Raw genomic sequence first — 288,358 nt, forward strand, 5'->3', positions numbered from 1 at the left:
TTATTCATATAGAATTCTAAAGTGAAATAGATTTATATGGGGCAGAACTCCATCTCAGTTTAATATTAGTGCAGGAAGAATCTTCATTCATATCTAATTGAGCTCTTCCATACAGTCACCATCACCTACATGATGAGATAAAAAAGGTGCTCTAGCTTTAAAAGAGAAAATACTTTATTCTGTAGTGCTTAATCCCTCATTCCTGCTTTGTTCTCACTCCTTTTCTACTCTTTATCAGGCAAGAATAACTTGAATTAACTCAATCAGTAAATCACAGTCTTAATGCTAAGCTTGTACTCTTAGACCAAAGATTTATTTTCTTAAATACTGAGCAAAATGTTTTCAACTGTTTGCTAGCATAAGTAGCCTTGATAATGTAACCACAGCCTTAACTTGGTTATTGTACTAGTAAAGAACTCATTATAAGTTATCTGGCCCTCATTTTTGAGCTGGAATTAGTGCATAAAGATTTCACTTGATTATTTTAACAGAGACTTTAAACTGAACGACACCAAGTCACATAAACAAAAGAGGAAAAGGCATTGTGTCACTCTTTAGAGTGCTGATTTAATGCTTTCCTACCAAAATCATTCTTCATATTTAAAGCTGAACAGGGACATTGAGGAGCCTTCCACTGAAAATGGTTATGCACTAGTGTGATTGGACATAGAGCAAATTGGAAGAGTCAAAAATGGTTTTTATTTTGATAAAGCTTTTAAAGAAATTGCCGAAGTCTACTACAGCAGCTTGAGAAAGCAAGTAAGAAAAGTCTGAAATACCAATGTACATACAAAGGGAAAAAAAATCTGGCTTTCAGCTGCCATAACACTGGTAACTTTGTGATTGATATTCAGTATGCATAGTCCTAAAAATAAATCAATGCACATTTTGAATGCTGTCTGTTTGGTTATACACTGCTGTACATTTTTGTGTTTTTAGGTCCTGATACAGTGTGTTTGTTCTGAGTTTACAATTGTAACATGATTCATACCTTTAAAATCATTTGGATTAATGTCAGTTAGGATCTCTAGTACTAAAAGGAAAAAAAAAAAAAAAAAAAAAAAAGTAAAATAAATGAGAGAAAGAGAAGAGAAAAAAAGAAAAAAAGATTGAAAAAATTGAAAAACCAAAACATTTGTCTGGAGGAGAGATTTGCCTTATGTATGAAATCATTTCTTTCCCTAATTTCCATCTAACTTACAGTCTATTCTTACATGTTGCTGGTGGCAACCTTAAAGCCAAAGAATGGCTTTGTATTTCACAATCCCTTTGGAAGTTAAGCTCCTCAGAAGGATGACTGGCTGTTACATAAATCAGCTTTTACATAAATCAGTCTTATTAAAAGAGCCATTATAGCTGTACTCTTTACTGGGTTATGTTATCCATTAGGCAACAACAGAGCTTTTCCCAGTCACACATAAGGAAGTGCCAGCCTGTCCCTAGTGCCTCTAGAAATGTTTCTATGGGATCACATAGTTATAATGCACAATGCTTGCCAAGTGCACCCAAGTATCCTGAAAAGTAGCTATAACAATGAAAAAATATGTTAGATAAGTCAAAGTCAGCTGTCATAGCAAACATCAGGAATGCCACACTGCATAATGGTCACAGCAGAGTCTTAGCTGAAATCCTATGTGGTAATTATGAAAAAAAAAAAACAAAAAAAAACAAACGAAAAACCATAAAACAGGAATAGACTTAAATACTGATTTGTATCTCATAGGCATCATCACAAAGACTTAACATTCTGGAAAATGCCAGAAGGCCTGAGATCAACATCTATTCATAAAGCTCTGCCACTAGCTTGGTAAGTATTGACATCTTAGAAGAGTGCAAACATATGCTATATCAGATTGTGTTACAGTTCTCTGATAAGAATTCATAAACTCCTTAAATACCATTAACTTATATAGAATGACCTGCATAATTCAGAATCTATACAATTCAGATGTAATTCAATATAAATATAGATTCCCTATATGGAATATAATAACTCCATTTAACTAAAGTTTAGCTTCTAGTTTTATTTTGAGGATTTGTATATGGGGAGTACAATGTATCCTCTTAATTTGTAACATAATTGTGGTGAGAATAAGGACCTTAGTGTGGCTGTCAAATCTGTTTTCATGGATTATCATTGTATTTTTGACAAGATTGAAATATTCTTGATATATTTGTTCTCATTATGCAAAAGCTTATTAATAACACTGGAATCCCTACTGAAAACAGTTTTATCTTATGCAAATTCATTGACTTGTTTTCACTCTTGCCTATGATGGTGTTACAGAAATACATGATCTTTACCAACATCCTAACTTTGGAAGTATCAGAGCAAATCTCTTAACATTAACAACAATTGATTCAATGTCTCCTGTACAAGCAAAAGAACTGAAGGAATCATGCAGCCAATGGCACTCTTTCAGGATCTGTTTTCAGGCATAAGATACCATTTCAAGCTCTATTTAGATTTTCTGAAAAATGATAATGCCTTTAATTAAACTGAATTTCACCTACGTCCTGAAATAGCCTACAGGAAATAAATTAGACTGCTTGTGAACTAAGGATCTAATTCATAGTAGCGTGAAGTAAGAGCTTGATACTTACTTTGCCAGTTTTAGCAGGAAGTCTAATTTTGGACTGTTTTCAGGCAAGTTTAAAAAGTTCTCTCTGTCACCTTCCAAAGACTGCACAGTATTTTTAAGACTGATCAACAGACATGAATTCTGCCTAGGAGTGTAAACTCATGGTCAAGTAAAATCACAATTACAATCCAAACAACTGCAAAGATCTTTCTTGTCAGCAATTAATTCAGTTTTCTCTGCAGTCTGAGATGTCTCTTTCTAGATCTTGGCATAATAAGGAGATTTTAGTGCATTTAAGCTATGAGACAATGCACTGTAAGGCAAAAATCTTTTTAGTCTTTTGGTTATAAGTAACATAGAAAGGACTATTACCTTCTGACTGATTTTCCCCATTAGTATATGTAGACAGTATATGTCTATATCTATATCTAGATAGATAGATAGGTAGATCTCAAGTATCTTTTTATTCTGACTAGTAATGCTCATCCAGTAAGAAGCCAAGAATTTGGTTCTTTGAAAAGTCACTCCATATTTCTCATTACTTTTCTTGTACCTTTTTTGGAAGTGCTGTGTTCTTCTAGATCTGGAAAGTGTGATTCACTGTAATAAACATTTTTTTTTTTAGGTACCCAGCCATAGTTTGAGGATATTTTATTTTATTAAAAATAACTTTAAAACTGAATATTTATTTTCTGAATATCTAACAAGTGTTAGAGTTTGGGTAAGGTACACAGGTCCTTACTTTCTACTTATATTCATTATAATGCTCCCTATGTTAACTCTACACAAAATCTCAGCTCTCTTTCTGAGCAATTTTTGATAATGTCTAGCTGCTAGACTTTAGCTACTAAATCAATAATTGCTTGTTTACTAAGATGGAGAGGAAGATTTTGGCAAATCAAAACTCTATTATTTCTAATTGCCCAGTAAGTACCAGCAGCAAACAGATATTCTTCTTTCTGCTTCACTCTCTTGCATATGTATCAGCTCTTCATAGTTTCTCTCAGGGGTGGTTGAGAATGCAAGGGTGTCTGTTTTTCAAATGAAACTTCACTCTCCATTGGCAAGTATTTCATGAAACAACTGTTCTTCTATGTTGTTGATTAAATTGCTACTACATGCTGATAGAGGCAACAGGGCATTGCTGTTAGTGATTTACATTGTATAGAAACTGAAACATTCCAAGTGATTAAATGATGCTGAAGAAGCAGAACTCAGAAACTGAAAATTTTATGTTGAATATGAGAACAGTGCCATGTATGTAAAAGTACAAGGGTCAAATATCGAACAGAGCCCACCCCCATTTTTTTTAATGTATTACAGTAGTCTAAAAAAAAAAAAGTGGACTTCAGTTTCACATAAATGCCAAGAGTTAGAGTACATAGACAAAAGTCTGAAGTCTATCGGAGCTACAATACTGAGATACACAAAACAAAGGATCTTGTTTTTAGAGGAACGGATGTAAATGCTGAATCTCAACTGGCTATGTGGAAATTCTTTTACCTGCTTAGAACTTGTATTTTCACCTTTCTAAGTATGAAAATGAACAGAACTAAAAGAAACATGTTTATTTGCTTACTGTAGTCAGTACTTGTCCATAATCAAGGAAAATCTATTTTTAAACTTGATTCATAGGGTTTTTGTTTGTTTGTTTGTATGTTTTTTGGACTTTGTCCTTCTTCGGTGTTTTCATGCTTTTTCTCTAGGTAGAATGATATCTACTTTTGCATAGTATAAGTAATGGTAAGTATCACATGTCAGGGTCTACAATACAGACAGCTTATGAAAAAATGACAGCAGTTTTGCCAAACAGCAATATTGCTAGTTGAAGCAGAAGACACTCTGATAACACTCTATAATCTCCCTCCATAGAAAAGAAACTCTCAAAAGCACTTTAAAATTATTCAGGCTCCCATAAGCCCTACCTAGCCAGCCACCAATTTTATCAGGATAAATAACTTCCATGAGAGAAGAGCCCAGTATAAGACAATTTAGATAAATTTGGCCCTACATAGTAAATTACTTAGTTTACAGCAAAGATTTTCTCCTCATGCTACAGTTTCCTGTAAAAGGAGTACTTAAGAATAATCAACATTTATATAACTTTGGAGAATTACAAATAAAATGTTATTTCAGATACATGTTTTAATGTGAATTTGATGTTTCATGTTATTTTAAATGCAACTAGAAAGAACAATGGTTTATCTATATAACCATGATAAGGAAAGTTTCATATCTGTGGAAAAACATAAATGGTGATGGTGAAAAGTGGTGTTTTTTGTTGTTGTTGCTGTTGTTTTTATTTTTTTTTTAGTTAGAAGTAAGGAATTTGAAACCCATGAAATTTTACCAACGTATACACAGAATTTGATGAGATTATTATATACTGAATCTTTATTCTGTCTCCACATTATTTGAGCGATTTCTAATTAATAGTAATGTATAACTTCAGTAAAGCAGTTGAGTAGATAATTTCTGAAATCAAAACCTTTAGAATAAAACAATTTCTTACACAGCAACTTTAATTTCAGTCTTCAACTTCGAACGCTGAAAATCAGCATTGAATTAAATGGATTTGTAGAAAAAAGAATATAAGTAGCAATAAAAGAGAATGATTAGGAAAAACTAAAACATATGCTGTTACACCTTATTCCTAGTATGAGTAACCCTCAGCTAAAAAGTGAAAGTTGACAATTTTGGAAAGTGAATTCTGTTACAAATCAATGAAAGTATCAGAAATAAAAAGCTGTATTAGTTTGATTAATACTGTAGTATTTAGCTGTTTTTGTTATTTCTCTTATTAAAATTATTTGTATTTCCACAGATATTAATAAACGAAAACTGCACTACTTCTGTGAAATTTAAAATTTGTTGTTATTTTAACTATTATTCTGTTTAATCTACAGTAATTCAAGCCTTGCAGCACCACTGTACTAAAGACCAAACACTGATAGAAAAATATATTTCAAGTCAAATTTATTACATAATGCATAAAAGACTGTAAGGGTAAAGGAAGAGAAGCTGGTCTCAGAAATGCACCTTCTTTGCTAAATAACAGATAGCTGTAGGAATAGGAGTAACATAATTTGATTTCAATGCATTGTATTCCTGTAGGCAACTCTGCATAAAAGAAAGAAAGAAAAAGCAGCTTCTATCAATTTATATTTCAGTGTTTGAGACGGGCCCCCAGGTGTGCCATGAAAAGTATTCTGTCAAAAAATTAAAAACTGAGAGAGAAGAGGAAGGAAAAATAAAACAAACAAACAAACAAAAAGACTTCAAAATTTGTAGATGAGGCCACTGAAACAGAACTATAGCTCACGGACTTTTTGGACTAGACCATAATCAATCACTCTCCAGTGGAAACTTCAGTGGTTTTGTACCACTGTAAAAGAAGACAGTGCAAAAGAGAAGACTTTCAGATCAACAAACAAATGAAGCTGTATAGAGATTTCTCCTGTAATATTTCCTTTCAGATAAAAATCCACATTCCTTCTTATCGAGTTTTATTACCTCTAACAAAACTAATACACTATGGTTTTATTGCTCACTTATAGTTCTACCATGATTTCTGCACTTTAGTGTACTGTGAGCATCATCTTTCATTTGATGATTAATAACATCTGCCTCCCTCACATGGCAAACAATGTTACTTAAACACAAGTTGTCCAGTTTGCAAATAACTCCCAGGGAAAATTTTAAACATTTCAGTTTTGTGTTGTTCAGTAGGAAATGAATTAATAGGAAGAATAAGACTTATGGTACAATCTGTAAAATATTTTGAAGTTAAACTTATCGATTATTTTAAGATGACTGTCTACTTAGGAGGTATTTATACTTCAGGCTTTATATTTGTAGACTCCATAAATATCATAGAATCATAGAATTACCCAGGTTGGAAAAGACCTTGAAGATCATCAAGTTCAACCGCAGCCTAACCAGTACCCTAACTCTAACAACACTGCTAAATCATATCCCTGAGCACCACATCCAAACGGCTCTTAAACACATCCAGGGATGGCGATTCAGCCACCTCCCTGGGGAGCCTATTCCAGTACTTGACTACCCTTTCTGTTAAGTAGTGTTTACTAATATCCAAACTAAACTTGCCCTGGTGCAACATAAGGCCATTTCCCCTCGTCCTGTCACCAGTGAGAAGAGCCTTGCCCCATTCTCACTGTAAGCACCTTTCAGGTACTGGAAGAGGGCGATAAGGTCTCCCCTTAGCCTCCTTTTCTCCAGACTAAACAGCCCCCGCTTCCTTATCCTCTCCTTGTAGGGTTGATTCTCCAAACCTTTCATGAGCCTCATTGCCCTTCTCTGGACCTGCTCCATTAGCTCCATGTCTTTCCTGTGCTGAGGTGCCCAAAACTGAACACAGTACTCGAGGTGAGGTCTCACCAATGCTGAGCCTCACCAACAGGGGCAGGATGACTTCCCTAGTCCTGCTCACCACACCATTCCTGATACAAGCCAGGATGCCATATTCAAAGAAATGTCTCTTCTGTGTACCTTTCATGTGACAAAACAATATCTTTGTTTATTTTTTCTTCCTGGGGAAACTGAGCCTCAGTCAAATGACGTGAAAATGAAGGCACCTGAACAAATTTGCAAAAACAAATAGTTGACTCTGGATCTACTGAGTGTTTTTTTTTTAAGTAATTTAATTGCTGAATTAGCCTTTTAGGAGAGAAATTATATGCACCATTGATTTGTCATCCCTGAACTTGTTCTTTTGTCTCTCAATAAAGCATTTGTGTGGTTTAGAAAGCAGCAAAAAGCTGTATATTCACCTTCATCAGTTGTGAAAACAAGCAAGTGAATAGTTTTTTTTAAGTAAATTACATCCTTTTGTACTTTGAAACTAACTTATATAGGCTGCTGATTAAATAAGAATAAAAAAAAAGAGTTAATCATGCTAACTGTTGGCTGCAAACTGGAAGAAATTGCATTAGGAAATACAATTTTTTGTAACAAATGCAATATATATTGTCAGTATTTTAGGAAGAGCAATTACATTCTCTGCAAACCAGAGTAACTTGGGTCTGTCTCACTTATGTTTATCACTTTAATTATGTATATACTTTTAAACTATACTGTAAAGCACAGATATTTAAACTTCCTCTTCCGTTAACAAAGAGATGTACCTTCAGTGTCTTCTGAGACAGGCTTTTGAGACTTTAAACTAGCAGATGACTAATATTAGGGTGAACAGAACCTAACCTGATTCACGGAAGGCCTGCTTAAAGGCTCATGACCAAGGCATCAGGCACGTTCCAAGAAACCCAGAGAGGAAAAAAAGCCACTAAGAAGAAATATCACTGAGTTGAGCAAAAAGGTGCAAAATGAAAAGAACAAACAAGTAGATTTGAGAGATATCTTCATTTTCATGCATTACATCAAAGAAGTTATTATTTTAAATAGAACTACATCTCCAGAGAAACTGAAGAGCAGCTATAGTTATGAAGTGTGTTATAGGGTTTATTGTTATAGGGTTTATATCAGCTCTTGTAAAATTTAAAATCAGCTCATGTTGCTGATGCTCATTTTGTGGCAAAATGAATCAGTGCACCAGTATCTTAGCTGAAGACTGGAAAAAAAAAAAAAAAAAAAAGGGGGGCGGGGGGGGAAACAAACAAACAAACAAACAAACAAACTTTAATAAATTAATAAATATCTATACAAATAAGTTCAGACAAAGGGAAGAAAAGAATATGAAAGAAAAGATCTAATGGATAATCACTTAATCCAAACAGTTACCTTAACTGTTTTTTTAATTTTAATTTTTAATCCAAAATATCCAGTTTTCACTATCTGGTGTTAATGACAATTTTATCTTCAGTAGAAAGAACTCAGACAAAAAATGTTAAATGTCACTTATAACGCGAAAAGATGTTAGGAATATCAGCCAGAAAAGTTGAATTTTGGGAGTATTTTGACCAATGTAGCTTTTGAAATGCTTCTATGAGCTTTTGCAGTAGACGAGGGATCAAGAAAATTAAATTATCCTTTTGCTACTGAGGGGTCAATTAAATGTGGATGTCTGTAGAAATTCCACAGGGATGAAGGGTAGACTGAGCTGCTGAGCTGACGGGATCCAAATTGAAAACAGCTCTCAAAACTGCTGCTTATCATTATTTTTTTATTCTTCAGAAATATTTTTTTTCCAAATGGCACAGAGAAAAACTATACATTTATGAAGAATATAGTTCCTGAATTAATATAGTTTACAGAATAAAAATTGGGATTCACATCCACAGATTTGCAGAATGTCTGCAGTTCAAAAAATTTTCCAGCCCAAATCCAGTCCAGAATATTAACAGCTCCAGAAGGCCAACTTAGAATTATATTGTCAGGTGGTCAGTGTAAAATATTTGGGCTGAGTCTTCTTTTCAGCTAGGTTTAACATTTACTTGTGATAAACTGTTGGCAGAATCAGCAGGAATAAAATTAAGTTGCTTCTTATGAACAAGACTGATAGTTCGTTTTTCCTCTCATTAATTCTGAGGTAAACTTGAGTACCAAAACACACAGGTACCTCTCAGTGTAATGGCACATGTAGAGCTAAATGAAGGTCCTTAGCCTCAACAAATGATGGACAGACAGCTTTATAAACTGATTATTTCTGCTTCAGATGTGACCATGGATGTAAAGTTGGAATTGTGTGTAAACATCAGCAAACATTTCTATAGGCATAACCATTGGCACCTTCCTATTACAATATAGCAGTTTCCATGTTCTTTCAGGCTACTTTGAAACCTCCTTCTATAGTTTTGCTTTCAATTTTCTCATATCCTATTCTAAAAACACAATAATCTCAAATTATATTACTCAATTTCACTATTCATTAGTATTCAGCACTTTGCATTTGTAACCCTTTGACATACAGGTTTTAGTGGCAAGGTTCCTCTGTTAAGAAAGAAAGAAAGAAAGAAAGAAAGAAAGAAAGAAAGAAAGAAAGAAAGAAAGAAAGAAAGAAAGAAAGAAAGAAAGAAAGAAAGAAAGAAAGAAAGAAAGAAAGAAAGAAAGAAAGAAAGAAAGAAAGAAAGAAAGAAAGAAAGAAAGAAAGAAAGAAAGAAAGAAAGAAAGAAAGAAAGAAAGAAAGAAAGAAAGAAAGAAAGAAAGAAAGAAAGAAAGAAAGAAAGAAAGAAAGAAAGAAAGAAAGAAAGAAAGAAAGAAAGAAAGAAAGAAAGAAAGAAAGAAAGAAAGAAAGGAAGGAAGGAAGGAAGGAAGGAAGAAAGGAAGAAAGGAAGAAAGGAAGAAAGGAAGAAAGGAAGAAAGGAAGAAAGGAAGAAAGGAAGAAAGAAAGGATTAATTTCTGGTATATTCTAATTGTATTTCTTATTTCTTTTACACAGGACAGAACTTTTCATAAATATTAATTTCTCACAGAAATGATTGAGAATGGTGATGTTGGTAAATAACTGCCCATTAAAAGTCTGAATTTACTGAATAATTTTTTATTTTTTTATTTTTTTATTTTTTTTAGGTTAAAGTTGTTGCTCATCTACAGAAATTATAAGAAAACAACTTTAGATCTCGAAAGCATTTTATGCAAAATATACAAAAAAAAGGTCGTTATTGAAAGGCAAATTCCTGAGAATATCTCTGGAAAGAAATAATGTAATGATGGAAGTTTTGAACTAAGACTTTCCAAAAGTTAAGGGTCAGTGAGAGATGTGTGAGTATATGATTTTATTTTTAGGAGGATCATTTAAAGATATTTTAAAAACAGGATATTAGCCATGGAAAATTACTGGCTCTTGAACTGAAATAAATACAAAATAACTCTCAGTACAAAATAATTCCTCCCATCTCGTAACTATTCAAACAGTGAAGTCAATTGGTCATGTGTTGTCTGTTCAGCCCACAAAGTAATAATCTCCCAGCTATGTCTGATCAAGATTTATGTATTTATAAATATATACTTTGAGTTGGCAGGCCTTCTTGATCAAACACATCCCTTTTATAGAAGAAATGGCAAATTTCCATAAAAATGACAAGTAATAGTAATCTTTCTCAGACAGGTTTCCATTCTGTTGGGTGTTTCAGTCTGATGAACCGAACATGGGAACTAAGTGCAAGATCTACTGAGGTCCTGTGAACAGCACTTTGTGAATAACTGTACTTCAGTACTTTAAAAGTTTCAGGCTGAATAAAATGCAAAAATATTTTTCTGCCAAAAAAATCTTTTTACTCTTTAACAGTTTTATGAGCCTAATCATTTCTTTTCTAATTCTATGAGGACATGGTGATGATTGGAGGACTGTAGCCCCTCTCCTTTGAAGTCAGGCTGACAGACTAGAGAAATTGAGTTGTTCAGCTTAAGAAAACAAAGGCTCTGTGAGATTACAGTAAAGTGGTCATATATCACCTAATAGGGGCCTATAAGAATGCTGGAGAGGGGTTCTTCAAAAGAGCATATAGTGACAAGAAGGGGATAAAGGTTTTAAACTGAAAGAAGGCAGGTTTAGATTGGATATTAAGGAGAATTTCTTCACTGTGAGGATGGTGATGCACTGAAACAGGTTGTAGAAAGAAGCTGTGGATATCCCATCACTGGAGGCATTCAATATCAAGTTGGATGGGGCTTTGGGCAACCTGATTTAGTAGGAAGTTTGGAACTAGATGATTCTTATCATTTTTTTTTTCCTTTTTTTTTTTTTTTTTTTTTCCCAATTTAAACCGTTCTGTGATTCTATGGTTCTATGGTTCTATGATTCTATGAACTTAAACTTCCAGGAGATCATTTAGTCATTTTCATCAGTTCACATACCATTAACAAGACTTGACATTTATGCTGTATGAATTCCAGGAGTTTTATTTTGGATTAGTTCTAGTCTGACTACTTGGGCAGGTGCCCAATAACAGTAGGAACATGTTGGGTCCAGTCCTGGAATGCATCTTCCAGTTTAGCTTCATTACAAAGGAATCCAGTTTGTATCCTCTCATTGCTCTGCAACACTAGCTGAAGTAAGGTGTGTGAGTCAGAATACCCACGTCAACATTATTCTGATCTAACAGAAGTGCTGGTGTAAACAGGTGTTACATTTGTCTATTATTCTGTTACTTCCCAGACAAAGTGTCAGCACAAATAAAACAGTGTAAATGTTTCAGGATGTACTGTTTGCTTCCTTTTCTTCTATAACAAGTCATTTATGACACTCTTTTCTTTGAATTTATAACAATTTATTTCTTGCAGGCTTCTTCTGCTTCTTAAATCTGAAAATCCTTTGACTTTGATAACAGAAATGACCTGCAGTGAATGCCAGTTATGGTGCTGAGTACAAAATAAGAAGTGGATCAACTAAGTCCCAACATTCAGAGAAGAAAGCAGTAATTTCAAGTAGAAAAAGGTGTTCTGCTTCCACAGCCACATTTGGAGAAAGAATGGAAAAGATGATTGAACAAGAAACATTCAGGAAACTTCAAAGAAGCTACACATTACATAGATTTGCTCAGAGACTAAAGAATATCCCAAACTGTGTAATGGAAGAAGTTACTATCCTAGCCACCTAAATAATTACAACAAAGAGAAACAACTGGTAGGCTATCTATCCATGCACATGCTGGAGGAGGCAGGAACACTTTTTACTCAGCATAGTTTTCTGGACTCTGCTGATCCTGACCTTAAAAGAGAAGGAAGCTGACCCGTCTTAGTTTCATTTAAAAGCAGCTCCATCTTCATGTCAGCTCAAGATGCAGAAAGATGTGTAGGAAACAGGTCAGTAGCAAGAACACAGGAAAGAGTGTTTGCTCTGCAGTGGAAGCACTGAGCTGTAGCCAGAGGCTATTGCATCAGGGAAGGCAGAGGTATCTGCAAATACGAGGAGGAAGAAATGGCTCTTATCCCACAGAGTAAAAGAAAAAACAAAGAGGAAGGTCCTTGCCTTCATTCCAGATGCTCTAAAATCTCTTGGAGTAAGCCTCAACATACTTTCTTTGAAATATTACGACTCATTAATATCTCATCTGCTCCCTAACTCATTTTAGTACTGTTCCAATCAGCATACTCCAGTCCAAAAGATAATCCAATCGAAGAAGTCCTCCTAAATAGTTCGACTCAACTAGCAATACTATCTCAGTAAGTTTTGCATCCTTAGAAAATCCCACAAGCCTCTTTCCAAAGATAGATCTCTATCCTGAATCTGTTCTGCACAAACATTTCTATGTTTTAAGAGACTTACTGAGAAGAGAAAACAAACCTAAAGCAAAGGAAAAATCCTTTTCTAACATTATTTCCAGGATTATTTTTTTGTTTGTTTGTTTTTAGCTCCTGGATTTCTCTTGCTGAAAAATCAGGATTTTGAAATCTGACCCAATAAATCATGTAACTGCATGCTTAGGAACATGAATACCTGTGTTGAAATCATTGTGTTTAGTCTGAAGGGTAAGTTGGAAGTACCACCTAGAATCACTTTTTATTTATTTGTTTATTTATTTATTATCATCAGTTCCTTCAAATAGTGATTCAACTAAATTGTTATAACCTTAAAAAAAAAAAAACTGTTTGGGGAATTTAACCCATAAAATAGATTTTATTGAATAAGTGTTTTTAGCATATCCACATTTCTCAACATTCTCAAATTTATAATTTCAGAATATTTGGTGCTGTCTTTATTAATAGAACTTGTATCAAATAGTTTTATACAACCAGTAAGTGAGGTCATCTATTTTCTGGCATTTTTAGTGATGCAAGGATTTGGCTCTGAAATCTTAGGAAAATTTAGCTGAAAAAGTACACAGACTGAAGAAGTTATACATGGGGACAAAAATGAGGGGGTTCTGTATTTTACACCCCACTTTGGATTCCAGATAACATAACAATTACATAAAATTTTAATAATTATTATTAAAGCTATATCATAGTGACTGCTAAAGCAATTACTCTGAGCATCAGATAGCACAGCACCACCACATTACTTGCCAAACTATAAATCAAGGCTTCCACAGTCAGTCATAATTTTTATGTCCTTTTGATTTTGCCTACTTTTCTATTTTTTGGAATAAACATGTGCTTGATATTTGCAAGGGAAGTTATAGAAGACTAAGCTACAGGCTACAGTGACATTTTCTTTTGGGTCATCTCTTCATTTATTGGTGGAGGAAGATAGTCACTTGTGTAAAAACAAATTATGACTCAGAGAATCCCTATAGAGGGATTAGCCAGAGAAGTGAGGTTTTCACTGTACCTTCATGAAGTCTCCGTATAAATAGTCTTTTACTGTTTGTTAAAGCAGCTTTCTAATCCTTGCCTTGACCATTACATACAAAGTGGTTTTGTTAATTCAAAATAGACATAGTTCTGAGCCACAACATTTATAAGATCATAACATCTAGGGGTGGAAAACAAGTAATACATCATTGAGTACACCTCCCCTGAAGGATAGGGTAGTCTAGTTAAAAATGACTCAAATAACATGGTTTTAACCACATCCTGAGACAGCTAGTTTGCTGTCCAGCTCATCCTACTGCCACAGTGGGTTTTTTTTTTTTTTTTTTTTTTTTTTTTAATTTTATTTATTTTTTCCCCATATTCTCCTTCATGGATCTCCAGCCTCTCACTTTCAATTCAGCTTAGCTATGATTGGGAGAGTGACCCTCCTTTGGGCAAAGGAGAACCTTCCAGATTCCTACAATCACCTCCTTCCTGTTAATGTTCCTATTTCTATGATTGCTTTAAAATTGTAGGTTACATTTCTGTATTATCTATCACTGCATTAATTTTTAATTGTTAATATTTTTCTCACATTTGGCAACACTACTGTACTTTTTTGCACAGCTGTAATATTGGATTTCTGACTAGTTATTCTAATAACTAACAAATTACAGACTCACAGAATCATAGGGGTTGGAAGGGACCTCCAGTGATCATCGAGTCCAACCCCGCTGCCAAAGCAGATTCCCTACACCAGATCACACACATAGGCATCCAGGCTGGTCTTGAATATCTCCAGAGAAGGAGACTCCACAACCCCCCTGGGCAGCCTTTTCCAGGGCTCTGTCACCCTCACCGTAAAGAAGTTCTTGTGAACATTCATGTGGAACTCTCTATGCTCCAGTTTCTGTCCATTTCCCCTTGTCCTGCCTCCACACACTGCTGAAAAGAGTCTGGCCTCGCCACTTTGCTCCCCACACCTTAAAAATTTATAGACTTGGATCAGGAAGAAATTCTTTATTGTCAGAATGACCAAGCACTGGAACAAGCTGCCCAGGGGGGTTGTGGAGTCACTTTCTATGGAGATCCATCTGGACCCTGCAGCTCTGTGACTCTGTGGTCTTAGTAGATGACAGTGAAACAATTTCATTCATGCTTTAAAATGATATAAACAATCTTAGCAAACAAACAAGAGATTTCCCTGAGATAAGGTGATCAGTATCTAATTGAAAAATAAACTGTTATTTCTCTTCCATTTTCTCAAGAAAACTTAAAGATTAATTCAGTGCTGTTTGATACCTTTTCCAGAGACTTCTTGAAAGCTGAAGTTGTTGGTGCTTCAACAAAGCAAATGTGTTAAAGCCTCTCGGTTTTTGTTGTTGTTGTTGTTGTTTTAGTTTCTTTTTTGTTTTGTTTCGTTTTTAAGTGAATGTTGGTGTTTCAATTACATGTCTGTCTAGACTGATCTCAGACATGAAATCCAATGATAATGACTTTTTCATAATAATGCAGGAAAAAAAAAAAGTAAATAAAATAAAAGTGATGGTGTAAGGCACACCCAAGTCACCACACGAAGACGGATGTCTTTGTTTCAACTAGTGCATGGAAAAGGACAGCAATTCAGTCAGTCAAGATGTTGTCTCACCTGGATTTATTCTTGGCTAAGAGAAAGCACGGATGTATGTGTGTGGAAAAGGAGTTAAAAAGGTAGTAATGGATTTTTTGTTTTGTTTTGTTTTTGTGAAAGTAATGACCTTATTAATGCTGTGATTTCAAAAGCCATTAGAGGATATACATTTTTCAATTCCTATACAGTCCAGAATTATAAAGGTTCAGCACCTCCCATATCTCCAAAGCTGCCTGTGGCTGCAGAGAGATCAGCCACTATGTACCAAGAGTTGACATAAAATACCAGAGTTCTGTGTGCTTCAGTACCCAGCATTTCAGTACCTTAATGTTAGTTGAGTGACACTTGTGAAGAGATTCAAAGAAATGTATATACCTCTGGATCTCTTTAAACCATGGAGGGACTTAATGCTTTAACCACTATGACACAGAAGCATCTCAACTAAGCTTATTTCTGCATTGCAGTTAAATATTGTCAGCATGTTCCCTATTAAATGTTTGAAGCTGATTCTTTAGATTTTCTTTGTCTTTCAAAGGAAAGGGTTTTGGACTATGATGATAAGAAATATAATTCATTCTAGAAAGCAGATTATAAACTGCTGAGGCAAATCAGAGCATATACCAAGTTTGGACTCCACTTTTGGGATCTGACATCATTTACGTCTTCCAGTAATAGGTGTAAGTTAAAATATGAACTAAATGTAGTTCAGGATACATGTCTATCCTATGAAGTCATCACCTTGCTCAAGCAGATGTGTAGAAAGTATTATCAGGCAACAAAACTGGAATTCATTTTCAAATATCTTGTATAAAAATACGTTTGCATCTCTAAAACCTGCAACCAATTTGTGGTCAAAATGCTTTACAATATACACTTTCCATTTCACATTTGAGAAATAATTGCATTAGAAGATGGTTGTAGGCTTCAAACAGAAAGTTTGTAGTTTATGTCTTTAACTGTCTGATTAAGAAAAGTAAACATTTTTAAAGCTGTCTCTGTCAATGGCCAAACGACTTCATTCATGTGTAGAAGACTAATGTCGATGAACTGAAGCAACTAAATGACACCTTTGAGGTGTAAAATAGTGCTTTTATATAACTAGGGTGCATTTTTCTTTTAACATAAAGAAGAATCAACAATCAATTGGAAGACCTTTTAAAGAGAGAATTACACAGTGTTCACATTGTTCATCTGGTACTACAAAGAACATAATTCACTTTAAAAAAATAGAATTCTTCATCATGAGTTAATAGAAAATGTCTGACACCCATAATTACTTAATACTAGACTTCTGAATACTACATTTTTATCTTCTCACTGATGAGTGGAAAATATGCATGCCATATTTAATCATCAACAAAAATCAAGCTCTTCCATTTCTACTTTTGTTTAGAAAGAGTTCTGCAATTATTTAGTAGGAAAAATATCATCAAAAATACTTTTCTCTAGAGAAATCAGTAATTTGATTTTCATCCATAACTAACCATACAGATTGCTGTGACCCATGTGCTAATCATAAGTCAAGCACATGGAGTTGATTTCAGAGGTAAAATACTGATACACTCAAGAAAACTGCAACTGAAGAAAGAAGCATTTACTCTACCTGTTTTATATAGGTTAACTGAAGTATGTGATCTATGGCCCAAGTCGTATTGACATTCACCTGTAATTAGTCATAGAAGTGACACTAGTGCAAACAACAATGTTCCAAGGACAGTAAGTTTCAATATTTACCTGACAAAACCCAGTCTCTCTGAAATCAGGAGGACAGTAATTTAGTTGAGAATTACTTTTTTCCTCCAGAGCACTAATTTACAGGATAATTTTGCGGCAAGTCTGAAGTGCAAGTTCATGTTCAGTCAAACTCTTTTGCTTAATGAATATTGTCTAAATTTGCTCTTGGATCAAAGAGAGAATTTACTGTGTATGAAACAAGAGAAATAACATTTCCCTGTCCTAAAGACACTGTATATAAACACATCAGCTTTCACACAGGGCTAGATTCCAACTCCAGCAGACAAAAGCAAATGTGAGAATCATTTATAGTGTGAAAATTCTATATGATGACTAAGTTTTGTTATAATTTCTTGTTACTACCTTGTATCAAACAGGATCTGAAAGCATTCTTTTGCTATCAGTTAACATATCCTCCCTAGGGTCAGCGGGGTCATTTTAATGGCTTTCTGCTTCTTTCTTGGAGAGATTTAAGAAGATACTACTGAGTGATTACTCACCTGTTGGATCTATTTTTCCATGTTCTTGTTTCGTCTTGTCAGAACTCTTGCTTAATGTGTCCACAAAATTTTTGTGGGTTGATTAGGAGTTAAGAGTGCATTGTTGCACCATTGCAATGACAAGCATTTTTTCTTTTTCTGCAGTGCTGAAGCAAGAGCCAGTTACCAGTTTCTAACAGAGTCTGGAACAGGCATGAATTCCCATCTCAAAGGCAGAGATAAGACAGAGATAATAATTACATGATATACAAGCCTTTCCTTTTTCTCACACATCTATTGTAAGTATTTATCTATAATAGTATTTGAAAACTGAAGTGTCAATACTAACTGCAATGCTCAGTGGATAAATAATGACATAAAAAAGGTTTGAAAGTCAAATACTGTAAGAGAAGGATTTAAGTATTGTTAAAGATTTGTCTGTTAAATAAATGAAGATCTGATTACTTTTACAATACGCTTATCACGAGTTACAGGAGTAAAGAAGATGCAGGCATCCTTAACTTTTACTGAAGGCCACACAGCTCTTCCTTGGACTGCACACCTTTTGATCTGCAAACAGTCCAAAAAGAAAGCCATGGCTCAGTGTAGTGTCTTTAGAAGGAGGCAGTCTTGTAACTTTCAAACCTAGGTTTGAGTTATGGTTATAGCGATCTTTGGACCACCCTAGCTTTAACATTTCTAAACACTTCATTTTGCTTTATAGTTATAATGTTTAGAATTTGTTGCTGGTGCTAGTAGCTAATAGCAGATCTACTTATTTATATCATGCTCCTGCATATACATTTCACTTTCTCAGTTAAACGAGTTCACACAGTATGTCAGAAGCATTTTATGTTAGAGTGTTTAGATTTACAAGCTCACTGGTTTCATTAGAACTGCTCTGCATCCACAGTGGTTACAGCAAATCAAACCGTGACTCACAGACTTTGCAAAGCAATTCACAGTTGATTTGGAGTTCTTTTACTAGATTTTTTTAACTGAGAATACAGAATGAAAGTGTACACACCATGTTTATTTTTTCCTTTTCTATTAAGAAACCCTCTAGCACTTTTTAGCTGAGAGCAATTATATAAACTTTATCCCAGCAATCAAGCACCAGGTTTGCATCTCAATTTTCAAATTCCTGAAGACTTTTAGGCATGAATTTCTATTTACCTGTCAGCATTCCCTTAAACAGAGGTTTTGCCACTGAAACACACTCAGGTTCAACAGAGATCTGTTCTATTTGCCTTGCTAACAGAAAATATACAGTAAACCCACCATGTTTACTCTTCAGAGACCCAGCAAGGTATTACATGTGGGCTTTGCAGCCCTTGGCATCTGTGTTTATAATCATCTAAGACAGAATCCTAATATTTGAACATCTTAGTTGCCATCCTTGTACCTACTGTTTAAAATCCTTCAGGAACAAGTCTCTCAAAACAACCCTTGAGGCAAGACCACATGTCTGTTTAATTGAAAAGTCGCTGAGGCAAAGAACTTGTCTGCCTTGCCTGAGGCCACACATTTCTGCCTTGAAATTGTGTGTACCTTTCCTCTACTCACTTTTCATCTTTTTTTTTTTATTATTATTTTCCATTTTTAAAATTTTTATTTATTTATTTATTTATTGCGTAAGGTGGTGTGAGGTTTATAAATCTTATACAGCAACTTGAGAAAAAATGAAGCAAGGATATATCTGGTAAGAACATTCTTTTTTTTTCCTTTCCTTTTTTTTTTTTTTTTTCTCTTCTTCAAGGAAAAAAGTGATTCTCTACTGATTACACCAGCACTTGGATTTTCCCTCCCTTCCATCTTGTTGGGCCTCTTTGCAGTGCAGTAATCTTTCTTCATATTCAGAAGTCATTCCCTGCATGTGCATGCCAGCACTTCTTGCTGCCAGCTGAAGCCTCCCCATCCAACAACAGCTTCAGCTTCTGCAGCCCTGCTCCACAGCCTTCCCTCAGCAAGCACAGGAAGTAGCCTGAGGCATCCACGCGGCCCACCCAGCTCAAGAATCAGATTTCAGACAGAAATGCTTTGTCCTTGAGCACAAATATGAAAATCAGCTTGCCTGGGTATTTCTGACACTACTGATCACGTTGTGTTTGTAGGGAGCCAAGAGTTACGTAATGGCTGAGGATGCATGGGTTTTTGAAGTGGGACTGAGTGCTCTCATCAGAAGGGAATTGCCTTCATTTTTACACAGGGCTTGTCTGAGTAGACATCCTGCACCTTTTCTCTTACCTAAGAACAAAATAAGGCCCATGGTTTCCAGCAGCTCCCTTCTCTCACCCTCCAGGAAAATGAAACTAGAATGTAAGGAATTTAAAGCTGGGAAAATCGTCTTGAGCTTGCTGCACTATTGTTCTAGTACCACCTCAGGATACCTGAAGTCTTAACTAATTAGGTTCAGCATCTATAGCACTAGCTGCATCCTGAGAATATCAACAACTAACCTCCTACTGTGGTTTGGGTAGCAGCTCTAGAGAAGGGCAGAATTTGAGGGTTCAGTTTACTCACTAATTATGGTTTCAGCATTCATACTTGAGCTTGCATTTTCATTTTTGTAGCCTTTTTGAAAATGTATAGATTAAATTAGAAAAAATATTGAGTTTTCTATGTCAAGATTCTTAAAAGCAAAAAAGGACATTTGGGTTACTTCAGAAACTGAAGTGTTTAAATTTTTAAGATTTACATTTAAGAAAGAATGAGTCTTTTAATATTCTATTAATTCTATCTTTATTTGTGAATAAGATGTGAATATTTCAATAAGAGCTCACAGAATCACATCCAAAGACAAATGTAAATTTTCAGGGAGGCCTCAACAGGGACTAGATCATGCTCTTTACAACAGCTTTGAGCGATCAAATGCAGCACATTGGTATGCCTTCACACAACAGAAAGGTGCCAATAAAAAAATCCCCACCAGGTGGATGATAAACTCATCTGTGCTGAGATCAGTCCTTGGAGGCAGAGCCAGTACTGTGTTCACAGACAATGTCTCTAGCACACATGCTGAGTGACTGCCAGACAACTGGCCCCACAGCCCTACATCAGTATACAATTCAGTGCAACTTCTAACATGTGTGCACGAAATGGAGCAAAGAGCTGTGTGATTTCTTCCTCAGCTCTTGCTCCCGTGGTTTGACTGCTGATGGAACAGTTTCCAACTGATTTAAGGCTAGCCCAGGTATGTGTAGGTGACCTGTTGTTGGAGAACTAACAGGAAGGCATAACCTCCCCTCTTCTGATTATACAGCCTCCAGGAGGTCCTTAGGCACCCTCACTGATTTACTTTTGTCTTTTCCTCCAAAGTTGTTAAGTTGCTTCCTTTAGTTTCATTCTTTTCTAGTTTTCATGTTTTATTATTGCAAAGACCTGAGATGATATCAATGCCTTCATTAAAAACAAACAAAACAAAACAAAACAAACAAAAAAACCCCACACAAAAACAAACAGAAACAAAAACCCCTACAACTGTTAATAATTAAATGCACTTCACAAAATGCTAAAAGAATCTATGCGTGAGATCTGAGCTAGAGAGCCTATTAATTCTACATTTATGTATATTGGACATGGACCTATAAACTTTTTAAATAAAAACTTACTTTTTTCCCACATGTATAATTTTAATGATGTGAATATTAATGATGTGAATTTTAATGATGTTTAATTAGAAATTATTAAAATAAAAAAGAGATGGAGTTATCTGGTATTTGTTAGTTGCAATGTAAGAAGTAGCTGCTTGATGCTTGTAAATCTGATGCTGTTTATCATGCTCTCATTAAGGTATGTGTAGAACCACATATGGAAAAAAACAAAACAAAAACAAAAACAAAACAAAAAACAAAACTAAACAACAACAACAACAAAAAAACAACACAAAAACAGAACAACAACCAAAAACAACTACACAAAAATAAACCCTTCTTAAAGTAAGAAAGGACGGCTGATCCACTTAGTAGCATGCTGTTTAATGACTCTAAGTGATAACGCACTTAAACTGTTAATTCAAGGGTTAATCCTCCTCTAACACTGAGCTGGGAAAAAAAAAAGCCTGAAATGACTTTTCAGAAGGGAGGGGCGGGAAGAATTCTGACCCTTCTCCTGAAGCTTTACAACGTGAAACCACGAAGCAATTGAGGAATGAGAGCACAGCACGTGGATTAAATCGCTTCCTAGAAGCAGCTCTTACTGTACATCGCCTCAACCCTCGCTGAACTTTCTCAGTAAATACGGCAGCCTGACAGCCTGGCTTCCCCGCTGGGTGGATCCTGCAACTCCAGGAGGGAATGGCACTTCTTGTTTTTAATTAGCAAAGGTGAAAGGTGAATTAAAACTGGCTGTTTGGCAAGTCAGAGCGAGGAGCTGAGTTCTGAAGAGCACCAAGGAGGAGGGTGATTTTTTTTTCTTTTCTTTTTTTTTCTTCCCTTCCCTCCTTTTCTTAATGAACTGCCTTGCAGGAGGGACTGAAAATACAGCTTCTTCCTGAATCCACGGACAGAGTTACTAGAGAGCTCAAGACACAACACTGCAGAGTAACGCCTTGGAATGTCCTCGCACTTTATAAACAATTGTACTGGGGAGGGAATATTTTTACATGACATTTGCGCAGCTTGACAAATGGCATGCTGAGTCTGTGTGCTCCTGTGACGAACACTGATTTTTCACATAGAGATACCACACAAACTGACCAAAGAGAGATATCTGACTGCACTGGGAAAGTAGAAGTGGAACTTGGAGCCTTAAAATAATAACAAACAAAGAGCAGCAGTTAAGTGAAGAGAGCAAGATTTCGATGTTGGGCAGGATGGCATCTGCCCAGGACCTTTTAATGCTGGCACTATGTGGCTTGTTACTAGAGTTACCGGCTGGATGTCATGCAACAGATACGAGACAGCCAAGGTTACGTCTGTCATATAAAGGTAGGTCAGTGTGTCAGGTTTTTAAAGCCTTTATGCTAATACAAGTTCATTGACTTCACTGAGAGTATTGCAGTGGGTTTAAAATGTGGTCCTCTGACAGAGTGAAATATTCCTTTCCAGAAATGCTGTAAATTATGTTCTTGTATTAAATTGTATCTGTAATTGACTTTATTGAAATTAGAATTAGAATTGATTTTAGGCTTTTTCAATATTCTTATACCTGAAAATGCATTAGGTTTTCTTGTCATTCTGTGTTGTCCTCTGTGCTGTAAGAAGGATATCTGGTCTTCAATAATAAGGAAACTCATGAGAAGATACCCTGAAATTACTACTGAATAAATATACTCATGCATAAAGTAACCCTTAAGCAATTAAATGTCTGTTTCACTTTTAGAATTCTATTTATCTACAAATATAGCTAAGGCAAAAAGACTGAATTCCTGTGCAACCATATGATTCATTTTCTAAACTAGCAAGTGTCATCACACTGTAATTAAAATGACTAACTGCCAATGTAAGACTGCTTCCAGTTTAGCTGCTACTCAGAGAAAAATGTTACTTTCTCTCATATTTGTGTACATTACTTACAACTTCTTTCTTCAGTGTTAGTCTCCCTGAAACCTAACCTCTTCTCCCTTAGCTCCTTCAAAGTGCCCCCTTGTTCTAGATTGCCTGTGATTTATACTCTTCCTTATGATTTGGTACTCATCCTATGTATATCTATGGGTACCTGTCCACAGTCTGCAGCCATGACATTTCAGTTCTCTGCAGCAGTATATACATCTGTAGATGTCATACATACATGGCAGGCAGTTATTAGCAGTGGAGGTGAAAAAAATATGTAAGCATGCAAGGTAAATTGATGTTAAGCCAATCAACTATGTTTAAGTATTACCTTCTGTGCAAAGATGAAAAGAAAATACCTTTTTGCTGACACAGTTGGGAGTGAGAAAATGCTAATTTACTGAAGTACATTTCTGTGGCTACGGAAGTGATAACTATGCAGATTCAGTGTGAAGGATATTAAAATATGTATTTTAAGTATGGCAAGGATTTAAAATCTAGCATAAACTACAACTCCACATGTAGATTGTTTTAGTCTAAACCAGGTTTAATTGTGTTTTATGTAGCAAGCTAAATTGACAATTATAAAAAAGAATCTGAATGGCATAATTGGACTGAATGCCTTGCTAGGAAGCTCCATGAAATGAATTTTGCTTTCATTAGGGCAATGAAACATGTTTTAAAAAAGATAGACTTGTCATGAAAAGTTCTCTTGTAAGTAAATGATTGCTGTCAATGCAATAAATCCCTTTCATTATATAAATAAATAGAAATGAGTGATAAATGCTGATTATATTAATTCCCTCATATCTCCTTTGTTGAAAATGTATTTTACTGTTGATTTATGTCTAGGTGTAATCACTAGGGCTACTGTTATTATTGATCTTTACTTACTTGCAGTGGGGTTAGGAAGATGAGAAAAGCAGAATAAATGAGACAAATAGACCTACTGTTATGTTGGTTCAGGGTTTAGCTGCCAGTTTTGGCAAGCTCCCCACTATGGTTCTGCAACTATTAACTGCTTCTGTGCTAGCATGTAGGAGTAATTGTTTTTCGGCTGGTTGGAATCATTGTACATTTCACTGCATACTACTTCCACTTTCAGCAGGGAGGCAGTAATTTGGGCATGACACATCATAATTTCAAGGATATTTTCAAGGAGATTTTAAAACATCAATTTCTTACTGAGTGCCAAACCTCCCCTGCCTGATGTCAGTTTTCCTAGATCCAATGACAAAGAAAGATCCTTTCCAAGCAAATTCTCTACCATGAGCACACATATCACCATCTTATATTTCACGTCATAGAGTAACCTGCCACATTTTTCACACTTATGAAATGTGACTGATTTTACAGGCTGTGTTGCAATGAATGCCTAACTACTTATCCAAAGTCAAAGGTTATACTTGGCATCCCTGCTTGCAACCTGGGAATAGCACTTGCAGTTCTCCCATCCAAACGAATGTAGCATCCTAGTATGAAGACCATGAGTAAATGTTGCTGCATTCACTAATCAAACAGAAACAGCAGGAAGGTCCCCTCATTTTAATTGCACTTACTCCAGAGGGATGCTGCTCTGCGTACCAGCTGGGCATGGCCAGTTACAAAGTGGTGGTTGCACCATTTTGATACAGGCAATGAAATCTATATACATATATTTTCAGCGTGGAATAGCTGTAAATTCAGCAATAAATTTAATCACAAAGATCTTGAAACATGAATGCAGACATACCTGCTCAGTGCCTCCCTTTGCAGTTGGGAACGTTGGAAGTTAATTAGCATTCAGGCCACTGCAGGCAAGGCTAGTACTGACAGATAAGTAAAAGCTTCTATGATGGGTATGATGAACTTCAAGGATATAAATACTCCTCCCACTGAAAAATAAAAAAAAAAAAAAAAAATAAAAAAAAATCTCATAAATAATATACATTAAAAACTTATTACCTTATAGAACTAGGAGAAAGCATCCACAAATTAGACACAATGGTTTTTACAAATTTTCCTTTCCTCTTACTGCTTCAAAAGTGATGTTCAGTGAAAGTAAAGTGAACTGACAATGAATGAGGGCTTTTTGCCTTCAGCAAACCAGGCATCACCTGCAGCGCACACATGCTTCCCAACTCACTGCAACAAGCTCAGGTCCTAACCCTTGCTCAGAGGGGTCACCTGATGGATAGGATACCACAATCCCCTTGCCAATTAAAGGATATACTGTGAAACCTCTGTTTGATGCTATGGCCTTTTACTCAGTGTGAGTGGGAGTTATTGAAATCCTGCATTCCTGAACTACTGTTAAACCTGTCAGTTTAATGTAAATTATAATGGTGTTTTTTGAAAACACAGAGGATTATCTTCACTCACATTAAACTCAAACATGAGAATTCTGCCATTCGTTTATTTGGGGTTGAATTAATTTTATGGTTTTAACTTAGTTCTTTAGTAACTTGACCTGTATACAAACCAAAGAATTGAAGGTGTTTTGCTCAGTCCATCAGCTTTCATTCATAAGTAAATTTATATTGCAATTAAAACCATTTGTGGTATTAGTAGTATGGTCATCTTGAAGGTTGCATTTGATGATGACCAGCAGAGATCTTGATTGGGGTAATAACATACTCCTAATGTTTCATGTTGATTTCTAGAGATAAAAATGTATTGTTGCTCACTCAGTATTACAGAGAAATAAAGTTTCTACATTATTATGTTGTAGGTTGACAAATACATTTAAAAATCATTAGTTCATTTTAAGTACCGTCCAGGCAGTGCTTAATGAGGTGTTAATGGAGGCCAAGCTTCAGCCCCCATGCTTTATAGGCTGTGGACTACATTCTTTCCCAGTATCCCACAGTCTAAGTTCTCGCAATGGGAAATATATAATTAAGGTGAAATCAACACACACTGTATGTTAAAAAGAAACTATTTACATTACAGGTTGAAATGGATTTGGTTTCCAGAGAGCAGGAGGGATATATTTATACAAGCCTAGTAGAACTACATTAAAAGCATGTAGGCTTGAAGAGCCCATGAAGGATGTAATTGTATAATTCAAGCCCTATACATGGCATGCAGTGTGTTCCTAAGTGTTCTTTTCTGGTTAGTGGATAGGTTAAAGAGCAAAGGCAAGAGTATGAAACTGAGTTGTTGAGCCGCTGTGGTGTCTTCCACAGTTTTGTACCAGGAATGGGTTCTGGTCAGTGGGCTCTATGCAGACATCTGCAGATCTTGAGATATCTGTTTATTTTACCTGTTTATATTGCTCTTGAGTGACTTGATGCATTTTGGCATTGCCCAATTTCAGGTTGTGTAGCTATGTGCTGGACTGTTCTTTCCTGGGAAGGGTGTGATTAAGTAGCATTTCCAATCCAAACATTACCACCTTGAGCAGTGCTTGCTACTTGAGGTAATGAAGTTGCAACAAGCAGAAGGATCAGACTGAATTAATAAAGGGTTTAGAAATTTTATTCATATTCATTTCAAAAAAAAAAAAAAAAAAAAAAAAAGTAGAAGAGACTGAAGGGACAGATGAAATGTTGCAGAGGAAAAGTGACATATCTGTATATGTGTTCATATACAGATTTTAATATATTGGATGTGTTACATGAAACCATCTATAAGAATTGTGGTTTGTTAGGCCTGGCTAATAGTCTTTGAGGACTGTTGAGAAGGAAAGTATTTCTGCTGCAGAAGGAAAGCATTTCTTTGCCATTTGCAGGAGCTGGACTTCCAACATGCCTACTTTAATTTTAATGATATTAGTCATTTTTACTTCATTTCACTTTAAGTTGATTAAGTCATTTCTGCAAATTGTATTGATTGTAATTTATCTAGTCAGAGATTTACTTGCAAAAAGAAATTTGATTTCAGAGACTGGTTTGGAAATTATTATAGCAATGTCTTGCTATTTATTACTTTGGTCTTATAACCATATATCTTCAGGATTTTTTACTGTGTCAGTTCTTTAGCTAGGTGGCAGCAAAATTTATCCAGGGACTAATGAAAAATGTGAATAATAAAAATGTAGAAGAATTTTAGACAAGCATTTGTGTATTCTGAAGTAGGTAAATACATTTAGGAAACACTTCTTTACAGAAAGAATGGTCAAGCACTGGAATAGGCTCCCCAGGGAGGTGGTTGAATCACCATCCCTGGATGTGTTTAAGAGCCGTTTGGATGCGGTGCTCAGGGATATGATTTAGCAGAGGGTTGTTAGAGATAGGGTACTATGGTTAGGCTGCGGTTGGACTTGATGATCTTCAAGGTCTTTTCCAACCTGGGTAATTCTATGATTCTATGATTAAATGCACATATAACATTTTCAGTTAGTAATCACCTGTTGACAGAAAACATGGCTAGTTAGTAACAAGCCACATAACTCATAAATGAATCATGACTGATTCAGTTTCTTTTTTTTTTTTTTTTTTTTTTCTATTTTAATGATCTTCATGGTAGTAAAATTTTGGCTTAAAATGATTATGAAATGTAAGATATTAATTCATACTATATAAAAATCAATTTGAATCTATCAAAATAAAGACCTGTCTTGTCTGTGTTTACCTGTAGTCCAGAGAAGTCTGTATTTAAAAAAAAAAAAAAGGTTATGTGTATGTATATATTTAAGAATATGTATATCAATGTATAAATACCTATACGTATAAACATATGTTTATATGAGTGAATACATATACATAAACATGTGTATCTATAAAATATGTGTATGTAAATAACAGATAGATGTTTGGATTTTCCTTATGTTGAAATAAGGAATTGTATAAATCTGAGGGCTTAGGAACTAAAGACGTGCATTATATCTGAAGGTATATAAATCTCTGAGTGTGAGGGCTGATATTACAAGTGTTTGGAAACAACACATAACAGTCTCTTTTTAACTGAATTCTTGAGGTTACACAGAACTCAGTGTCAGTACAGAAATGTTTTAAAGGATATACAGATATCTCAGACCAGCTGGTGGGGAAGAGAGGAGGGCTTTTATTCCCATTCTCCCATTGGTCAAACAACAAAGCTTGTTTCAGATTTATTATTTATCCATATCCCAAGAGGTGACTGGCAGCAAGTTCAGGAGTGTTTCTAAGTAATCCTAGATGGACTTGTTCACAAAGACTGGATTTTTTTTTTTTTTGGCAGAGAAATCATGACAGTTCCTTTCATAACTGCAGTTTGTTGACAAAGGCTTCTGTAAGTTTTACTGTAGCAGAACTCCAAAGTGATAAGCACTACCACTGGGGATGTAAGAAGCAGACTGTTTGCTGTGTAACATCAATCACTTTCCTGCATTTGCTTTAAAGAACTAAGTGCCATCTGAAGGTACATGACCAGAATATTCTGCATGCAACTGCTTCCACATAGCTACCTCCTTGCTTTCAAAATGATATAACCATCTGCTATTTTAAGTTTGTACTTATTATTTCTCTACAAGTGTTTTATTTTACTTGCATGAACACAAGATTGATGTTTGTGTGATTTACAGTACGATTTGCAAGGGCATCTGTTTCAGACCTTTTGAGAAATTTTGGGTCAAAGAATATTTCAAAACTCTGCAATAGGTATACTAAATATTATTAAAACTGCTGTCCTGCTCTTCTTCATGCAATTAGGCAAATATAATGAAGTCAACATGTAGTGAGCATTACTTAGATGTAGTCAGCAGTAATTAGAAATAAACTTGATTTCTTAAAGAAATTCAAACCCTGTGGGGATAAAGATAGTAATCTTTGTTTTGCAAATAAAACTCTCTTAGTGCAAGTATACTGTTTTAAATATTTTGTGTTGGTTAGTTAATGTTTGGCACTTATATGATCATTTAAGGATTCATGACTATACATGAAAGAAATGTTAAAAAAAAATAAAGAATGAAAGTGTTGTTTTATAAAAAATCTGTAAGGTAGCTTAGCATTAATTCCTAGCTTTTGTGAAGAAAAAATGTTAAATAGCTTTGAAGAAGCAGTATTTGAGAAGTTTTTAAATAAGTTCCATCCTTAAGTTAGTGAAAATTATAAACCGTCAACATCAAAATTCAGTTTGAGATACTGACTGAACTTATTACATACATAAAAGGAAATAAAAACATTGATTCTCTCAGGGAATGGTTTCAGAAATGAATGTTACCAGCCTATTCCTTTTTGTCATCTCACACTGACTTACTCCTTTTTTTTCCATCATCTTTCCATCATTTTCCATTTCTTCTGGTCTTCCTCACGTCTACAACTTGGATTTTTGAAGAGATACTTCACCTTCTTAACTGATTCAATTGAAGACTCTTATAACTGTGATTCTCCTCTAAGCATGTTCTTTTAGTTCTGTTGTTTCTATTAATAGATACGCTTTTGTCCATGGCACATCCCTTGGTCAGGTGGTTTTATAGCACTCTAAAGTCTTATTTTTCATTTCAAAATAGTTTAAAGCAGACTGCAACATTTTTGTTCAACTTTTTTTCATACCTCATGATGATTTCCATGCTTACAAAAATCATCCAGGCAAGAAACAACATTGCAGACACACGGAAAAAAGGAGTTTTCAGGTTTTGTTTTGTTTTGTTTTTCAGGTTTGTCCTGATGTTTCTTGATGCTAGACTTTGCATTAGTAAACTTCAGCACATTACAATCGGGCATCTGAATGCACAGTGTTCTTGATGAGTATGCCATCTTAGCAATGTGTCTTTGTTTCTAAGTAAGTCTGCTCTCATTCTTACATTACCTGTAATTTGCCGGAGCTCTGGACTATAACGGCATGTGAAAGGTTCAGTTTACAGTTTCTGTGCAAGTATGAGCAGGAGGTCTGTAACCACAAAGATGTCAGGAAAGAGACGCCAAACATCCTGGTCCTGGCATGGCTGACTATGTGTAGCCAATAGCTGCAAAACTTGGATCAGTCATGTAGCTTAAAAAAAAAATATATATATATATATATATATTTATGGAATAAAAGTTGAACCTTATCTTCAATGTACTTGTTATTAGTTTCAGAAAAAAGCAGGTAGTTGGTAGTTGCTTTTGTCACATCATCCCGCACTGTCTCAATATTGTACTTGCCATGCTTTATTACCTATTCTATTAGAGTGCTCAATTCTTAGTAGAGTCAAAAAGAGTCTTCCAGTTACATCAAATGACATAAGATTTATCCTTGAGAGCAATGCAGTGTTTCAGACTGAAATTTCATTTGCTTGGTGGAAGTGTCACTAATTTATCTTTTGAACTTCGCAGATTAGTAAAAAAATAATTAATTATACCAGGTTACTCTCTGTTCTGTTGCATTCCTTGGAAAAACAGTGCAGTAGCACATTCAGTAACTCATGTGGCTGCCACTGGCTGGTTTCTAATAGTCATGTCTTCAGTAGCAAGGAAATGAATGAAAATTGGATCTTACAATGTTTCTGCAAATTAAAAAGTTCACACAAAGGAAATGATGGAATAGTCTAATGGCAAAGATTAATTTGTCATAGACATGCAGCATTTAGTTTCTAAAACCACATTATCGTTCTTAATCAAATTTGCCTGAAATGAGCTTTCATTTCAGAAATGAAAGTACAAAGGATATCTTTCCAGTCAGTCAGAGAATTTTGTAATGACAGAAATTAGATTTTTGTGCTTTCAGTGGTCTATTACAATACAGTTCGGAGTATCACTATGAACATTAAATATCCAAGTAAAGACGAAATAAAAGGTAAAAAAAAACCAAAAAGAATGGGGGGAGAAAAAAGGAAAAAAATAAAAAAAAAAAAGAAAAAAAAGAAAAAACGAAAAAGAAAAAAGAAATCCAGTCAAATAAAGCCTGTTGGGCAAACAGGAGGGAAAAAAAAAAAAAAAAAAACTATTTTTTTTTTCACATATCCCCTTAGCCTAGGCAGAAGACATTCATTATTAATAAAACTTTGATGACAGGCCACCATCTTTAGACTGTTATTTGGCAGCAGCAACTAAGAAAAAATTGTTTATGATCCCTGTGAAATCATATTGCTAAAATTTCTACTTCGTCAGTACTGAAGAATTACAGGTTTTAGGAAGCCCATTCTTTCAGTGAAACATGTGAATTATACCTTTTTTCTGTTTCTATTATTTTAAATCACCCCAAATATATTTATTTAAAATTTTTAAAGATTCCTGACTGGATCCTCTATCATAATGATGGATTTTTTGGCAAAGTATTTGCAAAATAATTCTTTAAACCAAGAAACCTGTGGTTGGAAGACAGGCCTTTCAGTGAAAGAAGATGTCAGTCCTTTTAATGTATCTATTCTCTACTTCTTCTGTGTTTATTTTTATCTACGGGATTCCTGACTTCATACTGTGAATCAATTGATGCTTCAGTAGGGAGTCAAACAATGGGTCTTTTACTGTTGCTAAGTTTGTTTCATAGGCTTCTTCTTACAACACATTTGTTTAATAGACCTAGTAAAATGGTGAATGCAGCCGTAAATATATCTTTTATTTGTTGATGAGTAATAAACATCACAGGGATGTTGGCCTTTTCTTATTCTGATCTTCTTGACACTGGTGAAAGGAAATTGTATAAAATGAATGAAAAACGTGCCTTGAACTGATTGCAGAAAACAACAGTCCCCAAATATCTAAGGGTCAGTACCTTGTTTCTTTTTTTAACAGATGGTTTCTCCCAGCAGTGTTACCAAACTTAATAATAGTAAAATAATAGGTTGTTTGATGCAAGGGAGTTATTCCGAATAGCACTATTCACTTGGGTCATCACAAAGGTCATTTATCAGAAACCTAAAGGTTAGCAAGTGTTACTTAATTCCTTGAGCTCCTGCAGCCCTTTATTTATGATAAAGCGAAGTGCTTTCCTGCGGGTATGTGGTAAAAGCTAAGAGTAAAGGAAAACAAGCCCATTTCTTTATGCATTAAATATTTCATCTCAGTTGATTGAGAGTGGTATGATACAAAGCTTGAAAATATGTATTGTCTTGGAGCCCAGAAGCACTCAAGATGACTTTGAGATCTTCTTACAATTATTGCTGGTGAAAAATAAAATAAAATGAAATAAATCCTTGTCTTTATGTTCCTGTGTTTACATGCAGTAAGTCATTATTTTCTCTTCTCTGCTTATCTTTGGCTTGGCCACATCCTTCTGCATATTTTCAGGTTGCACAAGCACCTGGGATAGCTGTTTGTAAACATGCTATTGAGGAGGTATTAAAGCATTAAGCAGGTTGAGCATTACTTGTAGCTCTGGAACAGGCTGTAAATACTCCCATATTCTACAATGATTGCATAGAATTCCTTATTGGGATTCCTTATTTCTTCTGTGGGGGTGGCAGTCAAACAATACATTGTATTATCTTATTTCTGAAATACTTGATTTTTTTTTTCTGATAAAATCCTTCACATTCAGAAAATGTTTTATTAACTAATAATTTTCATTATAGATAATTTTTATTATCTAATTTATTATTAAATGGTTACAGTAAAGAGTAGTTCTCCAAAAACTGCTTTGAGTGCAGCATCCTTTCCTTTAAATCTACCACTAACTACACAAAACCTCTGATACGAAAACAAACAGACCTTGTTTAATTGTTACTAATGACACTGATAATCATCCTGCAAATTTCTATGACTAAAGCGTTGACAGCATCTTTTCCTTGTTCCTGACCTTATTTTCTGAAAGAGGTGATTCATTTGATTGTTGCGATTACCCTGCTCATGTACTTCTGTCTGTCCTGAGCACAGAAGGATAAAATAGTTAGCTTAAACCAGAAGCCTGACATAATGCTCAGACAAAAGTAGGTGAGATAGATTTGGGATGAATGTTTGATGAGAGGTCTAGGATGTTACACATTTGAGAATAAAACCCTTCTGAGAGTGACTTACTGCAGAGTTAACTCTCTGCAGCAAAATTATCTTGACACAGTGTAAGTAAAGATATTATTACTAAGGAGTGTGTCTTTGATCTAATAATGGCCTGGAAGATGAGGAGAGAAGTATAGTCACTCAAGCAGTGATTTGAGCAACTTAAGCAGCAATGGTATCTGTTGGACACAGCTCTCTGAACCCCTGGCTCAAATGTGTTCTCTGTCTGCTTTGAGACTGAGTTAAGTTAAACAGGTTTCAGAGCACCCTGAATTAAGCTTGTGCACTTCACACTAAAATAGGTAGAGATCTCATAGCTGCTTGCCAGAGCACAGCTACTTTCTTGAAAGGACCAACAGCATTTATTTCTGCTGCAAACGAGGTGGCATTAGAGACCATACTCCAAAACACCATACTCCAAATAAATACTTAACCATCTGTGTACCTTTAGACATACAGATGCTTCCAGCTCCACTTGAGCTAGTGTTTGCTTGCAAGATTAAAGTCTAAGGCACAGATTCTTTGTGTCCATACCTGTAGTGTAACTGATTAAAATCAATAATGACAAAAGTTGTTCTATTTTCCTGTACCCCAGGCATCACAAAGCAACATTATACTGACCATTTTGATTTATGTGTATGATTTAGGTTTCTGTTTTGTTGTTCAGTTAAAAGACTTTTGAAAAGGCGTGGAACTTAAAATTTTCCATGTTCTTTTGTTATACGAAAAGTGGCATTTTTGTAAAATGCATCTTTGTGGATTTTATACAGCACTGTTACAAGTGCATGTATTTGTCATTTAGAACTATGAACTAGATATTTTATTCAAGTTCCATATTGTCTCACTTTTTTTTAATGCAACCACCCTTTTGTTAGAAAATGAAACACATTACTTCATAAAATCAAATTAATGGATTAGATTTTTTTTAAAAATTTGTTTTACTTAATTGCATAAATGTGTAATACCGTTGAAATCCTTGAGCTGTAACATTCCGGGTTTTTGAAAACCTCTTATACTTTAAAAGTAAAATAAAACAAAAAACTCATAGCATGGAGATTTGAAAATAACTGCAGTGTTTATAACTTCTTTTGAAATAGCTCCTAGAATGTGCTGTGAGAACAGCATAGACATTCTCTAACTCCAGAAGCAGGTTGAAAGGTAACAGAGGTATTGATCTGTACTTCTACATGATACTATTGCCTGGGATCCAGAGGGAATAGCTGAGAGTTAGAGTTATCACATCCCAGCATGCTTTGTAATATAAATGGTGAAAATCACAAGCTAACACACACACACAAGTAGATTTATTTTAAACTGTGGTGAAAATGTACCTCATATTTTTCTTGAATTATTCACATGTAATATGAATAGTACATATATACATTATGTGACTATTACACCCGGACTGAAAGTCCTGCTACAGCTGTTTGCTGTGGTGTGACTTCCATGTTTAACTGCCCACAATTTGATGGCATGTTTCTACAGATTTCTGTGAATTTCTATGCAAACCCTGTTTCAGTGGTTTTACTTTTTGGTTCTTCAGTCTGTAAGGTTTGCTCTTCCAGAAACTATAATTCTGAAAGCAGAGCTTAGCTACTACTGTATTCACCTGAGTCCTGATCTCCTGATTGTTCCTGCATTAAAGTAGTACAGTATGATAACGCATTTCTGTAAGTATTTTGGAGCTTTGCAGTTGCTTTCACAGGGATTACAATAATGCTGCGATAGTGCAGCCACTTCTGGATTGCTTACAGAATTTTAGTGCATTTCAGAATACTAAGGGTAGAGATAGATCCTGAGAACTCAGCTTGCATTAAAACGTCTGTGTCTGGGAAGACCATGGAGCAGATCCTCCGTGGAGAGATGCTAAGGCACATGCAAGATGAGGAGGTGATCCAAGACAGCCAGCACAGCTTCATCAAGGGCAGATTGTGCCTCATCAATCTGGTGGCCTTATATGGTGGAATGACAGCATTGGTAGACCAAGAAAGGGCAACTGTGTTGTCTGCCTGGATTTGTGCAAGGCCTTTCATATGGTCCAGCACCATATCCTTATCTCCAGATTGTCAGTTATGTGCTGACTCTGAGACAAACTCTGTACAAACACCAACTGAATAATTTGTTAAAATTAATAAACTGGTGATTTATAACAAATATAATCTCTCAGTGTGCAGTAAATTCCTAGGTAAAATTTATATGGCTTTATAAATGGACTGTAATTCTGATGTATTGTTCAGGTTATCCTGAGTTTTTCAGCAAATGCAAACTTTTTTATGTCCGTGGAAGATCTAGAAGGGGAGTGACCTAGTCAAACAAAACAACAGATCATGACTACTGAATAAGGGGCATGTTTTTCTTTTTTTCCAAGGCATGCATTTCTTAATTGAATATCCTTTGTATCTGTCTCTGTGTTAAAAGCTTACATTCCTTTGGATAAGGATTTTAAAGTGATGACTGATGGTATAAGAATATTTGTTCTGAGTTGTAAGAAACTGAATACATAACAAATTCAATAAATATCTGAAGAATAATGCATTGCATTCTATGTCATTTCAAGATTAACTTGTTTTTCCTCTCATCGGTATGACCAAATAGTTCAGGATATTTATGCTGTAGGGAAATGAGAAGAGAAAGAACAAGACCTCCTTGCTTACACATACTTTATAATATATTTATATTTTTTTGTATGCATTAAGAAGAGTTGAACATGATTTGAGCTATATGTTGCATACTGAAGCACAAGTTCCGTGCAACCTCTGAACTTTTGTGAACACATCCTCTGACTTCAGTGCTTCATTTGACTGTGTCTCTTCTGATCATTTCCAGATTTTGATGGCACTTGTTCTTTGGAAAGCTCAAGTAGGCTTTTTTTTTCCCACTATATCCTCACTGAAAAATTTGGACACAACTAGCTCACATATCACAGGCCAGGCCAGAATTTTCACTTCGAAGTTCTAAACTTAGCCTAAAGTTTCATCTATGAATGAGAACTGAGTAAAAGCCCAAATTAACAGTTCAGGGGAGACGTGATCCTTTCAAATGCTACTTCTCTCTTTTTGTTTATAGCTGAATAAATGTCCCTGAGGTTTTAGAAGCATGCTGATGAATTTGTACTGCTTGGGAAGTACAGCTAAGTTTAGAATCTTGTGGTTACTGACCATATTCATGGAGAGTATTCCCTACTGATTCATAACATAGTATGACTAAGTAATTTTTCAGTGGTTTTGTGAATCCACACCCTATTTCTAACTCTGTATGATTCTTCAGGCTTCTACATATGGTCTTTACCAACAGTTATGCGCACTTAGGACTATGGTTGCTTTTATACTAGAAAATGAATAGTTTCTGAACATCCTCTTGAGAAACTTCAGGGGGCAGAATAAAGGCAAAAATCCCTCTTCCCTCCACAAAATTCCACTAGATTTGGATTCAAGATGGTACAAATCAAGATGTGTGAGGATGAAGTGAAGATATGTCTCTGTCACATTTCTTCCTGTTTTAGAATCATTAACCATCCTCATGGTACAGCTCAAATCATTATATTATTCATATCTTGCTATGAAAATCCTCAGTCTTCTCATTTGTTGTTGGGTCCAGTTCATTGTGACAGAAAGGCAGAGAACAGTGATTGAACAGTGCTATCCAAATGGATCAGTAGCAATCATGTAGATAATTTCAACCTATACTGAGTGTATTTTTAAATTATCTGCAATCATGAAGAAATTCACGTCTTTGGAAACAGGAGGGTCATCCTCCTCAGCGTAGTTTTAACTCAATTATAATGCTAATTGTTGTTTTGTGGGATCACATTTCTCTATTTGAGGTGGAAATGTAACATTTGAGAGGTGTGTGGAAAAAAAACAAAACAAATAAACAAACAAAGCCATCCACAACCTTATCTGAAAGCTTGTTGCTTCTTCCATCTGTTTCAACTGTTAGAAAATGAGACCTTTCAATTTTCCTTAATATCTGCAATCTATAAAACAACAACTCTAAAATGAAATGGATTGGCTTATTTCAAAACTAGTCATTAGGTCAAATTGTCTATTTGGAGCTGCTGGAATGGAAACCAAGATCATCCTTCCACTTCTGCCTTTGGTCATCTCAATAACCACAGTGAAAATGGATCTGAACTGAAGAACTGCATTTCATTTTTCCTTAAGAGGTCGTGATACAACTTTAAAAGCCAAATATGCACGTGTTATGAGTATAGTTTTTCAAGAAAGAGTTTCTTTCTATGTTTGAAAAGAATCTTTACTCTTTACTTGAAAAAAAAAAAAAAGATTTCATTTATGAACTGTTGTTACTATTTCAAATAACAGTAATAGCTGTAGATAAAAAAATAAAAAACAAACAAACAAACAAAAACAAACAAACAAATCATTGCCCCAGACAGATGCAGTGTAGGTAACACAGATTTTTTGTATGAGTATGGATCTGTATATTTTTCTTCTTATCTGCACACATTTCAGGAATATGTATAGAAAATCACAGAATCATAGAATGCCTTGGGATGGAAGGGATCTAAAGGATCTTCAAGGCCCAACCTCCCTGCCACATGCAAAGCCACTATATGACTGTAAATGATTGTTAGAGACACCTAAAGTCTATCTACTGCAGGGGTATCTTGAATATTTTACATTTTGTATGCAGGTCTTGTAGCATTTTTTAATTTTTGAATGGATTAAGAAATTGCCTTTACTTTAATATTGCAAACTTTTTTTTTTTCTTTCTTTTTTATTTTTTTTCCTCGGTGTCTTTATAAGCTATTTATTGATTTTATGACTATATTATGAGATGTGAGATTCAACTTTGTAGTCCTTGCATACCTTAATACCATTGTTCAGTAGCAGATCTTGGAGTTTAATGAAGACTTAGTTGCCATTGCAATATCTCTTGAAGTCCTAAAGACAACTTATTGGACAGTCTGGAAAATAGATGGACTGTTATAATATGAAGGTTAGATATCATAGCTGAGCAACTTGTGTAGCTCACCCTGACAGGAGGAGTTATTAACTACATTGTCATTCTTCCATCAGTAGATTCAGACTTCCATCAAGGATGCTTCAGGCTACTCTGTCATTTAAGCTACAAATCTCATATATTCAATTTTCTCTTCAAAACTTCAGTACTGAGTAGCCTGTGGGACACTGAAGTCGTGCAGAGAGTGTAACAATTGCTTCTCACTATATGTAATTGAGAAGCAGAGAATCCTGGTGTTTCAGCTTACCAGGGAATAGATCCATGGAGTATAGCCAGTTTCCTGGACTATTATTTTAGTCAAGGATGGAGTTTTCTCCTTCATTATGGATCACTTAAACGGTTTATCTTTCTTACAGATCCAAAAAACACATCTGTCCACATCTCAAGGAGCAATATTTTTTTCACCCTGTATATTGAAATAACATATGTCTTTCATCAGCAGGAAGTACTGCTGTTTGCCTGTGGTGATAAGTAGCTGTGCTTACTCAGAGAGAATGTGATGTTCACAGTTAAAAAAGGCTGTCCACTTATCCTTTTTCTTAGTGACTGTATTCCATGAAGTAGATCAACTCTGTTTTACCAGGAGGATTTGTAATGCCTGCATTCTCCAGCAAGGTCATACAAAATTGCAGCCTCCAAAGCAGAAAGTCAGTATTAACACTGGGAGGATTTGCTTAGAACATAGTGCAATCTTGTTTCCAGCAGCAATTTTTTTCCACTAAGAATGTGTCTTGTCTCAACCTGCGCATCACAAAATGATTGATTATAAAAAGTTGTTTGGGCAAAAGTGCAACAATAAGCCTTGAGCAAATGTTGTCCACACCTGGCTGTTTTTATAACATTTCTACTTAAGAGAAACCTGAGGTGTCTGAGAGAAATTCTGTGATCTGGTTTACATATTTGTTATAAATAAATATTGATATAATCATAGTTTCACAACTTCTTTGTGATAATTCAGTGTAAAGCTTGAAGCAGTACAGTAAGAATCAGGACTGGTGATGAAAATGATGATCCTTCTATTCTTTAATAAATGCTCTAATGTAAAATGATCCAAACATACACCTGGCATCTCAATCATCATATTTCAAACACCTTGTTTCTAGAAGTGACTGCATATCTATTCATGAAGCAACTATTTCAATTTAATTTACTTAACCTTTTTCAAATTTGAGATGACAAGTTGTCCAGGAGATTGATTTTTTTCCTTTTATGCTAAATGGACATAATTTTCTACTGCCACTTTGTCTGCTTATCACGTCTACTCATGTCCCCCAGAACTTGATGTAAGTATATTCAAACTATCTTTCATTTCCTCAACATATTTTAAATTGCACTCAAACTGTATTTCTGTTGCAATTTGTGTTACCTTTCCACGTCAACTGACAACATTCCCGACTTTAGTGAATCTGTTGACTTCACTGTTTCTGTACCAGTGCAGATTTCGCATACTTATTATTTCCTTAGATTTACAGATATACTGAGTCACCCCAGTTGTATAGTGATTGATGATACATAAGTGGAAGGTCATTTCCCAGATTTAAACAAATCATAGAGGTTTGTTTTTGAAGGGATTTATTGAAATCATTACCAACTGAAACTGAATGTAACATATATTTTCATCTACCAAAGTGACCATAATCCTTAAAAAAAAAAAGAAAAAAAGAAAAAAAAAAAAAAAAAGGCCATTATCCTAGAAAAGATAAAACTTTTAGAAGATCTGCCAGGAGAAGAACCCACCAGGTGTGTTTCCAGGCGCATTAATTCAATTCAGATTCAATTCCTAGTTAAAGTTCTAATCACTAACTTCAGAACACAAATGAACAGGAAGGTCGTCTGTAAAGCAAGTTAGCCTACATGAGCCAATAAGGAATAATACCATTATTTCTCATGTCCGGCTAAGTGTTTTATTACAGTCAGATGGCTGAAAGCTAGAAGGCTAGTGGGTATACAGTACTGCCTGTAAAACTAAAAACCTGTTTCACTATATTTTCAGACAGTTTTGCACTGAGGCAGTCATCAAACCTGACCACCACCAAGTGCAGTGCTACGACTATTATCTCCATGCAATCTTTGGCCACGGTCATGCATCCAGGAGGGTGTGATTTATTCATTCATTATATTTAGTAATAAGATGAGCACGTAAAGTGCATACAAACTTTTTATTATGCTGAGTATTGCACAAACAAGTATTAAAATAATAACAAACAAGTAGTAAAATAATAACAATAAATAAATAAATGAGAAAAGGGAATTTGTAAAATCATCTGTCTCTCAGTTTAGACTGAAGTGTCAGTTTGGAAATCATGAGCTTATACCTCCTACCTGGAAATTTTTTTCAAATATTCTGAAGCTATGTTAAAAATGTCATAATCTAGATTTTTAAGTGGGGAATGGGGATTGATGTCTAATTTTACATGCCTGTCAATAGATAGATGTTGAAAACCAGTCTCACTAATTGGTACATGTGGAAAGAAACATCTATTTAGCTGTAAACTGTCAGTCTTAGCTAGTATGACGACATAATTCTTTGTTCAGGTTCTCATTATTATTGCTCAGTGTATATCAGTTAAATAATGTTAAAGAATTCTCAATAAACTTCTATATCTAAACACAAATATTTATCTAGGACTATCACTAGTATGAATTTCCAGTGAGAATACCTCTAGTACAAGACAGTCTTTTTCTGTCTCTGTTGATACAGTATAGCCTATACTGTGCATACAGTCAAATAGATTATTATAATGATCTCTTACATCCTTCAGATTTCTGGGGCATTTCTTATTTGGCATAATTGGGTCCAGCTCTGTTGAATGCACAGGCATACATGGGCTTAGTACAATTTCACTGTCAGTATACTTCTAGTTTATAATGGCAGTTCTGATACTCTCTCATCATTAGTGTTTAGTTTTCATCTCATGCACACATTCTTTGCATTGGACTTTGAGCAAACATATGAAATATATCACCTTAGATGCCTCTGCATGCCTTAATTTAAAAAGAGAAATTGTAGGAAGTTTTATCCTGTTTAACCACAGCATATTTTTTTTCCATCCTCGGGGGAAAAAATAATTCTGGTTGAAAAGGATACCCTGTTGTATATAGCATAATGTCTTCTCTGACTTTAATGGATTTCACTGTTTTAAAAATCATTGGAAATGGAAAACTCTAGACTCTAACAACTAAAATCATGTCACATTGCTTTTATTAAAAATAATAAACTGTCTGAAAAAAGACCAAATTGTTTCTGCAGTGTTCCTTTCTTTGAGAAGAGACTACAAGAATATATTCTCTTCAGAAGCATGTGTAAGTGTGCTTAATTAACATACTCAGAAATATTTAATAATAAGTAATATTTTGTATGCTTAATTAACATACTCAGAAATATTTAATAATAATTAAATTTAGATTAGCAGCTATTACTTTAATAGTTTGATACATCTAGGGACTCTGCATGTATTCAATTTGTGAAAGTATTAATGTGACTCGATATTTAGGTAATAACTGAAGAACTTTCTGGAATCCATCCATCTATGCTGAAACATTCTTAGCACCATTTCCAATTTCCTTCTGAACTGAAGTCTTAGTTTACTGCAAGATACAGACTAAGGCTATCATGTCATATCTAGAATAAATGCAATTTTAACAGGAGACTCCACTCCATCTGTTTGCATTCATTGTTAGCAGTTACCCCTACTGATTTTGTGCATCATAAAAAGTAAATCTAGTGTCAACTGATTTTGCAATTGTTTGTGGAAAGGATTTGTTGATAGCAGTAACCAGGAATTTTTCGTAGCATTTTTTACTTCATAAAAAATCTTGGATGCATTTTCCACAGAGAAACTGATGTTTCTTTTCAGTCAAATCCAATCTGGCTATATAATTTAATTTTTCTTTAACTTACCATTGCATTTGTAGTTAAGGTCTAAACCACATCTCCTATTGGTGACTTGGATTTTTATAGAAGTTTCTGTTCAGATGCTCAAATTCTTATCTTTCTGGAGTATTTTAAATCAAATTAGAACAACTTAGTGACAGTGTATGTGTGACTTTTTTACTGAAATGTTTATGTTTTCTGACATTTTCAGTGAGGGCTGTGGGGTTACAGTATCGAAGTTTTTATCTAATCCACTTAAATCTCTTTGAAATCCTATAATTAACCATTGAATTCTCTTAATGAATAATTTCTGAAAATACTCATGTACTTCTCAGATGATATATCATGTATTCTTTTGAAGTATACTTGTCTTTGAGAAGGAGAACAACTTCTGGTTTTCAAAACCTCGAAAGTTTTGTAAGAGAAGTATGAAATATTAAAAGACGGCTATAAAAGTGACTGTGCTAATATAATTCTCCATAAAATGCTTTATATTTTAAATTATATATCATTTTGGTATCAAATGTTCCTATATCAGTTAAAAGCAAATGCTTTTCTAAGATGAGTTGAACAGTACTCTAGCACATCTATATGTCTTCAGTTATTAACTTTTTATTTTCAACTACTGTGGATGTAAATGAGATTAGGGTAAGTTTTGTATAAATTTGTAGCAACATCTGTTCCCTGGGAAAACATTTTGTCTTTTGTCTGAAAATATCTGGAGTATCAAACAGGTTTGGATTCCCCAGCAGAGGAGGACAAAAAAAGGGTTGGTGGCTGGTGACAATGATGTCTAGGGAGAGACAAAGAGATCTGAATTTAGTTTATTGCTGGCTTCAGATACATCCTGAATGGATTCTAAGAGAATAGAACAAGATTCTTCTTAGGCTTTTAAAGTATAACGAGTTCAAGAGACAAGGGTCAAAAACTGCAATAAAAGAATTAGCTAATGCCCTTTCCTGGCAGATCTGCTACCAGTAGTTAGTTATTTATATTTATTCAAATATCAAAACTGTTTTTATTTCTTGAATCCTCAAAACTCCTGTGTTGCTTAGAGTTTCTTTTTCTTTCTTCCTTCATTAGCTTCCTATGGGCAGCATGGAGACCTAGGCTGGCTCTGTTGCCTGCCCAACTTAGGTAACAATGCATAGACAGGGAATCAGCATTGCCCAAATCTTCCACTTGCTGGCTAAAGTAGCTGAGCTGGCATGGATCTGGTATAACCATTTATTTTTGGAAAAGTCTGTAAGGAAATGGAAACCTAGTGAGAACAAGGAGGAAGCAAGGGATGATTTATGACTCAAAGTGATTTCTGTGAGTCATTGTTTCCCTGACCTACCCAAGCATACTATGCAGCTTCTTACTTTCTGTGAATGCAGAGTATAGTCTAACAGCAAAGCTGAACTTCGAATTTATTTCATATTGAATTGTGGATATCTGAAGTAATTCTAATAAAATCATCAGTTAATCTGAGTTCAGGGCAGAGTTCTAAGTTCAACTCTGGGGCTGCCAACAAAAGAAGAACATGGACCTTTTAGAACACGTCCAGAGGAAGTCCATGAATGTGGTCAGAGTGCTGGAGAACCTCTCCCGTGACAACAAGCTGAGAAAACTGGGTTTGTTCAGGCTGGAGAAGAGAAGGCTCCAAGATGACCTCACTGTATCCTTTTATCACCTAAGACAGAGATTAGGTTAGCGAGTATACTGAGATGAGATATAAAGAAGAAATTCTTCCCTATGAGGCCAGTGAGGCATAGGAATAGATCACCCAGAGAAGTTGTGAATACCTGCATCACTGAAAGTGTTCAAGGCTGGGTTGGATGGGACTCAGTCTGGGCAACTTGATCTACTAATGGAAGGTAATGCTGCCCGTAGCAGGAGGCTGGAAGTAGATGATCTTTATGATTACTTTTGTCACAAACCATTCTTTGATTTTGTGATTTGGCTTATCCCTCCCATCGTGTTCATTACGAATCTCACTGTGAGAAAGATAACTCTACCCTAAAACATTTTCTGGTGGGCATCTGAAAATTTTAACTCAGTTTTAAACATTAATTTAGTGAACATGCCTCTTGGTCTTTCCTAGGAACAGGAATGCTGGAATACTTTTTTTTTATGGTTTCAATCTACTTTAGAGGAGACTTTCGAATGACCACATATTTCAAGATATTCTGAAATGCATTCATATTTAGGTGATCTATCAGAGCTAAAATGTTAAGTTTTATGCCACAGCTGCTTCTGATAAACTTCTTCAGTTTAATGTGAATCCTCTTTAGGATGGCAATTACACTTAGCTGGTGTCCTTAATAAGGATAGTCACATAAATCAGATTATATACATACAGATAACAAGTAACAACCCTTCTGTGTATTTTGCTTTTCTGGATAGCTGCCTTGGTAAAAGAAGAAAATCATTCTACCACTTTTGCATCCTGGTTCCACTTCCTTATTCTCATAATCTAAAAAACAGCTGATACTTTTTTGTGCAACTGATTTGCTGCTTTTACATTCAGGTAGTGGAAAGCAAGTTTAACAAATTTTCCTCTGTGTTGCTATAATCAGCTTGAAGAGTGCAACTAAGGTCTAGGAATGGCAGATTTTCAAGCATTAAAACTTCAGTGATTATCCAGAAAAGTGTCTATAAAAGCCCCCAGAGCTTTAGTTGAAAGATTTCTAGTAGAATACAAAGAAAGAGTGTCCTTGAAGTGTAAGGTAATAATCTAGGGCTCTTTAAGTTAAGTAAGAATTTTTTCATCACCAAGTAAAAAAACGGTCTCCAGGTGTACAATAAGAAAAAAAACACCTCAACACCTACACAACACAATAAAACAACAAAACACACAGAACTTGGCATTAAGTAAGCAAAACAGCTGGCAGCTTAGTTTTTGTATGATCATGTATCCTTATTATATTTTACCATGAAGACAGCAGTGTTTGTATTTATGAACATAAATGTGCTGTATGTACATTGAATGCATATATACACTTTTATGTATGTCTTTATTTGTACATAGACACGTACACCCAAGTACACATTTCACCATGCATTTTGTTTATAAAATTTCATTCCTGTTTAAATATAAGTTGTTCATGAAAAGCTCTTGCAGTAATTGCTCCTGTGCTGTGATATTGCAGTGTACTGTTTGCTCAGGGTTATAGCTCTATACATTTCTTACAGAATTTTTAATTCACTAATTACTTGCACAGTAGGAGTTCAGCGTTTTGTTACCTTTTCTATCAAATTATTCATGTATGTGTGTGGTTTTTTTAAACATTCACATAGAAAAAAAAGAAAATCAATTAATGTGGCAAATTTCTACTTACAAATGGGACATAAATCCAAGATTGATTATGTTCATAATTTACTGTGTATGTTTTTCTCCTATCTCTAAACATTATAACTTCAGTCACCGACCCTGGAGGTGTTCAAGGAGCGACTGGATGTTGTTCTGAGGAACATGGTTTTGTGGGAGCTATTGGTAATAGGTGAACAGTTGGATTGGATGATCTTTTCAGTCTTTTCCAACCTTCGTGATTCTATGATTCAGAGTAATAAATTTATGTGAGGAAATTTTCTATTAAAATTTAAATTTCAGCCAGCTTTTCTTCTTGAGTAGTCATACTCCTTTAAAGGTCAAAATTATTCTATCAGGAAAACAGGAAAGATAATCCATGCTTTCAAGTTCTGGGAGTTTAAATAAGTATTCTCAAGAAAATGGAAATGCATTTCTATTTGTGGTATAAATACACATTAAAATTTTCCCAAGTAAGAATAATTTCTACCCTGTCTGAAACTTGAAGAGTTGTAATCAGATGTATTTGGGGCCAGTTCTTAAAATTGTGTTGAACTAATGCAAAATAGTACAGTTTATATTTTTCATTTACATTTCTGCAAAATTAATTTACATCAACCTCCAAGGGAAGCAAATTTTATTTGCATGTATTTTTCTTTTGCTGTAAGAAAGAAGTTGGCCCACAGTGGCACTAGTGGATGAAAAGGCATCAGGAGTTTTTCCCTAGCAAATCTTGACATAATCTTTTCATCTCATCTCCTCGTTTCCATGCAGCCAAATATCAGCTCTAGTCAGTTCGCATGAATTGGAGTGTCTCAGTAGCATGAACTACACATGCCAGTACTGCAAACTATTAAATCTTTTGAAAACCTTTCTTTCAAGGAATTTTAATTATGGCACCCAAGGTCATTCATGTTGAGACTTTATATTATGGGCCAAACTTTAGATAGTAGTGAATGAGGCAAGGGGTTAGTATGTGTAACTTTATCCTCATTGCAGAGTTCATATGCTGCTGATTATAAACTTGCAAACAAATCCTTTGTATCTCTCCTCTCTGAAATAGTTTTACAAGAAATTCATATTTTTGAAAATAAGAGCAGGTGGCAAGGACAAATTGTCTGAAGTACGTTCTTTTTTTGCTTGAAAATCCATGGGTTTTTCTTCTTTCTTTTTTTTCTTTAACCAAATCATCCTGATTCATCTGCCCCTCTCACTTTATTTGATATACACTACTTATCTTACACCTTAAGAATTAATTTGGCAAACTTGTGTAATTTGCTTTTATAGTCCACTTTTATCACATTTACTTCAGAGAGCTTTTATGTCTTCAACTGAGACTAAATTGTGTTAATTAGGAAAGTATCTAATGGCATCTTGCCCATCACCTTGCCTGAATGGACATGTGCTGTTTAAAACAAAATGAAAAAAGAGGCATTTCTTTTGAGTTCATACAAAGTACTTCCAAAAAATATAAGCATTCAGTAATTTACCTCTTCTAGATGTTAATAATAATGTGGAAAGTTATAGTAAGAGAAATTTGGATGGGAAATAATGAAGACTCTTTTTTGTTGTTTATAATAATGAGAATAATTAATTACAGGGAAAAGTTTCTAGCCAAAGTGACGGAGTCATTCTAGCTGAAAGGCTTTCTAAATCAACTACTTGACCTCATCAAGAAGCTATTAGGATTGATTCAGAAATTACTTAATTAAATTGTATGCCCTGTGTAATGAAAAAGGTCAGATAAATAGTCATAATAATCCTTTCTGGCTTTTACTTGCAAATAAAATTCTGTCCAACTCAATCCAAGGTCTAATTCCTATTGACTTCAATAAGAAAATTATTTTACCCTGTACATTTATGAACTTTTACTTAGATGACAGCAGATGCAAAATGTACTTTAGTTCACTTATTGTTAATCTATTGTAAGTGCTAAACTAAGTAAAAGTGTTATGGATATAACATTTTATCTTAACTCTACTTTGACCCAGTGCTTACAAATTGTCTTGCAAACTGAGAAACCAAGTTCATAAATTCATTCAGTCAGTAATGCAACAAAAGTGTCCCTTTGGTAAAGCTATTTTGTTTGGCTATTTTTGACTTTTCTGGCTTTCTGCATTGCTGTTTTTTATTGTAGAGATAGTGTAGAGATAAGGACATGGCATGGTAACAATTTTAAAGTGGAACAACAACAACAACAAAGAAACAGAAAATTTTTCTTTAGACATTGGTTTTCATTCTCAGTGACTGCACAACAAAATGCCTTCAGCTATAATGTTAAACTGTGTGCTGAATGAACAAACAATTGTACTCTGAGGAGACAGAGTTGATGATGTAAACATTTTTATTATAATCTTTTTGTGCCTCTATTAAATGCCAAAAATATAAAAAGAACTTCCTTTATCACAAGCAAAAAACAGATGAATGTCCCTTTGGAAATTTGGCATCTGTATATTTTCTTGTATTTTTTATAATAAACGCAAGTTGCAATGAGTCTGCAAGTATTTGTTTTTAATTTAATGGGACTGTAATATTTACTTTATCAAACATTATGATAGTTTTTATATTTATATGCATCATATGTATTATGTGCCAAGGAGCAGATCACAAAACTCTTCCAGTCAATTACGGAACTTCTTGACTTTCCATAGACACAGGGAAGGTCCCTGCTGCTTTTTCTCTTTTGCAAGTTAAAGCTTGTATTTTTAGCTCCATCACATAATGCAACACAGAGTCCAAGGCAATTTAGAACTTAACAGGGGTCAGTCTGCTGTTTTGACCCCTAATTGCTTCTGTCTTAAACATTTCAGTATTTCTAAGATGTGCAATTCTTTTTCTTTTCACTGCACATGAAAAGGGATAATGTTAGCATTTTGCAGTTAATTCAATTACTTTCCACTTGTGAAAATGCTGACAGGATTTCCTACCACTGGAAGAAGTGCCCTGACTGTTAGATGTGATTGGCAGCCCAGACATAACTTATAAACTGCAGCTGAAATTAAAGCATTTTATCTTCACTCATATATATTCTTTGTGACAAATCATTCAGCAATACTTTTAAGCCGCTATTACAGTAAATTGATTTTCTACAGTAATTAACGACCAATTTGTTCTATAATGTTCTCAGTCAAATCACAGACAAGTCAAGATCTGCTTCTGTAATGGACAGCATGTCTTTGAAGCACTTGTGGTAAAAATTAATGGCTCTTTTTTTTGTTATAAATAGTTAAGGTAATGTTTTTGTTTGTTTATTTGTTTTTTCTTTCAAATGTATGCCATCTGATGCATTACTGCTGAAAGAATTTGAACTGTGCATTTCTTATTATTTAAAAGTATAGGAGAAAAAAAAGAAATATTAAAAAACAAATGTATCACTCTGCATACTAGAGAATATAATATTTTATTTAAAAATATTTAAAGATAATGGTGAGAATGTGCAAATTATATAGCAGGAAAATAGTTTGGAAAGTATACTATGTCAAAATTATGAAACGCTGAAGAGAAAAACTTACTGTAAGGTACAGTTAACTGAAACTTGTAGTCAACACGCGTAACTTTAATTACTTAAAGAATCTAGACAGCGTGAGCTTAATTCTAGTATGGATTTAGCGGAGATGTGCCCAGAAAATTAGTAACAGCCACGCACTGGAGATACATCTAAAAATCTTTAAAAGTAGGAAAATACAGGCTTGAAGAACCAGATGCAACAAAAGGAGCAGGTAAAAATTTGAAAAGTATGAAGATGAGTGATGGCCTAAAGATATACTTCTAGAATTAATGGCAATTTATTTATTTATTTTTAATTTGGCTTACCTATCCTGAGGAACAAGAATAACAATGTTTAGTCTTCTGTATATCAACACTTAATGAAGGCTTTCTCAATTAAAGATGTGTCTGGGCCTGTTTGTGCATCCAGATGCAAGATCTTACCCGGGCCTTCCAGAATTCTCTCGAGCAATTACAGTTCTTGGTTTGTAGAAGCAGATATATCTGTTTATTCTACAACTATCTCCAGGAGATAAAGAAATATTTTCTTCTTCAAGGAAACTCTGGTTTCCTTGATTATTTCCCTCAAAGAATAACGGGGAGACTGATGCGACTTCCAAAATTTCAAAGCAGAGATGAGGTTAGGAGTTGCCATACCTCTTGACTTGATGTAGTGTGGAATACTGTTTGAAATACTTAAACTTCATGAGGAGGGGCTTATTTTTTCAGCAGTGAATCTCAAAACATCATTACAGCTGATTTTGAACTGTGGCATAAGGAAATGAAATATTTAATCACATTAAATATAAATGAAGTTAAACATACTCAATACACATACAGTTCAGATTGTATTTTTATTATTATTACTATTGGAACAAAATTATCTTCAAATAGAAGATAATAAGAGACATGAAAATGACATATATATGATTATATATATATAATTCACTATTTTATTCCTTTTTTTTTTTTTTTTTGTTACTTGGCTTATGCAATGATAATTCAGCATATAGAAATAAGTAAAAATGTTCCATTACATTTGGAAAAATCTCAGTTATTAAAGATAGATCAGTAATCTGATAGATAGTTTATACATAAGATATGGAGTCTAGCCTTTGCTATATATCTTACAGATTTTTCTCATAATGTATATTCTTAAGTAGAAAACAGTTGCAAACTTATAGTGTAATAATCGCTTTCATCATTTGTGTGCATGAAAAAAAAAAAAAAGTATATGGAATAAAATTTTTCATGTCACATCTGTATTTAATTACATTTAAGGGTATAACTTTCCTCAATTATCACGTGCTTTTGATTACAATGATACTTTCATTAGTCTGTATTTTGGAGGATTTAATTGTTAATTATTCACCACCTGTCAATAAGAAAAAAGATGTCTCAATACATTTTGGAACAGGTATAGGTTAATTAGAATACACATATATATTTTCATATATATAATAACTCTTCAACTTAGGAGTTACATAGTCAGAAATATATCTTTTGGCTAAGTGGTCTTTTATTGGATCATTACTTAATCCATCAAAGATTGATTATATCTTTTAATAGCGGGAATAGTCGAGACAAAAAAGGACAGATCAATTTAATGATACGGTAATTTTAGCACAAAGCAGGCATTTTAAGTCTAAGATCCTGTCTGAAAGGGGAGAAATTGCCTGAAGGCTATGGAGAAAGCATTATGGCATATCGGTGGTGTATTTCCTTATTGATACTTCAGCACAGTTCACAGCTGGTTGCTTTTGTTCATGCTTGTAGTCTTCTAAGGATTATGATATTATTCATGTTCAGTGCAGTAAAATCAAATGAAACTTATAATCTGCTCAGGTTTAAACCAGCATAAAGTTCAGCACCACATGGTCATTTGCTCACTCCCCCTTGAGTGGGATGAGAGAGAGAACTGGAAGCAAAATAGAACTCATGGGTTGAGATAAAAGCCATTTACTAAGGCAGAAAAGGAAAATGGAAACAGAAATTCAATAACTGCATATATATATTTCTTCAATGCAATTACTCACCACCTGTTGCCCATGAATACAGCTGCCTGTTGACCAATGTCCCACTATCAGTACATCTCATAACCTGCCAACAGATGCCCAGCCAATTCCCAAGCAGTAGCCAACCCACAGTTAACTTCTCATACCTCTAAAGCCCTCTGCATGATGTCACAAAGTATGAAATAACACCTGTGTGTGGACCTCAAAATACTGTGCTATTTCAACAAGTGACTATCAGATACATTTTGCTATTTAGCATGACAGCCTTATATTTGGACTCAGTGATGTCTTTTTCCACTATTAACTGTTGAATCAAGAGAATGCTTTTTTTAATTTCTTCTGATGAGGCCAGAGATGCTGAAAGTGATTTGAAGACCCACTGAAATTAGACTTTTAGGATTGCAAAATGAAGTCATGGCAAAGCATTAAAGACTTTTTCTACACCTGATTGATGTGCTTACATGAGAAGAAAAGTACCTAACTTTCTGTCAGTACTTTGACCAGTGTTAAAGATAGCTTTCCAAATTACCTTCTAGATAACAAAAGTCCCATCTGAAAATTCGTTGTTTGCTGTTGAAATGGTGGCGACATTTACTGGATATGTTGGTAAAGTTCACTATTGTATTCTTAATCTGGAGTATCACAGGAATCTTGAAACATCTTTTGTACAATGTATTCTGTAGTGGTCATTCAAACACTTCATAGGGAAGACTCCTAAAATCAGAGTAAGAGCTAAAAAATACTAAGCACAGAGGTGTTCAGCCTAGCTTTTACCAGGAGGCTGTCCTTCTTCATATAATTTTCTTAGATAAAAATCTTCTAACAAAGCTCAAGACCAAAAAAAGCATGAATGTTACATTTTGCCTCCTAAAGCTTTGGTTCTAGTTCCAGATCGTTTATATTTATTATTTTATTTAGATCTCAGTGCTTTCAGATCTTTTGACCCACTGATAACCTGTTAAAACTAAGTTCACTTTTAGGAAAACATGAAAGAAAAACATTATTTTTAGACACAGATTGTGCCAAATACTTTAACAGAGGAACAGAAAGGGATCTGGAATCTTGGCTTTAAATAGTACACTGGAAAGAGTAATATAGTTCAACTGTGCATAGGTGATAATGGAACTCAGGTGAAATGTGATTCTTAATCTATTGCAATACAGCAAAGTTCTGTTTTTTGTTTGTTTGTTTGTTTGATTGATTGATTTTTTATTTTTATTTTTATTTTTTTTACTTGTTGTGGGCCATAGAATCATACTCAATAGCTTTTTTATATGTTGGTGTACAACCAGAGAGAACTACAGGGAAAAGCAAAACAAAGCAAAAGAAAATAAAACAAAAAAACATATTTTGAATACCAAGACAACAATGATTCTACAGCTGCATTTTGAGCAGATTCTGAAATGCAAAGTTATTAAAGACACTGTTAGGAAAAGTCTTCAGAAGTCCGTTTTTAAATTTGGAAATGCAAAACAATAGGATAATGTAATCTAACAGTAATATGCTTGTAAATAGGACTACCAACTTCTTGCTTCAATAGTTACACTTGAGTTTGTCATATGGGAATCCTTTATAACCCATGTAAATAAACTAGGACTTCTTGAGTGAAATTCATGTCAGCAATGTTGGGCAAATGTATAAGAAGGAGGTGAACATCTATTATTATTCCTATAACTAGTCAATTCCTTGTAGAGAGATTAGATAACTTCATCATATGTAGACATATCAGACTTAAATTGTAAAAATTTAAATTGTAAAATTGTAGCTCTCCTTTAATGATTTTGCAAGGTATTAGGCATATATCTTAATCTTTAAGGATAAAAAAGAAAATTTTAATTTTAATTTATTTTCCAGGCCGTGATGAAAGGATGATTTAATTAATCTGTTCTATAAATATGGTCCATAGGTTTCATTTGAGATGTGCTATGAATGAAAGCATTTTGTAATTGCAAAAGCGAAAGCGAAGCCCAGTCTCCTGACTTTGGCCCTGCAGATGTTGACAAATATCTGCTGCTCAGGAAGTTATAACAAAAACCCTAGCAGATTTAATCATACTTGACTGAAAACAATAGAAATTGCAAGTGAATTGCAATTGCACCAAAAACTTGAGTTACAGCAGCAATTTTTGATGGCCATTTCCTCAGCATGTGGAAAAGTTTTGAAAAGTACTTAAGTTGCAATTAATAGAAATAATGGAGTATTTGTAATTTCCTTTGGCCTAAAACCAAAACAGTTTTGACTCCAGTAGTCATATTTTCTAATATCATTCTTATAAATGGTAAGTACTAGATTTTTATATTGCTTCTGTGCTTTTGTGTGATATTTTTTATTTTTTTTATTTTTTTTCTTTTAATGAAATAAATAAGGCTGAGTGGCTTTATTAGTACAAGCCATGAAGCTTGCAATTATTTGGCTAGGAAATGAGTAGTAACTGACAAACTGTGTAGACAATCTGTAGCTCAGATATTTGGACTTTTCTGGTGGTCCCAGAGTCTGCAGTGAAGACTGAATGGCATAGGGACTGAACTATTCTTGCAGCAGAGTGGGTGGTTCTTTGCACATCAGAGCTAAGACAAATAACTAGCAAAGGCACAAAAATATTTACTGCCACTACCCACTACAAGTACTGCTATCATACAGAGTGTACTGACATGACTGAAAATAATTTTTCTGGTTTGAAGTCTATCAAAGTAGCATACTCTCCACCAATACAAGTTGTTTGTAAGTCAAACAATGTGGAAAAGCATTTTGTATAACACATAATCACATTTATTTGACATGTTGATGTTACATGAATTCAGCACTTACAGTACTCAATATTATGGTGTTACTATGGTTGCTCATGCAGTCAGTGGACTAGGGCGGATCATTACAGAGGCTAATGCTTAATGGTTGAATAATCATTTGGAGGGACATACTTCTCTCGTTACCTACTTATGGAACCTATTTACAGAGTATTTAGCTCAGCAGCTTGAATGGTTCTGATAGTTTCCCATTAAGGTTGAAATGAATCTAAGTCTGCATGATCTTGAAAATCATATTGAAAAGTGCAATACCACACAGGATCTGGAAGCCTGTACTGGTTTCTTGAATTCAGGCTTCTGAAGAGGAGAGAAAAAAGGACCTTTTTTTTTTTTTTTTTTTTTTTTAATATATATATATATATATATATATATTTGTATTGAGTGTAGTCTTCAGCCACTTAAACATGCCATGTTTAACATAAAGTCCTTGATACATTCTAATAACTGAGCTGTTGAGTTTTATTGTGAAACAAGTCTTCTGTTTTAGGCCATGTGTTAAATAATGCATAGTATCTAATCTGTAGAAACAACCTAATTCAGATGAATATTCAACCTGTCTCTAGTGCATTTTCTTCTGATGAAAAAGAAATCACAGCTGACATAGCAAATCAGACAGTATTGTTTAGTTATTCTGGTTCTGGTTGTTTCTTCCCACTCTTTACAATGAGGTTGGATATATTTAAATCATACCTATATTTTGGTTGTAATTCATCTGAATTCCTAACAGCAAAACAGTGATTTGTGTACTAAATTCATTCAGAAATATCTCTGCAACTTAGAACTTTTACTTTGAAGGGTATGTGCAGTCTTTGGATTTAAAAAGCAAAACATGTTTCTGGAAGCAGGAGAAAGAACATTAGAGACATCCTTTTGAAACAGTGAACTACCTCTTAGGATCTAAACTACCTGATAGCATCTCATCTCATTTGCCCTTTCCATTTTCACTAATGTACCTTTCTAAGCCATTTTATTTGCATCTTGACTAATTAAAAAAACTTCAGTATGATTCTACAAAAGTCTCCTAACCAAAGCTTAATATCTTAATTAAAATAAGGGACATTGGGAGCTGAATTCTACATATGCATGCTCATTTTTTAGACAGACATATACAATTTTTAAATTACTGAACAATTTTGCTGAAAAACTGAAGCTTTCAAATCTGACAAGCTGGAGAATCCAGCTCATTACTGCTATTGATACCTAGGAACTTTGTGGTTTTCATTTTAAAGTATCAGAATATATTTATTTATATACAGCCTGGAGCTATGCCATAAAAGATGTCTTTGTAAGCCATAATTTTTAGTAAAAATAAATTAAAATTGCTCTGAATGCTTCTAAAATAACAAACTGGGGCAATCCATCTGGAATTCATTTTTCTTCATATTATGGGGTTGTTGCCACTGCTGTCCAATTTGACATCGAAAAGCACAAAAATAACATTGACATAAGGATATAGTTATGTTTATAGTTACAGAAGTGGATTTTTTTTTTCTGTCATTTCCAAACTATCCTTAGAATTGGCACCTTCGACCAGCTTTCAGGGGAAAAAAAAAAAAAAAAAAGTCTTTAACAGGCATGCTAAAATGCAGTAGCAAAAGCCTATGAAATGAACATGCTGTCAGTTCATCTACTGTTCCTAGTCAAATGCTTCCATTGTACACAATAAGAGACTGGGAGAGTGGGACCTGGAGATTGTTTGCCCAGATTGTTTGCCCAGACATGCTTTGAGGAAAAAGGCAGAATACTTGTCTGCTGGCTGCATCAATATTTTTTTTCTCTTAGGGTCCAAATAAGTTTTTTTTCATTAAATCAGTAGGACTTTATTGTTTTGGTTGTTTTACTTTATTTTTTTCCTTGTTCGTGCTCAGTTTTTTCTTATTTCTATTTTTTTAATATATCTCCCTCAAAGCAAAATAAAAGCTGTTTTTTTCCTTGTTTGTTTGTTTGTTTGTTTTAATTATTTCCTGAAGTCACATTTGAAATACTTGTATAATGTAATACAAGTGGGGTTTTTCCACATCTCAAAGCTTACCCTCCATAATGACTGCAGCATTTTTAGGTGTTTGAATGAAATTATAGAAAGAAGAAAATAGATAATTATTCAGTGAGGACTGAGAAGAATTTTGTGACTGAAAAGAACTTTGTGATGATCTAAGTTCAACTCAAATCTAAATGAAAATTTGCTTTCAGTAAGGGTAAGCATACAAAATACAGGAAGAAAAAGTGATTAATAATGATTGAAATAATGATTGAAACGTACAAGAGAAAATTATTCAAGTTGGACAAACAAATATGAGAATTTTAACATCCTCAGGTCAGAATCACATGTCTTTCATCAATCTAAATGCTGAGATAATTGGAATCTTAATTTTTAAGTTCATTGGCAAGAATTTTTTAATGAATAGTCAAATGTGAGACAAAAATGTGTGAATGGAACTTAGTAAGTCAAATATGAATATCTTATAAAATTTTTATCTTCTCAGAAATTTAGAATATTTTCACTTAAATCTAGGCTTATCCATCTATAGGAACTTTTATATGTCATTTAATTTTAAATAACCCTGTGTATTTGTACACACGTGTGTCCATATGTACATAGTGCTTTCCTCTACACCTATGCTTATCTCTTCCCACTGATTACGGGGCACCTAAAACACTATCTTGTACTAAAAGATTCTGTTTTGCTAAATTTTGGTGGATTTATTAATTTATGTATTTATTTATTTTTAATTTCCAACTTAAAGGAAAAAAACAAAAACAAAAGTCCTTAAAATGTGGAACTAAACTGACTGTGAGATGACATCTTCATCAAAGATAAATACTCTTACTTGTACTAACTTATTGTTACTTGATAGATGAAGCATTTATCCAGAAAGATGAAATGTAGTAGAGCAAATGTGTCTAGACTTCAGTAAAATATTTAATATAATGCTATGAGATGCTATTAGTCAGCTAAGGGTTAGGGTTAGACAGGTATTAGCACACACCTTATAAAGTAAATAAAAAGAGTTACTGGGTTTAAAGAAGGGTTGGGTTTTGCTTGGAGTTCCAGAAGGGTTATTCATGGAATGCAATTTATTTTATAGGCTTATTTATGAGCTTGGCATAAAATACAAGCAGCATGCTAATGGAATTTATAGATAATGCACAAAATAGTGTTTCGTGACTTTGGGGACCCACAGGGAAGAAGAAAACAAAAGTCTAAGGGGATGGGATGTTTCTAGAATTGTTATTAAGTAGGTAATGGAATTGTCCATTAAAAATAAAAAAGGGACTCCTAAAATCCATAAAGAATAGCATTTTCAGTCAAATTAGAAAAGACTATTATATAAGGCATAGATAAGATTGCTGATATATGTTATTCCAGTGTGATGGAGGGGCCTGATGACTACCTCTCATGACAAACTGAAGGCAGACTTCTTTATTACTTACTTGAGATGTGCCCATGACCTAAGACTTCAACTGAGATGGCATAAATTTTGTTCAGCTTACTACTTCTACTGCCAGAACCCACAGAAAAGCTCACAGTGTCCCTATTGCAGCTACTGAATTTGACCAGGAAAAAAGCTAACAGCATGATCTGAAGGAAGGCTTAGGGTGGCAAACCCTAAGTGGCAAAACCACTAGCACACTAGTGGTCTTCCACCCATCACATCTCAAGACAGAAAAATTCCATAGAACAATTCCACAATCTCTTGCAAAATGTTAAAATTTAAAAATATTACATCATTTAAAATCACAAGCAGAAAAATGAACTTCAGAGAACCAAGGAAATACCTTTGTAGAACTGTACTCAGAAATAAGGCAAGAAGAAACATGGAACACCAAATGAATTCTATTACAGTGTTTTCCCAAAGCTTTTTCACTAAGTAAATTTCTGTATGACATCAGCAGGTTTTTTGTTTTTTACTTTAATGAAATAGAAAGAATACACCACAAAAATATGACTAAAATAAGACTAAAATAGAACATGGCAAACATGCTGATATAACATTTCCACGAAGACAATTGTTAGGTATAAACATCAGGGAGTCCACTTATGTCCTTTTCAAGGCTGTGAGTTTCTGCACACTAATGAGCAGATAATGAGATAAAGTCTTGATATTTTGTTTTGCTGTTGTTCGTTCTCTTTGGCTTTGTATTAAGCATCTTAGTCCTCTAGAGAAACTTCCCTTGTATACTTCATCTGAATCTAAGTAAATAAATGTCATATTCCCTGAATATCTACAATTTTATCTTCTCTTTTATAGAATTACACGAATGAGTTCTCAAGGGGAAATGTTAGTTTAAATGTAAAGGAATATATACAGAAACTTTAAATCAGTACTTCTTTTGTTGTCTCATTTCCATTCTGAGGAAGGTTGCAAAAATACCATGAAAGGTAGATGAAGATGATGATAAATAAAGAGTAGACTTATAGATAACTATATTATTTAAATTTTTAATATTTTATTGTTGTAATTATTTCCGTTGTGCTTTTTTCCTGGAAGAAAGGCCTGTCCTAAAACATATTAAAATAAGTGACATAAATTCAAATATAAGGATTCAGAGTTCAGTAGTTTTTTACTCCTCAGAAACCCACTTCAGTTATGTGGAAACATGACTTTTGTAATACATGCAGACATTTTTATTTTTCAGATCATATTTAATTTGCATGAGAAGTTAAGTGACAGAAAATTGATCAGTGATTCTCCAACAGGACCTAGCCAGGCTGGGAGAGATAGTACTTCCCTCATTGTCTAATGTTTGTTTAAAATACTAGTAGGCTTTCAATTTCTAAATGATTTTGAAAAGTTGTAACCTGCACTGCATTTTCTAATCAAAACTATGTTACTTAATATGGAATATATATATTAGAAAACAATATCTTATTAATTTAACAGACTTAATAAGCTATTTCTTAAGACTTTATATTGTTAGTGTTTGAAGACTTTGTATTGTTAGTGTTTGAAACATTAAGTTTTATGCTTTTACACTGCTTATGTTACAGTGGCACAATTTTCATCACACTAGTGAACTGAGAGAAAAGCAAATTATTCATGAAGAGATGCAGCCAAACTGCAACTGCTGCAAGTGTGCAGTGGGAATATGTGCGTGTTGGTGAAGACAATAATATCTTGGTACTGATTCATAGCCTAAATTAATAATGTCATCTTTTTCATACTTGTGCTTAATTACTGTTGATTCTTATTTGTCCTAATATTATCTGAACATATTTAAATGTGATTTAATTATTGAGAATCTATGAAATGTAACACTTAAAAAGAGTTGTGAAAGATTTAATATTCTCAGTTGCTATTGTTAAATGAATAAGATTTAAATACAATATTCTTTAAAATTATATGTGCAGTGTAAAGTGGAAATGTATTCAAAGGGTAAGGTGTTCTCTGTAACCTGTAGGACTGAATATTTTACTTCTGATCAATGTACTGATAGGACTAGCTGTAAGTTAATAATATTATTGACATTACTGAATTCTTCTGCTTTTGGATTTGCATCATATACAGGAAGACTGGTGCAACACATATACCATGTCACCCAATTTGTATAAAAATTATTTGCAGTTCCTGGAGCATCAGATTTTTAGCCATCTTCAGAAGAAAAACACATCAAGATAAGCAAATGACTTAATTTAAAATTAATCTTGCATTATTTTTTAGTATGAGCAGATTATTTCAGAATTATCTCAGAACAATTAGTTAAATGGACTTGCGGTACTGGAAAATATACTTGCAGTCCTCTTGTGGAGCCAATTAACTCCTTTGTGTTACTTTGATGTGGTTTTATAGTATAGATAGATAGTTTAATTTTGGTTTATGCAATTCAGCATGCCTAAATTACAGATCGGAAAATGTTACACTGGGTCTACAGCAAAAAGTGAGTGAGAATATATTGGAATGCTAAGGCTGATTCTATAGCAAATTCAAACTTCTTATTATTCATTTCTTAAAGTAAGAAAGTTGGCTTTTTCAAACAAGTTGATGATTTATCATGTAGCTAAAGTGAGAAGGCAAAGGTTACAAATGGCATGTGAAAACAAACCTTTTCTTGCTGTAGTTGAGTAAGAGGTTGGCAGAGTTATGGTTCATAATTCAGACTATTTTAATATATACAAAAAAAATGGAAAAACTTGAAATTGTAAATGTATTCATAATCATAGTAATCAAAGTAGATTATTCCTTAAACAGACATAGTGTGTTTCTCCCTAAAAGGAGTCCCACATCTTTCCAGTGTGCTAAGTGGCATGGCTGAAGTTCTGCTATAAAGCAGAGTTCCCCACATTCAGGGAAGTAACCCTAGAATGCAGAGGATAAATGGTAAAAGAGGAAAAACGTAACTTGAAATTCTGTTCTTAGCTCCAGCATAAGGCACAATTATTCATAAATAGAAGTTACTAAAAGATTTAATATATTTTTCATGCAACCCCACTATTTTCTCTAAGGATAATAACTTGAGCGTATGTGCAACATCATATTCTTCAGGAATATACACTCACTGCAGAACATATGTTTTTACAGATTCCATATTTTAACTTAATATTTCTCATCTTCATTGTGAACTAAGATATTTCATTAAATGTTAGAAAATTTTTATGGAAAAAAAGTAAATCTGTGATACAGATTTATTGGGGGCTGAATATGCTGTTTGAGTGAAATTTGGATTATTTCATATAGTGTGAATTTCTTAATTTTGCATTATATACTCTAGTGCTTCCTTATTTAAATGGGATTATAATTGAATTATATGTTCAGTTCATCAAAGTAGATTCTAACTAGATGTTAATTAATGGATTGCAGATATTTGTTTTTTTAAAATTGTTTGAGATGACAACAAGTTACCATTGAAAGTTAAGACTATTGTAGTAAAATCATCTGAGCTAATTATTGTCCCTTGGCTGTGATTCAGGAAGTGAACGTAATTCTACTGTTCCTTCAATTTCATTGGCGAAGAACCAGGTCTTTCAGAACCAGACTTGTTATAGTACATGTAAGAGATGCTTGGGAGAAAACTGGTTCTTTTTACTTATCTCAGTGGTGCTGAAAGATGTCAGTTAAAAATAATTATGCTTTTCAGGATTAGAGTAGACTTAAATAAATGATTTAATTTAAAAGAAACCTATCAAGTAAGGAAAAATTATATTTAATTTTTAAGAAGTTGTTTGAGAGTACAAATAACACTGAAAGATTGACCTGTGATTATCCCTAGCATTTACATTTCTTATGTTCTTCTTGGCAACTATGAAAACTATCTCTCCAAATAACATCTGGGTATGGTTCAAGAAAATGTATGACAAAGCCTATTCTGAGCAGGGGGCTGGATGATGTTACATTGTTTGGAGATTAAGATAATGGAACAGTTTAGCTTTAGGGATATATGCCACATGCTCTTTGAGCCATAAAATGGTTTTATTTAGTAATACTTATGTAGCCAAGGAAACCACAGTCTTTCATAGTAGCAGGGCCTATTGAACTACTAACACTTCTCAAACAGAAGAGGCATCAATTGTTCAATGTTGTCTATATCATCAGCAATGGTTCTTTGTTATCGATGAATGATCTTATCTGAAAATAACAATGTCTAAACACAATTGAGGTAATTTTTTCAAGAACCAAATATAATTGATTATTTTTCTTCTATTAAAAGGCCATTAATGCAAAGATGCTTAGTCTGTTCACTTTGTTGCACAAAATTCTTTTAATTAGTTCATGGAAAACTTCTCTAGGTTTCTTCCTTTACATTTCATTATTGAATAGAATGAAGAATAGGAAAAAAAAAGAAAAGAAAAAAAAAAGAAAAAAAAAAGAAAAAAACATGATTCAGAGTGACTTCAGTAAATTTTTGTTTGATATAATAAAATTTTTGCCAAGAGTATGAAAATCATATTTGTTTCCACCCACTGCAATTTATTACAGTTTCCTGCATTTATCAGAATGTGACAGAAATAACACAATTTTAAGCCATTTTGATCATGTGAAAACATTTGTCAAGTTGACATTTTGGCTGCTTTACAAATATGTATGGAGTCCATCAGTATTGCATTAGAAAAAAACAGAAAGTAAAAATTCTTTTTATGCCATTTTGAGATACATGATTAATAGGATATAGCCTGGTATGATTAATCTGTGAATTCTTAGTATCTCATACTTGACAATTGTAGCTAGTTGCTTCTTAATTCTTATTTCACAGGTTTTCATTTATATACAAAAAGGATTTAATCATTTTCTTTGTTAATCATCGTTTCTTCTCAGCCACCAAAAAGCCTTGGCTTTTCAAGCAGTGTTTCCATTAAACACTCCTGCTGCTATATTTGGTTATTCTACCACATGCTCTCTCAGTTTTCCTCTCTTTCCGAAGTTAGCTTTTATTCTACAATTTCCATTGTGTGTAATGTTAAGAAAGTATCTGAACATAAAAAGCCATTGGTAGTCATTTAGTCTTTTCTTTCTTTCTTTCTTTCTTTCTTTCTTTCTTTCTTTCTTTCTTTCTTTCTTTCTTTCTTTCTTTCTTTCTTTCTTTCTTTCTTTCTTTCTTTCTTTCTTTCTTTCTTTCTTTCTTTCTTTCTCTCTTTCTCTCTTTCTTTCTTTCTTTCTTTCTTTCTTTCTTTCTTTCTTTCTTTCTTTCTTTCTTTCTTTCTTTCTTTCTTTCTTTCTTTCTTTCTTTCTGAAATTGCCATGTGGTGTGCAAGGATCCACATCTGTATAATAAATTATGCAAAACAGCCAAGTTTTAGTGTTTTTTTTGTTTGTTTGTTTTTGTTGTTGTTGTTTTTTTTCCCCTTGAAATCTCTTATAAAACTGACCAGAGAAAATTAATACATAACTCAGTAACTAGTTCAGGAGGGAAAAAGAAATCTTTATAAAAATCATAAGCAAATTGTTTAAGTTTCAGGAGGGAAGATATTGAACACTTATTTATCTTTGAGAAACAACAGAGTATTTGTAACTCTTAAATGAGTGTTTTAAAAAAATTGTCACTGGATCTGTCTCTTAAAGTTGTGCCATTGTGTTATGGGAGAGGATACTTGTTAGAGTAGTAGTTATTGCTTGCATCATTAATAATCAATGCTTTTATAGCAGTCTGTGGTTTCTTTTAGTACATGGAGAGTTTCAGTCTAGGTTATCTTCTTTTGCCTCATTTCTGTTGTAGCTAACTAATTAACAGTATAGAATTCAGTGCCAAAATGTGAATACCAGTTTAAAGGATTGATATTTTTCTCATTCACTGAAATGCACCTCAGTTACCGCTCTCCATACCACTGTCAACTATGTCATTCCCTGTGTGCAAATAGTTCAGCAAACTCTAATAAGCTCTTATTGAAAATAAGAGACCTTACTGAGAGTAAGGTCTCCCCTTAACATTCCACATTTAACCTCTCAGTAAAATACTCCATGCAAGAGTTTTGAGACAGTCACGTATTAAAGGTGTATAGTTAGGCACAAAGCCAAATCTAAGAGCTCCTAGCTCCTGTAGAGAAAAATATCCTCTAAGGAATGCAAATATTTATATTCAGAAGGTATCCTTAAAAGCAAGTGATTCAGCATTCAACAATCTCCAATTCTTCCAAAGAAGGAAGTTAATTATTTTTCACTATTAATCATAGAATCACAGAATCATAGTGTGCTTCAACCTTCTGATGATCTTAGTGGTCTCCTCTGACCCATTCCAAGAGCTCTGTATCTTTCTTGTACTGGGGGCTCCAGGCCTGGATGCAGTATTCCAGAAGGGGTCTCACAAGAGCCAAGTAGAGGGGGAAATGGTTGATTAATGACTGATTAGCATTCTGTTTCTATTGATTTGTGTGCATGAGTAAATAAGTACTTATGCAGTCTAGTAGCACCATATTTTCTTGCTTTAAAGCTTATTTTCCTTATAAGATAGCAAAGGGCATTACATTGATATCTACAGTATTTGAATTTGACATTGTATTCCTACCAGATTATGCTGAAATATGTAGTGCATACAGGTATGTTACAACTCTCCACCATTTTAAGAAATGATAGATAAAAAATCAAATCCCTATTCTGTTATCAGTGGTGGAAAGAACAAGCAAACAGGCAAAACAACTTTGTTTTGATAACTGAAATATTTTGTTAGATTATTATTAGATAAACTTCAGTACAACTCTAGCCTCTTATATGTGAATTTCACAAACTTTACATATAACTAATCGAAATGTTATGAAGTCAGCTGCTTAAATCAATTAATTTTGACATGTGAGAGGAACAACAGTTAATAAGTTTAATAAGAACTGCCCAAGCTAAATAGTCATTTGTCTGTGTCAAATCATTGAGTTTAAAAATCAGTCAAAAGTATTCTGAAAATATGAAATGGAATACAATGTAATGAAATAATGAAACAAAATTGTTTACTTTTCAATTTTTTTCTGACTTCAAGATCTTCATGGCTTTGGCACATGTTCAGCATCTTTTCTACAGTCTCAAGGGAAACTTGCAGTGTAAAACTGTCTCATGCAAACTCACTGCTCTAGCTCTTGTAGTCAGATCTGTAACAGACACTGTACAAGCTGACAGTGTTGTAGAACAGGTTACAAATAGAGTATAAATGATATATTATACCTGTGCTGGCAATTTTAGTCTGTATGAATAAAAAACTTATAAAACCCTCTTACATGTGATTAATAGAATTAGGAAGGTTGAGATTGATTGAAGAAATAAGGCAGCCTTCAGGTCATTCAATACATTGTTAACTGTTTCTGGTCAGAGAGAGATGAAGGGCATGACTAGACTTTTGTTGTTGTTGCTGTTGTTTTTTAAATTATTATTATTTTTTAATTAAGAATTTTTTGAAATCTAAATTTACCACTACACCTTTCAAAAATTAAAATACTTATAGTCTGTATCAAGTCACTTAACAGAATAGCTGCAAAAGGATAGAAACACTCTGATTTGAAAAGAAATGTACTTACTTTAAATTATATTATTTTTCAAATCTAAACACATATTGAAAAAAACATGGAGTAAACCATGAAAATTCTATCACACTTTAAAGGACAATTTAGTGCTATGTATAAATTTAAATTTTTAAATTAATTATCTGACTGGAAATATATTAAAGTGAAAAGTATCTTTTTAATATTGCTACACTCTTTTGCATCTTTCTTCTGGTACTTAGTTATTTGAGGAATTTGAACTATTTAATGGGAGTGAGGAAAAGGTAATGTGAAAAAAACACACTTATACCACTGGAGAAAGAGAATTACTCTGTACATGGTGCTGTTCAAGTAATGCTACTATTCAACCTTTTTTCTAATTTGCAAGATGTCATTCAGAATTAAAAACACAGTGAAAATTCTCAAATGTGGAAAACAGAAAAGCTTTCCAATTAATATGAATCTAGGTAAAGCCAGCACTGGTTTTACTTTAGGTCTGTCATTTCTAGTTATGATTGAATAACAGAAAGTCATTCTAAAGCTAACCTTTTCTTTACAATAAGAAAACTCTTTAATGCAGGTTTACTATTTCATAGTCAAAAAGCATAGTCAAACACTGAATATTATTGCAAGATTTCAAGCATTAAATTACAGACAATATAAACAAGTACAGTTTACAACTTTGGGAGATTAAAATCTGAGCCACATTAGGCCATGTATTTATTCCCATCAGAGATATTCCTGCTGAAATATTAGTCTAATAATAGTCTTAAAACATTAGCTCCAACCATACATTGATATTTCCAAAGCACTCCTAATTCAGTGTGCATATCTGTTTTTCAAACATGACTTGCTGAAATCAGTTTTTCTTTTCTTGGATGACTTGCCTTTCTTGTGCTATGGATTAGGTAACTGTATCACTCATTTTCAGGCTCTTCTACTGGATCTATACATGTATGGTGCATTAGAAATTGAATCCATACATATCCATTTGTGGATTTATTATTCTACATTCTAATCACAAATATAGTGTCCATTTATTCTTATTTATTTTTTTTAAGGAGTTATTAGACATCAAGGAAAGAATGTCATTGCCCATATAAAGTTTGTAGGTTGAGGTGAAATTCAGTGTTCATGTGTTAAGGTCTGTAACATAAGCCCAAGTGGTATGATATTGGAAGCCAGATGAAGGTGATTAAGCATAAATGAATCCAAATTTCATGGACATTTTGTGCAATTAAACATTATATTTAAAACTCTCTGACATATGAATGTAAAAAGGAGATAAATATTTAACATGAAAGGATTCCTTAGATGTCTGTAGTACTAGTTAGCTGAATCAGAGATGCCTAATTTGCATTAGGGAGCTGATGCTTATATTTGTGACATAAATGCACGAAAAAAAAATAAAAATTCAGGATTACCTGGATTAGTGGAAGAGACTGCTACCTTGACAGTATCAAGGCAGCTACACAAACACCATGGCTTCTAGAGTTCTAATTTCTGTGCCAAGGTCTTTCACAATGCATCATGTGTAAACGCTTGACATGATAAAAGGCAAGCAGGGACAGAGAGAAAATAATTCCTTATAAGGGACTTCCTTTGTGTTCATTACAATCATCACAACATTTCAAAATAAAAAAATAAATAAATAAATAAAAAAAAAAAAATACAGGTTCGAAAATGATTATTTTAAGCTATTCAGATAATTATGATGGCTGTGATCAAAAGAAGTGATAAACAGAAAAAAAACCAATATCAACTGGCTATAATACTAGCATCAGACAAGACGTCCGTAGAGAATGTGTAATTGTACATAAACACTGTGACAGTTTTTATTGATAAACTATATTTTCTGTAGTGGTATCACCACGTCTAGTTTAAAAGGTTAAAAAAACAAACAACAAACAACAAAAATTGAAGAAAGAAAAATGAAAAAAAACAAACCACCTACTATGGGGGAAAAAATCAACAGGTTGTTATTGCTTTTATTAAATTTAGTGTTCTCAAATAATCTTTTGAAAATACAGATTATCATAGCTGTTATGCTTGTATTTCTTCTGTTAATCTGGTGAGACTACTTTCATTAATGTAGTTTGAAATGGCAAGCAGTATCATTCATACAAGACCTTCCAGTGAAATAACATGCATACATATATATACATGTATATGTATTCTCTCTACATATGTGTACAGACACACATGCACACATTCTGAGGATCACAGAGTATTTCCCTCAGAAGCCCATACATATAGATGATTGAATAATCTTTTTTATCTTACTCTTATGCATAAATATTTTACCTGGAAAACTGACATTTATAACTAATGACTTTGTATCACTATTCTGTGCATATAGAAAATTCTGTTCTCTAGTGCAAATTGTACTATGAACCATAAAGATGGAAAACAACCTGGGAAATATCTAATTATTTTCCAGTTAGTGCATGACTATTAACTGGAGTAGACGGTCAAGCATTTCCTTCCATCCTTTCATAATTGGCTCATCTAATAACAGTGCCACTACTTGTCTTTGCAGATTATTCTGAAGCTAATAGACCTGACTATCACATTATTTCTAAACTTATTGTTAAATTGCCAAATATAATTCCTTGGTTTGTCATTTTTTAATTTTTTTTTCCCTATTTTTCCTCTTTTCTGGTAATTTTTTTTTTCAAAAGCATGTATTTATAATTTTGTTATGTTTTAATAGCTTTATTTTCTATTGCTCCTGAAAGAGAAAAATGGAGTGAGAATATTTGACAGTTATCATACACTCAAGTGTATGTGATTATGAAATTTGGAGGGAAGAACATTTTCATCTGGTTTTCTTGTAATACAAAAATAATACATAGTGTTGCCTATATGGCCTCTTAGTGCCACCCGTGCACTGGTATCCAAAAGTTGTTTATTCAGCTCTTAGATAGAAACATCTATCCCTCCAGAAAAGATCCTATTGAAATCAGGAACTTCTTATAAGTTCTTCCAAAAGTAATGCCTCCTGTTTATATTCATGGAAACTACAGCAGGTACAAATAGCACAATAACACAATTTGATAGAGCAAATTCTCAGCTGCAAAATGTTCTTTTTCAACTTACGCATCACCGTTAGTTATACATTTCTGCCAGAAATGAACAAGAGCCTGCATGCTGCACTCTTGAAAATCTGCACCTGCAGAGGTGACCCACTGTTGTCTCCACTGCTGAAATATGCCACACACCACTTTGTAGTGGTCGCATCCACTGTTAGGTCTCTATAAGCATTCAGCAAACACTGATGAACGTCAGTGGGTACAATTTTTTCCACATGGAGGAATTCAGTCACACACCTTTGCTTTATACTCACTTCCAAGTCAGACACCATTTTGTCAGACTGCCCCTCTGGCACCATATATCACACAACAACAAAACATAGTGGAATATTGGTGAGATGGTTCAGCATTTACTGCTATACTACAACTCCTTTTAATTACTCGTTTTTATCTTTCCCTATAAAGAAAGACTTCTTCAAAGAGGATAGTATTTTATAAAATCCTAGGAGGGTCAGAATAAAATAAAATGCTTCCAGATCTTTAATTCTTAAAGAGAGAATATTCCCTAGAACTTCAAGTAAGTTAATACAATAAGTGGCAGAACTACTTAAGTGTAACATTCTCCTCTAAAGTATTAATGAAATATAATATAAACAATTAAACAGCTTTCAGTTAAATAATGCATATTTAGGACTTACTCATTCCTAAGTGTACTTACTTATGACAGTTTGATAAATATATTATTCTATGACAAGCTATTTCATACAGTTTTGATGCTCATTTTACATATTTTCAATAGTATCAAGTAAGGAGATTTGTATCCTGGAGTGTAAATGCTGAAGTAGCACAGAGCATGTCCTCAAATAGTCTCATGCTCATGAATAACGCACAGAATATAAGTTTCTGTTTATATTGCAACACATTTAAATACATTTCTGTTTATACTGCAACATAAATTTCAGTTTATACTTGAAGCAAAAACAGTGCTGTCAGATTCATCTATGGTATGGTACTTGGGATATGTACTTCAATACAGTATCTCCAAAGCTTTCACATTTATATTAAATCTAATTTTGAAAGAAACCTTCATGCCTCAAAAATAATAATAATAAAAAAATAATAAAAAATAAAAATTAAAAAACAAATTGTCTTGAAAAGTTAACTTGTAATCCTGCATAGGGTCTCTGAACATTGCCTGCTATATCTTTTCTTTCCTTATAACTTTTCATTTCATTATTCCACAATGAAAACTCCCCAGTAATTAAACTAATGAAATGTTCTCTTTTCAAAAGCACTGATTATTTTTGGAGGCAGACTTTTTTTTATTTTTTATTTTTAAAGAGTCAAACTTTGTAAAATGTATTACAGTGTGTGCCATCAGGTATTCTCATAAGTGTTCTGGCTATGCATCTCAGGGATTTTCAGTTGATTAATTGACTTTTTTGTTTATTTTTCTGTGTTTTTTTTTTTTTTTTCTTTTCTCTGTGAAATAGTATCATAAAATTGTGGAAATCAAAGCAAGGGCTACTTTCATTAGCTAATATTTTGGCAGACAAAAACATGATATTTACTCATTTTAAATGAAAAGCTCTATATTGTTCAAAGAATATCTAATTTTGAAATGTTAGTTGGCTAAGAGGAGACAGCTTTAATCAAAATACAACATGCAATATTTTCAAATAAGTTCCATTAGGTCAATACGAAAATAGTTCCATATTTGAAGTTTGTATCCCATTTTGGCATTTTTCAAAGTCAATAAAAATTCTTTCAGTGCCAGAAAGGAATTTCCTCCTATTTCTAATATCTCATGTGCATTCTCCCTTTCTTCTGAAAGCAAATTCTCATCGTAGGATCGCAGAAGCCCTGTTAGCCATCCATTGAGCATGCATTCAAAATGTGAAGCTCCCAGTTGTTCTACAGTCTACCTGAATGATATTGTAGATCACAGATGGATATAAACCAAGCCCTGGAGAATTTGGTGAAATAAAAAAAATGCTGTTTCCTCATTTTCCCATTTTTCAAAATTTAACCTTTTCCTTCTTCATTGTGTCAGGGGTTTAAATGAAAACTCTTAGAGAAAAGGCTTGTTTTTGAAGTGCTGGGTAGAACAATCTATAGGTCACTATGGACTCTGCACAAAGCCAGTAAGACTTGTTCCAATGCCAGTATACAAAAAATGAATACGCATGTGTCAGCCTCTCAGTTATTTTGTATCTTTGTACTGTAAAAACCAAGAGTTCTTGTGAGAAAAAACAAAGAAAGAAACAAACAAACAAAAAAACTAGTAATGAAAATAGTTCATTACTTCCTTTTTGTAAAGTCAGCTAAAACATGAAAAGACAGTTTGACCCTAAAATCTCCAAAGTTAAACGCCAACACCTAAACAAGCACAAAGATAAAGGTGAATTTCTAAAGGTACAGTGTAGAAGAAAATAATGGAGAAATTTGTTGTTCTTCTACATGATATGCAACCTAAATCAGGACATGGTAATAGTAAGGTTGTATTCTATTTTGCAGGATGAATGGCTTGTGATTTTTTTAAGGTTACAGTGAGGTTGAATGAGAATATAGAGATGTTACTTGTAATTTGGTCAGATTGTTTCTCCACTTTACATGAAATCTACATTTTTTGTAGGACTTTTATTGCCAGTGGGTATTTTTCTGAAGTATGAATATGAAGGGCTTAGTACATATGAAATTCCCTAGGAAAAAATTTCTGACTCTGTTAGATGCTGTATCAAAATCATACCAAAATTTACTGTAAAAATTTTCTGATGATCAATGAGAAATGATATTATTTACATCAAATGTACAATTAACTTCTAAATAAGTACTGGACTTATCCCTCTGACTTGCAAAATCTGCCAAAGAATAATGTGGGAAAATTGTTGGCGAATGATTGCACAAATCTGTGAAAGTTTAAGGATAATATGCAGTGGTTTGCACTATAATTGGTAATAGTTTTGAGGTCACTAATAGCTACCCAATTTTGACTTTTATTCTCCTGTTACAGTGTTTAAGATCAATTCTGATGAGTTCTAGTGGCTTAAAATCAAATGCAAAAATGTTACAAGTTTGACTGCTAATGGTTGCAAAGTGTTATTCATTCTGATGTATTTTCATGTACATTTTCACGTATTTCATTTTTCTCTCTCTCCTTCATCCAGGGCATTTAACATACTAATTAATTTACAATCAATTAGTCATTCTAGGTCAGAAAAAGTAGAGACAAAGATTTTTAAGTTTTTTTCATGTCAGGGTTTATGGTTACAAATGCTGACAAAATACAGCATTTGTTCTTGCATAGAATGTATTGTTCTGATAAAAAAATGCAGTGGGATAACATCATAAGCAAGCCATCAAATGAAACAAAACTTGAATAAGACATTTTCCCCCTACAATTTAAGAAATTAAATTCTTTCATAATAATCCATCCCAGAATAAAAGAAGATAACAGCTAAGTTGAAGAAACAAGCAGACCTTTGATATATTCAGTATTCATTCATATTCAAAAGTATTTGGGATTCAAAGAAAAATAAAATGAAGACATGGTTAGGTTAGTGTCAGATATCTCAAAAAAAGGTTGGGTTTCTGAAGAAACTATGTACAGTAGCTGCATACTTGTCTCCTTTCTGTTAATTTAATCTACTTTGGAGAAGCTGTTCTGGTCAATTAAAAAGAACAGACTTTGTGGTAACAATATATTAATTTGCACAAAACTCCATTCACTGGTGCTCAGAGATGCTGTGCTCAGTAAAACGTGGGTTTATTTCAGTGTTTATTGAAAATCTTTTTGAATTCACCTATAGAATATTATTTTAAAAGCTGCATCTGCTGGGAGTAATTGATGTGTCAGGTTAAAAAAATAACTAAATAACTTGAAATTTCCCTTTCATCGTTTTTGTTCTTTCCATGTCAATTTTCCCTCTTCTTTTTCTTGCATTTCTTACAATGCCTTCTTTTGCCTTCATTCCTTTTTTTTTTTTTTTTTTTTTTTAACACACTGATGATTCCAGATAGTCTTACTGTCAATCACTTACCATCATGCCCAAGAACATATGCCCCTGAAAATCACATGGGATAGATCATTTTCATCCATATATTCAAAGGAAATTCAATTTAACACTCATTTTGAATGGTATAAAATACTGACTTCTGGCTTTAAACGAAAGCACCAGATTCTCTTTCTGTCAAAACAATGGATTCCACCATAGGAAGAATTTTACTCTTCCCAGATTGGTGTGGCAATAAGCATGTAGTAAGTTGTACACCTTAATAATTCAAGCCCTGAAGAGACTGAACTGCCTGTATTTCATCAGAAGAAGGCTGTGATTATTTGAACTATAAGTTTCTGCTAAATCTCAAGAGTTTTATAAACCAATTATTTCACTTGTTAACACTATTAAGATATTAAATATAATGCAAAACATTTTATCTGAGCATAATGTAAAAAGGTTATATGTCTGTGTGCTTTCTTTCTTAGAAATACCTTAGGTGAAGTGGATAACATGCCCAAGAACTGGATGTCTGTGTTAACCTTAGACTGGAATAATTTCATATTAAAAAATTCTGATTTATATTTTTAATGAATTGTTTTTGTAGAAAAATGTTTTTATCAAATATTCTATCAAAAATTATGCATTTTTAAAAAATTCCCTGCTGTTAGAAGTAGAGGCTGAATCATGTGAGAGTAGTTATGGACTTATGGCTTTCTGCTTGTCATTACTAGACTTTACTTTCGGTCTCCTGCCCTGCCAAGTTTCTGAGGCATCTTCCTGGCAGCCACAAGATAAAACCTCAAGCAGTGAAAGTTCATACTTCAGACTCACTAACAGACTTTTAAATTTACCTCCAATTAATTCACATTCCTTAAATGAGGCCCTGAAGACCCATGTATTAAAAGGATGGTAGCAACTTTCATCATTACTTTCAGTGTTCAAGGTTTTTCAAGTAGTTTGCTAGTTGCAATTAATCCTGCCTTTACTAATCTCAGCTCAGAGTTTTGCTAGCAAACTTCACTGAATTCAGCTGCCTCTAGCCAATTTATACTGTTCCTTTTCTAATGTTCACTGGTTCACCTGAGTTAGTGTCTCTCCCTGCTACATGGCAACCATTGTCCTGACAGATGACTTATTACTCTGAGCACAGGAAAGTAAAAATTGCTAATGCATTAGCTCATCTTCAGTAGAATAGTTTTGAGATGCGTTTCCATCTCTATTTTTTTTCCCCAGGGAAGAACATTTCTGCCTCCTGCTAACAATTCTACATGGAATATTGCCATTTACAGGTTTTAACCTTATCAGAATGATCCAACCCCTTGTAAGATTACATTTTTGTACTTGTGATGAATGGCTCTTCAGAGTACTCTTGAATAGTAACCAGCCTTAAAGTACTTGTGATTTAAAATGTAGGATACTTGCACAGCGTGATCTTATTATTAATCTGTGTTTCATAAGATGTTACAGATATTTCAGGCTGTCTCTGTATGTCTCCTATTTGTTTTTCCTCCCTTTTGTTTATATTCCTTTCTTGTTATGTATAAGCAGATTTTGGTTGCTATTAGCTAGTTAATAAAAAGATGAATTAACTATAATTCAGTAAAGCTCACTAAATTCTTAAAAAACCTGTTCCACTATAACATTTACACTCTAGGACTATGCTGCTTATTGGAAACATGAAATGTTATTCATGTATTCATATTACCTTGACTTTATATTTCTGGCCTTTTATAATATTGACAGGGACAATTGCTACTTCTTCCTTTAAAGCTGCACTGAGATGTCCATTTTACATACTCAACAAGTTAAAAGTGCCAGACTCATTTGTCAATGCCCTGCATCTGGATAACATCTTCACCGGAAGAATGTTGTGCAGAATTAAGTAGTGTGGGAGGTGAGACAATATCTCTGTAGAATTTGAAAGGGGAACCAAAGATTTTTATGAGGGCAAAAAAGGGCAAGAGCAATATTGCAATTGTGTAATGTAATGCTACAGAAAACAGAGCAGAACAACAGCAACTTTTTCACACCCCGAAAAAGAAACATATACCTGAAATGGTATTTATCAGTTTTTAATTTCTGATAAAATGTTATCTGCTATAATAATAATTCACAATACTCTGGCTACATTGAAGCAGTAGCAACTGTTTTTGAATGTAATGTTCTAATTATATTTTGCTTATCTATCATTTATATTCAAAAAACCTCTTGACAGAATAAAAATTGATACAATTGTTATTATTATTATTATTTTTAAATAGGAATGACTGTTCTTTCAAAATTTTAGAAGGAATTATACACTAAAGATTAAAATTAATTAAAAAAATATTACAAATATGACTAACACTGCATAACAAATGACTAGAGTCCTTCTTGTCAAAGGGATATAATGTGAAGATGTTCACTGAATTAGATTTAAGGAAGAGTATAGTAAAGAAGATCAGTCTGAATATTTGCCAGCAAGTTCTGGCAGACAGACAAGAAATCTGCAGGTTTATTCTCGTCATTTAAAGCAGGAAATAACAAGATTTGTTCTTCACAGATATTGTAGTTCGTTTGTGAAACATAATCTAGCAGCCCAGACTTGCTTTAAGGCTTTCACTGTAAGTGCACTGATTTACATGAATATGTACATTCTGAATCTGTTAGTTCTTTGTAAAGTAAAATACTACTTACATTTTAGTGGTGCATTTTTACTTCTAGTATAGAACTTTTAAATTAAAATGGAAAAGCACTATAGTGCTTTTATATTTATAGCTAAATAACATTTTCTTAAAAATGAGGATGATTACACTAAGGCATCATGAAGGTCCACTTTCACCAATTGATAGGAGTAGGAGTAGTCTTTTCTCCTTTGTATCTTGAGCACTAACGTTATGTTCTCTCTCAAATATATATATATATATATATATATATATATTTCTCTTGCTCTTGATTTCATCACGTAAGATCTTTACAGGGGAAGAGCTTTTGGTCACAGAAGTCTATAGAATTTCAGTAAATAGTAGCTTTTTTCTCAGCTGAAATGTGTAGCCATTCCCATGAGGGGACCTCACCACTTGCTAGATCAGTTTGTATGTTTTATTCATTAGGTGTTTAATACAAAATGCATGGACCATTTCAAGCACTTGGGCCAGAACATCTTTCCTGGAAAAGCAATCTAACTGCTACTTTATCACTCTCCTTCTGCTTACTCTTTCTGAGCCTGAAGATTTTGTTGTACAGCTTCATTCAATAGGAAATGGAGAAAGCATCCATTCTTCCCTATCAGTCTAGTAGCTCGTAGCTTGTGATTTGTCCTCTTTAGGGAAAGAGGGATATCTGGGTTTCAATGCATCTAGAAAAAGAATTTCTATGGTAACAGATTTAGTCACTAGAGCATTTTTCACGTATTAGGCAGCATTATATTTCCCTAGCCAGATTCTCAAAGAAAATAGCAGAAATATCTGATCTTGTGAATGCTCACCATAACTGCAGCTATTAAATCCTAGGATTAGTTAGAAAAATATCATCTTTTTGTTCATGTTCAAATTTAGGTCTGATCAAGGAAATGAATTTTTCAATTGAATGATGTGGGCATGACCAGAAGCCCATCTCTTGTGAGCATGAGCTTCTTGAAGATAACTGAGAATAGATTTTTGGGAAAGTTACTTTAAGTAAGTTTTTTATTCCCAATTGTGTTTTCATTTCAATGGCTCCAAGTATCTCAACACTGCACAGTGCAAAGATGCACAAGCTACTCTCCTGATACTAAGAATGTTCTGTAACCTAGGATCTCAGATATCCTACAAAGTCCGCAAATCTCAGTACCCTTCAAAGGAGCTACATAATACTAACATGTTGTTGTTTCAGTAACCAAATTGCTCTTGAGGTCTCTCTGCTTGGTTGGTTTTTTTTTTTGTTTGTTTGTTTTTGTTTTTTTTTTTCCCCGCCAACCCTTCCATGTGTAAGATTCACTTCTTTGCTGGCCTCAACACACATAGTATAGCTTTGGTGGAGGCTTTGCTAGTAATATCTCTTTTTACAAGTTTGATCTTGAAAAGTTTAATATTCTCAGTGTTCACTGAAGACAGTTAAAATTGCAGGTGTGGTTGGCAGGACTGTCTCTTATACAAGTAGTTACCAGTTTACATAATCAGCTAGTGGAATTCATAGTGCTTTGTATTCTTGAATACACGAGTGATCTCTCTGATCTATGTCAAGAAATTTTGCCTCAGTTACAAAAAAATTGCCTTCAAAATAGAATGAAAGTAAGCAGATGATGCTACTACAATGTACATTTGTGGCTGGATATAACTAGAATTTTGAAATTTTATTTTATTTTATTTTATTTTATTTTATTTTATTTTATTTTATTTTATTTTATTTTATTTTATTTTATTATTTTCCTGGACACAGTTGAAAATAAAATATATTGAATATTTTACAAATTTAAAAAAAAAAAAAAGGCTTTATCTGGGACCAAAAGACTATTTCCGGTTCTGATTTTAGTCCACTCTAGTTTGATATCAAGCAAGCAATGCTCTGGAACTACAGCCTGTTGAATTTACTTGGTGAGAGAAGCACTGTCTGCACTGCTTTGCAGTCTTGCACTAGGTGTATCACTGCCAAGAATGGTCAGTATTAAGTTTAGACATATAAAACTTTTTTTTTTTTCTGTTTATTAAATCAGTACAGACACACTCACGTGTAAGGTGTTTTGATCTCTCCAGCTTAAAAATATTGCAGAAGGCTTAGACATTAAAACTATTGTCCTCAAATTTTTAATTATTTTTGTACATAGCTTAGGAAATCAGTTGTGAGGATGAATGACTCCTTTAATAAAAATTTCATCATCTAGGGAAACCACTTGAAGAAACTGGTTCCTTTTGACCTCTCCTGAACTGAACTTGGTTAACTACAACAAAACATACTTACCTAATTACTAAACTGCTTCATCACCGCATATATAATAATTTGAGATGAAAATGAGTTGTGGAATTATGTCTGTTGGATTTAATTCATCAACTTAATGAATGCTAAATTTCTTATTAAAATGATAAAATTTATACTAATATACAGATTGAATGATAAATTTCTTTCAAGAAAGGATAGCTGTGAGGATAAACTAAAAGGAATTTGGTGACTTATCAAGAGTGACCTTTGATTTTTTCAAAATAAAACAATTCATCACAATATAGACAAAGGAACCTAGTTCCTTTTCTTCATTCCCAGCTCTGCTGTTTCTGAGGCAGTCCTAGGACACTATCTATGAATGACTTCTCAAGAGGTTTCCCAAAGCAAAATGATTGTCAGCTTCTCTGAATTGCTGCAAACCAGAGTGTGCACTGCACCATCTGCTCAAGAGTACAGAAGGACCCAGTGCTTGCCCCTTTCTTTCTTCCCGGGGCCTGATTCCAAATTCCTGCAACATTACACAGGATGAATTTCACTTTCTCTATGAAAGTGACTTTAGCCTGGATTATGCACAGCTAAACCCCAGCTTGCTTTAACACTTCAACATATTTCCTGACAAAATAATAATCACTTGGAAAATTATGAATACACATTTTACAGACTTTGTATTCTTCTCACTGAATTAAGTGGCAATATTTTCCATGAACTAAGTAGAGATGGTGCCAGGGTTTAAACAATCAATGGAATCCCCACCCCCATAAAACAAAAGCAGAACAATGTTGTGCATACAATATGCCTATAGTTCGACATGTCTGAGTGAAAGACAATTATATAATTTCCAGTATTTTTTTAATTTGCATCCTTTCATTCCTTTCTTCACATTTACAGTTAATGTCCTAAGCAGTGTTTTCTCTTTTTCATAAAATGTTTTGCAGAACGCTTATTTGCTCCCATCCTCAGCTCTTGATATATTGAGCACAAAGATCACGATGTAAAGATTCGCATGCAAGTCTCCTAGAGCTGGCTCATATTGAAAATTGTTCCCAGGTGTTTTGTGTCTCTTTCTTACTCAAACATTATATGATTAGCATTTTAATGTCTCACAAATTCTTGTCTAGTTCCCCAGGAGGATATGAAAATGAAGCCGTGATGCTAAGCTCTTTGGTATTAATCACGCACACTCTGATTGCATTTCAGAGCTCTGGGACTTAAACAGGACGTCAGTCTTTCATAGCCCATTTGGATATCTCGGTCTTCATATAATGCTCCTGGATGAGTATCAAGAGCGGCTGTTCGTGGGAGGAAGAGACCTCTTGTACTCCCTCAGTTTGGATCGAATCAGCAACAACTATCGAGAGGTGGAGTAAAAAATGTATATGTTTGTCATTTGTCTTACAATGCATAGCACAGAATATCAATGTTTGCATGACTGGAAGTGAGATAATGCTGTTCTTGTAGACACTGACATTTTATGCATGAGCTTTAATGTCATGTTTATATGTAATAAAAACACATGAATTATAATTTCATTTTAAGGAATCTCTCATAAGGGTCACTCTGGGTGAATAGAGCTGGGGGACACTGAAAGTTATTTCTCAATATTTTTCAGCATGTTTACTAAAATTTAGAACATCACATGGCACTTCATATACATCTGATGTCTACATCTCTAATATGTAACTAAGAAATGATCTTTCCCTTTTATTAGTGTAGTTCTTCTACATCAACAAAGAAAAAGAAAACAAAAAAACAAACACATACATCCTCCCTCTCCTTTCCCCATCCCCCAGAAAAGTACGTAAACTATAACAAAAATCTTTTGATTTTCTAACTCTCTTTAGAAAAGGGATCACTGGCAAAAATCCAGTGCTGGTAAGTACTGACTGAAAATTTCATTTGAAGTCTACTCATAGGTCTGTGGAAGAAGGGTGGTTCATGTCATAATCATACATTGAGCCTGGTACTTTATAGATACCACAGCTGATTGAGCAAACTGGCAACTGAAGTCAAAACACTTCAGTATTTGTTGACGTGGGCCCTGGCTTTCTCCTGCTCTTGGTAGCTAGGACTGGAGGAATGTGGTGGTGAAGTGAGGCTATGGGATCACCACTCCTGCTACAGTCATCCTGACTAAGAATAAAAGATGTTTTGAAATACTTCAGTTTTCCTGGTTTTTAAAATTTCTTCCATGTGTTTTGATGTATTTTCATTCATTCTCAAATGATTAAATGAATGAAATGCAAGTAAATACTCTAGAGAAAAATGACTTTTGTTGATCTTAATACTCCAATGATTACTAGGCTTATGTATCAAATTCTTATATTTTTTCCTCTACTTGTAAGTGAATAACATATCATGCCAACACCCTGGTCAGCTTTGCCCTAAGGGGCCTTTCTTCTCTCCATATGCTCCACAACTGTGAAAGGACATGTTTTATCCCTTTTATAAACAGTTTCAGCAAGGTAAACTTGCAAGGTAAGATAGAGAAATTGGAACACTCAGAGACCATTTGAGAATTTATCTACATAAGACATATTAAAACAACACTTATACTCCTCAGAGAGCACTACTACATACTGGGCTGTGTTCCTGCACAGTCAGGTATAAGTAAATTCCTTTTCCATTTGATAAAAATTATTAACAACCTGTGATGTGATTTTAGATGTCAAGGATATGACGACATTGAAGAAAGCAGTTGTTTTTACAAAATGAGCTTTTTTTTCCCTTCTTTTCCATTTGGCAGTAAATCTGTACGAAGAAAAATGATAAGATACAACATTTTACACTTCTGTCCAACCACCATTGTCTCATCTGGATACACTCTTGAAATTCATTGCACTCTTTCTTGTTGTTTTTAGATAGAAGATCAGCTCTTTACTCTGAAACTATATTCTCTGTCTTGAGACCTGTGTGCAGGATATGACAAATTAATGTAAGCTCTGCATGCCTGCTTTTATGATGTGCAAAAGATGAGACACTGGAATAAATGGAGATTGACCTTACACATTTGGAAACATGACCTCACCGGGTCTCAGCTCCCATGTCATATTCCTTCTTCTTTTTCCCAACGTTTACTCAGCACAGATCTCACTGAGTGATAGCTAAGGAAAATTTAAGTGTCCCACTGTGCTATCAGGAAAAGTCTAGAATGAAATATTTATGTTATATTAGAGCTTAATTAATGAGATATGCTAGAGAAAGTTCTTGGGAAAAAAAAAAAATAAAAAAAAAATCAGTTGATTCATTATTATCAAAGTTTTATATTAAGCTTTCCTTAACTATGTGTTGGTTAGCCTTTGACTTTTTTTTTTTTTTTTTTCCAACTGAAGATTTTAGTTTACTTAATCTAAGACAATATTTATAACCTAGCAAAAATATAACAAGGAGGCAAGTTTCTGGGTTTCATTCTCTTTCTGGGATGTAAGACGTATCTGTTTCAGATATTTGGCATCTTTGGGTAGAACTCATTGATCATTTTTTTTTCCTGCATTCTAGAAATTAGTTGATCTCTTTTAATCTATTGGCATCATATTTTCTTCAATTTGTAATATGAACAAGCTCTCTAAAAAACAAACTAAACACCATCATAGTCAGAAACGTATCGCTTCTGCCACAGAATTACCCTGTAGTTCCTCAGATAGTTCTAGCAAGATTATTAGGAGTTCTCCAGAAGAAAACAACAAAATGCTGGGTGGACATAAAATGCCTTTTCTTTGAGAATTGTTGTCTGCCAAAATAATCCAGCCTTTCCAACAAACTCATACTGCAATGCATATGAGATATGTATCCTATAAATCTGCATTTAATAAACAAATTTAAGTTTCTTAAGGTTCAGCACAGTTCATTGGTCAAACATGAAGCAGCACTCTGAAAGATAGATCAGAGGTTTCTTTTGGTATACTATTGTGTTTATACCTACCAAAATTATATTAGGTACATATTGTTTGGAGCAGCATTAATACCCATAAAAGAAAATATGAGTGCAAATGGAAAACATTTCTCAGAGAAGAAAACTATTCCTGTTGCACTGTCTGGGAAATTTGGAGTTTTGAGTAGAGATTTCAACCATGGCATAGTCCTCCTACGTATCTCAGTTCTCCACCTGTTGTATTTCTTTTGCCTACTTTGTATTTGTTTTTATTTGTATTTGCTTTTATTCATTGTTTCTGTCTTTGCTTATGGTACACAGAAATTATCTTGCTTATGGTGTTTAGTGTATCTTGCTGTTTGCTTTTGAAACAAAGCTACTGTCTTTGGCTTCTAACACTAACACCCTAAGAAAATCAGTTGCAAGACTGGTTAAGACTATGTACTGTGGATATTAATATTTACAGAGAATTAAAGCCAGACAAGTACTTGAAATAATGTGTAAAGGCAAATCTTCACATTTTCCCCCATGTGACCTGTACTTTCTGTCCATATATATATATATTTATATTTCACACCACTTTTAGAATAAGACTTTATACATATTTGGGATTTGATCCAAAGTAGTTAAGTCTTATAATGATGTAATAAGCTGATAGAGAACTTATTTGATATCTGGTGCCAATTTTAAAAAGTTAATTTTATTGATGACCAGAGCAGATCTTTTTTGACAGCAAATGAATCGATGCTGGTAGCTCACTACCAGTGATCTAACAGCACACAGAGAAGGTTAACTGTTGATTCTACTTTTTCTCTTGTAGAGGAGAAATTAAACTGTATTCCCCATTTGTCCAAAAACTCTTTACAGACTCTTCTTCAAATTGCTCACAAAGAGTTTGCTATTAGAAGAAGCCTTCCTGCATAAGCTTGTGCAGACAGCTTTCACTGTGCAGTTCAGTATGAGATGACTTCGGGTTAGGATTTATATAGACATTGAAAAATGCAATAAAATCTCGACAATATATAATGCCTTTCTTACCTCTGGTAGAGCTAACTGTATTTCCACTTCAGAGCTGGCTAAACACAAGGCTGCAAGAGTAGGCCTTGCTTGCATCTCCTTTGAATATCACATAGGAAAATACACAAATGGAAATAAAAAGTAGGTGATTTAGCAATGAGCTTGATTATTCCCTGGAATTAATTCCCAAGAGTTAAGATGGTATGTGTGTTGATACAAATAACATCTACCACACAGAACCAGTTATTTTTTTCAGAGTTTGTGTCTCAGGCAAAAACAATCTATTAAGCTCAGTTTACTAACTCAAGACAATGACTAGGTTGAATTGCTTGATTGCTCTGCAGTATTCTAGAGTTCAGACTAACTCATACAGTAGCTCATTTTGGCTAACAGAGCTATAAGGTTCATATAATTTCCTGAAATTGGGTCTCATTAGGCATGCTATCTGTTTTTTTGGGGGCTGGTGACTGAAGAGGAAAGCTGTTTGGAGATACTAATTAAGATTTCAAATCCAATTAAATTTTGGTTCCTCTCTGAATTTACTCAGTAGCTATCATTTGTGCTGCCCAATAATTTCTTTTCTTTTCTTTTCTTTTCTTTTCTTTTCTTTTCTTTTCTTTTCTTTTCTTTTCTTTTCTTTTCTTTTCTTTTCTTTTCTTTTCTTTTCTTCCCTTCCCTTCCCTTCCCTTCCCTTCCCTTCCCTTCCCTTCCCTTCCCTTCCCTTCCCTTCCCTTCCCTTCCCTTCCCTTCCCTTCCCTTCCCTTCCCTTCCCTTCCCTTCCCTTCCCTTCCCTTCCCTTCCCTTCCCTTCCCTTCCCTTCCCTTCCCTTCCCTTCCCTTCCCTTCCCTTCCCTTCCCTTCCCTTCCCTTCCCTTCCCTTCCCTTCCCTTCCCTTCCCTTCTCTTCTTCTTTCTCTTCTCTTCTCTTCTCTTCTCTTCTCTTCTCTTCTCTTCTCTTCTCTTCTCTTCTCTTCTCTTCTCTTCTCTTCTCTTCTCTTCTCTTCTCTTCTCTTCTCTTCTCTTCTCTTCTCTTCTCTTCTCTTCTCTTCTCTTCTCTTCTCTTCTCTTCTCTTCTCTTCTCTTCTCTTCTCTTCTCTTCTCTTCTCTTCTCTTCTCTTCTCTTCTTCTTCTTCTCTTCTCTTCTCTTCTCTTCTCTTCTCTTCTCTTCTCTTCTCTTCTTTTTTTTTTTTGTCTGTAAAGATTATATTTAAAAATAGCTTTTTTTTTTTTTTTTTCTTTTTCCCCTGACTCTTCAATAAAGTGCTAGAACTATACCATCCAGTTCTCAAGGATAACAGTTTTGTAGTACAAGATGAAAAACTGTCATTAAACATGCAGTTTAACTTCACAGTAGTCAGCAGTGGTGACAAGTTTTGAATAGTTATGTCCAAACAAAAGATGAAGTTTGCAGCCCTGTGAAATCTATGTTAGTAAGATGTTATTCCAGTCTAAATGCACATGAAAACTTCACAACACTTGTTACCACCAGTTTGCCAAAAGATTTTAACCCTGGCAAAGGACCAATTCAAAGTTAAGGTTGGTAGTTTTCATAACACTAAAGCATAAGCATCAGGAAAACTTACGTGTGGCAAGTTAAAGGCCACCATTACAGCTGGTTAATATCTAGTTATCCATGCAGCACAAACATATCTTATTTATCCCAGTATCACAGTCAAGGAAAAATAAAATAATTACACAAATATAATTTAATATAATTTTACTATTGAGCAAATTACTGTCAGTTTATTTTCAAATGATCATAGCAGACAGACCAAAGTGTTTTTTTGTTTTCAGGATTAAAGGAAATAAAATAGCTTTTATTTTATTTTATTTTATTTTATTTTATTTTATTTTATTTTATTTTATTTTATTTTATTTTATTTTATTTTATTTTATTTTATTTTATCTTATTTTATTTTATTTTATTTTATTTTATTTTATTTTATTATTTTTGTTTGTTTGTTTAATTTGCTATGACAGAAAAGTCAGTTTCTTTTATCCTTTAGTCTATAAGAATTTTGAAGAGATCAAAATCTTAATACCAGTTTGTATTGAGAGTCATAAGCGTTGTAAAGAGCTATTTTGTGCTGTAAACAGTGGTGTGGTTTAGATGTAGATAAATGGTTTTAGGCATCCAAGATAGATTTCTACACCTTTGCTCAGATCTTGGAAAAGGTACAGAGATGATCCCTTATGTTTATCCTTTTATTAGGCACCTTTAGCTACAACAAGCTAACACAGTGTCTGAACCAACAACAGAAATAGGATTTCACATGCAGAAGATATGCAGATCCACAGTAGAAGGGGTAGATACAGGGATACAGGATATCTCCTGATGCACATGAGCCTTTTGATGAGACCAGTTCATTCAGGAGGCAAAGGCCTTCACCTCTGCAAGCGGCAGGCATCCCCCACTTCTCTTCGTAGTATGCTATGTAACAGAGCCTTGTTACTTACTCTGCAGCTGCTTGTCAATCTTTCAGACAATGGGTGAAAACTGAGTTATATCCTAGAGTTTTGTCTCTCCCTTAATTGTATTTTTGCATCGAATTCAGCATCCATTAAGTGAAGAATGTACATATAAAGTATTTTGAATACCATTGGGACTATGTATCCAAATACAAATATAATCACCTACAAACAATACATTTGGTATTAGGTTACAAAGTCAAGAGTTTCATTCATGATGTGATTTCTCAGTTTCTTCATTCCTAACATTCTCTTGCATGACTGATGGGAAAACAAACAAAAAACAAACAAACAAAATCAAACCCCATCAACATAAAAGCAGTGGATGCCCTATTCTTGAGAGGAATCAAGGGCATACTGGATAGGGATTTGGGCAATCTGATTAATGGAAGGTGCTCCTGTCCGTGGCAGGAGGATTGAAACTTGATACTCTTTAAGGTCCTTATCATGCCAAAACATTCTATGATACTGTCATTTTAAGCACTTTCTAGTAGATCTCCACAGTCTATAATTTATCTCAAATACTTAGATTTTTGGGTATTAGAATTACTTGAAGAAAGCTCAATTAATACAACTGCACAAAAATTTTAAGAGAAAGATTTAATTTAGAGCATCAATAATTACACTGCTGACAAAAAATTGATTGATGAGACAGTTTTCCACTCTTACTTGATTTCAGCCAAGTCAGATATCGGTGAAGTGAAAATGTTTTTGTTTTCACTTTTAAACATCCTAAGAAATGAAGTAATCATTCCAGTCTGCTCTGTCATTGTTTATCACTGTTTTGGCCCAAACAATTAATGCGCTTGTAATGAAAAATAAATTTTATACAATAGGTATCTGAAAAAAAATTCTACTTGCATAATTTGGCTTCACATTCAGCAACAGACTGCGAAGAGCTGCTCTTACTCCCACAAGGCTAATCAAAGACCTTCCATAATCCAGTCTCTTTCCTAATTGCTACTTAAAGCAGGAAATCAGTAGTTCAAAATAAATGCTTTATGGGAAATTGTTGGAAGTCACTGAAAGTTTATCAACAATATTTCTACTGAACTTATATAAATTGTCTAATATATTTCATTTTATTCTGTTTACTAGTATTAGTTTATCTGAGTTAACCCAAGCAAAACTTCCATGATCCAAAATATCTATTACATTATTGTACATGTATATAGGTATTTAGAGGGTAATTATTTGGCTTGAAATCTGTTCAAAATGTAACAAACTTGATTAAATGCCGTATCATACAATAAAATGAAAAAACTAGCAAACAAGCATGAAAAACAGTAGAAAAAAATTAACATGAGACTACAAATTGGATTTTTTGTTTGTCTTATTTTTTTTAGATCCATTGGCCTAGTACACCACTTCAAGCAGAAGAATGCGTAATTAAAGGAAGAGACGCTGTAAGTATTATCTATTACAAGTCACATATACTTTAATTATAGCTTTTCCTGATCGAAAACAAGGATTCAGAAATGTCTAACCTTTAAACAGATCAAAGCAGAGACATAATTCTGTGTTGATGTGTAAAATTGTGTAACCACCATGAGTATACGAAATTATTAGTTTAATTGCTTCTCAAAGCAGCTCATAAACAGGCAATGAAAATTGTGATCATTTGAACTTTCTCCTGAAGTTGTTTTGTTTGTGTGTTTGTTTGGTTTTGTTTTTACCAAAGATGGAATCTTAATAATTCCCTTCTCCCAATTATTTCTTTTCACACGCAAGATTACCTTCTGTGTTTAAACTTTTTCACATTCCAAATCATTTTTAAAATTCAGAATCTCTAGAATGCATTTAAAAATAGAAAAAAAAAAAACCCAAAACCATCTTATCAGTAATTACAAAGTATACCTTTGCCCCACAGGTTTTCTGGCATACCAATATAAATACAGCATTTTAATGAACCCAGAAGCAATTCTGTTCTTGTGATCCAATGCTTAAACTCTAATCATTTCCTAGAAAAAGACATGAAAGCTCACCAACACACAGAGTCTGGTATCATTTACACCACAGGATGAAAGTTCTTCTGGATGAAAGCTCTCTATAATTTTGCAGTGCACCAAGCTCATTATCTGCAACTCATAAAAACAGAGCACATAAGACACCTAATAAATCTCACAGCTGTAAGAGCTCACACTGATTTGATAATGATGATAGTTTTACAGCAACAGTGATAGGAACATAGAAGGACACAATGTTTTCCACAAAAGCACAGCAAACAAGCTGCCTTTCTGATAACCACCACATATTCAGAGTGAAGTCTAGGAAGCAATAAATTTTTTTTCTCAAAATGTCCACATCAAGAGAATGGGTGAATCACATGGAACACCGAGTAATAATAGTAAAAACAACAGCACAGTACATTACTCCTCACACTAACCTGGCTTAGAACTGATCATTTTCTACTTACATTAGTAGTTCATTGCATTTCTCTGGATGTTTTTGGAGCCATGAGATTTTCATGTGCCCTTGATTAAATACAGTGTTTTTCTATATTATCTGAACTTCATGGTCACATTAAATGTATGCAAAACATAAAGTGTTTCAGTTTTATTTAATATGACTCCTAGCCATAGGTTGTTATTACTGTTAAAGTCCTGCCACCTTTCCTTCAGCACTACATATTAGATGCATTTTCTGATATTTTGAAAATATTATTTGGGTTAAATAAATACATAAATGGTTATCAGTGTCCTGATGTTATGTAAAGTTTTCCCCCTCAGACTCATGAGATTTGCTAAAATTTGAAATCTTCTAAAATCCTGTCTGCTAGTGTGCCTTCAAATGTGCACTGGAATGAATGTGATCCTTTTAAAAAATTAATGTATTTCCCATATTCTCCCTCTAATATGAAATTCAGGTGCTCCAATTTTTGAAAAGAAAAGCATACAATAATAATAAAAAACAAACAAACAAGCAAAAAAAAAAAACACAGCAAAACACAACAATCCAGAACTGGAATCTCTGAGAAATAGACATTAAAATTGTGAAAGCTGTAAATATTTTAATACCAAACAATACAAATTAGCATTCTGATCCGGATGTGACTTCTAATTATGTGAGGGACAACGTGAATGGGTATGGCTAATTAATTCCACAGAATCCTTAGTAATTTTCATTAGCATGCTCAGTACTCAGTGTACTGCAGTTGCTCAACCTGAAAAGCTGAATTGCAAACAAAACCTTTTCTATTTTTTCTATTTTCTGCCTTTTCATCTCTCTCTCTCTCTTTTTTTTTTTTTTTTTTAAATAATAATCATAAATGAATATTGGCTTAACGGTGTTATAGCTTAAAATCAACAGTTTGACATTTGTAAGTTTAGAACTATTTCTCACAATATAAAATCTCTGAAAAAAAAATAATTATCAATTATCTTTCAAAGACTTCTTTTTTATTTCCATGCTATTTTCTTCATTATTTTCTGTTGCAAAAGGTCTGGTGCTAACTGTGCAAATAATATTATGCAAGACTGATATGTAATAAGCATTTCAATGTTGAGGAACTTTACATATCTGCTAGCCATACTGATAAACAACAGGACACTATGATAAGCTTTTACAATCTCTATAAGGTTATCAGTACAGATTGTAGCAGTAAGTATTGTAGTCATATATACAGTTTCAGAAAAATTTTATTCAATGTGCCAGGAAACACACCTGTTGGCCTGTAGTGTGAGAGCTTCAGATCCTTTCAATTAGTTTATCAGCACTGGAAATCATTCAGAAATAGAAATCAAATTATGTTGTTATGAATAACTTTCACACCAAGAAGCTTCAAATTAATAAAATTCCACAGATCTAATAATGCAACTGTGAAGTCTCCTGAAGATAACTACGATATTTGTTTAAATAAGTAGGAAGATTACTTATTTTAATGTTCTCCTGTGTGATGCATCTCTTCCTCCTTACACGTATCGGATATTATTAGAGGGGCCAGCAGCAGTGACTACTTGCCTGATGGTACCCAGAATAGCACCTATTCCAATTTGTATATAATTTTGATAAAGCCTAGCCTTTTGGAATTACTTTTTACTGTATTTGGTGTCTTTCTTATCCTGTTTTTTTTATCTGCAGAAAATGTCAGGCATTTCTATGAGGACGCATATGAAAAAAAAAAAAAAAAAAAAAAAAAAGTCTATAACCCACGCAGAGAGAAAAATAATCTTAAGATCTCTCTTCTTCTAAAGCTCTTTTGAGACAAAGATCAAGAGCTGCAGAGATATGTGGATAACAAAAGGAAACCATGGATAAAATAGCACAGCACAGAGGCAGAACAGAGGGCTATAAGTCAGGAAGGTCATACTTGGGTAGGGAGGGAAAATGAGGAAGAGCATCAGTGCCAAGTGAAGCATCTGTTTAAAAATTACAAAGCATCCTTTGTGTTGCCATTCCACTGCTGCTGGGTAGAAAACATATTTTTGAAGCACAAGTAAAATTGGTATTTCTGTCTTTCAGTATTAACTGATGTATAGATGATATCATCTCACTAGTATGAACTCATTTATTCTCTGTCAACTGACATTCAGGTTGTTGGTTTTTTTTTAAGCGGGTCTAAAAAATCCTGAGGTGGGAGATCGCAAAGAAGACAACATTTTATTTTATTTTATTCTTTTAATTTTCCAGAAACTTATGAAATTAAACAAGTTTTATTTGTCCTTTGCAAATACATGTTTAATTATACAACAGGTTACATGCCTGTGTAGGTTATCTGCTTCCTTCGAAGATTCAGTGAATGACAGGTTGGAAGGGAACTCTGGAGGGCGTCTGATCCACCCCACCCTGGTCAAGCTGGCACACCTAAAGGAGTAGCCAGTACACCAATGCCCAGTCTCCTATGAGAATCAGATCCTATGAATGTGAGACTCTTAGCTATCTGTAGCTATCTGCAGAAGGCTTCATCTATTCATTCTGCTTTTTCAGGTGTCCCAGAGCGTGAATCAATGATAATGTCACATATTCCTGTCTTCTCTTTATTCTTAACCCATAAACTCTCAGTTCATCTCCAGGCAGAACTCAGTGCACTCTAACTGCTCTCTCACATAATGGCCAACACCCCTTTATCTCACTTCCTGCCACAGATCCCTTTCCTATCCTCCTCCAAAAGCCTGCATCCTCCCATTGCAGTGCTCCCTCATGGCAGCCATCCAACAAAATCTCCATGATCACATCAACATCATAGTCTTGCAACTGCGTACACATCCATAACTTGACATTTGTATTGTTCATCCTGCATACATTAGCATACAGGAACTTCTGAGAGGCACTCCAGTATGCTGGGTTTCCAGAAAGTTGTTGGGGAATCTCACTGTAATGGTTCCTGTTAGGTACTTCCTTGCTTACATTCTAGTGCTGAATGTGACGCTTTTTTGTTGTTTTTGTGTTCCAGTTCCTGTCACATCACTTTATGCCCATGTTCACTGACCTTATCCGTAACTCCTGTGCTGGGCTGCTGATTACTCTCCCCCATTATTTTGTTTTAAGCCCTTATATTCAAGTCAACCATCCTATTCGCAAAAATAACTCTCAATTACCATGATATATCCTCTCATTTGAAGGCTAAGGAGAAGCATATTGCAAATGATAGCTTTTCCATATGAACAACAATATAAAAGATATTGATTAGCATTGCATTATACGCACACAAACACACACAAACAAATAAATAAATAAATGCAGTAGCCTTACAGAAAAAGAAAAAAATAAAATTTAAAAAAAAAAAAGTTTTACTTTCTTGAGATAAAGTTCATTTAACTTAGTAAATAATTCGGAGAAGTAAAATTTTATAAATAACAGAAAATAAATTCTCAGTATGAAGAGTATCATCTGACACCTAATATATATATATATTATCATTTTTAACAGAAATGCTAAGATTTTCCTATGTTTGTATTTTATGTGAACTAGGATGAATGTACTAATTACATCCGTGTCCTTCATCGATACAATAGAACACATCTTCTGGCTTGTGGAACAGGAGCGTTTGATCCAGTTTGTACCTTTATAAGAGTTGGACACCCATCAGAGGTAAGAAATTGGTTTTATTCTTGAACTATAATGTGTGTGGTAATAATAAAGATGTAGGCATTAAAAACTTGACAGAATAGTTGGACTAGATATTTTACAACCTCCACCCTTGCAATTTACCATAGAATCCAACAGAACAAAATATCCAGTTGAGGCTCTTGTTCTTCAGGCTTGGTAGTCTTCACATTGCAGAAAAATATATCATGCTGCTGGTTAATAATGAATGTTTACATTAAGTCATCCATTTCTTAATAGATATTTATTAAGCAAATGAAACATTGCAGTTCTTCCTTTGAACTGTGATAATATCCCAAAGCCATGTTTATGACTGTATTCATACTGTATGGCAATCTGTCCCAATCCAATATTTAGCATGTTTTTGTGGGCACATGCCAGCTCATTAAAAGGAGTATTCTGCCTCTTCTGTAAGTCTTACATTCTTATTCAACTACAAATCTATACTTCCTCATCAAAAACAGACTTGAGCTGTGTCTTGCTATAAGCTGGGCTTCCATCAACAAGCATTTCAAAACAAATGGAGACTTTTGTCCCTAAACATGGCAGAATTTGATTGTCTGATTCGTGGATCATTACTCCTTGGGAATTACTGGACATCAGAATCCTTAAACTTCTCAGAAATGCACTAGGATGTCCTTTCCCATAAGCAGTTTTTCTAGAAAATATTAAATATGCAGGAATTGAAATCTTTCACAATGAAGTTTTACTAAGATACATTGAAAGACATTTAAACTCCTCTTACATGATTTCTATGGCTCTTAGAAATATCACAATAGTAATTAATTTAATAGTGTTTAAATAGTTCTAGTAATTTTTAATTATTTCAATTAAATATTTAAAATAAACACACTTCAGTAAGTTGTTCAAATACAGCAAACAATGTTTGTTGAATTCAACTTCAAACTTGTGTTCTGTCATCAGAGCATAAACAAATATATTTCTCCAAATCAAATTAAATATAACTTTTATGATACACTACATACCCATTTGAAAGATTAAATATATAACAAATTTATGCAGTTATATTACTGGGAGATTGGTTGAAATCATACTGCTTTGGATTTCCAGGCTGTTCACTTTAGTAAAGCTGCTGCCAGATATTATCTTTCTAAAAATACGCAATTACAGTCATTGACAGAAACATGCAGCTTTTTTTTTTTTTTGTCTCTCTAAATGCTTTGACCCTGATGAGCATTGCCTTCAAAATTCTAAACATCATCAAATTAACAAACATTCTTCTGTCATTTAGAATAAATTACAAATAGGTGAAAATATAAGTGCTAGCTTTGCAGAAAGAACAGCTAAGCTGCTGTTGCTGTAACCAAGGGCACACCAGATATTTTTACCTACAAAACACAAGGCAATTGCCAACCAATACGGGAGCTCATTATCTTCATTAAATACATGAATTTCATGAAAAGATACAATCAGTCTATACAATTACATATTCTGTGAGAACAAATATGAGATAATTCTTCAAATCAGAGATAGAAGATGAAGGAAAGTAAAAAAGAAATAAATTACTGTTTTCATTCTCCACCATTGTCATGCTTGCGGCATTTGATGCCACTAGGAAAATGAAAAAGTGTAAAATGAAATATTAAAAATATATACATATAAAACATACAACAAACAAACAAATATACAAAAATACAACAAAAAACAAACAAACAAACAAAAAACATCTACCATCCAGTTTATTATTTTTCTATTTGTATTCACTTCTCCATTTTTTTTTATTAAAAATAAAGAGTACTGGAAGAAATCCTGTACCACTGTGTACAGCTCAAGATTCTGTAGGTGAATTATTAGGAACCTTAGACTAAGATGCAGACTTGATGAATCTTCAGAAGTCCTTTAGAGGTCCAGACTGACCAATTAATGAATAAATAAAACATCTTGAACAGATCAAGATCAGAGTTACATAAATACAAGTAAAGATACTAAACAGCCTCCATAGGACCTGAAAAGTGGGTGGAGATTCCAAAAGAAAACTGTATGCAGTGCTTTTCAAGTAACATCCTCAGTTTTTACAAATTATAAAGAGATAAGACAGATAAGAGAAGAAGAGATAAAGCACAGCTGATGTCTAAAGAAGGCGCCTCTGCATGAAAAAAACCTATTGAGGGAATATAAGTTGTGGCATAAAACAATATGTTAGAAATATGAGGAGTAGCTGAAGGATCTGGGGTTGCTTAGGCTGTAGGAGAGGAAGCTGAAGGGAGAACTCAGCTACCAGAAAGGAGGCTACAGAGAGAAGGACGCTGATCTTTTTTCTCAGATGATGTGATAGGACACAATAAACACTCTCAAGTTGTGGCAGGGGATCACAGAATCACAGAATTACAGAATCACAGAATTACCCGGGTTGGAAGGGACCTCAAGGATCATGTAGTTCCAACCCCCCTGCCTAGCAGGGCCACCAAACATACACATTTACTAGATCAGGTTGCCCAGGGCCCCGTCCAACCTGGTCTTGAACACCTCCAAGGACGGGGCATCCACAACCTCACTGGGCAGCCTGTTCCAGGACCTAACCACCCTTCTAGTAAAGAACTTTCCCCTAACATCCAACCTAAATCTTCCCTCCTTCAACTTAAAACCATTTTCCCTAGTCCTGCTATTATCAGCCCTTTCGAAGAGTTTACTCCCCTCCTGGGAGTAAGTTCCCTTCAGGTACTGAAAGGCTGCAATGAGGTCACCCCGCAACCTTCTCTTCTCCAGGCTGAACAAACCCAACTCCCTCAGCCTGTCCTCATAGGGGAGGTGCTCCAGCCCCCTGATCATCTTTGTGGCCCTCCTCTGGACCCTTTCCAAAATCTCCATATCTTTTTTGTACTGAGGGCTCCACACCTGGACACAGTACTCCAGATGGGGCCTCACAAGAGCAGAGTAGAGAGGGACGATCACCTCCCTATCCCTGCTGACCACCCCTCTCCTGATGGAGCCCAGGATCCCATTTGCTTTCCGGGCTGCCAGAGCGCACTGCTGGCTCATGTTAAGTTTCTCATCTATCAGGACCCCTAGGTCTTTTTCAGCCGAGCTGCTCTCAAGAACAACTCCTCCCAGCCTGTACAGGTGCCTGGGGTTCTCCCGGCCCGATGTACAGATTTGAATGTCAAGAACAATTTCTTCACAGAACGGGTGGCCAAGCATTGGAACAGGTTGCCCTGGGAGGTGGTGCACTTACTATCCTTGGAAGTATTTAAGAGATATGTGGAAGTGGCACTGTTGGATACAGTTTAGCAGTGGACTTGTAGCGCTAGGCAGATGGTTGAACTTCACAATCCTAATGATCTTTTCCAACTGAAACAATGATTAAGAATTTTTCTTCCAGAACAACTGTACATTGTGTTTACATTTCTACCATTTTCAATACCTCATCTAACTCATTAAACTGCCTATAGTTGTGTTTCTCCATTTCAGAAGGCTAATAACAAAGTCATCTTTTCCACAAAGTGCACTCGTGGCTTCAGAGAGCCTACCCTAAGTATACCTAACATACTCCTTACTAACCTTCTTCTTTTACTACTAGCATCTTGGAATTTTGTTCATCAGGGAACAACAATTATAAGTTCATACCTTCTCTCCAACCTGTGTTTCCTGTAATAATTCACTGGATTTTGGGAAGGATACTTCTTTTTCTAATTCAGAACAAAATAAGGTCCAACAGTGCAGTAAACTTTCCCCCAGACAAACAGAGGCAAAATAAGCCCCTCAGTTCTTGCTTTAACAAATTGAAGTAAATTGACATAGAAGTTAGAAGAATTCTTAGGAAAGAATGTTCAAATCATATCTTAGTTTTTACATGACATAACATTGTGAATGTTGTAATTCTTTCACCTTTCTTTGTAAGGAACAAAATTATATATATATTTACATATACTATTTTAGTATATTGTTTCTGATGTATCTTTTTATAACCAAAACAAAACTATCCGCCCTGTTATTTCCTCTCCATGTTTTTTCCTATTACTCATCTCAGCTCTCAGTTTGCAGAGGATTAAGGAGTAGGAACACCAAACAGAAGTGGGTGTTGGTCAGTGCCTTATTAAACAGAATTTGTGACAAATTCTTACCCTGAAAATATTTGCTCAGAGCCCAAGTGTAGTGTTCCTCTTTGGAAGGATGAAAAGCCATCAGTTATACATGTATCTACTATATCTTAACATATTTATCAGTACAGTCTCTTTATGGAATTAAATCTGCAGTGATAAATGCAGTGATAAGTGCAACTTATTTATTACAGATGCTATCTATAGATTGTTTGAAACAATTTAGATTATCTTTTAACTGTTGCCAAGAGTCCATGTATGTAAAATGATATCAAGTAATTGAACTACTCTCATAGAATTATTTTTTTTTTCTAACCGGAAATGATTATAACATATAATCTGAATGTTCACCTTGCAGGCTGTGAAACTGCACCAAAACATGTAGAAGCCCTACATTTTATTTCAATTAGAACACTTCAGGTACTGGAAGTTAAATACATGTATTTCTTAAGAAATTAAAATGCCTCCTAAAATCACAAAAGGCGGGAAATTTATTAGTTGTCATTACCCCTATGCTCATAGCAAACAAGAAAGTACTTTGGTGTAACAGGAAAAAACTACAAAACAAAGATCTACATCAACCTTAACTTGAAGAACTATAGAAGTATTTTGTACTGAACTCACAACTTACCTATGTATTCCTGAGAAAATGAGTAAGAACCAGACAAAAATAATTTTCTGCCCCAGTTTAAAAAACAGCTCCATCTTCAAATCTAGCCAGTCTCGGATCCTTCTCTGAAAAGATAAACATTGTCTTGTAAAACAAACAAAAAATGTCCTTCGCAATCAATGCGAATGTCTATGTGAAAAATTCAAGTTCATGAGGTATGCTTGTAATAATTACCTTAATGAATGGTTGGTTGAATATGTGAATCTCTGGTAAGTGTAACAATGAAAGGGAAAATCTCTTCCCCTGAGTTCTTCACAAGGATAAGGGGATAATGGGTCAGAATGAGAACATTTTGTGTGGTCAGTCACATACTGCATGGATTATTTCTTCCAAATATTGAATTAAGACATTCAGGAAATTATGCATTATCATTTAAAATAATCCAAATAATGACAACTCTACTCTTTCACTTAGAAAACTTCCACTTACTCAAGGCTAAATTTATCTAACATCAGCTTCCTGCCATTTAACCTTGATATGCCTGTGATAGCAAAGTTGAAAGATCTCTCATTATCTTATCCAAATCTTTTCCATGTATAAGTACCTATACACAAAGATCAAGCTACCTCTTCACTTTTTTGATAAGCTGAATAAATATAGCTCCTTAATCCTCCTACCACAAGGATTCCTCAATTATATGTGTGTCCTTCCTCTGAACTCTGCAATATTTTTAAGTGTTCTGGAAGGGCATGCATTATAACCAGACAAACTATTTGATGAGGCAAAGTTGCTTCCCTACTTCTGTTTGAGATTCCTCTTTCCATAGACTCAAGTGCTGAGTCTTGGCACAGCATCACACTGAGAAATCTCATTTTTATATTTTGGCACTTGATTCAAAGCTACTCTCTGGAGCTCAATTTTTTCCCAGTTAACTTTATACTTTGTTACAATAATTAATTAGGCAGTAGTCACATATAAGAAGATGAACAAAGATTTCTAGAGATTCTTGTCATTGACAGCTGTAACAAGGCTTCTAGGATATTCAAGATACTAAATGAGATACTTCAGTCTAATGCTGGAAGGTAGCCTGACTGAACAAGGATCACCATTTATAGCATTCTTATGATAACGGCCGTGTTCCTTTTTCCAATGAATAGCACTTTGGATACAACTGTTTTTAAATTTACTTCTAAATTCTAAATCGTCTTCTAAACTTTAACTCAAAGTTTAGATCACTCCATAACACACTAAGAGTACCCATTATTCTTCATTGTTTGCACCTCATCAGTCTTTTTCTGTCATTTTTAAATTTTACCATAAAAACTCCGTGTTCTTGTTTAAATCATTCTTCAGTCAGAGAATCATCAAGGTTGGAAAAAACCTCCAAGATCATCTAGTCCAACCATTCACCCACCACCAATATTTCCCCATGAAACTATATCCCTTGGCACCACATTTAAACATTTCTTGAACACTTCCAGGGACAGGGACTTAATCACCTCCATGGGCAACTCGCTCCAGAGCCTGGCCCCTCTTTTGGAGAAGAATTTTTTTCCTAGTATTCAACCTGAACCTCTCCTGATGCTACTTGATGCCATTCCCTCTCGTCCTGTTGCTAGTTACCTGGGAGAAAAGGCTAACTTCCATCTCTCTCCAACCTTCTTTCAAACAGTTGTAGAGAGTTATAAGGTCACCTCTAAGCCTCCTTTCTCTAGAAAAAACAAGCCCAGTTCCCTCAGCTGTTCCTCATAAGAGTTGTGCTCCAGACCCCTCATCAAATAAATAAACAAATAAATTAACTTTTAATCAAAAAGAAATCTTCAGGAAAAGAGGATTAATTGTTATGTACCTAATAACAGCTACACTTTCATATATGTCAGCAGTTCATGTTCCTTAAGAATTTCACAATGCACATTCTTTCATCTCAGCCAAATGTATTCAAATGCCTTAGAGAAATCCAAGTATTCTGAATCAGTACCATTGTTCTTATCAGACAACATGTTTGTTTGATAGTGCTCTCCATCTGTTAAATGGAGTGGCATTCATTATTTTTAGATTCTATCTAAATATAACTACTCATAGAATTTAAGTTGAATTTGGCAGAATTTATTAATTGATAAGTCACATGAAATGAATTTCCCACTATATTAAAGCTGTACTTTGGAGGATTAAAGAGAGGTTGCCAGGAAAAAAATGAATCAGTACAGGGGAATAACTAGACCAAAAACAAAGTAATATTCCACTAGTGTAGTAACAATGGGAATAGGTAGATCATTCCAGTCTGCCATCTCTTCCTATACATACTGGTTTCAGACAAACAGGTGTTAACAGCAACATCAGGTTCAAGACCTGGACAGTTGAAAAAGAGCCATTGCCCTTATAGCACAGCAGGAGGGGTAGAAGGGAGTCAGGACAGGTGGCCAGAATAAGGCCATAGGTTATTCCATACCATGTGGCACTGTGCAGAATGCTGTAAAACTGGGAGGAGTTGGCTGGGGGTGGCAAATGTTAGCTGCTTGGGAGGTTGTTTATTTTTCCCCACAAGTTTTTTCCCTAATTGTTAGTAATCATCAGATGAGAGGGTCTTTATCTTGTATTTGTTCTGATGTGACCCTTGCAGTCCCCAGGTAAGATAAGACTGTCAAAACTAAGGAATATGGAAGGTCTTGGCTAGTTACGTAAAGACAAGAGAAGTTCCCCACAGAACTTCCTTTTGCTTCTGTGCAGAGCATTTGTACTTACAGTAGCCCCTAGTTATAAGTCTACATCTCCATGTAAACCTTTTAATTATAGAGATCCCTTATGAGGTATCTGGAACTTTCATACCTGCTGACCACCAATATAATTTTTAAATTGTGTTGTTAATGATCTTATCCTATGCCACAAGGCCTTAATGAATTTGTCTTTACAGCTAAAGTTATACAAAACTGTGTCTCCTAAAATTCTGACAAATTCAACCACTTGTTCATAATAACATCTGACTGCTAAGGATAGATGCCTGTGATTTCTTTACGCAGGTTTTTTTCCGTTGCCAGGGTATTTAACATGAATTAGATCAGTGAAATGTATTATTTCTGTCACTTTAGGGTAGACATTTTGACATAAATCACAAATTGCTAATCCTTTAGCAAACCCAAGCAGCAGTTTGACATAGCTCAAGATTTTAATTTTTTATTTTTTTTATTTTTTTTTTCCATTGGTGCCCAATGTGTCTTACTCATTTAAATGTAGAATAAAAGGCATAGATCTAAAAAATGTGGGTTTTTTTAGTGAGGATTTAATGTCTGTAATACTTTATGCACTTTCGTCCCATCGGACATTTGATCTTTTCAATATGTCACTGCATAGTAAAGAGGATTGAAAACAGTTACTACCCCCAAAAAAACTTTATTATGTCAAATAGAGGAGAACTATTTCAGTTTGAGGAATCTGTCCTTAATAGTGCATCCCCATTGGGCTCACAGAATAAAAAATACTGTTGAATGAACATGGAAGGAGTAATTTTTAAATGTATAATCCTCTGAAAGCAGGAAGAAGAACTTAACCAGTATATTTAATTTTTTGCGAATTAGCATTTGGAATTTTTTTAGAAGATCTTACATTATGGAGAGTTGTTTCATTACTGGAGAATCCCAGTATGTATTCTGCAGAACATATAAGCTGTATGACATAAGAAGTCTATTCAGACCTGACAAGGTGTGTTATATTCTGTTGTTATACAAAGAAAATATATTTTAGTGTTTATCTCTTCCACCAAGAGCCTTCTTGATGAGAAAAATGTGCAGATTAAAGTAGGATGATAAAGTGATAAAGTGGAGAGCTCATTTTGGAGACATATTTGAATTATTTTCTGCTGATTGACAGAAATGTTCTGTGATGTTTCATAGCATCTTTTTTAAATTGGGATACCAAGGTTTCTCCTTCTGAAAAGAAGTGTCTGCAGAAGGTATATAGCATGTCTGTCTGTGTAAAAATAAAAATGTATGGATAAGCAAGAATACAAAGAAAAAAGACTGAAAAAAATATTTTGATAATACACAGGGCAAAAGAGTATTTGCAAGATGCCATCTACATTAATTTCTTACATGAGGAAAAAAAAATCCAGTGGTACAAGTGAAATTCTCTACAAACCTTTTATTGAAAATAAAATATTTGAAAGTCTGGTATTAACTTTAACATAACTTAACCTAAAGAGCCAAATAATTTATGTTACTATTCATAATTGTTGAACAAAGTGCCAGACTTTAAAGGTGTAGCAGTAAGTTTAAAACAGCCTTAAAAAATCTAAGAATAAATACTGTGGGCAACAAGTGCATTCCTTGTTTATAAATAACACATTTGCTCTACTGAATTCCTTGAGGGAGAAAGTTTGTTATTGTCTTGGAAATTTCATAAATTACACTAATTCCACAGAACCTACAACTCTCAGTAGAGCTGTAATGGAGTCTCATTGGGTACATAACTTAGTGAAATTTTTAAATCACAGTTTTTCCTATGTGTTACTGTTCAGCTAGAGATAGTAATAGTAAATAAATAAATAAATAAATAAATAAATGGAGTGCTTGGAATCTGTGAATTCAATTATATCCCTTGTTTTGTATCTCAGTGTAATTGTCATAAAGGACACAGGAAAAACTGCTATAGAATTCAATGGAATTTCTTTGTGAGAGGATGTCGTGCAAGCAAGAGATAACCTCACAGCTCTTGTTCACCACTGTACACAAGGGCAAGGAATACTTCATATTCGCTCTTCAGAGTAGGAATGTTAAGATCCCCATTGGGGTCTATCTCCCTCACATGCCACTTGCAGTTCTGGGCTTCAGACTCCACTTCTGATAAACTTTGTTGAAAGCCCACTTTACCAGCTCACTTATTCAGCCAGGCAGTCCGTAAGGTTTTCCTTCTCTTGTGAAATCAGTGTGTCTCATCCATTTCCAATAGTCTTCTTCCTGTTGCAGGGCCCCATAATTAAATAAAGTGAATCCTTGGTGTTCATACTCCCTACGCTTTTGATATCTAAAAGAAATAAATAATAAATAAATAAATAAACCAAACAAACAAAAAAACTTTTTCATTATTTTTCACCAGCAATGCACCCTTCTTTTACATTTTTACCATTTGACACAATTTGCAGGTGAACTTCCATAGTTTTTAATAGCATTCTTTTAAAACAACTCCAAATATATGAAACATAAGAAATAGCTTTGCATGTAATGTCATTCTTACTCTAAAATCATACAATCATGGGATCATTAATACTAATAACGAATTTGTCCAGTGACTTACAATAATAGAAAGTAGTATATACAGTGTTAAGAACTACTTTCACAATAAATAAATAAATAAATAAATAAATAAAAATAAAAATCTACCCTGTCAAAATACTCTAAATATGATTTACCATTCTACAGTATAAACATCATGAACTTCTTTAATAATAAATAAAATAAACCAGAAGACATAGGTCTCCTAGAAAATATACAGCTAAGAAATGTACTGAACAATTGTGGAACAATTTAAATTTCCTTGTAAAATGTCACTATGATATGTTTTACTTTCTTTGTTACCTGGAAAACACTATCAGTTAAGAGTGGAAAAAAAAATATATATCCACTTACAGAAAATCAAATTATTTTCTCTCGTAAAAATAATATCATAGGAAATCCCAACAAAATCTCCTACATTTTTAAGCCCCTGATTTAGTTAAAAGATACAGATTTTGCATTAAAGCAGAGAATAGGCTTAGGTACCTTGTTGAATAGGAATGGAAGTAAGCATATGTTTTGAATTAATCACATTCATAAATGCTTTCTTGAACCAGAGCAAAGCAGTACTTGGCATGAGAGAAACCAATTTTCTGCAACAAAAGTTAAATGCAGTATTTAAATTTTAATGGCTCTGATTGACCTTTCCTTTCTTTATTATTTATAACCTCCATTCTTCTTCATAGTCTAAAATTATCAATTCATGTCAAATTAATGGTGAAATGCATGATGCCCTTGGAAATATCTTCTATTTCTTTTTAAATGACATGATTATTTTAATGGTACTTGAAAGTGTATAATGTTTTCTGGGTCAAAGTTATCATAAATCAAACCCAGAGCACCACTATTTCCAAACTCTATGTAGAAATCTGTAATTTCGCATATAGTCCTACATAGGTTTTTGTTGTTGTTTTTTGTTTTGTTTGTTTTGTTTTGTTTTGTTTTCATTAATTTTATCCTAACCATTGATAACTACCCATAAAATAAATTCCAAACGTGAATTGCTGTGTTGGATAACCTTTGATAAAACTGTCAGTTTTCTTTTGACATTTCTAAAAGGACGGCAATGTCACATACAGCAAGGAGGTTTAGAATTGTGGTATTAGCCTTCAAAGATGATTATTAATGTGTAACACTTATTTCACTTAAACTGGAATTCTGTGGAAGCTGGCACATTTAACACCTGATCTTCAGTTACTTGTTCCAGTGATGGGAATAATTTACTGCAACCATGGAATATTTGGTATGCTGTCCTAAATGATGAAGATGGAAAATCTCTCTTGGAGAAGTCACTGATTACATCTAGCAGTGACTTTTCAAACAGTTTCATGCATCTGCTAGCTTTTATGAGATGTGTGTCCTGTTCTAAGACAGATCCACTTAGAAACTTCTTCAAGTTGATTTGAAACCCAGATTTTTATCTACTTTCACTGTTAGCAATGTATTTAAGCTACAATCCTCATTCAGAAATTCCAGATGTTAAAATATAGATAGTAAAAGGACACCATGCATACTGTCTAATGTTTTCATTCCATGGTTGTAAAGTTAACTGCCTTAAATGCATATATGTTATAAATGTTAAAAGAAACAGTTTTGTCTTCACCACTGATTTTGTTCTGATTCTCAGGGGAATAATTAGCTACTTAGCAGGTTTTTCATTGTCATACAGTATTTTGGTGTACAGCTACTAAAAATTCCACATCTTCTGGAAGACTCCAATACTTGGCCAAGACTCCCTGGTCTGAGAATCACTGCAGTTTTAACATAGGAAGATCTGAATAGGAAGTGTAATTTAAGAGAACCAGGTGTGATCACCTATTGCCCTTCAACAGGGAATTTCACTTATTTTTCTCTGTATAGGAAGAAATATAAACCTTAAAGAATAAATTTGGATAACACAACTTATGCCAGTATTTTTGTTTCCATATTTGAACACTAGATAATATTGATCTTTGATACTTCAGCATGTTTTGCTTTAATCAGCTACAATATTATTCCATTTTCCTTTGATTGGTAGTTCCATTTTCTTTCTTTCTTTTTCTTTTTCTTTTTTTTTCTTTTTCTTTTTCTTTTTCTTTTTCTTTTTCTTTTTCTTTTTCTTTTTCTTTTTCTTTTTCTTTTTCTTTTTCTTTTTCTTTTTCTTTTTCTTTTTCTTTTTCTTTTTCTTTTTTTTTTCTTTTTCTTTTTCTTTTTCTTTTTTTTTCTTTTTCTTTTTCTTTTTCTTTTTCTTTTTCTTTTTTTTCTTTTTCTTTTTCTTTTTCTTTTTCTTTTTCTTTTTCTTTTTCTTTTTCTTTTTCTTTTTCTTTTTCTTTTTTTTTCTCTTTTTCTTTTTCTTTTTCTTCTTTGTCATTTTGTTTTTTTTTTCTTCTTTTTTTTTGGGGGGGTGGGAGGGGATGATGGAAAGTATTAAGACTACAACATTTTTTAATTTGAAACTCTCTGTTTATCTCCCCCCTTACTTCTACATCTTCCAATCTAGAAATATTTTTTTTTACTTTTTTTGTTTATTGACCTAATCCATTGCCAATTACTTTAGTAAGATCCCAGAAGGTAAGTTTTTTCATGACCGTTTAAATATCTGATTGGAGATTAAATAGCATCACACATTCAAAGTTTCTTAGAACATTTACTTTATTTTACATTATTTTATTACAATTTTGACTCCCTATTCCATTTGTGTACTCTCAGAAGGATTTTTTCCATTCCTACTCTCTCCTTGCTATTCTTTTTCTACTGTTAATCCAAAATATTACAGTATTTAGTTTTAAAGAAATAACTGGTACGTGATGTTTGAAAAGTATGAAATGAGGTTGAGATTTCCTCAACCACATAAATATTTCTTCATTGTTTGACACTTACCCAAAAGCAGAATGGGAATGGTCACTACTGATGTGCATTTGTAGCTGATAGAGAAAAAAAAATAATATTCTCGCAAGACCAGTATCTACAATTATTGTAGATAATTTGTAGATAAAAATAAAAACTATTTTTTGCTGCATCAGCTATAATGTCAGGCCCTACTGTAGATTTTCTGCCAGAGTATGGTTAGCACAGGAGCTTCTTAGGAGGTGAGATTGAGTGCCTTGTTAATTCATAGGCTTTAGGACTCATTACTTTGAGGAGGGTTGCTTGTTGTTTTTTAATGTGTGTGTGTGTGTGTAAGGGGGGGGGGGCTTTAAAACTTCAATTAGATATGAAACAGATGTTTTACTTTCCAGAATTGTATTCTGAGTTGCAGCACATTTCTACGGAAACTAATTTTCTGGGAAGAGAAAAAAAAAAAAAAAAAAAGGATTTATTGTTTAGACATATAGGAGATAGGAGTGGATAGGAATGGAAGTGGAAGGTGGAAGATATGTACAACAGCTTGACTCATTTGTGATCTAAGAAGTCAACAGTGCTTTAAAGGGGAGGGGCTTGTGAAAAGTCAAGAATATATTCCTTTAGATGAAATTCACACAGATATTCCACTAATCATTGATATGTGGATGCTAAATTCTCTACAACTTGCTCTGCATTTATTTATTTATTTATTTATTTATTTATTTATTTATTTATTTATTTATTTATTAGCTCTTGCCATCATAGCAACTTTCTGCCCTATGGAATGGTCACTCTTTCTGCATCTTTTGTATGTTTCTTTCAGGAGAGCTTCAGGAGTGCATAGCTGACACAAGCCTCTGCATTTTGTTATATGGGTTGTTTTCTGTTTTATTGTTGCTCTGTTATGTTTTTTTTCTGGGCAGTTTATTATATAAATATTTTTAAAAGTTCTCTCACTTGATAATTTATTCAGACAATATTTGTTGGGTACTTTTGAAAAAGATGAGAGAAAAGCAGTAATCTAAATAAAAATCTGAATTGCAAAATATTTATCTGCCTTCAAAGACTTATAAACTTAATTTAACAAAGTTGCCAATGTTTTTTCATGCCTATATTCTGCAGAAATCACATCTGCTATGAAAAATATAACTGGGGATTCATTTCTAAGCACGCTTTTAGGAAGAAATTAGATAGACATGTAAAAGCTACCAACAGAAGATAACACAGCATGATATATTTAACAACTATTGGAAAAAATGTTTAAAGAGGAAAAATATATTCCACGGCTAGACTTCTATCTAAAGTTTAGGTAATTTGGAGGAAAGACAGAGAAATATTCACTCCCTACTCCCATAGATATGGAAGAAGTACAATTTTACTGCATATTTAAACAATTCTTTTGGGATAGTGTACACACAGCAGTGATTTGTAGAAATCGGGATAATTTTTATGAGTATATCAGTGAACAACAGTAATTGCGTTTTCTCCCTAATGAATTCAATTCAGAACAAAGGTATAACAATGTTAAAGCTGGTCTCTGAGGACTTTTTTATTTGCCTGCATGGCTTACACAAGGCTTACATTGTTTTCTGCTTTTTTTAAAATTAATTAATTAATTTGTTTTTTAAGGATCATCTGTTTCAACTGGAATCACACAAATTCGAGAGAGGACGAGGCAGGTGCCCTTTTGACCCTACTTCTTCCTTCACTTCCATCTTAATTGGTAATGATCTTTATGTCACAAGCTTCATGGTCATGTCAGTCTGTCATTTTGAGCATCTTTCATCAGCATGCCAAGGTGTTGTCAGTCTTACACTGTTTTCCACGTGTCACACTTAATCCTCACAGTGCTGCTTTCATTAATGTTGCATCTCAGGCAGCATTCATTCCAGCAAGAGTGTTTCAGTGGAGTTAGTTGATGTTAAATGGCACGTGTGATCCGGAAGAAGTAATTGCATAATTTTGGAAATAATTTCCTGCATTATTTCAAAGCAAAGAGATATGCCTAGCGTAGCCTTTTACAGAACTAAGATAAACATGCAAAGCTTACTGATTTTCATCTTTGGGGATGTAACCCGAATAACAGAAATCTTGTAAAAATATGATTTTTGCTGGTTTTTTTATTTTTTATTTTTAATATTTAAGACATTTACTGTTTATATAATGTATAGTGGTTTTGAGTTTAAACTTTTTTTTTTTTCTATATTGTCTTCTAAGAAAATGAGTGACTTTCTATTGATCGTACAATCAACAATTATAACAATAGAATTCAGTGTATTTCCTGCAGTGCCAAATAGCTGTGCTAAGCTAGTGTTCCTCATTGTTCCTGGTAAGTCTATCACTGTAGGGCTGTGAACTTTGAAGCTGTAGTACAGTAAACTATGTGGGTTTTTTTCCTCAGTAATCTGTTCCTGAGAACATTTTGTGAGATGAAATAAACTGGCAATATTATAGTACATTGGCTAGAAATACATGGAAGCAGCAGGTAAAGGGTGGAATTTAGATTCACTTAGGGAGTAACACAGTCATTTTATATTTTTAGGAAATACAAATAAAATGAAAACTAAGCATTCTAAAAGAATGTTAACTGAAAGAAAGAGCTAGAAAAGAGAGGCTAGGTATCAAATTTTAAGTTTTTCAAGGTCACAAAAGGGAGAGACTGATTTTTACATTTTTATTTAAAATATAAGAGTTGGAACTTTAATCTAGACAGCTAACATTTTTAATTATTAACTGAATTGATACAAATCATACATGGTATTGAGGAGGTATTGGCCATGAGTGACAAATATATATTCTTTATAAGCTAGGTTTAATTTTTCATTTACAACAACAAATTACAAGAAGAATATTTGCCAGTGATGCCAAGTCTCTCAAATTGCTGCAGTTCATAAGAAATATTGATTGTTTCCATTATCAAACATTACAGCTCAAATTCTTGAGTTGTTGGTTTAAGTCATGAAAGAATCAGGGAAAAATTAGACTGTATTTTGTCTGACCTTCCAAAATCCATTACGTACAGATTGTTACACCCTTCTACCACTCTTATTTCCAGATTGTTTCCACAGTTTTTAACTGATTCCAGTCTTAACTCGGCCTGAGTACAAGGACTTATCCCATGGAATTTGCTGTAGGCCTGAAACCTTGTGGTCTTGGAAGTCCTTCTTAACCTGAACTCAGATATAACTAAGTAAATAAATTAACCTGATCATGTTCCTACTGTGAGATCAATGTGAATTTTATTTGCTCGGATGGAAGCCAGATTGTCCCACTGAGCATTTCAAGACTAGTGATTAGTCATCGTGATTCTGGCCTAGTCATTACCATGCCTGGATTATGGGAGGTTCCTGCAGATCCTCACAGTTTTATCTACAAGAGTAATTAAATAAAAAAACCTTTCTTTTGTAAACAGTGATGTGTTTTGAATGTCAAATCAAAGACTTATAAGATCAATCTTAGAAAGCTACATGTTCTGTAATATGTAAGTTTAACATTGGAAAAGAATGTATTTTTATCATATCACTGATACAGTATCCAAAAAACAGACAAACTTGCACCTCTTCACAAGGACAAGTGTGACCTGAGAAAGAAATTTGGAGGCTTCCTTGATTCAATGAAAATTATTCCATTTCAAATAATTATGGAGTATTTTAAAAACAAAGCAACGTTCTTTGACATGTTTATTACCTTTATAATTTGATTGGAATTAAACATTCCCAGTAGTTAAGAAAAACATCCTAAAGAAGTTATTTCCATGTATTCTACTTTGTTATAATAACCAGAAACATGCAGCTTACAGAATAGAATTAATGCTGCTCCTTAAACTACAGACTGTATATCATTTGCCTCTGTAAGTATCCATTTGAAAATGGTGGAAGATAGAGATGTAAACATGTTTAATATTAAAGAATCTTTTAAATGATTTTTGAAAATTTATACTGAGGTATCTAATGCCAAATGCAGTCTAAAGAAAGGGGTGATCCTTCCTTCATATCAATCCTGGTTCCAGCTGCTTGTGTCTGTGACCCCATTGCAGCACATGTCAACTGCACCATGAACTCCTCTTCCAGTCCTCCATCCTACACTCAGATTCCTTTCTTCACATCCTCAAGTTTTCTTGGACATGGAGAATTCATTTGGTTGGTATGAAGTCATTTGCCTTTGGACGTTGCATTCAGTGATGCCTTCACTCTTCCATTCAGGCTTAGTTGATGTGCGTGTCCTTGAAAAAAACTTTAAGCAAAACTTTTACCAAAGTCTTTCACATCCCAGTTTCTCATCCCTTTTCTTCATAACAAAACAATCCAAAATCTACTTCCACCTCTGTAAGAAACAGCTCTAACTTTTATTGACACAGCAATTTATACCAGTGTAGATGTTGATTAATGGTGAGGATTAGGCTAACAGAGAAACTTTATCTACTTCTGATAAAAGTTTAAAAGCTTTTCAGCTTCATTTGCACCATCCCTAATTAGAACAAGATTTAGCTAGACTAATATAGTAGGAAAGAGACTTGCTTGTGCAGTGTCTCTTCATCTATCTCAACACTTCAGTTAAAGTCCTTCAAGGAAACAATAGTTCATGACTATATCCATTTTCTTTTAAATTTTATTACCGGTCATCTGACCCAACAGTAATGTAGCTTGTAATGAATCTCCCAATTTATGAAGAATTAACTATTTATTGTCAACATCAGGAAACAAAAGCAATGTTTTGTTGGTTGCAATGAGTGCACATTTAGACAAAATACATATATAAAAAAAAAAAAAAATTATTTGTAGTGAACTCTACCATCTGTTTTTGATAGCCATAATCTGTTTGATATCTGATCACACAAACTGATTAACTTAGATCATACTGGCTCTTGAAAGCTGAGAAATTAGATTATGCCTATATTTTGTTACCTGAAATTTTTCACAAGTAATTGACGATAAACCTTCCATCCATTGAATCTATTTTGGTAGTTTCTGTTGTTTGCAGTCCTAGAGCAGCTTCAAGTTTGTGTGTAATTTTCATTTTCTTTAGACAATGAACTAAAAATATTGCAGTTTCTCTCATAATAGAAGACAAAAGTTGAGTGACAGACAGAAAAAGTATATTAGTCAGAGAGTTTATTGGATAAGTAATTGTTATTTTGTTTTGATTTTGTGGTTTTCTGTGGTGAAAAATATAATTTTCTAAAAATCTGACTAATGTAAAACTAATGGTAATAGATCGAGCACATAAAACGTCAAAATTACATTACTTCTGAGAACTTCTGTTAAACAGAAACTCTAGCAGTGACCTAAGTTAATAGGCTGTAGAGCCATCAAATTAAAACAGTAAATAAAAGTTGTTAGTAATAGGAACCCAATGTAAGATGGATGTATTATGGATATAGCCCTATGCAGATATCTAAGTGAGAATAAAATAAAAAAGTACTTAATCCGTCATATTTTCTTATCAAAGTACCTTTATTTCTTATATAGTTAGCTTGAGTGTATTTAGCAGGCACAAGAACAAAATGAGACTCTTGGCTTTGTACATTCTTTAACTTTGCATGTTATGAAAGGCATTTTATGTGGATTAGAAACAGGTAAGTATGACCTAAATCTGGTGAAAAGAGATATAACTCTTAATGCTTTATGTGTATATGTATGTTTAGACATATATATCCTGTGTATTAATTTGATGCATCTTTAAATATTTATATTTTTTATGATTATATATATACACCTAAAATTCACTGCCATAGACAGACTTGAGCAGTGGGCATGAGGTTCAAGAAATGCAAATACAAGATCTTGCACTTGGGTCAAGACAACCTCCATTAGCAATATGAGCTGGGAGATGAAAGGGTTAAAAGTGCAGTCCTGCTAAAAAATGTCCTGGGGGTACTGGAGGATAGGAAGCTGTAAATGAGCCAGCACTATGCCCTGGCAGCTCAGAAGGCTAACCATGCTTGGGCTGCATCAAAAGAAACATGGCCAGCAGGTGAGGAAGGGAATCCTGCCCCTCTGCTCTGTAATGGTGAGGGCTCACCTGGTGTACCACATCCAGGTGGGGAGTTCTCACTACAGGAGAGTCATGGACCTGTTGGAGCGCATCCAGAGAAGGGCCACAAAAATGATCCATGGAATGGAACACCTGTTCTACAAGTAAAGGCTGAGAGAGCTGGGGCTGTTCAGCCTGAAGAAGAGAAGGCTGTGAGGTGACCTGAGAGAGGCCATTCAGCCTCTGAAAGGGAGCTAAAAAAAGAAAAAAAGGGGACAGACTCTTTATCAGGGTCTATGATGACAGAACAAGGGGAAATGTCTTCAAGTTCAAAGAGAGTAAATTTAGGTTGGATATAAAAAAAAAATCTTTTACGGAGAGGATGGTGAGCCCCTGAAACAGGTTGCCCAGAGGTATGGTTGGTGCTCCATCCCTGGAGACTTTCAAGGTGTGGCTGGAGCAGGCCCTGGGCAACTTGATATATGTGCATGACCCTATTCATTGCAGGGGAGCTGGACTAGATGAGCTTTGAGAGTTCCTTCCAACTCTAAGGATTCTATGATTCTGTAACAAGTGGCTATGGTGTATAACTGCAACATTCAGATAATTAATTAAACAGCAAAAATAGGGAGAAAAAAGAAATAAATTAACTGAAGTGTAGCTCAAAGACTATTATAAGAACACTGATATTTTATCTACATTTTCTCTAGTTTCTGATATCTTAGGCATCAGTCTGTTCAAAGGTTGTTATCTAGGAATTCTAGGCTTCAGATAAAAATTGGGTTTGATTGAATGAAAATGGGCTTTATATTAAAGAATGTGGAAAAATACAAGTACCTTGAGGGCAGCCCCTGCAGAATTTTCTTGCTTGAAACAAACAGTAGATAACAGTGTGTATATATCCTAGAATCACAGAATCCTTACAGTTTGAAGGGGCCTTTAAAGATTATCTAATCCCATCTAATCCCTAGCTCTCTCATCCTGTCCTTGTAGGAGAGGTGTTCCATCCCTTGTATCATTTATGTAGCCTTCCTATGGGCATGATCCAGCTGGTCCTTTTCTCTCCTGTACTGATGACTCTACATCTGCATGCAGTACTCCTACTATTCACTTGAGCTAAAACTGTTATGTGCCTGTGTGTGATTTTCTGTTTACTTGTTTTTGAGAGCTGTGAGATTTCTGATTGTTTAAAAAGAAAATTTTCATTCTTGTTTTATCAGGTGTAATCAGGCTGTGTTAAACAGTAGCCATTAATTTGTTAAGTATGTGTATATGTAATTCCTCACTGATGCTATAATTTGAATGGAAAAGAGGAAGAATGGTGGTGGTCTGTGAAATCATTCAATTCGCAGTTGATTTTCACTGGAAGACACTGGTTTATCAGTGATCTGCAGCACTACAGAACATTGCAACTAAGATAGCTGTGAACTGATATGTAGTACAGAGGAGAAAAAAATAGAAATAGTGCTAAGATTTTTCAAAACACAACCTCAAGTTGTCTCTAAAACAAGAATTAGTCAGCACTTTTAAAAACCTAATGGCGTTCAAGAGTCACAACATTCATTTAAAGGTCATGGGCAAAGGGCTACTGAGCAGGAAAAAAAAAAGATCCACTTAATGTCAGAAGTATGGGAAATCTCAGAATTATGCATAATATACTTGTGTCACATTGCTCAGTAGTACCTCATCTCTCTCTCTATAGGCCTTCTGTTCACTCTTATTACTTGTCTTATGTTTAACTTCGTAATACTTCATTATAAAAATCAGATTTAATGTCTGTGTATGTAAGTTATCTTCTGTGGAACAAAATCCATCCAAGAATTTGGCTTATTTCTCCTGAAATCTCAGAGGTGAAATCAGTGATAAGTTGCCCATTGCATGGCGGGGAGACATACCAGCAGATAATTATGTATACAGATACTTTATACCAATGTCAAATAGAATGAATAGCCTCCCCATCTGATCTTTCAAATGTTTGTATGTATAATTGCTATTCTTGATCACTAGCAAAATGTGAAGAATTGTCTACTTTGCATGAATGCATCTTCCATATTATACCACTGTGACAAAAGACAACAGAGGCGTTTTTATTATACATCACCATAATTTACAAAAATAATTTTTAAAAAAAAACAAAAACAAAAAAAACCCAAAACAAACAAATAAACAAACAAAAAAAAAACCAAAAAAAAAAAAATCCAGTGAAATTCTCAGAGAGGAGTTTATGACAAATGTAATTCATTAATTAGGACTGTAACACTTGCTTGGAACATTACTCAGTGATGAGTCCCTCTGTTTGAGCACCTCTGTGTGTTTTTGTTGTTGTCATTTTTTGTTTTGTTTTGTTTTTAAGTAAAGTTTTCTATTACTTCTACTGGTCCTATAATTTATACTTACTTTTAATTTCACGTGCCAATATTTTACACTGAATTACTACCATGTATTTTATAAGGTAATATCCATTCTTCATAAGATGAAGCCTAGGGGAAAACTATGCTCAGCAGAGGTCTCTGAACCAGACCCAGCTGCCAAACTACTCTAAACTGTTCAGAATCATTATTTAGAGTTATTGTACCATTAAATTCATATATATCTCTTAAAATAAACAGATTTCACACACTGAGGGAGACCAACAAGCAACATTCTTGCTTTTGCTGTAATCGTTTACAAATGCCAGCAAATGTTATTTGAAATGACGAGTCGTTTGTTTTGATTAGGGAGTAGGAAACCGTGCCACTGAAATCTCCACTCAGATTAGCCAAGAACTGGAAATAACTAATTTTCTTCTTCTTGTGCAGAGTAATTCCTGCCGTGTTATTTTCTGACACGACGTTGCCACCTAGTGACCAACATTTTCAGCTTTTAAATGACCAACATTTTCTGCTTTTAAATTTAGGCCTAAGAAATTTACATTCCAAATGGATATGAAAAAAAAAAGAAAAGAGGAAAAGGAAAAAGGAATTATTTCTGGTTATATCTGACCCAGATAGAGACAGTCCAGATTTCTGAGCCTACATATTCAGTGGTTATATCCAATGATACATAAATTATCAAAAGTTATTAGTAATCAATATATCTTAGAGTATTTCACTACACTTGTTTAATTCATAAATGCCCTTTTGAATATCAGTCCCTGTTCTGCTCTGATAATTTTGCCAGCAAATTTTTGCCACCATATGCACCATATGTACAGATCTCAAGTCCTGCTCTACTCTGGTGAATAGCTTATAGATATCAAAACAAGCTATATAGAATCACAGAATCCATAGAGATGGAAAGAACCTTTGAGAACCATCCATTTTCTTGCCTTCTGAACATCTAAGTCCTTCATCAAGATACAGCCAAATGTGGCTATCCCAGGTAAAGTAGAATAGATCTAGCAGGCTGAAGGGAAAACATCTCAACCTAATAAAACTTGTGCTTCTTTATAGAAATGAACTCTAAACTGACAGGTGCAGACAAGGGCACATCTATAAATGCTTAGAAGCAAAATATGGATCAGGGTCATCACACTAGTGAAATCTTAGGTTCTGATAAAGAGTAGGTATCTCCAGAGCCAGGCACTAACTGAATTGAGAGTGAAATAATTGTGTTTAGGCACTTGATGTTACAGATGTTATTGTGCTAGATGTGATTGTTACTTTAATGCCTTCAGATTTTTTTTTTTTTTTTTTTTTTTTTTGTGATTGAGAATCTATTCCAAAGACATTGCCTTTTGAACCAAATTTTAAATTTAAAATTGTTGACTTCATAGTATTTCAATGGTAAGCACTACGGAGCTCTTAAGAAGAATGACTATAAACTCTTTAAACTGTATATAACTTACTGACACTTTCTCACCCCTTTTTGAGCAAAAAATAGCGAGCCATGTTTATAATGTTGTGCACACAATATTGAAGGAAATTAAATTGTTATAAAGTAGAGCATTATCAAATTTGTTTCTTCGGGTTTTTTGTTTTGTTTTGTTTGTTTTTTAAATTTGTTTTATATATGTTCTACAGGTGGTGAACTTTTTACTGGTCTCTACAGTGACTACTGGGGAAGAGATGCTGCTCTCTTTCGCACCATGAATCGTATGGCACATCTCCGAACTGAACCCGATAGTGAGCGCCTGCTGAAAGGTACAGAAAATAGGAGAGGACAGAACATGGGACCAGTAGTACTTCAGATGACTAGAGAAGTCCTATTTAACCAGAAATTTAAATTATTTTGTCCTTGCATGTTTATGTCTCATTGGAGATAAATATGTTTAGCGTATTTTTTCCCAATGAAATTTTTCATTAATCTTCTGCTACTATTAACAAATTGAAATCTTTTTTTTCAGATTACATGTTAACTTACGTTAAGAAGTGAAACTTGGAAATCCTCTGTTTTCCACTTTTATAAGTGTGCTCAGGATAATCCCTATTATTTCATGACTTCAGATATGATTAAAATATTATTTTAAACATTTCTAACTGATCAAAACTTCTAACTAGAACATAGTGCTCTTTTTTCTATATGAAGTCATTTCCTCTTTATCAATCAAACAACTGAATCTTCGCCACCTTCTGTGCTAAAGTGGTTTTGTGCAATAACATAAAATAATAAGAATGCAATGATCATACAGCTAAATGAAATAAAAATTAAAGTGAATTATTTAGAAGAAAAATGTAAAATTATTGCACAAGAAAAACATTGAGAAAATTCTTATGCTGGAGAACTTAGAAAATATTTCATGCTCTTCAACATGGCCTGTAAATGAATTTGAAAGAGTTTATATTTCTTTGCAATTAAGAGCCAGACTCTGATTTTTTCTCACTCCAAAAGTTTTGCAATAATTTTTCCTAACATTTGAGATTCAGTGTCCTTTTATGGTGGTTCATCTGGTATGCATTGTCTTTTCAATGAATATAGCTAGAAAAGACATATTTTTCTCGCAGATGTTAGGACAGTATTCTCTGGAATCAGAAGAGAGAAGAAAGTTCATGCTTTTTTCCTGCATGAATTTGAAATCATACCTGAATTCACCACATAAAAGCATGCTTGGAATGTTATTATATCTATTTAAGCTCAATACTTAGATCCTTACTGAACCAAGTGTTTAGGCCAGCTATACATGTTCAGAAACAGCTACATAAATGTTTGAACATGGAAGTAAATTTACTGTTCTCTCTGGAAGGTGCCATTCCCTTAAATACATAATTCTCTGTATTGTAGCCTGCATCTTTGTTTTTAATTCACACAATATTTGAAATTTAAATCTGCAATATATTTAAATGTATATTGAAAAAAACTTTGGAAAATTAGCAAGCAAAATCTCTCTAGCCATATCTTAAAATAGTGACTATTTTTCATAAAGAATAAGAATTTGGAAAATATTTACATTACCAACCGCTTCTTAAGTAACTGTACTAGTTACAAGAACTAATTATGTTCTCAATTAAGGAGTCTGTAAAAAATTTGCAATGATTCTGTGAGATTAAATTATTCATAGCTTGCCATAGTGTGGGGTTAAAAGTTATGGAACACATACCAAAGTTAGTACTTAGGCTTCAACTCTGCACCAAAATGTCAAAGCAGAAAAATCTCTGAATATTTTTTATTTTATTTCATGACAAAAATGCACAATTTGTCTTTTATCTAGGAAGACATGAATTCATATAACAATTATTAGCTGAACTTTAACTGAGAGGCTGTTTTTCCAAAGTTAGCATTCCTATGCCAGATTTGTATGGAACCAGAGATTGTTACGCGAATATTATTGCCAGGTTTTAGCCTAACCCAAATATAAAAACCCCAGAGAACAGAAATGAAAAGGGATCTTTTTCTTGCACACATACATAGGAGTACTGACTTGTGAATCAGAGTGATAAAAATAATTTGATACTAATATATTCCATATGTTCTATAGATATCCACGTATTATTATTATTATTATTATTATTATTATTATTATTATTATTATTATTATTATTATTATTATTATTTTGCTATTTAGATCAACCTGTTCTTCTCAGGTAACTCTTTGACTGACATAACCCTGACTATTATGTTGTTTTGTTATTGTTGTTGTTTGTTTGTTTGTTTGTTTTGTTTTTTCTTTTTACCAGATTTTTTTTTAAGGGCTGAAAAAAATAAAAAATGTTTTAATGAACTTCATCTGAATTCATTTTTGTTTTCTTTTGAAGAACCAAAGTTTGTTGGCTCATACATGATTCCTGACAATGAAGACCACGACGATAACAAAGTGTATTTCTTCTTTACTGAAAAAGCATTAGAGGCTGAGACAAGCACTCATGCCATTTATACCAGAGTGGGACGTGTGTGTGTGGTGAGAACCTTTTTCTGATACTCCAGCTGAGTGGGGAGATAAAATAAATAAAATGAGAAGCATTCTCCTTTCTTTTTTCCTTCTCTCCCAGGCAAATACAGAATCACATAATATACAGGAGATTATAGATCTGACTGAAAACTCTGCTTCTCAATGTCCTCAAATATTAGAAAACTCAAAAATAACCCAAATTTTGGTCTTGAGACAAATTCTCCTTGAGAGATGAAAATAAAGTTCCTACACCCTACTATTCAGTTCCATCTCTCTTTGAGCTGATATGTGGTACCAATAGGAATAGTTCCCCACAGGACTCATTTACCATCACAGATTCTCAGTTCAAATCAAGGCTCCACTGTCCATAACGTTGTCTGAAGGCCCTTCTACATATCACAACAGACATTAACTGATCTCCCTCATACTTCTGTTGACAGGACCAGCCCAGCCACAAGTTCTCTCTGATGCTTCCACTCACTTTCCTACTCTGTCAGCATGAAGCAGACTTGACTCAATTGCATTTATGCAGGGTTGACAGCTATCCAACCAGATATCCTTTTGTAGCCAGTACAACAGGACAAGAGGCAATGGGCAATGACTGAAACATCCGTATTTTATCTATCTGACCATAAGAAATCACTTTTTTCTTGTGTTAGAGTGGTTGCACAGAGAGGCTGTAGAGTATCTGTCCTTGGAGATATTCAAAACCCAAGTGAGTATGGCCCTGAGTAACTTTCTGTAGATGACCCAATTTAGCAGGCCAGTTGGACTAAAAATTATCCAAAAGCCCCTGCCAAATTCATGCTTCTGTCATTTTGTGATTCTGTAAATTTCAAATATATTTCTGATGCATCTGTAGAGTGATTTCTAAACAACAGCTAATTGCTTTTATTTAATATATCACTCCTGTTCTTCTCAATGTCCTGAAAGGAAGAATGTACAGAAAAAGAAAACTGGAACAAAGGACTGAATTGCCTAGAAACGAGTGAGAAGTTTATTTCTTAGACCAATTTCATCTCTGAAATAAACTGTGTTCCTTCCTAGCTATGGAAGATAATTTCCTAGAACTGATGAGTAAAGAAAATATGAGATAAAAAATGTGCTTTCAACAAAGTGTATACATATGCCCACCAACATACTACTTGTTAAAATGTCTTTAAATGTGTCCATATATAACTTAAAACACAGTATACAGAGTACCAAAAAGGGCCTAAGACATTATCATTCTCATAGGCAGTTTGCTTTCTGAATTCAACAATGCATCAAGGCCTGAAGCCAAATTCTTTGCCCTGTGTTCTGGTATATGTCAGAATAGATTATTTTGATAACTCCCTCTAGTCTGAAATATATTGACCTGAATGTCTTATCTCTAGCCAAGGGTTAGAACAAAATCCCACAGATCTTTCTCCTCCACATGTCCAAAACTCTGAATGATTTATCATCCAGACATTACATTAACAGCCTTCATTCTGTGTGCTGTAGTTCAAATTTGATTTCATGAATATAAAAAATAAATAAATCAAGAGCTAGCTAGTGATTTGAGAACTGGCCTTTTTATCAACTTTTACATTTTCATTTGAATTGTAACAGATTTTACAACTCAGAGGCATCTACCCTGTATATATCTTCTTTTCTAAGGAAAATGGACATTTTTAAAGATGCAATGTGAAGATGAGGAAATCCATTAATTTCATTAGGATAAAGCTGTGAGAGGAATTTAGCAAGCCTCTTACAGAACCTTCAGTATGTACTGAATATCAGGCCATGGCTACTGAGAATACTGTTCAAAGTTACAAAGTCTGATTGCCGAGTTAAGTACACCATTTTCTTAACAATCCCAAGAGAAAAAGGAAAAAAAGAAAGAAAAAAAAAATCACAAAACAAAACAAAACAAAAACATTCAGCCATAATGAAGTGGGATTTAAAGCTGCTGAAAAAATTGATAAATTGTTAGAACATCTTACAGACACTTGCCTCAGACTTGTCCAGCTGTACCAGCTGTATAGATTCAGGGCTTCCATTTCCAAAACTGTTTTCATTAAACCCTGCAGTGACTGCTTGAAGCAGAGCTAAGTTTTGTTAATGTACTCATTGCATCCAGTTAAACAAAAAGAGAAGGTTTACAACAGCTGCATATTTAACCTATGCATGGATACAATACAGAATTTAAAAATTCTCACAAACCCACAAGTCATATAAGGCCTGGACTTGATCAATGCAATCTTACTTGCATCTTACCATTTCCAAAGCAGTTATGCTAGTAATATACATGTGGTCTGAAAATGCATACGTTTGACATTAAGAAATACAACAACAGACTAATTCAGTGGAGATGTTTGTGCTTCTAGAGTTATTTAAATTACCAAAAGTGTTTGTTTCTTTTTATACAGAATGATATGGGAGGACAGCGAATGCTTGTGAATAAATGGAGCACTTTCCTCAAAACCAGACTAGTTTGTTCTGTGCCTGGGAGAAATGGAATTGATACGCATTTTGATGAATTAGGTAAATACTCTAAACTTCAACAAACTTAAAATAATCATAGAAAATTATGTACTTTTATGATAATACATCTAACTTTATACCGTGCACATTTTCATTAGTTGAAAACATGCATGTGGAGTTTGTTGTCATCAATTATAGCTTTACTCATTGTATTGATTTTAAAGTATGCTTCTAAAATCTGCATTAAAAAAAAAATAGCATATATGAGTTAAATAAGATTACCCCCACAATCAAAAATGAAGTGTCTCTTTTGGGACTAAAAAAAATTAGTTTGCTATCAATAACTCTTCATTTATATTTTACAGAGGATGTGTTTTTGCTGCAAACTCGTGATAACAAAAATCCAGTGATATTTGGCCTCTTCAGCACTACGAGGTAAACAACTAGGAGAAATAATAGCAGCAGTAGAGGAATGTAGAGGCTACTGAAGACACAGAAGCTCCATGATGAATATCACAGAGATAATACGTAGTAAACAGTTCAATCCATGCTCTATTCACAGTGGTCTTTCTTGTTAATGTAAAAACTGCTTTGTGATGGTGGCTTGAAGTCTCACATCATGATACAGTTTATCTGTTTCCCAGAAAACATGAATTAACTAAGTATTTATCTAACTGATAATCTTCTAGTGTCAACACTGACATACTCCTGCATGGTTATAATAGCAGTCTATGAAAAATACTTGTCTTCCTTGAAGAGCTCCACTGTAATTCAATGTTAATTTGATAGTAAATTAAATTCCTATTAACTTCTTATCAAAGCCTAAATCATTAGCTGCGGTGCTGCTGGTGGCCTTTTTTTCCACATCAGCATAATCCAAGTGCAAACTCATTTCATGGAGATCTAACTTTAGGATGTCACTGGTAGAGAGGAGAAGCTATGCTGTGGCCAGTATTTTGCTCTGTTGCTTCATTGTTTTTGAAGAAATATAGACAAATCTAGCCCTCTAAGGAAATATCCATGTAATACTGTTAGGTTTACTGTTAGGTTCTTGCTGGCTCTCTATGCCAGCAGGAAGAGGTGAACACCTGACTAAAATTATCTAGATCACCTTCTGGAGACTTCAGATAGAGCTGTTTTGCAAGGAGCACTGATGCTTCTTTAAAAAATAATAAATTACTTATTCAGAACTAAGAGTGTAAAATGTATAAAATTTTAAAGGGAAAATATATTATATGTGTATTGATCTACACAGATTAGTCTTTATGACCTTATAACTCTGAACAATGTTTCCATACACTGACACCAAGACATATGAGACCTGAGTTGAGTTCCCTGCTATTCCTCTCCCTCATTTATAGCCTGCGATCATCAGATTGAAATTTGGAGATAAAAGCACTGAACTTTATCAGAGAAGTACTATAAACACACACACACACACACACACACACACACACACACACACACACACACACATATATATAATAAAGATAATTGCAATAATAGTTACAAGAAAAGCATACAGGAAAGATAACGTATTTTTACTCCCTGAATACTGTTCAAGTGTGACTTCTTTTTAATTACATAATAATGCCAGTATAACATGTAGCAAAAACAGCATTCTGTTTTAACAGTGTCTTTGAATTTTACTTTATAGCAATATATTTAGAGGATATGCTATCTGTGTTTACCATATGGCAAGCATCCGTGCAGCTTTCAATGGACCATATGCTCATAAAGAAGGACCAGAGTACCACTGGGCTCTATACGAAGGGAAAGTACCTTATCCTAGACCTGGTTCAGTAAGTACAATGTATTTTCCACGCTTATCATAGTATCATAGTATCATAGTGCGGGTTGGAAGGGACCTTAGAGATCATCGAGTCCAACCCCTGGGATTTGAGCCTTTGTGTAGCAGAGTGGCACTTCTACCACTTGTGCCGCAGGGAGATTCAAACCCGGGCCCCAGTGTTGCAAAGCGACATTCCTACCACTGTGCCACCGGGGCACATATATTATGTTAATATAAATGAACTCAGGAAGAAAAAGCAGACTGCTGCAACTGCAGAATCTTACTGACTTGACAGACCAGGATGTATTTATTCAAACATATATATTGAATCATTAATGAGAAAAAAAAAAAAAAAAAGTGGAATGACTTAGCAATAAGCTTTATCAAGCAGTAGAAATAATAGATCCCAAAGGAAAGCATGGATTTAAATCTACAGGATTTTTAAAAATCTTACTGGGACCTAAATTCAGCAACTTTGTGTTAAGGGACCAACATCCTAAAGATAAAAGAAAAGGGATGGGAAGGAAAAATGAAAATGAATGGGGAAATGGGAAATGAAAGGGAAAAGAAAGGGAGGAAAAAGAAAAGGAAAAAAAATTCTGTTGGAACGAAACTACTAAGATCTTCAAGTTCAACTTCCTGGCCTTTCAGGGCTCACCAAAAGTTAAAGTACATTAATGAGAGCATCGTCCAAATGACTCTGTTCACTAACAGGCACAGGGCAAAGGCATCAGCCACCTCACCAGAAGACTTTTTCCAGTGATTGACTACTGTTGCAATAAATATTTCCTAATATACAGCCTGACCCTCCCTCTGGTGCTGCTTTCCTTTCATTATATCATCAGTTATGAGAGAGCAGAGGCCACCATCTCCCTCTCCATATCCCCTCTTCACAAAATTGCTGACACCAGTGAGGTCACCTCTCAGCTTTCTCTACTTTGGACTAGACAATCCAAGTGTTCTCAGTTTATCTTTAAACACTGTTATAAGATTTATTCCTCTCATTCAAGGATCATGACATTCTTATATTATGGAGCTCAAAACTGCACTCAGTATTGAAAGTAAGATCACACCAACACTAAATATAGCAGGAGAATCACTTCCTTTGACTGGTTGGCTGTTTTGCTTAATGCACCCTAAAATGTAGTTTAATATGCAAAAGACCCTGGGCAACTGCCTTTGAGAGTTGAGTTTGAGTAAAGGTTTGTACAAGATGGCCTCCCAGTATCAGCCATTCTGTGATTCTGTGATTGTACAAACATTATCTTGATCTCAAACTATTTTGTAGTTTCAGTCTACTTATAAGTGTTTCTAAAATTTCTATTTTTGTCATAGAATCACAGAATCACAAGGTTGGAAAGGACCTACAAGATCATCTAGACCAATTGTCTTCCCATTACCACTGCTACCACAAGTCACTAAACCATATTTCATAGCTCCTCATCCAAATGCCTCTTGAACACTGCCAGGAATGGCGACTCCACTGCCTCCCTGGGCAGCCATTCCAGTGTCTGACCTCTCTCTGAGAGAAAAAGGTTTTCCTTATGTTTAATCTAAACCTCTTCTGATACAACTTGCAGCCATTTCCTTGGTTCCTGTTTGTTGCATGGAAGAAGAGGCCAAGCCGCTCATCACAACCTCCCTTCAGGAAGTTGTAGAGTGCAATGAGGTCTCCCCTGAGCCTCCTCTTCTCCAGACTAAACAATCCCAGCTCCCCCAGCTGCCCCTCAAAAGACTTATGCTTCAGACCCCTCACCAGTTTCATTGCCCTTCTCTGGACACATTCCAGGGCCTCAATGTCTTTCTTGTAGTGAGGAGCCCAAAACTGAACACAGTACTTGAGATGCAGGCTCACCGGAGCTGAGTACAGGGGGATGATTACCTCCCTGCTCCTGCTGGCCACACTATTTCTAATGTAGGCCACGATGATGTTGGCCATTTTGGCCACCTGGGCACACCGTTGGCTCATGTTCAGCTGATCATCAATCAACACCCCGTCATATTCTTAGCCCAGGAATTTCATGTCCTACCTCATGGGTGAGGTGATCAGTAGTGCATGAGGGTGCCCTATGCTTTGCTGGGATCCATCATCATTTCACAGATTGTGCACATTCAGGTCCTCCTCCACCTTCCCCTTCCTCCTGTAAGCCCTACAACAGGCAATGCCAGAATAACCCAGAAATGTCGCAGTTTCTTCTTGTCCAATGTCTTTTGGCAATACAGCTACTTACGCACCCATGGCTATAGTTATCTGTTACAAAGGAGCTTTTCTTTACAGTCACTGAAGTTCTACCCTTTTACATGTCCATATTGTGCAGATTTTTTACTCTGTGGGATTCAAAGTCATTTCTAATAGCTGTTTGGCTAAAACCCACAGACAGCTTTCACACTTCACCTCTTTTATTTTCTCATAGGCTAAGGACTCACTCTGTTGAGCTTAATGTTGGAATAAATGGTTGCTGGAGCGTTACTTTCAGTGTTGTTTTTCCTTCTATAACTGAATCAATATTCTTTTTTGTACTAAAAGCAATCATTTGCAGAAGTAAACATTTATCCCCAATGACAGGAAAAAGAGGCTGAAAGGCTTATTAGCTTATCTAGACCATGCCAGTACAGATTTTCTCTCTGTAGTACAATTTTAAATGCATGTCCTCTCTCATTTTAAATTACTGTTATGTCTTCTCCTGGAGTTGGAGAAATAAGTCAAAATACAGAACTGGATGCTAAAAAGAGATTATCTGGGATTCAAGTGCTGTCATTTGACTATGTTGGCCACTGTAATTGTGCTGATATCGATAACAAATGTTGGGTGTTTTTCGGGGGATTTTTTTTTTTTTTTTAAATTACTTAATGTTGAAAGTAAATCATCAGTACCTAGTTGGAATGGATAGATAAATGTTTATCAAATGTTTATCAATGTTTTGTGCAAAACAGTATAAATCAAAGCAATAATTGTTTTCTTTCTTGACATATTTAATAGCAAATTACAGGTTTTACAGTTTTAACAAGTAATGAGATGGGTAGTATCATGCATGGACAGTAAAATGTATGTATATTTTACAAAGATAACATGATACAAGTTCACTAAGTGGCATTAATTTTATCTGCAGGCAGTAGACCTCCCACACGTTGTTTTAACTGGAGCTGGAATAGGCAGAATTTCAGTGCTAATGACCACAGTAGTATATAGATAGCATTACATTTACTGAAGATTGAAAACCATTTTTGGGTAAGAAGGACAGAGCACTGAGCCAGCAACTGAGCAAAGTTGACAATGATTTACAGAAAGGCTGTATTAAGATCCACTCAGAATCAATTCTTCCTCAGCTCTGAATACCCATATTTTTTTTCATAGTAGATTGAAGACTCGCTGACAGGCAAGGCAATGGAGCTGAAGCAAATATTTAAAAAAAAAAAAAAAAAAAAAAAAGAGAGAGAGAGAGAAGGGGCTAGTAATTTTCCCAGGAGAAATATTTCTCGAGTGTTAATCAGTTAATCATGTCTGTCTATAAGTTGCAGAGCAAATTAGGGACCGGAGTAGCTGACTATATCGGCTAACAGAAAATTAATTCATTTTTGACTGCTCATGAACTGTACAGCTCAGAAGTCTTTTTAACACTACCTGTAGCAAGAAGTGAAAACTGTAGTTCATAGTCTTAGGATTCCAAAGAACAGGTCAGAGGAAGAAGAAGAAGAGGTCATTTAGCCCAACTTCTAACTACCAATTACCTTTTCCATTACAAAGGTGACAGTGACAAGAGGCCAAAAATACCTATTATTAGGCATCCCTGTGACTCAGCACACTTTCATCTCAGCTGCTGACTGGGAAAAAATGGAGTCTATATAGAATGAGAAACAGTTAAGAGCTAAATAAATAGAAAATCACAGCTAGAATTGCTGTGTCTGACAGATTTGACAGTTTGCTACTCTGAATTCTCCTTAAAGCACAGCGTTTTTGCAATATTCTAGGTTGCTACTCAAACGATTCACTTAGTGTATTAAGGCTGTGATGCTTCTGAAAATGACATCAGTTACCTCAAAAACAGTGTTCATAGACTTCAGAGTTGGCTGCATTTACTGTTTCAATTCTAGACTAATAGATTTTATTTAATTAAAAACAAGAAGCCTGCAAAGGATTATTTTTTATTAAATCTCTGTGAAACTGGAACTTTACAAAGGGTAGTTGATAATGCCTATTCACTTGATATGCTGTCTAGTGCATGGAAAGCAGAGGCTTAGCCTATCTTCAGGCTCCTGCTCTGTCTCTTCAAGGTAAATTGGCAGTAAAACTCCATCACTAGGTTGATTATGCAATTACTTTAAAGTCAACACCGAACAAATACTTTACTGAAGCTAAGCCCAAAAATTGGAAAAAAACATTGCCCCATTTGAGAAGAGCGGGAGTTTGTCAGTTGCAGCTGGCTGCAAGTTTAAAATTACCATTTCTGGTAAACAACAAGTATTTTATTTCATTTTATTGATTGAAAAAGACCAATTTATGCAGGGAGATGCTGCTACCGTGGCTTTGCTTGGAATGCTTCTTAAAACCACACTGCCTTATGAATATTTTGAGAAAGTAAATGGTTACTGAGATATTTCCAGCTTAATCATAAATGGTTCCAATTAGACATCATGAAGCAAACTCGAAATGCAGAATTTATGTGCAGTTAAGGAACACCATATCCTTTGCAAAGCATCCTAACTTCTCTGTTTAACACATTAAATTATCCCTAATTGCACATTTGACCAAAGGAATAAGCCTCTTTTAATCAGTCATTCACATGAGTGTATTTGCTTTATAAAATGGTAGATTGATCAATGCTAACACTGGCATTTCATACTAACCTATGATATATAATACTTTCATCATGAGTCAGAAATTAGAATAAAATTTAATACTCTTAAAATACTGGAGATCAAGAATTACTGCTCCCACTGGCATCATTTTTAATTGTGCTTAGTTTGTTATGATAAAGTATTTTGCAATCACAAAAAAGAAATTTGACTATAGATTTCAAGAATTACTGCCCTGATGACTTTACATGACTGTCTCTGGAACTGGGAAACCCCTTTCTCCTACCTCTGTCGATGGCCATTTTGATTACAACTTCAATATGAATCTGGGGATGAAACAAATGTTATTTTATTATTATTATTATTATTTTGCCAAAATCTGAATGCTTCAATATTTAGTCTGCTCTTACTATGCCAGACAGGAAGGAGTTTCTAAATGTGGGAGTGCCAAGGTTCTTCTCAGCAGATTAATAGACCTTGATTGTTTGACTTCTCATGATAAATAATCCATACATGCATAAAGCATGGACTTCACAATCACAGGCCCTATTGTATATTTCTGTGCTTATTTTAATGTCAGGTTTTGTGTAGACTTGTCATCATCCCTATGAACAATACTAGTCTCAGACAATTTACTTGGCAATCCTTCAGGGTAATCCATGTTTTCTGTTTTTGCAGTGTGCCAGCAAAGTGAATGGTGGTCTGTACACTACCACCAAAGACTACCCTGATGAAGCTGTCCATTTCGCCAGGAGCCATCCATTAATGTATCAGCCTATCAAGCCTGTTCATAAAAGACCAATTCTTGTAAAAACAGATGGGAAGTACAATCTTAAGCAAATAGCTGTGGACAGAGTGGAAGCTGAAGATGGGCAATATGATGTGTTGTTCATTGGCACAGGTAAAATAAAAAAAACTAGGAATACAAATGTTTTAACAGGTTTTTGACTCCAGGTTGAGGAAATTTTCTAGTCAAAAAATAAAATAATAAAGCATTACAACAGCCCTCTCTAGCAATAGCTCTGTGCATGACTGAGCCAATCTGCACTCATAACATTACAGAAGAGAGTGGTCATTCTAAACTGTGCTGATATGAACAGAAAAATAATGGTAGGAAAAACTTCTAAAGAATAAGAACAGAGACTAAAGTATAGAATTCACAGCCAACACTATTCCTAAAAAGCAATCTTTATACAATTTCTGACATTTTTAAAACCTTACAACACAGTCATGTATCTGAACATCATTCTCAACTGGGATTTAGACTCCAGGAGAAACAAAGATGATATGATTTTCAAAAACATCAGTTCAAGTTTACTCCAATTTTTATCCTCTCCATTTCTGGAGTCCACAAGTCTATCCGATACTGTTAAAAAGAAACTGACAGCTTGACAGTTTTGACACAGCTGAAGGAAGTAAGGCAGATACACTCAAGTTTATATTTGAAAAATAAAATACTAGAAATTTTCTGCCCAGTTTAAAACTTTTATCAAAAGTTACATAGACTTCATTTAACTGCATTTTTAAACACCTACCAAAAATAAGTATGAATATGGTAAATTACATTACAGAGGCACTGTACAGAGTTACTGTAGCCCTAAATAGCTAGAGAATAAAACAAAACAAAATAAAATAAACAAACAAACAAACAAAACCCACATCCTAAAGGTATCTGAAAAATAAGAAACCTTCAGAAAATAAGAGGGAAACTTAGAACTAGAAATGACTGGTCATGTCTAATCTGCTTGGAAAAAAATCCAAGGATTAATATATTCACATTTTATCTAGTTGACAACAGGAGTGGTGACACAAATAATATTGACTATTTTGACTAGGCAAGCATATTCAGTGAATTATTTTTTACTTAATGAAATTCCTCTGATAAGCACTTTTCAGTGTTGAAAACAGTCAGAAGTATACTCATAGAACAGTAAAAGCTAATTTATACTTGTTTTGTATTTCAAGCTTTTAAATTGCCTCAGTACAGTCTCAGCATTGGACTTTGTGTGGTCTGTAAAACATTGTGTCATATACCACTTCTGTCTCTAATGCAGACTTTATAATGGTGACAAGGTTTTTCATATTTACTACTCCCGAATTTATGATTGAGATGTCAGATTTTTGTATACAAGTCCTATATTCAGCAAAGCTGAAACTAATGAAGCTTAGGTACATGTTTCAGGTTGTGCTGAACTGGCACCCAACAAATGCTTAGTTTTGAGATGTCCAATTTCAGATGACAAGAAATTCCATCATAGGAATTTGGCATTCAGAAACTGCAAGTTGATTTCTTCATTCTGTGTTCTGGCAAAGTTCCCATCAGAAAGCTCCCTGCTTCTCTTGTCAATATAATATTAGAAAGAGTTAATCCTTTTTTATCTGAGTCCAGCACCTTCTGTGTAACATTTGTAAGCAGCCTTAAAGTTCAGCAGGTTTCCTTGAGGTTAGAAAGGTTTTTCAAAGCAGAAATGTGAACACTCGGACTAACTTTCCACATATCTGTCAGAAATATTTGAAGAATCATAAAATCATTATGCCTGGAAAAGGCCTGTAAGATCATCTGTTCAACCATCCACTCATCACCAATAATGCCCACTAAATTAAGTCCCTGAGCACCGCAACAGTAAACAAGAATTACTTATGAAAATCTGAACTCAAACTGTATTTTTTTTACTGACTCATTACAAAATTTTGGTCCTCACATATTCTCTTTGAGAAGTAGTTCCCCTTTATGTTTGCCTCTTTGATCTTTTGCTGAATATTTTTTTCCCATTGTTTGCTTAATATTTCACCTGCAAACCAAAGGTGGCAGAAAGTAACATAAGGAGTTGATAGCTGCCATTGTTGATGACAGATTTTCAGATTAAGGAAAGTAAGATGCTTCAATAATAGTCAACAAGACAAAACTGAAGTGGTGGAATACCAGATGCTATTCTTGTGTTTTAATTTCCTGAAGTAGCTGTACTGACAAATATACTGATGGACCTAAATTCCAAAGTGCCTTAAACTTTTTGAAAGTACAGCTTTTCTTTGCTTATCTTTCTTTTATTAACACCTTCAGCTCAACAGCAGCTCAGTGAGAAAAAGAGGACTGCATATAATAAAGCCCTGAATTTGTTGGTGTTTTTGCCTGGAAGAATAGAACTTCTGTGAGAAATTAGGGATAGTTACTAGATTCCTAACTAGTGTCAACACTCAGATCTTATAATTAAAACCACTTAACACTCCCATGACTTGATGGACTCCCGTTCCTACTGTCATTTCTTTTTTTCAGATATGACCACTCTGTTATTTTGCAGAAAACCAAGGTGTTATGACCTAGACTTTGAAAAATGCTAACTAATTAATCGTGTTTCTCAGGGGTGTCTCAGATGGCTCTTAGGTGCCAGATAGGCCAGAGCATGTCACAATATCTTTGGAACATGTTAGTATGTGTGATTGTTTTCTAAGATTAGTATGTGTGTTCTGTAGCCATTATTTAATGTCTTTGAAGGCCAAATAAAAGTTTCCATAAATTTTATTACAGTATTTTTATGTTTGTTTTTCTTCACAGATAATGGAATTGTGCTGAAAGTCATTACAATTTACAATCAAGAGACAGAATCAATGGAAGAAGTAATTCTTGAAGAGCTGCAAGTATTCAAGGTGAACCGTGCTGTATATGAAGCATATATAAAACTGTCTTGAAAATTTTTCAGTTAAATTTTAAAAATGTGACATACGTTACATAATAGTTGTCTGCAACAATTTTTCTAATTATCTATTATAAGACATAAATTCTTCATTTTCTACTGTTTTTTTTTTTTCAGTAGACTTATTAGGAGCTACATTTTGCCATTGCTCCAGGAAATCTGAACAGAAAACAGAGGAGAGTATTGAGAAGGAATTCCTGTTATTTTCAATTTTATCTTCAATTAATGTTTTGTTACAAAGAACATTACACTTTCATTTAGGACAAAAGTAGTTCAGTGGTGGCATGAGATAATGCTCTGTTTAGCAGGGAAACTGTAGTGTTCCTGTGGCTCTGATAATCCAGAAGTGCTGGTTTGTCGTTTTTAAATAAACTCTTTTAAAGCAGTACTTTCCCAAACCACAATTTCCCCACATCTTTTTGGAGGATCAGAACTTAGAATAAAAAATCAAAGTATCTAGCAGTGTTGAATACAAGTAAATATTAACACTATTTTGCCTAATTTATTCTCATAGTAAAGCCACATGATTTTTTCTAAGCAAGGATGTTTCCTATTTTCTAGGTGCCAATTCCTATTATTTCAATGGAAATCTCCTCAAAAAGGGTAAGTGATGAGTTTCACATGCAAAAATTGTGACTCAAATGTAATAAAGCTGTAAACATTAGATAGATGGATGATAGGTAGGTAAATAGTTAGACAGACAGATAGATAGATAGATAGATAGATAGATAGATAGATAGATAGATAGATAGATATAGATAGCTGTACATAACCTCTAACAAGATCTTGTCTGCTAACAGCAAATCCATTTGTAATACAAATTCTGGTTCTGTTCCTTTATGAAGAATTTATGTTTTCTAATTCCAAGATTCAATCTGTTAAACCACTCTCTGTTTTTTACATGTATTGTTCACACAAAAACAAGTGAAAAAGCAATTTGATCAATGAGATACTGGCAGAGTAATCATGATAGGGATTAGCTTGGTGGATGTGACAACTCAAGGAAAAGCTCCTTGCTGATAAATGCATATGGACTTCAGTCCCACAGCAATTTAAGTTCTAAATAAGCCTTACTGGGTGTCCCATAAATTCAGTTAACAATGAAGGCAGAGCTGTTTAGGCCTGACTCCCTTCAGAGTTTCTGTTAGCCTCTCCTAATACAAATACTTATTATTCTTGTAAATAGATACTCATCTGTTCCCTATTGTAGATATGGACCCATCTCAGGATGGAGCCATTATAAACATCCCAGGATGCTAATTTCTTAACGTAGACAACTATTGAAATATAGGTGCATAGAAATACGGCAAAACAAAAATAACAAAGAAGGAGGATTGCATTGATAGGAGGTGTGATTGTGACTCAAAGATCATTTTCATTTTGGTGGCTAGTAAACTTGCATTCTTCTGTAGACAGTGTAGAAATAAAAACTCCTCTGATAATGATTTGGGTGAGGATCCTAACTTGATTTTTATTTCTGAATTATTTCCTGGATCTATTTATTTATTTATTTACTTTTACATAGACTTCTAAAGGAGCTCTGAAGACTAGGTTGCCTAACATTACAACTAAGTGAACATTTTGTAGAATCACAAAATAATTTGAGCTGAAAGGGAGTCTGGAAAAAAAAAAAAAAAAGAGTATCATTTCAGATGTCTGCTTATTGGCTCTTGGTGAAATGTCACAGTAAATGGATTATGCTGGAAGAGTGAGAAGGATACACTATATTAAAAGGGAAGTAGTCTGCCACCATTATACCCAAGACATCTGCTAACTCCACAGTTTCAAGAAGCACCTGGAAATTATGGAGAGAATAGTAGGAAAGTTGCCAAAACTATTCAGTGGTTGAAGATTAAATGTTCCTGCGGGCAGTAGAAGCTGCTCTACTTTTTCAACATATCAAAGAGAAAAGGGAGAGACAATTGGGCATCCAGGCATTGAATTTCACCCAACTTAGTGACTTATTGTAGAAGCAAAGGAGGGGGAAGGCTTTGAACATTGATTTCAAAGCAATAAAAGTCAATTCAGATTTCTGAGTATAGACAAATTCAATCTAGAAATAGCATGAAGTTTCATGGTACTAAAGAAAATTAAATGCTGGAATGTGTGTACATAGCTGGCACAAAATCATTTTGCATTTAACATTAGACTTGTGCACAGAAGTATAATGTAGTTAGGATTATGTGAAGAAAAAAAAAAAAAAAAAAAGTTATGCAATTTCTCTGCCTAAACATTTTTTTCTAGTCTTCCTTAACTGTAGAGTTTGTGAACCTATAGAGATTTCTTTGTTAGCTTTGTTTCAGTGGCATTATAACATTCACCAGTCTTCACTATGTCAGTGATATAATAAAATATCTTGTTTCAGGCTTGAGCTGTTTATCTTTGTGGCTAAAAGATAATGCTCTTCTTTGATGTTCTGTTTGCTAGATATTGGATGCTTTTTGCTCTCCTCTGATGAACCAAACTGTACAGTAGAGCTTACTCTTTTTAACAGATGAAAGAGAAAATTCCTTTTTTTACATGTCACTTAATGTGCTATTCACATCTTCTGGGACAGTCATGTTGCAGCCTTGGCAGACAAGAAAGAATTACCCTCTAACAAGGATCTTAGGTTTAGTTATCTGATTCAGTTCCTGTTTATCTGTATTATCTCAGCTGAAGAAGTCCTCAAATATTGCTGTTACCAGCCTCTCCTGGTCTCTTCCACTGGTATTTCTGAGAGTTAAAATTAGTAACCTAAAAAGATAGTGGGTATGTAATCAGGTTCATGAATGAACTATTTGGATTAAATTTCATGGTTTGTGATAGGCAAGCCAGGTTAAGTGAGCTAACTGCATTTTCCAGCTTTAAACAACTTTAATATAGCGTTCTTAAAGCTTGTGCTTTCTTTGGCCATTTGGATAAACCCAGTTCAGAAGGAATCCTTTTTCTATCTGGAAAAACATTGGAATTGAGCCATGCAAAAGCATTTCCTATTGCAGTGCATATTTCTGTGTTCAGTCCATTTTCATTCACCAGCAACAAGATTTTTCTCAAATCCCTGTAAACTCAAGATGTTCTTTTCTGAATTTATTATCCCATCCACTTCTGACTCACATTGATCATATTTCATTTATTTTGTAAAGGAAAACTTAGATGACTCAAACACCCTTAGTGTTAATGTTGAGGAAAAAAATAATAATAATAATAGTAAAGAAGATATAGTGTGACCAATTAATTCATAAGAAAAGACTGTACGGTAGCAGAAAAGGAATATCTAAGTCCTTTGTACTGAAGGATTATGTAAAACATAGTGCTACTGTGCTTTTGTATGTGTGAACATACTGTACGTATGTAGCAACATCAAATGCTAAACATACCTGATAAGTCCAGTTTTAAGGCTGAGGTTGCTTTCAACTTTTTCAAAGATGATCTTTGATTAGTACTTTATGTCAAGCTTTCTTATGCAGATTGGTTAGGTGATAGAAGTGTAAGGAGGAAACTACCTCAAGGAAGTCTCTGTTTAAACACAAAGCTTAGAGTTGAAACTTCAAAAGCGAGGAAATTCCAAACCATATTTGTTTATTCTAATTTCCTTCTGTTCCACCATCCTCATGCATGAGAGTTTAGACTGTTGTCAGTTTTCCTACAGAGTAACTCTGCCTCCCTCAGGGCATAGGCTGGATGCACAACAAAGCTGAAACTAATATTTCTTTAAAACTCCACTTGTTACAGAAGTCATCTTGGAAGTTCTAGCAACTGAATTGTATGTGTTATGCTTTTCCAGCAACAGCTCTACATTGGAACTGAGTCAGTCATAGCACAAGTGAAGTTTCACCAGTGTGACATGTATGGCACAGCCTGTGCTGACTGCTGCCTGGCTCGAGATCCCTACTGTGCTTGGGATGGCATCTCCTGCTCCCGGTACTACCCCACAGGAATGCAGGCAAAGAGGTGAGAACTACTTCTTTCTGTGCAATCTGTCTTGTGAAATAGCTTTAGAAATGTTCCTAATACACTGAAGGATTTTTACAAAAGATGAATCCCAAAGTTTTGAACGAAATGAATACCATGGACAAATTAAATGGATAAATCATAGACTATGGGAATAATATATGAGTGTATGTATAAGGAAAAACAAGATAGGATGTGGTAATTAGCTAGGATGTGTAGAAATTGTGGAACCTGAGCATGATATAAATAGTATGGAATAAGGGGTGGATATTGTCTTAATTTCAGCTAGGACAGAATTATTTTCTTCCAAGTGTCAGTTATCACAGAATCACAGAATTATCAAGGTTGGAAAAGACCTAGAAGATCATCCAGTCCAACCATCATCAATACTTCCCAGTTAAATCATATCCCCCAACACAACATCCAAACTTTTCTTGAACACCTCCATGATCGGTGACTCCACCACCTCCCTGGGCAGTGCATTCCAGTGCCTGACTACCCTTGATGCAGCGTTTTGGTTCTGGGAGGAAAACAATGTTGATAACATGTTTACATTTATATTTGCTGCTAAGCATTGTTGTACAGAGCCTAGATCATTCTCAGTGAAGGCCCAAGGAACTGAGAGGCACAGAATTACAGGCACAGCTGACTTAAGCTGGACAAAGGAATATTTCATACCATATGACTTCATGCGGGAGTTTTGAGGGGGGTGGAAATTCACATAGCTCTCTTCCACTTCTCAGAGGGCTGCCTGGGCATCAGTTGGGGTGTGGTGAGCAATTGCTTGTGCATTAGTTTTTATATACATTTATCATAACTAATGTCCATTTCCTTTTCTCTATCTCAGTAAGTAGTTGTATCTCAATTCACAAGTTCTACTTCATATTTTTTATTCTCTCCCCCATCCCACTGGGAAGTGGGGCAGTAAGCAAACAACTGAGTGGTGCTCAGCTATCTGTTGGGTTAAACCACAACAGACATAAACTGGATTACAAGGAATAATTCATGAATTAAACGCAGTTATTATGACAACTACTTAGTTATTATTTGAAGAAAGTTTTAAGCAAACCTCAATTTCCTTTCATTTCTTTTGGTCAGCAAGGGAAAGATGGACTCTTCATTCTTTATAAAATCAGGGATTCATTTTGGCAGTATTTATTCAGAAAGCATATCATAAAGCAATAACATATCTAACAGAATTTTTTGGGGGGAAGGAGGAAAAAAAAACAACAAGAATCTGATAGCCACCCATTTCCAGCAGTGAAAGCTGAACTTAGATGAATTTATACATTCAGATTGTTCTGGAGGTCCATTCAAATCATGAACCTAACTTGGGCACTTTAAAATCCCCTGGGCAGACTTCTCACCATTACTAATCACTCATTCATGGCTTCTGGCCCTCATTCTTTGTGCAGTGATTTGCCATATAGCTATCATCTTACCCTCCCTCTCAAACCCAGGTTCTCTAATTCAGTGACAAAGATACCTGATCAAACATATAAAACGTGTATAATATAATCCAGACATTTTTACAGCACTTCTAAAAGATATCAAATACAGAAATTGTTGGATAATGTGTTTTTTTCGGGGGGTAGTGAGCATTAAAAAGTCAAAATGAGAAATACAGCCAATGATAGCATGCTAAAAATCTCTTGGAGTTATTGCACTGAGCAGCAGGTTAAACCAAGTAGGAAAGGTATCCCACTTTATAGGATTATATAGTCTTCTCATGTCTCTTGCAAGCAGCCCTATGGGAGGAACATAGGCTCTGGCTTCCTGCTCCATGTGAGACCTTGGAATCAGATTAAGGAAGATGAACAGATGGGCCAAGCAGATTTATATCCTATAATGTATATATAAATTGGGTTATTGTAATAATGCTTGTGGGTCAGTTATCTGAGATGTAAAAACCATCTGGGAAAGAGGGTAAGGGGTAAAAGCTTTCCTACCAGCCTGCTTAGGCTGCACCCACATTTATGTTGTTGTGCAAGCTGTTTATCATCCATGAAAAGATAAGAGAAACTTGCTCACTCCTTAACTCAGTTGCACATTTTTAGCATACTTCTCACCTAAGACAACTTCCAGAGTAGCAGTCTCTAAGTTCCCTGACAGATGCATTTATCCAGTGATATGGGAAGCACCCCAGGCACCTTCCTGTGCCTTACCTCCTTAGCATTCATCAGGCCAGTCTCTAAAAGAAGAAAATACTTCTCTTATCACCCTCCTGCTCTCAAGATAAGAGCTGCAGCAGTGAAGAAGGGATTTACACTCTATTGAATGTTCTCAAGGTCTGTAAAACTTGTTTTACATTTAAGAGTTTGGTGGACAGCCAGCAGGAACACCTAATATTGAAAGAAATTAATAGTATTTTCTTTGTTCACTTTAACTAGTGTCAAAAGCTCAGAACTTCTTAACAGCTATGAGCTTGTATTAACTGTGCAGTAGATGGCAAGGCAAAGAGTGCTCAGGGCACACATACAGAAGTCGTTTAACTGCTGGGATTCAGGTGGAACCATTGCTAGGAAGAGCAGGCCTCATGAGATAACATGGAGTTTTCTCCTTCTCAGTTACAAGAGTTATCACCTTCTCAGGCAATAACCCTGCCATTGCTCTAGACACATCTGATGCCACATACCAGAGCAGACACCTCTTAATTTGGCTTGGCTTTCTCTCAGAGTTTGATGTAGACTTTTGCACAATTGGTTTAGGGTGAGCTTCTGAACTGTAAGAGCAGCCCTTGTGAGAGAAGTTAAGAGTACTAAGAAATCTCTTTAAATTCCTGTCCAACTAGTGCTGAACTGAAGCAGAGATACACAGTACATCCTGCTCCCATTGGTTCATGTGCTGTCTGCTTTAGACCTTAATGCCTTCAGGGTATGACAAGTATTTAGAGAAGCATGAAACAAAAAAACCCTGTAAATTAAGGCACATGCAGGATATAGAGAACTGCAGCAGAAATTAAACAAACAAAAAAACAGAACAAAACAAAAACAACCACAGAAGACATAACCAACCCCCTGCTTGGAAACCAGTACTAACTTATTTAATTCTGAAAGCCTATATTTTAATTCCTTGCAAATTCTTAGTCTTTATAATTAATTAAATGTGGGATTTAATTAGGGAGACTTAAAAACTGAGCCAAAAGTCCCACATCCCAGTGCTGGCAGTACAGAATACCACATTGTCACAGTAGTTACAGGTGAGCAGCTCTGGTATACTGCAGATACTTGAGATGCCAGAAAGAAATTATTTTGCAGTCAACTTCACTGAAATATTCACTGAAAGCAAAGAGTTCCAGTATTTAAATAGCTGTTTTAGTTCACTGTTACCTCAGTAATGTGATTTAGGCAGGTTCAGTGCTTTTTCACAAGCACTAAATTCCACTGATGAGATTCTTCCAATATCTATGCCAACAAAATGTCCGGGCTGAAAAAGGGTTGTATCTTAAAATAAATTCCATCCACCTTTTGCAGGTCTGCTAACCCGAACTCATGAACACACGGCTCCTTGCACTACCTGCAATCGGCCACCAGAGGGCGCGGTAGTGCGGGGCTGCGGCCAGGCCCGGATGGTTGCGCTCGTTTTATAACCGTGTTGGCAGCCTGGGTGCCCCCGTACTGGCCCGCAATGTACCGACCCTTGTGGGAAGAGAATGAAAACCTATGTATTTTTCCTAAGTCTCTGTATTGCTGCTGAATATCCTTTCACAGCACTAATCAAGCTGATAGGCAAAAGAATATTTCAAGCATTCAGTTGTTTTTTTTTTAAAGTTTCTACTTACATTGCCTTTAAAAATATCTTAAATTGCCTTGCCTTAAATTATATGCTGTCATTTGAGTAAAATGCTTTTCACAGAAAGGATATGGGTGCTAACTTAAATGTCACTCTGTTGTAACATTTTGTTCTGCACATGAAAACTCAGTCTGCTGCTTCATGTTTTCAAACTGTAATGAAACCTTTTCTCTCTGGATCTTTTTGACTCTGCCTCATCTATCCCTGGGAAAATGGTAAAGAAACATGTACAGGTGATGGTGATGGTGGCCGTATTCTTTTCCTGCAGATAATTTTTTATTAAAAGTTACAGATTATACATCCACGTACTCTACCTGTGCTAGTCACTGAATATTGTCCTTGTAATATTTTATCTCAGTATTTTGTGATAGTTTATTGTTCATGGAATTCTGAATTAAGTGAGTACCAAGAAAAAAATAAGAAGTGCAAGGCTTATGTCAGTGTTTGTGAAATACATTTATCTCCCAGCACCTTTCTGTGTTTCAGCACTGCTCCCCATTCCATCCTACTCTTGAAAGAGCACTGAAGTGAAGGTACAGGTAAATGTATCTTCCCTCATTGCCACCAAACAAATATTTATTTCTCCGGAATGGCTCCAACAACTGGAGAAATATTGTTGTTTTACAAGACTAGGATGTTTTTAGTTCATCAGGAAGTGCTTAGTACTTAGTACGTACTGACTAAGTGCTTACTTACTTACTACATATCTACTAACAGTCCATTTCTTACTAAAGAGTGCTGCCTCACAGCAGTGAAGTTTTCTTCTTCATTTGTTTTTTAAGGCTAATGTCAATTTTATTTTTACATATTTTTGCAAGAGAATGTGTCTTATGAATAATCTATATACACTGATATGCAAAGCTGGTAGCACTACCACTAGCACTTAAAAGTAATCAGTAAGGACAGCTACCACATCTTTACATTAAAATGAAAATTCCCAGGATTAATTAAAGCCCTTTTGCTATCACTGAATATCAGCTTCTGTTTAGAAATATGTATTTTTAGCACCTAGTCTGCCTAGAGGTCCCCATGTTGTCCATGCTGAATTTGGAGATTCCACTGTAAAAGTGATGGCAAAACATTAGCTCTGATATTATGAATATCATTAAAGACTAAAGCTGTTCTGTTGGTCCTCCGGTACCCCTAGATCAAAAGTCAATTTGAGTGATAGAATTCAGCAAATAGTTACAATCTAATTGCACTTTTGAGATATGGTGAGTGACAGCCATGAGTAAAATCTAACGTAGAACAACATAGGTCACCCCAAATAGTGCTTCCACAGAAAATACCACAAGGAGCACAATAAAACTATTTGATAGAGCAAATTCTCAGTTACAAAACAGACTTTTTCAAGTCATCACCATTAGCTATGGATTTTTGCCATCAGTGAACAGGAGCCTACGTGCCACACTTGTAAAAAATCTGCACTAGCAGAGGTCACCCACTGTTTCACGACTGCTTTCACAGTGTTGTTGTTGTGAAAATGTTGTCCATACAAACCATCTTTCTTCATCTTGAACAAATGGAAGTCAGAAGGCACCAAATCTGGATTATACAGTTGGTGGAGTATGGCAGTCCAGCCAAGATAGGCAATGTGGTCCACAGCCTTCAAACTTAGGCTTGGCATTATCATGCTGTAGGAGAAAGGTTGTCTTCTTCTCTGGCCTGACTCTGGAAGTTTGAGCATTGTGATGTAGTGGTCAGAGTTGATTGTTTGTCCAGGCTACAGGAAATCCAGAAGGATAAGCCCTTTCCTGTCCCAAAAGACAGTGAAAATTCACAGGACCCATCTGGTGCAAAATGTGGTATTTTAACATTGTCACCATTTCCAAGACACTGAAGTTGATATTCAGCTCTATACACAGCTCTTTGGTCATAATCCGCTGATTTGCTATAGATATTATTGCACAGCTGACTGAGAATCTTCATGTTGTGATGTGACAGCTGTGCATGGGCATTTGGAACATGCCCATGTTCCTCACTGCCTTACTTTGCTCACATCCACTGTTTGGTCTCCATAAACGTTCAGTAATCATTGATGGGTGCAGTATTTTCTACATGGAGGAATAAAGTGACACACTTTTGCTTCATATGCACTTCCACGTCAGGTACCATTCTGTCAGACTGCCCCTCTGCTGCCATCTGTCTCACAGCAACAAAATGTAATGGAATATTAGCAGGAAGGCTGACCCTCTACTTCCATACCACCTGTATCCGCCTCTGACATTGTGGGCCAACATCATAAAATAGGAGGCATTATGAGAAGGTCCTAATAATTTCAGTGAAGTCTACTTGTACCAATTAGTAAATCTGCCTTGTATGAATTCATATAGACTTGTTTAGAAGCAAAGAATCATAGAATCTTTGGAAGGCCCAGGTTGGAACTGGCCTCAGAGATCATCTGGCCTTTCATGGTAAGAGCAGGAACTGGGCAAGATTGTCAAACACCTTGTCTAGCTGAACTTTAAAAGCCTCAGCTGTTGCTTTTTTTAACAAATGCAATCATATGTTGGTTAAGATGAGATAAAATAGCAACGTGTAAGTATCTTTCTCAATAGTGCTACATTTTTAGGAGCCAAGATTTAGCTCTTTGTGTTTTTAATGAATACCTCCTCATTGTACACCAATAATCTGCACACTAAACACATTTTCTAAATAAAGAATTATTTTTCCTCTCTAGACGCTTCCGCAGACAAGATGTACGACATGGAAATGCAGCTCAGCAGTGCTTTGGCCAGCAGTTCATTGGTAATCTACTCATGCCTTTACAAACTGTCAACAAATGCCTGGCACAGAAAGTACAGATTTTGCCAAAAGGCAAAAGGCTATATGTTGTCATTTTTAACCAGATAAAAGATATTTAATTTGTGGTTATGCTGGAGCATATATGGTATCCTCCTGTTTAACTGACTTAAAATCAAATCACTGAACAACTGACAAGAAACAGCCACAAGCAAATGGCAATATGAAGGGCTGAGATCTGCTTCTTTGTGTATAATCTTAGCAGAATCATGGTCCAATTTGCATTGCTTGTTTTATAGCCATGTTCTATGAGAGGTTGAGATGATGGGAAAATTCACTTAACAAGTCAGACCTTCACCAGGTACTACTTAGCAATAACTATGTGGTTAGATGTAGATTAAATTTCATTCTTAAAAGTAAGTCTAGACTGAAGTCAGGAGGTGGCAAGGACTGTCGGAAACAAACGGACACATAAATGACATATATTTTAAAACTTTTCCTTCCAGGAGAAGCCCTGGAGAAGACTGAGGAGCGATTGGTTTACGGAATAGAGTACAACAGCACCCTTCTGGAGTGCACCCCTCGGACCTTACAGGCAAAAGTAATCTGGTTTGTCCAGAGAGCCCATGAAACTAAGAAGGAAGAGGTAACTATTGTTAAAATCTAATCTTTTAATTAGTTAAGCCCATGGTTAGGAATACTGCATCTTCACTGAAAGGCCAGTCATCAGTTACTGAAATGTACATAAGGGAAGACTGTGATGTTCATCTAAGTCATTATGCTCCACTGAGTTAATAGGCTGTAAGAGGCCATAGGCCTGGTAATTTCATTTGGTGTATGAGTTCAGAATCTTGAAATTGAATAAGTGAATAAATATTTGAATTGTAGCTAAACTAGTTAAGGTCTCAAAACAAAAAGGAATCTACCACTTCTCTTGATATGTTATTGTGGAGGTGAAAAGTGTAAATGTTACTCCTAATGTTAGTCTTGCTTAGCATTTCTTAGTTCGTGCTGCCCCACCCATTATATCACAAAGCCTTCTGAAAATGGATTTTGGTGACTCTCTGTTTCTTTTATATATATTTCCCAATTGAAAAGGTACTTGATAGAGCTGTAGAAGTTCCCAATTATTCATTTATTCAAGGACAGTTATTCATAAAATAAAATACCTGGTATTTCAGTCTTTAGTGAAACCTGAGGACTTTTACTGAGGAGGTAGGAGAAGGATATGTTGTCGTATTTCCTTTTAGACCTACCACCTCAGATACTAAGGAACAAAAGTGTAAATTCAGACTCTAACCTTTCAGTACATTTTTATACTATTAGGGTGAATTGATTCTAATGCTTTCCTCTGATATTTATTCCATTTTACACAAATAATTCTATCATCATTAGAAAAAGATAATCCCAAGCAGAGAGAAGCACATGTACCTAACACCCAGCATCTTACTGCTAAATAGAAAGATGAGAATTCCATTCTGCTGGGCATTTCTGCTGTTCAGGCAGCTCTGTGCTCCCTGCATGCCAGCATTTCTGAATGCACTGTATTTAATAACTTAGTTCTCAGAAGCTCCAGTGGAATTCCAACATAACACAGAGAACTGAGGCTTCAAGATCACAATGGTCCTATTGTCAGATCAGAGGTCAGACATTAGAAAAAATTCTCTGAAAGAGTGGTCGGGTGCTGGAATGGGCTGCCCAGGGAGGTGGTGGAGTCACTGACCCTGGAAGTGTTCAAGAAATGTTTAGATGTTGTGCTGAGGGATATGATTTAGTGAGAATTATTGGTGATATGTGAACGATTGGAATGGATTATCCTAGAGATCTTTTCCAACCTTGGTGATTCTGTGATTCTATGATCTGAAAATGTCTGTGAGTGCTGCTTCAAAAACATTTGCCAATGTAAAAGAGCATTCACAGAGATAGTTATGGCAGGTCAGCTGGCAAATGCCCACGTGTTTTCCATCCAGAAGTTTATTTGCCTGTTGCAACCTAACTTCTCTCTGTCATTTAGACACGAATGACTAACCCATGCTGGGAAAGCAGAAAACTGTCTGTTCCACTGTCTGTTCTGCCATGCTTGCCAGATTTTGTTGACTGCTTTACTTTCACAGCTCAACTTCTTCTTTTTTTACTTGCTTACAAACTCTGAAATAAAGGGTCTTGGATCTTTAATCTGCCTCTCAACATTTAATATTATATTCTTTGAAGTACTTTTGTGTTAAAAAAAAATAAAAAAAAATAAATACCCTGCCCCAGTGTAATGCGATAATGCACTCTCCTCTATGCAACTATCTCTTTTTTTCAGGTGAAGACAGATGATAGAATAATCAAAATGGACCTTGGCCTCTTATTTCTGAAGCTGCATCGGCTGGATTCAGGGACTTATTTTTGTCAGACAGTGGAGCACAGCATAGTTCACACTGTTAGAAAAATCACCCTGGAAATAGTTGAGGAAGAACGTGTAGATGAAATGTTCAGTAAAGACTATGAGGAGGAGATATCTCACAAAATGCCATGCCCAATGCAGAGCAACATACCTCAGGTATCAAAACCATGGTACAAAGAATTTCTTCAACTGATAGGTTACAGCAACTTCCAGAGAGTGGAGGAATACTGTGAAAAAGTCTGGTGTACAGATAAGAAGAGAAAAAAGCTGAAAATGTCTCCATCCAAGTGGAAATATGCCAGTCCTCAGGAGAAGAAGGCAAGGATCAGGCCAGAGCACTACCGGTTGCCCAGGAACATAGCTGACTCTTGATGGACAAAATCCATTTGCTGTTTCTGGGCAAAATTTTATTTGGACTTCAGTAAGAGGGAAAAATCAGTTTGGTTTTGGTAAATGAAACAGGTTTATATGTATAAAATATCAGGACTGAAAACAAATACACTATGGTAAGTTGTACAGTACACTCATGACTGTTTAGGAGCAGTTTACACAAAATCTTATCTAAGTAGGTCGATACAATCAGAGTTTTGCTTTAGGGAGGGCGTGACAATCTTCAGACTTTGAGTGCTTGAATCAGTTTCATGTGTGGACCATGCTTGTGCTGTATATTGTTGCATATGATGGAATATTTAAGTAAATTCAAATAAGCATTCACAAGTGGGTGAAACATAGAATGTGTCTTTCCTTGTTTTCACAAGTTTCTCATGGTTCTGAAAGCAGCATGTCCTAAGATCTTTCATTTTGATTGTGACCAGTTCAAATTCATCACTGAGAGCATATGTTAATATCGTGTCCTGCTATTTCTAAAGATTATGAAGAGAAACCCTGTTTACTTCCCACTGTTTTTTTGTCTTATCAGTTATTTATGAAGCACGGTGTACCATCACAGCTAAATAATATTAACTTAATGTAATTCAAATGCATGCTGGGATCACAAACAGAATGAAATTCTTCAACGCATCTATATGAATTGTTGGAATAATGGTTTAAATAGAAAACAAGTCTATCTTGTGTCTAGTAATGGACATTGCCTTAATAACGACACGCATTAAGGGAGTGCCCTCTTGTGGCTAAACAGAGCAAATCTGATGGTATCAAATATTTTTTCAAGTAAGGTGTAGCTAAGAAGTATTCCTAGATCCACAGCTGGCTTGTTTTCAGCATACACTTCTCATCTCCATGTGCCAAATCCACAGATTGAGAAGGTAGTGTTGGAAGTCATTCATCCTGAAAATAGAACATTTCAGGTAATACTTTATGTCATCAATATACTTGTGGGATAAAATGGAGTGATACAAATTAAGAAAGTAGACTGAAGCAAGAACAGCACTATACACCTGTTTTTCTATAATATCCCAGTCTGATCCAGGCAGACTTTGCTGGTACACGATCTCTGATTGAAAGAGCTGCTTTTCTGCTCTTGTGCTTGATACTAGGAGAGGAGGTCAAAGAAGTCAGTCATTTACAATCTAGGACTCTCAAGACTTTTTTCTAAAAATGAAAATAATAATAATAAGAAGAATAATGAAAAAAAAAGAGAAAAAAGAAAGAAAAAAAAAAAGAAAAAAAAAATGCTTTTATTTGAGTCCAAAAGCATCTGCATAAAATACAGAAAATCTCTCAGTTCACTACTTGGAAAATCTGGTATTATGAAATGGGATGCATATATAAAAATAAATAAATAAATAAATAAATAAATAAGTGAAAAAATAGGGAAGTTATAAACACAAATGTGTTAAAAAGTAATTAACTCCTCAAATAAATAGAAACATGATGCCAGTAGAGTAAATAGCCAGGCTGTTCCAGATTTTGATTCTGCCAAGAAAACATACAAAGGATTCAGAGGCTGTAAAGAGGTTCACATACAGCTTCAACTTCTAATCAGAAAGCAGAATTTTGAATTAAAGAGCATTAACATTCAGAACAGAGATCTGCTGGCTTTGCTATACTGACAAACATTGCCATGGATGCTGATCTAGTGCCCTCCAAGCACTGTGTGAGTGGGACTTGGAGCAGGAGTAGGGAGCATTGCTGTGTCCCTCTGGTAACTGACTGTCCCAGGGTTTGGAAAGAGCACACTGCCAGCAGATGCTCATAAACCAGTAGATAAGCCTTTCCATCAGCCAGTTATCTTAAAGAAAACAATTTATTGGGAAGTTTGCACTTTGTTTAGCTAAATTGCCTGTCTGAGAGATGGGAATGGATGCTGTGCATGAATGTGCAAGGTTGCTAACTTTGACCTGATAAAATAGACTGGTTAAATTCACTTTTCAGTGGCAGCTTAGTGGAACTTAGCAGCAGTTATGATCTTTGTTTATTTACAACTACATGGAAAACACTACCACTAAAGACTGTGACAGAAAGAACACAGAATAAGCATACGTACATTATATTTAATCCACTGTAAAATTTACTCTGGCATCCCTGACTGGAAAACTACTTAAATATTACTGATATCTTCTGATGAATTATAGAGCCCACTTGTTTTCGTTAGGAATGGGAGCTATATTTTACCTTTTTTTAATTATTATTATTTTATTTTATTTATTTATTTTTCTGATTAATTTGTTAGTGTCTGGTGCCAAATGTACCTTTAATGGACTGTAAGAAAAAAGTAACAGCATCTCATCCTGATGGAACAAATATGACTTTATGTCCATTCTGAGATTTCAGGTGGAAGTCATGTTATACACAAATCAGATTTAATATGAGAGTGTGTTTTAGCTCCCCATCCCCTTAGTGGCTATATATGGAGAATTCCATTATTTTTTTTAGTAAAAGTTTAAATTTCTAGCTCATACTTTGCAACTTTCCTGGTTGATTATTCACAACTAAAAGATCTTGTTCAGATTGTTACAACATCTATGGAAGAAGATAAAGACTGACAGTAATGTAACTAGAAAGGATATGCACAAAGGTGCTCATACACAATGTTATTTAAAATGCTTCTTTGTATATGTGGGGGCATTGTCTGCTTCTTTTCATTATGAGTTTGATGTATTTCATATGTGCATGAAGTGGTCAAATTACAAATATAATTAAGAATCATATTTGGCTGACATCATTTGTATTATTTCTGTTTTACCAGACAGTATGTTCCCGTGCAGATCACGTGGGTGATCATGAATAGATTTAGTCTTCCAGAGTCAGGTGGATTTGGGCTAGTCATGAATAGAGCATCATATGTTGCATGGATATATTTTTGAGAACAGAACATGACTAAAATCAGAAGATTCTAATTTATAGACATTTGTTGAGAAACAGCAAGTTGGAAAACCTTTGAGTTCTGCACTGCTGTCTGATGAAGAACAAACCACGTGGATCACTTGTAGTAAATACTTAATTTCCTTTCACTTTTCTGTTCTCAACCTGATACAAACTACTGTGGTCTCAGACTCTGCTGGGACATCTAGTTGGGAGTGCTAGCCTATAAAAATAGCCCTTTAGGGTCTACACAAATTTTCTGCAGAATTAAACACATTTCTTTATGTAGAACAGATTTATAAAATAGATAAAAATAATTGAATAATTGCCTACATCCAGATGTCCAAAAAGCAGTCATATTGCAGGAAGTGCTTGAGTTAACTTATATAGTTAAAGTGCTTTTCTTTTTTTTTTTTTTTTTCTTTTTTCTTTTTTCTTTCTTTTTTTTTTTTTCATTTTTTTTTTTTTTTTTAAATTTTGGAGAAGAAAATATAGGGTTTTTTTTTTTTTTTTTTTTTTTTTTTTAAATGCAGCCAGCCAGTTACTCTTTTAAGAAGTCCATTAATCCCCTAAGTCTGCCTTGGAGCAGTAAAGCTGGAGCTATTAACGCAATTTTATATCTCTGGGTCCAGAAGGTAGAAATGCCTTTGAAAGCTGCACTGTCCAGATAAGACATACTGAAAGTGAGCTTTTTACATTTGTAACCTAGCGGGATGCCTGCAATGCCTCTCAGTCCTGGAATCCTGTTCAGTTCTCCAAATTACTGTTTTAAAAGGAGAATTCATGTCCAGTTTGCATGAGTATTTATCACAAGTGAAGCCACAATTGACAAGTCTTATCTTTGGGTGATACTTTCTATGCTAATAATGAATTACTATCATTTTCTTCTTCTTCTTTTTTTTTTTTTTTTTTTTTTTTTTTTTTAATGAAATAATTAAACTGACTAACACTGTAAACAGGAAGATGGCAGAGCTAGCAATGTCAGGTAAAGTTACTAGCCATAAGTTAATCAACGTTTTACAGTTTCTGAACATATTTGCCAAGCATCAACCTAATACATCACCATAATCCCATTTGTCAAACAGCTTTGCCCATTTCAGATGATGCACCTTATCAGCACTGGAATGAGATATGACTGTCAGGTAATGTTGTACCAGGAAATACATTGTTAAGCTTTTGTGAACATGTGTTCATAATTCGCTGAAGTGAGAGCTGCTATTCAGAGGCGCAGGATTTGACAGAGTTAAATGCAATTGGAGCATGGAAGCCTTGGATGTCCAATTCCTAGATTTCCTGAGATCCTTACCCAGAAAGAGCAGATTAAACTGGAGGAAGGGAAGGGTCTGTGGAGATTTCAGAAAGTAAGAACTGATGTTTCAGTACATCTGCTGGCTAAAGTGCCACAGGGCACAACCTGTTTCAGCAGACCTGCCCAATTGCAACACACAACAAATTCCAGTGAAATAAAACTGTATTACTTGCAGTGCTGGTTAGTTCAAGTGCAGAATTTATGGCTTCAGGAATGTTTTTGCACATACTTGAAAAACAGTATTTGAAGAACAGTCTAGGATTTCATTTAATGTGGGTGCATTTGTGTACATTATGAACCCTCAGAAAATCTCTAGTCAGTTTTGAGAGCTGTTTCAAATTCAGCAAATCCAGCAAAATTGCTCACATTGTTCATGCTGACTTTTTTTTTCTCATTAACTCTGAAAAATCACACTCAGCCAATGCCATGAATTTCCAGCATGCCTGTAAACACATAATAATGTTGAATTAATAATAGTAATAGTAATATTGACAGTAATAAACAGCTGCAACAACTGTCTTCTCTCCGCAGTAGTAAGATGAGATTTGAAGACCAATGGACATGGTAAATGGACTATGATAATTTTCTGCATTTTAATTTGCTAGCTGTATTAAAAACTGTTATTAATCAGAATTTGAAGAATGCACTGCAGACTTTGTCAAAATCAAGTAATGGAAATATTCCACCTTATTGCAGACATACAGATCATCAGGATTTAATTTACTGGATTATCATCTGCTTAAATGTGTTACTTACCACATTAATTTGCAATCACAAAAAATAATGAACATTTTTTAGTGCTTTTAATGTTCAAAGTATTGTTTAGGCACTGGCTGATCTTGTTTCAGAACAGCCAGCAGAGGGATGAAGTACATTTTATCATCCCTTACTGTAGTTCACAGGAGCAGAAAAGGCCACACCAAGCTCCTCTATGGCACGATTCTGTGTTGTCCTGCAGCAGCATGTGGGGTAGTGCTGGGTGAGCAGCAATTTCAAATTTCATGATGCAACATGGAAAGTCCAGCTTGTGTTCCAAATGTGGTGTGTGCCCCAGCAGTGTAAGGGCTGTGTCCGTGGTAACCACGATCTTTTCCAAGCAGGCTTATGGTAGCCTGTGGGAATAGAGATTTTTAGATTGCAACCTATCATCTGCTCACTTTTAGATGTATTCTTTAGGATGATATGATTTGTCAGATTAACTCCACCATGAGGCTTTTAAGTAATCAGAAAGCTCATTTCAAAACAATTTTTGTCTCAAAGGAAATACTCCAAAACATCAGTATAGCTGAAAATAAGACTACTGCTTCTGAGCAATTTTGCTTTAGAGAGCTAGCAAATAAAGCCAGTGGGGTGGATGAAGTTGACAGCACTCTACAAGAAATCAGTATATCTTGGGGAATGTTTCTGGAGGAAGATTTGAAGAAAAAACAACAACCAAACACAACAGCTGAAATCACTTACCAATGTTCTCTTGCTCTTTCTAAAGACATGTTTCCTTACAGTCTGCTTTTAATAAGAAAACATACAGGTTTGCTCAGAAAGTAGGGGAAATAGCTATTTTTCTGGATACTGTAGTTATTTGAATACAGATATTCATAAAACTGAGGTGTAACTTCCAGTGTCTGCTTTCCTTTGTGTCCTTCTGCCTTTTTATTGTTTTGAAAATGAATAGGGATTTTTCTTTAAACACAACTAAAAAATATAGAAATGTAGCTTCCTTTTTTTTTTTTTTTTTTTTTTTTTCTTCTTTTTTTTCTTTTCCATGTGCGCTGACCTTTTAACAGTGTGCTCATGGTAAAAATTCATTCAGTCTCCAGAATATGAAATAACCCTTTGGAATGATGAATGTTCCAGCCTAGAACATATCCATTTCTGTTCTGCACTGATGCTTTTTGATCGTTTTTGTCTTTGTAGCACCGTTTCATCTGTTTCATGAATTTCGTTAAATATTGCACCAGGCAGCTGAATATTTGGCTGTGTTATTTATGCAGGTGTGGAATTAGGGTCTGTAGTGATCTGAGAACAGCTTACCCAAGAAAAGACCTTGAATTGTGATTTGTTATCAAATTTCTTGTGCCTGAGTGAAATATAAACTGTGGGGAAATTTTTCGTTGCATGGATAATATGTTCCAGAAAGGCAGAAACAATTTTTTTTTTTGCCTTAAAAAAACAAACAAAAAACAACAACAAAAAGCTAAACCTCACTAAAAAACAAACAAGCAAAAAAAACTCACAACAGAGCACAAAACATTTTCTATCCCATCTAGAAAGCACTTAAAATGAATAGATTAGGGAGCAGAAGAGAACAGAAGAGGATAAGAATATGCTGTGAGGGGGTCTTCCCTGGGGCTTCCTTGGTGCTTCCTGGCTGATTATCGCAGTCACTTGCTGTATCTTTGGTAGTGAACCAAAAAGAGCTGAAACTATCTCTGTCCTCTTCTGTAGCTGCCAGTAAGGCTCAAGCTACTGAGACGTTTGCCACTTCTGCAGCCTGTGTAAGTGTATGTACCACAGTAATGATGATATGTTCAAAAGCTATCCTGTTCTGATCCAGGGTATTAGCTAACACATAAGTTGTGAAGCTTTGTAAGAACACTGCAGATAATCAGAGGGCTGGAGCACCTCACCTATGAAGAAATGTTGAGGGAACTGTGCATGTTTAGCTTGAAGAAAGCTCCAGGGGAGACTCATTGTGGCCTTCCAATGCATGAAACATATAAATAGGAGGGGGAATGGCTGTTTACAAGTCTGGATAGTGACAGGACAAGGGGGAGTTATTTTAAACTAAGACAGGGGATATTCAGGTTAGATATTAGTAAGAAATTTTTCACACAGCATATGGTGAGACAGTGGACTAGGTTGCCCAAGGAGGTTGTGGATGCCCCATCCCTGGAGGCATTCAAGGCCAGGCTGGATGCGGCTCTGGGAAGCCTGATCTGGTGGTTGGTGACCCTGAACATAGCAGGGTGGTTGAAACTAGATGATCATTTTGGCCTTTTCAACCCAGGCCATTCTATGATTCTTTGATTCTATGATATATGGCAAAGGGCAAAGAGTGCTGAGTAGCAGAAGCAGCAGTAGGAGAGGATTGGATATTGGATGACTGGTAGGGAAGTGGATGGAAAATGGGTAAATGCATTTCTCATATACAATGACTATTTACTATTCACTGCATTTAATAAAATACAATAAAATAAGATACAGGAAAGAAAAAGGAAAATTTACTAGTAATTTCTGTGATTGCACAAAGTCTCAAAAATATTAGCCTGGGAGAAGCTGACTATGCATGCAAGCTACACTTTTGAAGGCTGTGGAGGAATTGTGTCTAGCCGTTAATCTATTCAGGTTGTAGGGGAAGCAAATTTTCTACTTGCTCAGTGGATATTAGGCTATAAAAGACTTTCAAAGGTGAGAGAAAGACAGACTGTGATCCTTTTCAGTCCTCTTTATTTTAAATCAATCTACTGTTCACTGAACACAAAATAGAGCTACTTAAGACTCTGTCTGTCTTCATATTTGTGTACGAGATCTTTCTATTGCTCAGTCCTCATATGTACCATGTATCCATAGGGACACTTATGTTTAAGAAAAAGTATAAGATGAAAAGTACAGGTTCCTTGCTACCATTTAACATCGAAATTAAAACCTGAAGGAAGCTTTTCTGCTTTATGTTTTATTACCTGTTTAATAATTTGTTTCTCTAGATTCTTACCTCACTACAGAAGTGGACAGTGGGAAAAGAAAAGAGCATGAAGTTTTATCTGATGGTTGAACTAAGTTCCAACCCTAAGAAAAAAAAAGTGTGGAATTAAAAGAATATATTTCACATGGGTTAGCAACAGCAAAGACAGCTGCTGAGAGATCCAGCATGCATTGAAGAGATGTTCCTGACTGTTATCTCCACTGTTAATTCTTTTGAGTTCAGAAGATATCCAGATTAGAAAATACTTACCTCCTGGTAGGCCTGAATCATAGAGTCATACAGATGAAAAGCTAGTACTGTCAGTACCCTGAAATACATAAAAAGTACATGACTTGAAAGCAAGTCCTGTAGCCACTCCATTTATCAGAGCTTCCTAGGCTCTGATAATCAAACAATTGGTATCTTGGCCCAAGAGTAACATGAACGAGGTGGAATGGGAACTACTACTCTAGGCTGGAAATGCTTGCTATTTAACATGTCAAGCAATTAGGTGAATTGGTCTAAACTGGTAAACTGCAAAGGTGATAATCAGTTTAGCCGAAGTGTATGCTATATGCTGAAGGTTCACTAGTTTCCATGAGAGGGCACAGGAATATCCCATGAAACTATTATCCTGACTTATCCCTGTATTTTCTTCATCTGAATCATGGAATCATAGAAACAGTAAGGTTGGAAAAGTTGTCAAGTCCAACTGTCAATCCATCACCACCATGCCCACCAAGCTATGTTGCTAAGAGCCAAGTCTACCCTTTTCTTGAACATGTTTTGTTACCCCAAGCCCACTCCAAATAGGATTATTGCTGATTTCCATCATTTTAAAATCTGAAATGAAAATTAAAAGCTTTATGGTCTTCATTATACAACTGTATGTGTAAGTCATGTATACGGGCTGTATTTGCAGCACAGGTAATATGAATCAGATAGTATGAGGTAAAGCTTTTAGAATTAGAGATTACTTGTCCAGCTCTGTAAAACTTACAGTTGAAATTTCTAATTATGAAGGCTTCTCTGAAGGAAATGCTTCCTGTTTCATGATATTGGAACACCATGCTAGAGACAGCTGTTGGTGGTGTAGAAGTAGAGGGTGAACCTTATCGCCAGTATTCTGTTACACTTTGTTGCTGTGTGACAGATGGCAGCAGAGGGACAGTCTGACGTAACTGCACCTGACATAGAAGTGTGAATGAATTTAATTTATTTTAGTGGATTCCTTCATGTGAAAAAAATTTGTACTCATTGATATTCATTGATGCTTGCTGAATGTTTATGGAGACCATACACTGGATGTGAGCATAATGAGGAAGTGGGTGGTACATTTCAGCAGAGACAGTGATATGAAAGACAAGCCATGTTTTGTACAGCTGTGCACAGCTGTTACACCACAAAATAAAGAGTATCTCAATCAGCTTATCTGCATGAATTGGCAGATTATGATGAAAGAACTATGTACAGAGATGACTATTGCCTTCAGTGTGTTGGAAATGATGTCGGCAGCAGTCTTGGGATCTAGTTCATGCTAAGTGGGTCCCATACATGCTCAACGGGAACAGACAGAACATCATATGCAAATTTCTCAGGACTTGTTGACCCAATACATGCCTGAAGGTGAAAGTTTTCTAGTTTGCATTATTACTGGTGATGAGACATGGCACCACCACTATGAATGAGAGTCAAAACAACAGTCCATTGAGTGGCGACATTTCAATTATTCACTGAAGAAAAAATTCAAGATGCAGTAAAGTGATGTGCACTGTCTTTTGGGACAGGAAAAGGTTCATCCTCCTGAATTTCCATCAGCCTGGACAAACTATCAACTCTGACCACTACATCATAACGCTCAAACTTCCAGAGTCAGGCCAGAGAAGAAGACAGCCTTTCTCCTATAGCATGATATGAGGTCTGGTATGAATTTGAAGACTGTAGAACACATCGTCAGTCTTGGCTGGACTGTCCTACCTTTCTGTATAGTCCAGATTTGATGCCTTTTGACTTCCATCTGTAGTGGGCAACTGCTGAGACACAGCTACTTGCTATTGTTACTAATGAATGGAAGTAGTGAGGTCTGAATGCAATGATGTGATGTGAAAACTGCAGTTTCTCTAAATGAATTAAAAGCTCTCCCACTCCACGTGAAAGTCCCTATCCTTTCAGTGCAGATACTTGAGTAAGAAGACAAAAGATAAGCCCTTTCATTTCAGAGAGAGGAAAAAAGTGTTAACAGAATATATAGCCTGCCTGAGGCATGGAAGTACACCTTTTTGGTGTGTAATTCTTTGTTCAGTGCTCATTCCTAGCTAATCTTTGGGTCAAAGAATGAACATCAACTCCATTTGAAATCCACTAGTCATGCTGCAACACAGAACAAATATTCATTGCCACCTCTCCCAGCAAATAGAAAGGAATCTGTCTCAGCCTGAATTTCTAAAAATGCTGAACCATTTGTCAGGTAGATGGACTCTGGTTTCCCTGTATGAAATGCAGGAAGGCGTACTTAATTCTTGTATTGAAAATCACTGCACCACTGGTCATAGCAATAAAGTTATTTCTCAGACCATTTCCTCTGTGCCTGGCTGAGCTTAACTGGGTTGGAGGATTTTTGCCAAAGGTTTGAAGTTTCTCCATAAAGGTTGAGGTGAAAACAAATGAACGGCTGACAAACAAATAAATAAAAAACATTAAGAAGCTGTGGGGTTGAATCAAAAGAAGAGTGTCCAGCAGGGTGAGGGAGGTGGTCCTGCCCCTCTGCTGTGTGCTTGTGAAGCCTCACCTGGAGTACTGTGTCCACATGGGGAGTTCTTAGTACAGAAGAGGCGTGGACCTGTTGGAGTGTCCATAGAAGGGCCACAAAAATGATCCAAGGGATGGAACATCTCTCCTACAAGGACAGGCTGAGAGAGCTGGGGCTGTTCAGACTGGAGAAGGAAGGCTGTGAGGTGACCTGAGAGTGGCCTTTCAGTATCTAAAGGGGAGCTACCAGAAAGAAGGGGACAGACTTCAGCAGGGTCTGTGGTGACAGAACAAGGGGAAATGGCTTCAAGCTCAAAGAGGGGAGATTTAGGTTGGATATAAAGAAAAAGTCTTTTACAGTGAGGGTGGTGAGCCTCTGGAACAGGTTGCCCATATATGTGGTTGATGCCCCATCCCTGGAAACTTTCAAGGTGCAGCTGGACCATGCCCTGGGCAACCTGATCTAGCTGTGCATGACCCTGCTCACTGCAGTAGAGTTTCATGAGGTGACATTTGAGGATTTTATGATTTTATGATACTATGATTCATTATTATACTGTGATCAGTTTGTTCTCTCTCACTATCCATTAGTCTCTCTTCAGGTGAGTGTTGGCAAATAAGAGCAACCTGCCATCCCAGGCAGACACTGAAAAAGAGTTTTATACTTTATAGATGTCTTTTTTGACCCTTGAACAAGACCATTTACTGACTCATCATCTTTCCAGCGTTGAAAGCATTTCCTTATAATCTTGGAATAATAATAGATGGTGGCTTCTTGCCTAGTGTATCAGTGCATCTAAACTATGGAGGTTACAGATTTTAGGAAGTTTCTCTCCTCTCTTTTTTTACTTGCTACTGAAGTTGAGTCCTGTTTGCCTTTGCTCAGGTACCCAGTTTTCTGCATGTGTTAACTACTAAGCTTGGGCACCTCTCTGACAAATGTGGCAGAGAGCCTTTTTATGGTTTAGGTCTCTATAGAAAGACTAGTGTGGCTTGCGACCAGCTTTTCTGATACAATAGTCACTCATAGTTCCCAACTAGGAGCTACACCCAACTTTATTTGGAAGGCACTGTAGCACACATACAGTCCTATAAATTAAAACGTGTCCTGAAGCTTCTTGATCCAGGCATAGTCTGTTCCTCAAATGCCAATATACAAACTAACTGCAACAACAACAGATAAGGAATGTTGCACTTATTTTGGTTATTTAGTGCCGTCAGTTATAAGGTGAAATTTTTCTGTCAGAGATTTGTTTAAGGCACTGGGCATAACTGGTACAAGTATTAAGGAAAACACTGAAGAACTTCTTACTTTTTATTTGATGTCTCAAATAAAACATAAATCCCACTGGAAGAGCTATGATTTTCTTTTGATACTAAGGACAAGAATGTATAAATATTTAAAAAACAGACAAACAAACAAACAAACAAACAACAACAACAACAACAAAACAAACAAACAAAAAAAAAACAACCCAGAGCTACAAAGGTAATTAATTGTGATGGTTTTTAACATTTGAATAATTAGTCAGAATCCACTAACATTTTTATATTTTTATTTCCTTATTTACAATATGTAATCTAGTGCAATTTTCTATCTCTGATAGAGGTATCTTTCAAATTAGATTTGAAACTGTTGATTTTTCAGATTGATGTCACTGAAGTTATTTTCTCTGAGAGCTGTATAAAAAATGATGCTTATAATGATAATAACTATAACAAAATATGAACATTAAAGCAGAAATTGTGAGAATAATTTGAAGTACACGTGGAGAACCTAGACAAAGGTAAAACTATATGTAACCATCTTACCATCAGGGATTTAATATTCTTCTGTAGCCAGCAAAGTGAGAGAAGTCCTTTCTTCAAATTTTGTAAAAAGATTCACATCAACAAGTCAAGTTATATTGAAATTAATTATATGGGTGCAAACTTTTGCCTTTTAAACATTTTAAATTGGTTCAATCTTCCAGTCTACTTTGTTCCTACATACATATGGAAACATAAACATATAGTTGTGAGGTTGTGTTCTTCCAGCATGAAGAAAACATCAAGATGACGAGGTATTCTTGGGGTCTGCTGATGGTTGCACAGTCTCTGATTCGAGGGCAGGAGTAAGACAAAAGGGAGAGACTTGTACATCTGGATTATTTTTGCTTCTGGTTTCTTGAATTGCACCTTGTGTGGTCAAACATAACTTGAATATTTGCTGAAGAGTTTGGGTGTATTTTAGGAGCTGGTCTCATCTGAGGGCATACTGGACAGAAACTGACATTTGTATTAAGAGGTTAGAGGAATTGCTTGGTTTTCAGCTAACTAATCACTGCTAGATATCTGTTTCAGACTAGCTCCATAAATGCTATCTTTTATAGAAGCAACATGCCCTTTTCAAGAGGCAACATTAGAGAATTGAATTATGCATATAGGAGAAAAGGGGGTGAGAGCTGATAAGCTATTCTGTACTTTGCTATTATACTGAATTCATCATTGTGTCATCCAAGTTTTTTGTTTATTTTCCTTTGAATGTTTGTAAGCCTCTCAGTTTGTTTTACTCCTTTTCTGATTTAATATTGATTTTCTCCCTTCTGTTTTCTCCAGTAGCTAGTTAATCATTAACTGTGAAGACAGGAATTAACATTTATAAATACAACAAAAATAATGAGAAGTCAAACACATGATTACTCTGAAAAATAGACAGAATATAATTTGTCTACCTTCAGAAAACAAGTCATCAGGAAGTATTGACCAAAGAAGTAGTAACTGTAGAAAACGGAGAGTCCTTCCAGAAAATATATAAAAAATAGAGTAACACCAGAAGTACATTTTCCTGCATCAAAAACAACAACAACAAAAATCAAAATTAAATAACGAGTCAGTATATATAGTGTTACAGTATATTTTATTTAGTTATACAGACTACAAATCTATTAAGGTACAAGAATTTCATTGTTCTGTATTAAGATCGGGTTAGTGGGGTACAAACTATAATCCTCTGGTTTGAAAAAACCCTCAGATGTGCCAGGTAACTTCTTCAACCATACCTTTCCACACTTGCCCTCATAGCTGGAAAACCTGTCCTGGAATTACAGACTGCAGATTACTACTACAAAAAACAAATCATTATGATGATCTAGATTTACCCACTGGATAACTAAAATAGCAGATCCTATGTAGAAATAACCGTGTAACTGATTCAGTGCTGGTAAATACAGTTTCAGATAGTGTTAGCAATGATTTTACTGGTAGTCATATAAAGAAAATCTTAATAGAGTTGTTGCTCTATATCATGCCACAACTGACTATACAACTATATGACTATATGACTTATATAACCCTAACCCAAGAGTGATGGTTGGTATGTCACCTCTTCATAACACTGCTCCTTTTGACCTTCAAGAGCAGTATGATAAGTATAAGGCATGATTTCTTGTTGGTCATTATGCTCATCAGATTGTCATGAGACATTTCAGGCTATTTCTGGCCTCCTTCTACCCATCACATTGTCAAGGCAATAGGAAGACCACATGCTCTTCTGTTCTCCTTCCCATTGTTACAATGCAAATGAATTAATATTGTGCTATTCTCTCTTCTTGTTATGACCTTTCTTAGAGACACAGTATAATAATAAAATATACCTTTTTAAAGGAAAATATACCATCTTTAAAACCCTCAGTTACAACTATTGTGATAAAATGTGCTGCAGTAAAATAATTAACATGTATGTTCATCATAGGGAACTAGAGGTTGGATAGAATAAGACAAAGAACAAAGTGAAGTAACTCTTTCTGGTAAGAGAAGTTCATAAACATCTGGAAGTTTCTCTGCTTCTTAGTCATAAGAAAATGTGCCTGTACAGGGTGGAATCTGCATTGATCCCCAGGGGATATTTTTCCCCTTTGTAGCAAAACAAGCCATTAAGTAAACAGAGCTTTGTTGCCCATAGCAACACAAAATTGCTTTCTAGCAGGATAGAAATGTATTTTAGTTCCCTTATTTTTTCTAACTCTCTCTCTCTCTATATATATAAAGAAGATCCTCAGAAATACAGGATTACAATTATGCCTCACTTAATACAGACTGGATGAAAACAAGGACAAAGAACAAGTTCATTAACAAAATCATGTAAATTATTCTATAATTTGTAGTATTTACTTACATCTTACTTTTTGTACAGCAGTGATAGCCTGACATCCAGTTATTTCACCTGGCAGACACCTTTGTATTATGTTTTCATGTTCACATTACTTGACTCAATGTAAGTGAAAGTATATTCTAAAATGTATTTCACAGACTTTTGCACTCTGTAGCATACAATGTGTGTTTTCGTGTCATTACTGTCCAAAGAAAATAAAATTACAAATTAAACTAATGAAAAGAAAGTCCATGAGACTGTTGGTAGAAGCATACGGAGTCATCTACAGGAACTAAGAAGCACTAAACAAGACATCTGAATCAGACCTTGTTGCTCTAGACTATGAAATATAGTTGTAGTGTTTTAAAAATAATGTGATTTGTATTCAACTGAAAACTAAACAAATGAGTCAGTGCTGAGTTTTCCAGGTGGAATGAACTTGCCAGCACAGTTCCTCAGTGGTCTCTGCTATGTAAAAAAGAAAAAAATATTAAAAAAAAAATAAAAAATAAAAAAAGAAAAAAAAAAGAATATTTTTATCAAATATCCATTACCAAATGTCTCTGGAAATTTTGCTGCTATATGAATACCTGACTTATCCACACCTTAAACATTCTTTCAGCTTTCTTCAAATAGAATAAGTTTGGCTTTTTTTTGTGTGTGTTTTTTTTTTTTTTTTTTCTTCTGAAGTATAGTTCAGATATGTGTAAGCTCAAAGAGAAGAAAGAAAGGCATGGAATGGCTTCTGTGGTAGGAACCAGTAAAAATAAAACTCTTTCAGACAGAAAAGGAGAAAATGAGAGTTGTAGAATGAAGAGCTGCAGAATCCTGAATGGTGTAGAGGTGAGTAGAGAATTATAGTTACTGCCTCTACGAACAAAAAAATGAGGAGCGAGTCAAATTGTAAAAGCTTGCTTCAAAATGCACCAAGAGAGTTGATGCTTGAGGCATCAGCTGAATATCCCTGAATTCAGCACAGGCTGAACTGCAGACTGGAGAATTAGAGAGAAGATAGATTTACTGTGCTCTGAGAAATGCACATCTAGCTCTGGAGGTTAGAAACAGAAGAAGTTGTATGATAGGTGAAATATCTCTATTCCAAACTAATTTGTTATGGGAACAGAGCCTGAAAGCCATATCACCTAAAGATTTGTATCTGAAACCAATTTCCAACTTAGAAGGAAGCACAGGTTTTGCATTTAAGGAGGTGTGGATATAGGATTAATGCAATTGGAAGATTTAGTGAGAATTAGATTTAATGATGTAAAGAGACGCTGGGATCTAAATTTTCTGTCTCCACTTTTACATCATTTGGGAAGGCTTTGGAAAATTTTGTCCCTACATTTTAGCTGCTCATTTTGTTTCTTACTCTTTACTCCTTGGCTGTCATATACTTTTTTACTTTCTTTTTTTCAAGGAATGATATGGATAGCAATGGTTGAAACGTGACTACAAAGAAAATACTGAACTGAAAGAGAAATAATGTAAGAATTTATCTGAAAGACTGAACTGGGGATACTTTGTAATTGTCTGAGTTTTTTCATTTTTTTATTTTGGCTGAGTTATGAGTGTTTAATTTACAGTGGGGAATAAGCCTTGTATTTAAAAAAAAAACAGCTAGAAATACAGTTACATGGATGGTAGGTAGTGACACAAATTGAGATGTATTAGTGCTGCTATGGGAAGAAATGCTCCAATAATTCATAAGGCATGAGGGAATTAGAACAAATTTCTCATACTCTGTATAGCAATAAGAACAGGCCCGAGAATCTTTTTGAATGTTTATACAAATATATACGAATAAATGATGGTAAATTGGTTATAGAATAATTCTTGGTTTACTTAGTTTCTGAAAAGTTCGGAGACGCTTTAAAGCTATGCACAGAGACCTGATCATTCTTGCAGGGGGCACCATTTGCCATTTTGAAAGCAAAAACTGATGAAATTGAGCTCCTATTTTAGACTTCTGTATTCTTATATATATATATTTAAATGTGTATTCGTAGTCCATATGACCTTGAAACAGTATAAGAACATAAGACTTGAACACTTCTTATAGAAAGTGAGAGGAAGATTTCTAAAAAACAGTATCTGTAGATCTCAAACAATTATTTTAAAGATAGATTCCTGAATTTGAAGTATTTGAGATTACTTGGGTGCCTGGTTTCATTTCCTTGATTGCATGCTATAATACTAGTTCTAGAATCACATTTCTAAAATAAATGCTAGTGCTTATTAACTCAGAATGTGCCTTCTGTGTGTATTCTGCATTAAAAGCTTAAAAAATGATAGTTCATTGAAGTCTTTGCCAACCAGAAACCATGTAGATATGAATGGTGCAGGGAAATGGAGGGTGAAATTAACTGGAAACCGATGAAACTGTTCTTGGATAAGAAAAGCAAAAATCACACTTAGTGAAAAAAGTATGACCTCTGTACCTGCAACTGCTTCAAAAATGACTTCAGGCTGACTTCTGTACACACAAATCCATATGCACTTACCAGAATTTTTTTGAATAGGTATTATATTGTTAATGTATAAAAAAACCAAACCAAACCAAACCAAACCAAACCTAACCAAACCAAACCTAACCAAACCAAACCAACCAAACAAAACTCTTGCTGAAATTAAAAAACAAAAAAAAAAAAAAACAAAAAAACCCACTCTAATTTTATAATCTCTCCCATCATTTCCTATTTATAATGGCTTCTATTTAATGCAGTGTATTTCACAAATATTATTTTATATCCTAACTTTCCCTGGATGGACTGTACATCCAATTTCTTATCTCAGTACTTCATCTGTAGATCCAGCAGCTGCCAAAATACAAAAATACTTCTTCCATATTTTCAGTTTTATACTTCTTAGACATCAAATGTTTGGTTACATATCAAGGCTGATTTATTCAAATCTACACACATTTCCTCTCATATTAAACAATCTCACATTTCCAGAATATTTTTGTAGTCTTCCCATAAAATACATATTAATCACTTTTCCCAAATCATAACTGATTCACCCCAGGGAATGACTAAACAGCTCCTTTGAATTAGTAGCCATTTACTCCATCACATGCAGTTTAACTGCCAGTTAGAATCAGGGCTGGCACATAGTAAATTGTGGTTGCTGACCTGCGCACAGACTGGGAGATCATAATTGTCTCTACTGCTGATTGAAAAACTGGGAGTGCTTATGCTAAACTAAGTAGGACTAAATGAAAAACATTAGGATTATTTTCTCCTAGACTTCTCCAGGTCCTCAAATATGCCATATGTTCATTAGTGAGTTAGGCAGTGCCTTGTAGCTATGGTCTTTCCCGATTTCTTAAATAGAGTATTTCATAACACTCTAGTTCATCTTTCAATGAAAGGCTTAATTTAAATAAGACTACAACTCTGAAAACATCCTTAGTGGCCTAGAATCTTTTCTCCAAATAAAACGTGAATTTGTGTGGAACGTGTCCCTTTCATGTTTGTTTTCTATATACTACTGTTCTCAGGCAATTATTTCAGATGAATACTTGTATTTTCTCTTAAAACTGAATATGCATTAACTATTTTGGTTTGGAGCCACTGTGGACAAATGATAGAAGAGGACTTAATGAAGGTGGAGGAAGTAGCTGCCGTGATTACAATAGGATCCTCTGAAAACATCAATCCTTGCACTCCATTAAGTGCAACTAGCATGAGCTGTAAAACAAACAAGAAAATAAACTACATAATAAAGAAATTATAGTTTTACCTCCCAGAAAGGTAAGAAAAACATAAAGGTTGAAGTGTGTGCATAGCCAGAAGACACTAGGCAAAAGAATAAGGATCAGCCCCCAAACAATCAAACAGTGACTACTAATTGAAAGTATTGCTAATGGTTGACTTCAGCTTGCATTCTCTCTGAGATGAGCTTTTCTCTCCTGGGTCTCTGTAATTACCACAATTCTTCATCATATTTATCAATGTGATTTTGACCAAACAATTTGATAGCTGGTATGATTAATAATAAGCCAGGAATGACCAGACTTGCAAAACAGAGGCCAGATGCATAGCTGGAAGTGATTGATAGCGGTGCCTGGAAACTGCAAAGGACTGATCATTTAGCATGTAGTGGCAGGCACGTAGCAATCTAGTGAGGCGTGAGTGTACACATTAACCTTGGCGATGGGCTGGAATGATGGATTTCAAGCAGGATATTCTGTCACTCAGATGTCTGAGAGCAAATGCAGTCATTGGCTATTTTACTCAAACACATTTTTACACAACTTTGACTTTTCATATTTTAAAGCAACGCAATACACTCAGGTAATTGGATTTTATTGGTGTAAGTAAAGATGCTCTTGAATTTTCAAGTGAAAAGTGTCACAGGATCAATGAGTGCAGATGAGGCTTGATCACTGAAGTATACATTTTATAATGATATCACTGATGATCAAAAAATCCTATAATGAAAGTATCATATTGTGGTAATTTATAATTTAAGCTATTCAGTCTAATCTGTTGTTTGAACCTCATTACTTGAAATCAAATCTCATGAAGGTGATGCAGTTCTTTTCACTAATTCTAGCAAGCACAGCAGCAGCCCTAAGGGTATTCATGCATGAGATGTGCTTGAGCCTAATCAACGTGGGTAAGATATTAAGATCCAGTATGGGTTGTTTAATATAAATCTGTGTGCTTAGAATTATGGTAGACATTCCTTCATTCATCTGTATAAGCAATTAGCAGCATGCTCAGATAAACTCACTGCAGGCACATACTGTGTAACTTTGTAGAATATCTAACTTTCATCTGACAGTAGGAGATCAATTCCAGGTTTCAAACTGTTCTATAATTTATATTGATTTTACCGTCTGCTTATCTAGAAGCAGAGTGCCCTGTTTAGTCCTATAGGTGCTGTGACCTCTATGAAACTATTCACTTGATGGAGTAAAATGTAAAACAAGTAATTCCATGTACACAGGGGTCACAAAATACATTACGGACAAAATATTATCTGCTATTGTCCACTTAAAATAACTGTGCTTCCAGGTTCTGATATGTTTTTTTTGTTTTGTTTTGTTTTTTTTTGAATAAAAGGAAATGAATTGTTCTTATATAGCTTAACCTCTAAAAGCAGGTCTGAGTCTATAAAATGAAATGACTTTTTTTTTTTTTTTTTTTTTTTTTTTTCCCTTTCCTTTTTCTTTTTTTTTTTTTTTTTGGTCAATTAAATAGAAGTACAATTTGTATTCACTATATTTCACCTTTCCCTATTCTGCCAACAATTTTTCTTCATCACTGCAAAGGCCAAGCCTGGGGCAGCAGATGCCAAACTAGGGTGGAAGTGTTGGGTTTTGAATCTACACCGACTGCCTTTGACTGTCCTAACTTTTAAAGCAAATGTTAAATTTGTAATGTGTAAAGGTAGACTTAGAACACTTATACATGTCACCTCTGGTAAGAATTGCCTTTAATGCTGTTTTATCAAGCTATTTGGTGCATTTATTATGGATCATTTTGTTATCAGACCCTGACTAGATATATCAACAACCTTCTGGTAGCCTAAGTTTGGCAACATCTGTCATTTCAAAAAGAATGAACCAAGACCTCCTGAGCAGTGAATAACTGAAGCATTGTTGTACTTAGGGCTGTGTACAGACTGTACTTCTGCAAGATTTTTGCTATTTTATAAATCTTATGAATTTGAGAGTGGTAGTGGGAAATATTTATTTTAAAGTGTCAGGCTTCTAAATTGATCTGTGAATGTGGTATCTGCACTATGTAACCAGAGGACAATGCAGTAACACGAATCAATTGTATGTAAAATATATAAATACAGGTTAACTCTCTTAACAGGTTAAGGGTCCTTTATGTTCCAACTGGTTTCTCATTCTTGCCTATCTAGTGTACACTCTGATTGGTGAAGTATCTGGGTTATAGTCATGTTTGATGTTTTATTTTGTTAAAAAAGCTCTACTGCAAACAACAAAACTCATAAAGTTTACATTCAGCAGTAATAGCATCCTTGTGAATGTGATTCTACCAATACCAATGCTTTTAAGCATTCTCAGTCTATATACCTATACTAATAAATAGTTGCAGAGTGGCCCAGAGGCCTCTTGTCGTATCCAGATATCTGAAAACAATGAAATTAGGAAATTTTAAGAATTAATATACTTTTCATTTTGAAGTTTTCATTTTCAATTACTATCCAAGTTTTCTTTTGAGAAGCTTGTTTTTAAATGACAGTCTACTTTTTCACTGACTCTAGATGTTTCAAATTTAAAAACAGAAAAGGTATTTTTCTTGTGAATATTGGTGGGGGATTTTTAAAATACAGGTATTCTCAGTGACATTAGCAGAAGATTATACAGATTCTCTTTCCATTAATAACCTCTTCAGTATTTTCTTCTTCAGAGCAATAATGCAGCTCGCAAGTTAAAGAGAAAACAGTCCCTCTTTGAAGGATAAGACAAGAGTCACAATGCATGATGGGGACAGACCCTCCTTACCTGAGAAGTTATCTGACATAAATGAGCCTGATGCCAACTTGCAGAAACAACTTCACTGTGATATCCATAGCATATTTTGAATGGCACGTCAGCCACCCCAGCATATTTGTCCTCTTTTCCCTCACAGAAGTCCATGTAAGGTATTTTTAGCAAAACAACAAGTTCTTGGGTCACTTGGCCAGCCCCATAAATGCAGCACCCTCTCCTGAGATGTGTTCTCCAGCAGTACTGAACTCAACAGAATGTCTTCTGTGTGCAGCTTCATTTTTCCTCTCTCTGCTTCATTTTGCCATGTTCAAAGGGCTGATGCATTCTGCGGTTTGGATCCAGACGTGTTCAGCCATAATGTGCTTGTCCATAACTGTATCTAGATGAATTTAAACATGAGTTTGGGAGAAATCTTCACTTCAGGAATATATCCAGAGGCTTTATTTATGCATATGCACCCATAATAATCCCCAGTGTGCCCTTTTCTCTGGCTAGCACTTATTTCATGCTATGTGTCTGTGACTTATTAAAAACATAGGAGATGTTACCCTGAGAGTACCAAAGTGTTTCTTTGGTACACATTTGCATCTATATTTTCATGTGACAAATGGAGGTGCTCTGCCCAGACAGTAAATTTGGTGTGCACAGAAATGGACAGTGCCAAAAGTACAACCACAAGATGACATTTATGGCCACAAAATGCTTCTGTCCATGAGAAAAACTGACAAGGACAACAAGAAAAATGGGCTTCTGATCTGTTAGTCTACTACCAATTTTCCATGTGGCTCTGGGCATCTTCTGCAATCTTCTTTAGTGAGCTGCTTTATTAGCTCTTCATGGAAGCACTTTCCCTTTGTACATGTTTCTGCAGTGGGTAGTCTAAGTGAGGCCCTGACCTCAGCTTCAGCCCTTAAGCTCTGTCATGGAACAAATGCCTGTAATAAACATACTTACTTGTTTCTCCATTAAGATACCTTTTGTGAAATCCATTTCACAATTGCTCCACAAAAAAATCCCAGGGCTTTTAGAGGAAAAAAAAAAAAAGCAAAAAAAAAAAAAAAGCTGAAATACAAATATGTTCATCTACATTTTTAACCTTTTTTTTTTTTTTTTTTTTTAAAATAAAGGCAATTTGACTACCTTTAAACATCTTCCTACCCTATTGTCACTAATTTATAGAACAGATACTGGCTACAATTTAATATTGTTTTCATATCTAAAATCAAAACACCAATCAAGGATTGAAATGATAATCCCTAAAGGAAACATGAAAAAAAAAAAAAAAAAAAAAAAGTAAACTCAGATGTAAAATCATCTGCAATTTTTTTTATTTTATTTTATTATTTTAGGGAGAGTAAAATAGGGATTTTGTTTAATTTCTGATGCAACAAAATATATATACACATACAAAACTATATTAAGAATCAGACTCTAATGCTAGCTGCAGTGAAGGATCAGGTACATAATTCATTGCTCCACTAATGCATTCTGGCAGATGATTATTTCACAAGTACGGCAGGATGTGTCAGACACTTTGATTTAGAGTCTGCTATAACAGACTGTTTTCAAAGCAGTGTATTAGGACTTTCCTCCCTCCTCCATAACCACAAGCTTTGCTAATCAGACTTGAAGTTCCTAATACATGGAAGAAACCTGATTCAGAAAAAGCATGCAAGCTTATGCTCATATCCCACCTGAGGAGAGTGGGATGACAAAGGTTCACGCTCTGTGCAATGGTTTCAGAGTACCTTTGCAGGGGACTGGATTGGGACAGATGAAAAGTTGCCTAAGAAACTACCCACGTGAAATGGTAAAAATATTTTGAATGCTTGCAAAAGCAACAAGATATTAAAGCCAATTAGCCTCCATATTCTCACAGATGTACACACAATAAAACATTTCTGTAAATGCACAATGTCAGCTTGCCTTTGTGACCACTTACCTGAGGTGAACATCTATATTGGTATGTTGAATATTCTGAGGTTTCTGATGGTGCAGACTTCTGAAATTTAATTAGTCATGTAATAATAGTAAACATGGAAATTATATAAGAGAAAGATGAGATACGTCACCAAGGAAACCTATTATAGCATCTATTTTTCATAATTTGGGTTGTTAGAGAATCTGCTTAGCAGTGACAGAAGTTGGATCATGCCAGGTTTCTAGCCATGTTCTGAATTATTTTCTCCCCCAAAGAAAATCAGTAAGGTGCGGGTTAAGCAAATCCTACACACCACGTATAAATTAACTCAGTTCTTTGAACCAAAAAAGACAAACTCAAGAAAATATGGCAAACATGCTCCTTTTTATTCTCACAGAGGAATTGTGCTGTGGATCTATATTGCAGTCTGCCACTTTCCATTCTTGTATTGGAAGTTCAATTAAGTAACAGTATTTGTTAAAAGGAATAAAATTCCCTGTAAGTCTATCTAACTGAGAAAGCATTTGAAATAGTCAGTAAATGTGATTTACATTCACTCTGCCCTATGAATTGCGGTGTTAAATCTAAGTCTGAAGGATTTTCATTGCTTTATCAACATTTATGGCTTGAGCTGAGTATGCAATTCTTCTGCTCCCTGCAGATCTATCACTTTTCTAAGAAACAAACTCCAGGAGCAAGAGTATAAATAAACAAATAAACAGTCATTCTGTATTTTCCTTTATTTCCATTTGCACAGCTAATCCACATTAGGAAAATTGAAAAAGATAGAATAGTCTTTGCAAAGTATACCCACTGGCAATTTATATAATTGCTATTAAATTGGGTTAGTTACAAAAAATCTGGGGAATGGGAAGGCCTTCCTTCACCCTTGACTGGCAACTAAATTAGACAGCTAATTTCCCTGAGCCCCAGCACAATAAATGGTGAAGACTTTTCTCTTCATATGTTACACATAGGATGTAAGATGACAAGACTTCCATTTTAAACCTCAAAGTTACTTCTTAAATAAAAGGATGAAAACAGCTTTTTCTCTCTCCTGTGATGCTGAGAATATTCATAAATCTTATGTGTTTGCATCAAGGGCAAAATACTTTAAGTCTGTTTTTAAAGCATACTGGTTTAAAGCCCGGGGTTTATAACTTCATAGATGATGGGCTTAAAGCAGCATGAGTTAATTCTCTCTGGGCTTGAAATGTGTGTGAGTAGAAGGCATCTCAAGGGAAGGGAAGCTATTCCTTGGCATCTTGACTGGAGTTCCAGATCTGGGTACAAATTGCTTTGCCTGAAGCTTCTGAGAACATTCTGACTATTATTTAAAGGACATATATTTTCTCATACTCTGCTTAAGAACTTTGGAGGAGCTGGCCATATTTTCAGAATTATTTGGTTTTGGTCCTTCCAGTATCAATTGCATTGTCTTGCATCTGTCTTTAAGATCTGGAAGATTTTCTGCTTCCTGTTTTCGGTTTTCTTTGACAAGCATCTGGAGGCTTTTGTAAGCCAAGTGCTCATTCTGCATCCTATAATATTAGAAGCTGAGTTTCCCCATCTTGTTCTACTTTCTAATTCCCAGTCCTGCTTTCCTCTTCACATTTTGTAACCAATTACAATAATCATAATTACCATAATCTATTTTGCATAACATCCATTTACATTTTGTGTAAGAACGACCATACAAAAGATGTAAATGTCCTGCAAGCAGATTAGAGCTCATTCTTCCATTTCAAAATGTTTAAAATTAATCAGGAAAAATGACTTACAAATTGTGCTGTGAAGGCTGAATAAAACTCAGAAGAGACAGAAATTTTGGACTGAGGCTGACCATCTGTTCTTAAATCACTGAAAAGTAAAACTACAACAGGTGACTGAAATGCAGAATTTTCAGCCTGAATTAACTTCAGTGGGTAATTGTAGATTTAAGACTGTAAGCTCAGGTGTCCAGTCTTACTGTGTATCTCTTCTAGTACTTCTCTCTAATGTCTATTTCATGGTACTCATTAGTTAAACTTGAATATTAGCTGCCAGAGATCTTCAGTCTGAAAGTCAGATTGACAACCAGACATAGAGGTGATTTCATTTCGTTCCACATTATGAACTATTTTGGTTTTCCTTTGTGTTTTTTTTAAGAAATATTTTTATTATTATTAAGATATGGCCACAAATAGAGAACAGAGTGAGGCAATGATTTTCATCAATTGGCTCAAAGTTGTTTCAGTATTTGTCTGTTTGTTTTTTCTGTTTATTTTCTTTGCTTGTGTTCAGTATCTAAGGAATTGTTTCTTGTCCTAAGTCACATATATAAGAAACCTTTGGTCAGGTGCACTTAGCTAATTCATGAATATTCATGTCCACAGTGGACCTGAGTGCATATACAACTGAATTTTGTCACACAGTCTGGAGTATACAAAAATGTGTTCTCTTGTATTTAGATCGTTATTTACAATAGCTGAATGTAAGGCTAGTGACATTTTATAGGATTTTTTTATATATATTTTAAAAGTTTCCATAACAATGGCTATTCTAGTACCCTGCTTTCTCTGGTAGTTCCAAGTAGATGACAGGGAAGAGTGCAAGAATATAGGAACCACATAGGTTTCCCTCCCCTCAGCATTTGCTGAGGCTCTATCCATTTTCTGCTGATATATTGCCTATGACATATGTGGCTTGTAATCCTTCATGAATTTCTCTTTAATCAGTGTGTCCAGTCTCAACCTGAATCCATGTAAAATTTTAATATTAACAAAAATCCCTCCACAGTTAGTTCATTTCACAAGTGCACTGCCCAATGGATATCATAGTGTTTGCATCAGAACTGTAGAACTGACTGCCCGTATAATGGAGGACATTCAAAATTCAAAATGTACTGTGCATTAAAGTTTTTTCTTAGCTTTTGAATATCTTAATCAGACTTTTTCAGAATAATTACTACTTTTCCAAAGCCTTTCACTCACCCAACTACAATCTCAATTTTTGCTTGTTATCTTCTAAATGTGCTCATAGAAAATTAGATCACTTCACACTGTTACACATTTTGCAGTTTGCTTTGAAAAAAGTGTCTTTCAAGTTCTCTCTGAATTATGAGAAAACATTTAGAAATAACTAATTCTACTCTTCACTCTATTTATCTTATGATGTTGATAAGTTTGTAAAATTACTTTACTTCTATTGTTTTTAGTGAATTTGTGAGAAGTGTACTCTGTATCTGTAAAATGCCATGCTTCATTTGGTTGCTAAATGGGGAAAAGGAAGATGTGCTTTGTGGTCTGTGTCCAACTGACACAACTTGAAAACTGAAACTTACTAGATGAGAATTATTAGTGTGCTCTAGCCAGTGTTCTGCAAATGCTAATTCAGATGCATACAGGCATAGTAGTTGTTTTGAGCTCATTTCAGCAGTTTCCTGATGTAAGCAATGAAAGCTGTTCCAAGCTCTGAAGCCTTAGAGTACATTTGGAGTACATTTACATGAGCTGAAAACATCCGTGACAAACACTGTTTCTTTAAAACTCCGCTAAGGGTATTCACTGTTGATGTGAAGCACTGCCAAGAAGACGCTAGAAGATCTTTCAGAAAAATGAGAGTTGTACTATCTCTTCTGTTGCTATCCTATGATCTGTGAGAAAAAACTACCACAGTCTGGCGATTATCAGGGATTACTAGTGGCAGAGAGGGTGTCAGGGCCTTCACACCCCTTCTGGAAGCTGGGCTGGTTGGAAAAGACCTCTCCTTCAAAGAGCAACCTGTTCCCTGATCCCAAGGAGTCTTGCTTTTGCAGCATTAAATTCAGTCATGATCTTAATAGTAAAATGAGAAATAAAATCTCACATTTTTTTTCATTCAGAGAGGTAAGAGACCTCACTAAAATGTTCAAATGTTTGCTTCTAAATAAATTCCTCATTATGGATACAACAGAAGTAGAAATTTGTAGAAATAACATACAGCTCATATGTATCCAGTTCTGGTATGTTTTGCATTATTCAGTATGAGTATACTGATTGGAAGATCAACACATATGAATATAGCCTACTTGCTGTCCAAAGGATAAGATCTAAAGCAATAGGCAAAATTTTAGATTACACATTGCCTTACCCATGCCAGTTTATTATCACAGTTGAGTCAGCACAGAATGACTGGAGTTATTCTTAGGATCACATATATCATAGAATTTGGATTTGTCCTATAGTGAAGGAGGATATTTGTATTCTTATTCTCTTATGAGTAAGTACATCTGATTCCATTAACCTTGGTTGGTAGTATGGTTCTGCCAACTATGGGTATGTCTACTGAGCAGGAGGGATTACTTTATCAACTAGAAGCACATGAAATGACCCATCAGATATTTTATCTTTATGAGTAAATAAATTGCTGTCCATAAAAAGTGTTAGTTTATGCATACAGACCAGTAATAAAGGTTCTGTAACTTGGGAAAAAAATATATTTTTGTCATAACTGGTAAGAGGCAGTAGGATTTGGACTGATGTGACATTGCAGGGTGTTTGTCTGGGTTTGTCTTGGAATGCTTCTACTTGTTTTAACAATTGTCTGAGCTTAAGCTTTGTGGCCACTGTAAAGGTCTGGCAAACCTGGGAAGTTCCAGCTTTGCATGCAACAGACTGTGATGTCAGTTGAGGCTGAGGAAGGCAATATTCAGACTTTAGCAGCTTTGAACCATAGGACAAGAGGAACATCAACAGCATGAGCATAATGCCAGAGAAATGGAGGTATTCTAGGAAGAGGAGTTCTGTCTGAACAGTTTTGATTGTATAATTATTATGACTCTGCTCTTTCAATTACATAACTTGAACTGTTGGACTGTTAAAACATTAACTCGGTTCAAATTCTTTAGTTTTATAAATGCACTTGTCCATAATGGTATGTATATGTATATGTATATGTATATGTATATGTATATGTATATGTATATGTATATGTATATGTATATGTATATGTATATGTATATGTATATGTGTATGTGTATGTGTATGTGTATGTGTATGTGTATGTGTATGTGTGTGTGTGTGTGTGTGTGTGTGGGTATCTCACAAAAAACAACTTGAAATTCAGCCTCAGAACCAAGCTGAGATATGGCTGTGGAACATAGTTGTATTTGTTTATACGATGTTGAATTCCAGCTCTCATAAATATATTTCTAAATGGCGATGTTCATAACTAAAATGTTTCTGTTAGGCTGGCCTATTACTCAGTCAGTTTTCTTGTTCCTAACATACGTAGAGAACACCCACATCTACATTTAAAATACACTCAATAAATACAATATCATGAGGAGCAAGGAAGTGATTCGGTAGCACTTGGCCTTTTACTCATGCTCAGAATGAGAAATAGGGTGGGATGACTGAGTGGGTTAGATTTCTTATGTTATAACATAGCAATTTTATTTCTCTGCCTTATTTACTTTGTCTAGATGTTACCTGTCTTTGTGTAAATCTGGTACTAGACATTCATTTCACCCTTCATGATCAAGATCTGTTTTTAGAATTCATCATAGTCATGATGATAATCATACACTTGTTAAAATGGTATGACTGAGACCAAGGAAAGTTAACATCTTGTACGACCAAACAGTCAGACATCATGCAAGATATAATCATGAACCTTCTTAAGGACCCTTAGCACACCTAAACTCTCCAGGCATACAAGGAAGAAATTTTCAATATTTATAGGCTAAACACATATGTTTAACATACATTCCTCTAGTAATTTTATGAAGATACCTAAAGTTTTTTTTCGGAGAATGTTTAAGTGTTGTGTCTTCTTGACAGGCATGAGCCTCTTAACATTTTTATAGTAATATAGAATGTATTGATTTGGAAGGGACCTCTAATGATCATCTAGTTCTGTACCTTTAAACTAAATGTTTATCTATCTTTTGAAGGGAAAACATATAATGTGTCCACAAAGTTCACTTAGCATATGCTGATGCTGATTGTATTCATTTCACACTCAAGCCATTTCTATTTGAATGATGATCACACAGAAAATATTTGCTATCCTTACCTTAATTCAAAAGTTCATACTTACATGGGTAGAAATTGTTTCCCTATCCTCTCCACTCTTCCAGCTCTCAGGAGAGTATCTTGTTGTGAAGATGAACTTTAAGCCTGTGGTTTTGTGGTCTGAAAATTGAATAACTTCAGGGAAAGAAGACATCTGCTTCTTTATTCAACCTCTTCAGGTCATGAGCAGAGAACTGAGAAAACTTTGGTCTCTACGTATTTATTGAATGACAGTGTTCAGCTTGTGAGTGCTTAAAATCCTGATTTAGTGGATTAATTATGCCAACCTGTACGTTTTACATTTTAAACACCTTAAACTCAAAAAAAAAAAAAAAAAAAAAAAAAAAAAGTGGCTGTCTCAACCTGATGTAACACAGGAATTCCAATGTAGCTGTCAATTAGCTTCTACAGCACCACAGAGGGACTCAGTGTTCATTTCAATCTTCCCAGACTTTTCTATTAGCTATTTTAGGCTGCAAGTTACTTACCAAGGAAATTATAGTGGATTCCAAATTCCAGTTTCTGGTACTTATTTCCCTCCAGGTACTGATTAAAGAATATCAGGTATTTAACTCAGTTATAAATCAATGCTAACTTGAAAGCTTACTTGTAGTTTTTATTCAGTGCCACTTGAAATTAGCTATCTTGTTGAATGCTAGTGAAGAGTGAAGATTCATGGAAGTCGTGAGTTCTCAGCAGCTCTGCTCTTGTGAAGAGATGCTGGAAACTGGAAACAGAGGGCATGCATAGAGAAATGTAGGATGCAGTATTTCTTCAAATTCCACTAGGAGGAGAAAAAAATGTAGTATTTTTGAATTGAAAGTATTTTTATAAGGAAGAAAAAAAAACAAAGAAAAGCCATTCAGCAGATGGAAACTTTGCTTCTTAGCTCGTCCTACAGATTTACCTCAAGACTGGTTGCCTAAACTCTTGTTTTCGGCAACTTTTTTTTTTTTTTGGCTTTTAATTCTTTGACTTAAATTTGCTCAACGTAGGATCTGTTACCTCAGTTAAAAACAAACAAACAAAAAAACCAACAACAACAAAACAACAAACAACTTCTTCAGTTCACAGAAGGAAGAAAATAAATAATCACTGGTACAAAACTTGCAAGTTATTATACAGAACCAAAATCTATTACAATTCAAAATAGCCTCAAGGGTCTCAGCACATAATTGGCTCTTAACTTGAAGAAAATTTCCCACTAGGCAGAGTCGTATTATATTAACACCGAATTTACTCCACCTACATTGTTGTTGGTGGTGTGTGTGTGTGTGTGCATTTGTGTCACATGAAAACAGTAAGAGATCTGTATCAAGGCATTAACATTTTCCTCGAGTCCATTGCATACTTTTTTTTTTTAATAGTTATTTTTATAAAATTAAAACATAAATAATTTTCCTTCACTTAACTTATCAGTCTATGTCAAGCAGTTCATGAGTAGGACATGCACAAATTAAAGAGATTTAATTATTTTCTTGATTTTTTTTTTTCTTAGCAAATAGGAGAAACTTCCTGAATCTCACACCTCTGAGATTTAGCTACTGACAAGTTATCAGTTTTGCTTACATGTCATTATTGATCTCTTTGTACTGAATATTACTTTGAACATTTGTGAACCTCAGTTTTCTACCTGGGTGTTTTCCTGTTACATCATTTTTTTCCTGAAAATAAGAACTCATATGAATAAAGGCAGATTGGTCAGTTGTGGCTCACACTTACCTAAATTCATAAAGTGCTGTAGATTTAAGTGTATTTTATTTTGTCCAAGCCTTGGGTCCCTAGTACAGGAAGAATGCAGAGCTGTTGGAGTGGGTCCAGAGGAGGGCTACGAAGATGGTCAGAAGTCTGGAGCACCTCCCCTACAAAGAAAGGCTGTGAGGGAGTTGGGCTTGTTCAGCCTGGAGAAGAGAAGGCTCTGGGGCGGGGAGATCCCAATGCACCAGCCTTCCAGTACTTGAAGGATGCTTATAATCAGGAGCGGGAACAAGTTTTTACATGGCCTTATAGTGATAGGACAAGAGGCAGGATTTTAAACTAAAGGTGGGGAGATTTAAGTTAGATGTTTGGAAGATTTTTTTTTTATTTTTTTTTAACTGAGAGGGCAGTGAGGTACTGGAACAAGCTGCCCAAAAAGATTGTGGAAAGCCCATCTCTGGAAGCATTCAAGGGCAGGATGGATGCGGCCCTGGGCAGCCTGATCTGGTGGGTGGAAACCCTGTCCATGGCAAGGGGGTCAGAACTAGATGACCTTTAAGGTCTCTTCCAACCTAAGTGATTCGATGATTCTGTGACTGTAATTGTACTGACAATTACTGCAATATTGAAAATACATTATTTTCTGACTGCTTTTTGCAATAACAGCCAAAAGAATTCATGTTTCCCTGAGAAAGGCTCATTAGCTTAAGTATCTTACAAACTATCTTTCATCTCTATTGGTGAGCATATAGATTATTTTCTAAAAATGTAATAATAATAATAGACTAAATATTTTTAGTCTGATTGATCATCGGCCCAGATAATTTTATTATTAATAATAATAATTAAAACAAACAAACAAACAAACAAAAAACACAAAAAACCATTCTATCTAGATCATGCAGGATTAAGATATAATTTCTAGTTACATCCGGTAACATCCTGACTCTATCTCCCCTTTTCTTATCCTGGGTGAACGACGGGAGTCCATTCCGCTAGATGGCGCTGGGCGCAGGCGGCTGCCGTCTGCCGGCGGGAGGGATCGAGTACTGCGCAGGGCCGCTCTTCCCCTTCAGCAGCTCCGAAGCTGGTATTAAGGTGGTTGGCAAAAGAAACGCCGGACCTTTGAACACCCGTCTGTTCAAAGGTACGGTCTGTTGTAGCTGCGTCTCCTACCGACACGGATGTTGCCCTTCTGTCAGTACCACTGTGCCCGTTAGCTTTTGCTTGGTATGCCTCCCACTTCCACCCTACAAATGCATGTAGCTGATATATCTGCAACAGGATTTGTCAGAGCTGCAGACTACACTCTGCAGTGGGAAAGGTGAAAAGTTTCACATCAGTGTCTCAGGCTGAAGTATTTGGGATTTTTCCCTTTTGTCTACTGTTGTCACTCAGTGGAGTTAGAGAGATCTCTTAGTTTCTTAGAGTATCAGAATAATTCTACTTTATTGTGTTCGACATACATCTTTATATACCATTCACTTCAAACAAGAAAACCCTGTTCTTCTAACAGCTCCTCTAATCCATTAATTGGTCCTAGCTTCTCCCAGACAACAGTGATAAGGGTTGAAAGGTTTCTTAAGAGTAACAGGATTAACAATGCATATAAAAAGAACCTCCTGTCTACCTTTAGACAGAAACAGACACCGCTTGCTCTTAGTCTCACACTCTGGTCTCCCAAGGTTTCACAGTGACAGGGTTTATCAAAGAGTATGATAAGCTCTTTAGTGACTTGCACACAGTTACATCTTCCAACACACTCTACTACCAAGCAGCACAAACTTCTGATCCACAGAACCACAGAGTTGTAGGAATTGGAAAGGATCTCTGGAGAACAAGACCAGTATCCTGCTATAGCAGGTTCCCTACATCAGGTCACACAGGTAGGCATCCAGACAGGTCTTGAATATCTCCAAAGAAGGACACTCCACGACCTCTTTGGGCATCCTGTTCCAGTGATGAGTCACTCACAGAAAATGTTCTTTGTATTTGTTCAACCCTGATTGTTCATTTGGGTATTGAAAGGAATGAAAAAAGAAAACATGAAAATTTAGTTGACACATTCCTGTGAGGAGGAGACCAGAACTACAGGAGGCTGGAGCTTTACCTGCCATGGTTTCTTTCTGATGCTCTTCTAATTGATTTGGAGGTTGCCCAGTTCCTTATTACCCCTGCCCTGACCCAGCATGTCTCTCATAGGACTCAGTCCCTCAAGACCTGCCTGTGTCCTGGTCCATGTCCATGTCTGTGTCCCTGGCCCTGGCCTGGCTGCTTCCTTCCTTTTCCCTCAGCAGGGGCTTTGCTTCCCCTGTCCACCAACATTTACAGCCCGCAGAATTCACAGTGCTTTCAGAGCCAGATGGAATGATTTGTGACCAGCCCTGGATACCTGATGGCCTCCACTGTTACATGGACACTACAGCTCTGCCAGTCCTACCTAGCAACTTCTCCCCAGGGTATCTGGGAGCTATGGTTTCTTGACCTTACTTCTGTTCCAATGTCTCATTCGTCTCCGAGCTCCTTGAATGTGTTTGTTGGCCATTCTGTCATTGGACTGGACACCTGTATCAGATTTCAGACTACTTGGTTTCCTCCAGTGTTTATCTAGAAAGGGAAGAACCTTATTTGCACATGTTCAAAAAGTTTTTGAAGAGTATGGATGTAAGTAACACCTTAAAGAGATGCCATACTGTCAGTCAGCCCCAGTACCTCCTATTAAACCTAAAAAGCATAAAGCATAGTGCAAATGCAGTGGTTTACTTTCTCAGTCATACAACACGAGATGTGTTTATAAACAGATGTGTAGTTCTGTCTCTTAACAGCCTAAGAAGTCACATAGCTACTGAAAAGTTCATGCTTTGTGGTTAATGCTTGGTCCTTAACTCTCTTTCTTCATAAATAGCTGGCTATTTAGTGGAAGCTGCTCCACACAAACACATTATTTAGGAAAAGCACGTGTGGTGACTGGCAGAATGTGCTGAGCTTGAGCTTCAGAAGAGGGAATGAGTTATGTAGTTTGATGTTCTGTGATTGTTTCTGGGTGTGACTGGTATTGCACAGTCTCTGTAACTATAAGACTTCAGGTTTGCATTCCTTCACAGATCCATTTTGATAGTTCCATTCTTAAAGTGCACAAACTTCCATTTGAATAATTTACACAGTAGCTGAGCCTGCAGATTTGTGTCTGCATCTCCCTAGGGTTTCTAAACCACCGTGCTGCAGTGATATTTTTCCTTTCCTAAATGATTACCGAGCTTGTCACAATTACTTCTTTACTCCCTACTATTGATGTGTCTGTGATAAGGCAATAAAGGCTTGTGAATATAGGAATATCTCTTCAAATATGAACAGATACTATTTCTATAGTTCTGTCTTTCATCCAAGCACAAATAAACTGATGAAACTAAAGCGCAGAGGTGTAAAGACTGTCCTGGCTGGTAGAAATCAGTATAATTCCCCCAGTGATTATGATGCTGTACTCATTTCTAGCAGTAGAGGATTTTAACCTTTACTTTTATAATCATTTAATATACTGCTGTACTCTGTGAAGATTTTGTTCTTCCATATGAAGAATAAATTCATATTTCAAACTGAAATTAAAAGATTAAAAACCAAACACACACACACACAAACAAACAAACCAAAACCATAAAACTCAGGAAAATACCTGTAGAAAATGATGTTACTTCTTCTAGGATACAGGATTGCAAAAGATGTACTAAATAAGGTTGGTTTATATATGCTCAGTAAGACAGAAGATCCCTATTGGAAACACAGAAAATGTATTGCAAAAAATGGTATTTTATTGTGCATGACTTCCTTTACCTGATGATAAAATAATGCCGCTCATTATTTGGAATCAATCCCAAGATCAGAGTATGTGATAACAAACAAAACAACAGCAACAATGAAAAAAGTCACCATACTGCTAGGGATTTTTAATTAATTAATTTATTTTTTAGATTTTCTATCCAAATCTTGCTTCTGACTTGCTTATTTATTCCTCAACAATACTAGTGGTGTAATGTTTGAGTCTGTCAGCAGACAATAAGCAGTATTTCACACCAAACTGACTCGGGCGTTACTAAATGTGTGTTCTCATAATTTCACAGTTTCCCCTGCTTAATGGAAATATTCCATGAAAAAGAGATACTGAACTAATATTCTTCATCCATTAGAAACAGAAAATACATTCAAGAAGATAGATATAATATGTGCAATACATAGTAAAATGCAGCAGAAGAATAATCTCATTTGCACTTAACTTTCTGAAAGATTTTAGTAAAAAAGAAAAAAAATCCTAGTGCAGAAGAAAGGGAAAAAAAAAAAAAGAACAAAGAAATACCTGATTTTTAGGAATGCCTTTAGGCATCTAAGTGAATGTAACTGCTATGGAAGATCCTTAGGTCGAGAAGAGTGTCTGTGCCATTCAGTATTAAAAAAAAATTGCCTTTGTGTAAAATTTCTTTGGGAAAAAATGGATATAGAAATGGTACTGACTTTATCCTAGAAATTTTCTACCATCAAAGGGAGAACTGGATGGTAATATGGTTTCTCTAATGGCAATAAAGAAACAAATCATATCTGAAATTCTATCATAAAGACATTTTAAAATCGGAGATACAGAAAGGCTGGTAATGCTGTAAGGAACCAATATTACTGAATGTAGTTGCTATCATTTCTTTATAAGCAGTCATTAACCAACTTGCAGTCATATTGATTTAGTTTTGGTTCTGATGGATTATGAAGATAGCTTGTAAGATCTACTTGGCAGAAATGAACAGAAATAGCCTTTTCTCATATTTTTCATTTGATTGAATGGATATCAGGGGAAAGTTCTTTACTATGGGCATGTTGAGGTGATGGATCAGGCTGCCCAGAGAGGCTGTGGCTGCCCCATCCTGGAGGTGTTCAAGGCCAGGTTGGATGGGGCCCTGGGCAGAGTGATCTTGTGTTAGATATGGAGGTTGGTTTCCCTGCCTGCAGCAGGAGAATTGGAGTTTGATGATTCTTGAGCTTCCTTCCAATCCAAGCTATTCTATGATTTAATTTGAGTTTAAACCAATAAATATATAACTGGTACTTAGGTACAAACAGATTCAGAATAAATATTAATTTAAATATTATTAAATATACTTTAATATTACTAAATATTATTTGAATATGAACGCTGATATTTATTAATTTAAATGGAGTTAGATAGATTTAAATATATGCTTTACTTTTTTAGGCACATTTTTAGTGGTTTTTTATTGTTTTTTTGTGGGGTTTTTTTTGTTTGTTTTTTTTTGTTTGTTTTTTTAAGTTAACTGTAATGTGCGGTGAATAATGTGACCATATTATTTATTATCTTGATATTTTAGATTATGCATTTGAGTTGTGTATCAGTATCTTTTCTTGGTTAGTGGTGATGCTATAACAACTGACTGTATGTTGGCAGTTTAGGGACTGTGATTTTAATCCAGATTTCCTATGAGGTTTTGTCTCTTTATTATCAACACTTTTTTGCTCTCTAGGAAAGGGAGAACACAGTATGTGAAGAATTAAAAATCTCTGGGAGTCTTTGAAGGGCTGTTTCTTTTGCAGATCTAGTAGTGTTCCATGTGTTTCAGGCTTTCTCTTGAGTTGTTTTCCTTTTGTCTGTTGTACTGCCAGAACTAATGGCTCAACTTATGTTATTTCAAGTTTTAATAATGATAATGAATGCAGTATTTGGTGATGTGGTGTTGTTTATCAGGCTTTTTATTTTTCTTATTATTATCTTCCCTTGCTTGCATATAAAGCTGGAACCTTCTTATATTTTTTATACATGGCTGTCTTGATTTGATAGTCATTTCCACAGGGTCAGGAATAAATTTAGACAAGCAGACTTTTTACCCATTGCTATCTTATTTGTTTACATTTTCTTACCACTGCAAACAGTTTAGCTCTGATAAATCATCAACAGTATATTTGATTGGATGTTTTTATGTGTCTTAATATGATTTTACAACAAACTACTTCTACTATTTACTGATATGTAATCAGATAATCTGATTCTAAGATTTTAATCAAGTAATATTTCAGCTATTTCCATGCCAAGTTTCAGAGTGCTGATCTGTAATATAGTAATGCCAAGAAGCAATCTGATTCTTCAGCATTTTCAAAATGTCCTTTAAATGCTTTTAACAGCATTTCACACAAAACCATCAGGGAATGAATGCCAGAAACCAAATGCAATGGTCTTACAATCATACTTCTTTCAAAAGAAGTTGAGCTGTAGATTGTTACATCTCAGAACTTCAGATGCATATTTGGGTTACACATTTAGTAATCGTATTCTTTAATTATGTTACTTTTTTTATAACTTTATGTTGGAATTAAAAAAATAAATTTATATTACTCTGCCTATTATTATTTTTTTTTTTTTTTTCATATGGAAGCCATGAGGACAGTGATGAGTTACTGGAAGTTCATGTTAATTCAGAAGTATCAATCCAATAATATAGTAATGAATTTACTATTAGAAAAATGAAAATATAGTAATGAATTTACTACTAGAAAACCCAGCATGAGGTATCATTCTAAGATTAATTTGTTATATCTTCAAATGTCACGTTGTCTTGTTCAAGAAATCATCTTCTGCTTTCTGATAATGTCCCAGTTTCTCAATTCAGTTAGCTCTAAATATTGCAGTTCAAAAATTATAGTTTCTGATGATGCAGTGTTGCTCCCAATAAACAAATTATATTTGTGTAATTTCTTCACTATGCATATACTTTTCTGTTCAAGAAAGGTTTTCTGTTTGAGAAAGGTTCTGCTTTCTGCAGACTGCAGTTCCATCATGAGACCTTCACCTTTGTTCTACATGTTGACTCCTTTTGGCTGCATCTTTCATACTTACCATTGTTTGCATTTTGTATATTCTTCTTTGGTTTTAAACTGTGTTGTTTCCATTTTCCTAAAAGTACTGAGAATTTAGAGTTTGTTATTTCCTTGAAAAAAACTACAGCAGTGTGGTTATGTTTTTTTTTTTCCATATAGCAAAATCAAACGTGTAATTGTAATCTAAGGTCACACAATCTTCTCATACCCTTTGTAGATATATTTATCTATGTCTGTTTTGTTGTTGTTTTGTTCTTGTTTGTTTGTTTTTAAAGTGATTTTAACATAGAATTTAGAGTTGATTCATCTGTGGAGAATTTTCAGTTTAACTTTTATGCCAAATGTGTAGTTTTTCCTACAACAGTTGCACTTTTCCTTCTCTCAGTTGTATATATTTGAAGGAATGTATGGACAAGATCAATAGTATGGGATTTTTTGATGCTAATTCATAACTTCTGCCTTTAACGTAGCACTATTTTCTCTCTTGGAAATCACTCTTTTATAGGAATGAATGAATTCTCACAAGAACATTTTTGACCCTGATGATGAGTCTGAGGTATTTTTACATCAGTGTAAAATCTTCCAGAAACAATTCAAAACCTTTAGCCTAGGAAAGACAGTTAAAACTAATGCATTTTCTGAGTTTTCTCTCTGATTTTATTTAAAATCTTGTCTTACCATTTAAAAGAAGCATTAGAAAAATAAAGACGTTTATTTAATTCATTTCAAAACACAGCTGTGTGGAGAGAACAAATATTGCCTGGTGATGATAGTATAACACTCTGTGCATTGCTGGCAGCTAAGCGTTGTTTTGAATTGTGAGAAACAGTCTGGAACTATAGGAGTTTGCTCTCCAAGACTATCTTGCTGAGTCATCTTTTCCTTCTGCTTGATTTACAAAAAAATCCAGAAAAAAAACCAAACCAAACCAAACCAAACCAAACCAAAAAAACAAAAACAAACAAACAGAATAAAAAACACCACCAACATCACCAACAAAAAACGCTTTCTATGAAGAGAAAGGTAAAAGTGTCTATTAATTACTCAGAAACATTCATTCAGCCACCAGAGTGTAAAGTGAGGCATTCGAAATTCAGCACAGGTTGACAGTGATTTGAACTGGCAGCCTAACAGAAAGGTCAAATCTAATTCCTATGCCATCTGAAAATTTCAGTCTTTAAATATCATTTGAACATACCTTTTAAATATCAGAACAATTACATGATCAGAGAAGATCAGTATCAGAGATTATCACTATCTTTAAATAAAAAATGTTTTTCTCCTGAAGCATCTGTCATACATTCAGTAGATGCTGCTAAATCCAGTTTTGAAATCAAGAAGACATGTTGGTTTGAGCAACACAAGAGTACAAAATAGATGGCCCTGCTAGGCAGGGGGGTTGGAACTACATGATCCTTGAGGTCCCTTCCAACCCGGGTCATTCTGTGATTCTGTGTGTGACTATGTTGGTCCTTCTCATTACTGAAAGATATGCATCTTCTTACTGAGTAGAGCAGCATACCAATAGTATGACAGAATAAGATTGCATGTAACATCACTAATAGCGTTTAAATAATATATTTAAAATTTTAATTTAAAATAAAAATAAACTTTTCTAAGGCACATACTTTTTTTTTAAGGAAGAACTTTACTTTGAGAGTGATGGAGAAGAGAAACAGGCTGTGCAAAGAGGTTGTGGAGTCTCCTCTAGAGATATTTGAGACCTTTCTGGATGCCTGCCTGTGTGACCTGCTGTAGGGAACCTGCTTTAGCAGTTGGACTCAATAATTTCTTGAAGTCCTTTCTAACCCCTCTAATTCTGTGATTCTGTGATTATCTAGAAGTTATTTATTGACATAGGACTTAAGGACAGAAATTGTTAGCACTAAGAAGGAACTGGATGATGGTAAAATTTTACATGTGAAAAATCTGAAATTTCTCTCTGCATGAGAGCTATACCAATTTATTAGCTCCTTCTTCTTAACCGTAGCAAACAGAAATAAGAACTTTAAACCTGTATAAAATAGGCTATATGTTTACCATATCAGGAAGATCTGTCATATCAGAAAAATCAGTTAGGATCTGCAAATCTATGGAGTAATCTATGCTGAAAGCTTATCTTAAAGCTTCCGCCTTTCAAGGAGCCAGAGAGAAAACTGACATTTTGTCATTATTAAGCTTCTGACTTCTGATCAACTTTACAGATAACCCTGTCCAAATTATAGATAAACTCAGTGTTTACTTCTGTTTTCTTCAACCTTCCAAAGGTATTATTGTTAATCTTATCAGAGCAGAAAACACTTTTTCACTGTTTATGATAGGTTCAGTATGATGGGAACCTACATTAGAGATTATGCTTCCAGTGTTGATAGGGAATTACAAATGTGGATGCCGTATACAAACAAACAAAAGTTCAGACTTGGGTTCTGAAGTAGTTAGGCCCCTCTGGAAAGATCCAGTAAGTGTCTTTGGGCCACTAATGCTCTTACAATAGAAATATGAAAGAAAACAGTAGAAGTTCACCTAGCATAATTCTTAACTATAAGGTTATATATATATTTATCTATCTTTTATATCCATTTGTCCATTTGTTTATACTTGTAAGCATTAATGGCATTATTACTTGAACTTTGGATGTCTCAGATTTACCTGTGAGCATATAAAAAATATAACAGATTAAATTATTTTATTTTTGAGGCTGAATGTTTTTCAACCTTTTTTAATAAAGGAAAATTACCTGGCAAACATTTCAGCAAAAATGGGCATATATAATCTGCAATGGAACATGCAGGATAACCTAAATCCCTGTAAAATGCAGTATCTCTTAAACCTACCTGCTTATGTTAAGGTAATTCTATAATTTTGTGCTTATTGCTCCAGTGAACTATGTGACCTCATCCTCAAAGGAATGGAATGGAAAGCCTAAAGTTTTGTGGAGGCCAGAGCTACAACAACTGTCGTCAGTGCATTACAGTTATGTATAATGGATTAAGTATCTGCAGGTACAGGAGAAAGTAGTGAAGAGTCTTTCATGTTGCTTTTTGTCTTGGTTTACATTCTTCAAGAAATCAATAATTGTGATGAAAAGGATGAATTGCATAAAAACTTGAAGTTGAGAGAAAAAATATTTTCTCATTTGCTGTTTTCATTATAACACAGACAAGGTTTTTTGTTTTTTTGTGTTCATTGGGAATAATACTGTTTTCATGCTTAGGGACTGTTTTCCATTGCACTACAACAAGCATAAGCATTTCGGCTGCAGGTTATTTTTTGTCACAAAACTTCAGTGTTATGAGAGAACCTGGCAGTAAATAAAAGCAGTGCAAATTAATCTGAGATGTATTCTGTACTTCTTTTCATCCAGCAATCTGAACCCTAGGCAAACAGATGGCCAAGGATTTCTCTGAAAGATTAAGCGCTTCAGTATGAACATTTCTGAGGGTGTAATTTAACATGCTACTTAAAGCCTATTTTTTTTTTTCTAGTTCTGCTTCTTCTTTTTTCTTTCTTTTCTCTTCTTTTCTTTTCTTTTCTTTTCTTTTCTTTTCTTTTCTTTTCTTTTCTTTTCTTTTCTTTTCTTTTCTTTTCTTTTCTTTTCTTTTCTTTTCTTTTCTTTTCTTTTCTTTTCTTTTCTTTTCTTTTCTTTTCTTTTCTTTTCTTTTCTTTTCTTTTTTTTTTTTGTGTGTGTGTTAATACCAAAGCATAAAGGAACAAAAACGAAGATGCACTGTTCTATTAAGGCATGACATTAATTTGCAAGCTTTTAATTGTAAAATGGCATTAAGTTTACTTAGATATAGTGAATGGCACTCATTATAGTTCCTCTTAGTATACTTTTTCTCCATTTGTAAAAAGAAAGAAGGGAATATTATAATCCCTTAATTTTTAATATAACCAAATGTATTTATATGGGATATAAAAGTCTCAGTGGTATGATTTTGATAGATTGTGCTCTCCATGGCTTCTTGCCAGCTGATCAAAGTTGGTGATTCAAGCAATAATGTAAGCTCTTGAGTACAGTGATCTTGTACTTTTTCCAATAAGATTACAGGTACAGATGTGCTAGGACTTGCATACCCTCATCTATCACATAAACAGTGTAATGCTCCCATCTAAAACACAGACAGAAGAAGAAGAGTCTGTAGGCTGTTTCTGTGAAGAAGTGTAAGGATTTGCATATAGCCATCTCTTGGATAGGAAATAGATTTGACTAACGATTGCTATTTTGCTTTGAAACTGTAAAAGGCTCTCCTATGATTGACTTACTCTTAATTTACCTGAGTCTGCTTACACTAAAAATTATTTTACTTGAACTGTTGATTTTGTTAGCAAAATTATGTGGTTAAGTATCTAAATGGGTACAATTTAACACCTTTGGAGCTGTTCCTGAGGTGAGACATTCAATCACAAAATCATAAAAGGGTTTGGATTGGAAGGAACCCTTTAATATTATCTAGTCCCAATGCCTTTGCAATGGGCAAAGGCATTTTTCACTTGATCAGGTTGCTGAAAGTCCAACCTGACTTCTAGGGATGGGAACTCCAAAATTTCTCTAGGGAACCTCTTCACATTCCTCTTTTTCTTCTTAGAAACATAGAATCACCAAGGTTGGAAAAGACCCACAGGATTACCCGATTTAACCATCCACTCATCACCAATAGTTCTCACTAAACCATGTCCCTCCACACAATATCCAAGTGTTCCTTGAACACCTCCAGGGTTGGTGACTCCACCACCTCCTCAGTATTTCCTAACATCCAGCCTGAATCTCCCCTGGCGCAGCTTGAAGCCATTCACTCTAGTTCTAAATATAGTCTTCTCATAGTAAACAGCTTATCCTTTATATCCAACCAATATCTACCTTCTTTCTTTTTAAAACCATTACTGCATACTCTGGTAAAAAGTCTCAGTCATTCTTATGATTTTTATACTGGGAGACCACAAGAAGGCCTTCTCAAGACCTTCTCTAGCTCATTCTAACGAACAGTCCCCTCCTTCAACCTTTCTTTGTACAAGAAGTACTCCAGTTCTCTGATTAGAATCAGTTTTTTGTTCAGTGGATTCATATTCTGAGAAGTTCTGATTCCATAGGAGAAAGAGACAAAAATAATCTGTAGAAAACAGACCCAGAATCACTGTTACCTCAAGTTTGTGGGGTTTTTTTCTTCTAGATGTGAGCTGTGCTGACAAAGAGAATATAAAATAATGGAAATGTAGCCCTTTGAATTTTAGAGTCTGTTTGATTCAGTTTTCAGTGGTGAAATCTTTTTTCCCTAATACTTTCTTTTAACAGAATAATGTACGTTCCAAGTAATTGGCAGTATTTTTGTTGGGTCAATTGGGTTTCTGATATTTTCAACAATTTCTTCAAATTAGTGAAGAACTTTTTGAAATGTTCATATTTCAACACTGCTTTGAATATTTTTGTGTTTTCTTTATATAGTATGTTCAAGGGGATAGCTTTAATCGAATGTATGTAATTTGATAACTAAGACCCAGCCACAGCAGATGGAAAGTGTATTGTTCATTTCTTTTTTCTCACTGTTTTATATAACAGAAAATTGTTCTGTACCTCTGTACCTCTCCAGTCTCTTCTTTTTTTACCTTTTTTTTTTTCTTTTTTTTCCTCCGAAATTTTATTTCTACCTGATCTATTTGCTGTATTTCTGAAGTTCTTTTGCTTTTTGAATTCTGTTGAACAGTAGGTAGTGTCCTGGAAGGTGTCCCACTCAAGGATAAGTAGTTAAATTAGAAATTGGAAGGAATACTTTATGGTCTGTTCTCCTGTTTTATGTAGTATTTAACATAAATGTTTGACGTAACATTTGACAGCAGTGTTGATGTGTGCAACCTGCAATATGTTATAGTCTCAAATCTTGTTGCACTGCCTGCATGGCTAATTTTCACTGTGTGTTTAACAACATTCCTGCTCAAATAAAAACAGAGTTATTTAATGTTCCGAATTACATGGATACCAAACCATTTCCCTAAACTTTCAGTGTACTCAAGTTAGACTTTAGTACTGTCCTTCATTATATTTATAGCCTCTTCTAGCTTCTTGCTATTGAAATTGTAATAAGAATTAACAAGGTTTGTCCATTATCCCATGACAGATCACTGTGCAACATAACTTGACATGTTTTTCATTACTTGTCAGTAAATTACAGATAACTGTTTTGTAGGCTTGGCTGTCTATTTCATGTTGCATTCACCCTGTAGCATTTTTTTTTCATGTTGTTTTTCTCCTTAGTTTATGAACTTCAGAGAAGTCAGGCTAGAACACCTACTACTCTCCAATAACAAGGCCTACTACTTCTCTAGAAGGCAATTACACCAGTCTGACACTCTATTTTTGTTTTTGCCAGGTTAATCTTGCCTGCTATTCCTCTTTAATTATTGCCCACACGATTGGAAATACATTGATTATCACTCTAGTGTTTTTCTAGTTAGTAAAAAAAAGATTCAATACTGAAAGTCACAAGTATAGCAGGTAATAAATGGTCTGAACTGCAGAAAAATTACAGAATGAATTTGACTATAGACATATTCAGAGTTGCTCAAGAGCTCTGACTGCTCAGCGAGCTTAATTTTTCTAAGTTGACAGGTTAAACATGAAGCATTTGAATGTGAAAAAGACTTTCCTCAGAGAGTCATTAGTGCCAAAGCCAAATAACGGATTTGAATTTGGATTTATCTATATCAGTACTTTAGCAGAACCTTTACTGAGTGAATGGAGTTAAGCATACAAAAATGGGGTCTAGATTGTCATTATTAGACATCACAAAACTCCCTTTAAACAGGGACAACTGCAGGATGATCCTAGTGCAAATAACTGAATAAATCTCTCAACTTTTTAAAATAATTTATTCATGGTTTTTCTGTATTTATTTATTAATGAACTTTTTCACTGTTTTCTTTTTACTAAGTACATATTCTCCATCACATTTACAGGCGATATTTTTCTTGTTTTGGAGGTGTGGAAGAAGCTGTAGACAAATTTTGCTTTGACCTGATAAGCATGTCTTCCTGAATGCTCACATTACTTGTAGCTGTGAGAATTCAACCGGAAACTTAACTTCCTTTTTAAATTGTGGTAGTTCTTTATAATGTGATTGGCCTCCTTCCCCCTCCCTCTCCCTCCCCATGCTCTAGAGATGTTAAGTATACACAATGCATTCAGCTTTGCCTTGTATTGTTAGTTTCCATACTTAGTGAAAATATCTTACTAAGATAACTCTTCAGGCATCTCTTATCTGCCTTAACTTTCATCCTTTTGGAAAAATGAAGTTATCATCAGCTTGGCAAAATGATTAGATGCTCTTTTCCCAAAAATGAATGGGGTATCTGCATTAATGTGCTTTTTAACTTTTTTTTTACTTTTGATAAATCCATTCCTTCTTCCTTATCACAGTCCATAATGAATGTATTCACAGCTTCTTTTCCATAAACAAAGATGTATATCAGTATGACTGGTGCATAAACGGCATGAAGATCCTTAAATTCATGCCAGATGCTTCAGTGACTCACTACCAAATGGTGAAATGTATGAGAGCTTAACAGATACGCATTCTTCCTGCTGAAAACGTCTTTTCTCAAAGGCCTTTTTTTTTTTTTTTTTTTTGAGGGCCATCCTACTTTTTAATACATCAGCATGCAAAATCAACAATAGCTTAGTAGGCAGCTTACAAAACAGCAATTTGTTTCTACAAGCTTCATCAATATAGTGATTTTATAGCAGCAAATTATGTAGGGAAATTTAAGTAAAATGTTTCTAAGAAAATCTTGGGTAGTAAACTGATCTTAATATGCTTCTTTATGGTTATTTTTTGCTGTTTTTTTCTTTAATTCTAAAGGTAAAGTGGGAAGAGAAAGATCTTCAACTTCTGTATTTTTACTACTTGATCAAGAACAACATTAGTTATCATTTGTAAAATGGAATGAATATAAAAGGAGTAAAATAACTAACGAACCTGAAGGTGTTTATGTGCAATTCAGTCTTTTCTTGCTTTGGTTTTGCAGTGTGGTCAGTGCCTCAGCCCCATATCTGTTGTCTCTTCTTATTCACTTAGGCTTTCTTAGTCCTTTTTCATAGGAGTGTTACTGATTTCATGCAAATTAATTCATTACGTAGAATACGCATTTTAAAGCTAATGACTTGTGTTGTCTTGTGTTTGAACTCAGATGCTGAGTTGCAAACTAATTTTATTTCTATAGAGTTTCCGTTCTAGTACTTGACTATATTTGCAAATGACCTCTGGAACAAAAAATTCTAGCTAGTTGAGAGCATAAAGATTTTCTTTATGATAGGTAACAAATTTTAAAGATGTAATTTGCTCCTTATGTAGAAATTTACTTATGTTACTATGTCTTTTACATTAAGGAAAAGTAATTTTAAAAGAAAGTGGAATGGGTGGACTCCTGTTTCTAAATAGTATCACTTTCTATCTGTCACTTACTACCACAATGCTGTGCTGTTTAGAACAAAAATATTATAATGAATATTACACAAAACAGAAGTTCTCCTTTCATCATTTTTTGTTTGTTTGCTTGTTTGTTTCTCTTTTATTTTTAAAATTTAATTGTAATCTTCGGAACTAAAAGCATGATCATTAAAGTCATTAAAATAGTTGGAAACATATACATTCATTTAACAAGTCTTTAGAATAGGCATTTAAGTAGCTTTTAATGATTATCTCTCTAGCTTGATGAGTACTATCATTGTTATACAGATGATTCTGTCAAGTCATAAAAAGGTTAAACGTTGTTTCCAAAATCTTGAAATAAGGCAACTGCAAAAACAGAAATACTGCTTGTAAGTTGACGAACACAAGAGAGATTCATTCTTAAGTGCAGAGAACTCAAAAACTACAGCTGTATAGCTGTACAGTACATATTTTCTGAGTGCCGTCTTCAGGAAGTTGCGGGGAAAATCCAGATTCTTTGTAAAAAATATGGATTTTAAGAGACCAAAACATAGTCTCTTCAATTTTGCCACCCACTTAGTTGCCCAGGCAAATACATTTGATTTCTCTTTGGCAACAAATGAATTCTGTACAGATAAACTTTCAAAAGCAGTTTGAGAAGGTTCCAAGGATTTCAGACCAAAGCATAAATCAATATGCTTAGTGTATTTTAACTAAAATAGTGACACCAGTTTACATTCAGAGTCCCTTTGTCAGAGCCTTGACAAGAAACAGTAAAGCAAATTTATTGCCAAAGTTGCCAAAGAATTGTCTGGACCAGAATGAGATGGTAGAAATTCTCCAATCAGTTTTCACATGTCCTACTCCATCCCCATTCAGTACAGTGTATTCAGGTTAGAATAATGCATTTTAAAAAGATATATTCTTGGATTAAATGATATTAAAACAAAGTTCATACTGTTGTTTTATGTTATACTTTAAATATTAGTTCAGGTTTTCAAAACAAGCAAGAAGAGTTCGTATAACAGCAGCCCAGTGTTTAAAAATCTGAAATCTGAACAGAATTTCTAAAATGTACCTAAGATCAAATGCTGTGTTCCTTTCACCTCCAATAAGCGTTTGCCCTTTTTCTTCAGTTTATACCACAAAACACAGAGATTCAGAGAGAATAACAGGAGTTGAGTTTTTTTTTGTTTTTTTGTTTTTTCGTTTGGCATTGAGGTAAAGGATTTGGTAATTGTGGTTGCTGTGTTTTATTTGTTTAACTCATCATAAGTTAGCATTAGCATGAATGTACTGAATGTACCTGTGTTATCACATTATTAGTAGATGTAGAGTATTATGCATTTTTCTTGTGATCACTCCAAAAGCTTCAATAAATACTTTGTTTTCACTGAATAGGTCAACAAACCCAGCTTTACCCACAGATTCAAAGTGGATCAAAGTGAATGCTGTAGGAGCCTTACATTTAGTTTAATTCAGAACAGGAATTCTTGCAATATCAGAGAGATCAGCGTAAGAGGATATTCTGTCTTTTCAGAAAATTATTCTTAGTATTGTTTTTGTAGTTTTGTTTTTTTTTTTTCTAATCTAATTATCACATTGGTATTCCTGATTATCCTGGAGCATCCAGTTGTGAATTCTATTTTTTAACAATTATTGTACTCTATTTGTTCCCCTCTTGGGATTTCTTCTATTTCTATCCTTATTTGCTATCTTTTTTGTTTTGTTTTGTTTTTAACTCTTCAATCACTATCATTACGCACTGCCACAGTCAACCCCAGGGTAGCTTACAGTTTCACATAAGGACTTACTACCAGAAGTACAGCTAACACTCCTTGAAAATGGATGGGATGTATCTGCAGATTAAGCAGCCTTTTGTTTTGTTTTGTTTTTATCTAAATTCTGAAAGCAGTTGTTTTGTTACCCTGAGGTACATGCATAGTTATTTTCTGACTACTGTCATGTATTTTGACCATGCAAAATCTGCTTTTTTTTATGGGATGTGTCTCTGCAGATTAAGCAGCCTTTTGTTTTGTTTTGTCTTTATCTAAATTTCGAAAGCAGTTGTTTTGTTACCCTGAGGTACATACATAGTTATTTTCTGACTACTGTCATGTATTTTGACCATGCAAAATCTGCTTTTACTTATAAATAAATAAATAAATAAATAAATAAAAATAAAAAATAAATTAAAAAAAAAAGATTTAGTCTGTCAGAATCTTTTAAATGTTGATCAATAAAGTACTGTACATATAAATACCCAGAACAGGTCTTTTTAAAACATACCCAGTGGTTCTGGAGCTCACCTTGTTATAAACCTCTACTTAATAGTTCGCAAGACTTGCTTTGTAGGGCTAAGAAACAGGTTGCATTAAAAAGACTGGCCCATGGTGCTGCTTCTTCAGCTACATTGCTGTATAAATGGCAATATAAATGTTTTGGAGGATGGAAAGACAAATAAGAAATATTAACTTGCAACTCAAAAGCATTTCATTGTATCTCTGTTCCACAAGTCACTCATATACTTCAGCGTAGTATGTAGCCAACTTTTTAAATTTTAATTTTTAGCAATATATAATATTTTTAGTGGAAACTCATTAACTTGATTGTCTGCATTTTCTCCTTATTTTTATTTAAACAGCTGTTCCAGAAGACTGGCTGTCACTGAAAATTAGAATTTGATTTTCCGCTGAAGAGAGTGCAAGTCGCTCATTCTTTGATAAGTACTCAGATAATGAATAAAATACAAAGTTTTCATATTGACTTTGCAGGGCTGACCCCAGGCATCTAAAGATCTTCATCATTTTTTACATACTGTGTTTGTCTGTTAGCTCTATTCTACCTTCTCATGCCTTGCATAGTTCTTCTATGTGTCTAATAACTGAACCATTATATTTTCCAGAGATACAGGAATTCTGCGTTGAATGTTATACTGATCTTGGAACTGCAATGAAAATGTTCTCAGTTGTCATCATTATAATCCTTTCACACTGTAATTTTCCATGGTGGCTGCAATCAGCAAATCATATATAGTATTTACACCACAGAAAACTCATGTGAGTTGTACTGCTTCATATCTGACAGATGATTTTGATTTGCTCTACTGTCAGTCATGATTGTTCTTTCATCTGCTATAACAATCCCATTCGTTTTGATCTATTGTTGTTCTTCTTGACATCATCTTGTGCTTTGCAAATCCTGATAGCTTGAAATGTGCAGTAAACCTAGGTTCCTGAAGTAATGCATTTTGATCATGTTGGAATACCACTCTGGATTGTCATTTATTGAAAAGTCCATAGTGGCAACTCTGTGACTTCTGTTTTAGCCTTTCAAGTTCCTATCATGTTGTAGCCTACATTCAAAATTAGATTTCCAGTGGTTATAATGCTATACTGATACTTCATTTTCAGATATTAGAAATGCCTTGTCTTCCCCATTATTCACAAATGCCTTATGGTCTCTCTGAATTTCCCTCATCTCATCATCTTTTCTTAGCAATAATTAATACAATGTTTTGAAGGACAATAGTTGATGTACTTCAGTTATTCTGAGTATGTCAGAATTAGTTAAAAACATTTCAATTATTTAAGTAATAAATAAATTCAAAGACACTGTTTTCATTTAAGTTACCTATGTAATGTGATTCTTTAAAAAGAATAAAAATCCCACTGCTGTATTTGACTTTCCATTATCAGGAAACTAGAATAGATAATTCTGGAATGTACAAATCAGTGTTTAATTTGATGTGCTTGAAACAGTATTTTCATTAAGGGAGAAACATGCCTGCTCCACACATCTCTTAGGACAGCTTATAAAAGACAGTCTTAACAGGGTGCCTATGACCATGACCAGGTGGCTTTTGGAGGAGGCTCCATAGCTTCTGGGCAACCTATGCCCACAGAATAAGCTTAATTAATAAGAGCATTTAAAATACTCATTTAAAAATACTTCTTACTAACATTAGATCAAATTAGATGAAGTGAAATCTGTGTAGAGGTGTCAAAGTCCAACTTGAGGATCTCTATGCTCCTTCTTCTACTATTTGTGTGTCTCAGAATAGCCCCAGTTTTTACAGACCTAACATTTTGTACTTTATATGGAGCCTGCATTTCTTTCTCTAAATATATCTTGTTCGTCAGTCTTGACAGTGTTGATCAGCACTGTGCACAGCTCATGTCTCAGTCTGATCAGGATCCAGATCTAGACATCTGTTTCTCAAGCAGCTAGATCTGAAAGCACTTCTCAGGGTACATCTGAATCAGTTTTTGACAGATTAGAACCCACAGGAACTGAAAACTTTGAGAAACTCCTTTGAGGAAAAGAGGATGATGCACAGTATTTTTTTGAGAGCAGGAAGCTTGTTCAGGAAGTAGAAGAGAGGATACAATTCAGAAGAATCCATATCTGCATTTCTTATCTTTTCAGAGATTCCCTTAAAGACAGGTAATAATCCACACTAAGGTAGTTTCAGTCTACTCTCCTACACTATGTTCTAGTAAAATCTTGATATTTATGGTGTTAGAATTTTACAAAGGGACCCAATTTTTAGCTTAGAATTTAGGGATCTGGCTGGGAGGAAGGATGACTTCTTCCATTTTGATGTGGAAAGTACCAAAACAGTATCAGGTACAGGGATCAGACTCAAAGTGCCCCCTCCCAGGTCCAGCTGAGTGTTTTATGGGAGGCCTGCAGGTGGTCTACAGCATAAAAATGATGGAGAGAGAGGAGGAGAATACAAGCAGCACTAATTCCTGGGCTTTACATCTTTACACTGTGTATTCACACACCATGGTGGCATTTGTGAATAAAATAAAAAGTTTTTTTATTTTTTTTAATTATGCCTTGTAGTAAAGAAACTCCTAACAGGTGCATTGTGATGGTCAGTGCATCCTTCCCTGAAACCAGTCTAAATAGTCTGGCAAGAGTAAGAGGCCCTGGGAAGCAGAATATCATGCATGACAGGTCCAGCAGCTGGTCATGGTACGGCTCTCTGCCTGTGCTGGCTGAGGTCAGCACTGCTCAGGGAGAGCTGTCGAATGCCATCAGTTTTAACACAGAAAAACATGTGCCTCAGGTAAGAAAAGTTTAGGAAACTTTGTCTATACTAGCCCAATTAATTATTTAGCTGTCCTAACATAAAGTAGTTAACTGTGATTCTCTTCTTGCTGTCAAGGACTGGTTCTCCTTTAAAAGCGATATCAATTTATTTTAAGCTCTTGTGTGCATGTCTGGGCATGTAAATCTTTCAGTTCCAATAAAGAAAACTCAGCCTAAAAGAACTTGTCATAACTTATATAAAATTTAGTTGTTTTGTTTTGGGTTTTTTTTGGCATTCAGTCTTGTTCTTTTTTCTCTGTCTTGATTCCTGAATCAATTGTCAAATAATCCATAATTTAATGTAGTACCAAAACAAGCAGGTGCAGCTATCAGACTTCAAGGGATCCTTCAGCTCAATGGTTTTAAAGTTGAGCAAATCTTTAAGAACATGGTTTTGCACATAAAACCATTAGCTAAAGCATTAAATATAATGTCATAATATAACATCAGACATTGTCATTCACTATAATTACAGCTATTTTTAATGAGAACAGCTCTGGCAATTGCCCACAGCTGTGGCAACTGGTGAGGTTAAGATCAGTAGCAATAGCTGCATTCTTTATGCTCCAATGCATCTAATGTCTGTTTTGTCACATAGATTAAAATTACTGAAAACAAAGTCTGGAAAGAAGACAGAGCTATGTTTATGTATGGGAGAAAAAATTGCTGAAAACTGAATAATTATATTGGCTCTTAAGTTATAGAAGTTTCATGTTTTCTGGGAAGATCTCATAGTCTGCTGATGAGCAATTGAGAAAATTCTGTATTTATTTATTTATTTAAACTAAATAAAATTTAATTTATTCAGGCAGAAAAAAACATGTATGGAAACTGCATACTTCTAAGACAATCAAGAATTAAGGCAAAGAACTTGGAAAAAAAAAAAGAGTTCAGCTTTCTTACATCAGCCTGAGACATTTTGAGGACTTTGCCATATCAGTTAATCTCTTAGTTTTAATTTGTTTTAAAATCAGGAATAATTATATTTCTGTAGTATGTTGGACTACGGAGATTCTAAATTTAGTAGCACTTGAAAAGCCTTTGAGAGTCTTCTTTGGTAAGTGTTCTAAATCATTAGTATGTACTTACTAATAATACTTCCTAGTAATGTTAATTCAACATTTCAAGAGACAACCTGCTAATTAATTTTCTAATGTTGTGCAAGTATGCTAAATTTAACAAGTACACAGTCCTAATTAGCACATATTATTTAACATTTAAGTTGTGCAGTACCGTGCCCTGATGATTTTGTGTAATATCTACTTTAAAATTTTAAAAAAGACTTCATAAATATGAACACATGTAACTTTGCTTTGCAGCATTTCTGTCTTCTTGTTGCATCCGCTTTCAATGGCTTTATTCAACTGACTTGTAACTCCTAAATGAAATCCCTCACAACTATCCAGGAACAAATAATCAGTGCCTAGTGGACTTATAGTTGCTTGGAAGGATCTCACCAATGTCTATAAACACCTGAAGAGAGAGTGGGAAGAGAACAGAGCCAGGCTGTTTTCAGTGGTTTCCAGAAGGAGAGCAAGAAGTAACAAGAGCCACAGACTAAATCAGAGGAGGTTCCGTCTTAACAACGGGAAGCATCTCATTATTGTGCAGGTGGACAAGCACTGGCACGAGTTGTCCAGCTAAGTTGTAGTCTCCTCCTTGAAGATCTTTAAAACACACGTAGATGTGGTCCTACATAACTTGCTGTGGGTGTTCGTTGTTGGACAAAATGGACCCAGAAGTCTCTGCCAAACTTAATCATTGAGTAATTCTGTGAAGTTTGTTTCTGAAAGACAGTGAACTATGATAATTCTCTTGGCTTATACAGGGGATGTTAGGCATCAAGAAACTGTAAATGTCATCTAAACCAAGACTATTGATACTAGCACTAAATGCTAATGTGTTTTCTTTCCTTTATACTTTTCTTTTGGAACTTCTCCAGTTTTGCTAGCAAGTACGTGACACAGCTTAGCTAAAAAAATCTTCATTAATTAGTATGTTAAGTGGATTCAAATGAATAACATATCTTTATGGCTGTCTTGTCTATAAAAATGTATAAACAAATAAATCCAAATAAAGTCGTGCATGTAAATAAATATTCTCAATGCCTAAAATTCAAGCATTTCTAAGATCTCAGATGTTGTGTACTCTATTTGGCTGCAAAATCAACAAGGATCCTGTCACCCATAGGTTGTAAAACCTGCTCCTGTATATATGAGTTGCTCTAGCAAGTAACAGTGAAGTAATCTACAAACTGATGAGAGCTCATTTGCTTTTCAGAGTAATATATTATTGACTATGTTATCAGCAGATTCTATAGACTGTCTAGGATAGTTGAAGATTTCCTCCTGAATCCATAATAATTTTATTCATTTGTCAAATACAGATCAATGATCTGCAAATAGAATAGTTTCTATAGGAATAGCACATCTAGGGGTTCTTACGGATTCTTCTGAACAGTCTTCTAGAAAACAAACAAACAAACAAACATCAACTGTGGTCACAATTAGCAAGAACAGCCCTTTTGACTTCCACACCATATTATCTTGCTTATTTATGTTTTGAAATGCTACCTATACCTTTTTTTCAAAGTATTACACTAATTGGTAAGCTATTTTTACTGCATTTCTATCTAATTAACAGAGTGAAATCTTCCAAGAGAAGGAAGAGAAAAATGTTCATCTGACCAAAAAAATTTCCTCTTCCTGGAGAAGAGGCAAATTCATATTTAACTATGGCATTGATGCACACTTAGTTACATTTCAGAGAACAGTTGGGCAAAGTGGAGGACTTTTTTATAATCCTTCACAGGTTTGGTAATTAAAAAAGAAAAAGAAAAAGAAAAAAAAAAAAGAAAAAAGAAAAGAGGTTTCAGGTAAATAAGAAAAAAAACCTGCATATATATATATTTGGCATGAGTTTCACAAGTTCATAGAATCACAGAATTATAGAATGGCTTGGGATGAAAGAGTCCTCAGGGAACATCAAGTTCTAACCAACCTCCAGAAGTTTATTTCCTTGTGAGGAATGCAGTTTTGTTTATTTCTTTCCCACTCCCATTTGAGCATTATAAAAGGTGCAAATATATATATTTAACAGATAAACCTTGTAACACATTTTAGTAAAACCACTTCCACTTAGCTCTAAAAATTTGTTTTCATATGCTATTAATAAAAAAATGCAATTCTCTGTAAATCTGGTACAAGATGTTAGTAGAACCTTTACATACAATATTACTGCTATGGCACACAAAGGTTATTTTTAGTTAAGGTTTTCATGTCCTCTACTACAGTTTTATTGCTAGTCTCATGCTTTTCAGTGTTTATGTAAAGCCTTGTCTCTTGGGAGAAATTTGTTGGATCAAAATCTTATCTTGTTCACAGAAACAAAGGCTTTAAATAAAACATTGCATGTTAGGAGATTCACAGCACTATCAATCCTCAAGTTTTTATCTAGTCCTTTGCCCTTCAGGTAGTGGAGAAAATACAAAGATCATCATTCTTTCGTGTTCAAATCAGATTAGAAATTAAAATAACCCTATCAATAAAATGATATAAAATTCATGAGTTCTCTTTTTAAAAAATTTTAAAACAGTCTCCTGATTTATCGTACCTGGGTTGTGATTTTTTGAGTGTCTGTCTATTACAATACTATTAAATATAAACCATTCATTTATTTTATTTGATTCTTTTTGAACTTATCAGTCAAAATCTTCTTGCCTGTACACTGAGATTTCTGTTTAGCTTGCTGACTGCTTTTCAGAAAGACAATCAATGAGCAATTTTGTTTAGACAATGCTATACTTTAATTATTCTCAATGCATTTTTTATTTTCCCCCAGAAAAGGTATGGTTTTTTTTTTTTGCTAAAATAATTTTCAATGCTACATGTAAAATAAAAAGACTTTTTTTTCCCCCCCATGCTGCTTGCTTGAAGCCTTAGGCTCAGCTTAAAATCCACATTTAACACCTGTCAAGACATTTTGGACACCAGTATTTACTTATTATTGAAACTATCTAGATCAGAAGATGGAAATACCTGGCGAGTGCTTAAAAGTGAAAATTATATAGAAATGCCAGGATGGGAAACAGTGAGAGAAGCTTCTCACAAAGGCTGATGAACCTTTATAGAGAGGAAAATGTGTAGCATTTAATGTCATACAGGAGGTAGCATGGTTTGGGTAGAAAAGACAGAAGCTGTTTTATTCGCGGTGTGATATCTGATATAGAAAGTATTTGTCTGAGTTGCTAAGTGCTAAATCCAAAGGAAGGAAAAATTAGAAGTTCATATTGAATTCATGAATATGTCACTGAATTCAAGTGACACATTCAGTCTAATGCAACCTGGAGTAATACTCATTAAACTCAACCTCTGTATGTTAAGGAGCTTTGTAATCTCTACAACTGCTTTCTTTTTATTATATTTGACTTTGGAATTGTGTTAATTTCTTAGCTGTTACTTTTGGTATAGAACTCTTTATTCTGACCCTGAAATTAGGATCTGTTTTACGTAGATAAGAGAGACATGCAAACACTGGAACGTGTTTTCTATAAAGGATGTTTATGTCCCATGCCTCTCATTGTTCAAGAGACATTTGGACAATGCCTTCTTTCACTAAAATATGGTTCGCCCTGAAGAGGTCAGACAGTTGGACTAGATGATCTTTGTAGGTCCCTCCATTCCATTCCAGAATTTACTTCTAATTGGTCTCATGTTCAGTCTATCCAATACACAGCTGAGGCAACTGAACAGCATGATGTGAAGAGTCCTGAACCTAGGGAGGAATGACTTCAGGCATGAGGGTATGCTAAGGGACAAACATCTGGAGAGCCTCTTTGCAGAAAAGTAGCAGGGAGTCCTAGTGGACAGTAATTTGAATATCAGCCAGGAATGTGTCCTTGCTGTAAAGAAGGCTAATAGTATCCTGTGCTGTATTAGGTAATAGCAGCAGGTTGAGGGATATGATATTTTCCCTTTGCTCGGAACAGATATTGCCATACATGGAACTGTGTTCAGTTCTAGACTCCTCTAGAGTCTATCTTCTATCTAGTACAAGATAGAAATGGACATACTGAATAGTTTGTCTGAACAGCAACTCATGTATTGTGTTCAGTTTTGGACCCTTCACTTTAAGAAAGACATTGAAGCCCTGGAACATGTCCAGAGAAGGGCAACGAAACCAGTGAGGGGTCTGGAGCACAAGTCTTATGAGGAGTGGCTGAGGGAGCTGGATCTGTTCAGTCTGAAGAAGAGGAGGCTCAGGGGAGACCTCATTTAATTCTACAACTTCCTGCAGGGAGGCTGTAATGAGGAAGGGTTTGGACTTTTCTTCCTTGCAACAACTGGGACCTGAGGAAATGGCCACAAGTTGTGCCAGAAAAGGTTTAGATTAGATGTAAGGAAAAACTTTTTTCTCTCAGAGAGTGGTCAGGCACTGGAATGGTTTGCCCAGGGTGGAGTCACCATCCCTGGCAGTGTTCAGGAGGCATCTGGATGAGGAGCTATGAGATATGGTTTAGTGGCTTGTAGTAGCAATGGTTGTGGGAGGACAGTTGGACTAAATGATCTTTTATACAGGTCCTTGCCAATCTTGTGATTCTATGATTCTATGAATAGAGTCCAGTGAAGGGCTACAGAGATGATCAAGAGACTGGAGCATCTCATATATGAGGAAAGGTTGAGAAATCTGGGCCTTGAGGAAAGGAGGACAGGGGGAATTTCATCAATGTCAATAAATATGTCAATAAATATGTTAATGGGGGGAGCGAGCTAATGGAGCCAGGCACTTGCCAGTGGTGCCCAGTGCCAAGAAGTAGTAGGCTCTAGTCTGAAACAGAAAATGAAACAGAGGAGGCTTCATCTGAACAACAGGAAACATGTTTTTTATTATGAAGTTGCTAAAGCACTGGAACAAGTTGCTCAGAGAGGTTGTGTTGTCTTTCCTCCTTAGAGATATTCAGAAGTCATATGGATATTCTAGGCAACCTGCTTTGCATGTCTCTGCTTGAGCAAGGATTGGATCAGGTGACTTTCAGAGGACCCTTCCAACTTGAATCACTGTGTGATTCTGTGAAGAACTATTTTGTGCTTTTTTAATTGATACAATATTCCCAAAATTTCTTTTTTTTACCAAGTCTTTTTTTGGGAATTATATCCCATTCATTTTAATTGCTGATACTTGACCAAAGCACACGACTTTTGAAAATAGATCCCTTCTTAGAGGATTTAGGCGTATCATCAGAGTGTAACTTTTAGTTATTTTGTTTTAAAATAATTACCAGGTTTTGCTGTCTTTAGTGATTTGGTGATTTATGGTCCTCAGAACAACTTTGCTGTCTTGCCAGTAACTCATCCCTGATATGTGTTTTAGGGAAATGTGTTTTAAAACATAACCTTTTAGATTAAAAGCATCAATTAAAAGAGGAAAATGTGCTATAATTATAGCACTTAAATGTCAGTTTAATCATTAGTGGAGAATTTACAGTTTGTCAGAGATTATGAAGTGCTTTTCCTCAATAGTAGTTATTCCTGTTAAAAATGGAAGGTGGTGCCATATCTTGCTATTTGATGTCCTCTTGATTATGTATTTAGTCTTCTCCAATGAGGATACTCTCTGAAGCTACCTGATCAGTCTTTATGCCATTTAATATATTTTGAATGCCACGAATATTACTGTTCAAGAAATGAAATTCATGTCATGTTTATTTCCATTACAATAGGTCTATCTTTATTTGCTGCATCTCTATATCAAAAACTGTGTTTGTTAATTTAAAATATAATATAATAAACTAAACTAAACTAAACTAAACTAAACTAAACTAAACTAAACTAAACTAAAATAAAATAAATAAAATGACTCCACTGTTTGAATATGCAAAGAGTACTATGTCCTACAATTTTGTAATTTCATATCTTCCCTGAGGAGCTAAGCAATGCAGCATTATGTTTTTCTAGTAGATTACTGTGTTTTTTGTTTAGGATTCTTTTGGATATATATTTTGATTGGTGTCAGTTTTTCTTTTAAGAGTCCAAAGGACTGTAGTAGCAAATCTTGAAAGAAGAGAAGAAGCATTACCAGCTCATGGTCTTAGTACCCCAATAATATGGAGCTTATTGGAAATTATATTCTTAGAATCATAGAACTGTAGAATCACAGAATCACAAAGTTTGGAAAAGACCTACAGGATCACCCAGTCCACCCATTCACCAATCACGAATAGTTCTCACTAAACCATGCCCTTCAACACAAGGTCCAAACGTTCCTTGAACATCTCCAGGGTTGGTGACTCCACCACCTCTCTGGGCAGTCCATTCCGCTGCCTGACCACTATTTCAGAGTAGTATTTCCTAACATCCAGCCTGAACTGGTGCAGCTTGAAGCCATTCCCTCTAGTCCCATCACCAGTTACACAAGAGGCTGACCCCCAGCTAACAACCTTCCTTCAGGTAGTTATAGAGAGCAATAATGTCTCCCCTCAGCCTCAGTGTCCAGATCCAGCCCTTTCCCATCACAGACAGCCATATTACAAAATCTCTTTCATTAAAATGATCAAATTAATTTTTAATACCTACATTGATTTTTCTTCACTAATTCTACTGAAACATTGTTCCAAAATTTCACTGTTCCTTGGTTAGAAACAGTTTGCTAATTTTCAAGCTAAACACATTAATATCTCCATTTGTTCCTGTGTCAACATTATCCTGCAGCTTCTAACCTTCCATATGTCTATTTTCTTAACATATTTACAAAGTGCATCCATATTCTCTCTGAGCTTTTGTTTCACTAGTGTAAAAAGTGCTGGACACCTTGAATGCCCACTCCTAACACAGGCTTTATAGTACCCTTAGCAAGATTTCTCATCTGTTTTATCTCAGGATATTTTCCCTATAACCACAATGACTAAATTTATACAAACAGTGTTCCAGATGAGAGTAATACTTTTAAATTGTTTACAATTATTTTTAAATTTCTTTTCAAGTATCTTTTTATTTGAAAATTCAAAGTCTGAAACAAACATTTTTAGGTTGTCTTTGCTATCTTTTGGAGCTTTCACACATCAGTGACTTCTAGTCATCTTGTGACATATGTATTTACTCATATCCTTTTCCCCTTGAGAGTTTCAGATTCTGGATTGGGGCATCAATTCCTATTGTTTAGTCTTAAGTTCACAAGCTACTGAATTTCACTTCATTTCTATTATTACTATTCTCAAGATCACCCATTTTTTTCCTATATGAAAGAGCTCTTTTCTGTGTGGACAATGACTCCAATTCTGAGTAATCAGAGACTTTCATTAACCCACTCCTTCACTTTGCGCCAAGGACATAAAAAAGCATATTAGAATGATTAACCTCGTGACCAGTTCTAGAAAATATCTACTCATAAACCTTGTTCTTTTGCTCTACAGTGTGCTTTTCCATATCTTTTACCATTTTCTTTTTCTCTAATAAATAAAAGTACCTTAGCATTATCCAGTTTTCAAGGTAATAGCATTGGTGCAGATGCTTAACTGGTACCTGAACAGGTGCACCCAGCTTTTATGGAAAATGAAAATAAATTATCAATGGAAAGTAAGGTCAAACTAGACTGGTAAATCAATTCTTTCTCATTTATTTTTACATCAACATATCATGATAGATGTGTTTGGTTTTTTTTTAATTTTATTTTGTTTTTGTTTCTGTTTTCTTTTGTTCTTGTATATGTACTAAAATGTGCAAATAAGTACTGATAAGATAAGAAATTAATAGATGAAAGGCAAATTTAGAGTGCAACATTTTTTTCTTCCCTCCCAACAACAAAATATGTGGGAGAAAGGTAAGTGAAAATACCTATGGGGTTTTATTTGTGTATTGAGAGGCAGAAAATAAGACATGCATGTAAGGTCTTACATCAGAAACCCCAAACGGCAACTAGAATATCATTTTGAGTTTGTTTGATTTTCTCTCCTTAATCCTATATTATGATACGTTCCCCCTAGCCTGATTAATAACTTGACATCGGTAGCAGTTAGGCATCTAACTTGATAATACTGATAATTAGAAAATACACTTTATCCTACACTTCCTTCTTATTGACATGTTCAGGTGCTCATATACTGTAGAAGCTATAGTTCCTGGTAAATTATAAATAAAAAGAATTTCTGCCAGGTTTCCCTTAAAAGTATCCACCTGAATGCATCCAAAAGGAAATATACTTTGATTCTATTTTTCCATAAAATATAAATATTCTTCTTTACTCAGAGAGTGCTGAGTTACTAGAACAAGCTGCCCAGAGAAGCTGTGAATGCCCCATCCCTGGAGGTGTTCAAGGCCAGGTTGGATGGGGCTCTGGGCATCCTGGTCTTTTGGAAGGTGTCCTTGTCCATGACAGGGAGGCTAAAACTAGATGATCTTTAATGTCCAAACAAAATTACTGTATATTTCTATGATATTCACTCTCAGATGCTTGACAAAAACCAAACCAAATGAAAAATCCCAACACATTTCTAAAAAAAAATGAAATCTTTTAGTGCTTAGACTTCAGAATTAACTTTTCCTTTGCTCTTACCATTTATGAACTTCTGATTGCTTCAGTCTTGGTGCACGAAATCATTAATATACAATCTTTTATTCTGTAACATCATATATATGCAAACTAGTCATGAAAGGCACAATGCAATGCAAAGAGGAAAAGCAGTGCTTTCAATTTCAAGTCAGTCATTTCACCCAGAATCACATAATTTGCTATTTTTGACTTCTCCTCAGTGGAAATCATGCCAGTTTCTCTGTAAAGAATCTCAAAATAGAGTTTTCAACTCTTTGTAAAGACAGAGTCAAGTCGTATTTTTCCTTCTAGTATCTAAACCATTTAGTATCATTTCCTAACCAGGATGGCAAAAATAAGAATGGTGTTAGATGCTGTTTAATGTGGTATATTTTTTATTTCCTGGGAAATACCAGACATTACAATGAATATTTTCTGTGTGCCATCACTATAAAACAATAAGGTGAAGATTTTAAAATAAATGTGAACTTGTGGCTAAATAAAGTCAGTTCAAATGATGCAAAGCTGAACTAGATTTCTGAAAACAAACAAACAAACAAACAAAAACCAACACAAAATTTGTCTTAGTTTCACCTGGGATGAAATTGTTTTATTCAGAGTGTTTGGTATGATGCTATGGTTTTGGTTCTAGGAGAAAAACAGTGTTGATAACACGCTGATGTTTATATTTGCTGCTAAGCAGAGTTGTACAGAGGCAAGATCATTCTCCGCAAAGGGCCCAAGGATCTGGGAGGGTACAGAATTAGGACAGCTGACTTACAGTGGTCAAAGGGATATTTCATGTCATATGATATACTGTGTAAAGAGTTTTGAGGGAGATAGGAGTTCATCTGGCACTTTCACTGCTTGGGGAGCTGGCCAGGCATCAGTCTGGGCAATTGCTTGTGTATCACTTGTTATATACATTCATGTATACATATATATGTCATAACTATTATCCCTTTCCATATTTTTCTATATTAGTAAATTGTTTTATCTCAACTCTTGAGATCTATTTATTTATTTATTTATTTGTTTTCAGTTCTATCCCACATCCCACTGGGAAGGTGGGAAATGAGCGAACAACTGTGTGGTGCTCAGCCACCTGGCTTAAGCCATAACACTGACAAAAAGTGGGTAGTGCTGTAGATTAGGATAGGATAGGATAGGATAGGATAGGATAGGATAGGATAGGATAGGATAGGATAGGATAGGATAGGACAGGACAGAAAAGAACAGAATAGAATAGAATAGAATAGAATAGAATAGAATAGAATAGAATAGAATAGAATAGAATAGAATAGAATAGAATAGAATAGAATAGAATAGAATAGAATAGGAGAATAGAATGGAATGGAATGGAATGGAATGGAATGGAATAGAATAGAATAGAATAGAATAGAATAGAATAGAATAGAATAGAATAGAATAGAATAGAATAGAATAGAATAGAATAGAATAGAATAGTTCAGCTGGATCAGACCTTAAAATGTCATGTACTCCAAGTCACTGACCACTTCAGGACTAAGGAAAAGTTAAAGCATTTCATTGTGAATATTATCCAAATGTCTTTTAAAAGGCTTGTGGCAGCAGTTACCACACTAGGAAGCCTGTTCCAGGCAGAGTAAAACAGAAGCAGAATAAAATTGTTAGCGTGAACTTCAATAGAAAAATTCTTCATTTCTTCTCTAAATGTGCTGCTGGGTTCAGTTCCACTTCTTTCTCAGTACCAGTTGCCTAGGGACACTACTTGACCTGGTGTCAGTCAGCAACTAGCTAACAAAAATTAGCAACAAATTTAAGGCCAGATGAAGTTCTGTGTTTATTAGGTAATTTATTGAATGACATGAACTTTATTCAGATGAATTTTATTAGTGGAGCTTGAATAATTCACAACTTCGAATAGGAGGATGATTTGTGTACAACATTGAATGTATGATTTTCTGAAACTCCTTTTTTTATGTCTTGTATTTCTTTTAAGTGTCCTGGTGTGCAGAATAATGGATCCACCTGCTCCCCAGAGAAATTTCAGTGCCTGTTTACGATATGAAAGACTTCAAGTCTTTAAGCTTACAGAAACGAAGAGCATTAATGAAAAAATCTGCATGAACTTTCAAAGAAAGATGCCCTGACCTCTGTTTGAAGCTAGAACTTACGTGCCCTTCCACAAAACATAGGTCAGTGAAAAAGTTATGGTTATGTTGGCTTCCTTAAAAAAAGATAAGTCCAGTCACAAGGCAAATGTATCATCACAGTAATATCTTTAGGTAATGAAAATTGCAAGGAGGTCTTTTTACTGCACCGTGAAGGGCAACGTAAATAATTCCAGCTGAAAGGTAGCTACAAGAAAACTTTTAATAACATTTAAAGAAAAAAAAAAAAATAGGTTCTGATACTTCTGTAGTTGGTCTTTATAAAATTTTCTTTCTCTCTACTCTTTAAATCTGTACTGTTACATAGTAGAAGGTATTTTTGTAGGTTGCTCCGAAAGTAATGTCTCTTATTTGTTTCCATGGAAACTGCAGCAGATATTAGAAGCACAATAGGATTATTGCACAGAGCAAATTCTCAGCTACAAAAAACTCTTTTTTCAACATGGTCACCACCTTGAGCTATTCATTTACATCAGTGATGAACAAGAGCCTGCATTTCATGCTCCCAAAAATCTGCACCAGTGGAGGTGACCCACTGTCACTGATTCCACTGCTGAAATGCATCACACACTGCCTCACTGTGCTCACATCCACAGTTTGTTCTCCATAAATGTTTAGCACATATCAATGAATATCAATGAGTGCAATTTCTTCCACATGGAGGAATTCCATACCTTTGCTTCATATGTACTGTCATGTCAGACATAAAGCTGGCAGACTACCTCTCAGCTGCAGTAGGTCACACAGCAAAAAAATGTAGTGGAATATTGGTGGGAAGGTACAACATCTACTGCCATAGCACCAACATCTGCCTTTGACGCTTAGAGTCAGCATAATAAAACAGTAGGCAATACCTTCAGAACAGCCATTATAGATACTTGTGATCTTTAAATGGAGTTTGCAATACATGAATTAAATATGTTTTTAGAATTGTTTGTGTTTTTGTTTTTTTTTCTCCAGATGTTCCTTGTAGATTTCATGTTGCCTTTTTTACACAGTAAGAGTATCAATTTTTTAAACTGATATTCTTACAAAAGGAGTACTTCAGATGTCTTTTTAGAAACTGTATTACCATAACCAGTATTTCTAGCAATTACAGTTCAGTTATATTAAAGTTTGAAAATTATGGGAAAGTGTATTTGAAACAGGACTTAAACAAGCAAACACAAGGTCATATGGACACATTGATCTTCTCAGGCCTTGTTAAATCAGTACTGTTTTCTTAGGAGTAGAGCTCTAAGGAGCTCAAATTCTTTCTCTTTCTGTCTTTCTTCCTTTCTTTCTTTCCTTTTCTATTTCTTCCTTTCTTTCAGTTGGTCATTATTTAAGTTCTTTCATCACTGTTAAGGAACTGAACATACTGTTCTGTCAGATGACCATGCAGTCCTAGAAATAGAATGCCATTTCATGTCATTTATAACTACAAGACAATTAATAGTACCAAATTTGGGAACATTCTATCTCCATAGCTGGAGAAGGTAATATATTTTCTTTAGAACTTGCCAGATGAATCTCTGAATCATACCTAGGAATATTCAGTATATTTAAATCCAACTGGGAGGAAACAAAAGTTTTGAACTCTTCCAGAGTACTATATACCAGAGTACTGTAAGAAAAGAGCTGTGCAAGAAATAATAGACCAAATCCTGATTGTAGTGAATCCACTAAGCAGAGGATTAATGCAAAATTCACTTTTTCAGAAGGGATAAGTAAATATGACAGTAAGTTGTAAATAAACTTGCCTAGAACTTTGGAAGCAAGTACATAAACTGCATTTATAGAAAAGTTCCTTAACTAGAGAAAAGCTTTAAACAAGCTACATTACAGCAAAACATAATTATTCTTCATCTTTGGGGAGGAGATCAAGTATTATTTTTAGAGTTTGTTAGCAAAGAGTTAAACTGTTTGGAGAAATGAAAAGCATTTGCACTAACAGCACAAGCAGTCTACGTGGTTTGATTCTGTTTATGCCTCTGGAAATGTCTAGTAGGCTTGCAGGCAATGGAAAGAAACATGATTTATAATAGATATAAAAAAGCAAAGTTCCACCTTCAAGCTTGAGGGGAGGAAATAGGATTGTGGCTGAACATAAATGTACTTTCACAAATTGTGCTTCATTTCTTCTAGTGCAGTCACATTGGCGTCAATATGTAATGGATGGTGGAAGTTACCTTCTAACTGGTTCCTACAAATAGGGTGATCTCCTTTAGAGTTGAGGCTGTAATACTGCTTAACAGATCCCTGTGTGTCTGCTAGGGGAATGTATGTTTTTTCTGCTGAAATTATCTGACATATTGCCACTGTATAAATTATAATTAAGTATGTGATTTAGGTCCAGAGAAGACAGACAGTAGAGTAGAGCAATGAATATGAGTTATGACCATGATCAGATGGTGTAGTTCTTGATCCAGAACTAAAGAGTCAGTAGGATCTTATCACTGATCAGTGATTTGCAGTTGCAGACTTCTATTAGATCTAAAAGTCACCTGCTGATGCATCTCTTCTGAGAAGATATCAATCCAGTTAATTGTTGAGAGGTTCTGTTTTTGAAATGTAAATGCTTTTAATCAAATTTATTTTGCTGATACATGCATACTGAGACATACTATTAGAATAAAGCTACAGATGATTAATTGTTGGATTTTATTAGTAATATTTATCCTAATGCTGAGTGGGTACTTGAAATGTAGAAATAGCAACTCAGAGAGATATAAATTACAATGACTAATTTTGATAAAGTTCTTCACATTTTAGACTAATCTCTTGCATACTGTGCTTATGTAGATTACGCAGTTCCTATCCTAAACAAGTAGAAAGAAAAAAAAAACATATGAAGATGTACTGGAAAAAAAACCTAGATCTACACAACATAATGACAAAAATAGGATCAACTTAAATAGAATAATAGTTTCATTCACTGTGCTTTTTAGCTTCAGTAAGTGTTTGTGATTAAATCTTTCTGAACAAGGAACAAAAAGGGAAAGTTGGTGCTCAGGTTAAAAAGAAGAATTTACAAACTAAAGTGGTCGAGTAGTGAATTCTATTTCACATGTTCTGATCATCATAATTCTGAAACATTTCAACTAGCTTTATCACTTTATATGTTGGCAAGGAAATGCCACAATTTAAATGTTACAGCTACATTCTTAGCTGAGTTATCTTTGGAAGAGATTATCAATGAATATTGATTTTTTATTTCATGTTTCTTCCCATAAGATATTTGGAACACTGTGAAAATATATATATATATATATTATATATATACAAATATACATATACATACATACATACATACATATATACAACATACATATATGTTGTTCAGGAAAGAGATTTTAGTGGAAGGAGATACTTTATTTGCTTGATATATATATAACAATAGCCTCTGTTACTCACAGGCCTGCAAAATAGACTGTATATCCATTTAGTGCAGTTTTCTGTAGAAACAATTCAACAATTTATCAGAGCCAGTGCTAAAACGTAAAAGCTGATCGCAGAAAGTTCCTTCTGCACAGTGGCCCCCTACATATTCAACAAAATCATGTCTCACAATACACAGTAAGATCACTCTAGTGTACAAGAACAGCAAAATGTCATCTGGGGGAACATAGGAGTGATGAAAATGAAATCTCTGCCATCTAGTTAGATTTTCTCTAGTTGAAATGAGTAAAAAGGAACTACTGTGCCTTGTGAAGGTGAAAAAATTGTTATCTTAGCTTGGAAATCACACTTTTAAAATATGGAGACAAAGATGTAGCAGTTGCCTATAACCTTGTACTCTCTTCATCTGTATCCAGATTACATTTCAGGAAGGTTAGGACAAATGGTGAAGGTTAGGTGGACAGAAGTTTGCATACATAACATTTCTGCTCATATTTCAACCAGTAACAGAAAGCTTATATTCAGAGCCAGATATTTGAAAGATCTTTCTGCTTATTTTCATAATTAATATTACATATGAAATCTATTACATTTACAATCATAAAATAAACATAATCTGGTAAATCCCTTCACAGCCTCAGAATGTTCACAATAAGTAGTATGTGTTGTCTGGGTGCTTTTTTTAATAGAAAAGAATTTACAAGTGTGGGTATGAGCCCTGCTGTTCTCATGTGAGTTTCAGGGACAGAAAACAGTTTATTCAGTCCTATTTTTGTGTATCCCCGAAGCTAATTGTAAGCAATGTAAAAGATCATTACTCCAGCAGTCTAAATTCACTGTATGAATATAGAAACCAATTCTGAATAGTAGTATTTCAGATACAAGTCTGAATTTGGCAGTTTGTCTTCCATAGTAAATTTATTAACAATTTATTAGAGGTTGAGGGAGTCTGGAGGGGTTCCCACAACTGGAAGCTTCCCAGTGTTATACCCTTCAACAAAAACAGCATCAGAGAAGATCCAGGATACCGCAGACCTGTTAATCTAACCTCAGACCCTGAAAAAATGATGGAGAACATTGTCCTGGGCCATACTGAATGCCATTCCTTCATTCTGACTCTTCTTCTTATCCCAATCCAAACAATGTAGGGTGTGAGAATGTCTTTAATTCAGAACCATTCCCCTCTGCCAGTTCTTCCTCTTCACGCTTTCCACACCTCTTTTTCTTTTTCCCTTTTCCTTATCTTCTTCATTTTCTCTCTCCTGTTTCCTTTTATTTAGTTATTTATTTAATAATTTTATTTTTCCTTTTTCTTCTCTCTTTTTTCTCCCCTCAGTGGGGGTCCTCTCCAGAAGCTACAATCCTTCAGGACAAACCTGATTCAGTGTGAGTTCCCCACAGATGTAGTACTTTAAAAGCTAAACTTCTTGGTCACAGTAGATGGAGATTCTGATCCACATTTACTAACAGTTTAAATGGGACTTAGAAGATACTAGATTCCAAATTCAGCTGTTTGTTGTTCTTGATTTTGCTCATGATTTCCATATTTTTTTTTCTTTGGCTTTCTCGAACTGTTAACAGCGATTTTAGAAAAGACACAGACCAGAAGAAAATTACTTTCATTCTGCATATTGTGTCAGACAATAAGTTTTAGTGTCATTTATTCAGTGCATGTAATTGTGAGATGCACTGGAATGTCACTACCAGAGTTAAAGGAAAAGTATAATTACAATGTAATTGTCTAAAAGAAGATTAACCTATATGACTGGAGAAGACAGTATAACTTTTTATCCAGGTTTTCTCAAAACTTAAATTATTTTTATTTATTAATGTACAATTTGCCTGCATATGTATATAGTGAGGGCTTTTGTTTGTTTTATATTCATATGCATATGGATGCATGTTGATGCACATACACACCTAAAGCAGGGTCAGATTTTAGAGGTACTTCTGCAGTGGGATATCCGGCTCTAAAAGATTAGGTGCTGATTAGGCAGAGTTTCATGTCATGGTGCAGACAGAAGCTACCTCATTTGGAACTCATGCTGGAGACTCCTATTCCTAAATTATTTGGTTTCTTGTCTACCGGAACTTCTTGAAATGTATATGGAATGTATAATGCCTATTACAGATTTGTCTGTAAGCTGTTGTTAGAAATTCACTTTAAAAATTTTGAGACGCACTATCATGCTAAATTCCATTCCATTTGAAAAAATACAAATAATACACAAAGTAAGTCTCTAAACTTTGAAGTTATAATAAAGGAAAAAAAATAAATATATATATATATATATCTGAACTCTTCCTAGGCATTTGCACAATCAGCACAGTAATCTAAATCTGTAATCCTCATGTGATGTAAACTGCTTTAGTCTCGCAGAAGCCATAGTGCTAGGTCAGTTTAATCCTGCTATGATTTCGGTTTGTTCTTTTTAATTCTATTGACAAATAGAAAAAGAAAGTGAGAAACTACAGTAAACAGAATATTACAAAGTTCAATTCACTGAAGGAGGAGAAAAACATCTGCAGAAGCTGTTGGCAAATAATTTTATATGACATTGATAAAAACAGTCCATCAAAGTACATTACTAACTAAATGAGAAATCCCAACTCTCCCCTAGCTCATTTCCTTATCTTGCTTGAATGGCAGTGATGAGAGCAGCTAGACAACAGCTCAGGCTGAAAGGCAAGTGGGCACTGCCAGCTGTTCAGCATTTGGTTTATGTGTGTGAGTGTGGAGCACGTGGCAAAGGGTTTGGGGATCAAGGCCACCTATATTCTAAATCTTTCTATTCACATGCTGCCTGTGACTGCATTAAGTATAGTACTAATAGTTTTCTAAATTGAAAAAGATTGTTTGAAATGTTAGATAATAAAATAGTCAAGGAAACAGTCAAAGGGAATAACACTATAGTATATCCCAGACCTGTAAATAATGATTTTCTTTGTAAAATATATCTTGATTTAGTCTAAACCTTATATAAGAGGGTTACATTATTAAACAGTATGTGGATTCAAATTTCTGTCTTGCTATCTTGAGTTGGAGTCACTGATTTTGTAATCTGTGTTCAGTATTAAGAGCTAGGCAAAATACTCGGTTGCACCAGGAAGGATATGAAGAGATTAGGGAGACTAATATATCACAGACTAACCTCTTTACTCTGAACATTCACAGAGACACAGGCAATTCTCATTCTACTACTACCTGGAGCTACTAGCTATGAAGACCAAAAAATCAAGATTGCAAGAAAAGCAAGTGCTTAAGGTAAGCAATTATTTTACTACTGAAATTTTTTCACACTGAGTACCTTTTCTATACTGAATTGTGAATGCAAGTACTATTTATTGAAAAATACTACAGTTCAGGAGCTGGACAGTTACTAGTAGCAATCAACTCATCTTTTGTTTTACATTACCCTTAGTGGAATTCCTAATTGACAGTACTTTTGATTCCAACTGTATTTAAATTGTTCTCAGAAAGATATTTCTAGCAAAGAGGTGAAAATTAGAGTGTAATTGGGAGTTCTTGAATCTCTGAAAAATAGCAGAGGTCTAGATTTGTGTATAAAAATAACGTACAAGAAAACCGATAAGCAAATATGCTTTACCTACACAGACATTAAAGGGGACTGTAGTTTAGTATAATCTCTCAACATTCAATGTTTTATAAAATATGATAATAGTAGAGAGCAAGTAATAATTAAACATGATTTGTACGCTCTTTTTCTTGTCCCAGTGGGAAATGCCAGCCACATAGCATTCTGAAAAAGTATACAAAATTTTTAGGGCTTCCTGGCTTTAATACAGATAATAACTTAATATACATTCAGAACGCGTTCTCTAACATAGGGATTGGAGGTGAGGTGAGGGCTTGTAGAGCATCTTATATACTAGCTATGCACAAACAAAATGTAACTGACTTTGTGCTATGGAGAGAGTGATGTCTCTCTGGAGTGTTCAGCAACAGAAAAACATTTGTCTTTCAAATTTTTATTCATGAAATAGAGAAGGCAAAGAAGAAATAATGAGGGCAAACAAAATTGGGAACAAAAATTGAAGAAAAAATAATAACTTCAACCTTCCTATTGCATTTCTATCTGTTGTGTAATACTCTCTGTAAGCATACATGGAAGAACTGTATTCAATTAATCATACTGGTAATAGTATTGTTTTGCACTGCTGATGTTTTGTATACTTAGGAAAGCCTGATTTCAAAATTACCATTAAGTACGATGGCCTATTCAGAAGTAATGTGAGCCTCATTGTTGAAGATATCTGCTAATTCTGAGCATTTCTAGAATCCTGAAAACATCTAGTGAAGAAATATTTATTTTGATGTTTATTAATTAATTAGTAAATCTGAACCACTATTTCAGTTTTGATCCAAATTAGTTACAGGCACCAAGCCTTAGAATAACTGCAGTTAAATTACATACAAAATCTGTTTGTTTAGGATAGGTCCTGTAAGTGCATTTTCTCTAAATCATTGCATATATATATATATATGCAGTGATATATATGCAATGATATAATGATATATACATAATGATATATATGTATATATGTGTGTATATATATGCATATATGTATGTGTGTGTGTGTATATATTTATACATACATACATACATATATATATATATATGTATATACACACACACACACACACATATATATATAAATAAAACATGTTAGACTCTTCCAGAATCCTCAGTCTGCTCAGGCTGTCAAAAACAGTATGGCAGTAGGCAAAGCTTAGAACTCAGTAAGGTCACACCCCACCTGTCCCAGTGGAACCTGGACAGAGTGCTCTGCTGCTTTTTGATTCTCATCTTTCTGAGGCTTCTGAGTTATATTTTATTTTCACTTGTATTTTTCTAAATGTAAGATGGATGTTAAGGGAATTAAAAGTAGAAGGAACAACGAGATGCAGATACTTCAGGGCATGGGAGGAGGAGGGGTGAGTTGAAAGAAGAAAGGGTCTGTGTGGGAGAGAATATCTGTTTTAGCTGAAATTGTGGGTCTGTCTGTCTTCAGAACTTCTTTGCATGAATTAGTACAAAAGGCTTCAGGAACTGTCAGGAAGCATCTTCCCACTACACAGGAGAGCTTTTTAAATGTAGAAATTCTGTTTCTCTTAATGAGAATTTATCCAAGAGGTTAATATGTGCAACAGAAAGAAGCATAGGTGAGCCTGAGTGGGTAAGGTTTATGTTCAGCTGAATTAGTATATATTATTAATTTAAACTCTCCATGATTTAGACATGTACTTAGCTAGATAGTCTTATTTATGTAATAATCAGATCAATAAGACAAATGATCTGGATATTTTTATGTAGTATGTTTTCCAGTGTTCTACATTCTAATCTCTGGAGTGACCGGTTTTTCTGTTGTTTTGGCTACTGCTCTTACAGCTCAGTTAGATCACAGAGATACCTGTGACTTTATTCAGTGCTATATTAGTGTAAAACATCAAAGTTTTTTAACAGTATCCCACTGAACTATAGGACCACAGAGAAGTCTCCATTCTGGAAGACATTCAAAAACAATATGGACATAGTCCTGGACAAACAGCTGTAGGTGATGGTATTTGATGGAGCTGTGGACAACCATTCTATTATTTCCTGAACCTTCAAAACATTCCATTAAAAATGTCTTTCTGTCCCCCAGACTGAAAGTTTCTTGACCATTTTTTTTTTTTCAAAAACGGTATTTCCTTCAACTTGGAATAGTTCATACTGTCCTTTTCCTTCCTACCCCAAGCTGTTACAGACATTTTTAGTAAAGCCTCAAATGTGTTCTTAACTCTAGGTGTTACCTGAATAGACCAGGGGCTTGAAATGAATAATAAAAGAATGTTTATAAGAAAGGTTTATAAGCTTTGCATTTCAAAAAGACACTTAAATTGAGATCCAGTTTGAAAGCATGGAGTCATCCACATTTTAATCAAGTTGGCTTTCTGGCTTTTGTTCAGTTAATGGGAGCTTACACCAAGCTGATTAGCCTTCTGAAGTATATATTGCTCTCTCTTTGAGTCACAAGGCCATGTGTAGGTGTGTAATTCTATTTACTATGCCTTACTGTATCAGATATACACACGTGGCTGGCAGATATGACTGAGGATTAGTAGAAGACCTGCACCTCTTTACACTGTCAGCTGATGCCTACATAGAATATAACATGTTTATGCAACTGAATCCCATCTGTTGTTCACCTGACTGCACCTTTAAGATATATGGTCCGAGTCTCCCACTCTACAGTGGGATTCTAAATGCTTAAAAGACATGCAGAATCTGTATATAGATAATTAAATGTGCACATCCTAATGTAACTAAGTCTTAACCTAAAATCTAATTGCTCAGTGGAAGCTGAGAAGGAATCTAAAACCCTTTATGCTTCTACAGACTGCCAAAAGTATTAAGAGAAGTGAATTTCAGAACCCCAGAGAGTTTTTCTTCTAGTCCACTAGAGATAAAGCTCCTGTGGTACCCTATTTGACATTCACTCAGTAGTAAGAACAAGCTTATGTTACCATAACACATAAACGGAGTCAATCCTGAAGTATAACCATGATAAACAGATGAACACAGATGGGAAGACAGTGACTTTCTATAAGCCACATACATACAACCAGTGCTTGTATAAAAGGGCCTGATTCTGTTCTGTCCCATCAGATAATGAGGTTTGAAGATTGCTAGCACTTGACACCAACATTGTCACAAACATGTCCAGTAGCTAGATGTTAGCTATTGTCTAGCACACACATACACATGCACATGCACACACACAAACAGTATATTCACAAGGAAAAATAATCATACATAGTGAGATGGTAAGTCAGATTGTAGCAATGAGGCTTATTCTTTGGCCAGATAAAAGTACTGACTGACAGACTGCTTATATGTAAAATTGTCACATTTTTATTCCATCTCCTGTTCTCCCCATGTTTTTGCTCCCTCCCTTTCCCTGTTATTCTTTCCATAAGCCAGCTACAATGTTTTGCATGTTGCAACAGTTCACTTCAAATAATACATAATACCTTTTTTTTCTTATCATACTCATGATAATCTTATCTCTGTTCTTATAAAATACAAAGCTCTGGTTGAATGTCTTAGAGATAGGCCCATCCATCAGTGATCTAAGAGTTCTAAGCTTCCTCCTTGACTCCATTAACTACTTCTCATTAGAGTTTGTGTAAGGGTGTGCTCAGTGCCCACTTTTCCCATTTCTTGTCTTTAATGCTGAACAGTGCCAATGAAATTACATTACAATATCATATCAGATATTCTTGCAATCTGGATATGGATATCCATTAAAAAGGAAAGGAAAAAAAAAAAAGAAAAAAAAAGAAAGAAAAAAAGAAAAAAGAAAGAAAAGAAGGGGGGAAATGAAAGAGTACCCCAAAGAATCAAAGAATGGTAACTAACTTTTAAGCTCAGAAGTAACAACATACAACACTTCATTAAGAATGAATTCAACTCAATCTTTCTTTCATCAGATTAATTTCAATTGAGAATATGATCAGTAGAAACCAGAGTCTAGAATGAAGGCATGCTTACACTAACTTACTGGGACTTAGTGGAAATATCTTTGAGTTTGCATAACTGAGAAGCTGATGGTGGCTTATTTGTGACATCAGATTTATACAGTGTTCTCACCAAATTTACGATACACTAATCAGACCTCCCTCTATTTGGGCTATGTTTTTAGTTTAAGTACCTACTGTGTTCTGGGCTTGAAAAGAGAGAACTACCAAGGCAACTAAAACTTCCAACTTTATTATTTTACCAATATCTGCCCTCTGAGACAGATCCTAAGAGTTTCATTGTTATGCTTACTGATGCAAACCCAACTGAATAAACTGAGCAATTACATTATTCTAATGTGATCTGTCATAAACTGATACTAGTGATGGTTCAAATCACTCCCTACATTCTTTCTCACTGACTTCTTTTGCTCTTAATTGTAAAAATCCCAGCTAAGAAAGTCTCATGGTACAAGTAAATTAAAGTTGAGATGTTAATGAGGATTTTTGCAGCACTCTGAGTTGTACTCAACTGCTGCAGCTGGATGAACTCAAATTAGAGAAAACAACTGGAGAACAGCAGGCCATAACTGCATGCTGTTGTTATTGTGGGTGGTTTAGAATACAAGACTTGAAATTAAGGGTTTTTTGCTCCATCCTCAGTTTAAGATGCAGATCATTATTTGTGTATTAGGAGCACTGGCTGCAAATAAACACAAGATTTTTAACATTGTGACTAATTACTACTGTGGGAGTCCATATTGTGAGTATTATCAGAATTGCTGTGCTGTATGCAGTTGGCAGACCTTTTTGTTTTGTTTAAGAAAGCAAATCTGGTTGTAAGATTGCCAGGATAATTCAGACAGGTGTCCATGCACTGGATATTCACTTGGACAAAGAACATTTACTCTTACAGTTTTGACTGGACTGAAGAAAATGAGACTAAAATATCTGTAGTTCATACATTGTTTGTTTAATAATATATAACATACTACAGTCAGTGGTGTTGTGTCAGAGTATCCCAAGTGAACAGAAATTCAAGAGCACCAGATTGATGCAAATAATTCTGTCCATGGTGTTATCTCTTACCTGGGTGTTTTTATATTAAACTCATCCTTTAAGTATTTTTTCCTTAAGTGGGTGTTTTTTGCAGGATATTTGGAACTGTCCAAGTCACTATTCCTTTAGATTCTCAACTTGCATTTTCAAAGTGATGAAGTGGAAAATTACATATATAGAGAGATAGGTAGCATGTGTCTGAATGGAATGGTGACAGTGCTTTTCAGGTGTCGTGGTTTTGTAATTTTGTAATTTTGCTATCAGTATTCCACATAATAACATCATGTAAAGCATGGATATTTTTATCGAATGTGCAGTTCACAAAAGAAGACTACATATCCCAGAGAACATTACAGTCAGGGATAAGTCACGGGACTAGGACGCTATATAATCTTGTTCCCAGGCTGGAGTTCTTTCTCTTGCGGATTCTCGGAGAGTGGGATGCGTTCCAGCCGTGTCGCCTAGAGTTCACAGTAGGCCTCTTGGTTTTCGGGGACTCTCTTTCTCTGTTTCATTCGATTTATTAGCCTCAATTATATTATATTGTGTTATCCTGTATTCTGATATCATATTTAGTAAAATAAATTTTTCCTCCTTAGATTGCTGCTGTTTATATCCTATTTCCCATTTCCCCCTCCTTTCCGGGCCCCGGGGTCCCTACGGGGTGGCTCCCCCCTGTCACAGGCATAGGTAAATCTAGGTAACCTGTGACATCAGGGTAGCTTGTTTTAACCCATGACTAGTTGTTCTGGTGACCAGAAAGGTAAGACTGAAAATTTGTCATGATCTTGAATGCTTGCTTGATAGTTCTAAGCCAAGTTTTGGCTACCTCATAGGCAAGAGTGTTTAAATACATGATTTGTAGATGTGTGAGAAGAAGACTTTACCTCCTTTAAGATCTTGTTTTAGAGTATGCAGCCATTTAGAGCAGACTGTGTGTGCATGTGTTGCTATTCCTTAATTGGAATCTCACTTAGCCTGCATTGATGAGCTTCCCAGTAATTTAGTGCATCAGTGGTCTGCCTAATTCTACAGGTGAACGTACAGATGTCTAGTTTCTAATGTATCCAGTGCTTTTGGCTTATGTGCTTACGCAGACATAATGCGCATGTCATATTTGGAAAAAACAACAACAACAACAACAACAAAAAACAAACAAACAAAAAAAAACCTTACTAGATGTTGCATAATGTTTGTCAGAATAAGAATCATGAGTTTTAGCTTCTTTAAAAACTTAATCAAGTTTTTGGACTTGATGAATTCCATTCAGTGTATTGATTTAATGTGACTTTGCTTTCTTTCACCACCCTTTTTCTATCTCCAGTGCAATATGTGCTCACTTTAATTACAAGGTGGTAAAGAGGTCAGGAAGGCAAACACAGTTGGCAACTGACTCATCTAGGATATTCCTTATTTTTATTTATTTTTATAGTATATTTATCGAATGTATTGTGTAAATTCACTGGAAACAGCTATCACCAAGACACATTTTTCATTCTGTACAGAAGATGGAATGAATTCATGGATGCTTCTTAGCCTTATCTTCTATACTCAAGTACCCTCAACACTCTGTATCTCTCAAATGGGGCAGGTAACTCTGATAGAGGCACTGTGACAGGAAGGTAATTGTATATATTAGAGTATTATGTCAATAACATGCTAAATTTTAAAAATATGCTTATCCAAATTCTAGCTGCTTTTGTTAGTGGTCAGTGCAGCCTCCCCAAAATTGCTATGATTAACACACCTTATTTCTATCTATCTATCTCAGAACGCATTAACAGTGAAACAGGAGCAGTGTATGTAGTTTCTACCGGTAAGCACCAGCAAAGCTGCTCTTTCCCTGGTTTTAATTGTTCTTTTTCCAAGGAATTTTAATGTTTTGTTCACAGTTGTTTTGTCTGCATCTATATCTGACATACACCATCTGTTTTTAAACAGAACATGATTTCTATATGTGTCAGTGCTCTAGTTACCTATTTGGTCTTTAAGTAAAGAAACTTATTCTAATTTATTATTTTTGTCTTTAAAAAAAAAACAAATAAAATCATTTGGAAATATATTAAACTTTCAGACTACCTAACAAAAGAATAGGAATGCCACTCTCCACACGAGATGGTTAAGTTTATATTTAAGTATGTGTGAATGCTTACATTAGTATACATCATAAAACCAAATGCTTTCAGCTATGAGATCCCTCTTTCCCCATCTTTGATATGCATTTGCCTTTTTTCATGCAGCACTGCTTTTCACATTTATTCATATGTAAGTACAAAATATTCTTGTGTGCTAAATGAATAAGGATGAGTGCATTTGTGTATACTTGTCTCCAAAAGCCCTTGATCTTCACATATCAGGTAAATAGGACTTTGTCCAAGTGTGTTGCGTGACTTCTCTTTTACAGATGTCTGTGATATCTTTACCTAGAAACCTACATGAACAGCCATCCATTTACACTCATGTTATCCTTCTGCACTTAGAGAATTTTCCCTGTGTGTCTTATTGTGTTGTCTTCTGTGCTGTTCTTTTGAAGTGTAACTTAAAAGTCACTTGAGAGGGAAGTAGTAAGCCTAAAACTGTTCTTAGTTTCATCATTTATTGTGAACCAGTACCATAAAAAAATAAAATAAAAATTGTCTCTGTTGAGATATAGATAATCTGTAAATATTTGGATGGCATCCTTCCAGAGGTCATATCAAATGTTTACCTGCTTTACAGAAAGAGAGTAATGGTAATACAATAGGAAACAAGCAAGAACACCAAATGTTGCCATTTCCTTGTAGCTAAATCAATTGATATTTGTGAAGATCTATCTGATTATTTTGTATATTCCAGCTGTCAACAGCTTATGGGCTCCATGATGAGTGGGGAGAAGGGATTTCACAAAATCCATGCCTCCAGAAAAGGGAAACAGGAGACCCCAAAATAACTAAAAACAGCGGCAACAATCTGAGGAGAAACAAACAAATTTACTAAATATGGTATCAGAATGCAAGATAACACACTATAATACAATATAATTAGAATTGAAGCTAATAAATTGAATATAATGAGAGTGAGACTGTTCAAAAAGCTGAAGGCTTTACACTGATACTGAAGTCATGTGTGCAGTCAGGACGGGCAGCAATGAGGGGGAGGCAAAGGAAAAGAGTGATAAAGAGAAAACCTGATCAGGTGACCTTGCCAGGAGTTATATGTCCTCTCTGACCGCAAAGGCCCCTGGGGAATGTAGTTTTTCTTCTCTTCCAGACAGGTACATGGAACTGGAGCATTAATGCTTTAACTCTCAGTGTGCTACATGATGTTGTGATGTGGAATAGCAGTAACCAAAAATCATAAAACTATGACACCAGCATGTTGGCTAGAGCCAAAACCTGGTGGGATCTCCAGGGAGGATATGGCTATTGGAAACAACAAAAAAAAAAAAATTCCCATAGTAAAAGGGACGAAAAAGGATAAAGAAACTGTAAGGTACTTAGTAGCTTTTTGACATGTCTTTTATGGGTAAGATTTGATTGCTAGTCTCCAAGTCCCTTAGCCAAGCAGCAAAGCATTTGGGAATGAAGCATTATTGATGTAACAGAGAGTAAGATACAGTAAGGGAGCAATTAAACCATTTGGATGCGTATAAGCTCATGGGACTGAGATGGGCTGGATCAAAGGATGCTGAGAAAGCTGGCTGATGCTACAGCAGAGTCACTTTCTATCATTTTCAAAAGGTCATTGGGAAAGTTTCCTAATGACAAGGGAAAAAAAAAAAAAAAAAAAAAAAAAAAAAGCAAGTGCTGCACCTGTTTCCAAGAAAGGCAAAAAACAGGCTTCCCAGGGAGGTGGTGGAGTCTCCTTCTCTGGAGATATTCAAGACCTGACTGGACGCCTACCTGTTCGACGTGGTGTAGGGAACATGCTTTGGCAGGGGGGTTGGACTCGATTATCTCTAGAGGTCCCTTCCAACTCCTACAATTCTGTGATTCTGTGAAAGAAGGGAATCCACCAGACAACTGCTATCCAGTTAGCCTAATTTAGCTGTTTCCCTTCCCTAGAAAAGGCTACAAAGCAAAGCCTCCTGAGAGTTCTACCCAAGCAGATGAAGGACAAGGAAAAGCTAGCATGTGCCCACCTCAGGCAAATCACACTCCATCAAGCTTTCAGCATGACTTCCCATCATATCACAGAATCACATAATTGCAGGGGTTGGAAGGGAGCTCAAGAGAGCATCAAGACCAATCCTGCTCCTAAAGCAGGTACTTAACAATAAGTCACACAAATAGGTGACCAGGCTGGTCTTTAATATCTCCACAGAAGGAGGCTCCACAGTCTTTCTGGGTAGCCCGTTTCAGTAATACAGTTGGTGCCAAATTAGAGAGCTCTGCTCTGTGTGTGAAAAATAAACAGAACTATCAGGCTCAGATGGGTTCTTGTTAGCCGGCCTGCCTTTGGTGAGCAGCAAGGTTACTGGTTGTATCTTTGGGACAAGCAGTTTCTGATGTTTCCCTCAGTGATGTGGAACACATTTCTGGCAGGTCTGTGGATAAAGCTAGGGAAAGTGATGGATACATTGAAGCACGCTTCAGTGTATCTACTGCCAAGGATCCTGGCAGGCAGGAGCAACAAGCTGTTAAGAACACTACAAAGTAGAAGCAAGTGTAAAGCCTTGTATCTGGGCATAAGAACCCGGTATCTCAGAGGTCAGAAAGAAGCTTTCTAGAAGAAGTCCTGGTGGACAGCAGCACTCCTTTGTGATGCAGAGTACTGGCTGTAAACAGGGCTGTAACACAACAGATATAGCCCACAGGGTAAAGGATTCTTTTTCCTGCAGTCATCATACCATGTTCAGCGTCCTATATCTAGTTTAGGGCTCAACAGCCCTGAAAAGGTGCCAGCACCTCAGAGCCAGTCATCATGAGGGTTCTCAAGTCTGGGCCTGGAGAAGCTGTGAAAGCTGTTTGGGTGTCTCCATTGAGAGAGACTCCATTGAGACACCCAAACAGGGCTGAAAGCAACAACTTCAGCAGCCTACTTTGGCTGGCCCTACTCTGGAAGGAGGCTTGCATGAATGTCCTCCAGCTGTAGCCTCACCTTCCCTTCTGCTTTGGTCGGGTTTAACTCCGCTGAGCTTGGTAACACATCCTTATTTGCAGAGAAGGGGCAGAGGCAGCACCTGCGGAGTCAGCATCTTCCCATGGCCGCACTTCGAACAGGTTGCTGTTAAGGGCGGCGGCGGCTTTAAAGGCCGCGGTGCGGGACAGGGCGGGGCGTGGAGTGCGTGCGGGGGGAGCCGCCCGGAGCATGCGCTGCGTGGGGCGGTGGAGTGCGGCGCGGTGCGCGGGTGGTGGCGCCGCTCCTCCCTGGCAGTAGGCAGCGAGCCCGGCCCCGCCGCGCCTCTTCCTCCTTCTCCTCCTTCTTGCTGGTGCTTCTGCTCCTACCGCTGCTGCTGCTGCTGCTGGTACCGCTGTCGCCGCGCGGGGCCGTGGTGGCGGCCGCGGAGCTTTGAGCACCAGCTGAAGAGCGTGGCCCTCCGCTCGCTTTGCTCCAGAGGGGAAAGCGGGGAGTCGCGGCGGCCATGGGCAACGAGGCGAGCTTGGAAGGAGGCGAAGGGCTCGAAGGGGCGGCGGCGGCCGGGGATGGCGGCGGCCCCGCGGCTCCTTCGCAGAGCCTGGTCCCAGCCGGCGTGGAGGCGGACCTGAGCCAGCTGAGCGAGGAAGAGAGGAGACAGATCGCCGCTGTCATGTCAAGGGCGCAGGAGCTGCCCAGAGGGAACCTCGCCGGCGCGGAGCCGCCTCCCATGCAAAGGCACGCACGGAAAATCGCTCGTCTCCTGCTCTTCCCTTCCCCCTTTCTCCGACTCCTCGCGGTGGGGCGCGGTGCGATCCGGGCCCGCAGCATCGGCTCCGCGTTGTGCTAGCGGAGGGAGGGAGGCAGCGAGAGAGGGAAGGGGCGGCTGCACGAGTGGATGGAGTCCACACTCCGCCGCTTTTCCCACTCTAATGGTTTCTAATAATATCTGCGGGTATCCGTTCCGGTGAGCTGCGCTCTCTCCCCTCCCGTCGCACCAGTCTATGACTGGGTAGGGGGGAGATCTGTGGACAGCGTTTGGGCTTTCTGTGTGTATGCGTGCCTCAAGGGGTCGGGATGCCCCACTGCTCAGGGAGCAGCCAGGGGAGCTCTCCTAATGGGCTTTGTAAGCATCTCTCTATGGGAAAGGGGGTTCTTTTTGAATCTGTCAAAGCTTTTGGGCATAATGCATTTGCTATCCATCACTTCTCCAGTTCTTAACCTCTGCATCTCTCATTTGGCTTCATTAAATAGTCATGGATTGAGGAGGTCTGTACCAGTCATTCTTTCCCCCCCTTTTTCCCCTCTGCTTTTCTTGATGGGAAAAGGAAGGCAGGAGAACAGGTTTAAATTGATTGCTGCAGAATTCGGTGATCTGGGTGCTGGTGGCTTTCCCTCATTAAGCACCTGTAAAAACTAGGTCTTTCTCTTCCCCTCTCCGTCCTTATCCCTGGGTAAATGAGCTGCCCGAGGTGCAACAAGCTCGGTCGGGTATCGGCGCCCGGTTCCGGCCTTCCCCGCCCAGTTCCCGCAGCTCGGTCCGTGCCGCTGTCCGTGGTCCTGAACTCGTTGTTTTCCCGTGCTCAGGGCCCGGCGTTTCTTCCTCGGTTTGGGGCTGGTTGGGCTGGTTGTCGAGGAGGGGGTTATGGAGCGAACCTCCTTTTTACTGTGCAAAACGGTTCTTGTGGAGTCTGTATAATATCAGGTTTATATAAATGAATTTTAGATAAGTCAGGTTAGTGGGATCATATTCATTATTTGGTAAATTACTGAAGTAATTGGGATTATACCTAAGATTAATATTTATAATTTATTTGGGAGTGTATTTCAGGGATTTGCCCAGCTTCTGTAGATGTTAGTGGGTGAAAAAATAAATCTTGCAGATCTGTTGAAACAGAGCTTAAATTTTTCTTCTGTATGCAGCTTATGTATAAAGACAAAGTTTTGTGGTTTCTGTTTGTTTAATTAATAGTAATCTTTTAAAATAAATATCCCCGGGGGACTATAGAATAGGCTGAGATGTGAATATTTCTGTGTTTGTAAATTTCAACTTTCCTATAAACACACTCAATCATATTGGAAACTCTTCTCCTCATATTAGCGTACCATACTTTCAGTCCCTTCTTAAAGCATACAATAATGTACAATTCTTTTTATTTAAAGTAAAGATAGTCTATGTTTGTGAAATAAAGCCTTTCTGTTTTTGTTTTTTGTTTTGGCAAAATTGCCATTTTAAGTCCTTAGGCAATGCAGTAACCTCTCATCTAGCTTCCCTTGGGGATTTGTAGTGATCCCCTATCATAGTATCTTTATACATGTTATAGTGTCTCCACTCTTATGGCTTTACTTGCTTGTCTTGCGTACTTGTCACCCCTCGAAGCCCAGACTTTTAACTCAAGTGTAGAATTAAACTATTATACTGTTGAGACTCAGATTCCTTGGCTACAAACTTTTTTATTTTTTTAAAATTTTTTTATTTATTTATTTTTTAAGTCTGCATGGAAAATACTTTGACAATGGCCTATGAGTGCTGTTGCCAAGTATTTTTTTTCTTTCTTTCTTTTTTTTTTTTTTTTCCTTCCCTCTAGTGTGGCTATGCCAATCCAAACATTAAGTGATTGAAGTGGTGATCAAAAGAGGAATGCTGATATATTAGATATTTAATTTATATAACCATGTATTTTGCCAGTGTCCCTAATAGGTTGTCTCTTCTGTTTTATTTATTTATTTTTATTTTTTTTTCATTTCTTCCATACCATCTTGTTAACTGGATTTTTTTAAAAGCTTAATACTAGATGTTATCCAGTTTACCTCAGATACTAATAGTTTTTTCTTTTTTTCTTTTTTGTTTTCATTTTATTCTGTTGATTTTAGGCACATTTTGTAATGCTTAGTATCTGTAGAAGCCATTCCATTCTATTGCCTATCTTCCAAAAAACCCTCTAGTTTAGGAAGTTTAGGTTGATTTTTTTATTTTTTTTTTATTTTTAAATTAATTTGTATGCTAGTTCTGTTTGTTCTACTTTCATTGAATGATCTTGTAACTGTGTCAGTGTCCACTTACTGAGGAATTGTTCCACATCATCTAAAAAGGAACAAATGATCAGACTGAATATATGAACTATCTAATGCAACTGTCTTTATTTTGGGTAGATCACTGTTTGTTTTAATTCATTAAGTTGCTCACACCGTACAGTAACAGTGAGTCAGATGCATTTTGAGAGAAAATTCTGAGAAGCCTTTATTGAATATCAGACTTCTAAAAACAGTTGTGATGTAATTTCCAACAGAAATTTGTATTTTTGTTAATGATATCACTTCTTATAGCTGATAAAAAATAAGGTCCCATGGCTATGCTTAAGTTGGTCTGTAGATATAGAGGAGTCTCACTGTCTTGCAGTTGTGTAGTAATTTTACTTTTCTTTAGAATTATTTATACTAGTGAGTGCTACTAGGACATGTCTTTTAAAATAGCTTATATGGTTATGGCATAAAGAACTGGACCAATAGCCTTTGCTTAAACTTCTGTTTATCTGTAAGATAAGCTTTGATTTGGCTATAGAACTCATGATACAGATGAGCTTTGTGAATCAAGGCCAAGTGAGGAGAAACAGCAATGATAATGAAGGAAGGAAGTCAGTGAGGGAGAATGAAATGATTTTGTTTGTTGGATTTGGACTAAACTTTCTTGTTTTTATGCATTGGGAGGTTTAAAAATAATAATAATTAAAAAAAAAAAAAAAGACTTCTGAAATATCTACTTCCTATCCCAATTATAATTGTCAGTGTATGTCTGTTATTGGTTGTAAAACAGTATTAGAAAATAAGGCTTCAATTACTAACTACCTAAAATTAAGAGATTAAATCCTGGCTCTTGACAGAGGTGTTGTTTCTCAGGAGGCTTGTCTTTTCAAGGCTTTTTCTTCCATTAGTTAAGCACACTCTGTTTCCATTGCTTAGAAATATTGCTATGAAGAGAAGCAAGACAAATCTGTTCTTGACAATACACCAACATCAGATTTTTTTATTTATTTAGTGGATTCATGGTTTGTAATCTCATTTTAAGTTCTGACATCTGAACAGGTGAAAGTTTATGGATCACATTATTTTGATAAAAATGAAAGCTAAATGAGAACTCCATGCCAGTTGGAACTGGCAGTTATTTATTCTTGTTAATGTCCTAGTCCAATTTTCATAAACAGTTATTAACTTCTTCCACTTTCACACTGTAAGGTTTGGCTGTGGTTCCATGTTTCCTGACCTGAATTTATTAAAACTGTTGATCAAGTACTGTTGATCCTTTTCCTATTTTTTTTTTTTCCCTGTCAGTTTCACATTGCTGACTGAAGCTTTTCAACAGTTCCAAATGTGAATTCTGGAAGTGTACCAGAGGAGCACCACTGGTATAACAGTTGAAATGATTTCACATAGCAAGTAGTACTTCTTCAGATAAGTCTAGAGTGCTTATCTAAATTGCAAGGAAAAAAAAAAAAAAAAAAAAAAGACCTGCCTGTCTTCCTTCTAATTAAACTTTACAGTTGTTTGATTTCTCTACATAGTAAAAATGCCAAATGTCTAGTGGAATTAAATTATCACTGGACTTCTGTGTATTATCCTCATCATAAATAATGAGCTAACAAATGTTTGCTAATGTCAGTGGAAACACACCTGCTCCATTTCTTGAGTTGCACACTGAGATTGTAAGCTTCTCAGATTTAAGGACAAGAATTTTTCAAGGAGTGGAAAGGAGTAAATGGAGGTACGGAAAGCTGGAAATACAATTCCATGTGCTAGTCTTTATTTAAATAAATAAATTAAAAAAAAAATCAGATAAAAGATTATGATAAAATCGCATGAGAGAATTAACAATTGCAAAAATGGCTCCCCTTAGCTTTGTTCATCTATTTTGCCATTACGAGGTATACAGTGAACACTCAAATATTAATCAGCAGTAAAAATAACTCAATTTCAATATTAGCAGTGTAAAATACAGTCTTCAGTGTATCCAGTATATATTATTCTGTAGTCTCCTGCTAAAACTCTTAACTAAAAAAAAATAAAAAAAAATTAAAAAATGACAATAATAAAAAAGTACTGCATAGTTTGCTCATAGAACGGAATAAAATTGTGGAATAAAAAGTGATTGTTTTGCTATGCATGCCCCAAAATAAATGTAATGTCTTGAAAAACAAGTTAAGTGGATATCTCAAAGTGAAAACTGAAAATTTTATAGTTGCAGCACCGCTGTGGTACTGAAAAGAACCCTGTATCTTCTTCCAGCAAAAGCACAGTGATAGCAGTGAATAGAATATTTTACTACGTCCGTTGACAACAGCACTTCATGAAGTATGATGTCCTCAAGCAGTAACTGAGTAGAGCAACAAATAGAACAACATGCTGCATGTAACAACATGATCTTGACTTTGGTTCCTATTTTCTTAGCTTTCTTTTATCCTTTATGAAAACAAAGCAAAGTGTAACTGTTAGAAAATGAGGAAAAATCTGTACGTAATTTTATTATTGATGGGCAATGTGAGTTTTTGGAGTGATACTGTGAGGACGCTCTTTGATAGCTCTATTTGAAAAAAAGAAAGCTTTGATATGTTCTCTGTGAACTGTCATCTGTTTCATCTGGTTGGAACATTCTGAGTAATGAGTAGGTGGTAGTGAAAATATTTCCCCACCAAAACTAGAAAAAAAGAACCCATATACTTCTGAATGCACCTGGGTTTTTAGGAGTTTTAATCCTTGCTGTATAGTAAAGTGTAAATATTTCAAAACTTTGTACAAATAGCCAGAATGTAAGTACATAAGCAGTTACTAATGTGTGGATTTTTATTTTTTTTTTGTGTGTGTGTGTGTATGTCTCTGCTTTGGTCGAATTCTCCACCATCTGTTTCCTTTGTTTGTCTTTGTCTCCCCATGTTTGTATCCCAAGGGCTAGAGTGGAAAGTTAGTAGTTCAGATTTAGGTAAAATAGAAGTTGTATCTCTGAATTCTTCATTGTACTGGAGAGAAAATTATCTGGTTAAACACAGTTGCAGTATGAGATTATTTTCTAACTCAGTCTGTGAATTAATATTTGCATGAGCCGTTATAGAAGGATAATTTTAATTTAAATACTTATATGCACTCTGTTATAAGCCTTGGAATTGCAGAAGCTTGAGCACCTGAGAATCTTCACGTTGTTACCTAGGCATTTCTAGGGGCACAGATACAGATTATTTTAACTTTTATTATTATTATTATTTCCCCTAATAGCTGGCATTGTTTTAATTTATTGCATTTCCTTTCTGCAGACATTCTGATCTTGATACAACCCAGCGTCCAAGACAACCAGGTAAGCCTCCAGATCCAGGACCAGGTTTAAGTAAAAGCAGAACAGTAGATGCATTGAAGACAGAACAACGGGCACCTGGACGGAGTCCCTCTTCAATAAGTCTAAGGGAATCAAAGTCCAGGACTGATTTTAAAGAAGATCAGAAGCCAAGTATGATGCCCAGTTTTCTCTCAGAAGCCAATCCATTGAGTGCAGTCACTTCAGTTGTGAATAAATTCAATCCTTTTGATTTGATATCAGATTCAGATGCAGCCCATGAAGAAGCTGGTAGGAAACAAAAGGTTACCCAGAAAGAGCAGGGGAAACCTGAGGAGCAGAAGGGTCTTGCGAAACATCCATCTCAACAACAGTCTCCAAAGCTAGTTCAACAACAAGGACCTGCCAAACCTACCCCTCAGCAAATTGAGTCTTCCAAACCAGTGCCTCAGCAGCAGCAACCTGGGGAACCAAAGCAAGTTCAGAAGCCAGGCCCTAGTCACCTAGGAGACTCTAAGGTTGAACAAGCAAAACAAGCACCCCAGCCACGAGGACCACAAAAATCTCAGCTCCAGCAGCCAGAGCCAACAAAGCCTGGTCAGCAACAAACTTCTGCAAAAGCTTCAGCGGGCCCAGTAAAGCCATTGCCACATCAACCAGATAGTGCTAAAACATCCCAGGCACCACCTCCCACAAAACCATCATCACAACAGTCAGGACCTGTTAAACAACCATCTCAACAGCTGGCAAAGCAAGGAGGTCCTGTAAAGCCATCTGCCCAGCAAGCAGGGCCTCCTAAACAGCAACCTGGATCTGAAAAGCCAACTGCACAGCAGACAGGACCTGCAAAACAACCACCACAACCTGGAGCAGGAAAACCACCACTGCAGCAACAAGGGCCTGTAAAACAAGGACCACCACAGGCAGGGCCTACAAAACCATCTTCTCAGACTTCAGGTGCCACAAAGTCCTTAGCAGAAAAACCGGGACTTACAAAGCCACCAGGCCAGCAACAAGGACCTGAAAAGCCTTTGCAGCAAAAGCAAGCCAGCACAGCCCAACCTGTGGAATCCACCCCAAAGAAAACCTTTTGTCCTCTTTGCACTACCACTGAGCTGCTGCTGCACACACCAGAAAAGGCCAATTACAATACATGCACACAGTGTCATACTGTAGTCTGCAGTCTGTGTGGGTTTAATCCTAACCCTCATATAACAGAGGTGAGTAACTTTTAAACTGATGTTCGTTACCAGAGCACAAAATTAAGTTTACCTTCATTATGCTAAAAATCAGATTTGTTACAGTGTATTATAATGACCATTTAAGGCCTTAATGAGTTCAGAGAAATAGTCATACTATTTAGGAAAATGCCTACAAGTAAAAGGGAATCACAGAACAAAGGGGTTGTAAGGAATCTCAAGAGATCATCTATCCTACCCCTCCATTAAATCAGGTACCCTACAATAGGTCACATAGGTGTGCATCCAGATGGGTCCTGAATATCTCCATAGAAGGAGACTCCACAACCTCTCTGGGCAACCTGTTCCAGTGTTCTGTCACCCTTACCGTAAAAAGATGAAAAAGAATGTAATGGTATAATGTAAAGGAAGGTAACGGTTCACTGTTTGTACAGTCTTTAGAAATATGGTCTTTTTTCTTCATATTAAAAAAAAAATAAAATGGGGGGAACACCGCAGTGAATTCTTTAAAATTTTGCTTGAATTTAAGTAATCCTTCTCTTTGTTTAAAATCAGACAATAATCATGTGCTAACACATTTATACATACGTAAGTACTAAAAAGCTACATAAAATACATAAATAACTAAATAATTGAATATGAAAATGGCTGTGTTCATAGATCCTCTGTGGGTTTCAAAAAAGGACTTGGGGTGGATTTGGTTTGTAACTGCATTGGTGTTCATTAGATGAAAGCCTGAGTCATGAGTTTTGACTCTGTGATACTCAGATTATTTCATTCTTGTGCAATGCTAAGGGATCTCTGTGGATTATTTCTAACTTTGATTACCATTCTAGCTGAAGTTAAATAACATAGAAATGGTGTAGAAACTAATAATAGTACTTTAAATGAACTCACCTTGGCCCAATATATTTGTGCTAGTTTGATTTATCTCTCCATACAAAAATAAGGATTTGATGTGCACAGGAATAAGGCTTCAGATGAAGGTTTGATATCTTCTTATTTCTCAAACATCTGCCTATACATCCTAATACTCTCATTTTTATTTCGTGATACAGATTTTTTTCTGTTTGCTTTGTTTTTCCTTAACAACAGTTTTATCAGTTTATAGAAATTGACCTGATGGTAAAAATTAACTAATGATAAAGCAGCCAGACAGGGGTGCTTGGGGAGTTTGGTTTTTGCCTTCTGTTCAGCTAAACGAATACTAAAACAGATGGTAATAGGAAGAAGAGTTAAAATTGTTGTTAAAATTGTCAAACCTAAAAGATTCAGATAGCACACTGAATTGTTTAGCAGTGTATTCTCTTGTTAGAATTTAGTGAAATTCAGAATTGAGATTGCATATCTACCAGACTGGGAAAGAGATGACTTGAACAGCCCAGTGCAGAAATGTCAGAGCAACTGCAAACAAGCCTGGAGATTGTATTTGGCCTAATATCCTATATCTAATGGATATGATATAGGGCAGGAAAAAAAGCATATTATTTAAAACCTGAAACTCTACTGACCAGCATGTAATTCTGAAGAGAGTGGGGGAAAAAAAGATTTATTGATCATGTTATGAACAAGTAATGTTATCACTTCTGTAAGAAAGCAATGGTTTTTAGACCAAAATTTCTTAGATTTATTTGTGGATGCTGATCTTTATTTCCTTAGTCATTTCCTGGGGTCTTTCATAGCTCTGAGCTCAGTTTCATTTAGGAACTTCAGATGTTCTGTGGGAATGATTGACAAATTTGGCACGTTTAATTGAAGTGGATTTTAAGAAAGAGAGAGTGTTTACGTAAGAAGATCTCAGAGTAAAATCTGTGAAGCTACTAGTTTTTGAAGTGGATACTCTGTGTGTGAAATTCAGGGCTTTCAAACAATAAATACAGCTGCATTTAAGACTAACTGATTACATACATATGTAAAAGCAAATTTGCATTTCATATTACACATTGAAATAAACACAGGGTATGCATTTATTTCATGAGGAAAGCATTTCAGTAAATGGAGGTATTGGACATCTAGTTTATTCAGCTATTAGTTCTAATCTCCAAACTCCCACTCAGACTTTTCTCATTTGCTCAGCTTTGCACCACCAGCTGTCTTGGTGAAACTTCCTTGTGGGTGTCCTGCTTCTATCTGCAGTGAAGTGCAATGAAAATCACATCTGACTGCATTATTGAACAGTTGGAGTGAAGTAATAGGACCTGTTCTGGCAGATAAGAAAATTTGAATCTCTTCATCTGCAAAGGTTCCTACTTGAGATATTCACAAATGTTTCTCCTTTGAATATTTAGAGTTATTAAAAAAAGTTTGTAGTTAGTCCTTCATAATAATTCACACGTTTCTTCCTGTCTAGCACAAAATCCATGATTTTTTTTCTTAGCTGTCAATTCTCTTGACTATGATGACTTTTCTTTTGGTTACTCTGAATCCTTCTGAAAGGTTATTGAACAAAATTCTCCCTTACCCACACAGTTACTGACTTTATCTTCACCTCATTACATTTTGACTTACCCTGGTATCCTTTTTGCCAAGTTTCATGATTCTGTAATCCTGTGTTCTTGCCCTTTCTCTGCTATTTCTAGCCTCTATTTTTATCGTTTTTGTTTATCTGTCTTAAAACAATGCTTCCAGAGCAGAGGTGGGGAAAGTAAAAGGCATTTCTAGAGAGAAGGATTGATATTACATCTGTTCTGATGTTTTCCTCTATAAAGCTGCTTGAACTACTTCCTTAAATTCCTTGACATCTTATAAGTTTCTTACAGGATAATTTTGTCTTCACAGCTAGCAGAGTGGATTCATTCTCTGTAGTAAATCTTTTGAAGTTTCTATATTCAGTATTTCTAGCTGATTCTGGAAGGAATGTAGTGGGGAAATATTTGCGTGCATTGACAAAGCATTGTGGATGGTGCTGGGTTGGTGTTTGTTTTTTTTTTTTAATTCATGTTTTTCATTGTCTATATAAGATGCAGTAGTACATACACTTGGTCTCTTTTTACTCGCTAGACAGAACTCTGAGCAGAGAGAGATACTTTCCTGCCACAAGGTCAGATTCTTTGAACTGTTTTTTCTGAACCATCTGACATTGCTGTCCCCCTAGGGAAGGGGAATAGGCTGTATCTTGGTTTTGCACAGCGGTTCAGAGAGAAAATATACCATGCATAATATGTTCAGTAACATGTGTCTTACTAATCTGTCTAGGTATTTGTACTTCACTCATCACCATGGCACATGAGTGCCTAGCAACAGTTGCATAAAGTACTGGGGAAAAATTATATAAGCAGGTTTATTGATTGGTACTCTGTGCCTTTTTTCTTTTACATACATCAGGAACTTGTGGCAGCTGTGTTAATTTTATTACATGATGATGATATTTTTTTATTAAAAAAATAAAATAAAAATCCTGGAATGTTTTCCTAAAAACATTCCAATCTGCCATTAGCTTCAAAAGCCAGCACTAACTTGAAAAGGATTCAGTAGTGTAGATGATCTGAATTAAGAGTGGGCTTTCTGAAATGAGCAGGGGTATCTGAGAGACTATCTGTTCTGATAAATATTTATCTGTTTTCTGACGAAGCTAGGCAAAAAAGCACAAACTGTTGTAGATAAACCTAAGTGAACAGTGCATATTTTTCATGACTGAGGTAAAATCTGTGAACTAGTAAGAACCATAGAATACCCCACAATGGAATGGACTCATAAGGATCTTTGAGTCCAACTCCTGGCTCCACCCAGAACCACCCAAATTTCTAAACCATATGACTGAGAGTGTTGTCCAAATGCTTCTTGAACTCTGTCAGCGTGGGTACATGCCCACTGCCCTAGGGTGCGTGTTCCATTGGTGTTATCACCCTAGCTGATGGCTTCTAGTAAACTCCCACAGTGATTTTAAACTTATTTGTTTGTCCCTTCATCCTTACCCACAGGATGAACAGTGTCATCTCTAAATGCAATCTCTGTACATACAAGCATGTCCCTCACTGCCTTGTCTGCACTGCCTGATTTCAGATCACATAGAATGTTTTCTGGACTTGCACCCTCTCTGTCTCCCCATTCCTTCTTCCCCCATTTCAACCTGAAGTATAAAAACATTTTGTTTGTTTCTTGAGTGGAGAAGTGGTGGTAGGAAATTTCCCTATTGGTTGCTCCAGGTACTACACCGTTATTTTTTCCTTTTTTCTTTCTGAAGACAATTTTTTATGTGCAATCTATTTGCATCCATTGGTGACTGCATCCATTTGGTTCAGATGTTCACAATTATTTTTAGTATCTGTTTTTATTAATGTTCTACATTTCCAAGTATCCTAAATAGTAGCCAATGCTTTGATATTAAGTATGCTCAGGAACTAAAGAGAATTTAAGCAGAAGGGCATTCATTTTCCTCACTCATTATTAACTTTTACAGGAAAATGAATATGTAATAATTTAAAGCACTACTTAAGGAAGATGTCTGTTATTCCTGTGGTGAATTCAAATGAATTTTGCTTATGCTTGTAATAGAGATAATATTAATGACTGTGTTGAATCTTTGTGGATAACATGATTTTGAAGGAAGTTATTGATTTAATTCACATATTCCATGCAGTTCAGTCTAGGCACTGCTGTGCTACTGTAGGGTGTATGAACCAGAATGCAACATGGTCTGGAAATGAGATATAAACAGAAAGGGATCTGCTGTCACTGTGAATAGTAGCGTGCCACAAAGTATAAGGTTGTGTTTGTTTGTTTTTGTATAAATAAAACAAAATGGAAAAGAGGAAAGAACTTGAGTCTAACCATCAACTGTTACAGTTAAGAGGTATAAAGAATGAGTTAAACTCAGTGCCCTTTTTCAAATAAAAAACAATCTCAAATTATTAATTTAGGTATTTACTCCTAGCTATTGCAAAGTAAAGCTAGAGATATTCTGTAGAAAAGGATGGAGTTTGGTCTGGATTCACACTGATCAGAGGGTAGATTCAGACAAGCCTTGTTTAGTTAGTGGTCTTTTAAAGATTATAAATATTTGGAGAACATTTGAGTGAAATACTTGTGTTGCTTCAAAGAGTCCTGGGTTAATACTAATGCTGCAAAGTATTCCCAATTATGGGGATGAAATGAAGTTGGTATCATTCTTTTGTTTCTGTCTCTAATAGAGAATACTGTGTGTGGAATACTCTTGAGCATTCTCCCACATAATTTCTCTTTGACAATACTGCTTACATTGCTGTTTTGTATTTATGATTAGGTGTGTTAATGGTGTTGATGCCATGGTTGTTTTTTGTTGTTATTTTAGGAAAGGATTGGAACGTGGGAAGAAGCACACTGCTACAAATATTTTATCCATGTTTTTTCAGCTTGACAGTGTTCCACATTATATTGCAGTGTTTCCTTGCTAGCCCAGATAACTGTCCTGTCCAGTTTTTAACACAAGTAAATAATAAATTAATCTGCATAGCTAAAGATGTCAACTGCAATGAGCCATCTGCACCAGGATTACTGTTGCTCAGCAACTGTAATTTACTACTATGTTAGGCCATGTGATGTGAGGATGCTGTTTGCTGGGTAATCACTGGGCAGGAAGCATAGCCCAACCCTGCTCCCAGCAGACAAAGTAATCCCTGCTCAGATCCCAGACGTATTCCCTCAGATCACTCTGTGCAGCATAGATGAACTTTGTTAACCATCTCTTTGCTGCACTCCTGAACTGCAGTTCTATTCTTTGCTTATCATTTATGTATTTCTAGTATACAGAATCTAGATGCAGTTAAAGAAAGCAATCACCGTTTATTGCAGTGATGAGTGATGCAGTGCCTGAGCTGTATTAAAAATTCTTTTGCCTTGTTTGATGTGTCAGGTAGCTTAAACACATGCTAGGATGTAAAAACTCACTTTCAGAGAAATACTGCTCTTTTTAACTACAGAAAGAAAAAAAAAAGAAAAAAAAAAAGAAAAAAAAGAAAAAAAAAAGTCTGAAGGATTATGTTGGATATTTTATGGTTCTAACTATACAGGCCATAGAATAATAGTTCCCCAAACACCCATACTTCATATGCAAACTATAGCTTTTTGTGTTAGTAATTTAAGCCGGATGTCAGAGTATGATAGGATTGGGATAACTGCATAACACAATTTATCTACATTTCAGTAGTTTTAAAACAACTTTGAGTTGAAAGTAACTTTTAAGATGGTTTTTGAAAACGGCTAGTTAAAAAGTTTGTTTGAAAATTGGTGTAGGTGCAAGCTACCCTGAGAAATCCACCCTGTGGCGCAAGTGGTAGAAGTGCCACACTGCTACACAGGAGGCTCGAATCCCAAGGGATGGACTCGATGATCTCTAAGGTCCCTTCCAACCTGTATGAGACTGTGATACTATGATACAGTGTTCATAACCATTTCTGCAGTTTGTGGAACTGATACCTGAGGAACATGCTGCAAAGGAACTTAGCACTGTTTTTGTCAGCATTTTGAGTTGGTGTTTCCTAATACCCAGTCACCTTTTACAGCTCGTGTCTGAAACGAAGATAAATATTTATTTTTCAGTGATTAACTCTTGCGTCCAATGAGTATCAGTTGCACAATATAAAATAGTTACATGTTTATTTCACTGTGATTATTGTGAATTGCTGAAATCTTATGGAAGGATGCTGTAGAATGAAACCTTTTCTTTCCACAATTGCCCAGTCTTGCTTAGAAGACCTTTCCAGTTGTATGTGGAAATACAAATTTATGTTGTTTGTGGTAACAGCTCTTTTTTTTTGTTCAGAACAGGATTTTCTGGTCTAGTTTCTTGTCTCTTACAGTATTCTACTGCCTTATTTGAAGCTGCATAAAGTTGTGGGCTCAAGTGTTTTCATTTTTTGTTTTTCATATCAATATTTTACGCATATTTTAGTGTTTCTTTTTGTAGTGTCAAGTAGCCAGTCTAAATAAGAATGAGATGTGCTGCCTTAAATTCAGCTCTGTTCTGCAAAGCAACTGTTAAAATGGCTTCCAAGAGCTTCATATGGATGGTGTATCAGTAATTTTAAATGAAATGTGTTCAATCTGTAAGTCAAAATATCTCTCTCATTGCACATGTGGAATCTTTGAACAAAGCTGGATTCTCTTCCTCCCCTAGATCATCTGCATAAAAAGAAACTGAGTGCGCCAGTCAATATACTTGCTTTTTGACAATTTTCACACTGTTCTTGCTTGTGTTTCATAGTTAGAACAAATCTGAACACTTGCACAGAAAGGAGTAGACTCCAGTTAGTAAAATGTCATGAATAAATTTATTTGCTGTTCCCAACCAGTAAGATAAAGCTGTTAAAATTTTTATATGTTATGAATGATAATGCATAAAATATACATTAGCAACATGTTTGTTGTTTTGAGGGCACATAGCTTCCACATCACTGAGCTGGGAAGCAAGGTAGCACTTTCTATATTCTGTGCTTAAAATCTGAACAAAAATGCTATGTGAAGTTAATCACATTTGCAGTCCTAGTCATGGCACTTGATGGCATGGTTCTCAGGGTGAAGGAAATTACTAATATATTTCTTCTGAAAGATAACACCCCACCTATAAGTGTAAAAAATAGGCATCATAGAGGATAATCATTTGCAAGTAGGCAGGAACAACAAAAGCTCGTGTGTTTGTTTTGTCATGTAAAGTTTTGCCTTTTAATTCTAGGTAGAGAGATGAGAAATACATAGAAAGAACTGCTATCCACTAAGGCCTTTAAGAATAGTTGAGCTTTAGTATTTTATTAAGTTTTGCATCAGGCATAATAACGCTCAAAGACAGTTTGTGTTTAACAGAATCCTGCTCCTGTTAAAGTTTATAAAAACCTCTGTAATTGCAGTAGAGAACAGGCTGGTGTCTGTTACAAAAATGTATCATGTAGCACACTTCATTCTGAACTCCTTAGCTCCAATCTTAAAACTAAAATCAGTGCAGGTTTGTATGTTTAGAGGTGTTGTGTATAAGATATAATGACTGAAAGAGTTTGGCGCTCAGTTCCTCCCATTGAGATGTGTGGGAGGAGTTCTGTATCTAAACCAGAAAAATTAAAAAAAAAATCATACAGTTAAGTAAAACTTCCTACAATTTCTATTTGGAAGCCCAGTTGTTGAAATAATGAAATCATTTTAACTTTTAAAGATTTTACTTTTAATACTACGTGTGCATGAATGTGCATACAAGTATGTTAAGACAAAAAACAAACAAAAAAAAAACCCACAACCAAAAACAGCATCAACAAAACATTTGAGGAAAAAAAAGTTTTGTCTTCTGCACAAATTTTGTTGAAAACTGTAGTGCAGAACTTGCTTTTGTTTGGACTCCAGTTAGATGTTACAGACAGATTGAATTAGCTACCTGTTGAAACCTAAATGCTTGTAAATGTGTCTGAATGTGAACACTTTAAACATAAGAAATATCCAGACTACTTGTTCTGTATCCTCACTCAAACCTGCAGCTATTTTTGAGTCTTTTAAGGTTTCACAGTGTCTTTAAAAACAAATTTACTGAAAGACACTCAGCTTCTGAGTGGGAGCAGATAGATACCTGTTAACCCATGGTTCCACTGCAAAATGGAACAGAATGCACAAAATATCTTTAGTACTTAGGAAGGATTGGCTTTTACTTTAGAGTGCAGCACTTTCACTTAAAAACAACAACAAAGGCAAACAAAAAACAAAAACCCACAAGTGGATGTGGCAGAAAGAAGCAAGAGTACGACAGAGTCCACCATTGTAATACAAAAAATGTGAACTTCCCTGTCAAAGCCAGAACACTGCAACAGCCAAGGAGGATATTCAGAGTGTGACTTGAATCTGATCTTTGAATAAAACTGAGACTTCAAGAAAAAGCTTAAGAAATCATCTGGAAATGGTAGCAATATCTATACAATTAAATTAGATTATTGATATCTAAAATCAGCTCTTGTAATTGAGACTTACTACAGCTGAAATTCTCCCTTGGTCAGAGGGCTTGTATGGGAACTGACCACCAATCAAACAACATGCGTGTTGAGCTAAATGTTGTCATTGCTTAGGTCCTCTGTGCAGCTGTGAATTTCTTCAGCAACTCAGAGCAGAGCTGAAACAAGCATTGCAGTTTTGTTTCAGTTGGTTTCACCTTTTAACATCAATTTTCTGTCTGGGTCGCACGTAGATCAGAAAACTGTTAAAACAATTGTTTAAAAAAAAAAAGCATCAAGAATAGAAGATTAAAGCAGTATTATTACGAATAGTGGCTTAATTACTGTAAACTTGCAGCTGGGGACAGACTTATGCATCACTTTGTGAATCTGTTAGTATTAGTGAGCTTGTAATGAGAGTGTGTATATGCCATGTTTATCAGAATAATTGGAGTCACTGTTTTAGAGAACTGCATCCAACTGTTCATTAATTTTTGCTGCTGAAAATGGTCAGGCTGGCAAGACATGACAAAATTGTGAATGTATTGCCTTATTCCATGACATCACAATTTTTTTATTTATTTTTTTTTTCCAATGGACTCTGATATTACTCAGCCAAAATACATCTTATACAAATAATCTCAGATTCATCTTATGTTATGGGAGAGATTTCAGACCCCAGTGTAAGAAATAGGATCCAGAAATCTTTACCCTAAGGGGTAAAGTCTTCTATTCTTTGTTTTCCTAATTCCCAGCTTCTAACGGTGCGTGCAAATATTATAGCTGGTACACTGGATTTTGTACACAGACTAAATAACAGAAGTAAGGCTGCAGATGAGTGAGTTAGGTATCTACTTGCAGGCCCATGGGACTCTGTGCCATATTGAATGGCATTTTTGTGGCCTATAAAGTTTCTGCTAGCAATGGAAGATGTGGAAAATAGCACGTGATGCTTCCTGGCCATGTGTTGCTTTAACATGTTTGATGCTTCCTCAGATTGTGAGACTATGCAAATGAAAAGGAAGGGTTGGCTGCTTTAGGTGTTTTGTTGTTGTTGTTGTTGTTGTTGTTTTGTTGTTGTTTTGTTTTTGTTTTCTTTTTAATACATTTATATATGTATATATATATATATTTGGTATTAAGTAGAAAATAGGCTTTCCCTGTCATATACTGCACTTTGGGAAAGAGAAAAAGTCCCAGGAATTGCCCTAAGAACTTCTTCTATTTACATATAAATTTTGGGAAAAAATCATTATGATTCCAACAGCAGTGTTTAGACAAAGTGCCTTCCTGATTTTGAATGAGGGCCTGCCCTCTGATACTGGTGGTAAAATGTGGGTTTCTATCACATATGGTGTCCATTAACTCACCTCTGTGCCTAATTCACATGTACACTACTAATGCGGGTGCCCCGTAATAAATTACCAAAACCATAAGCTATGTGAAAAGCTTTAGTTACATACTTCAAGATAATTACACATTTTCTTTGTTTTAATTAGGATTATTGTTTGCAGTCAGCAGACTTGATTTGTTAAACTATTTTAGTAGAATTTGGCTCTTTTATCTTTTTCCTGTTCTGGCAAATTTTTGCTGTAAATGACTCACTGCTGGGCCTTGTGAAATTCCAGAGTATTTTTTCACTCTGCTAGGTTTTAATCCGCTGGTATTAAACTGTGCGTAAACTGAACATGAAGTCAGTAGAAGCATGGGCTCAATGATTGCTCAAATCACACGGATGTTAAGAATAACAGAAAAGAAACAGTTGAGCATTTTAATTGCAAAACAGTTTTAGTGGTAATGTTTCTCCCTTTTTACAGAAAATTCTGAAATATTGCAACAAGCTATGCATTATTATATGCAGTAAATATGTTAACTTTATTAACACTGTCCTCTCTTAATTACAATACCTTTAAAACTATTTATTTTTCCTCCAGATTAAAGAATGGCTCTGTTTAAACTGCCAGATGCAAAGAGCATTAGGTGGGGACCTAGCATCAGGTCACGGTCCTGGGCCACAGCTGCCTCCACCCAAACAGAAGACACCAACTCCATCTTCAACAGCTAAGCCTTCTCCTCAGTCACAGCCGGGCCAAAAGAAGGATGCTTCCCCAAAACCTGAGCCTTTGCAGCAAGCAGACTCTAAAAAGCCTGTACCACAGAAAAAGCAACCATCCATGCCTGAGTCTCCCCCTGTAAAATCAAAGCAAACACATACTGAGCCCTCTGGTAATGGCCAGCAAATAGACTCTACTTCAAAGTCTGATCAGGCCAAACCAATGCAGGCTGAAGAGAAGCAAAAACAACCCAGTATACAGAAGCCTACAACGGACACTGTGCCTACCTCTGCAGCTCCAGGGGTGAAACAGGATTTGGCAGATCCCCGGCCTCCATCAGCTCAACAGAAAGTGACAGATTCCCCAAAGCCAGAGACTACCAAGCCACCAGCAGACACGCATCCAGCTGGAGACAAACCAGATTCCAAACCGCTTCCACAAGTGTCTCGGCAAAAATCAGATCCCAAGCTTGCATCTCAGTCTGGGGCTAAATCAGATGCTAAAACTCAGAAGCCCATTGAGCCGGCACAAGTGAAAGATGATTCTAAGAAGTTACAAACAAAACCAGCCCCAAAACCTGATACCAAACCTGCTCCCAAAGGCCCTCAGACAGGGACAGGTCCCAGGCCTATGTCAACACAGCCAGCACCCCAACCCCAGCAGCCTCAAAAAACTCCCGAGCAATCCAGGCGTTTCAGCCTTAATCTTGGAGGCATCACTGATGCTCCTAAGCATCAGCCTACAACACCGCAGGAAACAGTTACTGGGAAACTTTTTGGATTTGGAGCTTCAATCTTCAGCCAGGCCTCAAGTTTAATTTCCACAGCTGGTCAGCCAGGCTCACAGACATCAGGTCCTGCTCCACCTGCTGCAAAGCAGCCCCAACCTCCTTCACATCCTCCAGCCTCTCAGGCACCCCCCAAAGAGGCCCCTCAAGCTCAGCCTCTTCCAAAAGCTGCTCCCACAAAGAAAGAAACCAAGCCTCTTGCAAGTGAAAAATTGGAACCGATGGCTGCAGATAGTTCTTTAACAACTAAGGGATCTGATTTAGAAAAGAAACCTAGTTTGGCTAAAGATAGCAAGCCTCAGGCTGCTGAAGCTAAGAAACCTGCTGAGCTGTCAGCAGAGGAAAAAGACAGCCAGCCCAAGGTGTCTTGTCCCCTTTGTAAAACTGGACTAAATATTGGTTCTAAGGATCCTCCCAACTTTAATACATGTACAGAGTGCAAGAAAGTTGTATGCAACCTCTGTGGATTTAACCCAATGCCACACATAGCTGAGGTAAGGTGATAGAGTCTGTGTTTGCCCACAGGTTCCCTGTGCTGGGGTGTCGATTCTGTAGTTGTTAATTTGCTAAGGAAAATTTTAAATGTTTATTATGTGGCCTTTTAAAATTAACTATCTGCATTGTTTGAAACTTGGTCTGCAGTCAGAAAGTGAGTTTTTTGCAAATTAATGTAGTGTAGCGTGGCTGGTTGCTAGTTTCTTGGGGCATGAGCACTGAGCAGATAGTTTATTATCAAATCTTCTAAAATTGTTTCTACTATTGTACAGCAAACTACTGTACTTTCTAGTCCATCATGTGGTAAAGATTTTTCTTATGCTTCAGTATTTTACGCTAACATGTATGCTTCCTCATTTAATCCATGTCCCTGATTCAGGCAATTGCAGAATGAATGAATATATTAGTGCTTATTTATTCCTTTTCTTTCTCAATTGGATAGGTTTGTTCAGTTAACCTCTTTCTGAGGGGAGACTTTGCATATACTGTTGTGCTCATTAGGAAGTTTGAGTGATACTTCTGTGGTAAAATATATAAGGTTCTGAAGTCACTTCATTCACTGAGGGCTGAGAACTTGAAGGTGCCTTTTTCATGGTTGCTCAAGAAAGATCCAGCAGGGCCAACTTCTGCTTACAAGAATTAAGCTTATTTTCAACAGTTTCCTCAGATTCTTTGTTTTTACCTTCCTGAATTTATTTCTCATAATTGTTTTATAAATGTTGAGGGGACTGGAAAATTTGTACTAGCCTAATGGAAAGATGGAGTCTTTCTATATCAAGATGTTTACTTAACAAATGCAGATCACATAAAAATATTTGTTATTTAAATTTGTATGTTGGTCTTTGTGGTTCATGGGAAAAGTGGCTATTGGTGTTGTTTTTGAAATCTGAATGAATGAATTAGAAATGGCTCCCTAGGCTAAAGGTTATAACATCTGTGCCCTAAGGTGAGAGCAAGTTTTGGGGAGAAATAAGTGGTATTTTCCCTGCTACTTCTTTTGTTGTACCTTTTTATTTATTTGTTTGTTTATTTATTGTTGGATTAACTTACTGAATGTGCTATCAGCGGAAAGATGTTTTTCCTATTATAGTAAGAACATTTTATCTACCTCAAAAATATGTTGATTTCTGTCCAAAGTAGTCATTTAGGTCACAAATAAAGGTCTGAAAATGCAAAAAGATACAGTGATTGAAAGACAGAGTTCCATTAAATTGTTGCTTCTGTGCTGAAAGCCATCAAATGCACACAACCATTCTGTGTTTCTATGATCACTGTCCAACCCTTTGCTCCATGTGTACATTCCTATCTTAGGTTTTAAAATCAAAAAATGTATGCATAGAATAGACAGAAACAAGATGTGTCTGGTGAGGTGTGATGAAATGACAGCTACGTAAGTCCTTGTACACATGCTGACTTCCTCAGCATTAATTTAGGCTTGGTGGTGTTGGGACTGCATTGTGGTATGCAGATTTCTCTCCTATGTATTTCAGTTAGAGATGAGAAATAAGGTATTCTGTTTCCTATCTCCAAAGTCTGTTATTACCAGAGGATTCTCCCCATTTCAACTTTGTGGACTAATGATTTTCTGGGGTCTGATTTCCTCAGGACTATCTTTGCCTTATTTTTATTCTTTTCCTTGTTGCATTTCCTTCTTTCTTATACTAAAAATTTCCACCTCTGTCCACGATTTTCCATCTTATTTTTCTGATGATTTGTAGTAAATATTGGCAAACCTCTCTTCGAGAGCAGCTTGCTTGACTGAGGACAGCTCGACTTTCATTTCATGAAGGTGGGAGGCAGAAGAGGGAGCTCATCCTTTCCTCTCCCACGTGATCCGTGCAAATAATGTGTTTTATCTCAGATAACAACTCTGTCCATATATGCTTTGCATATGGTATAAGGCTGTTGTATAACATAATGATGACCAAATATTCTATGATTACTAGCATACTCTTCTCCTTCAGAAAACTATTTTTAATGTGTTGAATACAGTCTTGGAGGCTTAATTTACTTTTTATTTTTGGAGGCTTAGGAAGGATAAATAGAAATGTTTTTTGAATTGCCTGGTTTTATGCTTAATTATTTTATTCCTATTTTCCATATTCAAAGAGAAAAAATGTTACAGGTTATGTTCTATCCTGACCCCAGAATGTGTTTTGAGTGTACAGGTGTAATGAGTGCTTTATAGTTTTGTTGTAGAGTCACAGCTAAATCACAGTGATTTAACAGCTGCTTGTATATTATCTATGTATTGTTGCCTTAGTAACTGCTGAAAACAAGGTGGATTTTATTGAGCGTGTGTTGGTCCAAACCTTGTCACGTACAAAGCTTGTATTGAGCTGTATGGAAAGAATCAGTCTGACTCAGCATGGAAACGTGTGTTTCACTGATGGATGCAGAGGAGCATCTAAACTCTGTGGTCACTTCTACCTGAGGAAATTCTGTCAGGGAACGTCCTCTAGGCAGTGCATGGCTGTGCTGTAGACAAGGCTGCAGGTACTTTAAAGGGTAGAATGCACTTTGATACAGTGAGTTACTTGCTCTTGCTTCTATATGACAAATTTAACTTCTAAAATTTCTTCAGTCCATTGCAAACAGACTTTTGATAGCTTTTCTACTGCAGGAAATAAGAGAACTAGACTTTTACCTGATCTAAAAAATATGCTATTTACTTCAGTGAAATTGCACTGGTTTGTGCAAGCTGAGAATTAAGCTAGAATACTTTTACCTAATATGAGCCGATTGTTCTTTTTCCCTCTGATTTGTTGCTCCAACAGTCAAACAATTATTTACTTAAATGCAATTTTCCATGAAGCAAACAGCTTCAGATGATTAAATAAATGACACTTGATAGAATTTAGACCCACAGGACCATGTTGTGCTCTAATGCATTAACAGACTCCTTATTCTTCCATTTGCTCAACAGGGAGGAGCACTGTTTACCAGCTCTGTAATTAGCTTTCCAGCTCAGGTAGTTGGAAGCAGCTCTATTTTTAGTAACAAAGCACAGAATCACAACTGCAGAAGCTAGAAATGAATTGTGTGACAGCGACCATTTTGTGCATTTAAAACTCAGTGAAGCTGTTTAGAATATGGAACAGGAGTGAGATGGTTGCCTATAATGTAATTAAGTATTTTGAGACACCAGGGTCAGGAATATAGAACCTGTGATGAATTAAAGTATAATTAAAAACAAAACAAACAAACAAACAAAAAAACAGAGAGAGGGGGATTTAAAACTAAGCTACAGGAAAACTGAGAAATCCAAATCAATAGAATCTTTATGGGCAACAAGAAAGAACAACATCGTAAGCGTCATATATTATAAACAGAGAGAGCTCAATATGTAATGTTTATACGTGAGTGTGCTAATGGATCTAATCTAATGGAACTGCCAAGGGAACTACAGAAGCACTTTTTCATCTACTGATTGTTATAAAATTATCTGGAAAGGTACTTGGGAGCATAAAATATTCCATGTTCAAAATAATTTATTGGGGCTACAGAAAGGAAAGGATTATTTCAAATGAAGGACAGGGAGGAGTTGGGAAGGGCAGAAAAGGCATAGTGTCCCAGATTTAGAAAGGATTTTGTGTTTGAAGAAGATGTTATCTGTCAGAGACATGATCAGAACAGGTAAAATAAACAGTATTGTGTAGTGAGTGATGTTTATTAATGTTTATTACCTTGAATATTCTCTATATGAATTTTTTTATGTGGTCTATAAGGAATGACCATGATAACCCTTCATGAATCTATATTGAATCTATATTCTTGGACTGTTAAAATTATATATATATGTATGTTATATTATATTATATATGTATTATATATAATTTTATACACACACACATATATTAACCCACAAAAAGATTTGGGGTTCTTTTTTGATTATTTCCCACTGTTACTTAGCAGTGTTATTAGACCAATCTGAGTAAATATATATATATTTTTTGTCTTCACAAATACCAGAGAGAGAGGAAAAAGCAAAAAAATAAAATAAAAATTAAACTCATTTTCTTAGAACAGTATTGTTGCTAATCTCAGTGGCTTAACCAGCTTAAAAATGGTACTTTACTCTCCCAGTAAGAACATTTAGAGTTAACAGTAAGAACGCAGGTCACTCCAAAAGCAATTTATTCTCATGGAAACTGCAACAGATACAAAAGCACAGTAAAACAATTTCATAGCACAAGTTCTCAGCTACAAAACTCTTTTTTCAACATATTCACCACAATTAGCTATGTTTTTTTGCTAGCAATGAACAAGAGACTGTATGCCACAACCATAAAAAATAAATAAATGTGCACCAGTGGAGGTGTGCCCCACTGTGACCAGTGCAGAAGTCCATCATCTACTGCTTCACTGCTCACATCCACTCACTGGTCTCCGTAAACATTCAGCAATAAACTTCAGTGGGTGCAATTGTTTCTGTATGGAGATATTCAGTTACACACTTTTTCTTCATATACACTTCCATGTCTGATGCCATTTTGTCAGACTATCCCTCTGTTGCTATCTGTCATGCTACAACAGAATGTAATTGGAATAACGGTGGGAAGGTTCAACCCCTTCTGCCATACCACCAACATCTGCTTCTAACAACGAGTCAACATAATAAAATAGGCATTACTTTCACTGCAGCCCCGTAAACAGCATTTCAAAACTGATCTTTGCATCTTGTGGCATCAGAAGTGCATTCTTGTAGTGATTTATTGTCATATACCTGAATGCATATTGAGGTCTTGTATGTTCCACTAAGAAATCTACAGGTAGGGTACTGGCATGGTTGGATTTTTGATGTAAATAATTCTGGCTGCTTCTCTTTTTCCAAACTGTCATTAAAGTCTAACCTCTGATGGAACACGGACCTCAGAAGGTATGACCCAATACTCAGGGTTAAATAGTTAGCTTTAAAATTGAAAATAAAATTAAAAACCTACCCATTGACTTAATGCCCAAATGTGGCTTAGGCTTCTTAAGGTTACTCATGTAGGAATACTGTGAAGTAACAAGCCACCTGCAGTTCCAATGAAAATCATCACCATAGAATCACCGTAGAATGGTTTGTGTTGAAAAGGACCACAATGATCATTTAGTTTCAACCTCTCTGCTATGTGCAGGGTTGCCAGCCAGAAGACCAGCTGCCCAGAGCCATATCCAGCCTGGCCTTGAATGCCTTCAGAGACGAGGCATCTGCAACCCTCTTGGGCAACCTGTTCCAGTGTGTCACCACCCTCTATGGGAAAAACTTCCTCCTAATATCTAACCTAAACCTCCCCTGTCTCAGTTTAAAGCCATTGCCCCTTGTCCAGTCACTATCCACCATTGTAAACAGCCGTTCCCCATCCTGTTTATATGCTCCCTTCAAGTACTGGAAGGCCGCAGTGACATCTCCTGGGAGCCTTCTCTTCTCCAAGCTAAAAAAGCTCGGTTCCCTTAAGCTTTGCTCATAGGAGAGGTGCTCCAGCCCTCTGATCATCTTAGTGGTCCTCCTCTGGACTGCTCCAAGAGCTCCACATCCCTCTTGTGCTGGGGGCCCTAGGCCTGGATGCAGTCCTCCAGATGGGACCTCACAAGAGCTGAGTAGATGGGGACAATCACCTCCCTCTCCCTGCTGGCCACCCATTTTTTTACTGCAGCCTAGAACACAGTTGGCCTTCTGGGCTGCAAGCGCACACTGCTGGCTTGTTTCCAGCTTCTTGTTTACCAGGACCTCCAAGTCCTTCTCTGTAGGGCTGCTCTCAAGGAGATCTTCTCTCAGTTTCTGTAAGTACCTGGGACTGCCCCGACCCAAGTGCAGTACCTTGAACTTAGCGTTATTTAAAATGGTGCACTGCATCATCTGAGGTGACACCCGTTACTTATCTTAACTTTATTACCCAACCCGTGTTATCTTGTTTTGCCAGTCTGAGAAGGCTCAGACCATTCTGCAAGTTGGCAGGTTTCACTCCTATTTGAGATTCATTTCTACTCTGTTGTCTTTAGTAATGAGTGTTTTGGAAACAGATGATGTCTGGGAAGCAGTATAGAAGCATTTGCTCTTAAGATAGAAAGGAAAAACAACAACAACAACAACAACAAAAACAACAACAACAACAATCATTCCTTTCAGCTGCATAATTTATCTGCTCTGCCTCTTCCCTCTCTCCTGATATTTATAGCTCCTTTTTAAACTTTGATTGTAAGGTAGTGAATGCTATTATTATTATTATTATTATTTTAATAACAGTAGCCAAGTAATACAAAATTTAATAGACTATCACAATGCATTCTCTAAATTTTAAGGAAATTTTATCCATTAAAAGGTAAGTCTTTATAACAGAGGTAACATTAAAAATACTAATTACTATTTTAAAAGATAAAATCTGGCATTGAAAACAGTGCGTGTTAGATGATAAATCCCCGAGTGTATTTCTCAACTCTCAGAATGAAATTAACTACAAATGAGATATCCTGCTTCTCCTGTTAACTAATTCTGCATGCATAACAGAAATTAAATTAAAATAGAAATATTTTTAAAAGAGAACTTGGTTCTCTCCCAATTTCCTACAAGATATGTATATTGTATATATGAAATGGAAGGGTTAATATGGAATGACCCTTGGAGGGACAACTCAGTGAAAACTGAAAATAGGTTAAAATGAAAAATATAAAATAAAATGGTTTCAGGCTGGGATTTGTAAGAGATTCTTCTTTTATACCAGTGACTCAAAGATTGCTGAAGGACGCAGATGAAGAAGTCCAAGCAAGTCTTGGTCAAGGGTTGAGAAGTGAGACAGGATTCACCTTACAAATAAGGCTGAACAGCCTAAGCATCATCAGCAGAGTTAGGCTTTGGGCATCCATCTTTGCAGAGCCCATAATGATTAAAATCACAGACTTGAGGTGTCCAGAATATTTCTAAGTGTGTTTGGGGCTTCCACGCTTCTCTGATGCCAAGTCAAAGCCATGTTCTGAGAAAACCTACTTCAACCTGACAGTTCTCTATAGGCTTGAGCTTCTGCCATATGCATACAGCTAGAGCTGTTCCTTTTGAGCATTACCTGTCTGCAGGTTAAATACCTTGGCACTTAGATGTTAGATGAAATCCCTTTTGGGAACTGATAGTGGTTTGTCTTTGAGCATATTTCACTCAGAAGCAGTACTGTTTGGCACAAACATCAGTTGTAGCTATTTTTATAGATAATATTTATTCCTGCTCATGGTTGAGTACAATAAGGTAGTGGTTTATTTAGTTTTCTCTTTCACTGTACACACGAAAGATCAGCAAATATGTAGATGTGTGGCATCAGGACTCCCATCCCCAGCTCAGCGTACAGCGAAGTTTCCTGTCTTTTGGTCCCCTTTGAGACTTTACCAGTTTGTGTTCTTTAAGGTGAAATAGGGAAAGTGAAGTCAATAATAAGCTACTGCATTCAACTGACCTGAAAATTAATAATAGTTTTATTTGAATCTTCCATCACTGTGTATGGAAGTGAGAAGATCCTAATTTACTCACAGTTTTACCTGAATAAATGTCTTGCATTTCAGAAGGACTTGTCATTCTGAAGTGAGTTAGGTTGTAATGCATTTTCATTTATTTGGCATTCACGTTTTGTTAGTTACTCCTGAATGCACTGATCATGAAACAGGATTTGAAAGCAAGACTTCTGTCATGGTTTTGTAATTTTTGCTATTGGTATTCCGTATCATAACATCATGTGGAGCACAGGTAAAAAGAACTACACATCCCAGAGGACCTCACAGTCGGAAAGAGAAATACATCACGGAAATGACGCTCGCTCTCTCTCTCACTGCCTGGCAGTGGGTGTGAGTGTGCTTCCAAGCCATGGCACCTTCAATTTCAAAGTAGACTTCTCGGTCTTTGGAAAACTCTCTCCTTTTACTTGATTTTTTAGCCTCTGTTTCAATTAGATTGTATGATATTGTATTATCTTGCATTCCAATATCACAGTTAGTAAAATAAGTTTTCCTCCTTAGATCATTGCTGCTGTTCTGTTTGTTTCCTTGAGTCCAGCTCCCATCTCCCTACCCCTTCCGCTCTTCCCTTCCCACTTATTTGAGGTCAGGGTGCCCATGGGCCTTCTGCCTCCCTGTTATGGACATAGATTGATCATCATCATAGTCTCATGCGGGTTGGAAGGGACCTTAGAGATCATTGAGTCCAACCCCCTGGGATTCGAGCCTCTGTGTAACGGAGCAGCACTTCTGCCACTTGCGCCACAGGGGGGATTCGAACCCAGGGCCTCCGGTGTTGCAATGCGGCATTTCTACCACTTGCGCCACCGGGGCACAAGTAACTCCGTGACAACTTCAGATCTCCAGAATCGTTGTTCAGTCATGGCATTATCTACACGACTGTGCTCTTGTTAATTTTTTGTTCCAGCGGTTAGAATCATAATTTTTTAAATTTATTTTATTTTATTTTCCCTGGAATTAAAATCGAGGAATGAAAAAGATTAGTTTCAGTGCTCAGAGTAATAGTGTGACCTTTGGAATCACAATAATCATGATTAATTGCTTATTGTGTATTCAGACCTCAAAAAGTTTCCAAATTGCCTCTCAGAAGCAAGAACTCCAAGAATGGCTAAATGCTGCTGAAACAAATAATGGGATATAGACATAAAGCTGTGCATAGCCAGATGGCTTTTATTAATGTTGGTAATTGCCACTGATGGTGTGAAATCTGAAGGGATGTCTGCTGCAGCTCTGCTGCTGACACACAAACACATCCTGTGTAGCTGCCTAGTTTCTTTATCCGTCTGGAATTCATATTCAGTATATTCTTTGCCAGTATTAATGATTTGATACCATCTTTAGATGTCCTTGCTCTTTGAAAATGAAACATGCTTAGGTGAACAATTAGCATAGAGCTTTCAGCATCGATTCTGCTGTGTGTTCTATTTTTCCCCTGTGCCATTAGGAAATCAGACGGTTCATAGAGTAGTATGTTACTGAGGGTCAGGCAGAAATCTGAAATCTAAAGTAGATAATCAGGCAAGATTACTGGCCTGGCATTGAGCCAGATGGTTTTCATCTGTGTTGATGTCAGTAAATTTTTTTCTTCTGTCTTGTTATTAAATAAGGAAGAAGTCTTCTGAAACCTAGAGTGTTATTAATTGCATCTAACTGTCATGGCATCTTCTTGTGAACTTCATAATAGTATTTTAAGGGGTTCTTTTTATGATAAGGATGCTTCTTTTTTCTTTCTGTTTTCCGATGTGTAATAATCTTTTGTTGTTGTTGCAAAGCATAAATGTTTTTATTGTGAAAATTCAAATATTGGTGTGAGTTTAAGTTAGTTCAGGATGAAAATAAGGACTTGGAACCACTGTGACCTCCTTCAAGATTTTGTTAAATGAATGGACAAAATCTAATGGATATTAAATGCCTCTCCTGATCACACCGATGATATGTACAGGCACTGTCAAGGCTTAAGTGATCATAAAAACATAACTCATTATCTCTTTGTCAGAATGCTTGTGTAGTTTTGGTCTTCTTGTAGATTGACTGCAAGGAGGATTTCGGAATAGATTCTCATCCAGCAAAATAAAGGGCTGGTGTTCTTTCTAAAGAAAAATGTTTTTATGTTTCAGATATAAATATTTTTCACTATTTGCTAATGAAATATTCTAATTACTAGAACATAAATTTTTGAGCCATAAAATTCTTAAAGGACAGTTTGTACTCATTTCCATCAAACTGAATCTATTCATGTTATTACAGCAGTAAATGACTTCCCGTTGCTGCATATGGTCAGAATTCCATGTCATGGTTGTACTGACCAAAAGACTAATGTACCATGACAGTACATTTTTAAAGAAAGGTCAGTATTTTGCACAAAGCAGGCCCAAAAATCACTAGGGCACTACTGTTGTCTGATAAATTTAGATTTAATGGGATTGCATACGTGCAGTCAGAGGCATACTGCAATTAATTTTAAATGCTTGCAGGAAGTGTGACCAACAGTAGAAATGATCAATTAAACCTTAAGATGTAAAGAAAGAAAAATAAGAAAGATGGGGATGCTTCTCTGGTTTTTGTTCTGTGTCCTCCACAATAGAACTTCCTCTTGAGTTTTGTACAGAATGTAGGAGTCATTTAAGATGATTGTTGACCATTAATTTCTGAAATGTGCATGGTTCAATTGACCAAAAGCAGAACAATCCTGATTTTATTATGATTTTTTTTTTTTTTTCCCTATTAGTACTGAGGGTAGGCATAGAAACTGGGTGGGAGCTTAAGCCACTAGACAGTTGTGGAAAAGAGATTAGATGCATGAGAGTAAGCTGTTTGAGATGCTGTCTCAAAGCATTTGAAACAGGAGGTCATAAACTGATGCTGAAGGAAAGGGATTAGCTGCCTCTAAGCTATTCCGACTGAATTTCATACACAGTACTGTTGAGTCAGGGAAAAAATGTTTTCTGCAGTTACTAGAAAACAAACAAACAACAACCATTAGACTGTATTAGACCATCACACTCACTGAGAATAGTGATGAGGTATGCTAGTTTTCCATCTATGTTTTGGAAGTTAATGAAATTACTCACAGTGAGGTAAGCCAGGCTTCTAAGGACAAGATGTGAAAGACCATATGGTAGTCTTCTGTTTTTAGTATTTCTAGGTTAGTGGTTTCTTTGTGGCTTCTTTTATTTCTTCCTTAGCAGGTGGCCTTCACACTGGAAATGATCCAGTTGTCATGTACAAAGATTAGAAATTGAGCACAAGTAACCTTGTCCTTAAATTTAGAATTCTAATGAGTCTAACTGCTCTTTGAGATACTCCTATCAGTTGCTTGAATAGTTGATCTAAAAACCCACATGTATATTTATGATCATTTATTTATTGATTTTTAAGATTTCTAAACTTTTCCTGACCTATCTAGATGTGGTGAGTTGACATTGGCTGGGCACCAGGTGTCCACCACAGTGCTCTCTCACTTACAGTCCTCAGCAGGACAGTGAAGAAAACGCAGAGGTAGAAGAAGCTCAGGGGGTTATATAAGGACACTGATATTGCCCACCAATCACTATCAAGGGCAAAACAGACTTGCCTTGGGGAAGATTCATTTAAGTTATTGGCAATTTCAGAATCACATCATTGCAAAGATTGGAAAGGACTTCAAGCAATTGTCAAGTCCATCCCCTCTGCTAAAGCAGATTCCCTACAATAGGTCACACAGGTGGGCATCCAGATGGGTCCTGAGTATCTCCATAGAAGGAGATCCATAACCACTCTGGGCGACCTGTTCCAGTGCTCCATCACCCTCACCATAAGAAGTTCTTCCAAATGTTTGTATGGAACTTCCTATGTACAAGTTTTAGGCCATTGCTCCTTGTCCTATTGCTGTGCATCACCAAGAAGAGCCTGGCCCCATCCATTTCACTCCCACCTCCCTTGAGATATTTATAAACATTAATCAGATTCCCCCTCAGTCTTCTTTTCCCCAGGCTGAACAGACCCAGGTTACTCAGCCTTTCCTCCGATGGGAGATGCTCCAGGATCTTTGTCATCTTTGTCATCTCCTCCTTCTAGAAAATCCCTGTCTTTTTTTAACTGGGAGCCCAGAACTAGACACAATATTCTAAATATGGAACATTTGAGAATATACAATATTCTAAACTTAAAACAGTAGAAAGCAGTGAGAAATAAAAAAAACTGAAAAGCACCTTCCTCCCACACTCTTTCTTGAATGTCCTCCCTACAAGCAGTGCAGGAGAATGGAGGTTACAGACAGTCCATAAAACTTTGTCTGTTCTGCTCCTCCACAGTCTTTCTCTGTGTGTACTCTCTCATGGCATCCCTCTGATGGGATTTTATTCCTCCTGAACTCATCCTGCGTGGGCTTCCCACAGACTCCAGTTCTTCAAATGCTGCTCCAGTATTAGTCTGTACTGCAGGGCTCATCCTTTGGGAATGGACTGCTTCAGCATGAGTCCCCACAGGTGGCTGCGCCCCCTGTGCTCCAGACCCATTGTAGACTCCTCTCCATGGGGTGCAGCTGTGATTCTCCAGCAGGAGTATCCATAGGTTGTGCCTCCTTCTGGCCTCAGAGATTGCTGTCCCATGGGCTCCTCCATGGTTGCACATGGAGATCTGTTCTTTATGGTGCCCATGGACTGCAGGTGCACAGTCTGCTCCACTTTGGACCAATCCATGGACTACAGTCTCTTTCTTCTGTCTCCTCTCTCAGAGGCATTACCAGCATTGTGCATGGTCAACTCTGGCAGCGGTGGGTCTCTTTTGGAGTTGTTAGAGCTGGCTCTGCTCTGTCATAGGGCAGCTGCTGGGCTCTGCTCACACAGGTCACCTCTGCAACTTCTCAGTACCAAAAGATTGCCATGTAAGCCCAATGCACTTAAAGCAATATCTTGTGATAATTTGATTTTGCCACTCCATTCATTTATAACTGGACACATTTGCAAGTATTGAAGTACACTAAAGATAATGACACAACACTGATTCTGATACTAATTCCATGGTAGTTGTCAATACAAACCTTTGAATCTTTTCTGAACTGCCTAATAAATTAAATAGCATGTGGCTCTTGTGATGCAGCTGCACTCAAGCCAACACATGAGTACACCTTGAGTTTATATAAGAGCTGGCATCCAATGATAAATGTGACCATGGAGATAAAATCTGACAAGTCCCTGAGAGTCTGATGAAAATTTCAGTCTGCGCAGTTCCTGGGCTGCCTGTTGGCATTTCAGAATGCACTTGAGCTGAAATGCTAAGTATTAGAACTTCTCTGGTATTTGAATTATGGTAGGAAAGAAGGATATTTAAAATGCTTGATATTTCTTCTTTCTTTCTTTCTTTCTTTCTTTCTTTCTTTCTTTCTTTCTTTCTTTCTTTCTTTCTTTCTTAGTTGAAATAGGCTTTAAATATTGCTTTATCAGAAGTCTGTTTTTATGCTGAAAATTGGCTGAGTGAAATTTCAACGTGCTCTGCCTTCTGGCTAATTTTTTTTTAGTGATTTGTATTAGACTTGTTTTCCTCTTTTCTTTTAGATTACAGTCAAAACTAGATTTTGGATTAAGCTTTCATCATAATTTTGGAAGTAGCTATATTTTTGTACTGCTTTATTCTAACTTCAGGGAGGCAGAAATTTTGGTGCAATCAAAATCTAGTTTTAGAGTGTTATTTTTTGTTTTCTCCCAAGGATTCAATTTTGAATCTGTTTAAGATGACTGACAAAACAGCATGACATCTGTAAGACTGTGAAAGTGTAGGCTCTGTAGTCATTACAGAAGTAAAATAGAAACACTTTTCTTTGACCTACAGCACACTTATGTTTTGTCCTGAATAATAAATAAGCCAAGAAAGCTTGTATTGTGCTGCTTACTTAAAGTTCTATGCCCAGTATACCTGGAACTCAATTACATTGTTGTCACGGATTTCTAAAGGGGAAGAGTTGCTATTTTTCTTTTATATATTTTCTGGACTGCCTCTCTTGTTCTAGGGAGGCCAGAACTGGACACAGCACTCCAGATGTGTCTCACCAGTACTGAGTACAGTGGAGTAATCGCTGCCCTTGGCACCCTAGCTAAACTCTTAACATATACAAGCCAGGATGTTGCAAGTATTCAAGTATGCCTTTTGCCCCATGTCTCTTCTAGTCTTCACCCTGTACAAAAGGGCATGTGTATTGTGTTGGAAAGCACTGTCGCATCACAATGTAGTGAAGCACTTTCATCATGGCTGTAAAAAAAGAAGTTAATAACTGTGTTTGGAGAGCTTGGGGTACAGAGGAAACCCTGTTCAGCCCACTCTGAGGATTATTGTCTTTAAACTGACCGTAAGTCAGTGTCTATGAGAAAACCTCATGGAGACAAAGGCTGTAGACAAAGTTATAAAGTGTGGATTTGTGATTGCTGTCATGTCTCTACAAAACATATGCCCTGTCTTCTCCAAAGCAGGTGTATATACAATTCTCCAAGATGTGTTAAGCCATTTGACAATAACAGCTACAGGTATTGTTTTGGAAGGAAGGAGAGGTTAAAATACAAGTCAAGTCAAAGTTTCACATGATGTTCAAGGCGATGAATTTTGCACCTAATGTTTTTGTCTGGAATACTTAGGATGAAATTACTTCAGGTAAATGCTTCTTTCTCCTTCTCCTAAATCAACTTTTTCTCCTCTCATTCTGAAAGTGTTGTTAATATTTGAACAAAGCCCCAGAAAACTGCTGCAGTAACTTACCCCCTTCTCTCTGCCTGCTCTGTGCCTCCATGGTAAAGGCAATTGCTGGCATCACTGCAGCTGTGCCTCCCTAGAAGTGATGCATATGCATCACTGTCCTCCCATTCTGGATCTCTACAAGAGAAGGGAGGGGAAGTGATGAGTCCCCAGTGTCCCCAGCATAAGATCTTCCCATCTCATCCACCCCAACTCCATTTCCAGCCTCTCCATGAATGTTGGACACATGCTTATGATCCAGCCAAGGCCCTGGCCAGCCAAGACAGCCCCTGGGCAGGCCCAGCACAACAGCCTTAATGTCAGCAGAACTGGGCAGAAGGGCACCAACCTGTATGGGATTTGGATCCCCATGATGGCCATTTGTCTAATGAATTGAACATCGTCTCAACAAATGGGCCACTGGAAGCAGAAAACCCCAGCACTCCTGGCCAGTTGCTGCAGGAGAAGCAAAAGCAGTGTGAGAAAGAGCAGTGCCTGGTGCTGCTTTGCACAATTCTTAGTGCCTGCAGGGTGAGGGGAGGGCTCCTACCTGAATGCAGTACCAGTGGAACCAGGCAGTCCTTGCAATAGTGCATCTTCTGCATGGGTTCCTCTTTTTATGTGTTAGAATTTTTTTTACACAACTCTGTCAATAAAATGTAGAACTGGCAGTGAACGGATACAGTTTTAAGAAGGGCACACTTGGAATTTATAAATTCATATTATACACTTAGTGATAAAGTTGGGTCAGGTACTAGCTGCTGGACACTAATGTTGTCACTGGTAGCCTTCCAAGTCCTTTTACATTTTGAGTATACCTTTTAAGGACAGTTTCCGTTCAGATAAAAGTATTTATTTCTGTTGACAGATCTTGTCTGCTCTTTCCTTGGCATCACTTGACTTCAAATCTGTTGCACTGAATCTGAGAAGAGATACGTCTTAAAAAATTTTGTGTTCAACCCACTACTACTGGCTTAGTATCATTGTCTCTACTGTTTATTTCAGCCATTGTAAAGCAGTTAGTCTTATTGCCTATTTTCCACTTCATAGGAAAGTTAAATGTGTGAACATCCCATTTTACTTAATTACCAAAAAGATCATTTTTTAAGAACATTATGAGTAGTGCAACTAGACAAGTGGAAAAAAGGAGGTGCTGACAGAAAGATGATTATTTGCAAGTTAGTATAATAAAAGTAATAATATCCGTTGTTAATGTTAGTATATTTCCTTGCAATTGCATTCTTTTTTATCCATTGGATATGCCAAACCTGAAGCTAGTGCTTCAGCATGGTATAACAGAGTAGATGGCATTATTCCTATGCAAGTATTAAAAAGAAAGTGTTTTAATTATCTTGGTCATGATTTAGTTGGGGGGTTCTGTCTCTTTGCTGTCTATTCCTAGCATCATAAAAATAAATGAACCGATATAGAGATTAAAATATATAGATTCATACCATATATCACTTCTTTATATTTTTGCATGTTCTTTTCTAAAGGTTGTATTTTATGGTGGATTTATAGTAGTTAGAATACATTGTAGACTCTTGTATTAAATATGGTAAATATAGGAGTGCAAGGATACATTGCAGGCAAAGCTAATCTGCTGTTTCAATTATTCATATGTACATTTTGAAACCCATTTAACTTTCCAATGACTACTCTAAATCATTACCATACCTTATTGCTTGTACTTTTAAATTTTGGTGAATTTTTTTCTTTGTTCGTTCAAAAAAGCCAGGGTCTAACTTATTAAGATCTTGGATGCTTAATGTTGGCAGCCTTATTCACATACAGACAGTAAAATCAGAGAATGCATTGCAGTGGCTTGAAGGAAGGAATGCAGGAGGTCCACTGAGTTTATAACATTTTAATTCAGACCCCAAATAACCAGTTTCAAGTGATGAATATGAAAGCATCCAGTGCTTGACTTTCCTACAAAAAATGATGACAATAGAAAGACACGTAGATTGTCAGACATTCAGAGAACTGGATTTCAATGATCAGTCACAAATGGATCAATTCAGTTAATCACTGCTTCTCCCTGGGGTCCATGGAGTTCATAGATTACAAAGTTCATTGTGTCAGTTCCTGACTACAGTATTTCTTCACCACATCTAATTTTTAAATTTGGACGATGGTAACCAGGAAAACACTGCCTTTCCTTAAGTTTTGCGATAGTGTTAAGCCTTCATTGAAGGTGAAAATATCATGGCATCAAGGACTTCTAAACTAGAAATATGAGTTTAAATTATTGATAAATTTAAAAGGAGAAAGGGAAGATACAGGGCATTTCTTCTCCATTAACTGGTCCTTGAAAAGGTAATGTACTTTGCCAGTACAGCAATCCTCCATATAACAGTAGGTAGAATCTCCAGAAACAGATCATTAGTGGAAAAAGGATGGTGTTACCTAATTAGGAGTAGTAATGAAATAGCTTTCTGTGACATCAGACATTTAGTGTATTTCCTTCATCCAGTTCTGATGGACCAGGAATTTCTGTTCCTAATTTCTACTGGTCTAAATCCCATTGTCGAGATTAAAGCTGTAAAACAAGAGGGGAAAAAAGAAAAAAAAAAAAAAGAAAGAAAGACTGTAAGATAAACTCTACTAGTCAGCTGAAATAAGGCAAAAGAGCAAGACATTTGTAGAAATAACTACTATAAATAATAGTACCTAACACTTGTCATGCAGCTGAAGTCTGAAGTTCCTCAGACTCTTAAATAATATATTTCTCATGACCATTTGAGAGGCAGCTGAAGTAAATACTGAAATTAGCAGTTATGTCTTCTAGAAGAAAGGATTCTCAAAAGTACCCATACAGGTAATATGGATGCCATTTTTCATTGTTTAACTTCACAAGAGTTGCTAGGAATGACAAACTTCACAGAGACCATCATTGGTCAATCAGCCTCGTGTACTGGTTATTCACATACTATAGACTGACAGAAATATGGCTGAAACTTGTCTGCCTTGAGAGCTAACAGAGAGAGAACCAACTACTGGTTGTTTAAGTGCTCACATTCTGTTTCTGATGATATACTTTTATAGTGGCAGTTAAGGTTTCAGAACTTCATCCTCTAAACTGATGAGGTAAGTTAGAAACTTGTCTTTTGTTAGTAGTTCTTTCTTGGTATGTTCAGATATGTCACTGAAACCCTGAATGTAGCACTTTTAAAATTACAACAATTTTCTGGATTACATTTTGGAAACTAATAGTTCAAGTCTTGTTCTTGCAAATAATAAACTTTCCTGTGAATAATCTAATGTACTTTAGCTTTCTGCTTATGGGTAGTGTGCTGCTGTATTTTATTCCTTTGACAGAGTGACTTATCCTGCAAGGAGCTCAGTCTGCCTCTGATTGAACTATTCAAAAAGAAAGAGAAAGCTCATTAGGAATGTAGGTGACAAATTTTGTTCTTCCTGAGTACAGATCATTACCATGAATAAAATCTGTTAGGGCAGTGACTAATGTGGCACAGTCACTTGAAATGATGCATGCTAGTTTGTCATGGTACTACTTTACGTGCAATGATTTAGTGTATAGTTGGAGAACTGTTGGAAATATGTAATTTGTTTATGATGAGAAACTGTAGTCATTTACCCGCAACTGCATGATGTAGAATAAGAAAATATATCACAGTAACTTTTCCAGGAATTGCTCAGTATTGTTTGGATCTTGCTTCAAGTTTTTCTGACTGTGCAATTAGGTTTTTATCTTATTGAAGTGTTGGTGGGAGTTATACTAGAACAACATCACAGCATGTTACATATAAACAGATACATTACAAAATTTTTTTTGCCTATACATCATACTGAAAGGAGGAGGGAAAAAAAAAAAAAAAAAAAAAAAAGAACTAGAACTCTGATGAGTTTGGAGAAATAGCATATAGCATCTTGAAGTGGTAATACTGTTGAAGGGCATTCTGAAGATCTCAAGACACAAACGTGAAGTAGCACTTGACCCACAGGACATGTGGCTCCATGGACTGTTGATACTGAAAAGGTCCATGAGATGTCCAGAAGTTCCATATGGTGCTACTGAACCCTTGACAAGATAAAGCCCGACATATCTACAGCAGGACAGAGGCAAGGTACTGAGGCCAAGAGCCTGAGCTTCAGTGCTGCACCCAAGGCAGTAGAAGATGCATGGGTACAGATGGCTTAAGATGGGGCAGGACAATAGGATCTTGCAGATGTACTCAGGGCCCTGACACTTCCAGTTCATGTCATTGGTTGTTGAAGACATCAGAGATCAGCACAAAGGAACTGGGAGACTGCTCTTTGAATGTTCTGTCATGTGGTCCTTAATACATACATTGTAGCAAGCATTGCTCATGGCTCCCATCATTCCTCTAATTAAATCCCTGCTATTTTTTCTTCCAAGAACTGGCTGGACATTTTCTGATGGAATGAAGTATGCACTTCTACAGTTCTGAGACATTTTTTGAGTGGGAAGAGTTGTGCGTTTGAAAGCTGATATTTTAAACCTCATGTAGGGAGCTCATATGACTGTGGGCATATGATGTGGACAGCTATAGCTGATCAAGTCTGTGAAAGCTAACTTTAATCAACAATGAGCTAATCAATATAGTTAACGAAGTGATGTGATTCATCTCATCCTAAAATAGACATCTGCATTTAGTCATATGAATTATTGGCTAAACTCTATTGACTGTATTGACTAGATCTCCAATGACTTTAATGGGAGTTTAGACAACTAGCTCAAATGCAGACTTATAGATTGCAGATATAAAATAATTCAGTCTAAAAGAAACCTCAGTAGGTCAAAGTAGGGTCAGTGGACCAGACCAGCTTGTTCAAGTCTTAAAGACCTCCATGGTTGGAGGCTGTACGACTTCTTTGGGTAACCTGTTCCAATACTTGAATGTCCTTCATGGTGGAAAAAGTTTTTTATACAGTTCAAATTTATGTCTGTGGTGTCATGTCCTACCACTGGGCTCTGCTCTAAAAAGCCTGCCTCTGTCTTGCTGATGACCTCCTTGTGAATTCTGTGATTCATCTGTTAGGGTATCACAAACTCTATTCTTTTTGCTGAATAAGCCCTTCTTCCTCAGCAGTTCACAGGGCAGTTGTTCCAGCCTCTCAACATCTTGGTTGCCCTTCACTGAAGTTACTCCAGTTGGTCATTGTCTTGGGGGCACTAAACTGGATGCAATGTGCTAAAGGTAGACTAATGAGTAATTAGATAACAGTGAGTAATCACTTGCTTTGATCAACTGGTTGTGGTCATTTCAAGGCACCCAAAGAAGCTGTTAGCCTTCTTTACACCCAATGTATGCTGGCTTACATAGTGAGCTTGCTACTATGACCCCAAGGTCTTTGTCAGTGTGACTGCTTCCCAGCTAGGACTTCTTCATTCACAGGTGCTTGACTTTGCATTTGCCCTTTCTGAAGTTCATGAAGTTTCCCAATGGGCCCTTTCTCCAGCTTACTTAGGTTTCTCAGATTGACAGTCCACCTGCTCTTCTGCAACTTTGAAGGGATGAACTCCATTATTTTCCTCAAGTCAACCAGTCAAGTTACAAGACAGACTCCAGTAGTACCCTGTTATCAACCATGGCATAATTTATGTACAGTACCTTAACAACCACCCTCTAAGCTGGATCATCTAACATAGTCTTAATCCATCTGCATGTCTAGCCAACCATACTGTGATGTCCTTGCTCTAATACAAAAATGTTGTGGGCTATGATGTTGAAGACATGCTGAAGTTCTCATCTTGTACATAAATCTGAGCATTTATTGCTTCAGAAAGCAATCTAGTTTGTTAGGTATTATTTGTTCTTGGCAAATTCATTAATTCCTACTTGTCTTTTCTGCCTTCGAACCTACAGAATTGTGTTCTGGACTTACACTGTAATTTTTCAGAGAATGAAGTGAACTTTATCAGTCTGTAATGTTCTGTATCATTTTAGTACAGAGAATACAGCATTTATCTTTCTTCTTAGATCTTCATGTAAATAAATTTAGAATCTCCCTATGTGATCATCAATTATTAGTTTTCTTACTCACGCTGTTGGACATGAGTTTTGATGAAGGCCTGAGCTGTTACTCTTGAACACTCTGGTGTTTGAAATAGAAGTACAGAAAGAGGTTCCAAGGAACTCAGAGAAGTGTTCTAACTCTGTCAGAATTTCTGTGTTATCTGGACAATGTATTTGTTTTACTGCCCAACACTTTTCTATCATGGTTTCATCTAATTAGGCATGCTAATTCTGGAGTTGAAGCATGTTGCAGAAATCCAGGCATCTTGTACCATGTATGTAACTCTTTGTTTTAATGCATCAGATCTTACTGCATACAGTGTATACAACTGTTTGTGGATTTGTTCCAGAAGAAACCTGGCAAGTGCAAAGATCTATAGAAATACACGCTTAATATTGCCGTTTGTGTTTTGAAGTGGTATAATCTAATGTTAACCTTCCTTGACAGTGTGTTAGTCCAGGTATAGGCTGCCCTCATAATGGTAGTTTATATTTCTGATAGTCATATGTAACCGTTTCAGATCCCCAGGGAAAACTATTTCGTCTTTGAGTCAGATTTACTTGTATGTTAGTGGAGTTGTTCATCTAAACTTTATACTAATGTTTTGTTTTTTTTCTGCCCTGAGCTACTTGACACCATTGTATCTATCACATTTAATAAAAATATATAATATCCAAACCAAAGTGCTTTCTACCCCAACAGGACAGAGTGAAGTGCTTCAGCTCATCAGTTTTGGAGGAAAAGCAGCAGCTAAAATCTTATTTCCCACTAGTCCTGGTCACAGGATTAGAGTTGCAAAATGCCTTTTGCTTGATGAGAAAGTTTTGACAACTGTGGACCATCCGTCATTTACAAGTGTAACAGTTAAGACTGTCCTGAATACATACGGTCATCAGTCACTGAAAAGTTGGCCAGCAGATATGGCAAGGTAGCCCAAACCTCTGTCCACTCAGTCAATTTTTCCACCTGTTTGGCATATGTATGCCTGTTACCACTTGACAGTTTATTCAAATCTCTATGTGTTGTTGCACATCTTGATTAATGTCATCAGCTGATTTTTTTATTTTTTTTTCCTATATAAGACCAAGATTATTAGGGTTTTCACACTAGAGATATATAACTTTTCCATATGATTCTCTGAGCTATTATAAACCAGACAGCATATTACAGCCAGCCCATCATCTGCTCTCATTTAAATTAGCATAAATTTGAAGTAGCTTCACTGACGGTAAAACTTTTCCTTATATGCACCAGTATACCCCAGAGTGAAATTCACTGTTACGGTTGTTTCTGAAGGCAAGCCATGTTTTTCATCCTAGTGCTGTCTGAGTTCATATTAACTCACAGCTCTTGATGTAAGTGGACTTGAACTCTTGATTCTAAAACTGACCATCCATAGTAAATTTTGCATTTTTCATTTCAATCACTGTCTTGACTGCTTGGTCTGCCAGCTCTATTCGCTTGCCATTTTGCCTAGCAGTAAACTAGCTGTAGTTCTAAATGATGGGAACAGCATGTAAAAAGGGAATTATAAAACTCCAGAAAGTCTCCATCTGTTTGTATAACAGCACACAGAATATGTGCTGCCTAATTTATTTTGTCTACTATAACAAGAATTTTTTATTGTCTGTATACATCCTATTCTGACCCAATTAGAAATGTGTAATATCAGAAATCACTAAGAAGTCTGTCCTTGTGAGATTAGCACCCATATTTTACAAAGCTGAGAGTTCTAAAGAGATCAGAGAGGTTAATTTTAGCATTTCATTTATTTGTGTTTCTCCAAAATGAATATGAAGATCTTCACTTATTTAATTTTGTTATTTATGATAATACTTCTGCTTTAGATGTAGTTGTTGTGTAATAGACCGCTGGCAACGGGAAAGTATGATCTAATGACTGAAGTAAAAAGGGAAGCTTAGATTAGTTAATATTGACTGTAGCATGAATATAAATTCTAGCAAACAGCATGGAATATGTATCAGTGGGTATATGATTCCTGGATTAGCAAGAATGCTTGTGAATTCTAATGCTGTAGTACCTGATTGAAAGGCTAAGAGTTAATTCACAGTTTAACTATTTATTTAACTGTCACTGTGGTTCAGAAACATACTGATATGTTTGAAGAGTCCCCAAAAATCTGAAAAAAATATTCTATATGAAAATTAACAGGCTTCTTTTAGAGAGAGACTAAGAAATATATTGTCAGTCTGTTTAGATAAGGAAAAGATAAGGATCAGGCTATGTAAGACTGATAAGCATATCAGAACCATAGAATAATCAGTGTTGGAAATGACCTCTAAGATCATCTCATCCAGCTGTCCACCTAACACCAATATTGTCCACAAAACCATATTCCTACACACTACATCTAACCTTTCCTTACACAATTCCAGGGACAGTGACTCCACCACTTCCTTGAGTGACCTCTTCTAATACCTCACACTCCTGAGAAGAAATTATTCCTCATGTCCAACCTGAACCTACTCTGTCACAACTTGAGGCTGTTCCTTTTTGTTCCCACATCTCCATAGCTTCCTTTCATGATGTTTAAAGAGTGATAAGGTCTCCCCTGAGCTTCTTCTCCAAACTAAACAATCCTAGTTCCCTTGGTAGTTCTTCATAAGACATATGCTTTAGACTTTTCACCAGCTTACTCGCCCTTCTCTGTACACGCTCCAAGGTCTCAATGTCTTTCCAATTGCAAACTGAATATAGATAGTTTTAGATAATAAGAAAAGATACAGAGCAGAGCAGGGTTAGTTACTGCAACAGTCTACTGGAAGTTTGCAGAAGCACGCTATTTTTCCATTGCATAACATGCAATGAGCACAAAGAATGTGAAAGAAGATGATACAGTTTATGTAATAAATAGAATTTCTCTCAAAGTCCAAGTCAGGCTAATTGAAAAAGTTATTTCTTCTGCTTGTGATCAGTGCAATTGAACGTGAGCATCAGGTATGTTTTCTCTGACATGTGGCTGAATGTAGAGCAGAAAAAATTCTGACAACAAATTTTAATTGATGACACTGTATTTTATTTATTTTTTTTAATTAAAAGTAGGTAAAGTTTTCATTTATTTCTATTTTTCTAGTGTCTTAACACCATGTAGTGAAAGCTTTAGTCATTAAAAGTCTCTTATAGTTACAGTTTTGTGTGGTGTCCAAGGGAGATGGGAAATGCTCATGCTGGAAAACAGAACTCAAGCTCTCTCTAGCCAGCAACCAAATACTTTCAAAGTTGTGTATAGCACACAGCCTGATACTTAAGATAACTAACAAAGAAACACAAAATAAACTGATTTTTCTTAAATCGGCACATGAGGAATGACTTAGAAAACAAAGAAAAAAAGGCAGTGTATCTTGATATTTACCCCCTAAGGCAGTTGCAATGACTCTTCTTTTGCAACAGAAGAAGGATTCATTCAACTCACATTGTTATGATCAAATAAAATGAATAACTTGTGGAGATGTCTGCCACTGGATCAGTAGATCGGAGCCCTTCTGCCCTTTAAAGTTCACATGTAGGTTTAGGTCTAAGCTTTGTGGTTGGAACTACTTCTGTTCTCTTCTGCATGACTGTGCAGGCAGCACACAGGTTTCTCATCTGTGCTTTTGACTTCGCAGTGCTTTTATTTATCTATTTTTTTATTTTAATATTTATTTATTTATTTATTTTTATTTCCTAATGAGGAAAAGGAAAGGGTATCTTTTGGCTTTCTAATTGAGTGAGTGTTGAAATTACAGATGGATGAAAGCATTACTATGCTAACAGCTACACTTATTGCACTTTTATACATTACCGACGGCAAATAATTGCTCCAAGACGCTGTTCTCATTTGTCTAGTTTTATTTATGTTCATGTAGAACGATAAAAGATTCTTGATAATCAATTGCTTTATAATTTAATTCTATGTGTCATACCTTTGTTTTTTGTTTCCAATTTGTCTATCCAACTAAGGAAATTTCACTTCTGAACCAGCAACAAAACCAAAGACAGCCTCAGAAGAAAGTTCCCTGGATAACTCCTATTCTGCAACTTCTTTTCTCTGTCTGTCACTATGGGGTGCTCCAACTGATGTTGGGGCCTTTGTATCACATTTCTTCTAGGTACTGTTAGATATTGTCAGACCTACATTTCATGCTAGTGCTGCTCTACCTTTTTAATGGACATATTAATTTTCTGCCTTTGCAAATCTTAGACATTTTTATTTTACGGGAGCATTCTTTCATAGATTTGTTTGCTCTCATCTGTATACATGAATACAGCATAACTAAGTATTTCAGACTGGCCAGGCAGAATAGTAGCTTCTGCACTTGCTTTGCTCTACTCTAAAATGGTTCACTGTGGTACTTAATACCTTTTTAACCTCTTTGTCTTTTGCTTTATTTTGTTTTCTGATGAGGCTACCAAGCAACATCATCTGCATGTGGTTGGGCTCTAGGACTGCATTTGAACCACCAAAGAGCCATTACAGACTAACTTTTCTCTTGTGATAATCCTCTTTTGTGGCATGATGGGACAATTACAATTTATATTTGCTTTACTGTAATTGCAGAAATGGCCTCTTTCTCTGAAAATCCTGAATTTTGAAAACTTAGTGATTTTGTTAGACACTGTGGGAAATGTAGCCAGACACTTGTTTTTCTTGGTCCAAGAAAAACACTACACGATAATATATTCTTTACAGATACTGCAGTATAGTCAAAGTGACTGATCTTCATTTTAACTTATGCCAATGTAGCTTCATTACTGATTAGATAATTGTGAATACAAAGTGAGAATTGTATTTAGAGATGTTCAATTTTCTGTGTGTTATTTTTTGTGTGTTATTCACACAGCAGAAGCTCAGATAAGCGGATTCTCATATATAATAACTGTCATTCTACCCAGTGAAACACTGGTTCAGAGGAATTTCACAGATCGCTGAAGGTGCTGTGGTTGTTTTGTTCCCTGCCTTCCCTCCCCTTGCTTTAATCATCTGAAACATATTGACCACATCTTCTTTGTATATAAATCAAAGATCTAGAAAACCATGAAGATTTCACTCCTCTTGGAAAAGTAATCTTAGTATGAATTATATAAGCTTTTATCTTGGGATGTTTCATTTTTGTTTCATTTTTACATCAAATGTAGCAACTGTTAATAACAAAAATAGTTTCCATTATTCCTCCTAATTTCTTTCACTCTGTTTTTGTCTCTTCTCAAGCATTTTTACTTTTTTTTTTTTTTCTTTCCCCACCCTCTATCTGGTCTTATGATTTCTGGTAACATCTTCCTGACTTTTCTGTGCTGTCTCAGTCTCCAAAACTGTATTCCTTTTCTGGGCATATGCATGAAGGGTTGCTTATTGCTGCTACTGCCAGGTTTTACACAGCATTTTGTATACATATAACTAAAAAGTAGTATGGATCTCAACTCAATTGCTTTTGTATTATCCTATTTATAAATTTCTCATTGTATCTTCTGTACTAGCAACAGTATCTCACCATTGTTGGATTAAATATACTTTCATAAAATCATTCAAGGCAAAAAGACTATTAGAAGAGTGCATTGTTTAGTAAGATGTATGAAATGTGTGGGCTTGGACATCTAGAGTTTCCATTTATATATTTATACATACATATATATACTTATACAAACACACATATATATACTTATATATATGAAATATCTAAATAAATATTTGTATAAATAAAAATTGGAATTGTAGTTGCTGTTATCCACAAAGTGTATCTAAACATATTTTGTATAATCCTAAGTTATTTACCTGATTTTAAGCTATAAGTAACCTGTAATATCTTTGTGTGATAAGTAATGCTCAGGTTATTATAAGTATGAAAGGTATACATGTTAAATTTCTTTGCATTATTAAATGATAAATTGCAACCTTGTGCAAGTTGGTAGTGTACTTAGCAGTCATTTTGTATTAATACACAACACTTATGAATTTATTTAGCCTGATTTTGTTGCTTGAAGTTGTGCAATGTGTTTGTGTTAATTGTTTTGTGCTTTACCTGGTGGTATTTTTATTCCTTTCCAAAGAGAACTGATTAACTAAAATTTTTGTGTGGGGAGAAATTCTTTTCCCTTATGTGCAATATAATGGAACTATACCTTAATCTTTTGCAACTAATGATTTTAACTGATTCCTGAAAGCATGCACCTATTAATCTTCAGTACCATTCAATTCCCTTCTTGTTCACTTCTCTACAGCTGGGTTATGAGGTCTTTCATCAGATTTATCACTGACAGTAGAAAATAATCTACCTTATTTCCTCGAGACAAAGCATTGTGGGAGAAAATCCCTATGTGGCACAGTAACTGCAGATTAAAAAGAGGTCTGTATTTTAGCAACTGTCCCAAACTCAGACATTGTCTGTCCTGCAGCATGCCTCCCTTTACAGTAAGCACAGATAGAAATTGCTCATGAAGCTGGCAACTGCATTTAAATAACTAATGCCACCTGGATTGTTTCTTGTGATTCACAGAGAATGTGTTGCATAGGTTCAGGTTGGCTAATGTGTTTTTATTTGTAGATGTGCATACAAGAGGAAGAAAATGTTTTTTCCTTTAATGCTATTAGTTTGTATATTATACTGGCTTAAAAAGCATTTGGAAGTAAAAGGAATTTGTTTACTATTCTGTATGCAAGAGTAGACAATGTGCAATGTTTTGTGGAAAAAAAATGGGAAGACATATGAGGCCAAATAGGCACTAGTATACAGATCTTCCAAACTAATTTATAAAATCCTGTTAGATCCAAGGCAGCCTTACCTTATGACTTAGCAAAAGCATCTCATTCCCATTCCTAATGTTTTGAAGGCAGAACCTGTTAGTACTGCCAGGCCCTTCAATATTCTGAGAACCTCCTTAATTTTGCTTACTGACTTAACAGTTCATGGGTATAACTAGAATTTGAGAAATCTACTGATCCCCAAGGGATCAACAGTGCTAAAGGTTGCAGTGCAGGCAGTTTTGCAATATACAGGGGGAACTGAATAGAAATTTGCAGTTGTCCTATTTCTTTCCTCTAAGCCTGTTGCTGACCATGTTTACACATCTTCCAACTAATTTCTCCTCTCACTATTATAATACTGTAGAATTAGAATGAGCAAGAGTACAGAGTAAAGTGAAAACAGAAATATAGCCTTTACAGAACTGGTGGGGAACAGCAAGACTCCCAGCTTGCCTGACTCTAAAGTAGTAGACAAACAGTTTTACACATTGGAGGTTTTAGGCCTGGAGGTATCTGGTTTGCAACTCAAACCTCCCCCATGGCAGCAGGAAAATCTTAAATCAGCTTTAGCCAAAATTATGCTTCAGCAAAAGTGGAATCAGTGCTTCATTTTACTAGTTATATTTTCATACTTCTATTTGTTACTACAAAGAAATGACACTGGGACATCAAAAGTGCAAGACTTTTATAATCAATGAGAGACAACCAGAGAGTTAAAAACTGATTTAAAACTACATAACTCAGAGAGGAATCAATGGAGTTGTGTTGTTTTCAGGATTCTGGAAGCGGTTTCAGGTAGAACTTCCCTTGAAATTCAATGCACTGCTTAGATTATAGCCTCATTATGATGAACTTTTCCTATGCATTCCCACAGAAAAATTACACTTTCCATTTAAGGATTTTTTTTTTTCCTGGTTTTAGTTTTAATATTTGATTAAGTGGCCCATGACAGTTTAAGCAGATTTGCACTTTTCTCTCTTTCAAACTTCCAGTTGTTAAGCACAGCTTGATCAGTGCAGGAGTCTGTTTCTAGTGATTGTTTGAGCATGTGAGATTTGTAATACCCCTGGCTGCTTTGGTGAAGTTCTGCTTTGAATCACCAGTTATGATCCCGGAAATCTCCATTTTGTGCTCAGCTTGTCCGTTTTTTGTTGTTGTTGTTTTGTGGTTTTTTTTTTTTTTTTTTTGTTTTTTTTTGTTTTTTTTTTGTTTTTTTTTTGTTTTTTTTTTTTTTCCCCTACCAAGCACTAAGCGTCCTGAGATTACACTGGAAAAGGAATGCTGTGATTACACTGGAAGAGGAATGGTGGCCTTTTATCATAGAATCACCAAGGTTGAAAAAGACCCCAAAGATGATCCAGTCCAATCGTTCACCTATTACCAATAGCTCCCACTAAACCATGTCCCTCAACACAACATCCAATTGTTCCTTGAACATCCCCAGGGTTAGTGACTCCACCACTGAAGGAACCGTATTTTCTTCTCATTATTTGCTTCTGTATTTTTCTGTATCCTTTTCTACTTCCTTGTTTATGTCCTGGTTGAAAATGTTTGATTTTATTGTCTGAAGTGTGCCGAAATTAATCTGGTTAGCTTTATCAGCTACCTACTTTGATCCTTTTTTATGACTTGTGCATTACCAAGTTTTATTTCCTGTTGGTGTTGGCCATTGCAGTAGTCTGGGCTGACTCTCTGGAAAGTGCACAAGTGCTAAGAGCAGCTCAGTGGTGCATCAGGTACCCTGGGGCTATGGTCTTTCTGGATAGTTCACTGTGCAAGCAGGAGCTTGGTGAATTGGGAGAGTATTGATGTCAATGACAGTAGAAAAAGGGAAACAGTACAATGAGTGACAACCAGGAATAGGAAGCAGCTTAGAAGTAAAAAAATGTCATGTGATTTCATTCAAAGAGCAATAACACAGCAAACAAAAAAGAACTCTAATCATGACAATCCCCTACCTTGCCTACCCAGGTATTACAGAATGAAATCTAATAAATTAGGATTAGAAATCAAAATTCTTTATTCAGAAGTTGGTGAGGCCCTGCAGTGGGCTTCACAGAGAAGCTGTGTATGCCCCCCCATCCATGGTGGTGTTCAAGGCTGGGTTGGATGGGGCCCTGGGCAGCCTGGTTGACAACCCTCCCATGACAGGGGAGCTGCAGCTCAGTGATTTTCAAGGTTTCTTCCAATTTATGCCACGGTATGATTCAGTGAAATTAGGACGATTGTTTCAGAATTCCCCATTTACTGGGGCAGATTACTTTGCTTCTTTGTATTTGTTACCAAAGAGCTTGTGGGTGAGCTGCTGTAGTTTAACTCCAGTAGGCAGCTCAGAACCACCCAACAGCTCACTCTTTCCCGGTGAGAGAGGGGAAAGAATTAGAATGATAAAGGTGCAGGAACTCCTTGGTTGAAATAAAGACATATTGCTAGGTGAAGCAGATGCCGTGCACTCACACGTGACATTCCAGAATCAGGAATTCACTTGCTACTCCCTATCAGCAGGCAAATATTCAGCCACCCCTAGGAAAGTAGGAATCATTTACCTGGTGGCTGCAAACATGATCACTCAAAATATGCTTTTTTTCCTTTTTCACTCCAATTTTTGTTGCAAGCATGATGTCAAATTGTGTGGAATATCCTTTAGGGTCTGTGTTCTGTGCATCCCACCTCCCGGTTGGTAGGGCAGTAGGAGAAGCTAAAGCATCACTGGCTCTGTAAGCATTGCTCAGCGATAACTAAAGCTCTGGTTGATGTATTACCACCTCTGTTTTCATCCTCAATCCTAAACTCAGCAGCATACAAGTTTCGGCAATGAAAATTAACTCTATCCCAGCCAAAACCATGACAACTGTGAGAGTTTATTTCTCACTAGACACACTATCTTCCGTCTAATGAACACAAGAGAAACTTATTCTTACTGTGTATGTTAAAATGTTTTTTAAAGTTCAATGATGTGTTCTGCTAGTGAATTACAAGAATTACATGTGTCATATATTTGAAAGGTCTTGATTTTTTTATTTTTTTTTCCTTTTCTTTTCTAAGAAAGCGTTAGAGGATGAAGCTTTTCTTTTCTTCCAAGAACAAGCTGCAGGCTTCTTTGTAACATGGGGAGAAGTGAATTTTGATCCTCCAAGAGCACCGTGCAAGCGATGCTCCTGCCCCGCAGCTGCCCACTGTAGTAAGCAGTGCCGACGCCATTTTGCTACTCCCGGCGGTCTGTTGCCAGGGGCAACTGTTGTTTTGCCTGCGGCCCATGCTGGCTTTGTGCTGATCGATCCCTGTCATTGCTGAAGGCAGCAGTGATATTCAACTCCTTTCTGAGCAAACCCCCGGCCTTTCAAAGCCCCCTGCATGTCGCAGTCTTTATATAATAATAATAATAATAATAATAATAATAATAATAATAATAATAATAATAATAATAATAATAATAATAATAGTAATAATAATAATAATAATAAATTATTGTTGTTATTGTTATTATTATTATTATTATAAATATAATTTATGTAATTATTTGTATAATATATATTATATATATTATATATATTATATAATATATAATTTATATAATATATTATATATTTATTATTATTATTATCTTTCTGGACTAGTTTTGTGTTTTCCCCGTGTTTAAATGTAGGAAGCTGAGCAGGTTTTTCAGGTGATGGGCTTCTTTGGGATTATTGTGATAAGTTTGATTATTTGAGCTTTATAGTAACTAGAGCATCAGTCATCTCCTGGTCTTGCTCACTGTAGCTACACACTGGTGGAAAGCAATTGCTATTTCTCAGATTTATTTCTAGAGTGTTTTATAATGAATATGGAACTTGCTAGCAGTTGTTACTTTATTATTCCACACCACCTTCAGGAATGTGATGGAACAGGTTGAAATCTGTGGAGTGGTTTTTGTCTGGCACCTGTTGCAGTGTGTTTGATTGTTAGGGTACCAGCTGTGCCATTTTGGTGGTAGTTTCCAGTTGACATAAAGATAACAGGAGAGTACTGGCTTGTGCTGTCTCTAAACTGCATTTTACTTCATCCTCTTTGTTAATTTTACTACAAATCTCTCTGGAATGCTTTCCAGCCATTCCTAGGTGTGAGTAGAAAAGTTAAAAGAACCTTAGGGGGTTTCTTTGGTTGATCCTTCTCCTCCTTATTTAATTCTCTGTCAGAAGCTCTTTAGATCTTGTTACCTTGTTCAAGGTCATAAAAGACCTAGGATGCTGTAAACAAGACACTTATTCACCCTCTATTTGTTGTCCTATGACTGTGTCCATGAAGTTTATCACAAAAGGATTATATAAACTTCATGGAAGAGAATTACCACATTGCATGGCATCAAGTAGATATCTATGGATAGTTTTCTGAAAGAGGGTTTTTTGTTGTTGTTTTTTGTTTTTTGTTTTTAATGCTGAACTCTGTGCTTCAGGCTTCACTTCAATTCAAAGGTGGGGAAATTTTTTCTGCTCAGTGAATATGTCTTTAATTGTAGTTGAAATTACTTCATATTTTGGATTTTACCATAATCCAATTCTAAGTGTAGGAAGCAGAAGATTACTGTGAAGAAAGCCCAGTGATTAGTTGCTGAAAGTGCTTTAGTGAAGACTTAATCTGTGAAATAAGATGAGTATTTGTCACATCAGAAGAGTTCTCTCCCACTTTGTGATATGTCTTCTCTCTTGCTTCAGATTTCTTTGTGGTGGTCTTAGGTTATCATGCATAGTTTGATGACCTGTTCTTTAGGGAAGATCTTTGGGAAAGTAGGGTTTATAATCAACATTGTGGTGCAAATTTCTTCATAAAAGCACATCATAACCTTTTTATAATAGAGGAATAAAAACAAACAAACAAACAAAAAAAAAAACAGAACAAAAAAGTATAACACAGACTACAGTTGAAGTTTTCGTTAGATTATTTTTTAGTTCTCAGTATAATTGGCAAGATATCTAGTGAACTGTTAAGCAGTTACATAAAAAATCATCAGATCTCTTGGGTTCAATGCAGCAATATATCTAATGTGGCATGCGGAAGAAGAAGCTGTTTTAACAAAAACAAAATGATGCTTTGGTGTTTGACTTAAAGATTTAGATTTATTATAAGTGAAAGATTATTTCACAGTCACTTTCTCTGCTTTCTTTTGATAAATGAGAAGAGGCATTTGATAAAGCAAAGCTTTTGGTTTAGCAATGTTCTTTGCTTTCTCAGCTCAGAAGACAAAGTGTGAGGTTTTTTATGTTTGCTTGTTATCTGAAAAGTAGTCCCATTTTGAAAAAGTATATTCAGGACCATTCCAATTGAATACATATAAAAAGGCCATACCGTAATGTCACACCTCGCAATGTTAATGAATAGCTACACCCTGCTCTGCCAAACTTTCCACAAATCCATGACTGAATTTAGCTGCTGCAAGATTCTGGCACCTACTGACCCTTCAGATAGACAGCTATGTGTGTGGAATGAAATACTGAAATCCTGGCAAATCAGGTTAATGACATTTCTCAGTCATTTTCAAGCTTAAATTAATTGCAGGATAGAATCTAAGACCTATATATTACACAACTTAGTATTTTGCATGCATACATTTCATTTCCAGGACTTTATTTATTTATTTATTTATTTATTTTCAGTGTCATCACCTACACTCATAATGTCTGTTCTTATTTTTTAATAATCCACAATCAGTGCTGCATAGATCCATAGAGAAACCTTCTTTCTCCCGTTTTGTGGACTGTGAGCTTAGTGTTTTCCAAAATATGAAACTCACTGTTGTGGTTTTATGATTTTTTTTTTTACTGGTAAAGACAAGAAATGTACTACAGCTCTCAGAAAACTTTGCTGTTCCATTTCCATTTTCCAGTCAGTGGGAAAGACAGAACTGACTGAAAGCCATGAGTCTTTCTCTTTTTTTTTTTTTTTTTCCTTTGAAATTGAGTTTGATTTTGTTTAAAATGTCACAGAAGAAAACATGTACCACAAAGAAAATAAAGGTTAAATTTTGTCTGACTAGTAAAGGATAAATCAAGAATAAATAGACGTGCATGGACGTGGCAAATACATCTTCCATAGTATGCTGTTATGCATCCCACCAGGAGACTGAAGGAAAAGAAAGCTCAGATATTTGTTCAATCATGGAAAAGAGCAGAATAAGCACCATTCTTAATAAAAGCAGTAGGAAGTAGTCCTGAGAGCAGCTCTTCGTGGTTAACCACTGAAGAAGAGAAAAATGTAAAAAATTAGACAAAGGTTTAATTTGTACCAAACATACTTGAAAAGAGAGTGGCTACTTTTTTAAGTAGACTTATCTGAATTTCTGGGAAGCTCATGTGAACTCATTTCAGTATACTTAAGCGAAATAAATGTACTTGGTCCACTATATAAAAATCAGCTTATTACTCTGCTAAATCTTTGTTTTGGAACTTTTCAAACTGAGATTTGTGTTTTCAATGAAAAAAGGGAAAACCCAGAAAGTAGGTATAGCTTTAAAAGTCAAATATTTGTAGGCCTTTATATGAAAGTCTTGCGAAGCTTAATATTTATTACAAATCTTTTATAGAGAGAAAAAAACAAAACATTATATAAGTCTATATATATATACACAATGAATATTGAATCTATATATGAAATGGGAGACATATATAGCAAAAAATTTTAGCTATTAATTTACTTACAGTCATGTTATTTTTGCAGTAAAGTCAAGAGAACAGAAACTGAGTATGTGGTATTAAAATAATCTTATTTGCACTAGTGCATGTAATTAATCTTAAGAGAAAAAGTTTGGTGAAAGCTCATAGTGCTATTTAGAAAACAATCCCTTACAACCAAGTTATGAATTTGAGATTGTTGTGTGTTTTCTCATTTAGGGAGAGGATAGGGCAAAATAAACACATTGGATATTATATTGTCAAAACAAAACAAAACAGGTTTGGCATTCCTCTAATGTGTAAACCTTTTTTTTTTTTTTTTTTCTTTTTTTTTTTCCACCAGTGATAGAGCAGTTTTACTTGAGTCTTGACCTCTTTTTATATCGTTATGGCAATAGGTAACAATACTATGTTTCCTCTGACAAGGTACTTAGTGGATCAGTAAATTGGTCACATGAAAAAAAGGAATTTGGAACACACCCAGCTTATAGAAGGCCAGACAATTTAACAGGCATTGGAGGCATTGGTGGTTTTTTTTTTATTATTATTATTATTTCTGTCAGCAGCAGGTTAGTATGCCAGAAACATCCTTGCTTTATCCACATTTCAGAGTCATCAAAGTCATCTGTTTCCTATCCAGAGCAGTTTCTAAGAAAAGCATTTCTCATCCATTTCAAATGTCTGTGCTGTGTTCAGATGTGGCAGCTGGAAGTGATTAGAATAGACTGACATGGGAAATCACGCAGGAAAGGATTCATCTCACTAAAGAAGAGGAATCAATGCTCTGTTGTGTAGGGAAAGAGGAGTTTAAGTACATAAGTGAGCAGATTTTCAATTGAGCTGTATGATTGCACTGATGCCATTTAATATTGCAAATCACATTCTAACCCCAGCAGATTATATTTAAAAACAAATTGATAATCACAGATGATAGATTCATAAAAGCACAGGAAGTACTAGGCAGGGACAAAGCAGTTGTTCCTTTATCCTGGTCCTCCCTTGTAGCTTTCCTAAAACACATAGTGATATCAGACAGAAATGAAATGTTAAGTATGCAGCTGTAAATGTTATATTTCTGATGTGAAGAAAATGACATTTCACATGTCACTGACATGTCAAATGACACATGAGCTTTGTTGATTTCCCCTCAAATATACACATTATTAACAGAAGAAGTAAATCAATTGGAATTATTTAATCTTGAAAGAGAAACAAAACAAAAACAAAAACAAACAAACAAACAAAACACTTTACTTATAAGCAGTATCCTTTAGAAAGAAAAAGTTGTTCCATATCTTCATTTCTCTCCAGCTGAGTGGATGCGTACATTTTGCACTTGCAGTGAGTGACCTCTTATTATGTAAGCTCTTCTGTGATTTTCAGTGCTAGTATGACATACATAACACACAGCTTGGAGGTAGTTTTCTCAGTATATTATTTATGTTCCTAATCTTAGTGTCAGGGTGAGACTATAACTGGTGGTAGATTCTTGGTGCCGCAGCAAATGATTATTCTGAGGCTGGACAGACACATAAACTTGCACTTTTTGGGAGCAAGTAGAAATGTGTGATTATTTTATTTTTAATCCTGAAAAAACTGGAGACAGCTCAAGTAGTTACTGAATTATAAGAATATTCACACATATTTTAATCATCTACCTAGATAATAGTGCATTTTTGTTATTCTGGGCTTTCATAATTTCATAATTGTGAAATTATAATTAATGTGGATTGGATTCAAAGGCTTTCCAGTTTGACTCCTGCTTGATGTGTTTTTTCTTGTTTTAAGATTAGATAATGTTTTGGCAGTGATGGCCCTGTAGAAGGTGGCTGGTGTTAGTGATACCTTAAGGTACTGTGCCTGTATGCCATCTAGAACTGTTGACAAGTTGCCTTTTGAATGTCATCTCTCTGCGTGACATTCTGGCAGTCATTTCCACCTGAGGTTTTCTTCCTTTAGGCTGTTCAGCTCAGGCAAACCTGGTGTTAAACATTTTTATGGTTGTTATTCTGGAGAGAAATAGAGCCTGCCTTCTGTAACAGCAATGAAAAAATGCCATTGAATGCAACAGCTTTGAGTAACAAGTTACACTGTTATTGAACAGTAAATAGGTAATGTTACAAGTATGGATGCTGGTTTCTCTGGCCACAGGTTCTTTGAATCAAAACTTGACTTAATTCTTCTGTTACAATCCTATAAGAACCAAAGTTAATGTACTTCAGACTGAAGGAGGAACGAGTACAATTTTCTTAGTTTAGCCTCCTACATACTTGCATATATGATTGTTTCTCCAGGTGATATAATTACTTCTTGACTTTGTAAGCTTTTTTTATGAATCACAACAACTCATTAAACAAACCAAAAAGGATATTTTGTAAAGGAAATAGTAAATTTCTGTAAACATAACAGAAGAACCACCCTTGTGGCCAACAGCCATTCAGTAACTGTCACTTTATGTCATATGATACTGTTTGAAGCTCAGGTTAATCTCTTTTGCCTCTAGCCATGAAAATGATAAGCATCTCTCTTATATTATTCATTGGATTCTCACTGTGAATTTAATGGTCAGATATGGACAGATGTTGTTTTTGCATTGTGTCTCTCATACTACTTAAAATGTCAGTATTTGTCCACTGGAAGCAAATTTCCCTGGAGACTTCTGCAACAGGCATGCTAAGTGACCTGTATTGAGAAGTGCTTGTATGGTTAGAGGTGGGAAATTGTCCTGTGCTCAAAAATGAAAAAAGCAAAAAGCAAAAAAACCATCACACCACCACAACATTCTGATGAACATTTTGGGAACAATGCTACCCAGTCACAGAATGTCAGTTAAATAAATAAATAAGTAGGTTTAAAAAAAAAAAAAGAAAAAGAAAAAGAAAAAGAAAAAAAAAAAAAGAAATAAGCAGCTACTGAGAGAATGAGCAAGATGACAGCAGCTATCTGTCAGAACAGAGCCCTGTCTTCACTGAAGCAGGCTGAAAATCCGAAGTCTCCTACGAGTCAGCTGGCTATGTACACACTTACATATGCACATATCTGTATTAAATAAGAGAAAAAGTTGAATAAATTAACCTACAGAAAATGGTGGTGGCTTGAAAAATAACTTTTTTTTTTCTTTTTTTTGTTTTTGTTTTTTTCTTGAGATGGTTTTCATTTTAAAAGAGGGAAGAATTGTTTTCTCCTCGTGTGTCTCCACATGCTTACATAGCTATGTGAGCTCTGTGTAGTAGTTTCTGGAGTTCTCAGAATGCCACTTAAAGCATTAAGAATTCAGTCCCTGAAGAATTGGCTGAGGCTAGGTCAGACTGGTTTGTTTAAGGTTTTGGAGAAGGCCCTAAACATTCATTGTACATAAAATATTCCCTTTTTTAATTTTATTTTCAGCCTACACAGAGGGAAACTGTAAGAGTATGGAGGAGATGGCATTGGGTCAGACCAAGATATATGGAGCAAATAACTATGTCAGCGACACATAAAATAATAGAGTAATGAAACAGTATGTTGTACTTTCCTCAGATACTCTTCTGTTATCTACTGATGTAGACAGAGGTTCAGCATTCATACATGTACTTTGTCTCTGCCAGCCTCCATTTTGTTCAATTTAAAGTTCTCTTTGTCTAGATTCCTTGAGGTTTTCATGGCCTTTGCATTTGTCCCCACACCTGCTTTCTGCTGGTGTTACCACTCTTCATGCTCTGTTTCTTCTCTTAATCTATTATCCTGTTTGTTTCCATAGTTCTTCTTGTGTTTCAAATTTGGTTTCAATCTGCTTCAGTAATACTCTTCATTTTCCTTTAGTCAGAGCTTTCCTAAAATCACAATCTTTACCTCAGTTAAAAGAGAATCATCAGCCTGTTTCAAATTTGTTTATTATTTTTCCTCTAGGACAAGTTTTGTTGTTAAGAGATTTTGTTTATTTTCCTTAAAATACATTGAAGGAATATTAAAAGTTGCAAAGTCAAGCACTTAAAATTGGGTACAAAAGACTATGACAAGTGTGATCTTCATTTGCACCTTTCTTCCTTCCCAAGTTTTACAGGGCTAGCTATGTGGTTATTTTATCTTTCTTTTTCTTCTTCATTTTTGGATATTTGACCCTTATAATTATTTAATATGTATTGCAGAAATAATAAAGAGTGAATTGCAAGTGATTAATATTTTCTTATAGTATGACATACATTTTAAGGCCAAACTGTTTATTAAGAACATCAAAAAGAAATATTAGTCCTGATTGTTTGGTGTATTTGGCATATGGTAGCAATTCACTGTTCCTGAAGTGCCAAAAGGAAGTCGGTTGTATTTGTGTCATGTTTCTGCAGATTTAGATCCTCTCCTTCAGCAGATTTCTGTAGTCTCGGAACCAAGATTCCTGAGCAACTGTTTAGATATTTCAAAAACTTACTATGGGAAAACAAATTAATTTAAGACAGTCAGTCTCTTATGCCATGCTGTAAATAACTTTGCATATACCTGTGTTGTGTAGCTAATGCCATGCACAGAGAAGCTTCTGATCTTGCCATTAAAACTGTTGAAGCCTCCAAAACCTGGTAATGAAATTTTCAATGAATATTGAGAGTGATCTGTTGCTGTACCTGGGAGTGGTTTGAGAACAGCCGAGATCAAAACCATTCCAGGAACTGTTCCCAGGATGAATGATCACAGTGCAGGGACTGTGCTCTGGATCAGGTTTTGCTTAATGGTAGGCATGAGTAACCTGTATGGCTGTGTCCATGGAGAATCCTTTTACCATTCTGGAGTGGCTTTGAACTGGTTATAAACAAACTACTTGATGGGGTTACCAGTAATCACTGTCCTGCAGCCCATGGGGGGAAGATGCATCCCATTTCTAGGGTGTATTTGCAGTGCAAAGATTATGCTACAGGAATGTTTCTTACAAATATATCATGGTGATGTATGACCTTTATTTGCTTGCCAAGCATCTCATGGCTCTGATACAATAACCTGTGACAGATTGTTTGAACTGCAAAGCCCTGGAGCCCTGCTGTAGGTGAAAAGTGGATGTTCCTTACATACAGTGAAACATGTCAAGCAAGGGAACAAGGAAAGCTCTCTAAAAAGCAAAACAAAAAATACCACGCTGACAAATAAATTAATAAAAATACCTCCCCAAACCAAACCAACAAAGAAACCCAAACTGCGACAACAGGAAAAAAAAAAAAACAACAACAAAAAAAAAAAAAAACAAAACATTTCTCCTACGAATAACAGCAAGCAGTATTTAAATTTAAATTTAAATAGAGGAGCTCCATTTATTTCAGAAACACATTTTCGAGTTATTTCTGCCCTTAGTTTTTCTGGATTAATGGACATTCTGAATGAATGCCTTCTAGTCATACATTACAGTTGCTGTGTCAGCACCACCAAGGTGATGCCTTCTTGTTGCTTTCTCCAAGGTGTAAACCAGCTGTCTGCTTTCTTCTGAATGGTGAATGCCTGGTACTGACTCAGCTTCAGGGATTTATCAAGAAATTATCTTCATTCTTTGTTTCTGCCCACTTACTATGCAGTTGTATGTGAGTAGCATTGTGGGAGCTCACAGGGGAAATCTGTACAGCTCACCTCACAAATGAACAGATCCTATTTTGTCAGATTTAATACTATAATTACATAGGTTTATATTTGTGTTCTTTGCAGTCTCCAGTTATTTTCCTTAACAATTACTCAGTGTTGTGAAAGCTCTAAAAGCAATGTACATGAAGTTGATTAAAATGAAATTATGGTAAGGCAAAATGTGTGTACTTCTGGGAGAGAGAACGAAGCCACTTGAATGTGATTTTGTTATTGTTAGGGCAAAGCTGTACCTCTGATTCATAACTGAATACAGGAAGAAATTGGATTCATAGCAATTAAAGGGAATTAAGGGCTTTGTTTGTCTATGCAGAATGAGTTGCAGAATACAGATATGAGATGAGTGCATTGGGAAGGTGTTGCTGCTGTCATGGGTAGCTAATGAAGAACATAATGAATGTTGTATGGGGTGGGGCTAACAAGAAGCAGACATAGCGCTTCAGATAGTGGACAGGACTACAGAAGGCTTGTGTTTGATTTGGAAGAGAAGTTTATGAGTTCAGTATTGGGTTTAATTTGAGCTTCTGGTCCTGTCTTTACAACTTTTGATACTGGAGTCCTGGCACAGGTTGTGGATTTTTATACAAATTGTAACTGTGTAACTTATGTAGCTTTTTTTTTTTTTTTTTTTTTTTTTTTTTTTTTTTTTAGAAGGGAAAGAGCCTGGGTGACTCAGCAAAGAGAACTTACACAGCATGGCAAAATGCGTTCAAAGTATAGCTTTAGCATGTCAGATGAAAACAATCTGTCAAGCAGGTTGCCAAGGCTCATTGCGTGTGCTGAGAGTTGCATACCTCACCTTTCTATCACAGGGTGATACAGATTGGAAGGGACCTCCTTCCCAATGTTTAGAAGAAAGACTCCCTAAATCATTTTCTTAGTGTGATATAAAGGAGTTAAACTCAAGTTTTAACTTTACTGTATGATTTTCTTGTGTATAGAGACAGAGGTCCTTGCTTCTACAAGGGCTGCTCTGAAAGTAATGCCTCCCATTTTATTGTTATGACGTCAGAGGCAGCTGTTGGTGGTATGCCAGTAGAGGCTGAACCTTTCCAATAACATTCCCTTATATTTTATTGCCATGTGACAGATGGCAGCAGAGAGGCAATCTGACAAACTGTCGTCTGACACAGAAGTGTGTATGAAGCAAAGGTGCGGAATTGAATTTCTCCATGCTGAAAAAATTGCATCCATTGGCATTTGTTGTCACCTACTGAGCATTTATGGAAACCAAGCGGGATGTGAGCACGCCCACTGCATGTGCTTTTAAGTAGCAGTGACAGAGACAGTGGGTCACCTCTGCTAGTGCAGATTAAGTGCAGCAGGCAGGCTCTTACTCATCATTGATAAAAATACATAGTTAATGGTTGAGACTGTGTTTAAAAACAGTGTTTTGTAGCTGAGAATTTGCTTCATTAAATAGAGTTATTGTGCTTTTGTATTTGTTGTAGTTTCTGTGGAAATAAGTAGGAGGCATTGATTTTGGAGTGACCTACCTGCATTGCATACTCTAGTTGCCTGTTAAAAATGTATGGGTGTTTTTACTATTTACAAATTGTTTACCAATGATTGCTTCACATCAGAACTGAAATTTCCATTTGTGTTGTAGGAGCCCTAGTCAGTAGACCACAAAGGATGTACCTATATAAACATATAGAAATGGTCTCCAGCTGTGCTGTCTCATTACCTGAGCTGTCCAGAGATAAGATCTACAGACTTGAAGCCAGGTATTCATCTTAAGTGATGCTTCGTGCTTGGGGAAGTTTGACCCATTTCCCTTCTGGGACATGCTGTAATAATAACATGGCTCTATAGCATCTGGAGTAAAGATAACTCATGTTCATAGGACAGGCAGTACAAGCATAAATCTGTTAGCCCCTTGTCATGCTATGTAAAATCATGCAGTGTTTCTTTATGCTATTCATACGTTATTCTTTCTTGCTACTTCTTCTGGCAGAAGGTCCCATTTACCTAATGACTAGAATTTGGTGTTCAGCAGTGGAATTTCACGAAAACCTAGTGTGATTTGCTGTCTTCTTTAAGCAGCTTTATCTTTTCGTGCAGGCTGTTGTGTATATTCCTCTGAAGATACTGCCATCATTAGCATGCACTCCCCGTGTGGCAGTAGCCTACAGTCTGCATTATGAAATTCCATTTTTAAAAAGAATCTTTCAGTGATTAACACTTCATTTTTTACTAATATCTTCAGTTCAGTAAATAGATTATTTTGAATGTTGCTATCACTTTTCCACTGATGATATGTTCACTTGTGCTGTAGCTAAATAATGATTTCTTTGAAAGTCTAATTAAACCACTGCTTTGTAATCACAAATTGTTTATATGATAAACTTGCTTCAATAAGTAGCTGTCTGATGTGGACAGCAAGAAGAAACACTTGTTTTTATAGCTTTTTCTCTAAAACAATTCCTCTTATAAAATACTGTATTCATTTCACTAGTGTGAAAGGTAGGGACACCTAGATTGAAAGGCACCTCAAAGTTTCGCACACCAGCATCTTCCTCAGAGCCAGCATGTGTTCAGAGTACGTTATTCAGGGCTGTATGTAGAAAATCTGGTCTTGCATGACCTTGACACAATCATTGTCTGCAGCTGGCTATGTCTTGGAAAGAGACTGAAAAAGAATCAAAATGCATAAAGAAAGCTGGAAGAATTGATAAAATGGATGTTGCAAATTATGTTTTTACAGATTTCTTTATGACTGCATAAGTTCTTATCAACTATTGTGTTTGCTTCTTCTCATTCTTCATTTACAGTACACTAATTGAAATAGCTTATGGTTTAAGGAGATGAGGTAAAATTGCATTGGGTTAAACGTATAGCCTGTTTCCTTGTCTTGAAAAGCTTGGATCAGAAGATGAAATTCCTTTGTGTGCTGGCCTGATGAGAGGGCAAGGTGAAGTGTGACCACCTGCTAGTGTTATTTTATGCAGTTAACAAGACCTTGTCTTGGCCTTTGTATTCTGCCAGCTTGTATCAAAGCACTCTTCTCTCCTAACCTCTGCTGGCTTGAGTGCCTTCCTGAGGAAATATGAAAATTGATTCTTCTTTGTGACTGAGAGCACTGGGAAGTCATACCAATAGGCCACAAAGACCCTTCATATGCTTTCTTTGAGCTGAGTTGCTTTCAGAGGCTGATTATAAATGGAAGTTGTGGGAGAATAGTTGACTGCCATTCACTGGAAGGGAAATGCGGTCCTTCATCATAATTACAAATTTAAATTGCTCATTTAAAAAGTTGAAGAGCCACAAAGCTTGTTTCAGTTTCTTTTGGGGAAACAGATGCTTCTTTGAGATGTGATCAAGGACAAAAATCATCATGGCTTATTCGCTTATCTTAATATGAAGGAGTGTTTAATTCATTCACATTACTCACATGAATTAAAAAGAGTGATCATAATAAAAATGAGATCTTCTAACTCCATCAAACTCAATTTCTATTGGATGTTCTATGTATATATATACATATATTAAATAGAGAGTCATGCTCTGATAATCTCATCCTTGAGTAGTCCAAGGAGAAAATACTGATCTTCAACATATCCATCTTTTCCTGGAGTTAGTTTGGAAATCAGTGACCTGAATGGAAGTACTTGCTTGTTTGAGTAATTAACAAATCCTGTCATTAAACAACTTTTCATACTGGCATCAGCTTTTAGCAAACATCTCTGATGTTCCAGGTACAACCCTACTCTTAGGGAAATAATTTATATCCTTCAAGTTGTATATGGTTGTTGTTCTTGTAATTTATTTATTTATTTATTTATTTTTTTGTTGTTAATTAGAGTTTAGGGGCACCAGTGGCAGCAGATTTAAACTCATGTTAATACTTTGAACTGTTCTGAAGCACCTGAGGGTTGATTAACCCTCTGACTGTTCTGTTTGAACTATGTCAGAGGACAGATATAAAAGTATTTGTTTAAAGCATTTCAAATGTGGCATTAAAAGTTCCTTAGAGATATGACTACACTGGGAGATAAGATGTTAAAAGGGGAGAAAATGACAATAATTTGAAGTATCCTTTTTGCAGTATATTTTCCCATTGTCACATACAAAGCACGCTATTAAAACATCCCTGTTTATTTATGCAGAGTAAAAGTTTAATTTATGCAGGTGAAAATGCTAGCTATCAACTGGGAAATTAGAACCATTATTATTCATAACAAAAGTCAAGAAAGTAAAATCAACATCTTTAGCAGGGCCCTTGCTCATATCATTGGTTAAAACTAGTGATTGGCCATGGCTCTGTTCCTGTGCATAATTCCATTTTTTAGGTACCCTCTTCAGGGATGAGAGGAAGGAGATTCTGCCTCCATGTTTTGGCATGTTTTTAGTCATAGTGATGCTGTGGTCACAGTATTTAGGAGAGGAAGAGACATACTTATCTGTGGGGAATCTCAGTTTATGTTTACTTCTGGGGAACCAGGTAAGAGAGAAGAAAGCATACAGCAAAAAATAACTTATCAGAGAATGAAAAGAGAACACTTTAACAGAGTTAAATTGTGAAACATCCTTCTGAGGAGAGGCTGAGAGCTAAAGCTGTTAATCTTGGTTAAACTTGGAGAAGAGTTGGCTGGAGGGAATCTCATCAAAGTGTATAAAGATCTGAGAGGAAAGGTATAAAAGTAATGTATCCAGGCTCTTCTGGTCAATGCCTGCTCAAGAGGTGAAAGGCAGTGGGCACAAATAAAAATGCAAAATTCCTTTTTTTATTCTTTTTCAAATTTATTTATTCATTTATTCATTTTAATTTTTTCTTTTTAAAAACTGTAAGAGTGGTTAAAGACTGCAGGAGGTTTTCCAGAGATCTTGTGGAGCATTTGTCCTTCAAGATTCTCAAAAACTTCTGGACACAATCCTTGGCAATTTACTTTAGCTGACCCTGCTTGTTTAGCAGGATAAAACTAGACTCTCTCAATAGCCCTTTGCAGCCTGAGTTACTTTTGTGTTTCTATTGTTTGGATCTAATCTTTTGAAAGTGGACTGCTACTTTAGAAAAATCAACTGCTGGACGTACATGTTTATATAACACATTTGCTACCTTCTGTATCTCTGAATTCGAAGGCCGAAAATAATTGTACTTAAGCTCTGTGTAGACAACTTTTCCAAATTACATCTGACTCTTCAAAACACTTCCCTGAAACTGACTTCAAAATGTGAATTTACTTTTTGTGAAATGTAAACTAATTTTATTGAAGATTAGGCAACTTTAGAGGAGCAAATACAAATGACAGGATATGGTGCTGAAAGTTTTAGGAGTTCTTGATTTGTGAGGGGAGAACACGTCAGGTTACATGACCACATTAAATATTTGTTCTAATTAATTTCTAAAGAAACAAGTACTTTCCCAAGTCTTTCAGCTTCAGGTTAGTTTATTATCATGCAGGAGTCAGCAATATCTCAGGCATTTTGGCACAGTCAGTGCTGAGCATATAAATAAGGCAGGGAAAATACCCTTTGCACTGATGTATCAAAACCATTGTGTTCTACTTATGAGCATGAGTCATCAAATGTACAATTCTGTGTAATTTAATGCCACAACAGACCATATAAAAATGGAATTCAGGTTTAGCTTTTCCTCTAAATGAGACCCATGATACATCACTTAATGTGTTATTGTTACTGCTGAATAAGAAGGAAGTTAGGTGTCAGGAAAAATAAAAGTGTTGAAATAGTTGTTTTTTTTCACAGTTCAGAAAAGCTGTCATTTGATTCCTGCAAGATCTGACTGCATATCAATGCGAAAATGATCTGTGTACACTGTGAAGAATATGTTGCTAAAGTTTCAGGTGCTATAAAATTTGGCTGCATGCTTTTCTTTGAAGCAGGAAAAAAAAATAGCCAAAGAATATGAGAGTGCTGAGGGAATGTGAGGTAAAATCCAAAAGAAATTTGTTTTCATAACAAAAATACCCCCAGTTAGCCAAGTAGCTTGTTAAGTTTGTATGCAGATGTATATTTTCCTTCTTCCACAAATGATAAACTTTAAATCTGATTTATCATTGCACAAAAATATCATGGAGGACTCTTTCAAAAAGTAAACTCTTAATTTTTGTGACATCAGTCACAAGATTAAGTAGAAAGTTCAGATTCCTAGGAGAAGAATAAAGAATAATCCAAAAATGTATTATGCTCTGTGAAATTTTACATTATTCCTGGATCTTGAATTCTAGAATGTTTGATTTCCTAATCTCAGAGAAGGTTTATGCTAGGATCTGAGAGGATATGGTAAAGGATGACATGGAAAATCAAATATACAGAAAAAACTTCTGTGTTAGAAAAGGGTAAATCCACTGGGGTGTTTCATAATAGCAAAGAAATTGTTCAGAAGTGTTAGGACGGTTTGTAAAATCACAAATGATGTGAGAAAACAAGTGATGATTTTATGCAGAACCCAAGTATTGAGGAACAGAGAAGTAAATTATTAGGCAAGAAGTGTAAGATGAAGAAAAGGATTCCTTCTTTCTTTACTTCCTTTGTTCCATCCTCTCTAATACTTTCACCAGTGATGAACAAGAACCTGCATGTCACACTCATAAAAATCTGCACCAGTGGAGGTGATCCACTGTCAGCACTGATGAAACGCACCACCCAACACCTCACTGCTCTGATGGGATAATCTGTCATCCTAGCATCAAACTAAACAAAAGAAAACAAAAAACAACAACAAACAAACAAACAAACAAACAAAAAAAAAAAGCACCAGGATTTTCTACAAGAGAATCTGAGAGTCTTGATTATATTGTAATCCAATGAGCACCTCAAGTGTCTGTATTGGTGGTAGTGATGTTGTCTTCTATTGCTGTGTACTACCTACAGTGTGAGATAATAGAAAAGACTTAAAGAAATGTATCATGATACAAAGCAGGGAGATCTGTAACAATTTATTATAGAAATAACATTCTATATGGGGTGAGTTGGTTTTGAGTTTTCTAGTACTTGGTTCATCTCATTCTGGAGTAAATATCAGACGTGGGCAAGATTAAATTTAGCTTTTAAAGTACCCATTTTTACCATTGACTCTAATAGAGTGGGACTTTCTGGTGCAAGTACCTCCTGTGTAGAGTCTAGGCTTAGGTTGCTTTAGCCTTCACCTTTGTTAAGGGCTGGTTTATGTGTAGGCCCTACTGAAAAGAAGGTGGAACATACTGGACGTACTGTGATAGTACTCATTACCCAGGCATAGCTAAAATCCCTTACCTTTTAGAATTCCCAGGTGTTATGAAAGATGTGCTTTTGTACTGGAGCATTTTAAAGGTAACTTAAATATTGTTATGAAGTTTCACTTTGAAAGCTAAGTTCTATTTTGACAGTTCGTGTCAACTCTAAATTATTAACTGCTTATGTGACTGTTTGAAAACATTTCAACAGTAATTGTTGCATCATCTTCTGTAGACTTCAAATGTTTTTTCTTTCCTATCTTTTTTCCCTTTTTTGCGAGCTTCTTTCATAGTATTTTAACAAAATAGCAAATCTGTTCAGAGCCTCTCCAAAAAATCTAACTTGCAACTAACCATAGCTTTCTTTACAAGCTACAAATTTCTGCTTCCCAATAGTTTTTTGTTGTTGTTGTTGTTTGTTTTTGTTTTCTAAAACATAGTAGGCTAACTGAAATGTTAAACTCACTGCATAACAGTGATTTCATGTGACATTTCTTCATTGCATTATCATCATGCTCTGAAAACTTATTAAATCATGTTCCAGATCATAAATGTATTTATCCTCTGCCAACTGAAGAGGATCATTCATTGCATGGCTCCTTTGTTTTGAGAGAATGGAAGATGATTATAATGCGTCTTGTCACACTCTCTTTTTCTTTATTTCTTGGAACATGATCTTTACTTTTCCGTAAGAAAGTGGATAAGTGGGCAATAAGCAGTAGCCGGATTTTTTTATATTTATTTTATTTTGTTTTATTTTTTGCTAGAAATACAAATAACATATTGTTTTTTTGGAGAGACAACAGTCAACCACATCTACCCCATCTTTTCAGAGAGTTTCATCAGTACAGATCCTTCATTTTCTAAATTACATAAAATTGGCTTCTCAATGGATGTCCAAAATTACAGGAAATCACTTCCTGTAATTCCTTATATGAGATGGAGAGAACAGTCAGACCTTGGACTTGGTTAACTCTGTAAGTAGTTCAAGCAAACTGTGCTTATATGTCAGCTGTTATCACTTAGAACAAGTTCAAGTGGTTGCTACTGTACTTGACTACTTAAATCCTCTTTCTAAATTATTCACAGGCAGGATTTTAGAGGAGATAAGTATGTTAACAGGAAGTATTTTGATTCCTGAGATCAATATTCTTTTGGCTTTAGAGAAGTGAGAACAGGAGTTGAATGAGATGATTTTTAAAGGTTCCTTCCAACTGTAAGGATTCTGTGTTCTATGGAATAAAGTATTTAATCTTAAAGTAAAAAACTGCTGTAGAAGAATGCATGTTAGTAATTATTTGAGCATTCAAGATACCTGGAGAATAATCATAGAATCATTGTATGGTTTGGACTAGAAGAGACCATTTAGGTCATCTAGTTCCAACCCCACTGACACAGGTAGTGCGGCAATAATGAGTTTGTATTGTGTTTGAAGTCTGAAGGTTTCAAAGTGTGGCTGTGCTACACGTCACAGTGAAAATAAAACATCTCCCAATGTTGATATACAATACAGATGTATTAGAAATTGTTTTTTACTTGCAACTGTCAGCTGTCCTTCAAATCTTGACAGTATATTGTATGAAAGATGAAAAGAAGGTCACAGTTGCTTTTAAAATAGTTTATAGTAGTAGATGCTGCCACAGAATCCACTTAAAAATATACACTTTTAACTTATTAACCTTCCTACATTTTTCACTTCATTAATTCCTCTCAGGCTTTGTTTTCCTGTCAGTAGTGAAAAGGTACTGAACACAAAGTTTTTCTTGTCTT

At 35.5% G+C, this 288,358-nt stretch overlaps 2 protein-coding genes across 8 annotated transcripts in view; both read left to right on the top strand.

The window, feature by feature from the left end:
- Positions 1–21,650: 21,650 nt before the first annotated feature.
- On the top strand, positions 21,651–143,279 carry SEMA3E (semaphorin 3E). Its single transcript, XM_015880582.3, has 17 exons — positions 21,651–22,508; positions 77,356–77,516; positions 84,857–84,916; positions 89,421–89,540; positions 103,940–104,033; positions 112,285–112,404; positions 114,454–114,596; positions 116,981–117,095; positions 117,401–117,470; positions 118,693–118,837; positions 124,300–124,522; positions 127,175–127,266; positions 127,875–127,916; positions 131,080–131,246; positions 137,719–137,786; positions 138,287–138,426; positions 140,089–143,279. The coding sequence occupies exons 1-17, from the start codon at positions 22,382–22,384 to the stop codon at positions 140,539–140,541; spliced, it is 2,340 nt and encodes a 779-aa protein (XP_015736068.2). The 5' UTR covers positions 21,651–22,381; the 3' UTR covers positions 140,542–143,279.
- A 77,458-nt stretch (positions 143,280–220,737) lies between these two features.
- Positions 220,738–288,358, top strand: part of PCLO (piccolo presynaptic cytomatrix protein) — a 310,585-nt gene continuing 242,964 nt past the window's right edge. For all 7 annotated transcript variants that reach the window (XR_014948100.1, XM_015879726.3, XM_015879813.3 and 4 more), the window contains exons 1-3: positions 220,738–221,250; positions 226,812–228,048; positions 238,841–240,241. Coding sequence is in view for 6 of the 7 variants with exons in the window: in XM_015879726.3 (XP_015735212.2) it covers positions 221,021–221,250; positions 226,812–228,048; positions 238,841–240,241 (2,868 nt within the window). In the remaining variant the exon portion in view is untranslated. The remainder of the gene's footprint in view (positions 221,251–226,811; positions 228,049–238,840; positions 240,242–288,358) is intronic.

The sequence above is a fragment of the Coturnix japonica genome, chromosome 1, assembly GCF_054131305.1.
Source record: "Coturnix japonica strain WE chromosome 1, WE-NBRP24, whole genome shotgun sequence".
Taxonomy (NCBI): domain Eukaryota; kingdom Metazoa; phylum Chordata; class Aves; order Galliformes; family Phasianidae; genus Coturnix; species Coturnix japonica.

Excerpts from the sequence above, each read along its gene's own strand:
- SEMA3E (XM_015880582.3), top strand. The coding sequence starts at position 22,382 with ATGTTGGGCAGGATGGCATCTGCCCAGGACCTTTTAATGCTGGCACTA. Across the intron at positions 117,096-117,400 it reads TACGCATTTTGATGAATTAG|AGGATGTGTTTTTGCTGCAA; the intron begins GTAAATACTCTA and ends TATATTTTACAG. Across the intron at positions 118,838-124,299 it reads CTTATCCTAGACCTGGTTCA|TGTGCCAGCAAAGTGAATGG; the intron begins GTAAGTACAATG and ends CTGTTTTTGCAG.